This window comes from Artemia franciscana, chromosome 16 (genome assembly GCF_032884065.1).
Source record: "Artemia franciscana chromosome 16, ASM3288406v1, whole genome shotgun sequence".
Lineage (NCBI taxonomy): Eukaryota > Metazoa > Arthropoda > Branchiopoda > Anostraca > Artemiidae > Artemia > Artemia franciscana.
Window position 1 is genome coordinate 10,901,657 of NC_088878.1, and position 267,310 is coordinate 11,168,966.

The 267,310-nt window shown below is 34.7% G+C and overlaps 1 protein-coding gene across 1 annotated transcript; it reads right to left on the minus strand.

Annotated features, from left to right (window-relative positions):
* Positions 1 to 58,920: 58,920 nt before the first annotated feature.
* LOC136037067 (discoidin domain-containing receptor tyrosine kinase B-like) lies at positions 58,921 to 243,352 on the minus strand. The gene is made up of 17 exons (XM_065719504.1): positions 243,214 to 243,352; positions 235,088 to 235,194; positions 229,928 to 230,033; positions 181,572 to 181,803; positions 176,459 to 176,606; positions 172,321 to 172,500; positions 155,691 to 155,824; positions 151,858 to 152,065; positions 128,598 to 128,708; positions 113,161 to 113,565; positions 91,613 to 91,803; positions 87,958 to 88,080; positions 83,975 to 84,273; positions 72,982 to 73,074; positions 68,732 to 68,876; positions 65,381 to 65,689; positions 58,921 to 59,255 (listed from the first exon to the last, which is right to left on the minus strand). Exons 2-16 carry the CDS (start codon positions 235,161 to 235,163, stop codon positions 65,399 to 65,401), a joined length of 2,742 nt encoding a protein of 913 aa, XP_065575576.1. The 5' UTR covers positions 235,164 to 235,194; positions 243,214 to 243,352; the 3' UTR covers positions 58,921 to 59,255; positions 65,381 to 65,398.
* Positions 243,353 to 267,310: the final 23,958 nt, after the last annotated feature.

The following is a 267,310-nucleotide window of genomic DNA, read 5'->3' on the forward strand; positions in this document are numbered from 1 at the left end:
GGCACATGTAGGCTCAATTAAACTCACTGAATCAATACATCAAAAATGCTCTTAAACTAAATCTAAAATATATTTTGTTTTTGAGCAGAGACCATTCATCTAATTAGGAAACCCATTGTTATCTGGACGGCCCCCGAAATTATCATTGTCCGCTTGTTTTTTTTTTTTTTTCGTTTTTTTTTACATTTGTCTCCAATTGAAAAGATGTCTTTTCTTGCCTTTTGCGGTAAAAACAGTGCTTCCCCCCTAGAAAACAATCTGTGCATAAAAATATTAAAAAAGGAATTCTTCTTTCAAAATGCCTCCCAAAAAACACCCCTTCTAGAAAAAATCCCGCATAAGTGCCTAAAAATGCCAAAAAAGGCAATTGCTAATGAGAATCCCCCTAAACCCAAAAAGTATTTTTTAAATCCAGGGAGAACAAGGTTTTCCCCCAGTTGAACTCGATAATTAATTAATTCATCAGAATACGCTCTTAAATAAAATTTTAAGAATAATTTTGTAAAGGAAACATCGGCAATATACTCAAGAAAGTCATTGGTAGCTAGACCACCCCCGAAAGTCTTATTGTCGTCTTTGTATTATTATTAAATAAAAAAACAAGTTTTTTTAAATGAAATTAAGGAGCGACATTAAAACTTAAAACGAACAGAAATTACTCCGTATATGAAAGGGGCTTTTCCTCCTCGACACCCCGCTCCTTACGCTAAAGTTTTTTATTGTTTTAAAAAGTAGAGTTGCGAGAAAGAATCAAACTTTAGCGCAAGGAGCGGGGTGTCGAGGAGGAAAAGCCCCTTTCATATACGGAGTAATTTCTGTTCGTTTTAAGTTTTAATGTCGCTCCTTACTTTCATTTAAAAAAACTTGTTTTTTTATTTAATTTCTGAAAGTTTTTTAATTAATGCATGTCTGATTTCGGCTCTCCGTACATAAATTATTAAAATGAAATTTGCATATTAATTCTTTTTTTGGCTAAATGGCTTTCTCTTAGTTTTGATCAGACGATTTTGAGAAATAAGGGGTGGGGAAGGAGGTCTTGTTGCCCTCCAATTTTTGGTTACTTAAAAAGGCACCTAGATCTTTTATTCTTAACGAAGGTTTTTATTAGTAAAAAAAATACGTAACTTAAGAATTAACTTACGTAACAAACTTTTATATTCTTATATTTTTGATTATATATATGAGGGGGCTGGTCCCCTCGTTAATACCTCGCTCTTCACACTAAATCTTGTTTTATCCCAATTCTTCAAGAATGACCCCTGAATCAGAAAGGCCGTAGAATAAATAGTTGAAATTATTAAAAAAAAATTTTAGCACAAAGAGTGAAGTGTTTATCTCCTCCTAAATACCTCGCTCTTTATGCTAAAGTATTTTTTAGAACCCCTCATATGCGTAATAATCTCTGTTCCTTTTTAAGTTTTAATGCTTCTCCTTACTTTCGATTGAAAAAACTTTTTCATGTTTATATTTTCATTGTTTTTTTTTATAGTAATGCTAGAAAGTCCTGCGCCCTTTTCATTGAATTTCTCTTCCCCCATGAAATAATCCTCCAAGGAAAGATCCTCCCATATAGCCCCCTCCCCTGAACCCCACATCCAAACCAAAAAAATCCCCCTGATAACGTCGGTACACTTCCCAGTGACCATTACTGTATGTAAACATTGGTCAAAGTTTGTAACTTGCAGCCCCTCCCCCAGGGACTGTGGGGGGTAAGTCATCCCCAAAGACATAGTTATTATGGTTTTCGACTATGCGGAACAAAATGGCTATCTCAAAATTTTGATCCGTTGACTTTGGGAAAAAAATGAGCGTGGGAGGGGGCCTAGGTGCCCTCCAATTTTTTTGGTCACTTAAAAAGGGCACTAGAGCTTTTCATTTCCGTTAGAATGAGCCCTCTTGCAACACTCTAGGACCACTTGGTCGATACGATGACCCCTGGGAAAAAAAAAAAACAAAAAAAACAAATAAACACGCACCCGTGATTTGTCTTCTGGCAAAAAATACGAAATTCCACATTTTTGTAGATTGGACCTTGAAATTTTTTCTATAGGGTTCTCTGATACGCTGAATGCGATGGTGTAATTTTCGTTAAGATCCTATGACTTTTAGGGGGTGTTACCCCCTATTTTCCAAAATAAGGCAAGTTTTCTCAGGCTCGTAACTTTTGATGACAAAGACTAAATTTGATGAAACTTATATATTTGAAATCAGCATAAAAATCCAATTATTTTGATATATCTTTTAGCATCGAAATTCCGTTTTTTTTAGAGTTTCGTTTACTATTGAGCCGGGTCGCTCCTTACTACAGTTCGTTACCACGAACTGTTTGATTTGGTCCCAGTTTTAAGAAATTGGCTGTTTTTGCCTCTTAGGATTAAAACAGTCTCCCTTTCTAGAAAACAAATCCTGTATAAGTGCCTGAAATTCGTATATTCCATGACAACATGAGAGTTGTCAGGTCCCATCTCCTCCCCCCCCCCCCGAAGTTGAAGGTTTCATTATTTTCTATCATAGTTACCAAGTCAATCTACTCCCCATAGAATACATTCTCGCATACGTCCGTGATTCAGGTTTTGGTCAAGTTTTTACCATTTTCATCTAAGTTGCTTAAATTGATGAAATAATGTGACAATCACATTCAGGTTAATAGAACACCGTTTACGTGTTTAAATTCATTAAATGCTGTAATCGGTAGTAAGATCTCAAAGTTATATTCAGATTTATGCACAAGATAAATTTTGCAGTTACTTTTTTTTAATTAGACAATTGCTATGATGAGTAATAGCTTTGACGCCTTGTTTACAATAATATGAAAAAAACTTCGTTTTCTTAAAGAGTTAAAGAGGCTGCGTCCCAAAGTCGAACCTTAAAACGTACAGGAATTAGGAGAGGTAGTATTCCTTAAGACATAATGAGAAATTTATTTGTCATCAGGGAAGTCATTTTGAGATGACCCGAGGGGCATGCTCCCCTCACGACTAAAAAATTTACAAAATGTGCACGGAGAATAATCGGAGAGTAAATTATAGCTCCTTGGGTTAAGCCAACTGGCCTTTCCTAAAACAGTGCACCATACGTAGCCCCTCCTAGCACATGCCTGAAAAGCACAATCGAACCTTATGAAAGAGATTACAGAGATTTCTATCTTGTAGCAACTATTATTATGCCTTAGGTTATTAAGAGTATGTTCCAAGTATTTTTTTTTATTATTATACTCTCAGATGTTTCTTATCTTGCTTATGCGGATGATCTTCTACTTTTGTGTAAAAATAAGCAAGGTTTCTCGTTTATGGTCTCAAAAGTTTCACGTCTATTTTCTAAAATTGGTCTTTCTCTTAATGTTGAGAAATGTGAATTTCTAGTTTTTAATGGTCCGACTTCCTCTAATGCTCCCTTAGCTTGTCGCAGTTCTTCTATACCCTTTGATTCCGCCTTTCGGTGGTTGGGTATTACTGTTACTAATTCAATATCTTTCCTACGGCAGTGCACTGTTCGTGATGTTGAAAAGAAAATTCAAATGGGTCATTCTAAGATAGTTGCTAATCGAAGGAAGTATAATAGACGTGCACTGGGTAGGCTATATGCTACATTCTGTGATCATTCTGTCCTTTATCTTTCTGGTCTTTATCCCCTTCTAAAGAAAAATGATGTTAATCAGATTCGGACTTTTTATTTCAGATATTGTAAATTTTACTTTATCTCCCCCCTTGGTATAGTAATGGTAAGATAATTCGTAAGTTTGATGTCCTGATATAAGTGCAAAGTTGGCCTTCCTGCATGGAAGGTTGTCAGAATCAGCTTTTTACCGTTTATCGCCTCATCATCCTTTGGTCCGTCTGTTCGGTTAACCTCATTGTAGCGTAGTGTTTTTTTTTTTCTACTTGTAGTGTATGTTATTTACAGTGTATTTCATTTTTTCTGTGTCACTCCACAAGTGACATAACTTGTTATGATGTGGGTTATAAATAAATAAATAAACTATTATATATATATATATATATATATATATATATATATATATATATATATATATATATATATATATATATATATATATATATATATATACAGGAACGTACGCAGGAATTTTTTTCGGGGGACCCAAAACCTTCGAAACAGCAGATATAAAGTAGCACTTTTTTTATTTAGTAACTAAATAAATGCAAAAAGCACGTATATCGGAAAATACACATTAACTTTAATCTGTAGAAGTGTAGCGGATGGGGGGGGGGAGGAAAGACTGAAGCCTCAAAAGTACGTTTTAGGTTCAGGTTATGTTCATAGCGATTTAAAACCAGTGATTAATCTTCCCACTGAAAGGGAAATTTTAGGGTTAATAGTGCAATATGGGTGCTGTGGGGGGTAGTTCTTCTATTGCGAAAACGTCGATTTTAATGAAAAGTGATAGTTTCCAAATTGATCCATTAAAAGCTGTAATTTATCCTGAAAAGGGGGATAAACGCCCTAATATCAAGGATAATTCTATTTTGCTCTGGAAAGCTAACTCCCTTTACAAATAAAAATAACAGTACAACCGTTAATTACTTCAAAGAGGGTTAAAAGTTAGACAGAAAATGGGTTGATAAAAAGTTGGACAGAAAATGACTTGACCGGATAATTGCATGCTGTAAAATCCCAAAAAAAGGCTTCAGACATATATCTAGATTCTTAATAAATGTCATACTTTTGCCAGAAATCCCAAGAAACCATGGGAAAATTAAACATTTCATAAAATTTCGGGGGGGGGCCGAAGCCCCCCCCCACTTCATACTTGCCAGTATATATATATATATATATATATATATATATATATATATATATATATATATATATATATATATATATATATATATATATATATATATATATATATATATATATATATATATATATATATATATATATATATATATATATATATATATATATATATTTATATATATATATATATTTATATATATACATATATATATATATATATATATATATATATATATATATATATATGTATATATATATATATATATATATATATATATATATATATATATATATATATATATATATATATATATATATATATATATATATATATATATATATATATATATATATATATATATATATATATATATATATGCATGTATCGACCCAGTGGTCCAAGAATGTCGTGAGAGGGCTCATTTTAACGGAAATTAAAAGTTCTAGCGCCCTTTTTAAATGACCAAAAAAATTGGAGGGTACCTAGGCCTCCTCCCAAGCTCATTTTTCCCCAAAGTCAACGAATCAAAATTTTGAGATAGCCATTTTGTCCAACTTGGTCGAAAAACCTAACAACTGATGTCTTTGTGGACGACTTACTCCCTCACAGTCCCTGGGGGAGGGACTGCGAGTTACAAGTTCTGACCAGTGTTTAGATATATTAATGGTTATTGAGAAGTGTTCAAACATTTTCGGGGGGATTTTTTTGTTTGGGGGAGGGGGTTACGATGGGAGGATCTTTCCATGGAGGAATTTATCATGGGGGAAGAGAATTTCTATGAAGGGGACAGAGGATTTTCTAGTATTATTTAAAGCAAAACAATGAAAAAATAAATATGAAAAAGTTTTTTTCAACTGCAAGTAAGGACCAGCACTAAAACTTAAAACGAACAGAAATTATTACGCATATGAGAGGTTCAACTCCTTCTAAATATCTCACTCTTTACGCTGAAGTGTTTTTAGTAATTTTAACTATTTATTCCAGGGCCTTTGTGATTCAGGGGTCATTGTTAAAGACTTGAGACAAAATTTCAGCTTTAGTGTAAAGAGCGAGGTATTAACGAGGGGGCAAACCCTCTCAAATACGTATTAAAAATGTACGAATATAGAAGTTTGTTACGAAGATTAATTCGTATGTTACGTATATTTTTTACCAATAAAAACGTTCGTAAAAAATTAAAAGCTCTAGTTGCCTTTTGAGCAACCAAAAGATTGGAGGGCAACTAGGCCTCCTCCCCACCCTTTTTTCTCAAAATCGTCCAATCAAAACTAAGAGAAAGCCATTGAGCCAAAAAAAAAAAATAATATGGAAATTTCGTTTTAATTATTCATGTGCTGAGAGCCAAAATGAAACATTCATTAATTCAAAAATGTTCAGAAATTAAACAAAAAAAAAGCTAATTTTTTTTTAACTGAAAGTAAGGACCGACATTAAAACTTAAAACGAACAGAAATTACTCCGTAAATGAAAGGGGTTGCTCCCTCCTCAACGCTCCGTTCTTTACGCTAATGTTTAAAATTGTTTTAAAAAGTAGAGTTGAGAGAAAGAGTCAAACTTTAGCGTAAAGAGCGGGGTGTTGAGGATGGAACCGCACCTTTCATATATGGAGTAATCTCTTAGCATTTTAAGTTTTAATGTCGCTTCATACTTTCAGTTAAAAAAAAACTTGTTTTTTTGTTTAATTTCAAGTAATAGGGCGAGAAATCAGCAATATTGGTTGAATTAAGAAATTCTCTCGTAAACTTTTTCAGGCCAGAAAATGCCAAGGTGACCAAATAAGTTTCTGAGCGATTCTGAGACACAGGAAGAAAAAAAAAATTGTTCCAGATTCTTCATTTCCTTATTAATTTTCAAAACGAAAAGCGAAGACAATAACTGTAGGGGAACACCCCCACAAGTACACATGTACCACGAAATGAATCTTTTTTTCTCAATATAGATAAAAAGAAAAATGGACGAATAATGTGACAAATGCAGTATACTCTTAGCAAACAGTAAGAATTCTAAGATTTTTATTGTTTATCATATTTTATTGTATATCCTTTGGGCCGTCTTCTTTTATGTCTATTGAACTGAAGTAGAAAGGAGTGAATCATATTGATGTACCTTGCTGCAATTCGGTAGTTTGGGTTAAAAAATTCGGTAGTTTGGGTTTGTGGAACAAAAAAATAATATAACATCTTTTTGACTACCGCGGCAAAAAAATGATGAATAATCTTTCCGGTTTAAGCATTTATTTTGTCGCTTTTTTTCTATTTGATAAATTATGTACCGTTAAGACGTTAGGGTCGCATAGCGCAAAGTTGCGATCACTACCCGAAGGCTGCGCGCCTGCGGTAGCATACCCAAAGTATGCCAGCTGAATACACATCGAAGCCATTAAAACAAACTGGTTGTTATTCTACTAACCTACTTGAGAAAAATCTGGCAATAGGTAACGTTTTCGTCACGAGTTAATTGAGAATGACTCTGCTTCATTACCCGAATTAAATAGCCCGGTTGGCACGAAACAAAGATTCATAGTCTGTTTGACAGATGAATTATTGAGTGCTGAAAATAATTCTATAGCCTGAAATGCTCTGGTTATTCGCTAGAGTAATTGCTTGTGGGCTAGTTTTACCAAAGGCTTACCAATAAGTTTCGATTTTTGTACTATGCAAGGTTTTTAAACGAGTATCATGAAAAAATAGCTTCTATGGGCTTCTATTATTACATTGAAGCTCCTATTATTATATTTTAACTTCTATCTTTATGTTTAATTTTTACACGCAAGAACCGTTCCATATATAAAAGAAATTCATAGCCTTTTTTTTATTATCTTGGAGAAAGCAAATTTGTCTTTTTTTTCAATTCTTCGATGGCAATACAAAAAAAAGTATTTTTCTCAGAAAATACCCCCAAAAAAGGTATTCTTTAAAATCAAGGGGAAAGCAAAAATCTAGGGGCACAGACCCTCCTTTTGCTCACTGTGGGTATCACTGGATGAATCACCGGGTGCTGAAGACAATGTAACATCCTGAAAAACTCAAGCTATTTTGTTACCTTTACTGATAGGCTTCAATTTTTATACTATTCAGTGCTTTCCGAATTAATTTCTTAAAAAACATTTAACTTACTAATGTGCAGATAATACCATTATGTCTGTGATTTTCTTTGTATGTTTTTTTTTTTTTTTTTTCAAGAACTGGCATGCACAATATGGTTATAAACATCCTTAATTCCGATACTTTTTGTTATTTATACTTTTTTGTTTAAGTTTTTCATTTCAATTATTCTTTTTTTATCTTTCTTTTTCTTTTCTTTTGATTTTCACTTTGTTTAATCTGCATTATCTTAATTTTAACAACCCGTTAAAAAAAACCTTAAAAACCCGTTTCCTAATTATTTTTTCTTGTTTTTGTCCTTGCTGCTCAGGTTAGCTTTGATTTTTTTGCCATCCCTAGCATTTTCCCCTGTTTTTTTTTGTATACTTTTCTGGTTTTATTTCTATTTTTAGCCGTAACGAATTTTTATACATTTTTCAGTGTCGGGTATACAGTACTACTATTGCTGCTCCTGGGGCCAATAAAACTCCCCATCCCCAACTTCTAAAAGCCTTATTCTTTACTCATACTTATGATGTTCTTACTTCCTCTGAATCTTTTGTTGTAGCCACTCTTAGGTGCCAGACCTGTTCCCCCAGAAAATTCTACTTTGGTAATACTATTCCCCTTCCTCGTGGAAAATTCAAACCAGAAATCACCCCGAAAAAAATTTCCTCCCCAAATCCGGCAAAAAATTTTCCAGGAGCTTTCAACTGCAGAACACCCCCCTCCTTCTTGGAAAATCCCCCCAAATGCAAAGCTAAGAAACCAAGGAGAAAGTATGACAAATAGAAATAACAAAGAAAAAAAGGAATTTGTGAGTATCCTACCCATATTCCAATGATGCAAACTTAAGAGATATAAGTAAGTTGTTTATAATTAAAAGAATTTTTCATAATTTAACAGTTTTTATAGAAATTCTTTAGAGGGTAACCAACAAATACGAACCCAGCCATATATGATTGGTGGCAACGCGTAGACTATCTTTACGGGTAGATGTAAAGGGATTCGAAGCAGTGACCCAGGCCCCCGTAGAGTTTTTTGCCTGAATGGGTTGGAAGCCAAGACTGCTTGGTGAGCTGAAGAAACTATCCGTGACGAAACCAACCACTGCGGACCTTCGATCCTGGTCATGCTCTTTGACAGGAATTTATCGGTAGTTCTGTGTCTTTTGACCATGATTTCCACGTCTCACCTGCGCAAAGCATCAGAGAACCAACAAGAACGCTAAAAATAGGCAGTTTTGGTGCTCGGCTGTTGCTAGATCTTCACCAAAGGTAGTGTTTCAGTCTGCCCATGGTAGAAGGTACCTTAGATGTAATCACTTGAGGTTCAGAAAGAAGGAAATAATAGAAATTATACTTGAGTAAATTATGGTGGCCAGGCAGGTGAACCTTTGAGCAACTTTGATGCTAGTGGCGTTGTCTCGGGTCTCTGAAAACTCAGCTACAGGTGTGGTTGAGTCAATAATGGCAATTTTATCCATATCGTCCGATTCCTATCACCTTAATTATTAATTCAATGCCTTTTCTACTTCCCTAACTCTTATCTTGTTCTCATAAGATCTATCACTATCAGTTTTGTCTCAGGAGTTCTTATATCAAGTCATGTAATGCACCCAGAATAGACGGAACACAAACCAATTGCTTAAACCAGAGTATGGAGTCGTCGTCAGTCTATATCATCAGGTAGTCACAAATGTGTGAGAAAAAAAAAATACTCCCCCGAGTCTTGATTAAAATCCGTTATAGTGCATTTTGTACAAGAAAATATCTAAAAGTAACTGTGAGAACACAGACCCATATTACCTTACTGCCAGCCAGCTAACATTCTAACAGAAATATGCCCTGATTGTATCAGAAGCCTGAGAAGGGGTATGATTCTTGAGAATATCAAGCTGGTCTTGTCTAAATTAATCTACCATTTATCAAACTTTTGTCATCAAGCAATGGAAAGATACCTAAAATTTGGAAAATATCGATCTCTACAGTTGTTCATCGACATGATAAAAACTTTTGACGTTGTCTGGCAAAATGTTCTTCGGAACATCAAGACACACTACGACACTCTGATCAGCATTATTGACACTGTGAAGAACAAGAAGCTTGGTACCGGTTAGTAAAGACCTTACTAAGAAGCACTCATCTTTTAAGGAGGGCTACAAGGATATACACTTACCCCCACTCCGTTCTGCCTACTCTCGACTGCTGCTCTGGTACTGGTCTCAAACAATGCCGGAGTATTCTCAGGTTGATTTCTCTTCAACTTGCTTGCATGGGCCGATTTTATTAATTATCAATGAACAGATTAATTACAGATTAATTATTAATTATCCAAATGAACAGAGAGAGCAACTGCTAGTAAGTGCTAATAAAATTTACGAAGTATTTTCATTGGGATGAAAATCAACGCTAGCAATACAAAAGTCACAGAAGTAGCACGGCATACCGATCAGGCCATTTAAAGTAATAGGTTCAATAGAAATTCAAATCAAGTATTAGAAATATAACAGATGTAAGCGGAAGCTAATTGTATTTTTGAGTTTAAAGAGATCAATGAATCTGTTTTTGGACGAATAATCATATTTAGTTTTTTTTCTATTAAGCTGTTACAGAAAACATATTTTTAGCTTATAATTAATATTTTTGAGCAATAGAAAAAGATCATAGAAATTTGAAGTCTTGTAAGGCTTATGGAATAATTACAATGTATTAATAAAAAAGAAACAACTTTTTTTAGCCATTTTTAGGCGAACACAGGACAGGAACTTTGTATTTTTAAGATGAAATTTCACATGATCATTTCTGTGGCATGATTGCTTAAGTTTCGTTGGGAAACTGAAGCTCCCACAAACTGCAATGATTAGTATAAACGTCTATCTCTGAGAGGGAAAAGGACCTGTCCCAATTTGTGTCGTTTCCTAAGGACCGTTCCTGGCTGCTATCATTTGATGATTTATCACCAAATTTTTGGGATTTAGTAGCCTTATCAAAATTCAACCTATTTCTATCTTGCTATAGAAGACTGATACTTTTGGAGATTCAATACAGATCGTGAAATTCAACATATTTGCTCTTTAACAAGTCAAAAATTCAATAGTGTAAGACGAAACCCAAGTTGCTCATTGTTCAACAAGTTGTAAACTCAACAATGACTAGGGTATTCATCAACAAAAAAAAATGGCATTTCTTCAGCAACTGAAAATAGCTGGAATTTCTACAATTTGGAAGTTTAACATCTAATTAGATTTCTTTCATTCTTCGTTTGATTTTCGCCTTGTTGAGTAACAAACAAGTTGCTTTTTCTGCCGCTATCAAATCTTCATTTTGGTGAAAAACAAACATGTTAGATTTTCATACCCTTATTGAATTTTCGAACTGTTGAAATATAAACAAGATGTTAGTACTATTCCGCTCTTGAACATCCAGTTCGCTAAGAAAGAAACAAATTTGATTTGTATAAGATTGTTTAACTTTCTATTCGCAAATTTTTTTAATTTACTGCTGAATTACAGGTCTTCTTATTTGGTTTCCTCTCCAGATTTTGGATTTCTAAGCCTTCTGTACAATTTTCAGTTCTTGTCATTTCGTCCCTCTTACTATTGTTATTTAATTAATTCCATAGGCCCTTAGTTTCATTTTTAGTTCTCTTAAGTCACTCTCCTTTGATAACCTTAGAATTATACAGAAATACCCGATAAATAGTCCAATATTTTCCTAAGAACACTAAAAAAAAAAAAAAAAAAAAAAAAAAAAAAAAAAAAAAAAAAAAAAAAAAAAAAAAAAAAAAAAAACTTTAGCGACCCAACTATATCTATTTGTGTTGATATGTATCAAACAGTTCGTGGTAACGAACTGTAGTAAGGAGCGACCCGGCTCAATAGTAAACAAAACTCTAAAAAACGGAATTTTGATTCTAAAATATACATCAAAAGAATCTGATTTTTATGTTGATTTTAAATATATAAGTTTCATCAAATTTAGTCTTTGTCATCAAAAGTTACGAGCCTGAAAAATTTGCCTTATTTTAGAAAATAGGGGAAAACACCCCTTAAAAGTCACAGAATCTTAACGAAAGCTCCTATCTAGAAAAATGTGGAATTTCGTATTTTTTGCCAGAAGACAAATCACGGGTGCGTGTTTATTGGGTTTTTTTCCCCAGGGGTCATCATATCGACCAAGTGGTCCTAGAATGTCGCAAGAGGGCTCATTCTAACGGAAATGAAAAGTTCTAGTGCCCTTTTTAAGTGACCGAAAAATTGGAGGGCACCTAGGCCCCCTCCCACGCTCATTTTTTCTCTAAAGTCAACAGATCAAAATTTTGAGATAGCCATTTTGTTCCACATAGTCAAAAACCATAATAACTATGTCTTTGGGAATGACTTACTCCCCCACAGTCCCTGGGGGAGGAGCTGCAAGTTACAATCTTCGACCAATGTTTACATATAATAATGGTTATTGGGAAGTGTACAGACGTTTTCAGGGGATTTTTTTTGTGGTTTTGTGGGTGGGGTTGAGGGGAGGGTCTATGTGGGAGGATCTTTCTTTGGAGAGATATGTCATGGGGGAACAGAAATTCAATGAAAAGGGCGCAGGATTTTCCAAAATTTCTATAAAAAAACAATGAAAAAATAAACATGGAAAAGTTTTTTAAATTGAAAGTAAAGAGTAGCATTGAAACTTAAAACGAACAGAGATTATTACGCATATGAGGGGTTCTAAAAATACTTTAACATAAAGAGCGAGGTATTTAGGAGGAGTACCTCGCTCTTTATGCTATAGTTTTTTTAGTTATTTCAACTATTTATTCTACGGCGTTTCTGATTCAGGGGTCATTCTTAAGGATTTGGGACAAAACTTACGATTTAGTGTAAAGAACGAGGTATTAACGAGAGTACAAACCCCCTCATATACATAATAAAAAATAAAGAAATATAAAAGTTTGTTACGTAAGTTAATTCTTAAGTTACTTATATTTTTTACTAATAAAAAAATTCGTTAAAAATTAAATTTATAGTTGCCTTTTTATGTAACCGAAAAATTGCATGGCAACTAGGCCTCCTTCCCCATCCCTTATTTCTCAAAATCGTCTGATCAAAACTAAGAGAAAGCCATTTAGCCAAAAAAGGAATTAATATGCAAGTTTCATTTTAATAATTTATGTGTGGAGAGCCAAAATCAAACATGCATTAATTCAAAAACGCTCAAAAATTACATAAAAAAAAACTAGTTTTTTTTTACTGAAAGTAAGGAGCGACATTAAAACTTAAAACGAACAGAAATTACTCCGTATATGAAATAGGTTGTCCCCTCCGCAATCCCTCGCTCTGTACGCTAAAGTTTGACTCTTTGCCACAATTCTGCTTTTTAAAACAATTAAAAGCTTTAGCGTAAAGAGCGGGGGATTGCGGAGGGGACAACCCATTTCATATACAGAGTAATTTCTGTTCGTTTTAAGTTTTAATTTCACTCCTTACTTTCAGTTAAAAAAACTAGTTTTTTTTTATGAAATCAAACAGTTCGTGGTAACGAACTGTAGTAAGGAGCGATCCGGCTCAATAGTAACCAAAACTCTAAAAAATTGAATTTTGATATAAATAGCTACATCAAGAGAATCGCATTTTAATGCTGATTTTAAATATATAAGTTTCATCAAGTTTAGTCTTAGCCATCAAAAGTTACGAGCCTGAGAAAATTTGCCTTATTTAGGAAAATAGGGGGAAACACCCCCTAAAAGTCGTAGGATCTTAATGAAAATGACACCATCAGATTCAGCGTATCAGAGAACCCTACTGTAGAAGTTTCAAGCTCCTATCTACAAAAATGTTTGCATTTTTTGCCAGAAGACAAATCGCGGGCGCGTGTTTATTTGTTTGTTTTTTGTTTTGTTTTTTTTTTCCCCAGGGGTCATCGTATCGACCAAGTGGTCCTACAATGTCGCAAGAGGGCTCATTCTAACGGAAATGAAAAGTTCTAGTGCCCTTTTTAAGTGACCAAAAAAATTGGAGGGCATCTAGGCCCCCTCCCACGCTCATTTTTTCCCAAAGTCAACGGATCAAAATTTTGAGATAGCCATTTTGTTTGGCATAGTCGAAAATCTTAGTAACTATGTTTTTGGGGATGACTTACTCCCCCACAGTCCCTGGGGGGGGGGGTTGCAAGTTACAAACTTAAACCAGTGTTTACATATAATAATGGTTATTGGGAAGTGTACAGACGTTTTCAGGGGGATTTTTTTGGTTTTGGGGGTAGGGTTGAGGAAGGGGGCTATGTGGGAGGATCTTTCCTTGGAGAAATATGCCATGGGGGAAAAAATTCAATGAAAAGGGCGCAGGATTTTCTAGAATTACTATAAAAAAAAACAATGAAAAAATAAACATGAAAACGTTTTTTCAAATGAAAGTAAGGAATAGCATTGAAATTTAAAACAAACAGAGATTATTACGCATATGAAGGGTTCTAAAAATACTTTAGCATAAAGAGCGAGGTATTTAGGAGGAGATAAATACCTCACTCTTTATGCTAAAATATTTTTAGTGATTTCAACTATTTATTCTACGGCCTATTTGATTCAGGGGTCATTTTTAAGAATTGGAACAAAACTTACGATTTAGTGTAAAGAGCGAGGTATTAACGAGGGTACAAACCCCCTCGTACACATAATAAAAATATAAGAATATAAAAGTTTGTTGCGTAAGTTAATTCTTAAGTTACGTATATTTTTTACTAATAAAAACGTTCGTTGAATATTAAAAGTTCTAGTAGCCTTTTTAAGTAACCGAAAAATTGGAGGGCAGCTAGGCCTCCTTCCCCACCCCTTATTTCTCAAAATCGTCTGATCAAAACTAAGAGAAAACCATTTAGCCAAAAAAAAATTAATATACTAATTTCATTTCAATAATTTATGTGCGGAGAGCCAAAATCAAACATGCATTAATTCAAAAACGTTCAGAAATTAAATAAAAAAAAACTAGTTTTTTTAACTGAAAGTAAGGAGCGACATTAAAACTTAAAACGAACAGAAATTACTCCGTATATGAAATGGGTTGTCCCCTCCGCAGTCCCACGCTCTTTACGCTAAAGTTTTTAGTTGTTTTAAAAAGTAGAATTGTGGCAAAGAGTCAAACTTTAGCGTAAAGAGCGTGGGACTGCGGAGGGGACAACCCATTCCATATACGGAGTAATTTCTGTTCGTTTTAAGTTTTAATGTCGCTCCTTACTTTCAGTTAAAAAAACTAGTTTTTTTTTATTTAATAAAATAGAAGAATCAACTGCACAAAGTGTATTACTTCCTTGCAATGGGTCGTTCTTAGAAATAAAAATGAGGAATCTATCATCTAAACAATAAAATTAGAGAGAAAAATAGGAAGAGAAAACAGAAAAGAAAAATAACATCTTGAAAAAGAGAAAAATAGAAATAGAGAATCAAACAAGTTGATTGAAGAAAATAGATTAGCATGGATAAAAAAGGAATCAATCCGTGTTTTTTCCCTTTTCGGAAGTCATTAAGGACTTCACTAATCTTTCTTTCTCTCTCCTAGTTTTTTTATATAATTGAATCTAAGCATTTCATTACTGATGTCGTGATAACTTACTTACTTGCTTACTTGTGTCCTAAATATTCTTATGGGTCACGCTGGGGCCATCTCCTTCACACGTTATGGATCAGTTCCCTGTATAATAATCAGTCGTCAGTTTCTTTGAGGATGCTGTGAGATCGCCTCCAATATTGTCTTGCCATCACTTACTAAGTCTTCGAGGTGGGTGGCTACCGTGAACCAACCCTTCAAAGGTCAATTTTGGCAGGTTTGATTTACCATTAAGTTTATGTGACCCCACAACCTGAGTTGCTGTAATCGGACTTTCTGAAGAATTGTCTCTTTACATTTAAATTTTATTTCTTGCTAAATCTTCAGAAAATCCTAGTCTAGTAAGCACTATCATATGGACCGATTTCCTTCCAACCAAAATCAAGGTAACGTCTCGTATATTTACTCCCTCCCCTATTAGCTCCTCATGTATTATTTATGTATTATTAAACTTAAGACCAACTAGGGCCATTTACAAAAAAGAAAAAAAAGAAAGAAGAAAAAAATAGAACAAAAACAGATAAATCAATAACAGTTCATTCAAATAACAATGGTACATTTAAAAATTGTTGTGTATAAATCACGTTTGACCAAGTCAGCCAAAGTTGCAGAAAGAGGCGAAAAAGCGGCTCAGAAAGCATCAAAATGAGGGGATTATCCGAAACAAGTATCCTTGTCTGGATAAAAAGAGCAACATTTTCTACGCAGCTCAGGAAAAGATGGGAGGCCACCACCAACAAACATTCCAGATGCACTAAAAATCAAAGGAAGATTATTAAGGAGTTGAATTAAAGAATTCGTTAAATAATCGACCACTTATCAATAATATTACTGGTTCCTTTTTATTTAATTAAGCTTAAATTTTCCAGCTTCTGGAGGCTGAATTTCAGATTACTTTTTTAATACTTAATGACCTCTATCACTGAAATATATTCGTCAAGATGTGCTTTAGATATTCTACTCGAGTTTGAAACTATTCTTAGTTGACTAACAGGAGATAAGGGTCGAGTGTTTGATTTGACATTTTTAAGTCACGTGTACGAAACCAAAATAATTAGAGCACATCTACTTGGTTCTAATCAAACACATAATTCAAAATCATAATGTTCGCACTTAGTAGCGAAAACCTCGCCGACCTTGCAAAAATCGTCTTTAAAAAATGAGCCCTGCTAATCTTGACACACAATAAAAGTTACAATTTTCCAACTCTCCTTGCAACAATTGTGTCTAGTATAGAGCCCTTGAATCTCTTATAAGCATACCATATTCGTTTGAAAATTGGACGAAAAAGTTTCGCATCATTTGCATTTGAATTTTGTCATATTTGGGTAGAACCAATAGAGCCGAAAGTAGTGGACGTGAAAACAGTGACAACGTATTTTTAAAATAGATAGCGTTGTTTTTTGCTAGCCTTTACCGCCACAGTATTTATCTAAAAATTAAATTCCTTAGTATATTTTAAGATCTTGAAGAATAAACTTATTTTTGTTCTCAGTGTGGTGCAAAGGTAGTTCTCCCATTTATGTTACCTGAAGCCCCTGGAGACCAGTTTACCCTCATTGACTAATTTATACCTGAAAAACAAAATCCAACATCGTTTTCCATTTGACCTTCTAAATCCAAATTCTAGTGAGTGAAAATATACTGGGGGGTTTTTATCAGTCTTCAATCAAACAGCTACGCCTACACCTTAAATCAGATTTTTTTAAGGATAATATTTAGATGATACAATCATATTAAACTACTAATCTCATTGTTTACACTAAATTTTTGTGGATGCAACTCAGCTATGATAAATAAAAGTGCAGCATATGGCAATTCGTTTGAAAAGGATTTATTTATATGTCTTCGGCAAACTCAGCATGAAGAATCAAATATTGTAGTCAGAATTATCCTATCTTGAACTGTTCTGAAGATAAAAAGGACACATACGTCAGTTTGACAGAAAAGTATTATCTCATGGAGCTATAATGGCACTTGTCTTCTTTTTTGTCAAACAAAAGGGAAACATACGCCATACAATAAAGTAATTCTGAATTCACCACGAATATTTAAATATAAGTTATACCACTGAAAAGACCGTAAAAAGTTGATTTAGAAAATGTTTCTTTTATCTCAATTTGTCTCATCCTTAAGACAACCGCAGCTGAAAAACTTTTTTCTGTTTTTTGGCTCTCCTGAAAAGTTTCAGAAATGGTGCATGTCGTACTTTTGAATATTGCAGCCGAAATTGTAAGCGGTCTAAGTTTATTGCCCACTTCCGTTTGGAACCAAAAATATAAATAATTCCTAATATTCAAATAAAATGTGATGTTTATTAGTAAGAAACATTTCTTTTCTCCTAAGATGAAATTCTTGTCAAGTTTTCATATGATGAAATTTTTATTTGAAGCCTAACTTCCTCCTCCTCTTGGAAAACTAAATCTGGCAGTATTGAATTGTTTGTTGCCGCCCTGAAAATTGTAAATACGGTGTGACTGTATTGGGCCAGCGCTGTTAATCTAAAATAAAAACTAGTTTAACATGTAATTTTTTCAACTGAGACTTATCATCTTCGTCAGCAAACATTAAGCAAGAGATCTGAAGTGCAAAGCGAATCCAAAATCTAAAACTTATTTTTTTTAATCTCTGTTAGTTTGCGGAATTTAGTGTTTTATCTGTCCTGAGAGAAATGGATAATAAAGGGGCTCTCTATTTGATCTTGTGTTGTTTTTTTCCGAACAGAAATACGAGCAAAATCCAAGTTTTCAGCCATTGAGTTTTGAATTTAGAAGGTCACAGGGGAGTTGATTTTAGATTTTTTTTTTTTTGAAGTAGAAATTAATCGATTAATTAAGCAAGGAGAAAAATTCCCTTTCGCCTCCCTGTAAATATTGAAGTACATTTTTAGTTCAAGATCTTGAAATATTCTACATGCATTTAACTCTTTAATAAATGCTGTAACGTGAAGAGCCAGAATAAGCAACGCCATCTTTTTTATTATTGCTATGTATTTTTAATAGATACTGCTCTTGGTTGGTTCACGCTCAAATAGACGAAAATGTAAACGATAAAGAATTTTGTGTCAAATTCTTGAAACGACTCTATTATGTTTTCAAAAGACTCAGAGGTTCTATTTTCTGCAAAATCACTCCAAGGACTGTTGAAAAATCACAGATCTGATCACAAGCCGAAGTTAGCAGCAGCTATGCATCTATTTTTCAGAGATGACAATATTTTCACTACTAGGTGTGTAAATCACCTTGTGAGTGGTAATTGTCAAAAATCACAGATTTGATCACAAGTCGAAGTTAGCAGCAGCTATGCATCTATTTTTCAGAGATGACAATGTTTTCACTACTAGGTGTGTAAATCACCTTGTGAGTGGTAATTGTCAAAAATCACAGATTTGATCACAAGCCGAAGTTAGCAGCAGCTATGCATCTATTTTTCAGAGATGACAATATTTTCACTACTAGGTGTGTAAATCACCTTGTGAGTGGTAATTGTCAAAAATCACAGATTTGATCACAAGTCGAAGTTAGCAGCAGCTATGCATCTATTTTTCAGAGATGACAATATTTTCACTACTAGGTGTGTAAATCACCTTGTGAGTGGTAATTGTCAAAAATCACAGATTTGATCACAAGCCGAAGTTAGCAGCAGCTATGCATCTATTTTTCAGAGATGACAATATTTTCACTACTAGGTGTGTAAATCACCTTGTGAGTGGTAATTGTCAAAAATCACAGATTTGATCACAAGCCGAAGTTAGCAGAAGCTATGCATCTATTTTTCAGAGATGACAATATTTTCACTACTAGGTGTGTAAATCACCTTGTGAGTGGTAACTGTCAAAAATCACAGATTTGATCACAAGCCGAAGTTAGCAGCAGCTATGCATCTATTTTTCAGAAATGACAATATTTTCACTACTAGGTGTGTAAATCACCTTGTGAGTGGTAATTGTCAAAAATCACAGATTTGATCACAAGCCGAAGTTAGCAGCAGCTATGCATCTATTTTTCAGAGATGACAATATTTTCACTACTAGGTGTGTAAATCACCTTGTGAGTGGTAATTGTCAAAAATCACAGATTTGATCACAAGCCGAAGTTAGCTGCAGCTATGCATCTATTTTTCACAGATGACAATATTTTCACTACTAGGTGTGAAAATCACCTTGTGAGTGGTAATTGTACATTTAATGAGAACCAATCTCAAGTGGCAAGCAAGCAAAATTATAAGCTTTCAAATGGCTAGCAAAGAAGATGGTAAACTTTAAAAGTTTTAAACTAAAAAGTCTACTATAATTGCTTTTGGTTTGCTTGCAATTAATTCAGATATATCCAATCAAAGATACGGCCATATCTCCCTCAAGTAAGTTAAAAATTTCTTCAAATTAGAGCTTAATGTTTAAACTAAATTCTAACTTGATTAAATTCTAAGTCCATAAAAAAAATTTTTCTTTCTCTGAAGTTAGGTAATTAGAATTGAATTAAGTAAAAGGAAACATTATAGACATTAAATTAAGGTAAAAGGTAAAAAATACGGCATTAGACTTTGCAGTCCCTACCGGCGGTGCTGATCTTGCCCACCATCCTTTGCTTTCGCCCACCCTTCCTGTCTACCTTCCCCAGATTTCTCCAGGTACCCATTTAGAGCTGGGTTGACTCTGGCTAAGCTTACAGAGTCACGCCACTGACCCCCGTCCAATAAAACGATTCCCTGGCATGGTTTCCCTGCTTTCTTTTTATTTAATTCCAGCTCTGTATTTGTAAATATGTTGTGAATTATGTCTTAAGTATATTTCAACTGTAAGCTTCAAGTACTAAACTTGGGGAGAAGGAGGGCATTTATATGGATGTTTTAATCCCCATCACCGACTTTTAAGCTTTTTTTTTGTTGAAACTACAGGCGTTTTGGGGGTTTCTCGTATCAAGTATCAATAAAAATAGTAACGTAAAATAAAAGTTCTCATGAGTAACTCTTTGCTAATTTCAGAAATTATCAGAAATAACTCAGAAATAAGAAATAACTTAAATTTTCAGAAATTTATGTTGAAATATCATTATTATTATTATTATTTATTTTTCAAACCCTATATAAAAGTATGAAACAGAAAGTAATGCATAGAAAAACACAAAAAATGCAAATAGAAAATACAAATAGCAAAAGCAAAATATCGTTTCGTTTTTAAATAAAAAAAAGCTTTTAAATTTAAAATTTGTCGACTGTTTTTATTCTCATTAAAAATCGGATTAGAAGAACTTATCATTTTTCAAACAATCAAATTTTGTCAAACAATCACTCATTGTATATCATTAGAATTATAGTCTGCAAGTATTTATATGAATTAACTTTTATTTATTTATTTCCTTGGTGTCAATCAAAGATAATTTGCGAGAGGAAAAGATATATTTTCGATATCTAAGAGGGGAGGTCAGTTTTAAAGGATTAGCTTAACACCTTAATATTCTCCAATATTAGGAAAATGACTGGAAAATGAATAAACAGAGTAAAATATTGTAGTTATAATTCGTGGTAAAAAAAAAAAATCTATTAAGTTATAGCTTACTTTTTTGTCACTTTTAAGAACTATATTAAAACTTAACCATTTTTTCAACATGTATTTTTATTTACATTCTAAGATTTTTTGTTAAGACTTTGTCTTATCAAATAGTGAAATCATACAGTTCGTGGTAACGAGCCGTAAGTAAGCAACGACTCGACCTAATAGTAACCGAAACTGTAAAAATGGGAATTTTGGTAAGAACTGGTACATCAAAAGAATTGGTGATTCAAAATAAATAAAGTTCTTTAAGTTTAATATTACCAATCGCAAGGCTACGAGCCAGAGAAAAATTATCCAATTTCTGAACAAGGGGAAAGACTCCCCTAAAAGTTCAAGTGATCTTAATAAAAATCATATAATTAGATTCAGAATATCAGAGACCACCCCCCCCCCCCCCCTTATGAAGGTTTTAAACCCTTTTCTACGGAAATGTGGAATTTTTCATTTTTCTCTTCAGAAGAAAGATCACGGATGCGTATATATTTGTTGTTGTTTTTTTTTCAGGGATGACCTTGTCAACACAATGGTCCTAATGGATCAAGAGAGAGCTCATTACAAAGGAAATTAAAAGTTCTAGTGCCCTTTTTAAGTGACCAAAGAGGAAACTATCGTTTGCTGCCATTTTGTGTCACCGACTACGATTTTACTCCGAAGAGGATCAAGTTGCTATCGAACGAAAGTTTTGGTTTATACAGACATTTATATTAATACTCGATTTAACTAAATTGACTCACATGATTCATCAAGTTATGTTTGATGGTGCATAATTGCGCATCAGCTACTATGAAGGAGGGGCGGTGGGTCAATCTGTCGACTCGGAGGGAACAATTGTCTAAAAGGTTATATTTCCATACCTTAATTGTCCAAGTCTCCACAAGCCTCCAGGTAAATATAGAAAGAAGTATGGAGGAAGTAAGAATTAATTCCTTATCTCCCTTCATTTAGATTAAGCCGGAATTAGGCTTAATTAGAATTAAGAATTAAGGCCGGAATGCAGCTTAATTAGATTAATCTGCAAAGTAATACCTTCCTTGGAAAAAAATGTTTCTGACATTTGTTTTAAAGCTTCATTTAACTAAAGTGATCTTCTTCGTGTTTCATAAAATTATACACAGAGAATTGTAAACGTGTGCTGGCTATTATGAAAGAGGGATGGTGAGTCATTCTGTTGACGGGGGGGGGGAGGTATTTGCCTCGCAGAATGCATTTTTACACCTAAATTCTCCAACACACATTGAGCCTTCAGCTAAATACCCAATGAGTTTCGGAGATATGGGAGGGGGAGAGATAAAATATATATCTAATCCTCACTGATTCAATGGATAATTTTTAGTCTACGGCTTCATTGTTGGTGGTAGGGGGTATACTAGTACCCTTCCATTGTATCCGTCTTTTTCTATGTTGCATAACACATTAAGTCAAAATGTCTACCAGCACAGAGGTGGAAAAAGTGAGGTGAGACATCATGAGCCTCATCAAGAAATTTTTTAGGGGAGAGGAGGGTAGTTATTTGTAGTTTTGCTTTCAGCGATTTTAAATGATAATATACTTATTTTCTAATTAATTACAGTGTTTCAATGTATTTTAAAATATGTACAGAATCTATTTAAACATCAGAGAACCCTATTATATAACAACAAAAAATTGAATGTTTATGGGACCGGTAACCCATTTTCTTTCTTTGTTAGGCCTGGCCGTGGTTTGAAATAAGATCAGAAACTAAATAAAAAAAAAAACAAAATTCATTTTTCAATTGAAATGAACGAGCAACAAGAAAATTTAAAACAAAGAAAAATTAGTTTGTGTATAAGGGGGCTACCCTCTCCTCAGCCCCTCGGTCTTTGCGCTACAGTTGGACTTTTTGTCACAATTTTTTAAGAACGACGGCTGAAACACAGGTGGTGTTGAATTGGAATAAAAACTGAAAAGCACTGAAAAACTTTAGCATACCGAGGGAGAGGTTGAGAATGGGGCATCTCTGCCCTCGTATACAAAATAGTTTCTATTCCGAACAAATAAACTTTCATGTGGGGATAAGTCCATTTATTAGACAGTGAAAATAGATACAAAAGTCTGGATGTTTCGATCACATATACAGCAATCGTCATCAGCAGAAGTAATAAAGCATTAAAATTAAAACTAACATATCTATACAGAATAAAATAACAACTTCCGGTTCATTCACTAGATTTGTCTGAGAGAGTTCAATGAGGGACTCATCAAAAGTTTTGGGTTGTAAATTTCCCCCTGTAATATTGCTTAAATGTAAGTTGAATTTCTAATGAAGGTGGCAGGATCTATTTTCGTCTTCTAATTGCAAAACAATATTTTCGAATTTATAATTATGTACTTGATCGCTGTGTATGTGGTTGAAATATCCAAACTTTTTTATCTGTTTTCACTATCTAATAAATGGACTTATTCCTAATTGGACGTTTATTTGTTTGTCATAGAAAAGCAATGTGGACTTAAAAAAAAAACTTAATGTAAGGTATTACCTCGAAAATACGTCATAGTTTCTGTTCATTTTCAATTTTAATGTTGCTCCTTACTTTCAGTCTAAAAAGGTGTATTTATCTATTTTCAGTGGTGTCAATTCGTGAAAATCTGGGGAGAAAACAAACGTTGTTTAGATATCCCGAGAAGAGAGTGAATTTGCCCTTTCTTCAATGAAAATACCCAATATGGCATTTCTCAATGATAATGCCCCCCAAAAAGGTATTTTTAAAAAATAGGGCCGGGATGAAAATTTAGAGAGCATTAGCCTGCCGACCCCATCCCCCAAATTAACACCACTATCTATTTTTTTCTTCTTTAGGTTTTATTTTTCTGACCTAATGCGACAAATACTGACATGTTCATAGGGGACGTTTCTTCAACATAGGATGTTTTTATTTCCGGGAACAATTGTGTTCTTAATGAATTCACAGGTTCTTATCCGGAATTAAAGTGACCTAATACACTTTATCCGTAATTCCCCTAGTGTCGGTAAGTACATTAGCATCAAGTGGCTTTATTTCTAAGTCATGTAATGAAAGAAGGAACTTAATGTAATGGAATTTCCTAGAATAATATAATTGAAAGGACGGATCAATACCGTCAAGCATTTGTTTATATCTTAGAGCTTTTATATTATATCATGCACTAGTTTCTAACATATTTTAAAGCTAAGGGTAGGCTTTTGGAGCTGGAATTGTGAGTTTGGGGTCGGTATACATTCATGATTATATGTGGTGGAACAAGAGCTGTTTAGTCATAAAAAGCACTTGAGAATACGCTTCTAGTTAAAAAAAATGGTTTTAATAGTAGTTGAAGATAAGCATCATCTAGTGGCTATTTTTAAGGTGTTATTTTTAAGACTTTAAGTTACATAAAAAGAATAATAGTTTAAATTAGGGAAATGTTCCCTGTAGAAATAGTTCTCTAGTATTATGATTAGTAATAACAATTATTTTCACTTGCTTTGATTATTCTCCTCTTTGTGGCATTCACTTACTTACAAGATAGACAATAAAATAAACAAATTTCCTACATGGGTAGGAGTTGCATAGCGGGAGCTAATTATGGGATTTCAGTAAACGGGTAGTTGCGCAGTTGCAAGTCATGTGAATGGTGTAATGGGATATTTAAAGCGACTATATAGCAAGTCACACTCACCTCCATGACCGTATCTCAGATTTTTTTGGGGGAGGGGGTTAGTTACAAAAAGAACTTTTAAAAACGTATAAAACCTTTTTTATATATGCATTTTTGTTATGTACTTGCGAGTTGGACAAAAACTGGAGGGGGTCCCCATCCGATGGATACGACCATGCTTGCCTCAAAGGTGTTGACTGATTTAGGTAAAAAGGTATTAAAAGACATGGATCTATGTGCCATCCTTTGCAACCTCAAGGAACCATATGCCCCGCTAAACCTTGTTTCGATTGCCTTCTAAAATACGGTCACTGTATCTTGGCCAATAAACTACCAATTGACTCCAAGCTTGACAGTTTTCTTGTAAAATTCTGTAAATACATTATTGGAATATTTTCTATTTCTAATTACAGTTAAAAGCCGTGGTAAGAACAGCCTTCTGAAACGTTGAAACAGAGAATTTGTTGGTAGCCCTCTTTAAGTCCCCAACGAAAGTATAACAGTTCAGTTATCTAAGTCCCCAACAAACCACTGATGAGATCCAAGAACTAAACGTAAGAATGAACCCAGTCCAATCAAATATTATTATAATTTTCCGAAATATTTCCTCTTTTTCCCGCCCGATTTCCTCTGAAGTTTCTGATATGGTGTACTTCTTTTTAGTGTCACCATTCAAAGAAATCTCAAGCAGAATATACTTATTTCTAAAAATGTTTAGTGAGCTAATACTTCACTATTCTTACTTAATCACTTGATGAAATCCGAGCAGTTATCGATTCATTTGCTGTGGATTGGGTCTCTATGTAGTTAGTGAGCAGCAGTTGGTGTGAAAATGGAATATGTGGTAATTGACAGCGTTGTTCATGAATACGGGTGTTGTATACCAGTATACTTTGTATACCTTGGTAGTACCAGTGACGTCTATTCATGAAAATTGAGGGGGGGGGGGGTTATTTTTTAGTGTTTAGGGGAGGGGGAAATTTGATGTTTTTTCAGTTTCTCGATGAAAATACCAATAAAGGTATTTTTCAACGAAAATCCTCCTAAAAAGATGTTCTTCAAAATGAAGAGGAGGAGAACAAAATTTAGGGGCCATAGAACCCCTTTGAAATTAAATACCACCTGAAGGGGGGGGGGTTGCTAAGAAAAACGTAGAAAATCAAGTTTTTTACTGTAAGGAAAAAAAGAAACATTGTAATTAGAGTCAAGCCTGGCTTCCTTGATCGAATCCTAAGTTTAAAAGGTTTTCACTAATGGCATCAGAGTGTCTAGTATTCAACACTGTTGGCTCTGAGCACCATGAACATGTGGGTTCATCGCCAATGATCTTAAAATTTACATTTTAAATGTTTTCATTTCCCCAGAACAATTTCCTTGCTAGTGATCCAGTTTTATTGTCTAAGACGAGGAAAATGCACTCAAACAGGTAAAATACTGTTTGAGTTTACTTGCTACCAAATGTCTTTAATAGGTACCAACTCCTTTTCCACCTGAATCTAATAAATAGATAACAGAAACAATCATTCATGTCTCAGCTCAGCAACAAACTATATTGCAACCTCTATTTCACGCAAATGAACAATCAATTATACAGTTCTTGCAAAAAAGAACTCTTGGACCACACATTCTAAACACCGTCTTAATTCCCCAGGAAAACAATTTCAACTAATATTCGAGCATTTGGCACCTTGTTCTTCCTCTTGTTTCCTAATTTACTTCTAGCTGTTATGTCACATTATGAACCAGTAAAAAGAATGAAAAACCTGAATGGATCCTTGTCATTAAATTCTAACACAAAAAGAAGAGACTAATATTTAAGTATTTGGTGGCTAGCAGAAAATAGTTTATTATCCAAGTGGATACCTGACCAGCATTCATATCTAAGAATGGTCTTGAACTTGAAAATTTCTTTGCGTGTTCGCCTCTATAGATCTGATGATAATTTAATTGCAATAAAAATAGACAATTGTGTGCTCATCAATCTAAACCTGGGATTAAATAAAAAAACAAGTTTTTTTAAATGAAAGTAAGGAGCTACATTAAAACTTAAAACGAACAGAAATTACTCCGTATATGAAAGGGGCTTTTCCTTCTCAACCCCCCACTCTTTACGCTAAAGTTTGACTCTTTCTCTTTACTCTACATTTTAAAACAGTAAAAAACTTTAGCGTAAAGAGCGGGGGGTTGAGAAGGAAAAGCCCCTTTCATATACGGAGTAATTTCTGTTCGTTTTAAGTTTTAATTAAATAAAAAAAACAAGTTTTTTTAACTGAAAGTAAGGAGCGACATTAAAACTTAAAACGCACAGAAATTACTTCGTATATGAAAGAGGCTGCTTCCTCATCAACGCCCCGCTCTTTACGCTAAAGTTTGACTCTTTCTCTCAATTCTTCTTTTTAAAACAGTAAAAAAATTTAGCGTAAAGAGCGGGGCGTTGATGAGGAAGCAGCCTCTTTCATATACGAAGTAATTTCTGTGCGTTTTAAGTTTTAATGTCGCTCCTTACTTTCAGTTAAAAAACTTGTTTTTTTTATTTAATTTCTGAACGTTTTTGAATCAATGCATGTTTTGATTTTGGCTCTCCGCAGAGGAATAATCAAAACGAAATTTGCATATTTTTTTTTTTTTTTTGGCTCAATGGCTTTCTCATAATTTTGATCGAATGATTTTGAGAAAAAAAGAGCGGGGGACGAAGCCTAGTTGCCCCCCGATTTTTTGGTTAATTAAAAAGGCAACTAGAACTTTTAATTTTTTACGAATCTTTTTATTGGTAAAAGATTTACGTAACTTATAAATTAGCTTACGTAAAGAACTTTTGTATTCTCATGTTTTTATTACATATATGAGGGGATTCGCCCCATCGTCAGTACCTCGCTCTTTACACTAAAGCTTAAATTTTATCCCAATTCATTAAGAATGACCCCCTGAATCACAAAAGCCGTAGAATAAGTAGTTGAAATTACTGAAAATACTTTAGCGTAAAGAGCGAGGTATTAGAAGGAGGTGAGCCCCTCATATGGGTAATAATTTCTGTTTGTTTTAAGTTTTATTGCTGTTCCTTACTTCCAGCTGAACAAGCTTTTTCACTTTTATTTTTTAATTGTTTTTTTTAAATAATGCTAGTAAATCCTGCTCTCCCTTCATGGAAATTTTCTTCTCCCATTACAAATTCTCGAAGGAAAGTTCCCCCAGCATATCCCCCTCTTCTCAACACCTCCCCCAAACCAAAAAAATCCTCCTGAAAACGCCTGTATACTTCCCAATAACCATCACTATATGTAAGCACAGGTCAAAGTTTGTAACTTGTTTCCCCTCCCACGGGGACTGTAGGGGAGTAAGTCGTCCCCATTGACATAGTTATAAGGTTTTTCGACTACGCTGAATAAAATGGCTATCTCAGAATTTTGATCCGTTGACTTTGGGAAAATAATTAGCGTGGGAGGGGGCCTAAGTGCCCTCCAATTTTTTTGGTCACTTAAAAAGGGCACTAGAACTTTTCATTTCCATTAGAATGAGCCCTCTTGCAACATTCTAGGACAACTGGGTCGATACGATCACCCCTGGGAAAAAGAAAAAAGAAAAAAAAAACAAATAAACACGCATCCGTGATCTGCCTTCTGGCAAAAAATGCAAAATTCCGCATTTTTGTAGATAGGAGCTCGAAACTTCTACAGTAGGGTTCTCTGATACGCTGAATCTGATGCTGTGATTTTCGTTAAGATTCTATGACTTTTAGGGGGCGTTTCCCCCTATTTTCTAAAATAACGCAAATTTTCTCAGGCTCGTAACTTCTGATGGGTAAGACTAAACTTGATGAAACTTATATATTTAAAACCAGCATTAAAATGCGATTCTTTTGATGTAGCTATTGGTATCAAAATTCCATTTTTTAGAGTTTTGGTTACTATTGAGCCGGGTCGCTCCTTACTACAGTTCGTTACCACGAACTGTTTGATGTAGCTCCTTACTTTCATTTAAAAAAACTTGTTTTTTTTTATTTAATTTCTGAACGTTTTTGAATCAATGCATGTTTTGATTTTGGCTCTCCGCAGAGGAATAATTAAAACGAAATTTGTATATTTATTTTTTTTGGCTAAATGGCTTTCTCATAATTTTGATCGAATGATTTTGAGAAAAGAAGAGCGGGGGAGGAAGCCTAGTTGCCCTCCAATTTTCGGTTAATTAAAAAGGCAACTAGAACTTTTAATTTTTACGAATCTTTTTATAAGTAAAAGATATACGTAACTTATAAATTAGCTTGCGTAAAGAACTTTTGTATTCTCATGTTTTTATTACATATATGAGGGGGTTCGCCCCCTCGTCAGTACCTCGCTCTTTACACTAAAGCTTAAATTTTGTCCCAATTCATTAAGAATGAACCCTGTATCACAAAAGCCGCAGAATAAATAGTTGAAATTACTAAAAATACTTTAGCGTAAAGAGCAAGGTACTAGGAGGAGGTGAGCCCCTCATATGGGTAATAATTTCTGTTCGTTTTAAGTTTTAATGCTGCTGCTTACTTCCAGCTGAAAAAAAAAAACTTTTTCATATTTACTTTTTCATTGTTTTTTTTTAAGTAATGCTAGTAAATCCTGCGCTCTATTCATGGAAATTTTCTTCCCCCATGACAAATTCCTCGGTGGAAAGTTCCCCCAGCATATCCCCCTCTTCTCAACCCCTGCCTCCAACCAAAAAATCCTCCTGAAAACGCCTGTACACTTCCCAATAACCATTACTATATATAAGCACTGGTCAAAGTTTTGAACTTGTAACCCCTCCCGCGGGGACTGTGGGGGAGTAAGTCGTCCCCAAAGACATAGTTATAAGGTTTTCCGACTATGCTGAATAAAATGGCTATCTCAGAGTTTTGATCCGTTGACTTTGGGAAAATAATTAGCGTTGGAGGGGGCCTAGGTGCCCTCGAATTTTTTTGGTCACTTAAAAAGGGCACTAGAACTTTTCATTTCCGTTAGAATGAGCCCTCTCACAGCATTCTAGGACAACTGGTTCGATACGATCACCCTTGGGAAAAAAAACAAAAAAAAACAAACAAATAAACACGCATCCGTGATCTGCCTTCTGGCAAAAATATGAAATTCCACATTTTTGTAGATAGGAGCTTGAAACTTCTACAGTAGGGTTCTCTGATACGCTGAATCTGATGGTGTGATTTTTGATGATTCTATGACTTTTAGGGGGTGTTTCCCCCTATTTTCTAAAATAACGCAAATTTTCTCAGGCTCGTAACTTTTGATGGGTAAGACTCAACTTAGTGAAACTTATATTTAAAATCAGAATTAAAATGCGATTCTTTTGATGTAGCTATTGATACCAAAATTCCATTTTTCAGAGTTTTGGTTACTATTGAACCGGGTCGCTCCTTACCACAGTTCGTTATCACGAACTGTTTGATGTGACCAAAAGATATTGCTTCTCTCACTCAATTTTTCAGCGCATGCGCCTCTGTGAAGAATCTTATCACACGACATAGCGTGGCTACAAATGATTTTTTATTGGTGATTTCAACTGTGATGTGCTTAACCGGTTCACACATACTGACCTAGTCTTAGATTCTCTTCCAAATAATTATTGAACCGTGGAAAAAGACCTTAATCTCATTCATAATACTACATTCATAATAGTGGGACTTTATCTAATAATGATCATTGTATTTGCCCTATTGCTATATCTTGTTCGACAGTGAGTGTAGATGAAGATGAACGCGATTATGACCACTTAATCCTTGCCAATCAGAGCAGACTAGCCGTAATTTGGTATGCACAAATGCAAAGAAGTGGTATTACAAAAGGGATTGGTCGAGTGCTAATAATGTTTTATATAATACCACTCTAGCTGGGCTTCTCGCTAATATCCAAGTCCTATTCTACCTGCTATGCACTGGTACTTTCTCATCTCTAGCTCTAGCTTTCTTTATCTAATATTGATCGTTGCATTTGCTCTACTGCTATAACTTGTTCGACAGTTCGCGTAGATGAAGATGAACACGATTATGACGACTTGCCCTTAGCCATTACCCTTTCTGTGAATCATACTAGCCGTAATTTGGTTGGCAAAAGTGCAAAGAAGTGGTATTATAAAAAGGATTGATCGAACAATAATAATGTTTTATATATTGCTACTGTAGCTGGGCTCCTCGCTAATATCCAAGTCCCATTCTACCTGCTATGTACTGGTGCTTCCTCATCTCTTGCCCGTTTTGATTTGAATATCTATTATTACTGTATCATTGAATGCTTAAAACTTGCTGAAGAAGTTGCTGTGCCTCTATTCTGAGTACGTTCTAATACCCGTGGTTCCACCTGGAAGAAAATCCTGAATTAAAATTTGTCAAGAGCCGTGCTAAACTGTGGCTGAGGATCTGGATCGCCTGAGGGTGACCAAAGAGAGAACAAGTATTTGATTTAAAACAAAGGTCTAAGCTGCATTTTAATCGGTATTTAAGCAGTGTTTGCTATAACGACTCTGAATTTCTTAAAGATGCAGCTCTTGGAGGCGTGTTATCAATTCAACCAAGATGAATGGGTCTGCTGACAGTGGTGTTTGTATTTCTAGTGATGCTTGGCTGATTCATTATAAAGGGGTTTTTGATGCAATTAATTACAATGTGCAGTGTTTTTTCACAGTTCTTTGCTCTAAGCTTTTGCCCACAAATGTCCAGCAAAAATATGTTATTCCTGTTTCCCTTGCAACTGATCTAAATGTTGTAAAGTAAAGCAACTTAAATCAGAAAGTGCGGATGATATTTGTGTGAGTCACTTGAACTTAGAGTCAGTTGCTTTGATTTTACATTTAAAATTATTTTTCCATATACGTTTATCATCTTCCCTTATTCCAGATTTATTTTTATGCGGAACTGTCACTTCTATTTTGAAATGCAGAAAAGACCCCTTGAATTACAATTCGGATAAAAAAATTACAGTTGCCTGGATTCTAAGTAAGGTATTTGAATATATTCTTCTGCCACATATCAATACAAGCTGTCAGCTTGATGTGAATCAGTTTCGATTCAAATAGCATGTTGGTCGTTAACATACTCATCACGCACTAGCTACTCTATTACAGGATGCTCAGACCAACTGTCATGAACTTCACATTTTTACAATTGACGTAGCTAAGGCATTTGATTTTGTTTGCCATGCCCATCTTTGGCATTCTCTCGCTGTATCAGGAGTTATTTCGTCAAATATTTTGACGTGTTTTTATTATTGCTGCGTTTTTGATATGGTGACTCTTATGTTGGACTGACGATATAGTCCCGTGTTTTTGAAAATATCCCTGTTAGGTCAGGCGTTCGCCGAGGTGTAGTTTTATCCCTATATTTATTCAGAATGTTAATTAATTATGTGTTAACTAATATAAAATCTACATGTTTTGTATGTTCTACTTGGCTTATGCAGATGATAAATTGTTGATTAGCAGAACGAGATCAGGCCTGGTCCACTTAGTTGATCTTGTTTCTCGTTTTTTTCTAATACTGAATTAACCCTGAATGTTGATATATGTGAGCACCTGTCATCTAACGTAAAATCACCAGCAATAGTTTTTTTTACTGCCATGTCGATCTTCTTCGATTCGATGTGCGATTGTTGTTAAGTGGCTTGGTATCCATATTTTCAGTACGCGCTCTGGGCTCTGTGCAAAGACATAACGCAAAAGCTTTAGATAGGCTACGGGAAAATCGTCGCTAATCATGGCCTTTACTCAAGTCAAGCACTCGCCTGTCTTTATAGTACATTTTGTGACCACTCCGTTTTATTTATGTCTGGTATGTATCCACTGCTCCAGAAGATGTAACTAAAATCAATTCGAGTGATGCACTTTCAGTACCCGAAGTACCTTCTTTATTTGCCTCGTTCTTACCGTAATCATGCCATTGTTAGTAAATACGGTGCTACGCATATTATTGAGTCATTCGAAAGATTAAACACAGTTTTAACTGATAATATTGTTTTTTTAGGTTGTTTCCACTCGTTAATTAGATTGTTTTGCCGTTAGTGATTGTGTATTATATTTGTGTATATTGAAGATATACACACTGTTCACTCTGCTAGTGAACAGACTTTCGCACAGTGATTGCAAAAGCAGCGCTCAGCAAGCCACATAATTTAGGAGTGTGAAGCGTATATACATACGAACTCAAAATTATATACCCATAATCATCTGAACTAATCTCAAAATCCTGGAATGACTAGCCTAAAGGTTCTTAGGAACCATGACGAGGGATATTTATCCTTTTTTTTCGACATAAATTATATCTTAGTTTTCTCACATATAGAAGCAATTGAGAAATGAAGCTTTTAACATCAACATTTTTTTGAGCGTGTACTGAATATCTGAGAAATAGTGGTGCCAGTTGGAGGGGTTGGGGGAGGGGTACGTTTCCCTCTCCAAGTTACCTAATGAACATCTTTCAGCATTTTCTCATTGAAAGAAACCCTTTTTTGGTATTTCTATTGAAAAAATCGAAAAAAAACTAAATTGCCCGTTAAAGCTTCCATTGAAAAATTAAAACAAAAAATTGCCTCCTATACTTTGAAAAATACACTCTCCCCCCAAATTGTTTTGCGAATTGGTGCTACTGCTAAGAAGCTTTTCTTGTCAAACTAACTAGTGTCTAATAACACTGAAAAAGACTTTTTTATAGGGAAATTTTTAGTTTTTCTGCCTTCTCATAAAATCTATGGGCTCCATAAAGCCTTTAGAGTGGCCATAAAAATATATTGAATATATATATATATATATATATATATATATATATATATATATATATATATATATATATATATATATATATATATATACATATATATATATATATATATTGCAAAGCTAGTGATGGGCATCTAAAAATCAAATATTATGTTATCCAAATAACCAAAACAAGAGATCGCATCATGTAGCTGCCATCTAAAATATCTCAAACATAGAGAGTTTCTATTGACCAATTAAAACGCCAACACCAACAAAGCAACATAGAAGTGAAAATTCAACTGAATGGCAACAACTAGGAATCCAGCCTTTAGCTGGTTTATTACTAATTACACCTTAGCCGGCCAAAAACAGGCCGTATTCCCTTCAAAAAATGGAGCTTCATTTAAAAACTATATGGCTAATAAAAAAATAATTTCTTTGACCCTACTGCTTGTCCCTTACAGAATTCAAGAGACAGAAAACCGTATGATTTAAATAAAACAGTGGAAAGAAACAACGAATGTTAAAACATAAATCAAGATTTTTATTATTTAATGTTTGTTGAATTTCTTCGTTCCACTATTTTATTTAAATTATACCTGTTATATTCTATATTATACCTGTTATTTTCCAATATGAACTGGAAAGCAAACGAAGGAAAAAACATCGTAATATTATTTTACTTTAATAATATAAAAAAAATGAAAAAAAAAACATTTTAGTAGCATTAGACATTCGCTAGATTTTCAACAACATAAAATTTTTATTGACTAACATTGAATAAGGTATAAAATAAATGTATACTATAATTAGCAGACATGCAGGCAAAAGAAAAGTCTTAGGTGTCAGTAGTGATGGGTCTCCAGCTCCCACGCTAACACCGCTACTCGGGTGCTAAAGCTCCCCTATGCTACAGACAGCACACCTCATTTGGGCACTAACGGTTGCCTACTTTTGGGTCATTGACCTATTTGGATGATCATAGTACAATAGAGATAGATCATTAGCGTAATCTAGCCAAGATCTTATTTTCAAATACCAGTCTCAAAATGATTAACAAAAGAAAGTAAGCCGCTTCATTTGATTCCAATTTAAACTAACAGAATTTAAGACATAGTATTGAACTGTAGATGACAGCAACTATACCATAAATATAGTGTAACCGCTTATATCATCATATTCATGGAAATGAATGCTTATATCAACACATCTTTAGACGGAATTTATGGTTATCCATGCCCCACCTCCAAGGGCCCAAAATACCCCCCCCCCAAAAAGTGACATAATTTTTTTGGAACTTATAATTAGAATTATATTAGAATTTTGGGAAGTCGGAACTTTTGGGACTTTTTTGACTGGTGAACATGGTTTTTTTGTATTTTTTCATGCGGTTGCCTTCTTGGTACTCTATGGATGGTCATCGACACTACTTAGTTAATTATATGTTTTTAATCAGTATCTTTTTTACAGTGAAGGGATAAACACTTGAATCATGTTTAAAAGAAATGAAGATGAAATATTCAAAGAAAGTATGTGCACATGATAAAGATATCGTAAAATTGAATGCTGGCAAAGAAAAATATTTGAACTATGAAACAAGTACTAGTGGTAAAACTGTTGGAACTGTTTGGGTGCATTGTCATGACAGTGTAATATTAGACTTCTTTGGACTATACAAAAAATTCAACTTTTATGACGGCGGATATGCGAGATTAGCGTTTTCAGAGAGGTTAGTGTTCAAACATAATGCAAACTTGAAAGTAATAATTGACGACGATGATCAACTTTTTTCTAATGGTTCTGGTAATACGTTACCTGTAGATAGAACTTATCTTCCTGGTATTAGTATTCAAAAGGAAAAGGGGAATAGCAAGGCGTACTGCTGCACTTTTATAATGCATATTTTGTCTTTGTGCTAAAACTGCAAACTATGCAAAAAACAATGTTGTAATAGGCAGTGAAATTGAAAGCAGAATAAAAAGAGCATTGACAGACAAAATAACAGCGGGGAATAAAAGATGTATGTATTAAAAACGAAGCACTTTTGAATATAACTACTATCATCGATCGTATGCCAACAGGTATAGTCACTGAACCCAATGATACCAATGATGAAACTTGTGATGCGATTGTAGCTGAAACCATGTTAAAATTCGTACATTACCCCAAAATAGAATAAGTGCCATGAAATAAGTTTTATATGGAATGGATTCAAAGCATTTATTTTAATGTTGATATTTTACTTGTAGTTATTTCAATAAAAATATTCTACGCATTACTTAGTTATGTTTCCAATATTTTTTAAAGCACGCTAGCAAACCGAGCGCTTAGGATGTGTATTAAAATTCAGGGATGTAAGAGAAGGAACTTTCATAGATATAGATACTACTAGCGTGCTCATGGGGGATACCTTAGAATCTGAGAGAAGTTAACAAAGCTTTGACCTAGGTTTGAGAGAGATTAATTGCGTTTTTTCCAAAATCCACACAGTCAGGCAATCACCCGCTCAGGCACAAAGGCACAGAGAGTGATAGAGACAAAAACATATAAACACACAGATTTAGAGAAAAAACAGACAAAGACAGACACGGGGACAAGCAAACATCCGTTCAGACACATAGGTACAATAAGAGAGGGATGAAAACAGGCAGTCAGATACATATTCAGAGAGAAAGAAAGAGACAAAATCGCCTACAAACACAGGGATTCATATATACAAGCGAAACATTGACAGATACGGAGACAAGCAAACACCCACCTAGGCACATAGGCACAGAGAAAGAGGTACGAGCAAAACAGCCACTCACACACACGGGGGGAGAGAGAGACAAAAACGTCTAAAAATACACAGAGTCAGACACAAAAACACATAAAGACTGAGACGGGGGCAAGCAAACATCCTCTCAGACACAAAGGCTCAGTGAGAGAGACGACCAAACAGGCAGTCAGACACACAAACAAAGAGAGAGAGAGAGAGAGAAAGAGAGAAAGAGAAAGAGAGAGAGACAGAGAAGGAAGATATAGAGAGAAACACATACAAACACACAGATTCAGACGCACAAACACACTAATATTGACACGGGGACCACTCAGATACACAGGCTTAGTAAGAGGGACAATCAAACAGGCAGTCAGACATAGAGGCAAAGAGCAATATATAATAACACATACAAACAGATAACAACAGAGACAGGGACAAACAAACACCCGCCCAGACACATAGGTAAAGAGAGAGTGACAACCAAACAGCCGGTCACACTCACAAACATACAAAGACAGACACGAAGGCAAGCAAACATCCACTCAGAGATACAAGCACAGTTACAGAATCAAGCAAACAGGAAGTGAAACACACAGGTCTAGAGAATGAGAAAGACAAAAGAAAAAACACATAAAAACACACAGATCCAGACCTAAAGATAGACAATGTCAGACACGGGGAAAGCAAACACCCACTCAAACACATAGGCACATAGAAAGGAAGGCAAACAAACAGTCACTCAGTCACACAGGCACAGAAAGCGAGAGAGACAAAAAACGTAAAAACACACAAATATTTACATACAAACAGACAAAGGAGGACACAGGGACAAGTATAAACAGACACATAAACACAGAGAGAGCAAGACCTGAAAGAGGAAGACACAGAGATCACCCAGACACGTAAATACAGAGAGAGCGAGACCCAAAACAACCGCTCAAAAACAAACAGGCAAAGAGAGAGAGAAAAAAACACCTAGAAACACACAGAGTGAGACGTACAGACAGACACAGGGACAAGCAAGCATCCAGTCAGACACAAAGACGCAGTGAGTCAGAAAACAGGCAGTCAGATACACAGAGAGAGAGAAAGAGAGAAAAAAAACAACAAACACATAGAGACAGAACACAGAGACAGAAACAAAAACACACAACGACAGACACGAGGACAAGCAAAGATCAGCTCAAACACGAAGGCACAGAGAGATACAGGCAAAAAGCCGCTCAGACACACAGACATATAGAGAGAGAAAAAACACCTACAAACACACAGAGTCAAACACACAGAGACACAAAGACAGACACAGGGACAAGCAAGCATCCAGTCAGATACTCAGAAACAGTGAATCAGCAAACAGGCAGTCAGACACACAGACAGAGAGAGAGAGAGAGAGAGAGAGAGAGAGAGAGAGAGAGAGAGAGAGAGAGAGAGAGAGAGAGAGAGAGAGAGAGAGGAGAGAGAGAGAGAGAGAGAGAGAGAGAGAGAGAGAGAGAGGAGAGAAAAAAAAAATCAACAAACACACAGAGTCGGAAACAAAAACACACAAGGACAGACACGGGAACAAGCAAAGATCAGCTCAAACACATAGGCAAAGACAGAGAGACAAGCGAAAAGCCACTCAGACACACAGACACACAGAGAGAGAGAGAGAGAGAGAGAGAGAAAGAGAGAGAGAGAGAGAGAGAGAGAGAGCACCTACAAAGAAACACAGTCAGACACACAAACAAACAAAGACAGACATGGGGAGAAGCAAACATCCGCTGAGATTCACAGGTATAGAGAGTGAGAGAGACGAAAAAACATACAAGCACACAGATTCATACCTAGAAACAGACAATGACAGAGACAGACACAAGCAAACAACCACCCAGACACATAGGCACAGAGAAAGAATAAACAAACTATCAGCCACCCAGTCACACAGGCCCAGAGAGTGAGAGAGACAAAAACACGTACAAACACACAGATACATACATACAAACTAACACAACCAGCACATAAAGACAGAAACAGGGACAAGCAAGCATCTGCTCAGACACACAAATACAGTGAGTCAGTAATCAGGCAGTCATACACAAACACACACACACACACACACACACAGAGAGAGAGAGAGAGGGGAAAGAGAGAAAGAGATAGAGAAAAAAATTACAAATACACAGTCAGAAACACAAAACACAAGGAGAGATACGGAGACAAGCTAATATCTACTCAAACACATACGCACACAGAGACAGAGACAAGCAAACAGAGAAAAACACCTACAAACATACAGAGTCAGACACACAAATATACAAAGACAGATTTGGGGGAGACAAGCAAACATCCGCCCAGACACCTAGGCAAAGAGAGAGACAAAATAAAAGCACTTTTGACTACAATATACTCAGCTAGCGATGATAAATCCTGAGTGTTTCAGTTAATGACAGCTAGGTAACACTGATTACAACATTGTTTTTACATAGTTTGCAGTCTTGACGCATAGATAAAATGTGCATTATGACACTAGTGCAGAAGCAGACTTTTCTTTTTCCCCATTGCCTTCATTTGAATACTAATATCAGAAAGATGGCGATAAATTCTATCAACAGGTAACGTATTACCAGAACCACTAGCAAGAAGTTGACCCTCGTTGTCAATTATTAGTTTCAAGTTCGCATTATCTTTGAGCACTAACTTCTCTGGAAACGCTACTCTCGCATATCCATCGTCATAAACGTTGAATTTTTTGGGTAGTCCAAAGAAGTCTAATCTTTTACTGTCATGAAAACGCACGCATAAATTTCCAATAGTCTTACCACTAGTACTTGTTTCATAGTTCAAATATTTTCTTTGTCAGGATTCAACACAACGATAACTTTATCATGTGCACATACTTTCTTGGAATATTTCATCTTTACTTTTTTTTGAATATGATCCAAGTGTTTTTTATTTCAAAGCATAAAGATAATGATCGTAAAATATAGTAAACTAGGTAGCGTTGGTGACCATCCATAGAGTTCCACGGAGGCAGCCACATAAAAAATATCCATAAAAACCATGTCACCAGTCAAAACAGTCAAGGTACAAAAAAATCTGAATTCATAAAAATTCGGTATCACATTTTTTTAGGGGGAGGAAAAATGTTGGGGGGCATTGGGGGCTCTTGGAGTTGGCGCATGGATGACCATAAGTTCCTCTAAAAGAATTGTTGATATAAGCACTCATTGCCATGAATATGATTATAGAAGCGGTTACACTCTGACTTAGTTATATATATATGCTGTCATGTAAAGTTCATTACTATATCATAGATTCTGATAGTCAAATTTGAAATCGAATGAAGCGGCTTATTTTCTTTTGTTAATCATTTTCTGAGAGGTATTTGAAAATGAGATATCGGCTGGATTACGCTATTGATATATCTCTATTGTAGTGTGGTCATTTAAGTAGGTCAATGACCCAAATATAGGCAAACTTTAGTATCCAAATAAGGTGTGCTGTCTGTAGTGTAGGGAAGCTTTGGTGCCCAAATCAGGGTGTTAGCATGGGAGCTGGAGACCCATCACTACTGATGTTATTATTTGTTGATTTACATTTTTCAGTTTCGCAAGACCATCCAATGACGGTGCCACATGTTAAATGAACAGTTCAAACTTTCTTTGGAATGTTTAAGGACTGGTCTCAACACGACAAATCGATTTGAAAGTAAATCGTAAATACTTCACTTAAATCTTTCAAGCTACCAAAGGTCCTAAAGTAATGTCTTTTCCAATATAAGTTCAATTTCCTCGTCATGTCTCTTAAGTTTAGTATTACCAGTGAAGCAACTTTTCTAATAAATTGAAGGAGCAGATTTTCTAACAAATATTCCAGGAAGTTTTAAGTAGTTTATTGAGTTTTAGGTAAAATTTAGGAACAATTAATAATCAAGCTCCCCCTTTTTGTTGAATACCTAAAAGTTTCCCAAATGTAATATTGAATGCTCTGCTATGAGACCATTCAATCTGTACTCAAGCATTTAGAACACATCTTCAGTTTCTCCATTCGGAGCGTTGATCATCCTGTTCTCTGCCAACAAAGTTTTCCAGCGAATTTGGCTATAGAAGATCGAGAACTATGATTTTCATCTCATTACTTGACGCTCCTTTTTCATTTAAGACAGTATTCTCTTATTTTCTTTCTTTTTTTTACTATAGCTTGGACGAAATTCATTAAATAATTATTTTGTACGAATAGCTAATTCCTCCTTCTTTAGTTGTGCTTTGAAAATTAAATGTTTAATTACTTAAATGAGAAAAAGTGAAGTACTGATTTTGTTAAATGGCAACTAAATAAGTTTGGTCATTTACAGGTAAGCTTAAACTTAGGTAGCCAAATATTTGACATTAATTCCATAAATTAAATAAGAATTATATTTGTCAACTAGCATTGTATTTGGAAGTTTATATATATTTTTTTAGGATATCATATTCTAGGTAAGCGGGTATACAGAAAAGGGAAGAAGTCTGGAGTATGCTTTACGTGTATTCAATATCTTCTTCGTATACTTCTCACATGGTTTCTTGTTTCACGTAACTCAACCCACCCCCTAAGCTGTTGTTGCTGATTTTAGTTGATGTTATGCCATATAAAACTCAAACCAAAAGAAGTTTAACTGAGTTTTCGAAGGTTAACTGGCTAAAAATACAGACCCGGATCAATAACAATTTTTGGAAAGATACTAAATAAAAATTTTACTGACCTAATTCCAGTAAAAATCGGCCTGTATGGCGGTTAGGGTAGACATACCTCGCAACAGTCGAACTGTTTCAGATAGTTTTTTTTCAGACATTAAATAAAAAAAACGAGTTTTTTTAACTGAAAGTAAGGAGCGACATTAAAACTTAAAACGCACAGAAATTACTTCGTATATGAAGGGCTGCTTCCTCATCAGCGCCCCTTTCCTTACGCTAAAGTTTGACTCTTTCTCTCAATTCTTCTTTTTAAAACAGTAAAAAACTTTAGCGTAAAGAACGGCGCGTTGATGAGGAAGCAGCCTCTTTCATATACGAAGTAATTTCTGTGCGTTTTAAGTTTTAATGTCGCTCCTTACTTTCAGTTAAAAAAACTCGTTTTTTTTATTTAATTTCTGAACGTTTTTGAATCAATGCATGTTTTGATTTTCGCTCTCCGCAGAGGAATAATCAAAACGAAATTTGCGTATTTTATTTTTTTGGGCTAAATGGCTTTCTCATAATTTTGATCGAATGATTTTGAGAAAAAAGAGCGGGGGCGAAGCCTAGTTGCCCTCCGATTTTTTGGTTAATTAAAAAGGCAACTAGAACTTTTAATTTTTTACGAATCTTTTTATTGGTAAAAGATTTACGTAACTTATAAATTAGCTTACGTAAAGAACTTTTGTATTCTCATGTTTTTATTACATATATGAGGGGATTCGCCCCATCGTCAGTACCTCGCTCTTTACACTAAAGCTTAAATTTTATCCCAATTCATTAAGAATGACCCCTGAATCACAAAAGCCGTAGAATAAATAGTTGAAATTACTAAAAATACTTTAGCGTAAAGAGCTAGGTATTATAAGGAGGTGAGCCCCTCATATGGGTAATAATTTCTGTTTGTTTTAAGTTTTATTGCTGTTCCTTACTTCCAGCTGAAAAAGCTTTTTCACATTTATTTTTTAATTTTTTTTTTAAATAATGCTAGTAAATCCTGCTCTCCCTTCATGGAAGTTTTCTTCTCCCATGACAAATTCTCGATGGAAAGTTCCCCCAGCATATCCCCCTCTTCTCAACCCCTCCCCCAACCAAAAAAATCCTCCTGAAAACGCCTGTATACTTCCCAATAACCATTACTATATGTAAGCACAGGTCAAAGTTTGTAACTTGTTGCCCCTCCCACGGGGACTGTGGGGGAGTAAGTCGTCCCCAAAGACATAGTTATAAGGTTTTTCGACTACGCTGAATAAAATGGCTATCTCAGAATTTTGATCCGTTGACTTTGGGAAAATAATTAGCGTGGGAGGGGGCCTAGGTGCCCTCCAATTTTTTTGGTCACTTAAAAAGGGCACTAGAGCCCTTCATTTCCGTTAGAATGAGCCCTCTTGCAACATTCTAGGACAACTGGGTCGATACGATCACCCCTGGGAAAAAAAAACAAAAAAACAAAAAAACAAATAAACACGCATCCGTGATCTGCCTTCTGGCAAAAATTGCAAGATTCCACATTTTTGTAGATAGGAGCTCGAAACTTCTAAAATAGGGTTCTCTGATACGCTGAATCTGATGGTGTGATTTTCGTTAAGATTCTATGACTTTTAGGGGTTGTTTCCCCCTATTTTTTAAAATAACGCAAATTTTCTCAGGCTCGTAACTTTTGATGGGTAAGACTAAACTTGATGAAACTTATATATTTAAAACCAGAATTAAAATGCGATTCTTTTGATATAGCTATTGGTATCAAAATTTCATTTTTTAGAGTTTTGGTTACTATTGAGCCGGGTCGCTCCTTACTACAGTTCGTTACCACGAACTGTTTGATAGCAAGCACTTTCAAGAGTAAAGATACGACAGAGTCCAAATATAGTATTAGGTTTAGTGTTGAGCTAGACTGAAGGAATTGAAAACTATATCCGAGCTTCCTTCCAGTAAAATCTTTGTGGAAATGAACCAAAGCAATATCTAAGCTAGCAAAGTGCTCATAGACTCAAAGCAGAGCTTTCTGTCAGAAATAGATTCCTAGAGAGTTCAACCAAGTTGTTTTATGCGAGCGAATGAAGCATAAATTGACCGGCCTTAATTTGTCATCTTACCCAACTTAATATTCAAACCCGAATAGAATTATAGCCTGGGATTCTCGTATTAGGCAAAATAATTAATAAGATGATTTGTCTATATTATGTTAAAACAATTTATATTATTGTTAAAACAAATTTGCAATTTCATATGTTAAAAAAGAGCCGATAATTATAATCAAGTTAAATTGGTGAACAAAGTGACATCTCAGCGGTACTTTTCACCAGAGGATTTCACAACAATCATGAATTAATTCTTGAAATGCATCCATGGGTAGCAGGCTAAATTCTTATTTGTTCTGTATTAATGTAAGTTTTCTTGCAAATGTTGAGTTTTTCAAGAGCGCATTTCTACAGCAGACTTCTAGCCCGGTCTTGGGGGGGGGGGCTATGTAGGCTATAGTATGAATTAGATTCTGTTCATCTAAATTTTTATTGGAACCAGTTTAGTGGGGACAATTTTTATATCTTTACTGAGGTCAGGACTGGAATTTTATAAAGTACCAAATTTAAGCAATGTACATAAGGGCTTTTTTTTAGGGATAAATCTAGTTTGTTTGATTTTCACTCCTTAATTTTGGACTGGTTCATATTCTGTGAATCTTATTATTTGTCTTTATGCTTCTATTTTGTTATCTCATCTGTCACTAGCGCTGTTTATCTGCTGTTTAACACTACTGTGAGTGCTTGCAATTTTCAAAATTCTCTAAATTCTCACTCGGAAATAGAGCTTAATTTTGATTAAAGTTTAGATCCACCAGCAGTTTAAAAATATCGTAGCTAATTCGAGCATCGATAGAGGGACAGATGGTTATCTGCAACACCTTTGGAAAAAAACAAATGAAATCTAATTAACAAAATAATAAACAGTAAAGAACATATCCAGTCACTCTTAAATGGTAACATTTCATGGAAACCGTTTCCTTGGTAGACTTATATCTTTTTATTATGAGCTAGTGGGGTCACTGAGCCTTCGCTGAACTCTACCCTTTCTTATGGACAGCTTTGTTGTCGGCATTTGTCATTCTAAATTGAACTGACAAATTAAAATTCAATTCTTCTAAGTTCGGGCTCAGTTAATCGTTGACTATTATTACTCGCAAGTTGAGATTAGGTGACGAAAGAGCTTAAAAAGTAATTCAATAAAATAATTCTTGGCTTCTTTTTTCCCTTTTGATTATACGTTTTGATTTGTAAGCACTAGAAATATTTTCAAATTTGTACTTTTGCGATGTCAATAGGCCTATAAGTTTAACGTCAGTTTTGCAATGTATTAGCTCCAATATAACACATCAAAAAATGCGCGAAAATTGGCGTAAAACATGGAAAACGTATAAAAATACAACTAATATCAAAGAAAGTCGTCAAGGAAGCAAATTATAGTAGAACCCAATGTTTTTGTCAGAAATTTGCAGAGCTTCTGAAGGCTGAAATTTGTTAGGGGGCTTTTGTTGTGCAAATTAACTCAAATGAAAACACAATACCTAAAAAGGTTTAATCGTCCAAAATTTAGATTCGAATTAAAATTCAGTAGCTCAAGAAAAATATTTATCAATTTAGCAACGAATAAGAGCTACTTTTTTTGAAATATTAATGAAATTAATAGTAATGAAATTAATAATTAATGAAATTAATGAAATTAATACATATATATATATTCAGGAAATTTGTTATGGTATAGGTCCAGTATAGACTAGAGGCGTCAAGGATTTTGTGTTTCCCACGTCCCTATTATTTTATTATACCACAGTCAGCAAGTACATTCTCCCCCTTTCATTAAATAGAGTAAACTCTTTCATCACAAAATAATCTTAAGGGAGTTTATTTGAGGCCTACACAAATGTACACTTAATTACAAATGGGTATTAATTCTGATTAAAAGCCGTTCCTAATAATTTTCTCCAAGATTCTCATTTTCATAGCTTAGTAGCCCCCCCTTTGAAAATTCCCAGATATCTCATATGAGTTTTTATTTCTTGTTCAACTTCCTTCAACTTCCAACTCCCATTTCTACTTACCTCCGTCGTAACCTTATTATTTCGGTACAGTTTCACAAGAAACGTTTGGCTACAATCCAAAAGATCGATTTTACTTGACCTCATGAATAAGGAAATCCAATGAGCTTATTAAAGAAATAAATATTATCGAAAGCTCTTTCTGTCCTCTTTTATTTTGTCACAAAAGAACGTCTATTTGAAAACATATTTAATGACTAAGAAATAATAGATAATATGCGGAAGGAAATGCTTTGGCTTTACTTCCGAACTCGCTTCACTTCACTTACTGCTTTGTCGGCATAGTGGCTCAATTCACAGCTATATACTTATCGTTTTTCGTTCACGATTATTTAGTTTAAATAAACATACTGATAAGTGATTAGACAAAAATTGTTCAGTGAGAAAAATTAGGGCTAAAGATTATTAAGTGAAATCTGCGTGGAAAACCCCGAAAGTCTAATAGTTCAAGAGATAAGCAATTAACAATAATTAATGTCAGTTCTTACACGCTTTATGAGAAATAAATTATTCTTTTAGCTTTCTTGTTCAAAGGATTTTTTTTTCGAAAATATTGCATGAAAGGAAAATAACGACATTTTATGCCGCTATTAAATTGTGATTAAGAGAGTTTCTACTTTCGGGAAAATCGATACAGATACTTTGAACAAAAAGCTCATGGCTAACGTTTAGGAACAAAACAAGTAGGTAATTTAACATTATGTCGAAAGTAAGTATGAAACGTAGTTTACCTCTGAAGTCTCACCTCTCGGGGAGCTTGCTAATTGACACTGAGAAATTTGGCTTCCAGGGTTTCTGTAATAATTTGTCACTAGATTTATAAGCAGCATAAATAACTTATTCTTTCTCTGCTGTTCTCGAGGGGTTGCCACTTTCTACCACCTGGTTTAATCTCGGAGCGCCATGTATGCCGCAAAGTTCTGCCACACTTGGAACGCTTTCGCCAGGCTTGGCAAGCACTATTGGGTGCACATAATTTCAAAAAGTTAGCGATATCTCCATTATTTTGCTACACAAAAATTCCTCCTCCCGAGTCAATACCAAAGATACATTTATAAGAATATAAAAAAAATAGTGCAAAATTCAAGTGCTCAGAACTTACTAGAATTATGCAAAATGGTGGTTGATTTTTACAATTGGAACGGAAAAATTGACGGATTGACATGGAGAAAAAAAAATCAAGTCTTTTCTACTGAAAGTAAGGAGCAACATTAAAAATTTAAGCGAACACAAATTATTTTGTATATGACGGGGCTTCCCCCTCCTCAATACCCTGCTCATTACGCTAAAGTTCGACCTTTTGTCTCAGTTCTTTAAGATCCAGTCCTGACCCACAGGGACCATTTGATTAGAATCGGAACCTTTTTTAATAGTTCTTAAAAAATATTGGCTTGAAATGAGCGGAATTGAGGAGAGGGAGGCCCCTCTATACACGGAATAATGTCTCTTCGTTTCAAGTTTTGATGTTGCTCCTTACTTTCAGTAGAAAACACTTGTCCTTTTTATTTAATAGAGGAAAGAGCGATAGTCCCGCTTCTTCATGTAATTAAATAACAAAAACAAGTTTTTTTTTACTGAAAGTAAGGAGCAACATTAAAACTTAAAACGAACAGGAATTACCCAGTATATGAAAGGGGTTGTTCCCTCTTCAACGCCCTGCTCTTTACGCTAAAGTTTTTACGGTTTTAAAAATTAGAGTTGAGAGAAAGAGTCAAACTTTAGCGCTAAGAGCAGGGCGTTGAAGAGGGAACAGCCCCTTTTTGCCGTAACAAAAAACAGCAATTTGCAGTCTCCGGTATTCGTCGTCATTACCTCTAGGATTCGAATTGGCCAGAGGGGATAGCCCGCAAATTTGGCTAGGAATAAATCACCGATTTTAATGTTCGCAGGATTCATGCCTAGTAAATGAAATATTATAAAGTGAAAGAAACTTATCTTTCCGTGAGGGCCGAACTTCACTAATGTATCCAAGTGACCAATCAGTCCAAACTGTACGAGGTCGGCCCAACTGCTGATCCTTCTCTACACTAAACAGCGTAATTAACGCGCAGGCAAATTATATCCAATTTTCTCTACACACCACACTTGGCTATCGTATCTAATTTTCTCAATTCAAAACGCCAAAAATCTGATTGTGTGATAAATTCAAGTATCAGATTGAACAATTTCTGCAGTCACTGAATTAAATCATGGCTAAGGAATCAAGTTCAAACAATTCAAAAGTTCAAACAGGTGTAATCCCTTTGAGAGCTAGTTCAATACTGCAGCATATCAGTATACTGCAGGCATCTTCTTTGAATTAAATTATTTTTTTCGGTAATCTCGGTTATAACGTTTTTTTTTCTGATATTATGAGAAATAGAAACATTCAGATCGAAATAAAGATTTTTAATTTTATGAATGGCTTAAGAATATTAAATGGAAACTTTCAGAGCATGATGAGGGGGATGTACAACTGACGAAAAGGCAATATGCACATACTTCCTTATATGAAATTACTCCGTATATGAAAGGGGCTTTTCCTCTTCAACGCCCCGCTCTTTACGCTAAACGTTTTTACTGTTTTAAGAGGTAGAGTTAAGAGAAAGAGTCAAAATTTAGCGTAAAGAGTGGGGCGTTGAAGAGGAAAAGCCCTTTTTTGAGGAAAAGGGCTTTTCCCCTTGTAGAGAAGGATTAGCAGTAGAGAAAGATATATCATAGATAAAAAAGACCGAGAGATTCCTCTAAATTCAACTATATAATTTTTAAAACAGTAAAAACTGTAGCGTAAAGAGCAGGGCGTTGAAGAGGGAACAGCCCCTTTCATATACGGGGTAATTTCTGTTCGTTTTAAGTTTTAATGTTGCTCCTTACTTTTAGTTAAAAAAACTTGTTTTTTATTTAATTTCTGAACGTTTTTTAGTTAATCCATGTTTTGATTTCGGCTCTCCGCAGATGAATAATTAAAGCGAAATATGCATATTTTTTATTTGGCTAAATGGCTTTCCCGTAGTTTCGATCGAATGATTTTGAGAAAAAAGGAGGGGGAGGAGGCCCAGTTGCCCTCCAATTTTTTGGGTACTTAAAAAGGCAACTAGAGCTTTTAGTTTTTTAAGAATGTTTTCATTAGTAAAAGATATATGTAACTTACGAATTAGCTTACGTAACGAAATTCTATATTCGTACGTTTTTATTATGTATAGGAGAGGGTTCACCCACTCGTCAATACCTCGCTCCTTACACTAAAGCTTAAATTTTGTCCCCTGAATCACAAAGGCCGTAGAATAAATAGTTGAAATTACTAAAAATGCTTTAGCGTAAAGACGGAAGTATTAGGAGGAGGTGAACCCCTTACATGCGTAATATTTTCTATTCGTTTTAATTTTTAATGTTACTCCTTGCTTTCAGTTGAAAAAAACTTTTGCATATTTATTTTTTCATTGTTTTTTTTTTTAAATAATGCTAGAAAATGCTGCGCCCCCTTTATGGAAATCTTGTTCTCCCATGAAAAATTCCTCCATGGAAAGTATCCCCCACATAACCCCCTCTTCTCAACCCCCCTACCAATCAAAAAATCCCCCTGAAAACGTCTGTACACTCCCCAAAAACCATTAATATATGCAAACACCGGTCAAAATTTGTAACTTGCGGCCCCTCCCACGGGGACTGTGGGGGAGTAAGTCGTCCCCAAAGACATAGTAATAAGGTTTTTGACTATGCTGAATAAAATGGATATCTCAGAATTTTGATCCGACGACTTTGGAAAAAAATGAGCGTGGGAGGGGCCTAGGTGCCCTCCAATTTTTTGGTCACTTAAAAAGGGCACCAGAACTTTTCATTTCCGTTCGAACGAGCCCTCTCGCAAAATTCTAGGACCACTGGGTCGATACGATCACCCCTGGGAAAAAAAACAAACAAATAAACACGCATCCGTGATTTGTCTTCTGACAAAAAAATACAAAATTCCACATTTTTGTAGATAGGAGCTTGGAACTTGTACTGTAGGGTTCTCTGATACGCTGAATCTGATGGTGTGATTTTCGTTAAGATTCTATGACTTTTAGGGGGTGTTTCCCCCTATTTTCTAAAACAGGGCAAATTGTCTCAGGCTCGTAACTTCTGATGGGTAGGACTAAACTTGATGAAGCCTATATATTTGAAATCAACATTAAAATGCAATTCTTTTGATGTAAATACTGGTATTAAAATTCAATTTTTTAGAGTTTTGGTTACTATTGAGCCGGGTCGCTCCTTACTACAGTTCGTTACCACGAACTGTTTGATATCTGCTTGTCTCAAACATAACATTTATCTTTATTTCAATTAAATAAAAAAAACTAGTTTTTTAACTGAAAGTAAGGAGCGACATTAAAACTTAAAACGAACAGAAATTACTCAGTATATGAAATGGGTTGTCCCCTCCGCAGTCCCACGCTCTTTACGCTAAAGTTTGACTCTTTGCCACAATTCTACTTTTTAAAACAACTAAAACTTTAGCGTAAAGAGCGTGGGACTGCGGAGGGGACAACCCATTTCATATACTGAGTAATTTCTGTTCGTTTTAAGTTTTAATGTCGCTCCTTACTTTCAGTTAAAAAACTAGTTTTTTTTATTTAATTTCTGAACGTTTTTGAATTAATGCATGTTTGATTTTGGCTCTCCGCACATAAATTATTGAAATGAAATTAGTATATTAATTTTTTTTTGGCTAAATGGGTTTCTCTTAGTTTTGATCAGACGATTTTGAGAAATAAGGGGTGGGGAAGGAGGCCTAGCTGCCCTCCAATTTTTCGGTTACTTAAAAAGGCTACTATAACTTTTAATATTCAATGAACGTTTTTATTAGTAAAAAATATACGTAACTTAAGAATTAACTTACGTAACAAACTTTTATATTCTTATATTTTTATTATGTGTACGAGGGGGTTTGTACCCTCGTTAATACCTCGCTCTTTACACTAAATCGTAAGTTTTGTTCCAATTCTTTAAGAATGACCCCTGAATCAAATAGGCCGTTGAATAAATAGTTGAAATCACTAAAAATATTTTAGCATAAAGAGCGAGGTATTTATCTCCTCCTAAATACCTCGCTCTTTATGCAAAAGTATTTTTAGAGCCCTTCATATGCGTAATAATCTCTGTTTGTTTTAAATTTCAATGCTATTCCTTACTTTCATTTGAAAAAACGTTTTCATGTTTATTTTTTCATTGTTTTTTTTTATAGTAATGCTAGAAAATCCTGCGCCCTTTTCATTGAATTTTTTTCAACCATGGCATATTTCTCCAAGGAAAGATCCTCCCACATAGCCCCCTCCCTCAACCCTACCCCCAAAACTAAAAAAATCCCCCTGAAAACGTCTGTACACTTCCCAATAACCATTATTATATGTAAACACTGGTTGAAGTTTGTAACTTGCAACCCCTCCCCCAGGGACTGTGGGGGAGTAAGTCATCCCCAAAAACATAGTTATTAAGATTTTCGACTATGCCAAACAAAATGGCTATCTCAAAATTTTGATCCGTTGACTTTGGGAAAAAAATGAGCGTGGGAGGGGGCCTCGATGCCCTCCAATTTTTTTGGTCACTTAAAAAGGGCACTAGAACTTTTCATTTCCGTTAGAATGAGCCCTCTTGCGACATTCTAGGACCACTTGGTCGATACGATGACCCCTGGGAAAAAAAAAAAAAAAACAAAAAAACAAAAAAACAAACAAATAAACACGCACCCGTGATTTGTCTTCTGGCAAAAAATGCAAAATTCCACATTTTTGTAGATAGGAGCTTGAAACTTCTACAGTAGGGTTCTCTGATACGCTGAATCTGATGGTGTCATTTTCGTTAAGATCCTACGACTTTTAGGGGGTGTTTCCCCCTATTTTCCTAAATAAGGCAAATTTTCTCAGGCTCGTAACTTTTGATGGCTAAGACTAAACTTGATGAAACTTATATATTTAAAATCAGCATTAAAATGCGATTCTTTTGATGTAGCTATTTATATCAAAATTCAATTTTTTAGAGTTTTGGTTACTATTGAGCCGGATCGCTCCTTACTACAGTTCGTTACCACGAACTGTTTGATATGAAACAATAGCTATTCCCAAAACTTACGTCGAAAACTTCGTTTAAATGAATTAAATCATTTGAGACTTCAATGAATCATTTATAGAATTAAATAAAAAAAAACAAGTTTTTTTAAATGAAAGTAAGGAGCGACATTAAAACTTAAAACGAACAGAAATTACTCCGTATATGAAAGGGGCTTTTCCTCCTCGACACCCCGCTCCTTACGCTAAAGTTTTTTATTGTTTTAAAAAGTAGAGCTACGAGAAAGAATCAAACTTTAGCGCAAGGAGCGGGGTTTCGAGGAGGAAAAGCCCCTTTCATATACGGAGTAATTTCTGTTCGTTCTAAGTTTTAATGTCGCTCCTTACTTTCATTTAAAAAAACTTGTTTTTTTTTATTTAATTTCTGAAAGTTTTTGAATTAATTCATGTCTGATTTTGGCTCTCCGTACATAAATTATTAAAATGAAATTTGCATATTAATTATTTTTTTGGCTAAATGGCTTTCTCTTAGTTTTGATCAGACGATTTTGAGAAATAAGGGGTGGGGAAGGAGGTGTTAGTTGCCCTCCAATTTTTCGGTTACTTAAAAAGGCAACTAGATCTTTTATTTTTAACGAACGTTTTTATTAGTAAAAAAAAAAATACGTAACTTAAGAATTAACTTACGTAACAAACTTTTATATTCTTATATTTTTGATTATATATATGAGGGGGTTGGTCCCCTCGTTAATACCTCGCTCTTCACACTAAATCTTGTTTTATCCCAATTCTTTAAGAATGACCCCTGAATCAGAAAGACCGTAGAATAAATAGTTGAAATTATTTAAAAAAATTTTTGCATAAAGAGTGAAGTGTTTATCTCCTCCTAAATACCTCGCTCTTTATGCTAAAGTATTTTTAGAACCCCTCATATGCGTAATAATCTATGTTCCTTTTTAAGTTTTAATGCTTCTCCTTACTTTCAATTGAAAAAACTTTTTCATGTTTATATTTTCATTTTTTTTTTATAGTAATGCTAGAAAGTCCTGCGCCCTTTTCATTGAATTTCTCTTCCCCCACGAAATATTCCTCCAAGGAAAGATCCTCCCATATACCCCCCTCCCCTGAACCCCACACCCAAACCAAAAAAATCCCCCTGATAACGTCGGTACACTTCCCAGTAACCATTACTGTATGTAAACATTGGTCAAAGTTTGTAACTTGCAGCCCCTCCCCCAGGGACTGTGGGGGGTAAGTCATCCCCAAAGACATAGTTATTATGGTTTTCGACTATGCGGAACAAAATGGCTATCTCAAAATTTTGATACGTTGAATTTGGGAAAAAAATGAGCGTGGGAGGGGGCCTAGGTGCCCTCCAATTTTTTTGGTCACTTAAAAAGGGCACTAGAACTTTTCATTTTCGTTAGAATGAGCCCTCTTGCAACACTCTAGGACCACTTGGTCGATACGATGACCCCTGGGGAAAAAAAAAACAAACAAATAAACACGCACCCGTGATTTGTCTTCTGGCAAAAAATACGAAATTCCACATTTTTGTAGATTGGACCTTGAAATTTTTGCTATAGGGTTCTCTGATACGCTGAATGCGATGGTGTAATTTTCGTTAAGATCCTATGACTTTTAGGGGGTGTTACCCCCTATTTTCCAAAATAAGGCAAATTTTCTCAGGCTCGTAACTTTTGATTACAAAGACTAAATTTGATGAAACTTATATATTTGAAATCAGCATAAAATTCCGATTCTTTTGATATATCTTTTAGCATCGAAATTCCGTTTTTTAGAGTTTCGTTTACTATTGAGCCGGGTCGCTCCTTACTACAGTTCGTTACCACGAACTGTTTGATTGCGTAATTGAATCGCGACTATTAATGGGGGGGGGACATTTGAAGCCTTACATATCCGATTTATAGGTCTAAGGTTTCCAATTTCTTATGAGATGCACTTTAGACTAATGCTGGGAGGTATTTGTGCCGTAGCTTCAATTTTCGCGAAGACATATATTTCAATTAAGTGTTGGGAATAAGCGGTGACGGGGTGGCGAATTCTTCATTGTTGAAAAAATTTGAATGCAAAAAGGAAGATTAAATTCACATATTTTCTTGCTCAGAGGAAGAGGGGGATAGGATAATTTGAATATCTCCCTCCCAAATCAAGATTTGCAGAAGGAATCCTGTTCCTTGAGGAATTGAAAAAAAATATACCCGGGAATTTCTGTTATAAAAATAGAGAAGAATCATTCGAACAATACGTTTAAATTCGAATATCCTTTCTAATTGACAGAAAAGATCGTGCCTCATAGCCCACTGTTTTCTCTTTTTTTTTGCCTTGCTGCATCAAAGAGTGATAATAATAGCCCATGCTTTAGTTACCAAAAAAATTAAAAACGGAAGTAAACTAAATATAAAAAAAATCAAATAGAAAGACTGTTTTTCTCTTTTTTCGCCTTGCTGCATCAAAGAGTGATAATAATAGCCCATCGTGGGCCGAATATATTTGAACTGACATCCTTTAGGGTTACCTTATGGAAGAACCTCATAAAATCCATCAGTTTCCAAAGTGAAATTCCTATGCGGTGACAAAATTTATTCCTCAGCACATTACTGGGTAGTCAATGCTTTAGTTACTAGAAAAATTAAAAACAGAAGTAAACTAAATATAAAAATTTTATATTTTATAAAAATATAAAAAATATAAATATCAAGTATGCAAATGGCTGTCCCTTCTGAACCCCCGCTCTTTAGGCTAAAATAAAGCTTCGAGTTTAATAAGACCTTACTGAAATGTAAAAAGATGTAGCCATTTTGTAATCAGAAATACTTTATTTACTTATTTTCTTGATAAATTTGTATTGAAAAATTATTGAGCACACTTATCCCTTCCCCCTCGCACAAAAAGCAACAAATAAAACGTTATAAAACCTTAAAAAGTATATATTAAAACAATTAGATCAGCAGTTTCCCGGAGTAATTGTAAGAAGAAACAAAAAAGTACACGATTAGAACTGCTAATTTTTTCAACCAAGCACAACTTGAACTTTCATGTAACGAGCATATGAAGTAGGGGTGCAAGTTCAAGGAAGAGTCTTCCCCTTCATAGTGAGGGCAATATTTGTCCGTTTTAGGTTTTACCGTCACTAACTATTTTTATGGGAGAATGGTCAATTTTCTAAATCACACTTGCAAGAGAAGCAGTGGGAGGGGCGTAAAATGGGCAATGGTGTGGAAATGTGATGTTGCATACGTTGAAAAGGGAGGTTATAGGAGGGGTAGCCTACGTTTCGTCTACAAAGCAAAGAATAAGAATTATTTATAAATAATGGTGAGATTTTCTGATTCCCATGAAATAAATTAAATTGAAAGAAATTGAAAGAAATGATAGAATCGTTTCGCTACTCTACAGTGTACATATTTGAAGATGAGCTAAAACATTTTTTTTAATGATACGGCAACAATCAGGCTTGTTTCAATGGGGTTGAAGTCCGATAATTTTGTGGTCACCCTCTTAACTTTTCCCGCAACTGACCAGTTTTGTGTACATTTTCCTTTCGATACAATCTTAACCCCAAAACCATAAATACCCCTTCCCTGAAACAAATTCCTGCGTACACGGCTTGTAAGTACATAACCATATTTTTCTTTGTTGGCCAAAACAGATCGCTTGGGATTTATATGTCATTTTTCACAGCGATCTTGTGCGACGAAAGTCAGAAATTATATGAATGATCCCAAAATATCATTCGATAGATAACAGAATTAGTTAACAATCCAGGGGTTTTGGTCTAGACTCTTACATGAAATATATAAATTGTAAGTCAAAATAGTTGCTATTGAACAAATAGCTTTATGCAGTGAATTTTTCCTTGAAATAAAATTTTTAAGCGCACCAAGGTCCTCCTCAAAGAACGGTCGACGTCCTCCAAATAAAATTTTAGCTGCTCCCTTAGGTCAAAATTGTAAGCAACTTCATGATAATAATATGGCATATATTTTTTATACTACCATTAGAATAATAACTACATTCCCGAATTCAACTAAAGCCTACATTACTGTAGAAAGATTAAATACAAGGTTTTAAAACAAACTATATTTAGTAGATTACAGAATATGTTCAGACTACTCATCAAATTTGCCACATTCAAAATCATTAAGACGACCTGAGATGAGATGATAAATGACTTTTCAATCACTCAAATATAATTGCCTGTTTATCATTTATCTTTCTATCTAGATGAAAAACGGAGTTTCACAAATCTAAAAGGCAAGATTGAGGTTCTGGCTCTTATATTTAAACGGTTAAGAAGCCTAGGTAGTTAAGCCTTAAAAAATTGAGATTTTACAATTTATGCAATTGAAACTAAACTTAGTATCCTACTAAATAAATTCTCTAAAAAGGAGAATTAATATCTCAAACAAATAAGAAGCTTTCGATAATTTTTTTTTGAAGAGCACTTTGAAGAGCTCCAAAAAAAGTGTTCTAACTTATGCGCTAAAAACAATAAATAAATATCGTAATAACTAAAAAAAAATTATAATAACTAATATAAATAAAAATAATAGTTCAAAAGGAAAAACTAAAAAAAACTATTACTGATTTTTCTTACAGACAAATTTTCAAGACCTCAAATCAAAAGTTTGACTAACTAGATTTTACACGTAAGGTTAAATAAGCAAAGTCGTTAAAACTCTGTCTACAAAATTTACCTGAATCTACCAAATAAAATAAGGATGTAAAATAAATGAAATAAAATAATAAAAATAAAGTAGCATTTCTTAATTAAAACAAGTTTTACGTAAATCGTTCATAAGAAGAATGATCATTTGAAAAAATAGGTCATACTCTGCTAGAGAAGGGGTGATCGAATGACTATTGAATTTTATGTGCAGCTCATTTTGGAATTTTGCTTTGAAGAAAAAGAAGAAGTAATAGAAAGAAATAATAGAACTGAGAACTGAGCGACTAGTTTGGTGTCTTCACCATTATTAGCACTCTTTTAGTGCAGACTACACCAGAAGTTTCACTCTGGTGGCGTTTGTCCATGTAACCGTAGAAAAAGTGGTAAACATATGAACACTTTGAGTTCTAAGTGGCAATGATACTCTACACATATATTCCTCCCAGTGAATACATTAGAAGTGGTTTTTTATGTATCTCCAGGGAGAGAATATCTCGTTGACTCTTCTCAAATTGTTGGCAAACTACCCAAATCATATGAATTTACTAATAAGTCTTATATATATATATATATATATATATATATATATATATATATATATATATATATATATATATATTATATATATTATTATATATGTGTGCATACACACACACACATATATATATATATATATATATATATATATATATATATATATATATATATATATATATATATATATATATATATATATATATATATATATATATATATATATATATATATATATATATATATATATATATATATATATATATATATATATATATATATATATATATATATATATATATATATATATTATATATTATATATATATATGTGTGCATATATATTATATGCATACATACACATAGCCTATAAAATGAAAATATTTCGTGTTTTTGAATACTAAAAATAAATTCAATGTGAAATTTTACTACACCAAAAAATCAATATTTTTCAAATAGCTACTCTATACTGACATGTAATATATCATAAAACTATCATTATTCCAGAGTAGTCAATAAAGTCAAAGTATTGATAAGACAATCATTCACTTTCAACCATAAGGGTCTAATTATCTCAGCCAAAAGACGGTTATAAGAAAGAACAAATTCAATTTGTAATTACTTTGAAGATCAATCAAATCACAAACTGTTTTGTCCGCCAACCAATAATAATATACTGTGATTAAGTCAAGCAGTTGAGAAAATCTCTTTCACATTGCTTTTTTTGGTGTTTTGGAAAAGACTTGATAGTTAACAGACTTCGTCTTATTAAGGTTCCAGCAGATGGGATGCAGTCGATGTTTTTATTCACTTTTTTGTTTCTTTTTCATCTAAATAGATGTTTCAGTTTCGTCAATATTTTTGTGTTTGCCACACATTGTCAAGCTGTTATAATATTTTTATTGTCCCTGTTAGGCTGAAACAAAACAAATAACTCTTTATCTATTCATCTGCTCATTCTAAAGCTCTTTAGGCAGAGTAAAGACGTAATATGTTTTTCCACATTTTTATTTTATACTAGCTGTTGGTGGGTTGGTGAGCAACACCTAGTTGGTGGGGGCGCTTCGCGACCCCCCCCCCCCCCCCCCCCCAAGCCCCACGCGCGCGTGTCGTTATGCGCCATATTAGTTACGCGCCATTGTAGTTGTGTCCCTGTGTCCCACCAGTGAATATATATATATATATATATATATATATATATATATATATATATATATATATATATGTGTGTGTGTGTGTTTTTAACTACGTAAAACTTGCGAATATACAACATTCTTCGCTGTCCCATTGTCTGTGCATATAAATAGATTGTCAGGTTTACCGACTCTTGAATATGCAGCATATAATTGTCCATGGGAAAAACAATCCGTATTCAGATCTATACCTCATTATTCTAATGATTGCCTTTGAGCTTTGTTGATAGTGATTGCTAATCGAACATTCCCTGTGTCCCGGTCGTCATTTATATATCCCCCCTGTGCCCCCCGGCGTCCCCGTTGTAGTTGTGTCCCTGTGTCCCGGTCGTCATTTATATTCCCTGTGTCCCGGTCGTTATTTGTGTCCCGGTGTCCCAGTCTGTAATTTCTCTTTGAGTGTCCCGGTCGTCATTTATATTCCCTGTGTCCCGGTGTCCCGGTCATTATTTGTGTCCCGGTGTCCCGGTCTGTAATTTCGTCAGTTATATTCCCTGTGTCCCGGTCGTTATTTGTGTTCCGGTGTCCCAGTCTGTAATTTCTCTTTAAGTGTCCCGGTCGTCATTTATATTCCCTCTGTCCCGGTTGTCATTTGTGTCCCAGTGTCTCGGTCTGTAATTTCGTCAGTCGACAAACATGACGTCAGTCGACACACAAACATGACGTCAGTACACAGACAAACAACTTGTTTTATATATATAGATTATATTTTTCATATAACAGGACTGTTAAGCAAAGATTCGACGAGATATATTAATAAGAAAAAAAACGTAGCCTAGATTTATCGGTTGTAAACAGTAAGGCATGAATTCTGGAAGGGAGGGCTCATTTGCAGTGTTCTCTATCTTTCCATATTGGAAAGATGGGGGTGGGGGATACCAACCCCCATCCAGAAAAAAGTCCCTCAAACAAAACACTGTGGAAGTACTTACCTTAACTCATTATATACAGGCCACCGTTTTCTTTCTTGTTATGCTTAGAAGGTATTAATATTTTTCCTTTATATTTAATTCCTTAATTTTGGCTTCCAAGTCTTTTCCTTTGGATTTCTATCTTGTTAGAAGTTTGTTTTGGATCCTTTTTGATTTAAAATTAAAAGTCTTCTAATAAATATGCAGTGATGCCTCATTAGCTTTATGCTTGTAACTGCTAGAATGTAAGGAATTATTGGATTTTATTCTTGTTTCCCAGAAAGAACTAATTATTAGGAAAATTGCCCAATTATGTGAAATTGCTGCTGTCTTTAGCAGAGCTAAATTAGTTTTTTACTCTGGAAACGATTACTGATATACTCATTCCAGCCAATTGTGTCCATTTGTTAGATTAGAAATATCAGTATTTATATATTAATTAGTCAATATTTAATATTCCATATATCGGAAACGTTTCTAGCTGTAATTTATTGCCAAAACTAGCAACTACAAAAAGCGTGATGTGTAAGTATGCTCAGTTGAGTTTTTCATAATGTAAGAAACTGATAGAGATTGAGAAAGTTAATGGAACAAATAAAATTAAACAAAAGACGGCATTTATATTTTGGAAATTTTCTTAATATATGCTACATTACACACGTATGCTAGAGTGCTTAGAAAATGCAAAATTTAATTGTTTAATTTCAAATTTATTTCTATAAAACTGACAAACACAAATTATATTACTCGCATTTATTAACGGAAACCCCACCAACAAGGAATATCACAGTTTTTCATAAGGTCAGCAAAAGCCTTATGCAGATAAGGGATGTCCTCGATTAAGGGATGTACAGGTTTCAGGGCGTCTTCAAAAGATTTCCCGTTGACTTGGATCGATTTCTGAGCTGCTTCTGACAGTAGCCAGCATTATTACTTACTTTTTGCCAATTTCAACAATTGCAATAGTAAAAGATAACAGGGTTGTGACGCATGATCGATTCGAGAACAATTTATTTTACCTGCAAGAAAAAAAAAATGAGTGATTATTGCTGAAATTATGATTTGAGTTCAATTTGCAGAGAAGGCACAATGCAAATGGGAGGGCGGTGAATGAGTTACCCTGGACTCCTCTCTCCTGAGATGCTTATATTTTACAATTTCCATAATATCTTACAGTTTCCTAATATTTTATCCGATTATCATATGATATTTTGAGTCCCCCCCCCCCTAAACCAAAATCTGTATGTGTGCTCGTCGTAAAGCCATATAACAAAAGTGAAATTAACTTAGCTTTGTATAGTGTGGTACATGCACTGCTAAAAAAGATAACTTTTAGGCAAACACAGAGTTTGTTGGTGGACATCATTTATGCTCAATGACCATTTGGTATAACAAGTTTGCCTCTTTAGCACCCAGTAAATAATTGTTTTTAAAATGTAGTTTTCATATAACATAGCCCTTGTAGCACACCAAAGGGCTTTATCCATCAATCAGTCAAGTTTATTAAAAAAAAGAAAAAAAAAAAAAAAAAAAAAACAGACAACAGAATTACCACACGCAAAGCTCTGCGATCAAGAAATATAGCTGGAAATTTTTGTACAGTAAATACAGATGATAAATTCTAATAAATTAAAAAAAAGTATTTTTTTTACAGAGGTTGCTGATTCCAATACAGAAGGAAAGGATTTCTCTTTTAGTTTTAGTACCTGGAGAAATTTGGGGAAGGTAAACAGGAAGGGTGTGCGAAAGCACAGGGTGGCAGGCCCCCAACCCCCCATTGCACTTCCTGGCTGAAGGGCCAAGAAACGGAGATCAGCACCGCCGGTACGGACTGTAAAGTCTAATGCCGTATCCTTTACCTTTTTACCTTTTTTTTACTTTTCAGGGACAAGGAAGTACACGGAGTTGCCCTCCTTTAATATCTTCTTTTTATTTTTATCTGCATACAGCTATAACTTTATTTTCGAGAGCCCGTCCTTGGCTAAACAATATCCTACATTTACATTCTAAAATTTAAACTCAATTAAGTAAAGTTTAGGATTCAATAAATCATTTATTAGTTTTAATAAACAATTTACTATTTGAATTTTCTCTATGTAAATCAATACAATTTCAAAATTCATATTTAAAATTTAAATTAGTCTTACCTTACCCTAAACTTTGCTAGGAACAAAAGATCTATTTTCTTTGCCTTTGGAAACTAGGCCAAAAATGAACATACCTATTTACATAACCATGTCATTTCCCTGGAAAATCTCCGAAGCTCAATTTAGGTAAGACGGTGTTTCGGAATTAGTCATATAATTAAATTATAACGGGTAAGGAACAAGACGAAGCAATAAAACAAGGGGGGATGACAGATCAGTCAAATACAGAAGAATAGAGGGAAATAGCATAAACAACAACTGGAGCCAGGATGACACTTTGTAAATATTGACTTTGAGTAAGACGAATAAGCTTGTTTAGTATGTTCTGATCTGTGTATTTTACGTCCTAGTGCGGAAATGAGGACAAAAATATCTTTTATTTCTGTTACACAATCAATTAATTTCATTTTAAGCATTAATATGGTCAAAATTTGATTGCCACTTAATGTAGTAACATTTACTTTCAATTCAATACTCAACTGAAGAAGAATGTTGCATCTATGATATCTTGCAAATGAGAAAACTACCCCTTTTTTTATTATTTTGCTTTTTAAAACTAGTCAATGAGACTTGTTTCACTTTGTTTGTTGGCCAACTTTTAATTGGTTTAGTTATCTCATCCGTATAATGTTTGTTATGTAAGTATCCATTATTTAGAAATATCATTAGAAACGCAATACAAAGAGACATGGGTACATTATGCTTTTCCTGGATGTGATTACACTGACTAACGATTAAGTCATGTTTTAAGCTTTAGTCAATCAAGATATTACTTTTCAGGGAGGGAAGATGACAGGCTTACATTTTTGTTGCTACCAACTTCAAAATACATAGTGAAATTTGGTATACTTATGAAAAGGCTACATTCATTCTTATATATAATCAACGCATAGTTTCCTTATACTTCCCATGTACGGGGGAGGAGGAATCTTTATAATGTCTTTTTTTACTAATTCTGTGTCTCCTCATCAGCATTATTCCTAGAGGTAAAACAGCTTACCCTTAATTGGATCTCAATTTTTGTTATTTTTATTTCGAGTGTGCTTTGAATATACTAATTTAATTTTGTAATAAACTAAACCGAACTGAATCGATTTTCTTTAGTAAATTTAATTTTAATAGTTTTTAAAAGTAATATGTATTGTTTCTAGCTTAGAAACTTTGAAATGCAATATTATCATCACCTGTATATATATATATATATATATATATATATATATATATATATATATATATATATATATATATATATATATATATATATATATATATATATATATATATATATATATATATATATATATATATATATATATATATATAAATTAAGACAAAAAGGCTCTCAGCACCTGCTGTGGATAATTTTAACATCTTTGCTGTACGACTAATAATAGAAAATTCCACGTTTCGTATTGTACAGGATAAATTTTAACACCTCTTGTGAAACTCTAAAAATAAGTTTTAGTATCTCTGCTGTATAAGTAATGATGTTAGTTTTTATATCTCTATTGCATAACTAATGACAGAAAACATCTGAATTTTTTTACAGCTTAAAATGATAAATCTTCATTACAAATATTTAAGGTAGATAAACAAAAGCCCCTCACTATTTTTTAGCAAATTCACAAACCGATTCAAAAGCTTAAGTTCTTGCGATGACTAAGAAGTTCCAGCAATTTCTGAAAGGCTTTGGAAGGATTTTGATTTCCTACCTTAGCAACAGGGAAACAAATTCACTCGATTTGCTTCAATTGATTGTTATTCCCTTTTTATGAAAATTTGTCATAAGTTTCCATCACAAGCTCGTCATAGCTAGAAAAATTATAATGGAAAGTAGGGGGTTTAATTTTCTCTGCTAAGTCTTGGGGCATATGTCTACACAACTACTTTTTTTCCGGACATGGCCCCATTCTATACCGAGCCCTCCCAATAAAGATGTTCTTATAAACCGTCAAGATGAATTTTTCAGTGGCTGTGCAACAAAAACATAATTTTGCGCGACAACATTTTCAATCCGTTTCAAAACCCCAATTTATCCAATTACACAATGAGACTAACCTTGCTTTATTTTTACACAAAGAAAAATGCCAAGAAACGATAAGTGCTAAATAGCGTTGCGGTTTTTTCGTTTAAACTAGCGCAAGTTTTCAATCGTATAAGTTATCCCTACCATTTGGACATAGTAACCGTACATAACTACAAGATCTTACTTAACCAGAAAAGCTTGGAGTTGTCCTAACCAACCTGAACATCCTGATACCCTGGATGTCGTATAGTAGCAACAAGTTCCGCAAAAGCGAACTTGTTTTGTAATATCTTTGAACTTGGGAAAATATATTAAAATATATTTGTTGTAAAGACTTGATGATGAACATTTCTTTTGCTCTACGGTAACAAAAAAGGAGAATACTTCAATGAAAAAAAGAAGACTTTCATCTTTATTCCACAGGAAATCTACAGGACATTTAAAATTGCAGATGCCAGGAATGTGTTGCCGTGAGAAAAAATCCAAATATACATGAATAAAATACAAAATTTTGTAAAATATAATTTTGTAAAATACAAAATTATACAAAAAATACGTGAGAAAAAATATTATTCGGACGACTTAACCCTTCAGACTAAACTTAGGAGCGTAATATTCTAATCAATCAAACACCCCAGTCAAGAGTTATAAAACAAAACAAATTAGTTCCGTTCTAGCAAATACAACCCAATATGGATATTTATGTGCCCATGTTTTTGTAGAGCTGTCCAATTTTTTCAGTTCAAACGTGTGAATTATTTGTGTTGAAAAACACAAATCAAGAATATTCTTTCGTTTTTTGACTAAACTTATCTGTGTTTTTTCATTATTCATTAATTTTTGGTACAGTACCAGACGATATCTAAGTCATCAGTTCCTTGTTAAACCATAGAAAAACAAAGCTCAGAATAAACCAAACAAACATCCCTCATTTTTTTCTTCTGTGCCAATATTTACGACAACTTGCTCTGACATTTTCCCTTTATTTGTTTGGATTGTCTCCTCTATTCAGAATTAGAATTAACAGAAAGAGAAGTCACATCTCAAATAAATAATCTTCTGTAAAACAGAGCGGATTTAGACAACAGCCAAATCAATTCATTCCACGCGAAATGACGCATAATAATGAAACTTGAGTAATGTCGAATCTTTTGCTAGAATTTATGAGAGCCATGTAGACTGAACGTAAGCTAAATGAGACTTAGTTCATTGGTAGATCAAGAGGGGGGGGGGGAGGACCCCGTCCGCAAGATTTTTCTGGCGCCCTTATTCCTTGTTTTTCACTCTTAAAAAAAAGTTTCTCAATTCGGTCAATTACTTGTGCTCTTGTCACATTGGCCCCCTTTAAGATTTTGCTTATTGCCACCCTTTTCACATTGCCCCCCCCCTAAGATTTTACTCTAGATTCGCCCTGACACAGTTTGCGTTCTTATTGCTTTTGTTAAAAATGTCTAGTTCTAGTACCCGGCCTCTCTAGGCGCCCATACCCATTTTCCAACTTAATCCGGGTTGTCAAGCTTATACAAACTTCTGTAATATTATGTAATATTCGCAAAAATGCGAAATTCCACATTTTTGTAGATAGGAACTTGAAACTTCTACAATAAGGTTCTCTGAATCTGATGGTGTGATTTTCGTTAAGATTGTGTAACTTTTAGGGGTTGTTTCCCCCTATTTTCTAAAATGAGGCAAATTTTCTCAGGCTCGTAACTTTTGATGGGTATAAATGATTTTTTGTTCGTTTTAAGTTTTAATGCCGCTCCTTGCTTTCAGTTAAAAAACTTTTTTTTTATTTCATTATAACAAGAATAATAAACAATATTTGTCAAACAATTTATAAGAGTTTTTATTTTCAGATTGGGTTGCCTTAATTAATGCAAAGTAATTTCTCCTCTGCAAGAAGTAAGACCTATTAAACATTAAGAGGAACGAACTTCTGACAATTGAAACCAACTTAGGGCAAGTTGAAGATTTTGATGAATATGAATTTTTGAATAAATGAATCTGAATCTGACTTAAATTTTTTAGTGAAAGCATTACAGTTTCAACAAGCTACAAAATATGTTTCAGCTTTTAGTTTTGACTTATTAATGCGTAGTACCAATCAAAGTCAAACTAAGATACTATAAATGCTATATAATTAAACACGAGACGTTGCCAAATTTTAGAAATTATGAACACCAGGTGGGGTACACCAAGCACGCCTGAACTTTGCAAAGCGTTACGGGGGCAATGCATCGTGGAATGGTGTGACACAAGTGGCGCTTCGTGACATACATCAGGTGGAGGAAAGTGGATGAGCCTTTGACTGAATAGCAATAGCAAAATGATAATTCAACTTTACATTTGTTTATAGTGTCAAACAGGCCTGAATTTACCAATAAGCCAACTAGGCCTCAGCCCAGGGGCGCATAATGCCAGGGGGCAGAATATTTCATCACTAAAGCGCCAGGTTCACTACGCCACCAGTTAACTATCCACAGAAGTGATTTAAAAACAACACAGGAATTCCTTGGCCACTTATAAACTGTCAGATGTCTCCCAAGAAAGGAAGCTGAGAGTCCATATCACCTTTCTCTTTCATCACTTGTGACTCATCAATTGCAAACTGTTCAGTGTTTCCACTATATCTGAATTTTCGAAAAATTTCCCCAAAATCTCGCAAAAACAGAGTGGCGAAAACGCTTGGGCCTAGGAGCGTCAAACCTTTAAATTCGGCACTGGTGTCAAATATTCGAAATATAAATCACCAAATAATTGATACGATTTTCAAAATATGCTTATCGTAGACGAAAGTTAACTAATTGAAATGACAAGAACTTACCATTTAATTAAGCTTTTGCTTACGAAACTAAATAATAATACTATTAATTTAGTCTAATCAATAATTAACTAAAAATTAGTATTGTTAATTGTCAGCAATTACCATAATTAGTAACTATAATAGATAATTGATAACCAAAGTACTTACATTAATCATTCGTTCTATTCAAAGAGAAAAGTTTAAATGTTTCCTTTGTAAAAATAGATGTATTTCTCTGAATGTGGGTCTTTCCGAGGGATCTTGCTTCCAGCATTCACTCATAAGCTCATAAATATCCTTAGGACAATGACTTGGTTTTGCAAGTTGCATAAATGCATCACCACGGGATACTAGGTGCAAATGGTGCAGCACCTCCGAGTCACTCATATGTTTGAGTGGTTGATTCCTTGCTAGTGTCAAAACTTCCCACACAGTAACAGCAAACGACCAAACATCACTTTTTGTTGTATATTTACCCTTAAATAAAAATAGTATTTAGTGAAGATGTCAGCTTCTGATCTTTGGAACAAAGGGAAACAGAGAGATTGCTGTTATGTAGGTATATACATATAAGATATATATGTAAAGTTAGGAAGAATAGTTTGATTTTGCCGCAACATCGAAACTGGAGACGGGATGTTTCCGGATGTCATCAATGAGAAATTAAAGTGGTAGCTTATAAAACTTGACCACATTGCCTTGTGTCACGAGCCCCCTTTAACTATAACTATTGCAAGTAGTTGTGTCGTCATTCATATATAAAAAAAACCCCAAAACTGAGGCCCTAAATGAATTTTCCTAAAGTTCTGACCTATTTAGATCGTTATTCCACACCGGAAAACGGTAATATACAATTTTTTAGAAAGCACTATAGTTGGATTTTTGAGAAAAAAATTACAGATTATATATCTGTAATTTAAACACATTAATTAAATCTATAATTTTAGTAACTTGCCTAAATCTGTAATGTAATAAGTAAATATGCATAAATACAATTATTATTCATCTGATAAGATAAGATATAAAAATTAAAAAGAGTCAACATTGGGGTTGCTTCTTTATCTGTAATTATGTATCACACACAGGAAAAAGTTTTTGCCATTTTATTGTCGAATCTAGTAAAGAACAAATCAAAGAGACTCAGGCAGTGGAATAACTTAGACAGGAAATCATACCCTAAATAAGCAGTTTTTCAAAAGATATGTGTGTTATATTTTTTTTATATAGGAATACGCAGTTTTTTGTCAAATTTTGCGTTATATTTGAAACCTCTCTTCTTATCGCTGGAATAAAGAGAAAGAGAGAGATTGCTGTCATGTAGTTTCATATTAAAAACAGTGTTTCAACTACATTGGTTTATCTTTGTTACGCATTTGCACGCCCATCACGTTATTGCTCAAGCGAATTTCAGTCATTACAACACTGCGTTTTTTTTCACGGTTGTTCCTATTTCAAATTTAGGGCTATTAAAACAAACACAAGACCCGATGGTTCCTATTAATAATTTGAAAGCCCGTAAAATAATCAAATTATAATTTCGTATTCACAATAGTTTTTTACAAGTAAACTTTTGTTTCTTTGTGCAGCAAGCCAGTGAAATCTATTATCAGTATCATCTACAGATATTAGTCATTGTTTTCGTTTCAAAACACTAGTTAACCCAACTTTTACATATCGTTATTATCACGGGTGCAGCGGGAGCTGAAACCTAGTAAAGACCGAACCACGAGCCAGAGTGCCAAAAATTTAAAAACACTTTTTCAACAAAAATCTTTACTGATAAAAATTGCCATTGGAAGCTGATTCAGGAATGGTAACTATGAGTTCGATTTATCTTAATGGTAAAAGTTTGTTACCAAAAACATTTTTATAGGAATTCCAAAAAAAAAGTCTGAAACCCCCTTAAAATGTCATTGTTGAAAATATAACACAGGAAAGTCGCAGTTTGCCATCTTGAACAACAAGGAAAATCACTTTTTATACCTCACGTTTATTTTTGTCAACGCTAGTAGGGGGGGGGGGGCAGGAATATCATAGAGAGTTTTCCAAGGCTCCTTTGAAAAGTAGATGTAATATTTACTTACTGTTTTATGTAACAAAACATAATATTTCAAATATAACGCAAAATTTGACATAGAAATGCATATTCCTATATAAGATGATATAACACACGTATCTTTTGAAAAACTGCTTATTTAGGTTATGATTTCATGTCTGAGTGATTCCACTGCTTGAGTCCCTTTGATTTGTTCTTTACTAGATTCCAACAATGAAAATGGCAAAAATTTTTCCTGTGTGTGACATATAATTACAAATAAAGAAGCAACCCCAATGTTAACTCTTTTAATTTTTATATCTTATCTTATTAGATGAATAGTAATTGTATTTATGCATATTTACTTATTATATTACAGATTTACTTAAATAACTAAAATTATAGATTTAATTAATGTATTTAAATTGCAGATATATAATCTGTAATTTTTTTCTCGAAAATCCAACTATAATTCTCTCCGAAAATTTGTAGATTACCATTTTCCGGTGTGGAAAAACAATAAAAATAGGCCAGGACTTTGAGAGAATTCATTTAGGGCCTCCTTCTTGGAATAGTTATAGTTAAGGGGGCTCGTGACACAAGGCAATGGGGTCAAGTCTTATAAGCTAACACTTTAATATCTCATTGAGGACATCCGGAAACATCCCGTCTTCAGTGCCGATGTTGCGGCAAAATCAAACTATTCTTCCTAACTTTACTTATTTTTATATATCTTGACCAAGAAACTTCCAGGCGAGATAGTTTATCAGATAGTATGACAAATTTACTACTTTAAGTGTGGCACACCTAAAGTAAAATATTTTTAAAGGATTTTTAACAATAAAAATTAGTATTCAGTCACATTATGAAATTCTCTCTCTCTAAATAATAATAATGAAGATGGTTTCATTCTTGATAACGGTTTTACTCAATTTCCCCTTAGCTAAATTTCGCAAGATTTTAAAAACTAAATCTGAAAACTTGAATTTATTCATTTAAAAAACAAAGTTGTAGGCTAATGACGTCTAATAAAAAAATGCAACCCTTCTTATGATATTAAATCCTACAAGAATTTTATTCTAATTCATGCAGAACAATTCACATAACCATGGATAAACTTAATATTCATTATGAGAAAAAGACCCGAATTTTATGCGCGTGATGGGCAAAAGAGAATGCCTAACCTAGAAACTAATTGAATTAATACTGTAACTATCTAGCAAAATTTTTCTAAGCTGGATTTTAGGTCTCTGGAATTCAAGGCTAGAGGTTCTTTACTACATTTCTAGATGTTCACAACAAGGTCACTGACCATCATTCCTAAAGGGAGATCCTGATTTTCTTCATGCTGCTCCACTAGCATTTGGATAGAATAAGTTCAAAAACTGGCAATTCAAAATCTATTTCTATCTTTAGACTTTATATATTTCAGGGTGATTAGAAGCACTAAATAATCAATGCATTTCTTGAATTATGAAATTTACCTGAACTAAAGGTTCCCAGGCCATCCATCTGATAGGTAAACCATACATTTGCCCGTCAACTTTATAGTAGTCTCCTTCATATACATCAGAGTCAGCCCCAAAATCACAAATCTTGACTTTATAGTTGGCACCAATGATGCAGTTCCTGAAAAAGAAGAGTGATATTTGTTACGATATAAGTTCAGTCAATGTGATAAAGTAATGCACTTTTGGGAGTGGTTAATATCTGCACAATACCCTCAGGCGAGGCATAATCTAGACCAGCATTTTTTTTTTGTAATTTCGTCCTCCCTTACCTGCTGCAAAGAATAAGAAATGAAGTCAGTTACCTCAATCCCCTTTGTAATGAAATCCTCCTAGCCGAGGGGTTAGCCCGCTAGTCTTGAAACTCTTGTCCGTGAGGATAGGGGCTCGAGTCCTGGTGTCAATGGTTATTTGGCTTGTAACGGCAGTCTATAACGTGATTCTGTAAGCTGAGACAGAGTCGACCCAACTAAAAATGTGTACCTGGAGAGATCTGGGGAAGGCAAACAGGAAAGGTGTGCAAAAGTACAGGATGGCTGGCCCCCAGCCACCTATTCCATTTCCTGGCTGAAAGGCCATGTAACCAAGATCAGATATTTGTATATCGAATAAAATGGCTATATAATAGAAGAAAAAAGGGCCTTCGTCAAGGTTTCGAAAGGGTTTCATACTCCAATTTTCCTCTTCTCAAGCAAAGCGCACATTTTTACAGATCAAATTTATCCCTTCAATAATCAAAATTTCCTGTTTTTCAAATCACTAACTCATCATTTAATGGAACATCTTTATGCTTTTATAAAGGATATATTTTCACATCTCATAATATTTTCAGAAGTCCTCTAGAACCTACCAAGTTGTCACGCAATAGAATGTTTCCCACAAAACTTTTGAAAATTTGTGTAAACAATTCTGTTTCAATGGGTTATTAAATAGTTCAAATCACGAGGTACAGATACAAGACTGATAAATGTCAAACAGTTCTTGGTAACGAACTGTAGTAGGGAGCGACCCGGCTCAATAGAAGCCGAAACTTTAAAAAAAACGGATTTTTCATATCAATGGTTACATCAAAAGAATCGAATTTTAATGCTGTTTTTAAATATATAAGTTTCATCAAGTTTAGATTTACCTAACAAAAATCACACCCTTAGATTCAGCGTATCAGAGAACCCTACAGTAGAAGTTTCAAGCTCGTATCCACAAAATGTGGAATTTTGTATTTCTTGCCGCAAGACAGATCACGGATCTTTGTTTTATTGCTATTGATCTTTGTTTATTAAACCATATTAATAAACATGGTTTATTTGGGTTTTTCCCAGGGGTGATCTTATCGACCCAGTGGTCCTAGAATGTCGCGAGAGGGCTTATCCTAACGGAAATTAAAAGTTCTAGTGCCCTTTTTAAGTGACCAAAAAATTAGAGGGCACCTAGGCCCCCTCCCATTCTCATTTTTTTCCAAATTCACTGGATCAAAATTCTGAGATAGCCATTTTATTCAAAATAGTGGAAAACCTAATAACTATAGCCTTTGAGACGACTTACTCCCAAACAGTCCCCGTGGGAGGGGCTGCAATTTACAAACTTTGACCAGTGTTTACATATAGTAATGGTTATTGGGAAGTGTACAGACGCTTTAAGGGATTTTTTTTTAAGGGATGAGGGGTTGAGGGGAGGGGATTATGCGGGGGGGGGGGGTATTCCATGTAGGAATTTTTAATAGGGGAAGAAAATTTCCATGAAAGGGGCGCAGGATTTTTTAGCAGTTTTTGAAAAAAAATGAAAAAGTAAATGTAAAAAAGTTTTTTTTTGAACCGAAAGTAAGGAGCAACATTAAAACTTAAAACGAACATAAATTATTACGCTTATGAGGGGTTCACCTCCTCCTAATGCCTTGCTCTCTACGCTAAAGTAATTTTATAAATTTCAATTATTCATTCTACGGCCTTTAGGATTCAGGGGGTCATTCTTGAGGAATTGGGACAAAATTTGAGCTTTAATGTACATAGCGAGGTATTGAAGAGGGGGTGAACCCCCTCATATAAGTAATAAAAACATACGATTATAGAAGTTCGTTACGTAGCCTAAGTTAATTCGTAAATTACGTATATTTTTACTAATTAAAACGTTCGTAAAAAATTAAAAGTTCTAGTTGCCTTTTTAAATAACCAGTGGAAGGTAACTAGGCCTACTACCACGCTCCTTTTTTTTGTCAAAATCGTTCGATCGAAAATATGAGAAAGCCACTTAGCCAAAAAAATAAATTAATATGCAAATTTCGTTTTAATTATTCATGTGTGGAGAGCCAAAATCAAAACATGCATTAATTCAAAAACGTTCAGAAATTAAATAAAAAAAACAAGTTTTTTTTAACTGAAAGTAAAGAGCGACATTAAAACTTAAAACGAACAGAAATTACTCTGTATATGAAAAGGGCTGTTCCATCCTCAACGCCCCACTCTTTACGCTAAAGTTTTTTACTGTTTTAAAAAGTAGAGTTGATAGAAAGAGTCAAACTGTAGCATATGGAGTGGGGCGTTGAGGAGGGAACAACCCCTTTCATATGCGGAGTAATTTCTGTTCGTTTTAATTTTTAAAATTAAAATTTAATTTTTACTTTCAATTAAAAAACTTTTTTATTTAATCTTAATTTTTAATTTTTTAAAGATTATTAATTTTTTTTTTGTTTAATCATACATGAAAACAGATATGGACATGAATACACGGCACGGATACATGACATAAACGTAAAATTAGAGGGACAAAGCACGGACACAGAGACGAAGCGTAGTAGAGTAGAGAGACTTTCATTGTCTTAACCTCCCGAAACGAGCTGAACTCTTCCCAAAAACGAATCCTGGCTGGATCATTGCTCAATAGCATCAATTTAAAATTTAAAGAGAGGGGAGAGGGCAATTATTTTTGCAAATCTAGGAATGGCAAATTTGACAATTTTTTTCGGTTTTTCTAATGAAAATAGAAAAATGAAATTACTCCCCAAAAAGTACCTTCAGAACCTAAAGAGGGGAACAAAAAATATGGGGACCCTCCGTGCTCTACTCATATTGCTATCAGTGATGCCGACAATCTCACTGTAAGTCTCTTGAAGTTCACAGAACTTTTAGCCTTTTGAAGCCGAAAAAAGATGCTTTATAAAACACAAACCTAGTTTACATACAATTTCCTTGTGCAAACATAGATAAGATATTTCTGACCTTACATGTAGCTACACTTTCCATCGGCAAACAATAAATGAAAATGCTTTTATAGAGTTAAGCACTTGTTTGAACTTTTCAGCGAAGCGTCCTTTGAAGTGTATTTGCAGCCTTTTTATAAACAAAAGGATGATGGAAATAATTTATGCAAAGCCAGGATTCTAAGTGACGATTTCACAACCAGCGATAGCTGGATGTTAGACAAACACCGGACTAACTAGAAAAGGTCTTATACAATGTTTTTTTTAAGTTAATCAATTTGATATTTAAATTATTCGCGCGAAGATATAAAATATTTTATTTGTTCATTAGCTGATTTTTGGGACAGCCTATTAATTGCAGGTTGTTATTATCGCATTTCGTAATTTATATTACGAAATATGTATTTTCGTAGTTTTTATAGATATTTATTTGCCTTCCTCCCATGTTATACGTAATGCGACTACTTTATTTTTTTGTAAGGCCGTGTCCTAGTGGCATCAAATTACAAAAATGTAGAGGGGGGCAAAATGGCTTTTTTCCAAAATCTAAGTGGAGGGATTTTTTGCTGTTTTAACAATTTTTTTCTATGAAATTTCCCCAAAAAACATTTAAAAATAAAAATAAAAAACTTATTATTTAATCTAGGGGGACGGAAAAATCTAGAAAGAAAAACGATTGCCCCGCCCCCCCCCCCCAAGTTGGTGCTCTTTCTTTATGTATTTGCTTTCATAGTAAAAGCTTTGCCTTTGTCTACAATAAATATAATTTTTTATATAGAAAGAGGAGAAATTGCCCTCCCCCCAGTTGATGCCCTTTTTATGCATTTGCTTTCATATTAAAAGTTTTGCTTTTATCGTTGTTACTACTGATTAATTTGCATTTAGTTTCTTATATCTCCTTTTTCCATTGCTCTATTCTCCTTGTTATATGCCTGGTTAAAACCAATAGTTTTTAGACCATAAGATTTTTGTAAACGCTGTTAAAACACTATTATTCAATGGAAAAAGCAAAATCCCACTTTTTTTCTCTTACCTTGTGGCCAGGTCACGGTGAACAAAGTTTAACGACTCTAAAAATTGCATCCCTGAAGAAATTTGACAGCAGACGTAGACTAATTCTTTAACGCTAGAATGGAAATCGAAAAACTAATTAGCCAACTTTAAAACCTATCAATCACTTGATGCCAGCCGAGAGACAAGAAAAAAGGGGAACTAAAAACAAAAATATCCAGACGCCATAGTAATTCACAAAGGCTAGAGAAATTTGTTATGCCAAATTTATTCTACGTGGGATTTGAACCCATGACCTTCTCAACGGTGTCCATAGTTTGTACTTTAGTTATATAAACGATACCATGAAGCCCAATGATAGCAGAAAATTCACAAGAGATCCTGTATTGATTATGTTCTTTGCACTGTGGTATTTTACGTAAAAATGCAGTGCTAAGTTCAGGATATAAATCTCCATTAGTAATAAAAAAAAAGAAGAAGAACCTATGTATTGAGACTCCTTCCTATCATAATAGACCAATATTAGGAAATTGTAAGGAAAAATCTTTGCTGCTAAGGTACACAGAGGTCGGAGTCATAGAGGGCACATAAGAGGATGTCTTCTACTGTCAGTAAATCAAGGAAAGATCTAAAGCCGAACTGGCCAGTCATGACAAGAACAAAGAAAGAGAAATTTCACGATGAAGAATTCATACAGGACTACGGCCAGTAGAAGGAAGGACATACGTAAAGCGACGTGGATATTTCGCGTGTATGAAACAAGGCGGCTTCAACGCTAAGAAAACAATGATAAAAACTAAATAATCTAAAATAAAACAAAATACAAAACGGAGAAATAAAAACAGCAAATATCTCAGTCATAGTAGCGATAAATGAAAATACAGATATTTTTTTTTTGGTTTTAGATTTTATTTGAAGTTATTTTAGTTTCTATCTTTGTTTTCTTGGCATCGAAGACACCCTGTTTCATACAGGCGAAATATCCGTGTCGCTTTAGTTCTGCCCTTCCTTGTTCTGGCTGTAGTCCCGTTTGTTTCGTTCATCGTAAGATTCCTCTCTCTCTTTGTTTGTGTCAGTAAATCACATGTTAAATGTTAATTCATAGAGTGGAAGGTTGAGGAGAGGAAGCAGACCCCCTCATATAAATGATACTTTTTCGTATGAAGTCTTATCGCTGCTCATTACTTTCATTTGAAAGAAACTTCTTTTTTTATTTAATCACGCGTTAAACCTAGTGCATGAAACCTGATCCAATGACAAATATTTTGCATGATACTCTTAATTTGGAAATTATTGTGTTACAGAGACTATTTCGCATTAATTGGGATTTTAATTATTTCTTTTTTATTCTGTTATCACATTAGTGAGTGGTATTTAATAAATATTATGCAATATTAAAAATTAATAATAGTTATGTGGGCGGTATTCCTTCCAAATTTCAAATAGAAGAACAAAGCATTTTCACTGAAAATGAATGGTACAAGCAGAAATTACAATATAGTAGAGCGGGCCAGGTCCCCTCAAGCGTGCAAAGATATACTATAGCGAAGTCATAATGATATTTAGTTATGTTATAGCCCATACATATGAAAAAAAAATAGTTGACAACGAAAAAAGGAAAGGGACAAGAAAAACAATCTAGAAAACACTAATAAATCAAACGGAGCAATATGCCGTTTCTGACCGCTTATTGGGCAAAGGCCTGAGATATAAGGGATGAAAAAATTTGAGAACTTAGAATAAAAACCATTGAAAGTAATATGCTCTCATTTAGCAATATTTAGCGAAAGACCTCTGCCATTGGGTGAACTAGATACTATACTAGCGAGATGCATTATAAGAGAGAATATTGATATTCCTTGGCTGCTGTTCTTTTTTCTATTTTTTGTTTAATTTCTTCTATTTTTTGTTTAATTAATATTTAGAGTGCAATTAGTGACTTGATAACATGCCTATAGTTTTTGTTATTATATTTTTTTTGTCTGTGGAAAAACTAAAACTACTGTTTAAGACGCATTATGATATTTTTTCTAGGAACTACTTCTGTTATGAGTTAAATAAAATTGATAGTTCCTCATCGAATCAACCTTCTTAGCAAAGAATCTTTGGAGAAGGTGCATATAAGAGTGAAGCGCTGACTCCTCCCCTCAATTCTTATCATGTCTATATTTTTTTTTGCAGAAATGCTTGCAACCTTGATAAACTTCAAACTTTCTTCTCTGCTGTGAGGAATTTTATCAGCATCCCAATTCCCTTGGAAACGGATTTTATGTGCGTGCCCATGGCTGTATAGGGAAACAATTGATTTTATGAAGATTAGAGCAGAAATAATCAGCTAAAATTCCACATCTGACAATTAGCAAGACTTGCAAAAGCATGTTTATCCCCTTCCATTGACAAGTATCTAACATAACATCTCTTCTAAGAGACCAGTAAGAGATTCAATCTCTTTTTGTTTATTTAAAGGGAAGAGTCTGTCAATACTCCCAACAGGGAGCTTATATTCTGCTGAAGGCCCTGGGGTCCAAGGAAAGTTTAAAAAGCTACTTATGACAATTTTATTTTAAATATCTCATCGATGTTGGCTGAAAATAGAGAGCATCAGGGAGCTGATGACGGGTTTTATTTTCGTTTCGTGTTCTTTTACGAACAAGTAAAAGTCAATCTGAATAGAATTAAATAAAAAAAAACTAATTTTTTTAGCTGAAAGTAAGGAGCGACATTAAAACTTAAAACGAACAGAAATTAATCCGTATATGAAATGAGTTGTCCCCTCCGCAATCCCTCGCTCTTTACGCTAAAGCTTTTAATTGTTTTAAAAAGTAGAATTGTGGCAAAGAGTCAAACTTTAGCGTAAAGAGCAAGGGATTACGGAGGGGACAACTCATTTCATATACGGATTAATTTCTGTTCGTTTTAAGTTTTAATGTCGCTCCTTACTTTCAGCTAAAAAAATTAGTTTTTTTTTATTTAATTTCTGAACGTTTTTGAATTAATGCATGTTTGGTTTTGGCTCTCCGCACATAAATTATCAAAATGCAATTTGCATATTAATTCTTTTTTTGGCTAAATGGTTTTCTCTTAGTTAAGATCAGACGATATTGAGAAATAAGGGGTGGAGAAGGAGGCCTAGTTGCCCTCACATTTTTCGGTTACTTAAAAAGGCAACTAGAACTTTTAATTTTTAACGAACGTTTTTATTAGTAAAAAATATACGTAACTTAAGAATTAACTTACGTAACAAACTTTCACAACCTTATATTTTTATTATGTATACGAGGGGGTTTGTACCGTCGTTAATACCTCGCTCTTTACACTAAATCCTAAGTTTTGTCCCAATTCTTTAAGAATGACCCCTGAATCAGAAATGCCGTAGAATAAATAGTTGAAATTACTAAAAATACTTTAGCATAAAGAGCAAGGTATTTATCTCCTCCTAAATACCTCGCTCTTTATGCTAAAGTATTTTTAGAACCCCTCATATGCGTAATAATCTCTGTTCGTTTTAAGTTTCAATGTTACTTCTTCCTTTCATTTGAAAAAACGTTTTCATGTTTATTTTTCATTATTTTCTTATAGTAATGCTAGAGAATCCTGCGCCCTTGTCATTGAATTTTTCTTCCCCCATGACAGATTCCTCCAAGGAAAGATCCTCCAACATAGCCCCCTCTCCTCAGCCCCACCCCCAAACAAAATAAAATCCCCCTGAAAACGTCTGTACACTTCCCAATAACCATTACTATATGTAAACACTGGTCAAAGTTTGTAACTTGCAGCCCCTCCCCTAGGGATTGTGGGGGAGTAAGTCATCCCCAAAGACATAGTTATTACGGTTTTCGACTATGCTGAACAAAATGACTATCTCAAAATTTTGATCCGTTGACTTTGGGAAAAAAATTAGCGTGGGAGGGGGCCTAGATGGCCTCCAATTTTTTTGGTCACTTAAAAAGGGCACTAGAACTTTTCATTTCCGTTAGAATGAGCCCTTTTGCGACATTCTAGGACCACTTGGTCGATACGATGACCCCTGGGGAAAAGAAAAAAAAAAAAAAAACAAAAAAAAAACAAACAAACAAATAAACACGCACCCGTGATTTGTCTTCTGGCAAAAAATACAAAATTCCACATTTTTGTAGTTAGGAGCTTGAAACTTCTACAATAGGGTTCTCTGATACGCTGAATCTGATGGTGTCATTTTCGTTAAGATCCTACGACTTTTAGGGGGTGTTTCCCCCTATTTTCCCAAATAAGGCAAATTTTCTCAGGCTCGTAACTTTTGATGGGTAAGACTAAACTTGATGAAACTTATATATTTAAAATCAGCATTAAAATGCGATTCTTTTGATGTAGCTATTGATATCAAAATTCAATTTTTTAGAGTTTTGGTTACTATTGAGCCGGGTCGCTCCTTACTACAGTTCGTTACCACGAACTGTTTGAAACATGCTGGTACTAATACGCGGCGATAATGGTTCAGAAAAATAGAATAAACATTTACAAAAAGGCACCATGACAATTGCCTTATCCTGCCCTTTATATTCTAAGAAAATAAAGAGAAGATAATTAAAATATAAAGCTCTGAATTTAATATATTTATATTTCATTTATAAATATGCGGTTACCAAGGCCGTATCCAGTGGGAGTCAAGTACAAGGTTTGAACCCCCCCCCCTAAGTTTCTTAGTTTCCTACCCACTAAGTTTCTGTCTGACAGATAAAAAAAATGTACATAAACACATTTTAATACGCCTTTTAAAGTTTTTTAACCCTCCCAAAAAATTACTCCCCAACGAAAATCCTTGATACACCTTTGACGTTTAATCGAATAATTTCATTCGCAAAACGGTTAACTCGAAAACCATTTTCAGTAAGCTGGTAAAAAAAAATTAATGGATATATATATATATATATATATATATATATATATATATATATATATATATATATATATATATATATATATATATATATATTGCTCATTCGGATTTTAATATACGAATCAACTGGTAGAATAAGTAATTTTTACCTTTTACATTTAGTTTGATTGTCTTTTTGTTTTAGCAAATATAAACACACAATAAAAATAACCACCGAAACTAGTAAAATCCTAGATATCAAATGGGGGTTTGATTTTAGTTTGAGAAGCCTCCATTTCTTTTTGTTAACGTCATAAAACGATCCATGCAAGTTTTTTTTAAGCTTCATTGAAATGGGCGTTGAGGCATCAAAATTACTAAGGGAAAAGGACAAAACCCTGATTTCTTCTGTGTCTGTTTATGTATTTACGTATCGGAGCATGCTTACCAGAAATATTGCTTAGAATTCAACCGGCGAAAGCTTTTGGCATTTTTGGGTTTTAATCTTTATCTTTAGCGAATATTATAAATTTTAAGACTTAAGAGTTGTTCCATTACTTAGACATTCAAATTTTAAAAAAAGCGTAATATTTACTGAACTTGGTATTCAAGCCCTTACTTTAGTCTTGAACGAGGGAAACGAACAGCTTCCAGATATTTTATTTTGATTTTTTTTTTCTTTGTATGATTCAGCATAAAACTCCACATATCACAAGCTTTTAAACACTTATTAAATAAAAAAAAACAGATTTTTTTAGCTGAAAGTAAGGAGCGACATTAAAACTTAAAACGAACAGAAATTACTCCGTACATGAAATGGGTTGCCCCCTCCGCAATCCCTCGCTCTTTACGCTAAAGCTTTTAATTGTTTTAAAAAGTAGAATTGTGGCAAAGAGTCAAACTTTAGCGTAAAGAGCGAGGGATTGCGGAGGGGACAATCCATTTCATATACGGAGTAATTTCTGTTCGTTTTAAGTTTTAATGTCGCTCCTTACTTTCAGCTAAAAAAATTAGTTTTTTTTTTATTTAATTTCTGAACGTTTTTGAATTAATGCATGTTTGGTTTTGGCTCTCCGCACATAAATTATTAAAATGAAATTTGTATATTAATTCTTTTTTGGCTAAATGGCTTTCTCTTAGTTTTGATCAGACTATTTTGAGAAATAAGGGGTGGAGAAGGAGGCCTAGTTGCCCTCCAATTTTTCGGTTACTTAAAAAGGCAACTAGAACTTTTAATTTTTAACGAACGTTTTTATTAGTGAAAAATATATGTAACTTAAGAATTAACTTACGTAACAAACTTTCATAACCTTATATTTTTATTATGTATACGAGGGGGTTTGTACCCTCGTTAATACCTCGCTCTTTACACTAAATCGTAAGTTTTGTCCCAATTCTTTAAGAATGACCCCTGAATCAGAAAGGACGTAGAATAAATAGTTGAAATTACTAAAACTACTTTAGCATAAAGAGCGAGGTATCTATCTCCTCCTAAATACCTCGCTCTTTATGCTAAAGTATTATTAGAACTCCTCAAATTCGTAATAATATCTGTTCGTTTTAAGTTTCAATGATACTCCTTCCTTTCATTTGAAAAAAGTTTTCATGTTTATTTTTCATTGTTTTCTTATAGTAATGCTAGAAAATCCTGCGCCCTTTTCATTGAATTTTTCTTCCCCCATGACAGATTCCTCCAAGGAAAGATCCTCCAACATGGCCCCCTCTCCTCAGCCCCACCCCCAAACAAAATAAAATCCCCCTGAAAACGTCTGTACACTTCCCAATAACCATTACTATATGTAAACACTGGTCAAAGTTTGTAACTTGCAGCCCCCCCCCCCAGGGATTGTGGGGGAGTAAGTCATCCCCGAAGACATAGTTATTATGGTTTTCGACTATGCTGAACAAAATGGCTATCTCAAAATTTTGATCCGTTGACTTTGGGAAAAAATGAGCGCGGGAGGGGGCCTAGATGCCCTCCAATTTTTTTGGTCGCTTAAAAAGGGCACTAGAACTTTTCATTTCCGTTAGAATGAGCCCTCTTGCGACATTCTAGGACCACTTGGTCGATACGATGTCCCCTGGGAAAAAAAAAAAAAAAACAAACAAATAAACACGCATCCATGATCTGCCTTCTGGCAAAAAATACAAAGTTCCACATTTTTGTAGCTAGGAGCTTGAAACTTCTACAGTAGTGTTCTCTGATACGCTGAATCTAATGGTGTCATTTTCGTTAAGATCCTACGACTTTTAGGGGGTGTTTTCCCCTATTTTCTTAAATAAGGCAAGTTTTCTCAGGCTCGTAACTTTTGATGGGTAAGACTAAACTTGATGAAACTTATATATTTAAAATCAGCATTAAAATGCGATTCTTTTGATGTAGCTATTGATATCAAAATTCAATTTTTTAGAGTTTTGGTTACTATTGAGCCGGGCCGCTCCTTACTACAGTTCGTTACCACGAACTGTTTGATAAATTTTCTAGAGAATTTTTTGAAAAAAAATAATCCTACGAAATAAGCTGTTTTAAATGGATTTCATTTTTTTCGGAAATTATAAAATCAAATGAAAAAAGCTATAGTAGCTGCAATACAAAATTGATTCAGTTGAATATAATTTCCCTCGAAATGACTTTCAAAAACAAATAACAAAGAACAAACAATAAAATTTTTTCAATATAAGAATCCTAAAAGCTGGTAATTTTACCAAATTTACCCAATAGGCCGGTAATTTTAAATTGAAATTATCTTAATGTATCTTTCAGTATATTGTTAGTGTTATTTACTATTATTTTGTGTATTTTAGTATTATTTTATACTGAACTTTTTATTAGGTAAGGCCACGATTATTTTTAAAGAACAATTTGCTGTTATATTCTAGATAGAAAAACAACCACAGACAAACCTTAAACGTATTTTGATTCCTATAGGGATGAAAGAAGAGAGAAAGGGGTATCAAATCCCGCCCATGCTGAAATCTTTTCAAACTTACTATTTCGGCATTTTTCTGGAATTTCCGCACGACTTTTGCGGTTTGCAATTACAACTAACACGATTGCTCGGTTCAGACGTTTAACGAATCCACCAAATCCTCTTAAATTAGAGCCTAGAATTTAGTTTCATGCACATAGAACCCACTCGCCCGAAAAAAGACAGACAGTCATAAAAAAGGTTTTTTTTTTAATCACCAAGCCTAAAATGATACAAATTAGAGGGTTCTTGCGTAACCTAAAATAACAAATAATTATCTTGCGTATCAAACCATTTGGGTCGTTCTTTGGAGTTTCTGAAAGCGAAAAATTTCAATTATTTTCAAGAGTTTAATATAGCTTCGTAACAGATTGTACTTTTGAATCACGTTTAATTTAGTAAATGGAGGATCAGCTTTCTATCAGAAGTAAAATCTTTCTGTTTTATTTTTGTTGTGCTTTATTTTTTACTTTTTAAATTTTTTCCTTTGGTATGATTTTATGTTTATGTATCTAATTCTGATTTATTTCATTACCTTTCAGCTATTTAAAATAGTTTTGTAATAGATTATATCTTTGGACCCTGTTTAATTTAGTAAATGGATGATCAACCATTCGATCAGAAGTAAAATCATTCTAATTTATTTTTTTAATTGTTCTTTCGGGAATATAAAGAACCTTTACAAATATACTTTAGATTTCTAGACAGATTTTATCACAATCAAGAATTAAGGAAGTAAAGATTCATCCTGTAATATTTCAAAGATTACTTTTTTAAATAATGTAAAGCTTTCACATATATTGGAAAGCTACTGTTTTATTAAAAGATTAAAAAGATAGACTTTTCAAAATATTGAAGTTATACTCGTATTCCTAGAGAAAAACCTCTTTTCATATTAAACCAAGTAGAAACTATTTTTTTTGTTCACTCGTGAACGGAAGGAGAATAGAAGTCACTTCAAGTTCACTCCCAATAAAAAAATAGTTCAATACAGAAAAAGGGCTAAAAGGGGAGAGAGAAAGTGAGGGGAGCAAGAGAGGGATGGATAAAGAAAGAGGAACAGACGAAGAAGACGAGCTGAGAATAAAAAAAACATAATTACAGCTTCTTTTTTTTACTGAGATCCAAGATATAATTACACAAACCAAAATAAAGAATTCAATGTTTAGCTGGAGCCCCTAATTAAATTAATCTAGAATTGTTGAGTAAATTACAACGGCTTTTGTTTGCTTCCAAAAAAATATCGAAAAGCGCAAATAGTAATCAAAAGAGCAAAAATGAGTGAAAAAAAGTTTAAATGAATAGGAAAACTTTTCTAGATTTTGTTTTGAGACAAAATTCTGCTAATACTTTAAATTTTCTTTGCTTCAAACCAACATTGCTTAGAGCTTGTTTACTGGTGATATTGCCTTTTCATTTGCAACGACAAAGTTAAATATGTACGATATGTACGATAAGCAGTAGAATATGACGAAAATGCCACAAAAAAATCCGCGGATTTGACAAAGAAGATCCGATATGTATAACGCAAGCAAAACTTAGTAACCAATTAAGACTCTTATAAATAAGCGGCTCTTCAAAGTACATCTTGTTTACTTATTCAAATCAAAAAGCAAAAGTAATAGGAACATAAGAGACGTTTCGAATACAATTCATACTTCAAAAAACATCTATTAGCAGTTTAGAATAGTTTGGGTTTTACGTAGGCATTATTAGCATAGGCCAAAATCACGTAATTCTAAGGTTTATGAGATAGTCTGAAGTCTAACTGATTTTAGCTTTGAACAAACAAGTATAACAAAAATATTCTAGCTAGTGCAAAAAAAAGACCTACATTTTCTATTGACTTCCTTAATAAGAGAAAACAAAATAAATCTTTACTTTGGAAACCAATCTATTGAAAATTTAACTGTGAAAATTTAAATAAAAAAATCCGTTATTCGTGAAAAATTTATTTACGATAAGACTTGTTTACGGGTCAAGTAAATTATACAAACATTGCGACTTGGAGAAGTAGCATAGTAACCTGATACAGAGTTAGTTATCCAAGGTGATAATTCATTCCTGGAACATCTTTTGAAGAAAAAAAAAAAATCAAATGTAATAAGCTATGTTAAACGGATTTCAAATATTTTGGATTCAAAATCAAATGAAGAAAGCTATTTGGCATTAGTTGTAATACAAAATTGAAAAAGCAGAGTATAATTCCCGCAGATAAAAGTTTCAAAATTTAATTTCCCCAGAAAAAAACATTTATGTCGAAAACAAGGCAAAACGCCTGTAGCTTTTAATGTATATTAAACAAAAAACAAGTTTTTAACTGCAAGTAAGAAGCGACAATAAAACTTAAAACGAACAGAGATTACTCCATATATGAAAGGGGCTGTCCCCTCTGCAACACCTCTCTCTTTACGCTGAAGTTTGACTCTGTCACAACTCTACTTTCTAAAACAATAAGAAAAACTAATTTTCTCAGGCTCATAACGTTTGATGGGCAAGACTAAACTTTATGAAACTTATATATTTCAAATCAGCATTAAAATATGATTCTTTTGATGTAACTATTGGTGTCAAAATTCCGTGTTTTAGAGTTTTGGTTACTATTGAGCCATGTCGCTAAAAGATTTATCAATCTTTTGATAAGTTTGATAACTTACGTACGAGTTAGATAACTTATGCAAACAGTGCAACGTGCAGAAATAGCAGGCTAACCTGACATTTTCCTCTTTAAATTATTTATCCCAGATGACAATTTTTTTCCGGAACAACTTTTGAAAAAAAAATAAGAAATCAAGAGAAATAGGCTGTGTTTAAGGGATTTAATTTTGTTTGCAAACTAAAAAATTTAACCAAGAAAGCTCTTCAATATTATCTGCAATACAAAAGTGATTAGGTAGAACATAACTTCCTCAGAAATAAATCTCAAATTAAAAGTATATGTCAAAAACAAACCAAAACGCTTATTATTTTGTGGATTTTTTTTAAACTTAAAAATTGAACCAAGAAAGCTGTTCGATATTACCTGCAATACAAAACTCATTAGGAAGAACAGAATTTTCCCAGAAAAAAGTTTCATAATATAATTTCCCCAGAAAAAAAGTGTATCTCAAAAGCAAACCAAAACGCTTATCACTTATGTACGAGTCAAATAACTAAAAATCAGGTGTGACTTGCAGTAATAACATGCTAACCTGATATACTCCTCTTTAGAGTTATTTAGTCCAGTTGATAATTCTTTCGACTTTAGGTACTGAGTAAGATCACCATGTTCCAGATATTCCAGTAAAACGCAAAACGGATCATCATTAGCACATACACCAAGAACACGGCAAATATTTTGATCATCTAAGGCTGCAAGCATCTGCACTTCTTGGAGAAAGGCAGCCTTGTCCTTTCCTGATGTCGGGGGAAGAAATTTCGCTGCAACAACAGTCTTACGAGCCCCATACATAGAACCATAATCAGGAACAACAGTTTCTGCCACGTATATCTGAATAAGACAAACATGAAAGGTTGACACAGATGGCACTGTGCATATTTAGATAACATGAATTATAAGGATATTGAAAAAGAGAACTTATTTTATTACTATCTTATTTATTTGAATTTTTTAACGTTTTCATATTTTCCTAATATGAATTTCTACTGACTTCTAATCTTTGTTCTTTAGCTCTTAAACATCATAGTTCTTCAAATTAGAGTTTTAGATTTTTCTCTTTTTCAAAATATTCCTTCATTCCCAACTATTCTTTTTAGTTTTTCATGTTTTCAGTCATTATTTTTTCACTCTTACTGGTTCCTCTATATCGCGTATGTCTGATGATTTCCTACTATTATTTAAATTTTTCTCCTTATAATTCATTCCGTTTGTTTCTTTATCAGTTTTATAAGTTTTAAGTTTTTCAGTTTGGCAAGTTCATAAAATTTCGTTGGCAAGGGAGCAACATTTCTGAGACGGGGGTATATAAGAAATTATTCTTCTGCTTCCTGCAGAATATAAATTTGCCACTACAATTTATTCTCTAGTCCTTAAATAACTTTGTTGTTTAAGAACTCGAGAAACAAAAAAAAAATATACACAGATGTGACTCACAAAACTTTAAACAAACACAATTTTCCTTTAAAAGTAGATTTTAATCAAATACCAGTGAAACAAATTGGTGGTCAAGTGGTTTAAATCAGACTGCTTCATATGTTTTTCAACTTATTGTTAGAAACAATCTTTTTTAATAATTTTAAAAAAAAACTGACATTTTCTTGACTCTTACTGCTTTTCTTCAACCCTAAGAATAATAATACTACATACTGAACTAGTGAACCAATCAATAATCCTTTCTAAAATGTCTATATAAAATAATAAAGTTTATAAACAGTTCAGGTCTCTAACCTTACATGAGTTTTTTTTCTTAGATACATATATATGCTTTTATATATTTATGCTTATTTCCACTCGTAAAGTGCAGAATAGCAACTAGCAACCAAACGGAGGAAAGCAGAGAAGATAAAAAGACTTCTAATAACAAAAGCGAAAAAAGGAAAGTGGGCGAACCCTTGGAGCATATTGCAAATGAAAGCTAAATTTTGTAATTTGCATGCGTCTCGTCATTCCCGGGGGTCTAACTTTCCTATGGTGTTATATGATCTTTCCACTTGGAGTTCTAAAAATGTTGACATCACAAGTCTGCAATTTATTGCACTTAACTTTACGCCGTACTAAAAAATAGCTTTACACTACAAAAGCAGAAAAAAACGGTAAATAAAGATTCTAAAAAAAAGTGCTATCAATGAACTAGCAACCCCCGTCTTGTATACAGAGTGTTATTACTATTTTAATTCAAGGAGTGCAAGAAAAGTGAACAAAAGAGTGTGAGAGAAAGAAAGCGTATTATTTAAGAGTTATTCAGAGTGGCTAGAATATAAGGTTAGCTTTAACCATAGGGCAACTAGACCAGGCTTTCTTAGTCTTCCAGGCAAAAAGATAGTTACAAACACCCCAAGGTATGTGAGGTATTCTTGTTGATGCAAGATGTGTTCCCCGAGAGAGACAGCTACTGGATCATGGCCACAGCAATTAAAAACGAGGATATCGATTTTATTTTTTAACTAAACACAAAATATTGAACCTTTTTAATTTGGCATGCATCCAGCTTATATTCAAAATGTTTTCGGTATAACTTTTTAAGAATATATCAATACCTTTTGACACAAAGGTCTTGTTGACGTTCGGTTGAAGTTCAACAACAAATTAATTGAACAAAGGTAAAATATCAAAGCACCTTTCCAATACCGTATTAACGTTCATAAGGTCATATTAACATACGGTTGAAGTTCAACAACGAATTAATTGAAAAAAAGGTAGAATATCTAAGCACCTTTCCAATGCCATATTAACGTTCATATCAACGTTCGGTTGCAGTTTAACAATGAATTAATTGAACAAAGGTAGAATATCAAAGCACCTTTCCAATGCCTTTTTAATTGTAATCGCTGGATTGAGAACTGTGGTAAAATGGACATTGACTCAGGCTCTTATGAGTGACACACACAGACCCTACATGTTACATATAGCCCTGATAATTGAGGAGTTAATACAATAATTACGGTAAATGCCACAACCATGATAAACAATATATGGGCCAATATAACAATATATGGGCAATATATGGAGCGCATGGGCCATATAAACAATATATGGAATAAAACGCGTTAAGAACACGTAACCTGGTCATAAAAGAATACTCCGTCATGAAACCGTTTGCGATAATGAACTGCAAGATGAGGTGGCATCGCGGTATTAGTAAGTAAACTCTAAAAAAAAGAGTTTCGATAATAATATACTCATCAGAAGAATTGAATTTTTACGATAATTCTAAATATATTAGTTTCATTAATTTTAAAGTTGCTCATCAAAAGCAACGAGCCTAGACACACACGGAAAACAAAAATAAAAATTAATTTAAATTTCAATAGGTTTTGGGTGTTACTATTTTTACTATTTTTTTTTCTTATACGTTTCCGTTCAGTATTTATTTTGCATATTTTTAATAAAAGTCTATTAATTAAACATAAAAAAAACTATTTCACATAAATAATGTTGATAATGACAAAGAGTCATTGAAGCAAGGATAGCATTTCATAAAATCCTATATTTCAATAAACCAAAAATAAAATTGAAAATATTATGAAGTAAGCTGATTTTAAAAAGTTATTCATTTATTGTTCAACTTATTGAGGCGAGCGCTTCGTCAACAATTAAGTTCAATATTATAATAAAATAACGAAAATGGGCCAAGATTGAAGGGGAACGGGCGTTGGGCCGTTCCAAAAGTATGAGAGATTGTATGAGTAATGCTTATATGACTTTTTTATTGCAAAGTGGCTATTAAAAGGTTGCTCATTTCAGAAAATAATGGAAAACCGGCCATTCACTTTTAAAAAAAAATTTCTTCAAGTATATGTATTAGGCTGACAATTAATCCATCACCTAAACTATCATTATTCTACAGAAGTGTACAATGTGAAGTTGTATTTAAAACAATCACTCACTTTCAGCCTCAGAGGCATAATTAACTTTGTAAAAAAGGCAAGAAGCGAATAAGAAATTAATTCTAAATTCTTGAAGAGCAATCGATCACTCAAGAGGCCTTTTTGAGTGGTTCAGATGCAAAATTGATAGAGCAAATACAAGAAACACTGTAGAAAATTGAAAAATGATAAATCGGTGGTACTGATTATTATGTAATAAATATCTGGTAGAAGAAACTCTTGCCATTTTTTTCATTTATGTGTTTGGGAATGGAGAATGGTGTGTGGGAATGGAGAATGTGAAATGGGAATGGAGAATGTGTTCGGGAATGGAGAATGGAAAGTTGTAGTAAATTCTCGATCGGTTGTAAAAAAATGCCATTAATTGTCATTGTCAAAGAATTCCAATTGAGCGTTTGGGTACGTAATGAGTCAAATTAGATTACAGAGTTGTATAATTAACGAAGAACATTTTATTGCTCAATTCACTGAATTAGCTTTTAATTAAAAAAAAAATTACAATCGTGCAAATTTTATTGGCGGTAAATTTACGAACAGATTGGAATAGTAGCAGTAGCTGATTCAGGTCTGGCTGGATAAATTTATGGGGGCCAATATACTGTTATATAAAGTAAATTATTAAACTTACCGTTCCAAAAGTTCCGCTTGCGATTCGCTTTTTGAGTTGCAAGCTTGACATGGAGATATCAGGAACAATCATTTTCTCAAATTGCTTCCGGAATGATTGAGTATTATTCATTCTTTCTGAGCTCTAGTTGAGGAAAAAAAGGAATAAATTAGCCAACTGTGTTTAATCATTTTAAAAATTGAGTTTTTTTGTTCTGTTATTGAGTGAAGTATTGTTATTAAATTCAATACAATTGAGTTAATTAAATTGAATATTGCTGTAATATTGAATATTAGTGAATCAAACAGTTCGTGGTAACGAACTGTAGTAAGGAGCGACCCGGCTCAATAGTAACCAAAACTCTAAAAAATGGAATTTTGATACCAATAGTTACATCAGAAGAATCGAATTTTAATGCTGATTTTAAATATATAAGTTTCATCAAGTTTAGTCTAACCCATCAAGAGTTACGAGCCTGAGAAAATTTGCCTTATTTTAGAAAATAGGGGGAAACACCCCCCTAAAAGTCATAGAATCTTAACGAAAATCACACCATCAGATTCAGCGTATCAGAGAACCGTTTGTAGAAGTTTCAAGCTCCTATCTACACAAATGTGGAACTTTGTATTTTTTTGCCAGAAGGCAGATCACGGATGCGTGTTTATTTGTTGTTTTTTTTTCCCAGGGGTGATTGCATCGATCCAGTTGTCCTAGAATGTTGCGAGTGGGCTCATTCTAACGGTAATGAAAAGTTCTAGTGCCCTTTTTAAGTGACCAAAAAAATTGGAGGGCACCTAGGCCCCCTCCCACGCTAATTATTTTCCCAAAGTCAACGGAATTCTGAAATAGCCATTTTACTCAGCGTAGTCGAAAAATCTTATAACTGTGTCTTTGGGGACCACTTACTACCCCACAGTCCCCGTGGGAGGGGCTACAAGTTACAAACTTTGACCAGTGCTTACATATGGTGATGGTTATTGGGAAGTGTACATACGTTTTCAGAGGGATACTTTGGTTGGGGGGAGGGGTTGAAAAGAGGCGGTATGTTGGGGGATATATTTGGGGAGCTTTCCTTGGAAGAATTTGTCATCGGGGAAGAAAATTTTCCATGAAGGGAGCGCAGGACTTTCTAGCATTATTTAAAAAAAAAAAAACAATGAAAAAATAAATATGAAAAAGTTTTTTTTCAACTGGAAGTAAGGAGCAGCATTAAAACTTAAAACGAACAGAAATTATTACCCATATGAGGGGCTCACCTCCTCCTAATATTTCGCTCTTTACGCTAAAGTATTTTTAGTAATTTCAACTATTTATTCTACGGCTTTTTTGATTCAGGGGTCATTCTTAATGAATTGGGACAAAATTTAAGATTTAGTTTAAAGAGCGAGGTACTGACGAGGGGGTGAACCCCCTCATTTATGTAATAAAAAATGAGAATACAAAAGTTCGTTACGTAAGCTAATTTTTAAGTTTCGTATATCTTTTACTAATAAAAAAATTCGCAAAAAATTAAAAGTTCTAGTTTCTTTCTTAAGTCAAAAAATCGGAGGGCAACTAGGCTTTCTCCCCCACTCCTTTTTTCTTAAAATTATTCGATCAAAACTATGAGAAAGCCATTTAGCAAAAAAAAAAAAAAATGCAAACTTGGTTTTAATTATTCCTCTGAGGAGAGCCAAAATCAAAACATGCATTGATTCAAAAACGTTCAGAAATTAAATAAAAAAAACAAGCTTTTTAACTGAAAGTAAGGAGCGACATTAAAACTTAAAACGAACAGAAATTACTTCGTATATGAAAGGGGCTGCTTCCTCATCAAGGTTTCGCTCTTTACGCTAAAGTTTTTTACTGTTTTAAAAAGTAGAGTTGAGAGAAAGAGTCAAACTTTAGCGTACAGACCGGGACGTTGATGAAGTACAGACCGGGACGTTGATGAAGTACAGACCGGGACGTTTTAATGTAAAGGAAATATAAACAAATTACTCCATTCCGTTTTAAGGAAATATAAACAAATTAATCCATTCCTTCCAAAGAATACATGATAAAAACTTTGAAAATTTCGTCAAACTACTCTTGTGTTTCTTTACCATTTCTCATTTACCAATTATCTTAAACTTCTACATTGAAAATGTTATTTTTAAAGGAAATGTAAACAAATTACTCCATTCCTTCCAAAGGATGCATGATAAAAACGTTGAAAATTTCGTCAAACTACTCGTGTGTTTCTTGAATTATTGAAGGATTGACATAAGATGGTGTCTACAGGGGCCTAGATTCCCTGATATTTTGAAAATATATTTAAATCGCAAAATTTCCATATAAAAATACTTTTTGGTATTTCCATGGAAAACAATTGAAAAATTGATTTTAAAAAGTATGTTTTTCCCTACCCAAAATTTTTTTGATTTGACATTTGTGCTCGTTTTAATATTCCTTTTTATTATCATTTGAATTTTTCTTACTTTGTTCTGTCACACTTTCCATCATGTTTTGTCAAACTAGGCTGTCATCTTTCAGATATTTAGTGGAAACCTTTTTTCCAACAACTAATTTTAAGCTGAGAATCATTTCCAGGATATCTCTAATTGGTGGAATTGTATCAAATTATCGCATCTGGTTCTTTGTTCTTAGATTAGGGTAATGATTAGGAAAATTGCCTCATCATACTGAAAATGGAGCTGACTTTGGCAGAGGTCAATGGGTCTTTTTATCTTGAAAAAAAAAACTAATGCTACATTGATTCTAAATAACTAAACCTAAGTTAAATTTTGAACTAAGTGCTTTAGTAGAACGCACAAAAATAGAAAAGATTACTTTCTTATCCTTACGTGTTTAAAGCTTGCTTTAATTCTATTGGTTTATCTTTGTTGCTTTTGATTACTCCATCACACTACAAAAAATTATGTTCACGGTTTATTTTGTTGTTAATTTTTATTATTATTCATGCAAAAATAAAAATAAAACAACTCATTTAAAAACACTAATGGCAAGATTTCAACATCTCAAGATACTTATTGTACCTCTTTGTTGTAATAATCTTTACAAAGAAAAGATGATAATCAATAGACACATTAATGGAGAAAACTTGTAGTGGCAAATATTTTAAATTGTCAAAATATTCAAATTCAATGCCAGACTTTTATATGAAAACAAATTAAATACAAAAGCAAGTGTTTAGTAACTGGTGCTTTAAACTACCAGTTCGCTTAGAAAATCTTAGTATACACTTCGTTACAAACTTGAATAAATAAAGAAATATTTCTCAATTTCTCAAAGGTAACCAATTGACTTTTGTCGTTTTTTGTTTGTTGGTGGTTCATTTTCATCACCTTTCATACTGATTGTTGATTTTTATTCAGGCCTAGTGAGGCGATTATTTACCTGAATAAGCTTTCCTACGGGTTTTGTTGTATTTATTATTTATGAATAAAATCCATTTCTTTCTTTAAAAAAATGTTACAGCGGGATCGGTAATCATATATTCAGGAATGTAGCTCCAGCATGTTTATTGGGGGGGGTCAAGAGGGGTTCACATCCAGAGAGTTGAGGGGCAAAGGCTATATAATAATTTTTTCAACTATTAATGTTTTCAATTTTTTCAACTACTCCCTTACTCCTCCCCCAAACGGCGCCACTATACACATTATAAACTAAACTAAACCCAAATTCTTAGCACTACCTTTTTTGACGAACTATTAGTAGAGCCACTTTTGGAAGACAAAGCACGTGACATCGAACATTCGTGCAAAGGGCCAAGGGTGGATTTGTCAACGAAAGTCGAGAACTCTTGAGAGGGTGCACAATGATCCGAAGAGTTGTGAGGTAGTAACGGTACCCCTTGAACATCGGGCATAGCATACTCGTACGTATCTGTAAATAAATTGATAAATACTTTTATAATTTAAATGGATGGATAAAGACCTTGATCGTAATGTAAACATATCCAAGAGAAGAAACCTGATTGAATTTCTTTTAATTAAAACTTTTGCGTCATCTAGTATATTCGTTTCGAGGGAGAGGGGTAATTATATGATTGTCACTGACCCACCTGCATGCTGTGTGTGATATATTCATGTTTCTGAGATATTTGCTAGAAACAGCTTGCTATGTCTTAAAATCACAGTTCACTCCTCCTGATCAACATTGTCCTGCTGGTTCCCCCTTTGAGAAAAGCGTAAAAACAGTGTTTGACAAATTTCTTAGACGTGTATAACTTGTAGGCGTAACACTGACATTAATGTAAAATTCGAAAATGAATTTCCTGTTTTTAACGGAAAAGTCAAGTATGATGATATTATTGCCCCAGATGATTGGTGCGCAGTCCAAGCGACAAAGCATCACAATGATAGGAACAGTTCGCTACTTCATTCTATTACTCAAAGATTTGATCCCAAGTAGGAAAAGGGAATTTTTAGAATAATTTTTTTTTATAACCACATTTAAAAACATAATAGCAATTTGTATTAAGTTAAGTAAATCTTGAAATGAAAAAAAAATCATGTTTAAAGAGTGAAGCATGGCCTATCGTAATTAAATTTTAACAAGAGCTCATATGGCACTTGTGACGAGGCGAGAAGAGCTAAGAGCCAAGAGATCATTTGGTATGAGCTCTAACAAAATTCTATGAATCAATAGATTGATTTTAAAAGGAAAATAAGAGGCTTAATGCCGGTCAGGATTTAAGATAAGAGCTCTGAGTCAAGATGTCCTTCTAAATATCAAAATTCATTAAGATCCGATCACCCACTCGTAAGTTATAAATACCTAATTTTTTCTAATTTTTCCTCTCTCTTTAGCCCTCCAGATGGTCGAATCTGGGAAAACGACTTTATCAAGTCAAATTGTGCAGCTCCCTGACACGCCTACCAATTTTCATCGTCCTAGCACGTCCAGAAGCACCAAACTCGCCAAATCACCGAACCCCTCCCCCCAACTCCCCCAATGAGAGTGAATCCAGTACGATTCTGTCAATCACGTATCAAGGACATTTGTTTATTCTATTCACCAAGCTTCATCCCGATTCCTCCACTCCAAAGTGTTTTTCCAAGATTTCCCCCTCCAACTCCCCCCAATGTCAAAAGATCTTGTCGGGATTTAAAATAAGAGCTCTGAGACATGAATTTCTTCTAAAAATCAAATTTCATTAAGATCCGATCATCTATTCGTAAGATAAAAATACCCCAATTTTCACGTTTTCCAAAAATTCCGGTTTTCCCCTCCAAATCCCCCCAATGTCACAGGATCTGGTCGGAATTTAAAATTAGAACTTTAAAGCACAAGATCCTTCTTAATATCAAATTTCATTAAGATCTGGTCACCCTTTCGTAAGTTACAAATACCTCAATTTTCAAAATTACCCCCCCCCCCAATTCCACCAAAGAGAGCAGATCCGGTCCGGTTATGTCAGTCACGTATCTTAGACAGGTTTCTATTCTTCCCATCCAGTCTCATCCTGATCCCACCGCTTTAAGTATTTTCTAAGATTTCCGGTCCCCCCAACTGCCCCCCCCCCCAATTACGCTTGATCCGGTTGAGATTTAAAATAAGAGATCTGAGTTATGAGGTTCTTCTAAATATGAAGTTTCATGAAGATCCGATCACTCCTTCGTAAGTTAAAAATACGTCATTTTTTGTTATTTTTCAGAATTACCCCCCCCCCCCCCAATAGAGCGGATCCGTTCCAATTATGTAAGTCACGTATGTAAGACTTCTGATTATTTTCCCCACCAAGTTTCATCCCGATCCCTCCAATCTAAGCGTTTTCCATGATTTTAGGTTCCCCCACCCCAAACTTCCCCCAATGTCACCAGATCCGGTCAGGATTTAAAATAATTGCTTTGAGTCACGATATCCTTCTAATTATCAAAATTCATTGAGATCCAATCACCCGTTGGTAAGTTAAAAATACCTCATTTTTTCTAATTTTTCAGAATTAACCCCTCCCCCAACTACCCCAAAGAGAGCGGATCCGTTCCGTTTATGTCAATCATGTATCCAGGACTTGTGCTTATTTTTCCCACCAAGTTTCATCCTGATCACTCCACTCTAAGTGTTTTTCAAGTTTTAGGTTTCCCCCTCCCAACTCCCCCCCCCAATGTCACCAGATCCGGTCGGGTTTAAAATAAGAGCTCTGAGCCACGATATCCTTCTAAATATAAAATTTCATTGAGATCCGATCACTCGTTCGTAAGTTAAAAATACCTCATTTTTTCTAATTTTTCAGAAATACCCCCCCCCCCCGCCAAATACCCCAAAGAGAGTGGATCCGTTCCGTTTATGTTAATCATGTATCTAGGACTTGTGTTTATTTTTCCCACCAAGTTTCATCCCGATCCCTCCACTCTAAATGTTTTCCAAGTTTTAGGTTTCCCCCTCCCAAATCCCCCCCCCCAATGCCACCGGATCCGGTCAAGCTTTAAAATAGGAGCTCTGAGACACGATATCCTTCTAAACATCAAATTTCATTGAGATCCGATCATCCGTTCGGAAGTTAAAAATACCTCATTTTTCCTAATTTTTCAGAATTACCCCCCCCCCAACTACCCCAAAGAGAGCGGATCCGTTCCGATTATGTCAATCATGTATCTGGGACTTGTGCTTATTTTTCCCATCAAGTTTCATCCCGATCCCTCCACTCTAAGTGTTTTCCAAGATTTTAGGTTTCCCCCCTCCAACTCCCCCCAATGTCATCAGATCCGGTCGGGATTTAAAATAAGAGCTCTGAGACACAATATCATTCCAAACATCAAATTTCATTAAGATCCCATCACCCGCTCATAAGTTAAAAATACTTCATTTTTTCTATTTTTTCGAATTAACCGGCCCCCCGCCCAGATGGTCAAATTGGGAAAACGACTATTTCTAATTTAAGCTGGTCATGTCCCTGATACGCCTGCCAAATTTCATCGTCCTAGCTTACCTGGAAGTGCCTAAAGTAGCAAAACCGGGACCGACAGACCGACAGACAGACCGACAGAATTGGCGATTGCTATATGTCACTTGGTTAATACCAAGTGCCATAAAAACGGATTTTAAAACAAAAACTGTCAACTGAGAAAAAATTGCCAGTTGCATTCAAAATAATAACTATTATTTCTATTAATTCGAATAGTAAAAGTTTTTGCAGAATAAAAGTCATAGAAATTCTAAAAAAGAGATTTAAACCCCTCGAAAAGGGCATCGGATAGAAATTAAAAGTATACCATTGGAATCGCCATGGTATACCCTGTGCAGGGGAATTGCAGCACCTCATCTTGAACAACAAGGATAATTACTTTTTTGCATGGAAAGCACTGATATGTCTCCTTCTTCTATTTTTTCCCTAAGGGAAATTACATCAAATCAGTCGTTGTAAAAACTAGTGCTTTATTGAAAACCAAGCTTGCTTGAGTGTCTTAAAAAAGTGTAATTGTAAGCTAAGAGCTATCGATATCATGGTCATTGAGACATTTTAAATTTATATTATTCTTTCGGGTCAATTTGTGCTTTCAGTAAAGCGATAGTTTAAGAATTCTAAAGAGAATGGAAAATAGCACAATTTATTTTGTTTGAGCTAGTTTTACAGATAATCGTAATCGTGAAAGCAGTTTTTTTCGTTCGTTTTAAGTTTCAACGTCACTCTTTACTTCCTTACTTAAAACTTTCGTTTTGTTAGATCAATCAATTCTAAAAACCCACGAGTCTCTAGTATGATGATTAGTGAATCAAATTCATTTTGTTTTCACAAATGCAACTAAAAATTGTTTAGGTCCTCATTAAAAATTTAGGTACTACATTAGCAATTAATGTAGTAGCTATCGAGCGCGCATTTAGGATTTTTCAGGGGGGAGGGTAAATTTTTTTTTAATGCATCAAAAATTTGTTTATATGTATTTTTATTACGTTTTTACTCCAGGGGGTGTCATACCAGTAACTTCCCCCAAGATATGGCATTTGCAACTTGATCAGCTAGTTACTACATCACACTATTTCAGAAGTCCTAAGTTAGCTCTTATATAAATCATTGTTACTATCAAACAGTTCGTGATAACGAACTGTAAGTAAGGAGTGATGAGGCTTAATAGTAACCAATTCTCTAAGAAACAGAATCTTCATGATAATAAATACATGAAAAGAAATGAATTTTGATGCTTATTCAAAATATGCAAAATTAATCAAATTTAATGTTTTCCGTCGAAAGTTACTAGCCTGAGAAAACTTACCCAGTTCTGGAAAGGGGGGAAACACTCCAAAAAAAATCAAGTAATGTTAATGAAAATAACATCATCAGATTCAGCATACGAGAGAACCATACTGTAGGGGTCTCAAGCTCCTATGTACACAAATTTGGAATTTTACATTTATTGCCGGAAGAAAAGATCACGGATGAATGTTTATTTGTTTGTTTTCCCCAGGGGTGATCGTATAAAACCAGTGATCGTAGAAGATCGGGAGAGAGCTCATTTGATAGTAAATCAAAAGTTCTAGTGCCTTTTTAACTGACCAAAAATATTAGAGGGCATCTAACCCCCTCTAACGCTCATTTTTCCCCCAAAGTCGCCCGATCAAAATTTTGAGATAGCCATTTTTTCAGCGTAGTCTAAAAATCTAATAAATATATATTTGAGGATGACTTGACCCCAACAGTCCCCGGTGAAAGGGCTGTAAGCTATGAAATTTGTCCATTGTTTACATATGGTTTTGGCTATTGGGAAGTATACAGATGTTTTTCATGTTCTTTTTTCTGGTGGAGGGAAGGGGCAGGGGCTACGTGGGAGGATCTTTCTATGGAGGAATTTTTCGTGGGGGAGGGGAATTTTACATGGAAAGGAAGCCATATTTCCCAGAATTATTTAAAAAAGATGATCCGAAACTAAATTTTAAAAAACAAGTTTTTTTCAGGCAACAACTTTAGCGTGAAACAAGACTTAGCACTAAAGTTTCTCTTGAACTTTTAAAAGAGCTTATAATTCTAATTAAACAGCTTTTGCGATTCAGTAATCATTCTTAAGTAACTGGAGCAAAAAAAAACTTTAGCGTAAAGAGCGAGGTATTAAGAGGGTGACCCCCCTCATATACCTTATAATTTCTGTACCTTTTAAGTTTTAATGCTGCTCCTTACTTTCAGTTTAAAAAACCTTTTTTTTCTAATATCGTTGGAAAAACGGTTGTCGCTATGGCATCGTTGGCAAAATATCGTCGGCAGACACTGTTCTTTATTATTAAGTACTATTAAGTATTAAGTACGTATTATTAAGTACGTTAAAATGAAGTAGCTACTGTAATTCTGGTAATCAATACTAGGTTTGTTCGGACTGACTTGCTTTTATCCCTTCAATTTCCGTAATACATACTCTACTGGGGAAATTAAAAGAAACAAATCAAGTCAAAGGGAAGATTATGTTGACACAGAGCAATGATTAAAAAAAAAGAATAATATTTAAGGTACTGTTTTAATTTGATGCATTCAGGAAAGTATCATTCTTCTACCAGTCTTTATTCAACTGACAGAGTTTAAAAGCTATATATTCTTTTCTTCAGCCCAAAGATACTTAAAACCATATGTATATTTGCTAGGTTTTACTGCAAATTGATATATTGAAGTAATTTAAATCGTTGGATTCCAAGTTAAACGAAGGGGCTGGCTTGTGATATATTTCCTTTTCCTCCTCTCGTGCGATTGTTTTAATTATTATTATGGGTATTACATTCATGTATGTATTGATATATGTATATGATAAGTGCATGTTTATGAATGAACAAAAATTCGAATTTGCATATATATATATATATATATATATATATATATATATATATATATATATATATATATATATATATATATATATATATATATATATATATATATATATATATATATATATATATATATATATACATACACACACACATATATATATATATATATATATATATATATATATATATATATATATATATATATATATATATATATATATATATATATATACAATATATAGTCTTATCCCAAACACCATGGCTTTTTCTGATATTTTTTTCTCAGCGCTTGTTTTTGCTGTTGGATTTGTTAGTTTTTTAGCTTTTTTTCTTTTTGCTTTTTTTCTATTACTCGACAATTTACACGTAGTATACAGTGGATTACAAATAAATTATTATAATTATTATTACTATTATTATTTTTTGAGGGTTTTCCTATTTTCCAAGCATTAAATTTTTGCTTGTTTATTCTTTGGTCCCTCTCTTTCCCCGATTTTTACCTCTTTTTAATGACGGGAAAAATACATTACAATTAGGTCGTCTCTTATTCCCGCACAGCTTGTTTTAAGCTGTGGACAATTTTTTTTTCAGGCTAAAATAATAAAGTTTTGACAGATTATTTAAATAAAACTGTTTGTCCAAAAAAGGTTTTCAAAGAAGGGTTTAAGAGCCATCTCAAAACCTAGAACCTAGAATTAATTTAATTGTTTAAGCTTGAAAACCAGCAATTATTATGAATGAACGAATGAAACAGAAATTAAAATGAATAATCACAAAAGCATAAAGATAACAGATGCTTCTTTGGATGAATAGATGACTCCTAAAACGAACAAAAATTAATATGAATAATCAAATAAAATTTAAGACAAACAAAAATTACCACAAATAAAAGTAGGACTGTAATCTCCTCCTTGGACCCTCTAAATGGCAGAGCGTCATTTGCACTTTATTGAAAATGATTTTTATCTACCTAAATGGAATTTTTTATTTGACCACATTTAGGAAGTCGTGAATTGGTACAATCCAATATTTTTCCGAATGTTATTTCCTCTGTTTTTCTGTTTCGTCATATATAAATGCTTATTAAGCTGAGAGCTGAACGGAGGCAAAGCAAATATGGGCCTATTTTGAGTGGCACGAATCAAATGGACAAATTGTCTTCGAAGTTTTTTCCCTTCACTGTGTTCAAAAAGCCCCTGTTTATATGTTGTGTAAGCTTAAACCAATCGGAGAAAACAAAATTTATTTCCCAATTTCAGGTACACATATCCATGCAGCCAAACTCTAAAACACCGCTTGACCTAAAGACAATCAAATATAAGTTTCCAGCCAATGAATAAATTAACAAATAAATCAATAGTAAAAAAATATAAAATTTTGTCCTATTTTATCATGCCGTTTTCGGAGGAGGGGGACCATATCCCTAGGCCTAATTCTTTCTTATACGGAATCTATTTGGCCCAGAGAATTACGGCTTTAAATTTAAATCAGTTCAGAAAAAAAAAGAATTTATTACCACCTGTTCAGGAGAGACAATTTTGTTTCCATTTTTCCTTGTGCATTGAATTTTTCTTGGTTCAAGTACTGAAACCAGGGCCGTATCCAGAATTTTTTTCGGGAGGGGAGAGGGGTCTTACAAAATATTTGTTTGGAAAGGTTTTGTACTTTTTTAAACACGTCAAAAATTTGTTCATATTCATTTTTGTTACGTTTTTACTAGTTGGACAAAGATTTCGGGGGGGGGGGACTCACAACCTCTAACCCCGTGGATAGGCATTGTTGAAGCACATAAGTTTTTAGCTCATCAGAAAAAAAACTTTTTAGTCCTTTTCGAGCCCTGTTCTTAGAGGACCTTACGCCCAAACAAATTTTCAATATCAGGTCCCTCTTGGCCCTAGAAATTACACAAACCAATTTTAGACTGATCAGTGAAGATTTTTATCATTGGGCCCCTTCAAGCCTATCCCCTTCGAAGAAAAATTATATGTCCCCTTAGCCCAGGCAATGATCCTGAAGTCTCGAGTTTCTCAGACAAAAGATTTATTTTTGCCCTTTTTGGACCCCGTTTTCAAGTGAATCGATATTTTTTTTTCTTTTTTTTTCAAACTGGGAACCCCTTGACCCAAAGACTTTCAGATGCAGGTTTCAAGCCCATTAGAAAAAAATAAAAATAAAAGAATGATAAAAGAAACGGTGCTAATTTTAGGTGCCCCCTTAGGTGCCCCTAATTTTAGGTATCCCTGGTCTAATTTTTTGCATGAGTTTTTTTTTTGCTCAGAAGCTTACAGTTGTAAGTTTTAAGCCATTCTGAAGACACTGAGTTTTCACCCTTTTCTGAGTTTTAGAAATTTTTGTTTCTTCTGAGGGGAATCAACAGTGACGCCTTCGTGACCCAAGGAATTAACAAAATAATTTTTGAGCAGGTGAAAAAAAAGCCTTTCACCTTTTTTGGGCCCCTACAAATTGTGAGAATCGTGCTTGTATAGTACTTTTTTTTACGTGAGATACCTCATGGGCTCTTATGGTTGCAAGTTTCAAACTGAGTACGGAAAATAAGCTATTGGACCTGTTCCTTGGCCCCCTAACAGCCTCCACTCTCTCAAAAATGTTTGTTGCCATTAGTCCAGACAGTGAATCATAGAAGTTTCAGGCTTATAGTCAAAGCTAACCCATTTTGGGGGGGGGGCCCGTGACCCAACTAAAAATGATTTTGATCTTGTGTCTGTCCCCAGCTCCTGGAGAATCGGTGATTTTTCATTTTTTTTTTTTAATAGGGTCCTCCTGGCCAAGGGAATTAAGGATATAAGTTACAAACCAATCATATACAACCCTTCTTCGCGCCCCATTTTGGTGGGGCCCTACCCCAAAACTAAAGTTGTTTTTGTATCTTAGGTTTCTTTTTGTTCATTAGATTTCAGTTTGGATTTTCAACCCATTTTAGAAAAAAGGTGGGCCCTTTTTTCGATGGAGTCAATATTTTCTGGGTCCCATTAGCACAAGGACAAGGATACAAGTTACAAGCCAATTGGTCAAACAGTTTGTTGACCGTTTTCAAGCCCAATTAGTGGGGGATCCTACAATTTGTTTTTCGAGACAAATTTTGTGGGGCTCTTCTTAGTCCGGCAGCTTTCGGCTGCAATTTTAAAACTACACAAGGACAACCAATATATTGGTCCATTTGTGAAACGTGTTAAAAACCTGTTTCTCAATAAAGCATGTGCTATTTTCGACCTAAGGATCAATCCCTTGAAGTTTTTAGCCAATCAGATACCCAGGATTAAACATGCCACCCCTTTTCTACTATAAAATCCATCCCAAAACTACTGGCAATTTCCATGTTTTACAGCCCTTGCCATAGGGACCTGAGGGTCGGGGTTGTTTCATCCCTGAAGCCCTGTTTATTGAACGTTTTAATAATTTTATGCAAAGTGGCAATCTGAAAATTTTGATTCAAAATCATGAAGTTTAAGGGGGGAATAGAAGGTAAAAAAGGGCACGGGATGGGGACTGGTTGCCCACCAACCACTTTTAAGTCTTGAAATGGTAACAGAACTTTTAATTTCCAATCAAATGAGCTCCATTTGAAGTTTGTGATCGGGAGAAAAAACATGCAAGAGATTGGCTTTTTAGCATAGGTAACACTAGAGTGTTTCCTTTGAAAAGGATTATATTTTTCTGGATAAAAAAAAACAACTCTTTTTACGTTTTCAGCCAATTTCGGCGGGGTTTGAAGGGGAGGATGGCTGAAGTGTCCAAGACCCCCTAGTAAGCAATCTCGAGCAATCTTCAAGACCCCGGTCAAGATTAGACATATAAGAGTAGCAAATTACAGGTAGAATTTCCCAATATTTGGGCTTCATAAAGTAACAAGTATACATCTCATTTTCAGCACGAATGTTTTGTCAAAATCAGATTATTTTAGTGGACAACATTTCTGTTTCTTAAAACATTAAATAAAAAAAAACAAGTTTTTTTTAACTGAAAGTAAGGAGCGACATTACAACTTAAAACGAACAGAAATTACTTCGTATATGAAAGGGGCTGCTTCCTCATCAACGCCCCGCTCTTTACACTAAAGTTTGACACTTTATCTCAACTCTTCTTTTTAAAACAGTAAAAAAATTTAGCGTAAAGAGCGGGGCGTTGATGAGGAAGCAGCCCCTTTCATATACGAAGTAATTTCTGTTCGTTTTAAGTTTTCTTGTCGCTCCTTACTTTCAATTAAAAAAAATGTATTTTTTAATTTAATTTTTGAACGTTTTTGAATCAATGCATGTTTTGATTTTGGCTCTCCGCAGAGGAATAATTAAAACAAAATTTGCATATTTATTTTTTTGGGCTAAATGGCTTTCTCATAGTTTTGATCGAATGATTTTGAGAAAAAAAGGAGCGGGGGAGGAAGCCTAGTTGCCCTCCAATTTTTTGGTACGACTGTTTTTATTAGCAAAAGATATACGTAACTTATAAATTAGCTTACGTAACGAACATTTGCATTCTCATGTTTTTATTGCATATATGAGGGGTTCACCCCCCCCCGTCAGTACCTCTGAATCACAAAAGCCGTAGAATACGTAGTTGAAATTACCAAAAGTACTTTAGCGTAAAGAGCGAGGTGTTAGGAGGAGCTGAGCCCGTCATATGCGCAATAATTTCTGTTTGTTTTAAGTTTTAATGCTGCTCCTTACTTCCAGTTGAAAAAGCTTCTTCATATTTATTTTTTCATTGTTTTTTTTTTTAAATAAGGCTAGAAAATTCTGCGCTCCCTTCATGGAAATCTTCTTCCCCCATAACGAATTCCTCGATGGAAAGTTTCCCCAACATGTCCCCCTCTTCTCAACCCCTCCTCCCAACCGAAAAATCCCCCTGAAAACGTCTGTACACTTCCCAATAACCATTACTATATGTAAGCACTGGTCAAAGTTTGTAACTTGTAGCCCCTCCCACGGAGACTGTGGGGGAGTAAGTCGTCCCCAAAGACATTGTTATAAGGTTTTGACTACGCTGAATAAAATGGCTATCTATAATGGCTGAATAAATGGCTATATTAGAATTTTTATCCGTTGACTTTGGAAAAATAATTAGCGTGAGAGGGGGCCTAGGTGCCCTCCAATTTTTTGGTCACTTAACAAGGCCACTAGAACTTTTCATTTCCGTTAGAATGAGCCCTCTTGCAACATTCTAGGACAAGAGGATCGATACGATCACCCCTGGGAAAAAAAAACAAAACAAACAAATAAACACGCATCCGTGATCTGCCTTCTGGCAAAAAATACAAAATTCCAAATTTTTGTAGATAACAGCTTGAAACTTCTAGAACAGGGTTCTCTGACACGCTGAATTTGATGTTGTGATTTTCGTTAAGATTCTAGGACTTCTAGGGGGTGTTTTCCCCTAATTTTCTAAAATAAGGCAAATTTTCTCAGGCTCGTAACTTTCGATGTGTAAGACTAAACTTGATGAAACTTATATATTTAAAATCAGCATTAAAATGCAATTCTTTTCAAGTAGCTATTGGTATAAAAATTCCATTTTTTAGAGTTTTGGTTACTATTAAGCCGGGTCGCTCCTTACTACAGTTCGTTACCACGAACTGTTTGATTACGTATTTTGACACAAATGAAAAGTGGTCAGATACCTTTCGTAAGGATATGGAGCAGTCCAAAAGACAAAAAGAAATTTTGAATCCAGCACATTAAAAAGTCTGTTTGAAAAATTGAGCTTTCAAGTTTTTTTCGGTTGTTACCTACATCAATTTCCAAACACTTCAAGAATTATTGTTGAATTGAAGGACCCCAATACCCCTCTCTCCTAGTTTTTATTTCTTTTTTGTATATTTAATACATCAATTTCTTCAATATTTTTTTTTTTATATTAAGAATAGTAAAATAGCAAATAGCAAGATTTTTCAAGATTTATTGTTGAATAAAAGGACCCCAATACTCCGCTCACCTAATTTTCTATTTATTTTTTTCTTGTTTATTTAATGAGCAATTTCTTCAATATATATCCTTTTTATGTTAGAAAAACATGACAAGATTTTTGTTTCTTTTTTGTGAAAGAAATAGCAAATGTAAAAGGAATATCGAAAAATGTTTTTCAAATGCTGCCAATCCATGTCAACAAAATGTATCTTTTTGGCCATCATTTTTCTCCGTGTGGACAGAAATATAGACTCAACGGACGTATTTCTAATAAAAACATGGAGTATTTTGACACAAAACAAAGAACCATCGGATACTTTCCACAAGGGTTTCAAACAACAGGCACAAATGCCTGCAATAATAAGGCTATCCAAAGATCTGCGCTATTTGAAACTAGCGTGAAGGTCAATGGAGTATATCCAATTAGCCACCGAGGGGAACCCTCTCAATGTGCTGTTCAAAGGAGTAGGGGGTCGATGGGCTCCAGGTGTTGGAGGCAATGGGTTGTCAAAGCTCTGACTGACATAAGCACGCGGATTTCTAAATAGCGTAACAATGGGAGGGTGCCATAGAAGGTCTTGGAGCTTATTCTAGTGATGACAAAGTTCGCCTTTTTTTTCAACTTTGCTGCACTGATTAAGGTTGCACAGAATACGGATTGAGGTTGTAAGAAATAAGGAGTAGATTCAGACGAATTAAGCTACAAGGATAGTTCATTATTTTCTAACAGATTCTGAAACTATTAATTACGTAACGACATATGGCTAGTTTTTTCGGTTAAATAGATGAATAAAATTGATTTATTCGTATTTATTCTGATTTATATTTATGTATTAAGGGATTGGTACAAGGATATACCCAGGATTTTGAAGAAGGTTTATGTCAGGACTTTTTTGGTGAATGGGGATGGTTAATTATAAAAATAGAAAATTTTTAAGCAGCTATTTTATGATACAAATATCTTTTATCATATTTGTTTATTCTTTGAGGAAACAGGTTTATCCCCATGAAAACCCCTGTATGCACAAGGTTTTGTGGCGTTGTTTTGCACTGTTTGTGGTTTTGTGGGAGTTCCCCTTCCTCAGTTAGTTGATCGAAGCGTCATTGACTCCACGAGTATTTGATAAAGAAAGAAAAATCATATTGAAGTAACTCTAATGCAAAAACGTGGCTGTTGTAAATGTACGATGACATGAACAATATACGTACGAGATATATGTACGATATATTTACGATATATGTACGAGAACAATATTGCTGTCGTTAAAGTAAGAAATGACGTAAAATTAAAGTAAGAAAAAATCGTTTTTTTGTTTGATTACAAAATTAAAATGCCGTTATGCAATAAAAAGAAAGAATACAGTTTATTCTGCTGCTTGGAAAATCCACAATTTCTAGCACCAAAAGAGAAGAGATGGAACAGTCATAAAATATTACTATTCGAGAATGACTTGCTGTGTCATGACCGCCCAAAACACTCTTTTCAGTATTAAAATATCTCAATTTTTCGGGCTGCCAAATTTTTTTGGCTATTTTTTTTTTTTTTTGTTACTTTTTATGCTGTGTTAAGGCATCTGCTACAGGGAATAACCGAATCGACAACATTGTCTCGTAACCATTCTAAAGAGCATTCAGTAGGCATGGAGGAGAAAAACAATTCCAAGTGGGCGTTTCTAAAATGTAATTCAAAACGTTAATACTAGCTTTCAGGCTATATAGTGATATACTGAAACGATAAGAAATAACGATAGTCAAACTACTAATTTACTACAAAACTACAAAGGCAAGTAGGCATGTATGCTAAAATCCGTAAAAGATGTTCACATAATTATAGACTTAAACTGCTGTTGGAAACAATCTAAAGCGTTAAAGGTATTTTGTAATATTGTGAAGCAAAAGAAGCCAAACATGGCTAGAGGCCCGAGAAACACCGGCGTTTTTACCGTGCGTTTATTTTACCGAACGTTATTTTGCCGTTGATACTCTAACGTGGATACACTGGGCGGTAAAAATTCTACCGTCGCAACATCAGTGAATCATATTAAATCTGATAGGCCACACTAGATCATAAATAGATCACATTAATATAATATTTGTATCTAATAGATCACAAATAGAGCATAAGCCTTTTGGTCTTTCATTGAAAATAATTGAAAAAACGGACGAATTTGCCCCGGTTCCTACATATTGGAAAATGCATTATATGCCCCTTATACTTGTTTGAGTTTATTACACTCACTGGCATAGGGGGGAGGAAGAGCGGTAAAACTATAAGGTATTCTGAAAACCAATAGGCAGAAATTTTCCGAATGTAAATGAAGTCAAATTTTGTTAAAAATAGAATTTAGTTTTGGGAGCCTAAACGGGACAAAGACTCATCTTTTTTTATTATAAATAGGCTTGGATCTGTTTAGGGTCAAAAGTAGGGGCTAGTTTAGACCCAACCTCCTGAAATCTAAAGCTTTCTTGAATTTCTGGGCACTTCCTGATCAGTTTATCTATTTTTTTTATAATTTGTCTCTCTTATAAGCCTTTCTTTTAAGGGGCCAATTTTAGATTGAAAAGCGCAATGTCTCTAAATCTCAAGAACGTATTCCGCCTTGTAGCCTGAAATCACTTGAACAATGAAATAATTTCAAAATGGAGACACGGATGGTGGTGACATTCCACAATAGTTAGGGGGGATATTTTTCACAATATTTGGGGGGGGGCAATTTTTAAATATGTTTTGATTTTTTCAAAAAAATGAGAAAAACGAATTTTCAATGAAAATACTAAAAATGAGGGTATTTCTTAAAAATTTAGAGGAAAGTGCTAAAATTCTAAGGGGGTATTTGTAGGTAAAATCTGTATATGCAATTTAGATTGATCAAACTCTAATTATAAAACGTGTATTAAGTTAAATATGCAAATAGTTTATGGATCGTTGGCTTAACTATGACTGAAATCAGGATTATTATAATAATTTTGATGTTTGAAAAATATACTGATCGAGAAACTCTAGAATAGAGCAAGGTTCCCTAGGTTCAATTGTCGTTAATCCAATTTTAAAAAGGATATTTTTATTGAACTTTATGAGTCGGAAAATAAGCAGTCGAACTGTTACCAACTTAGGTTACAGGCTATAACTACTTGCTCCAATAGCCCTTCAAAGCTAATGGGCTAATACTTGACACCCCTTTTCAGAAAACGTTAAGGTGGGCTCAGAAGAAAGCCATAAGAAAGCATAAGAGAACATCTACCAAAGGAAAAAATACGAAGAAGAAAAAAAAAACAACGCAGATGGTGTTCAAGTTTTTTGCTTTCCCGAAAGTCCCTCAGTGAATTCAACAAATATTGGTATTTTCTGTCTACTTTGGTTGTTTTTGCATACATAAGGTTCTCTGGATTTTTTCCCTCCCCCAGATGAGACTACGTGTGCCCCTGTTACTAAAAGCCTTTTAAATTTGAAATTTGAATTTTTATTTATAAAGTTATTTTATTCTTAATTTATATCTTAAATCTTTCACGACAGCATCAATTTTCGGAGTGATTCGTAGGTTGGTTAAGGGATCCATAACCCATTGTAACATTGTATATTACGTAAATTTTACGTAAACTTATGGCTTAAAAATTTTAAATTGTTTGTGGAATAGTCAGGATTCCAATTTTAAGGAATTCAAATCATTCTTCGACACGATTTTGGAAGACTTGACTGCTCAGAAGTCAAGGATTAGGAAATTTAATCGTAGGAGTAGTACTTAAAAAAGAGATGAAAGTTCGAATGTTTGAACGTGGCTAATATATTTTGAGACTATTACTAAAAATTTTATATTTTGACAAATAAAAAGAAACACAAAACAATCATGAGTAGAATGGGTGCAATGACTTTGTTCATCTTAAATGGGAAAGCTCAATTAGAAACCATAGATAAGGTAATTATTTGTATGAAAGGTTAGTTGACTCATCGTCTCCCATCCCTCGATTTTAAACATTAGGAAAGTCAATCATTAGCCACAACTTCCATGTTGTTTTTTAATTTAAATAGCGACTTATGCTTAAATGCATGAATAAGTGTATGAATACATATAAGCTCAGCTTTTAGGTTGAATATGTAAATTTATGTTAAACTGAGCTGTGTGGTGGTTATGACAATTTTACGAGATTAGCCACCATGGATCCATCGAAGTATCAACAAGGATTTAATTTAACCAAAAAATTAATACAACAAAACGGTTTACGTTTCGATATTCAACATTGATTTTTGGTCCGATATATAGACATATAAATTTTGATATTTAATATCACCCAACTTTAAACTTTTGAATTGAATTCTCAGAACAAGAAGCTTTTATCTAACCGTAATGTGATTTGTGTCAAATTGCTTTTATAATGTTTATTTTCTCTGAAAACTGGATATAGAATTGCGGGTTTATTATATTATAGTATTGCAAGAAGGTGAAAAAGTACAGCAATCAAAGAAGATTAATGCTAAATCTAATTGATAATTTATGGTTTTCGGTGATTATTGGTAAATAAAGATTTCAAAATGAAAGGTAGAACTTGCTGGTGACATGGGGTTTTGCGAACTGCCGATATAACATCAGCTTCCCCCCATCATAGAATTGCCCCCCCCCAGACAAGATGCTGCCTAAGCCCATGTTCTTGGTAATACCTTATACAGGAATAAACCCATACTCCAGCCGCCCTCCCCCTCCCCCAGTGGGCTTCATTTTGGTGAAGCGAAATGACTGTCCTGTGTACGTCTTGAATGAAAAGAATTTTGTTTAGGAGGCTAAAGGCAAATTCACGATGAGATTTTGCTAGTGCCGACATTTAGCCCTTTTTTCCATCACATTTACAGGTTTAACTACAATTCCATGAAAAATTTTAATTGATACAGATTAGCACTAACAAAATTTCGGCATTAATAGAATCTCATCGTGAACGGCCTTAAGGCTTCGAAGAAACTCTTCTCGCATTATTTTGAATTAAAAAAAAGAAATGATTCACTTTTTCACATATATCTTGCGGAACTTTTGCACATTAAAGAGGTGGAATAACACTTCCAAGGTGGAATAACATCTTAGTGGATAACTGTTATCCACCAAGAGGTGGATAACAATATCGTTTGTGCAGATTTAGAAAAGGCGTGCGCTTTGTTATTTCAATAGTATGTTCTGTTTAAAGCGTATTTTTACAGCCATCTTATAATAAAAGATCAATTAGCCAAGTCTTGGCCCAAAATCCCTCCTCCTTAGGCCACTTATGTGTTTTTTTTTACATAGCAAATTATTTAGAGTAGTCTACAACCCCTTTTGGAAAGCATCCTTTCAAATTAGCTGAGATCTTGGGAGGACAGGATGTCAATCAAACTTCGTTTTAAATACAAGACGGCATATCAGATAACTAAGGAGTTAATTGAGAGGAGATAGGGGCTGTCGGAAGTTATTGAAGAGACCTCTTGCTATGCTTAAGAGCCCATTTTGCGCTGACCAGATGGTAAATAATAGGCTTATTCGTTGGTAGTCACAATTCTAATTCCTAATTCTCCTAATAATAAAAAGCTAAGCAAAAGCGAAGAAAGGCTGGAATTCGCAGAATATGTTAACATTGAAGCTTACTCTACAAAAGTAATGCAGCTATATTTAGGAATAATTTTTGGGCCGGCCATAGCCAAGCTGAATTAATACAAACTTTATCAAGCCAGAGGTAAGAATTCAAAGAAGCAAATGCGAATTTAAATTAGCGTCTGGAAATTCTTCCCAAAAACAGGCGCTTAACTTATATTCTCCCTACCAAGCGTTACTCATTATGATAAGGATTTTTAATGGATCTCTTTGAATCAGGAATGTAAACTAGCTATCGATCTCTGTGCCGTGCCCTGGAATATCGGGTCTGTTATTAAATTTCTTACAATTTGCTTCATTACTGCAATACCCGGTGAATAAGAATTAGAAAAAAGGCATTCACAATCACAATGTCTTTATCAAACAGTTCGTGGTAACGACCTGTAGTAAGGAGCGACCCGGCTCAATAGTAAACAAAACTCTAAAAAAAGAATTTTGATACCAACAGTTACATAAAAAGAATCAAATTTTGATGCTAAATTCAAATATATAAGTTTCATCAAGATTAGTTTTACCCATCAAAAGTTACGAGCCTGAGAAAATTTGCCTCATTTAAGAAAATTGGGGGAAACACCCCCTAAAGGTCATACAATCTTAACGAAAGTCACACCATAAGATTATGCTTATTAGAGAACCTTATTGTAGAAGTTTCAAGCTCCTATCTATAAAAATGTGAAATTTCGCATTTTTTGCCAGAATACAGATCACGGATGCGTGTTTGTTTGTTTTTTTGTTTTTTTTTCCCAGGGGTGATCGTATCGACCCAGTGGTCCTAGAATCTTGCGAGAGGGCTCATTCTAACGGAAATGAAAAGTTCTAGTGCCCTTTTTAAGTGACAAAAAAATTGGAGGGCGCCTAGGCCCCCTCCCACGCCATTAATTTTCCCAAAGTCACCGGATCAAAATTCTGAGATTGCCATTTTATTCAGCGTAGTCGAAAAACCTTATAACAACATCTTTGAGGGCGACTCACTCCCCCACAGTCCCCGTGGGAGAGGCTACAAGTTACAAACTTTGACCAGTGCTCACATATAGCAGTGGTTATTTGGAAGTGTACAGACGTTTTCAGGGGGATTTTTAGGTTGGGGGGGGGTTGAGAAGATGGAGATATGTTGGGGGAACTTTCCTTGGAGGAATTTGTCATGGGGGAAGAAAATTTTCATGAAGGGAGCGCAGGATTTTCTAGCATTATTTAAAAAAAAACAATGAAAAAATAAATATGAAAAAGTTTTTTCAACTGAAAGTAAGGAGAAGCATTAAAACTTAAAACGAACAGAAATTATTACGCATATGATGGGCTCACCTCCTCCTAATACCCCGCTTTTTACGCTAAAGTATTTTTAGTAGTTTCAACTATTTTTCTACGGCTTTTGTGATTCAGGGGTCATTCTTAAGGAATTGAGACAAAATTTAAGCTTTAGTGTAAAGAGCGAGGTACTGACGAGGGGGTGAACCCCCTCATATACTTAATAAGAACATGAGAATACAAAAGTTTGTTACGTAAGCTAATTTGTAAGTTACGTATATCTTTTACTAATGAAAACATTCGTAAAAAATTAAAAGTTCTAGTTGCCTTTTTAAGTAACCAAGAAATTGGAGGGCAACTAGGCCTCCTCCCCCGCTCTTTTTTCTCAAAATCATTCGATCAAAACTCTGAGAAAGCCATTTAGCCAAAAAAAAAATATGCTAATTTCGTTTTAATTATTCATCTGCGGAGAGCCAAAATCAAAACATGCATTGATTAAAAAACGTTCAGAAATTAAATAAAAAACAATTTTTTTTTTAACTGAAAGTAAGGAGCGACATTAAAACTTAAAACGAACAGAAATTACTTCGTATATGAAAGGGCCTGTTTCCTCATCAACACCCCGCTCTTTACGCTAAAGTTTTTCACTGTTTTAAAAAGTAGAGTTTAAAGAGTCAAATTTTAGCGTAAAGAGCGGGGCGTTGATGAAGAAGCAGCCCCTTTCATATACGAAGCAATTTCTGTTCGTTTTAAGTTTTAATGTCGCTCCTTACTTTCAGTTAAAAAACTTGTTTTATTTATTTAATATCTTAAAGAGCTTACCACTTACGTCGTTATATCGTAAAGCAGGCCGTATTATAAGGTGCTATAGCTATAATCAAACAGTTCGTGGTAACGAACTGTAGTAAGGAGCGACCCGGCTCAATAGTAACCAAAACTCTAAAAAATAGAATTTTGATACCAATAGCTACATCAAAAGTACCGCATTTTAATTCTGATGTTAGATATATAAGCTTCATCAGGTTTAGTCTTGCCCATCAAAAGTTACGAGCCTGACAAAATTTGCCTTATTTTAGAAAATAGGGGAAACACCCCCTTAAAGTCATAGAATCTTAACGAAAATCCCACCATCAGATTCAGCGTATCAGAGAACCCTATTGTTGAGATTTCAAGCTCCTATCTACAAGGTGTGGAATTTAGTTTTTTTTTTGCCAGAAGGCAGATCACGGATGTGTGTTTATTTGTTTGTTTGTTTGTTTTTTTCCCCAGGGGTGATCGTATCGACCAAGTGGTCCTAGAATGTTGCAAAAGGGCTCATTCTAACAGAAATGCAAAGTTCTAGTGCCCTTTTTCAGTGACCAAAATTGGAGGGCACCTTGGCCCCCTCCCACGCCAATTATTTTCCCAAAGTCAACGGATCAAAATTCTGAGACAGTCATTTTATTCAGTGTAGTCGAAAAACCTTATAACTATGTCTTTGGGGACGACTTACTCCTCCACAGTCCACGTGGGAGGGGCTACAAATTACAAATTTTGACCAGTGCTTGCATATAGTAATGGTTATTGGAAGTTTACAGACGTTTTCAGGGGGATTTTTTGGTTGGGTGGGGGAGGGGTTGAACAGAAAGGGATATGTTGGGGGAACTTCCATCGAGGAATACATTATGGGGGAAGAAAATTTCCATGAAGGGAGCGCGGGATTTTCTAGCATTATTAAAAAAAAAAAACAATGAAAAAATAAATATGAAAAAGTTTTTTCAACTGGAAGTAAGGAGCAGCATTAAAACTTAAAACGAACAGAAATTATTACGCATATGAGGGGCTCACCTCCTCCTAATACCTCGCTCTTTACGCTGAAGTATTTTTAGTAATTTCAACTATTTATTCTACGGCTTTTATGATTCAGGGGTCATTCTTAGTGAATTGGGACAAAATTTAAGCTTTAGTGTAAAGAGCGAGGTACTGACAAGGGGGTGAACCCCCTCATATATGTAATAAAAACATGAAAATACAAAAGTTCGTTATGTAAGCTAATTTATAAGTTATGTATATCTTATACTAATAAAAACATTCGTAAAAAATTTAAAGTTCTAGTTGCCTTTTTAAGTAACAAAAAAATCGGAGGGCGATTAGGCTTCCTCCCCCGCTTCTTTTTTCTCAAAATCGTTCGATCAAAACAATGAGAAAGCCATTTAGCCAAAAAATTAAATATGCAAATTTCGTTTTAATTAATCCTCTGAGGAGAATCAAAATCAAAACATGCATTGATTCAAAAACGTTCAGAAATTAAATAAAAAAAACAAGTTTTTTTTTAACTGAAAGTAAGGAGCGATATTAAAATTTAAAACGAACAGAAATTACTTCGTATATGGAAGGGGCTGCTTCCTCATCAACGCCCCGCTCTTTACGCTAAAGTTTTTTTTACTGTTTTAAAAAGAAGAGTTCAGAGAAAGAGTCATACTTTAGCGTAAAGAGCGGGGCGTTGATGAGGAAGCAGCCCCTTTCATATACGAAGTAATTTCTGTTCGTTTTAAGTTTTAATGTCGCTCCTTATTTTCATTTAAAAAAACTTGTTTTTTTATTTAACATCTTAAAGAGCTTACCACTTACGTCGTTATATCGTAAAGCAGGCCTTATTATAAGGTGTTATAGCTATAATAAGGAGAAGACATTGGATCACACACAATGTATAAATGAAATCTTAAAGAACATACCACTTGTGTCCTTGTATCTTAAATCAGGTCTTATTGTCCCTTGGCTTAGTAAGGTGCTATAGCTATAATAAGGAGAAGGCCTTGAATCCCTGTGTGGTTCTTGATATACTAAATTTGGTCTTTTCATAATCAGGGAATCACCACCTGACGTCACCAGAAGCTGAGTTGCAGCAGAGTCTAGGGACATTCCACCATTTTGTTTGTGATATTCGTTCTCAAAGAGTGAGCCATGGACGGGCCATCCAGCTTTCGAAGGCAATGCACTACCATTAAGTGACTTTCCAGTTCTATTACGGAAAGTGATGAAAAAGATAGCAGCAGCCATAATTAAACTTAGCGCCATTAATATTCCAACTATTACAGCCAGATAGGTTTGCGAATCATTGTCTTGATTGTCTTTAAAATCTAAAACGACAAGAAAAAAATAGATACTGATGTTAAGAAAAGAAAGGATTTTTCATCAAAAAATGCAGTAAAATACATTTGGTGTCTTTTCTTGTACTTTGACTTGACTTTATTTAACCAAATAAACAAAAATATAAACCATTACAAATTTAAATCACTAAGCAAGGGAAAAAATTTAATTTTGGTTTAACACATACCAATTAGCTCATTCCTAAGAAAATCCTAAACAAATAAATTAATTTAAAATAACCTTCTACCAAACAACCCTAGGGAAACAACCACCATCCAAATACAACTCCAGCCACCTCTCTCCGCTTCCAACCACTACTTCCCCAGCCCTACAAGCCAGTCACATCCCCCCCGCCAAAATTAAAAAAGCTAAAAATTAACCAATGAAAGTTCTTTAAGTTTAAAAATTTTATGAAAGTTGATGAAAGTTTAAGTTAAAAATTAACCATAACTTATTCCCCAAGAATTATTATTTTAATCTCTTTTTAAACTGTGAGAGGTGCTCAGCCAACCTAACACTCAAAGGAAGCGAATCAAACAGTTTGTGGTAACGAACTGTAGTAGGGAGTGACTCGGCTCAATAGTAACCGAAACCCTAAAAAACAGAATTTTGATACAAATAGATACTTCAAAAGAATTGGATTTTTATGCCGATTTTAAATATATAAGTTTAATCGAGTTTAGTCTTAGCCATCAAAAGTTACGAACCTGAGAAAATCTGCCTTATTTTCGAAAAAAAGGGAAAACACCCCCTAAAGGGCATAGAGCCTTAATGAAAATCATATCATCAGATTCAACGCATCAGAGAACACTACTGTAGAGGTTTCAAACTCCTATCTGCACAAAGTGGAATTTTGTATTTTTTTTCCAGGAGAAAGATCACGGATGCTTGTTTATTTATTTTTTTGTTTTTTTTTTCACAGGGATGATCGTATCGACCCAATGGTCCTAGAGTTTCGTGAGAGGGCTGATTCAAACGGTAATTAAAAGTTCTAGTGCCCTTTTTAAGTGACAAAAAAATTGGAGGGCAACTAGATTCCCCTACGCTAATTTTTTCTCAAAGTCACCAGATCAAAATTTCGAGATAGCCATTTTGTTCAGCATAGTCGAAATACTTAATAACTACGTCTTTGAGGGCGACTTAATCCCCCAAAGTTCCTGGGAGCAGGGCTTCAAGTTTTTTTCACACAGACTTTTTCAGGGGGATTTTCTTCTGGTGGTGTAGATAGATTGGGTCACTTGGGAGAATCTTTTCATGATTTAATTTTTCATAAGGGAACATAATTTCTATTAAGGTGGCACTGGATATCCCAGGATTATTTAAAAAACAATTAGAAAATAAATTTAAAAAAAAAGCATGTTTTTACAACTGAAAGTAAGGAGTAACAATATAACTTAAAACGAACAGAAGTTATTACGCTTATGAGAAGGTTCGTCCCCTCTTCAATACCTCGCTGTTTACACTAAAGTATTTTTAATAATTTCAAAAGAGCTATTTATTCTAATTAAACAGCCTTTATGATTTAGGGGTCATTCTTAAAGAATTAGAAAAAAAATTCGAACTTTAGCAAAAGATCAAGGTATTGACGAGGGGGTGAACCCCCTCATATTACGTATATGAGGAAATTAGGCCCCTCGTCATTACCTCGCTCTTTATGCAAAAGTTCGAATTTTTATTGCCGATATAATCAATAATTTGTTTGAGTTATTTTCCGGCACATCTTAGCACTTGATTTTACCTTAAGCAACTTCATAACTATGATTTTAATGTGATAATAAACCAAAGATATTGTATGTGTTCGACTTGTGGTTGTTATCAAACAGTTCGTGGTAACGAACTGTAGTAAGGACCAACCCGCCTCAATAGTAACCGAAACTCTAAAAACGGAATTTTGATACCAATGGTTACATCAAAAGAATCGCATTTTGATGCTGATTGTAATTATATTAGTTTCATCAAGTTTAGTCTTACGCATTAAAAGTTACGAGCCTGAGAAAATGTGCCTTATTTTATAAAATAGGGGGAAAACCCCTAAAAGTCATAGAATCTTAACCAAAATCACACCACCAGATTCAGCGTATAAGACAATCCTACTGTAGAAGTTCCAGTCTACAAAAATGTAGAAATTTGTATTCTTTGCCAGAAGACAGATTACGGATGCATGTTTATTTTTTTCAGGGGTGATTGTATCGACCAAGTGGCCCTAGAATGTCACGAGAGGGCTCATTCTAATGAAAAACTAAAAGTTCTAGTGTCCTTTATAAGTGACAAAAAAATTGGAGGGCACCTAGGCCCCCTCTCACGCTCATTTTTTCCTAAATCACCGGATCAAAATTCTAAGATAGCCATTTTGTTCACCGTAGTCCAAAAATTTAATAATTATGTCTTTCGAGACGACTTAATCCCCCACAGTCCCCGGGGGGAGGAGCTGCGAGTTACAAACTTTGACCATTGTTTGCATATAGTAAGGGTTATTGGGAAGTATACAGACGTTTTCAGGGGGACTTTTTCAGGTTGAGGGGGGGGGGTCGGAGGAGGGGGTTACGTGGGAGGATATTTCCATGGAGGAATTTATCAAGAGGGAAGAGAATTTCCTCGAAGGGGCGTCAGGATTTTCTAGCATTATTTTAAAAAAAAATAATGAGAAAATAAATAAAAAAACTCAGCTGGAAGTAAGGAGCTGTATTAAAACCTAAAAGGAACAGAAATTATTACGTAAATAAAGGGGTTCATCTACTCCACAATACCTCGCTCAATACTCGACGGTATTTTATCAGTGGATTAGTCATTTAGAAATGTACCAATAGTTTCAATGCACACGTTTCTATCTTTGTCTGGATTGTGGTTACACCATTTACCACGCCCTACGAGAATTATAATATACAAGTACAACATTTTCAAATGTTTAGAAAAGAAATGACACTTTCCTGAAAAAGAATTTTAATAATTTTGCCACAAACTCTCTCTGGAAAAACATTTATAGGCTGGGCATCCCTGACGATTTGTAAAGGCACTCTCTTCTAGGAGGATGTTGCCATGAGGAAATATCTGAAAAGCATTATTCAGGGGTAAACAAGGTCCAAGTTTCGAAATTCAAAGTTTTCTTGTCCATTTATTTAACTGATTTATCTCCTGGACAGGACAGATCAAAGGTCGTCTATATTCATACTTGAGACTTATTAAATGAAAAGGGAGATAGGATTTTGAAAGAGCTTTCAGTCATCGAATGGAAATAGAGAGCTCAGGATACTTTCAAGTATTTCAGTTGAACGGGAGAATTCTTGTTAAACGAGAGATGTCTTAAGTGCCCATTGATCATTTTTGGTTTAATGCTAGATCTTAATGCTATAATGTGCTTTTACATTGCTACTTCTGGTCATTTTGCGTCTCTATGTAGTAGGAAACAAAAGGTAGCGAAAGTTACTCTTCAACATACATTTTCTCAACGGGTAAAAGAGACTTATTTATGTGTCCTATGACATTCTGTACTATGCAGTATATGCATATACTTGTATGTGAATTAGCCAATCATAATACAGAAGACAATATTGTGCTGCGAGAACAACACTTTGGTTCTCCTTATGCAGCTGTCTTGGATTCTGAGAAACTTGTAAGGGTGAAACTGTGAAACTTTTTTTTTTTTCAAAAAGTGCGGAAATGACATTGGATTGATGAATATGGCTATATTATTTAATGGCTATTATGATGATATATTTAAATTGGGCATACGTTTTTTGCCTTTGGCCAAAACAGATGGTTTTTTTCTAAAGTGGAGCTTTATAGTCTCTGTCAACGAGACTGTGGGAAGTTGTTCCACTTTTGTTTCATTGAAGCATGCTTCTTCTTTGGAAAGCAAATGGAAAGCTCTGTTTCAGCAGGAAGGCATCAGTTTCAAATTGAAGCTGCACTAAAATCTACAAGTGTTGAAATTGAGTAGTGATTTACTGGCTTCTTCACCAAAATATCATATTAGAAAACATTCAAAAACCCCCAAACAAGTCTTTTCCAAATGGCCTGAAAGTTTTACCGTCTGCTTTTACAACCTATTCCTTTTTATGAGTTTGGCAGAATCGCTCATTTTATTTTCTGTGTTGGGGACTAAGAGAGAGAGAGAGAAATGGTATCACATGTGTCTTTCTAAGCTAGATAATTTTCTCATTGCTGAAGAAACTGGAGCTTTTTCGCTCCTTTCTTAGTAGTGATGTAAGAAAGTTGCCTGGGACAAGAAAATTAACTTCAAGGTTGCGGCAGCTAAAAACATGAAAAAATTGAGGGAGTAAGTTCTAAAACGACCTAATTTATTTTCCATTATAAAACTAACTACGTTCTGATACTATCAAGCAATTCGTGGTAACTCGATGGTAAGGAGCGACCCGGCTCAATAGTAACCGTAACTCTAAAAAACGGAATTTTAATACCAATAAGTACATCAAAAGAATTGCATTTTTATGCTGATTTTAAATATATAAGTTTCATTAAGTTTAGTCTTACCGATCAAAAGGTATGAGCCTGAGAACATCTTATTTTAGAAAATAGGAGGAAACACCCCTTAAAAGTCATTGAACCTTAGCAAAAATCACTTTATCAAATTCAACGCATTAGAGAACCTTAATGTAGAAGTTTCGAGCTCCTATTTACAAAAATGTGGAATTTTGTATTTTTTGCCAAGAAGACAGATCACGGATGCGTGTTGATTTGTTTTTTTGTTCTTGTTTTTTTCCCTAGGGGTGATTGTATCGACCCAGAGGTCCTAAAATGTCACGAGAGGGCTAATTCTAACGGAAATCAAAAGTTCTAGTCAAAAAATTGAAGGGCACCTAGGCCCCCTCCTACGCTCATTTTTTTCCCAAGTCACCAGATAAATATTCTTAGATAGCCACTCTGTTCAGCGTAGTCTAAAATTTAATAATTATTTCTTTCTGGACGACTTAATCCCCCACAGTCCCAGGGAGAGGGGCTGTAAGTTACAAATTTTGACGATTGTTTACATATAGTATTTTAAATTTTTAAGAAGTCGAGTTAAGAGAAAGAGTCAAACTTTAGCGTAAAGGGCGAGGCGTTGAGAAAGAAGAGCCCCTTTCGAATACGGAGTAATTTCTGTTCGTTTTAAGTTTTAATGTCGCTCCTTACTTTCATTTAAAAAAACTTGTCATTTTTTTTGTTTAATTTCCATGAAGGGACTGCAGGATTTTCTAGCATTATTAAAAAAAAAACAATGAGAAAATTAATAAAAAAAAAATCAGCTGGAAGTAAGGAGCAGCATTAAAACCTAAAAAGAACAGGAATTATTAATACCTCGCTCTTTCCGCTAAAGTATTTTTAGTAATTTCAAATATTTATTCTACGGCCTTTGTGATTCACGGGTCATTCTTATAGAGTTGGGGCAAAATTCAAGCTTTAGTGTAAAGAGTGAGGTATTGACAAGGGGACGAACCCTCTCATATACGTAATAAAAATATACAGATATAAAAGTTCGTTACGTAAGTTAATTCGTAAGTTACGTATATTTATTACTAATAAAACATTCGTAAAAAAATAAAAAATTCTAGTTGCCTTTTTAAGTAACCAAAAATTGGAGGGCTACTAGGCATCCTCTCCCGCCTTTTTTTCATCAAAATCGTCCGATCAAAACTATGAGAAAGCCATTTAGCCGAAAAAAAAATATGCAAATTTCATTTTAATTATTCATGTGCGGTGAGCCAAAATCAGAACATGCATCAATTCAAAAACGTTCAGAAATTAAATAAAAAAAGTTTTTTTTTTAACTGCAAGTAAGGAGCGACATTAATACTTAAAACGAACAGAAATTTTTCCGTTTATGAAAGAGGTTGTCCCCTCCTCAACGCCTCGCTCTTTACGCTAAAGTTGTTTATCGTTTTAAAGAGTAGAGTTGTGAGAAAGAGTCAAACTTTATCTGTAATAATTTCTGTTTATTTTAAGTTTTAATGGTGCTTCTTACTTGCAGTTAAAAAAACTTGTTTTTTTTGTTTAATCTCATATTAAAGACCATACGGCTCCAATGTTTTTTTATTATTTTTTTTTCAGAGGCGCTTCATATGGAATGGGTGTCGTATGAACTTCAAAGGGGCTCATTTGATGGGAAATCGAGAGCTCTAGTGCCCTTTTTAAGAGCCAAAAGTGATCGAAGGGTAACTAGCGCCGCCACACGCCTTTCCCTCCCAATACATCCAATAAGGAATTTTAGATTGCCATTTTGTTAAAATTAGTTCAAAACTTATTTAACGAAAACGCAGGGTCGACACCCCACCCAGGGCCAGGGACAGGTGGCTGTAAGATATCCCCTTGGGGCAAATATGGTTCGTATTGAAGGGATGCTCGCATAAACTTCAGAGAGGACTCATTCGTTTATAAAGTGAAAGCTCTAGTTCACTTTTTTAAGAGTCAAACGAGATCTGAGAGCACCTAGCCCCCCTCTTCACGCCCTTTTTTCTCCAAATTCAACCGATAAAAATTTTGACATAGCCATTTTGTTAAAAATAGTTCAAAGTTTAGATAAGAAAAACACCTGAGTCGACGCAGCCCCCACAGGGCCTAGGAGCAGGCGTTGTAAGTTATGCTCTGGGGACATATATAGTTCTTATGGAAGAGATGCTCGTATAAACATCGGAGAGGGCTCATTTGATTGGAAATTGAAAGTTCTAGTTCAGTTTTTAATTTTACCGGGTGTATTTGGGGAAAAAGGAGAGGGGAAGGGCTAGTTTCACTCCGATCTCTGGGGCTGGTTTCCCTCCGATCTCCGAGGGGCTAGTTGCCCCTCCATGGGGATTGGGGTAACTAGCCCCCCTCCCCACGCCCTTTTTCCTCCAAATAAATCTGATAAAATTTTGAGATAGCCATTTTGTTAAAAATAGTTCGAAGTTCAGATAAGAAAAACTCATAAGTCGAGGAAACCCCCCAGGGCCCAGGGGCAGGCGTCGTAAGTTATGTTCTGGGAACATATATGGTTCTTATGGAAGGGATACTCGTATAAACTTCGGAGGGGGTTCATTTGATTGGAAATTGAAAATTCTAGTTCACTTTTTATTTCACTTTTTACTTTTTAGTTCTAGTTCATGCTCGAGTGCTAATTTGACTGGAAATTGAAAGTTCTAGTTCAGTTTTTAAGAGTGAAAAGAGATCGGAGGTCAACTAGCCCCCTCCCCCTCTCCCCTTTTCCCAAATACACTCGGTAAAAATTTTGAGATAGACACTTTGTTCAAAGGTCAGATAAAAAGAACTCCGGTATTGACAAAAGCCCCCAGGGCCCGAGGACAAGCGTTGTAATTTCTACCCTAGGGGCATATAGGGTTCTTATGGAAAAAATGCTCGTATAGACTTTGGAGGGCTCAATTATTTGGAAATAGCACATCCCCCCAAGTCCTTTTCCCCGAGCCTATCCGATACAAATTATGAGATAGCCATTTTTTTTATAGTTCAAAGGTCAGGTAAGAAAAACTCCAATGTCGACGCAACCCCCAGGGCCCGCGGGCAGGCATTGTGAGTTATGCTCTAGGGGCATATAATAATAATAATAATAATAATAATAATAATAATTTATTCCACAAAAAGCCCAGGGGCCATAGGAAATATACAGAACAAAAACAAACAACAAATTAACTAAAAACCAAACTAAGAACCATATAATAATAATAATAAAACTCATCTAATAACGGATTTGAAGCAAAGCAGTGGTTCGGTTTTGATGCGTGAGCTAATTGGCTATATGTAGTTAGATTGCCTCTGTATCGCCTTTGTCAATGTAGTGATAATCAGCGATGCAAGGGTAAAATGTGACGTAAATTATCCAAATAAGATACAAAATTTTGAATATAGTTCTGACAATAACTGAATTATGATCACTCGGTAATATTGACAAGAAACAAGTGACAAACCAAGAGGAATTCAATTGGCAATCAGGAATTGGACACAGGCTAAAGGGAAAAAACAGGGATGTATAAATGAAGTTCAAACATAGTTGGTGATTTTCAAGTCATAAAATATTTCCATGGCTAGTTGGGAACTTTTAATAGATTAACCTACTTAAGCTCTCCTATCTAAGTATTTGTTGTTATCTTTTCTGGTCTACACCTACACACAAGAAAAAAAGATGAGCCGGTTCGAGGATTCAAACTTTGTACTTGTATGCTGAACATCTGATTCACAGATACGATCCTCAGATAAATCAGCATTTCAAAAATTTTGTCTACAATATATTCTGGATTCTAATGTTCCGCTAAAACACCGAGGCTATATGGACTGTGATGTAAAATTTCTTTTATATTTGTACCGTGTATTTTATCTAAATATTAAAACTGTAGAGTAGTAATTAAATTTTAAGCACTGTTATTAATGTATGTGAATTGTTTTTCATAAGATAATTTTATAAGATAAATAACTTTAAAATATATTTCAGTCATATGAAAAACAAATATACGAAAAATCAAAGCTGAAACGAAGCTACTACCTATGCAAAGCTGTGTTTCTTCTTGGTATGTTTCCTCCAATGTGAAAGGGGCTGTCCCCTCCTTAACGCCTTTCTCTTTACTCTAAAGTTTTCTTTATTGTTTTAAAAAGTAGAGTTATGACATATTCAAAATTTACCATAAAGAGCGAGGCGCCAAGGAGGGGACATCCCCTTTTATGTAGGAAATATTTTCTTTTTGTTTTAAGTTTTAATGTCGCTCCTTACTTTCAGTGAAAATAAAAACTTGTTTTGTATATATATAAACTAAGAGCTAACTTGACTTGGCGTAAAAAAGAGCTAAGCAAAACCACCACTATTCCTCCCGAGCTACCAAATTTTAGGCAGAAACATACACATGTAGTACCAACCAAAATATTGGAAAGGGCATCAAGCTGAGCGATTGAACCCACAAAATAGGCGCATGATCCCTCCTTACCTTATCCTCCCTCTCTCCAACAAAAAAAGGCAACTAGGCAGAATTTTATAGTAACATAATTAAGATATTCCTTTCAAGAATAAACAAATAGGAAATTTTCTCAATAATGGTAACGATGAATTAGCCGGTATCTTGGAGAGTGACGTTGACAGTTTCTTGTTAGCATGTAGGTTTTTCACACTTTCTAGAGTATCCGTAACTCACCTATTAATATTTCTTTCTTGACCCACCCCCCAAGAAATTCCTAAGCAGATGCATGAATTTAGACACAATTCATTATTCTTAGGCTTCCATTAGTCAAGCAGTGCTTCTGTACAGTACTAAAAAGTTTCTTGTCTTGATTTAAGTGATAAGTTTTCATGGGAGCTTCACTTATTTCTCATGCCCTTTGGGCTGATTCCACGTAAAATGTTTTCTTAAAACACAACTTTTTTCGAAAAATAAGGCAAGCGCATAAGTAGGATTTCTGGAGGAAAATACGATACTCCGAACCGTAAGCGTACAGCCACTCATGTTAATAACAATTAAAAATCATGAAAAAAAAACAACAACACAAGGTGGAGTACAATATATCCATACAAAAAATTGAATATTTACTCTGATTTCAAATACTGAAAATTCATTCAGATTGGAGTTAATCATAAAAACTTATAAGCGCATGAAAATTTGCATAATTTAGTCGTTAAGTCGATTAAATTTATTTAGATAAAAAAACATCAAATCCAACTTGTTTGATAGACCTAGAATGGGGGTTTCAAGCCCTTGTTTTTAAAAATACAAAATTTTCTATTTTATCACAAGAAGACTTGCCATTTATACGTGTTTTGACTTTTGTTTTTCCCCAAGGGTACCCTCATTGGACCGCTGTTGTGAAATGTTCAAGGGCGAAAGTTTAAACTCTTACTGCCAAAAGGGGGTCAAATCTCAGCATAGCGCTGGTTTCCACAATTCTATACCACAACACCAAAAGCTCATTCACAATGAGATTTTGCAAAAACTGATCAAACAGTTCGTGGTAACGAACTGTAGTAAGGAGCGACCCGGCTCAATAGTAACCAAAACTCTAAAAAATGGAATTTTGATACCAATAGCTACATCAAAAGAATCGCATTTTAATGCTGGTTTTAAATATATAAGTTTCATCAAGTTTAGTCTTACCCATCAAAAGTTACGAGCCTGAGAAAATTTGCGTTATTTTAGAAAATAGGGGGAAACGCCCCCTAAAAGTCATAGAATCTTAACGAAAATCACACCATCAGATTCAGCGTATCAGAGAACTCTACTGTAGAAGTTTCGAGCTCCTATCTACAAAAATGTGGAATTTTGCATTTTTTGCCAGAAGGCAGATCACGGATGCGTGTTTATTTGTTTTTTTGTTTTTTTGTTGTTTTTTTTCCCCAGGGGTGATCGTATCGACCCAGTTGTCCTAGAGTGTTGCAAGAGGGCTCATTCTAACGGAAATGAAAAGTTCTAGTGCCCTTTTTAAGTGACCAAAAAAATTGGAGGGCACCTAGGCCCCCTCCCACGCTAATTATTTTCCCAAAGTCAACGGATCAAAATTCTGAGATAGCCATTTTATTCAGCGTAGTCGAAAAACCTTATAACTATGTCTTTGGGGACGACTTACTCCCCCACAGTCCCCGTGGGAGGTGCAACAAGTTACAAACTTTGACCTGTGCTTACATATAGTAATGGTTATTGGGAAGTATACAGGCGTTTTCAGGAGGATTTTTTTGGTTTGGGGGAGAGGTTGAGAAGAGGGGGATATGCTGGGGGAACTTTCCTTCGAGAATTTGTAATGGGAGAAGAAAATTTCCATGAAGGGAGAGCAGGATTTACTAGCATTATTTAAAAAAAAACAATTAAAAAATAAAAGTGAAAAAGCTTTTTCAGCTGGAAGTAAGGAACAGCAATAAAACTTAAAACAAACAGAAATTATTACCCATATGAGGGGCTCACCTCCTTCTAATACCTCGCTCTTTACGCTAAAGTATTTTCGGTAATTTCCACTACTTATTCTACGGCTTTTGTGATTCAGGGGGTCATTCTTAATGAATTGGGATAAAATTTAAGCTTTAGTGTAAAGAGCGAGGTACTGACGATGGGGCGAATCCCCTCATATATGTAATAAAAACATGAGAATACAAAAGTTCTTTACGTAAGCTAATTTATAAGTTACGTAAATCTTTTACCAATAAAAAGATTCGTAAAAAATTAAAAGTTCTAGTTGCCTTTTTAATTAACCAAAAAATCGGGGGGCAACTAGGCTTCGTCCCCCGCTTTTTTTTCTCAAAATCATTCGATCAAAATTATGAGAAAGCCATTGAGCCAAAAAAAAAAAATATGCAAATTTTGTTTCGATTATTCCTCTGCGGAGAGCCAAAATCAAAACATGCATTGATTCAAAAACGTTCAGAAATTAAATAAAAAAAAACAAGTTTTTTCAACTGAAAGTAAGGAGTGACATCAAAACTTAAAACGCACAGAAATTACTTTGTATATGAAGCTGCTTCCTCATCAACGCCCCGCTCTTTACGCTAAAGTTTTTTACTGTTTTAGAAAGAAGAATTGAGAGAAAGAGTCAAACTTTAGCGTAAAGAGCGGGGCGTTGATGAGGAAGCAGCCTCTTTCATATACAAAGTAATTTCTCTGCGTTTTAAGTTTTGATGTCACTCCTTACTTTCAGTTGAAAAAACTTGTTTTTTTTTATTTAATATTCAGGTAGAGCTAATTTTGAGCCAATGAGAGTTTTCCACAGAATTTTAAAGCCAATCAAGAAACTCAACAAGAATTCTGATTGGCTCAAATTAGCGCTAGTCAAGTCTCGGTATTAGTAAAAATCACTTTGTGAATTGACCTTAAGCTTTTATTGCAACGCTTAGAGAATAAAAGGTTTTATTCTGTTCTTTAATTTAAACAGCAGGATTTTCTGTACAAATTCTTGAAAGGTAAACTTTAAATAAAATGTTTTATTAAATAAAAAAAAAGTTTTTTAACTGCAAGTAAGGAGCGACATTAAAACTTGAAACGAACAGAAATTATTCTGTATACGAAAGGGGTTGTCCCCTCCTCAATCTTAAAATCAACATAAAAATACGATTCTTTTGATGTAACTATTGGTATCAAAATTCCATTTTTTTTAGAGTTTCAGTTACTATTTAGCCGGGTCGCTCCTTACTACAGTTCGTTACCATGAACTGTTTGACAATTATCAACTGGGCAGGCATATCTGGACACTTTAAGCTTTAACCTGGCTTTTGATTTTTATATCCAACACTAATAAAATTTAAGTTATTTCTGAAAAAAAAGATGTCGAGTTTCCTTGTTACATCATAGGATATTTAATCTAAACAGGACTTAATCCTACATTTTTTAACGGCAAATAAAGTGACGCAAATTGGGGGAAAGGTATGAGACATATTCACCCTGAGATATCCCATAAGAATTTGAAAACACTCTTTTGGGGGGTATTTCCATTGAAAGATGCGTTTTTCTATTTTTCGAAAAAAGACAATTATCTCCGCTATGCTATGACAAATAAATTTTGCACCCCCTCCTCCCCCTCTCCGAATTTTCGTTAATTGAAATAAAAAGGAAAATATTTTTTTTCCTTTAGCAACATTCTTTGGCAAAGTGACAAACAATCTTTTAAGACAGTCAATATTTTTAATTGAAGTTACACATTACTAAGTAACTCTCTATAAAACTGAAGCAATTAAGAAAATATATGGAAATAAAATGGTAATAGCGGTTGAACAAAAAATGCATTAGACGGGATAGTTCATAATGTTCATCCAATAGCAATTTATGAGTCATTTGGTGAAGAGTAAATTACTTCTAATCATAAGGGAGAATATAAGTTCTGACATTATTTTAAGCAAGCTATTCAACCACTAAGAAGGGATGCGAGGAAGCCAAATTATACTTGCGTCTATAACTTAGGTCGTATATAGTAATGGGGCCAAGAACCATTGCCAAATGACTAAAAGGATATAACATGAATTATTTATGTTGAGAAGGGAGATTCAAAAGCTAGAAAATGAATGGTGCAAGTCGGGCACCTACACAATAACCTATTTTGAGAAGGGTCAAAATTTAAAAAGACCCCAAATCAAACAAATTCTGATTAAAGGCGAAGTTTGTGAGTAAAAATAGAAAAACTCATTAATCAAATGCTGTTAGTTTTAAGAAATTAATTTAATGAAATTAAATTAATTAAATCCGATTAATTTAAGGATAAGGGGAAAGTGAGTGTCCTAAAATGGGGTGCCATCTTGATCAAAATACACAGTAAAATTCATCAGGTCCCGAGAACCTCAAAGCAAAGATTTAGATTTAAAATATAAAACTTCGGATATTAGTCACTGAGTGTACAGTTACTGCTAATTTGTTCACAAAAAAGAAAGACTTGGATCTCTTAAATCCTATGTATTCTTGTTTAATAGTTGTTTTAAAAAAAAGATTCTTTTTCACTGATTTTATACAAATAAAATACAATCACAAACAAAATATGATAAAAATAATGATAATAGCAATAATAACTACCATTTAAATGATTACTGCAATAAACAATTATTATAGTAAAATATACTATTAACAAACATTGATAATAATAACACCATCAAATATTACTATTATAATGGAATAAAGCAATTTAAAAAACAAAAGATAATGTAAGAACAATGAAAAAACAGTTATAAAACTTTAATGACGAAAACATTGTGTATAGTATCAGTAAAACAAAACCTAATGCTATTTGGAAAGAAGATCTCTTGGAGGCTAAAGTTTTAGAGACACTATTTTCATTAGGTTGATAGTGAGGTCAAGAATTTTCATTACGTCATGTCCCTTAAGCTATCTCTAGATTTTAGTTTTAGACGGTTAGTTCAAAAGCAATCTACTCTAGGATTTTAATCATTTAGAGGCTTTCTATATCACTCAGATGTCGGTAACAGTTATCAGTGGGGGCATTCCTGACTTTGATGCTTTGAACCGTACTTGCTTTACAAAAACTACAAAAGTTCCTTAAAGTTTACATCTACCAGGAACGGTTGTGGAATAACTACTACTATTGCTACTTCTGCTAAAAACTCACCGCAGCACCAAGCCGCCTGAGGCCAACACAGCAGCGCACGCTCCTCCTCCAACCGAATCTATTCAAAACCTCCCTCTTTACATCCTCCCGGGAAGTTTTTATTTCTCTTAAATCTTCCTTTACAACATCCTATCACCTCAACCGCAGACGACATGCTTTCCGCTTAGCCCTAGACGGTTGGCTTGTACCCCTTTCTCTCAATATAGACATAGAAAGTGGGATTGAACCACACTTTTCGCATAGCCTACTGTTTAAGTGGGGTACCCAAAACAATCCGTAGACAATTTCTCTGGAAAACGTCTAGCAAATCTTCCTCCGTTTTTTGGAGCTCTACCTATTCCTCCAAACTTTTTTAAACTGCGAAAAATCACCCCGAGCCATGGCTTTTGTACTTGGCTGTTCTCATTTTGGTACTTATGTATTTTAAAAAACACAGTCTAGAAGTTTGCTGAATGTAAGATCTGAGAAAACCGGTTTCATAGCCACAAATACAAATGACGGGTGACAGAATACATTGGACTTGTATAACTTGGGCTACATTTGTGCACATTAAGGAAGGTAAGATTACTTCACCCCAACCCACACCCTAATGTGCAAATATATAGCCCAAATTGCATTATTGTATAATCTAAAGTACATTATCATCATCATGTTTTTGTGTATTTCCTTACGATTAACCTAACTTTACTTCTTTAGTGTGTTTAGTATAGCAAAATTTTCAATTATATCCACCTCTCTTTCTCTCTAATGGCATTTTCAAGGTGTTTAAGTCTGAGTAATATCGATGATGGTAATGATGAGATTACCTTCACTAAAGATATCTGTTAGCTATCTTTTGTAAGAGTTTCTACAAGAATAAATTAAATTTTTTTTTTGTGGTTCCAACCTTTGCAACACTGTGAGCTGGAACATAAAAAAGTTCATTTAGCAGCATTTAGTTACTTTTTGCAGAACCTGGAATGCTTCCACAGTCTCACTTAGTAAGTTTCACCACATGAAACAAAGTTTGGGGAAAATGCAAGCTTACCATTTTGAAACTGATCATCATTTTCTGAGCTAAATTTGCCGTCAGATTCCTTATGTTCAATTGCTGGATTACCATATTTGGCGTCTGCACTATAATTTCTAGCGGAAGGCTCTGCAAAAAAAGAGTTTTACTGTTGATAATATTCATACCCCGGAAGACGTTTACTTGACCAAAGTAATTCTGAAGCTACTTCATTAAGAACATGAAATCACACGCCGTGGGGCCCAGCCCTAAAAGCTTGTGCCTTCTTTTAGAAGAACCTATATTTTCTAGAAAAGGTTTTTACACTTCTTTCGGGAAAATCCCAAAGCAATGTAGACCGTTTCTAAAATACGAGGTCCCATGACCTAATATATACGGGATCTAACTAAATGTATGGGGTATCTAAGATCTTCTATTAGGCGTCCATTTAACTACCCATATTAGAGACATACACTACGGAATTTATGGGAATCCATCTTCAATATTTTTACACAACCTAACCGAATCACAATGATTGATCAGGCTTTGTAAAAGTATTCGACCTAATAGTATGGTGATCGCTGAACTAATGTTAATGATATGGCTAGTGTAGGAGCCATTGCAGAATAAAAGCATCAAATGTCATAACAGAAGATCTTACAATAACGGAACTAGCAGCAAAAGTAGTAAACAATTCTTTTTTTGACATTTCTGGGGAAAAATATCGCAAGTAGACTGATTTGTCATGGAAATATTTCCCCCCCCCAAATAAACATTAGCAGCCTTTCCAGCCATAAAGGCTGATTTGTCCCATTTTGGAGCTATACTTTGCAGCTTAGAGAGAGGGTGTCACCAGTTTAGAGGCAGCTTAGAGTGTCAACCTTCTTTTATTTAAAAATTAACTATTTTACTGACAAAAAGAGAAGCCAGACGACAAAATTTGTTTCTCAAAATAAAGTTTTGGACATTTTACGCCTCGAGAAACGTGGTTTTATTACAAAAAATTATTGCCCTGGGTAACGGATGCACGGCCCTCGACTGGAGAAGTTATTAAACTAAAAAATGTTTTACAAATGAAGTTAAAAAACGACGTTAACAATCAGCTTTAAAGCTGAACTCTCCTTAACCCCCCCCCCGGTTAACTAAAGTTTGATTATGCTTAACTGAAAACAGATCTTAGTGCAACCTATATAGCGATTAAACAAAAAAAAACAAGTTTTTTTTTAACTGAAAGTAAGGAGCGACATTAAAACTTAAAACGAACAGAAATTACTTCGTATATGAAAGGGGCTTCTTTCTCACCAACGCCCCGCTCTTTACGGTAAAGTTTGACTCTTTCTCTCAACTCTTCTTTTTAAAACAGAAAAAAACTTTAGCGTAAAGAGCGGGGCGTTGGTGAGAAAGAAGCCCCCTTCATATACGAAGTAATTTCTGTTCATTTTAAGTTTTAATGTCGCTCCTTACTTTCAGTTAAAAAAACTTGTTTCTTTTTGTTTAATTTCTGAATGTTTTTGAATCAATGCATGTTTTGGTTTTGGCTCTCCACAGAGGAATAATTAAAACAAAATTTGCATATTTATTTTTTTTTTGGCTAAATAACTTTCTCATAATTTTGATCTAATGATTCTGAGAAAAAATAGCGGGGGAGGAAGCCTAGTTGCCCTCCGATTTTTTGGTTAATTAAAGAACAACTAGAACTTTTAATTTTATACGAATCTTTTTATTAGTAAAAGATATACGTAACTTATAAATTAGCTTACGCAAAGAAGTTTTGTATTCTCATGTTTTTATTACATATATGAGGGGTTCGCCCCCTCGTCAGTACCGCGCTCTTCACACTAAAGCTTAAATTTTGTCGAATTCATTAAGAATGACCCCTGAATCACAAAAGCCGAGCCAGAGCAGGGTATTAGGAGGAGGTGAGCCCCTAATATGGGTAATAATTTCTGTTCGTTTTAAGTTTTTATTCTGCTCCTTACTTCCAGCTAAAAAATTTTTAATATTTATTTTTTCATTGTTTTTTTTTTATAATGCTAGTAAATCCTGCGCCCCCTTCGTGGAAATTTTCTTCCACCATGACAAATTCCTCGATGGAAAGCTCCCCAAGCCTATCCCCCTCTTCTCAATCCCTCCCCCCAACCAAAAACTCCTCCTGAAAACGCCTGCACACTTCCCAATAACCATTACTATATGTAAGCACTGGTCAAAGTTTGTAACTTGTAGCCGCTCCCACTGGGACTGTGGGGAAGTAAGTCGTCCCCAAAGACATAGTTATAAGGTTTTTCGACTACGATAAATAAAATGACTATCTCAGAATTTTGATCCGTTGACTTTGGGAAAATAATTAGGGTGGGAGGGGGCTTAGGTGCCCTCCAATTTTTTTGTAACTTAAAAAGGGCACTAGAACTTTTCATTTCCGTTAGAATGAGTCCTCTCGCAACATTCTAGGACAGCTGGATCGATACGATCACCCCTGGAAAAAAAAAAACAAAAAACAAACACGCATCCGTGATCTGCCTTCTGGCAAAAAATACAAAATTCCACATTTTTGTAGATAGGAGCTTGAAACTTCTACGGTAGGGTTCTCTTATGCGCTGAATCTGATGGTACGATTTTCGTTCAGATTCTATGACTTTTAGGGGGTGTTTCCCCCTATTTTCTAAAATAACGCAAATTTTCTCAGGCTCGTAACTTTTGAATAGTAAAACTAAACTTGATGAATCTTATATATTTAAAACCAGCATTAAAATGTGATTCTTTTGATGTAGCTATTGGTATCAAAATTCCACTTTTTAGAGTTTTGGTTACTATTGAGCCGGGTCGCTCCTTACTACAGTTCGTTACCACGAACTGTTTGATTGAATGATTACAGGTTTTTTTCGATTGCCTTTGAAAAAAAAATTGAATTTAAAAATCTTACGGTTCAAAGCAAATGCGCATAAATATAATATATTCCATTTTTGATACATGGTAAAAAAATTACCTTCTATCCGATTCCAATTGCTCTTGTGATTGAGCATTCGTTCTCTAAGAACTGAAGGCAAAGATTCAAATTTTAGGCCAAATAGATGGGGGTTGAAGAAGGTGGAGCCCTCTCATATACATAACAATTTCTTCTCGTTTTAAATTCTACTGTCGCTCTTTACTTTCACTTGAGAAAAACTTTTTTTAATTTTATTTATGTTCGGTTTAACAAAATAAACAGGGTTATGTCCTTTCTTAGAATTCGCAAAAAGGAACTGTCCAACAACTGATTACCAGAGTATTTTTGAAGAATTTTTACTTTGTCAGAGTTTCATTTTTGACATCCTAGGTCTATAAATCACCCTCCCCCCAAAAATGAACATAAGAGTCCAACAGAACATCTGAGCTGAATTAAACCATACATGGTAAGTAACTGTAAATAAAGAATAACAGAAACTTAAACAAAAATTAATAAATGAAAAAGAATATACCTTTCATGCTGATTCTAATATATAAAATTTATCAAGTTTAAACTTGCCTAAGAAAATTAGTATTATTTACCAAAAAGGGGGAATACTCTCAAAGAGAGTTCTCATCTTGATTAAAAGTCCACAGTAAGGTTCAGCACGTCTGTGAGTCCTGAGCAGAGATTTCAAGTCTCTATCGGAGGCAACACTATAGCGTTACCTATAGTAAAGACAATAAGGCTCTAATGTTTAATTATTTATTTATTTATTATTTTTTCCCAGAGGCACTTCATATAGAAAGGCTGGTCATATAAACTTCGAATGGAGCTCATTCGGCTGGAAATCAGAAGTTCTAGACCCTTTTTAAGAGTCAAAAGTGTTCGGAGGGCAACAAGTCTCCTCCCCAACCCCCTTTTCTTCCAAATACATCCAATAAAACTTTTGAGATAGCTATTTTTCTAAAATATCAGATAACAAAACTCCTGGGTCGGCACACAACCACCCCATGCCCGGGGCCAAACGTTTTAAGTTATGCCACGGTGGCATATTAGATTTTTATGTAAGTAATGGTCGTATAAACTTTAGAGGTGGCTCATTTGATTGGACATAGAAAATTCTGGTTACCTTTTTATGAGTCAAAGTGATTGTAAAAACTTCGGGGTCAACGTAGTCCCCCCCAGAGCCCAGGGAAGGGTTGTAACCTAGGCATCAGGGGCATGTAAGGTTTTTATGGAAGAGTTGGTCGTATAAACTTGAAGAGGAATCAAATGATTAGAAATTTAAAATTCTCATTCCCTTTTAAGAGTCAAATGTGATCCGATGGCAACTTGCCCCTACCCCCCTCTCCCAACCCTCTTTTCCCCAAATGCGTCCGATGGAATTTCGTATATAGTTATTCTGTTCAAAAGAGACAAAAATGATTTAACACAAACTCCTGGGACAACACAGCCCCCCAGAATCCGGAGCCAAGTGTTGTAAATTGTGCCAGCGGGGAGGGGGCATTCAAGGTTTCTATTGAAGGGATCGGTCATACACGCTTCGGAGTGGGCTTGTTCGATTTTCAATCGGAATTTTTAGTTTCCTTTTTACAGGTTAAAAGTGATTGGAGAGCAGCTAGCCTCCCGAGCTCCCCCGAGGCTCTTTTACCCAATTGCATTTTGTTCAAAATAATTTAAAGGTCATATGACAAAAATTTTGGGGTCGACGTAACCCCCCAGAACCCTGGGGCAAGTGTTGTAAATTACACTCCGGGGGGCATATAAGGATTTTATGGAAGGAATGGTCGCAAAAAATTTGGAGGATTATTTTATTGAAAAATGAAAGTTCTAGTTCCCTTTTTAGGAGTCAAAAGGAACCGCCCTCTTTCCCCAAAATCCATCCAATCAAAGTCTTTAGATAGCCATTTTAAAACAAGTCAAAAGATCAGATGACAAAACCTCCAGGGTCAACACCACTACCCAGAGCCTTGGGACAAGTGTTGCATGTTATGCCCTGGGGACATATAAGGTTTTTATGCGATGGCTTTTAAAATTGTTCAAAGATAAGATAAGCCTGACACCTAACCCCACTCAAAACAATTATTGACGACATTTTATTCAAAAACTTAAGGGAGCTGACCCTTTGCCCTCTCTACATGGCCCAACACCCCCAAAAAAACAAGAAAAGATATTAAAGATATTTTATTCCAAAATTCCAATAATTATGGAAGCTCATCCCTGGCCCTATATGGCCTGACCCTCCCAACCCCCCCCAATAAATTTATTAATGATATTTTATTCAAAATCTTACGGGAGCTGACTCTTGGTACTCCATGGCCCAATACCCCTCCTCCCGAAAAAACTATCAATGATAAATCATGGAAGCTATCCCTTGGCCCTCCATTCATGTCCCCCAATCGAAAAAAAACTTATTAACGATATGTTATTCCAAAAGTCATCAGAATTAAGTTTAATTTTATTAGCTTCTACCAAAACTGTTCGAGACACTTGTATTCTTCACTACAGACAAGAGTCCGGCTACTGCCCGTTTCCTTAACGGTTAAAGCGTAAGGCCTACTGCGTGTTTGGCGCTTCACTAAAACAAATTATAATACAAAATCTTTTTCCGTACTTATTGCAACATTGAAAATAAAATGGAAAATGCAGTGAAACCAGGTCAGGATCTACCAATAGACCACTACGCCCAGGATTATCGCCGAAGTTTTGGGATTTCCCTGAAAATCTTGCGAAAATGGATCGGCAAAATCACTTGGGCCTAGAAGCCTCAGAGCTTTAAATTCAACCCTAAGTGAAACAAAATCATGAGCTGGTGAGCTTTCAGCAATTAATGTCATTACATAGCAAATATTCAGTTTAATTTTATTAGTTCTTGCCAAAGCTGTTAATTTATTTTAAATAAAAATCATCTAGAAATAGGGAATTTTTAAAAACTTGAAACTTTGGCTATCAAAAACGAACAGAAACTAATTTAGAAAAACTTTCCGATTAAAGAAAAGTAAAGGCCATATTATACTTAAGATAAGGAGAAATACAAGCTCAAACTCAAAACGACCAGAAATTACTATTAGAGAATGAATGAAACCCAAAACGAACAGAAATTGAATAAAAAATATTAGGAAACAAACATACAATAGGTACTAATATAAATGAATAAATAAATATTAAAACAAGCGAAATTTAAATTGAATATGCAAATCAAGCTTAAAACGAACAAGAATATTTTGCCTTTGACGTATTAATGAAACCCAAAATGAACAGAAATTAGATAAACAATTTTAGGAAACAAACATACAATAGGAAACAAAACATACAATAAGACGAGCCAAACTTAAATTGAATATGCAAATCGAGCTTAAAACGAACAAAAATCACTAAAAAGCAAAAATTTGGGTTCTGCATCTTCTCACTGTAAAAGTCAAAAACCCGCTGCGTCATTAGCGCTTATCATTTTTTTCGAAGTAGGCATGCTAAGTTTGATACTCTCTGTTTGCCAAATTATATGGATTTTACAAATTTTCAGGAGAATAATTTTTTTTCAGGAGAATCCCATTCAGGGAAATTGATGAATTGATAGATCTCAATCAATTCTCATTTGACCTGCTTTGTGGTTTTTTCTGTAAAATATGATCAGCAACTATAAATTGAAGGAGTGTAGATGGGATGAGTGTAGATAAATTGAAGGAGTGTAGACTAGGGAATTCAAACACACTCTTTTTTGTGTCTGGTTTTCTCAAAAAGAAGTACTAAATATTGCAAAAACTTTTATTTAATGATAATTATTGTCTGTTTAAATTGATGCAACTCTGAAGATTTTTTTTCGCTTGACATATTTTTATGAATGTACGTAAGTTGCTTCTCCTGAAAAAATAATTTTGGGTCCTGACATTCTCAAACAGTTTGTGGTAACGAGCTGTAGTAAGGAGCGACCCGGCTAAATAGTAACCAGAACTATAACAAAATGGAATTTTTATAACAATAGTTACATCAAAATAACTGAATTTTAATGATGATTTTAAATACAAAAGTTTCATTAAGTTTAGACTTGCCCATCAAAAGTTACGAGCCTGAAGTTACGAGCCTGAACATTAGAAAATAGAGGGAAACATCCCTTAAAAGTCATAGAATCTTAACGAAAATCAGACCATCAGATTCATCGTGTCAGAGAACCCTACAATAGAAGTTTTTAAGCTCCTATCTACAAAAATGTGGAATTTTGCATTTTTTGCCACAAGATAGATCACGGATGCGTGTTTATCTGTTTGTTTGTTTTTATGGCACTTGGTATTAACCAAGTGACATATAGCAGTCGCCAATTCTGTCGGTCTGTCGGTCTGTCTGTCGGTCCCGGTTTTGCTACTTTAGGCACTTCCAGGTAAGCTAGGACGATGAAATTTGGCAAGCGTATCAGGGACCGGACCAGATTAAATTAGAAATAGTCGTTTTCCCGATTTGACCATCTGGGGGGGGAGTGGGGGCCCGGTTAATTCGCAAAAAATAGAAAAACTGAAGTATTTTTAACTTATCAGCGGGTGATTGGATCTTAATGAAATTTGATGTTTGGAATGATATTGTGTATCAGAGCTCTTATTTTAAATCCCGACCGGATCTGATGACATTGGGGGGAGTTGGAGGGGGGAAACCTAAAATCTTGGAAAACACTTAGAGTAGATGGATCGGGATGAAACTTGATGGGAAAAATAAGCGCAAGTCCCAGATACATGATTGACATAATCGGAACTGATTTGCTCTCTTTGGGGTAGTTGGGGGGGGGGAGTAATTCTTAAAAATTAGAAAAATGAGGTATTTTCAACTTACGAACGGGTGATCGGATCTCAACAAAATTTGATGTTTAGAAGGATATCGTGTCTTAGAGCTCTTATTTTAAATCCCGACCGGATCTGGTGATGGGGGCGGGGAGTTGGGAGGGGGAAACCTAAAACTTGGAAAACACTTAGAGTGGAGGGATCGGGATGAAACATGGTGGGAAAAATAAACACAAGTCCTAGATAGATGATTGACATAAACGGAACGGATCCGCTCTCTTTTGGGTAGTTGGGGGGGGGGGGTATTTCTGAAAAAATAAAAAAAAATGAGGTATTTTTAACTTACGAACGGGTGATCGGATCTCAATGAAATTTGATATTTAGAAGGATATCGTGGTTCAGAGCTCTTATTTTAAACCCGACCGGATCTGGTGACATTGGGGGGGGGGGAGTTGGGAGGGAGAAACCTAAAAATTGGAAAACACTTAGAGTGGAGGGAGCGGGATGAAACTTGGTGGAAAAAAACACGAGTCCTAGATACATGATTGACATAACCAGAACGGATCCGCTCTCTTTGGGGTAGTTGGGGGGGGGGGTTAATTCTGAAAAATTAGAAAAAATGAGGTATTTTTAACTTACGAACGGGTGATTGGATCTCCATGAAATTTGATTTTTAGAAGAATATCGTGTCTCAAAGCTCTTATTTTAAATCCTGACCGGATCTGGTGACATTGGGGGAAGTTTGGGGTGGGGAGACCTAAAATGATGGGAAACGCTTAGATTGGAGGGATTGGGATGAAACTTGGTTGGAAAAATAAGCAGAAGTCTTGCATACGTGATTTACACAATTGGAACGGATCCGCTCAATTGCGGGGGGGGCGGGGGTAATTCTGAAAAATAAGAAAAATGACGTATTTTTAACTTACGAAGGAGTGATCCGATCTTCATGAAACTTCATATTTAGAAGGACCTCGTAACTCCGATATCTTATTTTAAATCTCAACCGGATCAAGCGTAATTGGGGGGGCAGTTGGGGGGACCGGAAATCTTAGAAAATACTTAAAGCGGTGAGATCAGGATGAAACTGGATGGGAAGAATAGAAACCTGTCTAAGATACGTGACTGACATAACTGGACCGGATCTGCTCTCTTTAGTGGAATTGGGGGGGGGGGGTAATTTTGAAAATTGAGGTATTTGTAACTTACGAAAGGGTGACCAGATCTTAATGAAATTTGATATTTAGAAGGATCTTGTGCTTTAAAGTTCTAATTTCAAATTCCGACCAGATCCTGTGACATTCGGGGGAGTTGGAGGGGGAACCGGAATTCTTGGAAAACATGAAGAATGGAGTATTTATATCTTACGAATAGATGATCGGATCGTAATGAAATTTGATTTTTAGAAGGAATTCATGTCTCAGAGCTCTTATTTCAAACCCCGACCAGATCTTTTGACATTGTGGGGATTTGGAGGGGGAAATCTTGGAAAAACACTTGGAGTGTAGGAATCGGGATGAAGCTTGGTGGATAGAATAAACAAATGTCCTTGATACGTGATTGACAGAATCGTACTGGATTCGCTCTCTTTGGGGGAGTTGGGGGGAGGGGTTCAGTGATTTGGCGAGATCGGTGCTTCTGGGCGTGTCAGGGAGCTGCACAATTTGACTTGATAAAGTCGTTTTCCCAGATTCGACCATCTGGGGGGCAAAAGGGAGAGGAAAAATTAGAAAAAATTAGGCATTTATAACTTACGAGTGGGTGATCAGATCTTAATGAATTTTGATATTTAGAAGGACTTTGTGACTCAGAGCTCTTATTTTAAATCTTGACCGGCATTAAGCCTCTTATTTTCCTTTTTAAATCAATCTATTGATTCATAGAATTTTGTTAGAGCTCATACCATATGATCTCTTGGCTCTTAGCTCTTCTCGCCTCGTCACAAGTGCCATAGGAGCTCTTAGCTCTTGTTTTCAGGGGTAATCGTACCGACCCAGTGGTCACAGAATGTCGTGAAAGGGCTCATTCTAACGGAAATCGATAGTTCTAGTGCCTTTTTATAAGTGACCAAAAAATTGTGTGACACCTAGGCCCCCTCCCACGCTCATTTTTTTCCCAAAGTCACCGGAAATAAATTCTGAGATAGTCATTTTATTCAGCATAGTAGAAAAACCTGTTAACTATGTCTTTGGGAACGACTTACTCCCCCACAGTCCCCGTGGGTGGGGTTGCAAGTTACAGACCTTGACCAGTGTTTATATAAAGTAATGGTTATTGGGAAGTGTACAGACACTTTCAGGGGGATTTTTTTGGCTGGGGGAGGGGGTTATGCTGGGAGAGGGGTTATGTGGGGGTAACTTTCCATGGAGGAATTTGTCATGGGGAAAGAAAATTTACATGAAGGGGGCGAAGGATTTTTTAGTATAATTCAAAGAACAATGAAAAAATAAATATGATAAAGTTTTTTCAACTGACAGTAAGGAACAGCATTAAAACTTAAAACGAACAGAAATTATTATGCATATGAGGGGTTCACCTCCTCCTAATACCTCGTTCTTTACACTGCAGTGCTTTTATTAATTTCAACAATTGTACGGCCTTTGTCATTCAGGGGTCATTCTTAAGGAATTGGGACAAAATTTAAGCTTTAGTGTAAAGAGCGAGGTATTGACGAGGGGGGAACCTCCTCATATACGTGATAAGAACATACGAATATAGAAGTTCGTTACGTAAGTTAATTCGTAAGTTACGTTTATTTTTACTTATAAAAGCGTCCGTAAGAAATTAAAAGTTTTAGTTGCCTTTTAAAAAACAAAAAATTGGATGGTAACTAGGCCTACTCCCTCGCTCCTTTTTTCTCAAAATCATCTGATCAAAACTATGAGAAAGCCATTTAGCCATTAAAATAAATTAATAGTCAATTATTCAAGTGTTTAATTATTCATGTGCGGAGAGCCAAAATCAAAACATGCATTAATTCAAAAACATTCATAAATTAAATAAAAAAAAACAAGTTTTTTTAACTGAAAGTAAGGAGCGATATTAAAACTTAAAACGAACAGAAATTACTCCGTATATGAAAGGGGCTGTTCCCTTCTCAACGCCCCGCTCTTTACGCTAAAGTTTTTTACTGTTTTAAAAAGTAGAGTTGAGAGAAAGAGTCAAACTTTAGCGTAAAGAGTAAGGCGTTGAGGAGCTCTTTACGTTAAAGTTTGACTCTTTCTCTCAATTCTACTTTATAAAACAGTAAATAACTTTAGAATAATTAGCGGGATGTTGAGGAGGGAACAGCCCCTTTCATATATGGAGTATTTTCTGTTCGTCTTAATATCGCTCCTTACTTTCAGTTAAAAAAAACTTGTTTTTTTTATATTTAATCTCCCTATTGTTTTACTGTTTAAAAAGTAGAGTTGAGAGAAAGTGTGAAACTTTAGCGTAAAGAGCGGGGCGTTGAGGAGGGACCATCCCCTTTCATATACAAAGTAGTTTCTGTTCGTTTTAAGTTTTGATGTCGCTCCTTACAATCAGTTAAAAAAAAAACTTGTTTTTTTTTATTTAATGTTCATAAAGGACAATGTTACCTATTAAAGGCTACGAGCCTGAGAAAATCTGCCTCGAAGGCCATTAAAAGAAAAAAAAACCTCTAAAAGACTGAATAAACATCACACCATCAGATTTAGAAGATCAGAAACCCCAACTGTAGAGATTCCAAGCTCCTATCTACAAAAATGTGGATTTTTTTTTTTTTTTTTTTTGCCAGAAGAAAGATCACGGATGCGTGTTTATTTGTTTGTTGGTTTTGTTTTTCCCCAGGAGTGGTGGTATCGAACCGAAGGTCTTAGAAAATCGCAAGAGGGCTCATTTGAACGATAATTAAATGTTTCAGGGCTCATTTTAGTGACCAAACAATTGCAGAGAAACTAGTCCCCCTCACATGCTCTTTTCCCCCAAAGTCGCCTGAGGAAAATTTTGAGATAGCCATTTTGTTCAGTATCAAACAATTTATGGTAACGAACTGTAGTAAGGAGTGACCCGGCTCAATAGTAACCGAAACTCTAAAAAAGGGAATTTATGTGGGGTTTATGTGGGAGTATCTTTCCATTGAGATATTTATCATGGGGGAAAAATTTCGATGAAGGGAGCGCTGGATTTTCCAGCATTATTTAAAATAGCAATGAGAAATTAAATTTAAGAAAAAACATGTTTTTCAACTGAAAGTAAGGAGCAACATTAAAACTTGAAACGAACAGAAACTATTACGTATATGAGGGGGTTCTTCCCCTCCACAATACCTCGCTCTTTACGCTAAAGTATTTTTGGTAATGTCAAAAGAGCTATCTATTCTAATTAAACGACCTTTATGATTCAGGGGTCGTTCCTACAGAAATGGAACAAAACTCGAACTTTAGTTTAAAGAGCGAGGCATTGACGAGGGGATGAATCCCCACATATACGTAATAAGAATATTTGAATATAGGAGTTCGTTACACAGGTTCTAGTGGCCTTTTCAAGTAACCAAAAAATTTGGAGGGCACCTAGGCCCCCTCCCCTGCCCCGTTTTTCTCAAAATCGTCCGATCAAAACTTTGAGAAAGCCATTTATGATATATGCAAATTTCATTTTTGATTATTCATTTACAGTGAGCCAAAATCGAACCTGCATTAATTAAAAAACATTCAGAAATTTAATAAGAAAAAAACTAGAGCGACATAAAACTTAGAACGAACAGAAATTATTCTGTATATGAAAGGGGCTGTCCCCTATTCGACACCCCGCTTTTTGCGCTAAAGTTTGACTCTTTCTCAAAATTCTACTTTTGAAAATAATAGAAAACTTTAGCGTAAAGAGCGGAATGTCGAGGAGGGGACAGCCCTTTTCATATACAGAATAATTTATGTTCGTCTTAAGTTTTAATGTAGTTCCTTACTTTCAGTTAAAAAGACTTGTTTTTTTTATCTAATAGTTGAAAGATACAATAACTATGTCTTTGGAAATGACATGACTCCCAAAATCATCGGAGAAAGGGCTTTTTTATATATAGTATTTGTTATTGGGAAGTATAAAGACATTTTTCACGGAATTTTCTGGGGAATTTCTGCGTGACGGGAAGGTCCCCCATGGGAAATTTCTCCGTAGGGATATATCACTAGGAGAAAGTCTGCGGGAGAAACTTTCCACTGAGAGGGGGGTGGGTGGAGATGTTCAGTAAACTATTTCCACACAGGGGGATTCCCCAATGACCTTAAAAAGAATCAGAAATTAGATAAAAACAAGTCTTTCTTCAAATGAAAGTATACTAAGGAGTATTTTTTTTGGCGGAATCGTAAGCAAGGAATATTCTGGGGGGAATTCGCAGCGAGGATGGAATTGTCCAGGGGTAGTTTCCTGGTTAAAAAACCTTCTTTGGAGGAATTTTCATGGGTGTGTGGGGTTCCAGGAGTGAGGGGGTAGATTTATTGGGGTTATATGAAAAACAACCAGAAATTACATTTTAAAAACATTTTTTTTCTACTGAAATTAAGGAGCAGCATTGAAACCTAAAACGAAAAGAAATCATCCCGTACATAGGGCAGGCTGCCCCTCCTCAATACCACGCTCTTTAAGCTAAAGTTCGACCCTTTATCTCAATTCTTTAAGAACGATTCTTGAAACACAAGAACCGTGCAATTAGAATCAGAACCTGTTTTAGAACTTCTTAAAAAAGTTTAGCGTGAAGAGAGGGTATTGAGGATGGGTTAGTTCCTCTTATATACGGAATAATTTTAGTTCATTTAAGTTTTAATGTTGCTCCTTACTTTCAGTAGAAAAAACGTGTTTCTTATTGAATCCTCCAAAAGAATGACACATAATCTAAGCTATACTTCATATTAGACATCACACTTTCTCGGTATAGTCAGGGGGCCACTCCCAAAAATGTGACCAATAGATGATCAGCGAGCAGCAGAAGCTTTGACAACGGAATATGGAGTAATAAACAGTGTGGATTACGAATACAAGCGTTGTATATTCAAACGGGGAGGATGCTAATCCTCCAAATTTGAAAGAATCATGTTTTTTTTCCTCTTAGAAAAATACGTTTTGTAAAAACTTTCAACGATGATCTCAGAGCATATGGTAATTGATACCACTGATTGAGAGTACTCCACAATGCTGATGACCTTGAAGTTCTCTTTTTTTTTGCTTAAAAAAATCGCTCAAATATTCTAGCAGTTGCCGAATAATGTAAAGCTACACTATGGCAGCTTCTAACAGCAAGTGCTAGCTATTTTGCACTATGTACATATTAACAAACAAACTTCAAAAGACACCTTTTAAAAGCTCATTATTAAACTTTTATCATTATTTTTATCACTACTTTCATTATAAAGCTCATTATAAAACTTTCAACAATGATCTCAGAGCCTATGGTAATTGATACCACTGATTAAGAGTACTCCACAATGCTGATGACCTTGAAGTTTGCATTATTTTTTTCTAAAAAAAAATTGCTCAAATATTCTAGCAGCTGCTTCTAACATCAACTGAAAGCTATTTTGCACTATGTACATATTAACAAACAAACTTCAAAAGACACCTTTTAAAAGCTCATTATTAAACTTTTATCATTATTTTTATCACTACTTTCATTATAAAGCTCATTATAAAACTTTCAACAATGATCTCAGAGCCTATGGTAATTGATACCACTGATTAAGAGTACTCCACAATGCTGATGACCTTGAAGTTTGCATTATTTTTTTCTAAAAAAAATTGCTCAAATATTCTAGCAGCTGCTTCTAACATCAACTGAAAGCTATTTTGCACTATGTACATATTAACAAACAAACTTCAAAAGACACCTTTTAAAAGCTCATTATTAAACTTTTATCATTATTTTTATCACTACTTTCATTATAAAGCTCATTATAAAACTTTCAACAATGATCTCAGAGCCTATGGTAATTGATACCACTGATTAAGAGTACTCCGCAATGCTGATGACCTTGAAGTTTGCATTATTTTTTTCTAAAAAAAAATTGCTCAAATATTCTAGCAGCTGCTTCTAACATCAACTGAAAGCTATTTTGCACTATGTACATATTAACAAACAAACTTCAAAAGACACCTTTTAAAAGCTCATTATTAAACTTTTATCATTATTTTTATCACTACTTTCATTATAAAGCTCATTATAAAACTTTCAACAATGATCTCAGAGCCTATGGTAATTGATACCACTGATTAAGAGTACTCCACAATGCTGATGACCTTGAAGTTTGCATTATTTTTTTCTAAAAAAAAATTGGTCAAATATTCTAGCAGCTGCTTCTAACATCAACTGAAAGCTATTTTGCACTATGTACATATTAACAAACAAACTTCAAAAGACACCTTTTAAAAGCTCATTATTAAACTTTTATCATTATTTTTATCACTACTTTCATTATAAAGCTCATTATAAAACTTTCAACAATGATCTCAGAGCCTATGGTAATTGATACCACTGATTAAGAGTACTCCGCAATGCTGATGACCTTGAAGTTTGCATTATTTTTTTCTAAAAAAAAATTGCTCAAATATTCTAGCAGCTGCTTCTAACATCAACTGAAAGCTATTTTGCACTATGTACATATTAACAAACAAACTTCAAAAGACACCTTTTAAAAGCTCATTATTAAACTTTTATCATTATTTTTATCACTACTTTCATTATAAAGCTCATTATAAAACTTTCAACAATGATCTCAGAGCCTATGGTAATTGATACCACTGATTAAGAGTACTCCGCAATGCTGATGACCTTGAAGTTTGCATTTTTTTTTTCTAAAAAAAATTACTCAAATATTCTAGCAGCTGCTTCTAACATCAACTGAGAGCTATTTTGCACTATGTATATATTAACAAACAAACTTCAAAAGATACCTTTTAAAAGCTTAGCATTTCAAATTTTTACCTGAGTCTACATTATAGATAGAAGAAATTTTGAAAACTACAGAACTAGAAAAATCAATTATACAGCATAAAAGAAGCAAACATTAAAACATTTCCCACCACAGCCACAAAGTAAATTCCATGGTCTACTTCCTCTAAATAAGCACAACCATTACTCAGTGGCCAAACGATCTGGGGACACCTTAATGGTGGATTCAACTGACATAACCTTGCCATCCTGGAAGGTCCAGCCGAACATCTGGGTGATCTAAAAACTGTGGCTTTGGTCGTATAGCACAGAAATGAAGGGTAGTGTCAGAAGACGGCAAATATTTGAGCTCCCGCTTCCGACTTATATTTCCGATAAATATATTCAAAAGTCGTAAAGATAGGTAAGGAGGTTTCGGTTTTTACTACAGGCGGCGACAATGACTTTCTTTCAAATCTATAGAAAGCTTTCTTGCACAGAAGGATTAAACCTTCCACAATCTCTATCTCTTCCATAATCAAAGCAATCCGTTCCTGCAATCCCTATTTCTCGATAGCCTTAACCAAAATTCTTTGTCTCTAAGGAAACATAAAACCAACTATATCACAGCCCTAAAGTGTAAGAAGAAGGCAAAAAAAAAACAAAAAAAAACAAAAAAAAAAAACAGATTGCTTGGAAAATTCATGCAAAGTTGATACACAGACACTGAATATTTCAGCGTCTCAGAATATTCTCGGAATCGGATATAAACTTCCAGTTTTTCACAATTTGAGTGGTATCCAAGGAATAGCTTTTAATGATAAAGCAAAGGGAAAACTATGTGTGTGTCATTCCCGTCGACATTTAAAATACCGATACCCCAATTCCAGTAATCCGTGCGCAGCACAGCTGTAGTATTCACCTCTTTTCCAACCTAGTCAACTGATAAAGAATACACCTTTTAAAGGCAAATTTTCAAGATGGATTATATTCATTTTGCAAAACGCTATAAATTATTATATATTTTTAGTCGACTTTTACGGACTATGATTGAACAGCGAGAGATAAAGCAATTTTGAGAAAAGCCTTATGCTACTTGCTGATCAGGCAAAAGCTTAAATATCAACATTTCTCTCATGTGGCTCTCTGACTGATACGAGTGACTGACTTGAATCATCTTCGAAACTTAATTTGTAAGGTCCTGCAATTCGAGACAAGAAGCAAGACAAAACTCTCCCTTTTAATTAGAATTCTGGTGCCCACTTAAGATACTTCAATTTTAATATTTTCAGAAACACGCATATATCTGGTGTCATGGCTTTTAGAGAAACCCAGAGCATTTAAAATTTTTAGCATCTTAAAAATCAAATTAAGGTGAAAAGATTTAAAATTAACTTGACATCACAAAAGCCTTAAACCCGGCTGTATTTACTAGAACTTGTGCAAAATGTTCCTTTCAAAGGGACAATAATAGGTCACACTAAATGTCTATCAAAGATGTTTATTCAAGATCCAAATACCAAACACCAGTTGTTAGTACCTAAAGCAATTTGTTTCTATTGTTATGAAAATTTAGTTGAAATATAAATCTTTATTTGGAGACATGTCGACAACATTAGTCCTAAACAGCCGAATGTTCGACCGTGCAAATATAACAATGAGGATTTTGAATCCACAGACAAGAAAAACATTCCTAATCTCGATTTAACAATATGCATTAACAGACAAAGAGACAAATATGTAATAAACATAGAGGATAGAGTGGCCAGTTAGACAAGCTCTTAAGCCCACGAGTGTTTCCAGAGCCTGATTACTGTTATAAGATTTTGCACAGTTTTTTAAATTTTTAAAACTCAGAGAAAATACGAACAAGAAAGGGGACTTTTTTAGGGTTCCTCAGGAGAAAAAAAATCATCACAAATATTACAAGAATAGATTTTTTTTTAGGCGACACGGCCTTGAACTCAGGATTAATTTAAATAATTTCGAAGATCACACTACCTTTCAGTGATGATAAATAAATGGGGATATAATCCTTTTAATAGACAGTGATAAATTTCACACAAATACTAGATATTTCAGTCACGTATGCAGTGACCGTCATCAGTAGTAATCCTAAACTAAAACAATTAAAAACAAGAGCTAAGAGCTCATATGGCACTTGTGACGAGGCGAGAAGAGCTAAGAGCCAAGAGATCATATGGTATGAGCCTCTAACAAAATTCTATGAATCAATAGATTGATTTAAAAAGGAAAATAAGAGGCTTAATGCCGGTCAAGATTTAAAATAAGAGCTCTGAGTCACAAAGTCCTTCTAAATATCAAAATTCATTAAGATCCGATCACCCACTCGTAAGTTGTAAATAACTAATTTTCTTCTAATTTTTCCTCTCCCTTTTGCCCCCCAGATGGTCGAATCTGGGAAAACGACTTTATCAAGTCAAATTGTGCAGCTCCCTGACACGCCCACCAATTTTCATCGCCCTAGCACGTCCAGAAGCACCGAACTCGCCAAATCACTGAACCCCTCCCCCCAACTCCCCCAAAGAGAGCGAATCCAGTACGATTCTGTCAATCACGTATCAAGAACATTTGTTTATTCTATCCACCAAGCTTCATCCCGATTCCTACACTCCAAGTGTTTTTCCAAGATTTCCCCCCTCCAAATCCCCACAATGTCAAAAGATCTGGTCGGGATTTGAAATAAGAGCTCTGAGACATGAATTCCTTCTAAAAATCAAATTTCATTACGATCCGATCATCTATTCGTAAGATATAAATACTCCAATTTTCATGTTTTCCAAGAATTCCGGTTACCCCCTCCAACTCCCCCGAATGTCACAGGATCTGGTCGGAATTTGAAATTAGAACTTTAAAGCACAAGATCCTTCTGAATATCAAATTTCATTAAGATCTGGTCACCCTTGCGTAAGTTACAAATACCTCAATTTTCAAAATTACCCCCCCCCCAATTCCACCAAAAGCGAGCAGATCCGGTCCAGTTATGTCAGTCACGTATCTTAGACAGGTTTCTATTCTTCCCATCCAATTTCATCATCTCACCGCTTTAAGTATTTTCTAAGATTTCCGGTCCCCCCAACTGCCCCCCCCCCAATTACGCTTGATCCGGTTGAGATTTAAAATAAGATATCGGAGTTATGAGGTCCTTCTAAATATGAAGTTTCATGAAGATCCGATCACTCCTTCGTAAGTTAAAAATACGTCATTTTTCTTATTCTTCAGAATTACCCCCCCCCCCCCCGCAATTGAGCGGATCCGTTCCAATTATGTAAATCACGTATGCAAGACTTCTGCTTATTTTTCCAACCAAGTTTCATCCCAATCCCTCCAATCTAAGCGTTTCCCATCATTTTAGGTCTCCCCACCCCAAACTTCCCCCAATGTCACCAGATCCGGTCAGGATTTAAAATAAGAGCTTTGAGATACGATAGCCTTCTAAAAATCAAACTTCATGGTGATCCAATCACCCGTTCGTAAGTTAAAAATACCTCATTTTTTCTAATTTTTCAGAATTAACCCCCCCCAACTACCCCAAAGAGAGGGGATCCGTTCTGGTTATGTCAATCATGTATCTAGGACTCGTGTTTTTTTTTCCACCAAGTTTCATCCCGATCACTCCACTCTAAGTGTTTTCCGATTTTTAGGTTTCTCACTCCCAACTCCCCCCCCCAATGTCACCAGATCCGGTCGGGTTTAAAATAAGAGCTCTGAGCCACGATATCCTTCTAAATATCAAATTTCATTGAGATCCGATCACCCGTTCGTAAGTTAAAAATACCTCATTTTTTAATTTTTTCAGAAATACCCCCCCCCCCCAACTACCCAAAAGAGAGCGGATCCGTTCCGTTTATGTCAATCATCTATCTAGGACTTGTGCTTATTTTTCCCACCATGTTTCATCCCGATCCCTCCACTCTAAGTGTTTTCCAAGTTTTAGGTTTCCCCCTTCTAACTCCCCGCCCCCATCACCAGATCCGGTCGGGATTTAAAATAAGAGCTCTAAGACATGATATCCTTCTAAACATCAAATTTCATTGAGATCCGATCACCCGTTCGTAAGTTGAAAATACCTCATTTTTCTAATTTTTAAGAATTACTCCCCCCTCCAACTACCCCAAAGAGAGCAAATCAGTTCCGATTATGTCAATCATGTATCTGGGACTTGCGCTTATTTTTCCAATCAAGTTTCATCCCGATCCCTCTACTCTAAGTGTTTTCCAAGATTTTAGGTTTCCCCCCTCCAACTCGCCCCAATCTCATCAGACCCAGTCGGGATTTAAAATAAGAGCTCTGAGACACAATATCATTCCAAACATCAAATTTCATTAAGATCCAATCACCCGCTCATAAGTTAAAAATACTTCATTTTTTCTTTTTATTCCGAATTAACCGGCCCCTACTCCCCCCCCCCCCAGATGGTCAAATCGGGAAAACGACTATTTCTAATTTAATTTGATCCGGTCCCTGATACGCTTGCCAAATTTCATCGTCCTAGCTTACCTGGAAGTGCCTAAAGTAGCAAAACCGGGACCGACAGACCGACAGACAGACCGACAGACCGACAGAATTGGCGACTGCTATATGTCATTTGGTTGATACCAAGTGCCATAACAATCATTTATATACAAAACCAAATAAACTACATAGGCCACTGTTTAATAATCTTATTCTTTCCAAATGAAAAACGGAAGTGAGTCTCTTTGACCTTCTTGGATCCGGTTCGTTAGTATTGGATGAAATAACACTTGGACAGAGGTTAGTCGCATAGGGTAAACCGAACTTATCTGATTTTAATAAATTATCGTAAATAGAGTTCAAACCAAATTCACCCATGTCTGTTTAAAGCAATATTCTTGAAAAACTTTTCTTAATTTCAAGAGTTTTGCAAAAATGTTTGCTTTAAACCCTGGTCCCTAGAGATCAAGAGACATTATCGAACAAAAAAAAATGGTCTGGAAAATTAAAAATATGCTCCGAAAGGAATGAAGTGAAATCTTCAGGCTTGTAACTTTTGTGTAAAGCTGATGAAATAGAGTATATATGCTGTAGTAATCTCATTTCCAAATTTTGGTTAGTACGTCGCACATATGAGCTTCTGCAAGTACCTGGGACCTGATAGACCCCACTTTGTTGCCCCAATGAAGTCATTTCCTTCCCAGAATTTAGAAAACTACCCAAAGTATTACTACTCTTTAAAGCTAGCTTTAGGCCATTGTTCTGTAAAATTCTTTTAAGTTTTTCACTTAGCAAGGGTACATGTGGTAAGGAGCAAAAAACATCCTTCTCCTTACTTGCTTCCAAGACTTCTTTAGAAATCCGTAGAAACTTTTTTCTTTTTTTGAAAAAGTCCGAGTAAATAACCACTCTAGATACATGTTACTTTTTAGTATTTTTCGTAGAAAAGACAGCCCCTCCTCAAAAAATTTCGGAGGGCAAATACTAAAAATCTGGTCAGTTAAATAAATGATCAAACCTTCAAATGATCAATCTTTCAAGTCAAAAAGAAGTCATGCAAATTTTGTTCATTTCTGCTTGATGAATAGATATCTAGTGGCATTATTCTAAATAGGACTAGAACATGCAATTGTGTTTCAGCAATATTTTTTAATGAAAATTACTCGCACCAACATAGAACACATAAAATTAATAGTAACCATAAACTAATAAATTACTGACAAAAATATTCTATTTTCCTTCCAGCGATGCGCTGATTGGATACTAAATTTTTGTGTCATTTGTTAAACCCGAGCCATTTCCATTGTTTGAGTTTATGCTATCATTTATTACTTTTTCTTTATACGTTTTTTTTTCAATTTCCCTTGCGGGTAGTTTTGTTGCATGATTCAAGCTGTTCAGTAACGTAATTAAATAATATCCTTCTTCCTGAAGCTAGTTTTGGCCATTCATAAACAACAGAAATTGGTTTCTTATTGACTTGATTGATTTTCAAGCATAGAATCCTGATCATTTTTTTTTCGTTACCAAAATAAGACCAATTGATTCTTGGAGAGATAAAAAAGGTATATGCAATGATAAAATAGGATTGTTTTTACAATATGGCTTTTTTAGGATGTGTTCCTAAGCTTTGACAAAAAAGAAAAGAAAATAAATAGAAAAAGAACAAAACAGTTTTTTTTTATCAATGGTACAAGAAATATGTATATGAATAAGACGCTTCCCTTGCATGATACTAATATGTCCAACATCGATTCCTTATATAAATGTCGTTTATTGCACCGTATCCATGAATAAGGGCGTGTCCTCATATGAATACTAGTATATGCAGCACCGTATCCTCAAATAAATTTCGTTTATTGCACCGTACCCATGAATAAGAGCATACCCTTGCATAATGCTAATATGTTCAGCACCGAGGAAAAGCAGCCAAAAACCAACATTTTTAAATTGGAAACCCAAAGATTGGCTAGACTTTCGATGAAAATAATATAGCCCCACATATGAAAGAGTATTTAATGAATGGACAAGCTATAAATGAAAGAGATGATACAAGCCTAAATAAGTTTTGGAGGCTATGGCATTCCAAATTTTCATTAAAAGTAGCTTAAATTAGACTAAAAAAGGGAGCAAGAGTAACTCTTGAGAAGTCCAGTAACACATGATACTCAAATGTTTCCTATGGTTCTGTGTGTGTATTTGAAAATTAATAAAACTTATAGGGTAAGAAATAACTTGACAATGTTTCACCTTAATTCAAAATATTAAAAAAAAACTTCCTTCTATGTTGTTCAATGAGTATTCGGATATCACAAATGTAAAATATTCTGCTGAATTCGTTACTTTATATTTCTTTCTTTTGTTTAGCTTTTTATGGCAAAAACAGTCGTAGAACCCTTCGATCTGTGGCAAGTTTTTAAATGGTTCCACACATATCAGTGAGAAGGGCCATAAAATGCGATTCATAGTAAAATACAGGAACTTATGGAAACATCTTAAATCTTTGTTTGTGAAGCAAACTTAAAGCCCCTCCCCTTTTTCCCCTTGAAGAAGTTCTAAGTTTATAGCCTTCTATTTCAAACGACACTTTTTTTTAAATATCAACTTACCCAGTTTCAGATACTACAACACTTGCTTAAACCATCATTTATACAATTAGTCATAGCTAGAGTTCTGTTTCAGTGAAGGGTATTCAGCTCACTTAAAAAGGTTAGGCATCGTCCAACCCAAAATTATACAGTTCCCTATTCTAAAGGGGGATCTACTTTCACTAGATACACCTTTCAGTTCGACCTTCACCTAAACTGCACTCATGATACTTCCTGATCTCTGTATGTGCTTATTTATTCAAAAGGTGCATCATAATGCAGTTGTATGGGGAGGAGTTTCAAAGGCTTTGGGAAGTTGAAGACCTTCCACGGACCATGGATTTTGAGAATAATATTGGATTTCCTTAGTTTTTCATGGTACGCAGATTAATTCTAGAAATATGTCACGAAAGATCTGTAGTAAGTGTGATCCACTTGGTGCCACTTAATAGTAACATAAACGGGAAATAGGGTACCGAAACAGACAGTATAGTTCCTCTTCGATATAAGAATACTTGGTAATATATGTCATAATTATAAATATTTATTACAGTTTATTGTAATATATCATCATCCATGTGTATAATAGAATGGCTTCCAATGCTTTAATAATTTAAAGGCCTACCGTGTAATATGATTCTTTGCTCAATAAAATAAATGGTATTACCTGATTTAAATGTGACCTCACTTATGAGTATCCATTTTGCTGCAAAGAATAGTCTGAGTTTAACAAACTTTCCAAAACGATGGTGTAGTTTTAAGCTTATGTTCTTAGGTGTCTCAAAGATTCTATCTTCCTCTGGTTTCAGTATAATCGCTTCTCCTAAATATAGCTGTCCATCTATGCTGAATGAAATTTGCAATTCACTGAAGACCTGGAATATTATTGTCTTCTTATTTTGTTTTGTAGTAGTTTTCTTTTCAGATGAGCTACTGCTATGGCAAAACAAAGGTGTTGGTAGGTTTTCCAGCATCCGGATTAGTGTCAGTTTCAAAGTGCCCCCCTCTCCCACAACAGATCCTATACCCGAAGGCAAGTAACTGTTTTATCCCCTAGTTAAGATATCCCCTACTTAAGGAACAGGGAAAATCAGGCAAACATCTCTCGTAAACGCCACAAGCATATACATCACTAAAAAAAGGCTGAAAGGTCTACAAAACATGAAGATTTTAAAACAAAAAGGCCTTATAAAAGCATTTTACTCTTCCTACAAAAAAAGCGTTATAACCAGGGCCATATCCAATATTTTTGTTCGGTGGAGGGAGCTATTCTTTTCGTGGGGAACGGGCTACACAAAAAACTTAAATAACGCATGAAAAAGTTGTGTACATACATTTGTGTTACGCTTTTACGAGTCAAACAAACATTCCAAGGGGGGTCAAATCCATTAGCCCCCCTCCCTTGTGGATATGGCGTTGGTGGTAGCCCTTGTGTAGTATTATTGGGGAATTATCTCAATGAAGGAATAGGACATGAATATGTTGGCTTGCCAATTATCCCTATTTTCCTCCCAAATATGAACAATTCTGTTTATAGCACTGGATTCCAGCCACTTTTGGCTAAGTCTCACCTATGCATTGTCAAAATCCTAATATCAATATGCATTGTCAAAACCCGAATTCACCCTCTCTGATAAATGTTATAATGCACAAGGGAAACTTTCATTAACTCTGGGAAGCGAAAAAAATAAATGACTGAAATGAACATTCACCAAAAAAACGGTGCATAGAATCAAATTGACCATTGTTTAACATGCACAAAATGTTGGGAACTTCAGCCTTAGAACATGAAGTTCTTACCAACTACCTCTCTAGTTTAGTACCATTGTCTATTTGAAAGACAAGCAGACAAATATTAGTCTATGGCATTAAAAAACGAAGATAAAATCACCCGCACTTATTTGTTGGAGGAGGGGTAAACAAAGTCTCAAAAGAGAGCTGAGTTACGCTAATAAGGTGGAAAATTGTTGGAAAATTCATTAGAACTTTGAATTTTTTTAGGGTCGTCCTCTAAAAAAGGTGTTAAAAAGGGTGTTATTATATTGCATAAATTAATGTAAAACAAAACCAGTGTTAGTCAAACAGTTCGTGGCAACGAACTGTAAGTAAAAAGCGACTCGACCCAGTAGAAACCACAACTCCAAAGAACTGAATTTTTACTTGTATACGAATTTCAAATATATACGATCCATAAAATACAATGTTAGCCATCAAAAGTTACAAGCCTGAGAAAGTTTGCCTTATTTTCAAAAAGGGGAAGCTTCTCCCAAAAGTCATGAAATTTTATTGAAAATTGCCCCATCAGATTCAGCGTATCAGAAAATAGTTTTATAGAGGTTTCAAGTTTCCATCTGGAAAAATGTGGAATTTATATTTTTTGTTAGAAGAAAAATCATGGATGCGTGTTTATTTGTTTGTTTTTCTTTTGTTCCTCCCGGCGGTAATCGTATCAAACCAATGATTCTAAAAGATTGGGAAAAGGCTCGTTTAAAAAGGAAATGAAAACTTCTAGTGCTTATTTAAGTGAACAAAAAGATTGGAGGGCAACTAGACTCTATTTATATATATTATATATATTCCCCTAAGGTGGCCGACCAAAAGTTTAAGATAGCCATTTGGTCCAGCATTGTTGAAAAGGTCCAATAACTATGTCTTTGGGTATGACATGATTCCTCACAGCCCCCAAGGAAAGGGCTACAACTATGAAATTTGCACATTGTTAAAATTTAGTATTTGTTATTGGAAAGAATACATACACTTTTCGGGAATGAAAATTTTCTGGGGGGGGGGGGTATTTTCTACTGGGCGAGTTTTCCATTGGGAGAAAAGTTGCGGGGGGAGAGCTTTCAAGGAGAAATTTTACACGAGAGGACATTTCCGGAATTCTTATACGAAATTCGTCCTATTTGTCTATTTTCCTCTCTCGAGACTTAATTTTACACATGGAGATTTTCGTGGGATTAAAAAATTATGGGGGGAATTTGCAGCGAGTATAAAATTTTCCGGCGGTCATTTACCGGGGAGTGGGGAGAATTTTAAGCGTTAGAACCTTTCATAGAGGTAATTTTCGTTGGCGGGGGGATTTCCAAGGAGGGGGGGGGGGGTGGATTTCCGACGTTATTTGAAAGACGATCAAAAATTAAGTTAAAAAAAATTCAACTGAAAGTAAGGAGCAACATCAAAACTTAAAAGAACAGTAATTATTTCGTATATGGGGATGGGGCTGCATCCAATACCCCGCTCTTTACGCCAAAGTTAGACCTTTTATTCCAAATCCTAAAGAACGACTCCTGAAACACATGGACCACTTAATTAGAATAAGAAACGTTTTAAAAAGTGCTTAAGAACTTCAGCTTGAAGAGAGTGATATTCAGTGTGGAGAGAAGAAGGCACACCCCTTCATATACGGAATCTTTTCTGTTCGTTTTAAGTTTTAATGTTCCTCTTTAGTTTCAGTTGAATTTTTTATTTTTTTTATTTAATTATTGACAAGGGATGGTAGCACCAACTTAAGGAGCCACGGGCTTAGAAGAAATCCCATTTAAATTAAAGTCAAAACTAGCATCGCAAGTTTTAGCCTCTAATTAGCCTCATTAAAATGAAACCACTAGGGAAAATATATACAAGTGTAAAACGTCACTATGCAGACCACAAACAATTTTAAAGGTGATAGGTCCTCAAGAAATTGCTTATATTAGCTTATGGCGTGTAATTATCTTCAGATTTCAGGAGTGATATATTTTAGTAGGTTATTATTTTAAAGACTTGAAATACAATGCAACATAGCTTTCTGAACAATTACGTCTTGCTGTTAGCCCAAATCAGACTTATTAATGGATAAATTTTATACCTCGCTTAAATTACTATTTTTTACATTTGACCCCAATCCATTGACATATCCGAGGGAGGGAGGGCTGATGGGGGTCATTGTCCCTCCCATGCACCGTTTCAGATGGGTAATTCCATTTCATTATCCAAGTCTGTGCTCCATCACCTTAGATTTTGGCGGAACTCGGTGGCGGTACTTTCATAGATAGAAGCTACCAGACAATTTTTCTCTTCCCAGCTTTATTTACTTTCGGTATCATTCAAAATTTTCATGGTTTAGATTTTTCCATTCCAGGGAAGAAAAACACGGAAGCTGTGTCTAGAGAAAATGATTGAAAGTTTATTTTTTATGAATTATCTTAATGAAGACATGATTATGACTATTTGAATTAGAAATACAACTGAGTTGCTAAATATTGCCATAATACTTAAATCAGTTATGGTAGCAAACAAATATAATTTATTTTCTTGCATTCTAGTTTTTTGTAAAGAGATTATTAAAACAGACCACTATGTTCTTTTTTCCCCTCAAGTTGGTAACTAGAGTCAATTCAAGCTTCTGTTTTTGTGAGGGATGGGGTGTATTTACGAAAAAATAGGACACCAACCACAAAATGGACTAAATACATGAAATAAGGGCTATAGATAATACTTGTTCAGCAAAATGTTTACCTGTACGTCTTTCGTAAATTGATTATTTGTGTAGACAACCATGGAAGAAAAATCCCGAATAGCATCGAACTCAAAAACAATTTCAATTGGTTTGCCATTTCGTGTGTCGTTCCTCCATCCAACCCAATTTTGAACTGAAAAGAAAGAAAGATAGTATAAACATTAAGAAAGGATTCTTAAAACTAAATTTTAAATAATTTATAAAATTTCCAAAAGAAGCATTTAAAAGGCTGATTTATTCTTCTGATCTAAAATGATTTTAGTCTCTGATTTAAATATTATTCGTTACTTTTTATGAGAATTATAGACAACTAAATCGTTTGTTCTAGAGAGGTCTTTTTAAATCCTTCTTTGAATTCTAAAGTTATTTTTAATAGTGAAAAGCCAAATCATTTGAAGATCCATGCGGCGTTAATCATTCAATGAACAGTGCAAGTACTGAGTTGTTTTCTTTCACCTTTCATTTTGTTTTATGTTAACAATATTTGGAAATGTGGGCTGTACTTTCTTCAGCTATTTTCGAGGGGTTATACACTCTCCACCTACAGAAGTCTACGTTGGAGGACCAATTTTTCAACCACGCGTGATGCATTTAGAGCCAGACTACAGCTGCTTGTACCATGGCTGACACACTTCTACCATCTATTGTACGAGACATGTACCACAGGGTGTACACGGTTATTGAAATTTCTTTTTAGAACTGTTTTGTTTTTCTACAATTTATTCTATTTTTCAAAAAAAAAAACATTTGGGACCTTCGGCACGTGACAAGCAATTTTGGTATCGATGTGTCTCTTTCCGAGTATATCAGGAAACTAGGAGAGAAGGAAATACATTTTGAAAAAAAAAGACAAAAAGCCAGAAATATCTTGCAAAGTAAATGCGATAATGGAAAACCACGATGATTTTAGTTTGGTGAATTAAAGATTAAAAGGGAAAAAAATGTTACAAAAGGCATTCTGAATTACTGCAGCCAAATTCCGCCTTCAGACAAGTTCCTCAAATAAACAATTATTTACAGAGCTTTTCAAGAATCATTTGACTATAAACTCTGGTACAGATAAATTTAATATTACTGGGCGTTATCCTCTAAAGTCAATAGCATCCATGCTAAGTATATTGCAATCCTCAAGATATTATCTACTGCATTTGACTTCCTATTATACCACTTACACTTAATTAATGTCCTTTTCGTTGTTATTTACAGGACAGGAGACCAAATAAAGGCGAATTCTCCTTTGCAATAGGCAAACTTAATTATATTAAGATCGTATATTATAGAAATATTATATATATATATATATATATATATATATATATATATATATATATATATATATATATATATATATATATATATATATATATATATATATATATATATATATATATATATATATATATATATATATATTTATATATATATATATATATATATATATATATATATATATATATATATATATATATATATATATATATATATATATATATTATATTATAAATATTAAAGTATTATAGAAAAAAATTATTTGAAAAGGATAGTAGAAGTTACCTATTCACTTTAGGGACATCATTTTCAATTTTTCCCCAAGATAGAAGGGTTCAAAAATTTCCTCTAAGGCAGGAGGGGGATTGCAAAGAAAACCCTATTTTGGTGTTCCTCTCGAAAAACCTAGTATCTGCAATTTTCAAGTTTTTTCCTCATTTTTGGTAAGTAGAAACAGATTAAGATACATAATTTTGTCAGAGGTCTTTCTGGACTTCATTTTCTTCCCATCTTTTATTTTTTGCTGGACGTAGCATACATGCGAGGTTTTGCACTTCTAGTGTTTATGCTGGAGTTTGGTACTGGAGGGTGAAATCTGTTTTTATCCCTGTAGATATTGTATTTTCAGAAATAACAGCAAATCGAGAAATTCTTACTTTGCCACTGGATCCACCTTATCAATATTAGGGGAGGCCTATCTATATCTCAAAACGGCATTTTTGTGTAGATACTAGGCTTTTGTAGGGGACGGCAGACATATACCCCCCCCCCTCCACTAAAGTTGATTCATCCATTTTTTAAAAGCACTTTAACAATTTGTTGGGCCTTAGGAGTTCCACATTTCCCCAGCAAACATATGTGCTTGACAGTCATGATATGTTAAAACGTTCAAAGGGGAAACAAGATTTCGCTACCTGGATGGCTGTTTCCACCGCATCTCTTAAAAAAATAATAATGAACATAATGTTTGATAGAACCGTTGCACTTGCTGACCGTGTTCAAGAGTTTGGGAGAATTCCCACCAAAATTCTACAAACTCTTTTTTTGAAGATTGGATGAGCATACTTGAAAAGTGTCCAACCCTCCCCTTAGCCATAGCCTTTGACCAGTAAATTGAGTTGTAAGAATAAAGTTTTCATCGGAACGATTGAAAAGGTGTAATTGTTTAATCTAGAAAAATGAAAAGATGAAATTATCCAGCAAAACACACTATCTTAACGTGCAGTATGGGTTAAATTTCTGCCAGAGGGCTGGAACTCCAACATAACTCTAACTGATATAAAAAAAAATGTATTAAAAAAAACAACAAGTGCAAAATATGAAAATAAAATAAAAATGAAACATTAGAAAAACTAGCGTCAGATTATAATTAGAATAAATAATAGCATTAGAAATACGAAGATATTGGTATTGTTCTTTTAATTTAAAATGTTTCGAAAGTTTCTACTCAATTTTCTTCTTTATCTGTAAAGGCTCATCTTATACACCTCAATAGATCGGTTTTGTACTCAGGAAAAAAGTGTCGTAAACAAGAATATTAAAATTCAGAGAGATAATCACAGAAATGTTTCCACTAATCATTGAAATGCTAACCATAGACGATGGATTTCAATAAATTCAAAATTTGAGTAATATTTTCATTAATGTAACTATTACTAACAACTCGAAGCGTTTAGGCTAACTAAGGCCTACAAGTTTTGTATATTGTTCCGATCCCAATCCACGTTTTGGTACCTAACACTACTTTTTCATCGCCATTTACTCCTAATTTAACTACCTAAGTCTTCTTAACATTAATCCTCCTGCTCTAACAACCCCCATTCTCAAAACATCCAACATTAGTTTATTTTCAACTGCACCTTAAATTTTACTATAAGTATATAAGAATACATGTCAAAATATATATCATTTGCTGGTTAATTTTTTCTAAAATACCAAATAAAAATAAAAGCCCTAAGCTTTGCTTGGGAGTATAAACAGTCCTTTTAATGATTTATCAAACAGTTCGTGGTAACGAACTGTAGTAAGGAGCGACCCGGCTCAATAGTAACCAAAACTCTAAAAAACGGAATTTTGATAACAATAGTTACATCAAAAGAATCGCTTTTTAATGCTTATTTTAAATATATAAGTTTCATCAAGTTTAGTCTTACCCATCAAAAGTTACGAGCCTGAAAAATTTGCCCTCTTTTAGAAAATAGGAGGAAACACCCCCTAAAAGTCATAGAATCTTAACAAAACCACACCATCAGATTCAGCTTATCAGAGAACCTTTCTTTACAAGTTCCAAGCTCCTATCTACAAAAGTGTGGAATTTTGTATTTTTTGCCAGAAGACAAATCACGGATGCGTGTTTATTTGTTTGTTTGTTTTTTGTTTTTTTTTTCTTTTTCCCAGGGGTGATTGTATCGACCCAGTAGTCGTAGAGTTTTGCGAGAGGGCTCATTCGAACGGAAATGAAGAGTTCTAGTGCCTTTTTTAAATGACCAAAAAAATTGGAGGGCACCAAGGCCCCCTACCAAGCTCATTTTTTCCCAAAGTCGTCGGATCAAAAAAATTTTCAGCATAGTCAAAAACCTTATAACTAAGTCTTTGGGGACGACTTACTCCCCCACAGTCCCCGTGGGAGGGGCTGCAAATTACAAACTTTGACCAGTGTTTGCATATAGTAATAGTTATTGGGAAGCGTACAGACGTTTCCAGGGGGATTTTTTGGTTGGGAGGAGGGGTTGAGAAGAGGGGGTTATGTGGGGGAAACTTTCCATGGAGGAATTTTCGTCATGGGGGAAGAAGATTTACATGAAGGGGGCGCAGCATTTTGTAGCCTTATTTAAAAAAAAACAATGAAAAAATAAATATGAAAAACTTTTTTCAACTGAAAGTAAGGAGTAGCATTAAAACTTAAAATAAACAGAAAATAATATGCATATAAGGGGTTCACCTCCCCCTAATACCTCACTCTTTACGCGAAAGTATCTTTAGTAATTTCAACTATTTATTCTACGGCCTTTGTGATTCAGGGACAAAAATTTAAGCTTTAATGTAAAGAGCGAAGTATTGACGAGTGGGCGAACCCTGTCGTTTACGTGACAAAAACATACGAATATAGAAGTTTGTTACGTAAGCTAATTTGTAACTTACGTATATCTTTTACTAATGAAAACGATCGTAAAAAACTAAAATTTCCAGTTGCCTTTTTAAGTAACCAAAAAACCGGAGGGCAACTGGGCCTCCTCCCCCTATCTTTTCTCAAAATCATTCGATCAAAACTATGGAAAGCCAATTAGCCAAATAAATAAATATGCAAATTTTGCTTTAATTATTCATCTGCGGAGAGCCGAAATCAAAACATAGATAAACTAAAAACGTTCAGAAATTATACAAAAACACAAGTTTTTTTTTAACTGAAAGTAAGGAGCGACATTAAAACTTAAAACGAACAGAAATTACCCCGTATATGAAAGAGTCTCCCTCTTCAACGCCCTGCTCTTTGCAATAAAGTTTTACTCTTTCTCTCAACTCTACTATTTAAAACAGTAAAAACTTATCGTAAAGAGCAGGGCATTGAAGAGGGAGAAGTCTCTTTCATATACGGGGTAATTTCTGTTCGTTTTAAGTTTTAATGTCGCTCCATAATTTCATTTAAAAAAACTTGTTTTTTTATTTAATAGTTTAAAAAGCTTTAAGTTTGCTTGCTAATCGGCCAGTTTGAAATTAAAAGTAACACAAATATTTGTGAACTTTTTACTATTTTTTCTAATTCATCCCTTTTAATCGGGTTAGATTCTTTGTGGTCTCCAAGTCAGAAATGTTATTTCACAAAAATATAGAAAAAGGTATTTTTTGCGTTCTTTCTTAGGAGCACTAATCTCTGGAATCAGTTAAATCTAATTTTGTTTCCAACCAAAGATCAGTGATTTCAACTTCTAAAACATCTTTGAAAGTACATTTTAAAAATTATGGCCAAAAAAAGAGATCACTGTCCCTTACGTCATTGTTAAAAAGTGTGCTTTAACTCCATAGTTTATTTTCGTGATGTATTTTCAAAATCCTTTACATTTCTCTTTAAACAGTTGTCGAATAGAGAAGCAAGTCGCCATCTTTTTCTTACCCATTGTTGTAATTGCTCGTCGTCCAATCCTTACTAACCCTTTCTTTAGCAATGTTAAGGCGGTAGAAAGAACGAAACGCTTTACAGTCACACCATCTTTTAAAAGTAAACTCTCTGTTCTTCTATGCCATTGGCTTTTTTTAGCATTTAGATAAACACCAAAAGCTATTTAATATTGTCAGGCAATATCAGAAATCGAAAGTAGGTGAATTTAAGTGTAACTAAATTCCTATTGTAAATGGGCTTTAAGTAAATACCTTTAAAGGCCATTTTCCCCAATTCAGGATTATGTAGACTTAGCACTTTCACAGAAGAGAGAACAGCTGAACTGATAATCAGTTCAGTCTCTCTTTCTCTCTAGGCATGCAAGATGAATAACATGGAAATTCACTTAGCATCTACTTCAAAAGGTTCTACTAAAGCAAAAGAAAATGAAAAAAATGGTGACAGCAGCTCGGTCAACCGAGGATGACCGATCGTGTCAATTCTAACTACTCCCTATTCACATTGCAGCTAAGGGGCAGTATGCAATATGTCATTTTGTGTATGTCAAAGGCAAAGAGGTATGAGGTAGGACTGCAAGCTGGAGGACAGAAGCAGTTGAATAATTAACGGTGAGGGAAGAGAGGTGAGTAGACAAAGGTGCGCCGATGTATCGGAGATGATTTATCCTATTTGTTTTCAGATTAATATGTCATACCATAGAAGAAGAAAAACTACATTTTGAGATACTAGCGAACATAAGATATGTCATCGAATTCTTATTTCCAGAAAAAGAAAATGAGTAGTTTTCTTTTTGTTTCAGTTTTACTCTTTTTTCTTTTTTTTTTAGCTATTGGTTAAATACTATGCCACCTCTTTTACAGACCATAGAGTCGTTTTTGGAGAAAAACGTCATGTGTTTATATGGGTTTGTTTGACTTGTAACTCAAATCTTATTTTATCTTCTGATATTTCCAGCAACTATTTTCCAATTATTTAATTTTAAAATAATTTAAAATTTGGCATGAAGTAGAAAAAGAAAACCAAACTTCTTGAATTTTAAACAATTTATTTCCCTCGAGTAGACCAAATTTAAAATGTTATATGAATGTAATGTGTTTTAAAGTTCTTTGTTTATTTATTGCAATACTCACTGGGATTTAAATCTCTTATAAGGCTACTTTAAATGATTTGTAAATGTAGCTACGGTTTTCCCCGAATTTGGCTTGGTCATTCAATTTTGGCTTCTAATTCGTTTTTCTAAGATATTTTTTTTGTAATAATGTAAGATATCAAAATAATAACATTAAAAATGTCCGTTTCCATAGGCTTAAAATCGAAACTCTTCTAACATGACTAATTTATTTTAATGTAATGTCCACTACGATACATTTTTGCTTATTCTTATAATTCTTTTTAATTATTTCAAAAGCAGGAAAAATAAGCAAACGCATTATATAATATAATTAAGTATGCAAAAACATATGCGAAATAAGAACCATACTAGTTTCAATTTTTAAAAAAGGAAAAATTATAGTATCTTGCTGGTTTGTATAAATAAATTGAAATAAGCTTGGACGACAAAATCCGATATTCTTTCGCAATCTTTCAAGAGACAACATACACATTTATGAACAACTGATGATCTATTTATTTACAGAAACACAACCGAAAATGAGATAGGCTTCTTTTTAGGGGGGGGGGACTTCGCTTCCCAAACCCAGCCCATAAATTTGAGCCTCAATAATTTTCCCATAACATGCTATAGGCCTATTCACATAAATAAATTTTAATTTCTAATATTTTTTTTTCAGACTCATCACAAAATCATCCCTCACACAATATTAAATTTCCGAGTAGATGGTTAGGCTTCGGCATGCAGACAAATTTAAATTTCTAAGGTAATTTCCAAATACAATCATTAATTAAAAACTCGCAGCTTCCGATAGAATACCTGCTTAATAAATATGCACCATATAAAATATGAAAGCGAAGAATGTTTTTTTGGTCTAGTATCTGTTTAACTAATAAATCATCCTTTTACTATTAAAACAAATTATATGCATGTTTAAATAATATTATACATGTTTTCTAAAATCCAGTCTTTCTGATTTCAATAAGGAATTTCTATCAAATTATATGTCTTTTCTAAATAGATTCTTTGCTGGGGTTTTTGCAGACTGGATTATGACCTAATAAAGTAAATAATAACGAGTTGGAACGAAAGGACAAGGTGTAAAAATGCACACTCATTCATGACTTTTTGTTTATTTATGAATACAAGTAATATGGTTGAATATTTAAGGGTATAAACTCGATAATGGTCATGGGCAAATAATCAAAAGATTCATTTGAATACAAAAATGGAATTTTACATACTTTTGTTAGATAAAACAAATCATAAAGGCATTTCAGATTCCTTGTCTTGAGGGTTGCACTTTTTTTTAGCACGGATTGTGACACTACTAATGCAGCACCACCAACGTTGCTTTACTGCTAATGTTTGCAAATATTATAAACGAAACGTGGGCAGTCCGAGGGGCTACCAGCTTTCTGTCACTTACTGTATATCTTAGAGCACTGCTTTTCTACAACGCATGACACACTTCCGCCATACCACGCGTCTTTCTGCAATTCGAATACATCTCCGTACGTATGGTGAGCACAATGTAATGCAGAAGACTTTTAAAAGCGCATAGTGCCATATGCGCATAGACTTTTGAAAGCGCATAGGGTAATCAGTCAACATACCAGACATGAAATTCATGAATAAAATGCTTCTTTTTAAGAAAAGAATCGTAAGTAGCCTCCTTTTCATTATCTGTAAAGATTGTGGTAGCCTTCTAGATGGCCTAGACTAGGCACTTCGGACTGCCTACCAGGCTCAAACTCTTTACGCAGTTATCAGTCATGTTGATGTAACTTGCAGAGGCTAAGCTTAAATTGCACAAAGATGCCTTTTTGTTCAAGCTATCTCGGGCCTAAAAATTTTCCTGGACTTCCGCTGATCTGAAATCCTAGCTAAGCTTTTCGGCTGGGACAATTCAAAAGTTATTCTGTAAATTTAATATTCATACTTAGCAATTAAGCATGTTGAATGAATTACTACAGTCAGAATTCTATTATTATCTCTTTTCGTTTAGTCTTAGTGTCATTTTTAAAGTTTTTTTTTTTTTTTAAATGAGTTATGTTTCCTTTTCTTATTTACAAGATTAGTGGAGAAGTTACATTATTGGTTGCACAATTATTTTTTCGAGATTCGAAACACGCACAGAAAAAGTCTCCTTTGTTTAAATAGCAGATCATTTTTGATAGTAATAAACAAACATCGATTTTTTCCTTCTTTCTTTCATTATAAAATTTATGTCTTATAACACGGGAAATTGTGAATTAGTTCAGCGGATGAGTTTTTCAAGTAAATTTTAGTAGGCTACTCTTGATTACAATACCTTGCCCAGAAAATTCTAGGTAGTTTGATGTTTAAAAAACTCTTCACAGGGAGATCCTTGGGGAGAGAAGTCTTGCATCCCTCTTTAGTGAAATGTCCTCCCCCAAGAAAATTTAAATTAAGTATGTGGTTGGTTACTAAAAGCAACAAGGCAAGATTTACGCAAGATAAGATGATAGGAGCTCCGTTATATCTCAGTAAACTATCATGCCCAAAACAAAAAGATACAGATTAGAAAAATTAAATACAAAGTGAAATATCTTAACAAAGTAGCGGTTTCAGGTTGCCGTTTTTTATATTGCCATTTTGCCATAGTGATTTCATAGCTACCGAAAAGAATGTAAAACGGTCTAGGATTAGTCAGCTGAAAATAATCCACCAAAAAGAGACAAGCTATAATTTTTATTGGTTTTAAGCAAACCATTGTGGAACGCCAATGTGAAACCACCATAATGGATTATTATCCGTTAGTTACGCTCGGAGTAGCACGTTTACTTTATAGGCGGTAGAGGAGACAAACTATGACTGGGACAGAGCACTTTATTTTAGTGCCGTCAGTTTAGGAATATTTAGGGGGAGGGGGAAAGTTGTTTTTTTTTTCAATTTTGTCAATAAAAATACCGTCCTATCCCAAAAAATACAATTTTTGATGAGCTTCCCTCAAAAAAGGCGCATCTCAAAGTCTTGGGGGAGGGAAAGGCCAAAAATATAGGAGGCATAGGCCTCTTTCCCATCAAAATTACGCCATTGATTTAGTACCTATAGCCCAAAGACGACAAAACACAAATGTTACTAAATTCTTCAACAAAAAGAAAAATATTTCAATTGATGAGTTTAAAAACTACATTTCTGCTGTCTGTAAAATTATTAAAATATTCCCCCTTTCCTTTTTTACAGATCAATGTATAGAATATCAAACCTTGAAATAGAATACCTTTTCCCTTATCCTCAGAATTCTCAAGATCATGCAAATCTAAAACTTAATTCATCTATCGGGAGTAGAATCTATACAATTTCTTAGTTCATGCCCCGCATTTCCAAAAGAAAAACAGCTCCAGTATTTAGAAGGTTCCTAAGAAGCCATTACTTTACATTATCCAAGATCCCCTTGTCCGATGCTGAACGATTTAAGACAACTCTTCCACAGAAAAAAAAATTAAAGGAACTCTTAAATAACGAGTTTTGTTTGTATTAGTTTCCCTGCGATTTGTTAAATGCGGATAAATTTTAGAGAAGAATTTGCTTTTAGAATGGGACTTTCTGCGAGGTGTAAATGATCTATATAAAATAAATGGACGGGAATATTATTCTCCGTAAAAAATAATTATACGAGCAAGGGAAGATTGATGTCAAATAATATTGACTGAACTCTTAGAGAATTGCGTATTAGCTTTTCTGTGAGATTATTTAACGGATAAAATAAATTGGTGAATTGATCTGAGAAGAGCCTTCATTTTCAGAATGAGACTTTCCGTGAGGTGGAAATGATTGATTTCACAAGCTGGATAGAATTATTAATGGTCCATAAAAAATTATAAGAGTAATGGAAAGGAGGTGTAAAATATTGCAGACACTCAAGGAAGCGTAAGAGTGGGGTTTAATATTAGCCACTTGAGCAATGCGAGAGAAAATATTTATTTGCAAGATGTTATGAATCCATGAAAGCATTCGGTATGCAATAACTATCATACAAGAGTTAAAGACCTGAGAAATAACTTTTTGAAATATTTAAAAATCACCGTTTTCAAGTTGAGAGTGAACTACCTTTACTGTCATTTGGTACTGGAAGAATTGACGTTGGATTTTGTTATAAGCAAATACAATGGAAATTAAATTTTATTTTTTTTATAGAGTTTTAGCTTTTAAGCACTAAACTTATGAGTATTCAAAAATAATTCGTATCAATTCATTTCAGTATTTTTGAATTTTTTTTCACCCTTATAGTTTTATATATAACTCATCAGGACCCTTTTATTGTTTGATCAAACTTTTAGCAAGAATTAAAAAACAAAAACAGAAAAAAATCAAGTTTTTTCAACTGAAAGTAAGGAGCAACATCAAAACTTAGAACGAACAGAAATTATTACGTATATCAGGCGGGTTGCCTCCTCCTCAATACCTCGCTCTTCACTCTAATGTGTTTAGTATTTAAAAAAGTTAAACTTAAGCGTAAAGAGCGAGGTATTGAGGAGGGGGCAGCTCCCTCATATATGTAGTAATATCTGTTCGTTTTAAGTATTAATGTAGCCCTTGACTTTTAGTTGAAAAAATATTCTTTTTAAATTTAATTTACGATAGTTCTTTAAATAAAGTTGGGAATTCCTGTTCCCCCTCAACGGAAAATTCCCTCCCCCTACAGGAAATCCCTACATAAAGTTTCTACCAGGTAAAATGGTTACCATTTTCAGGTTACCAGAACATCATAGAGAGATCCTTAATGCCTCATTCAGAAACTATTTTTCATATTTACGTGCTTTTCATAAATTCTGCCACCTGAACGTACCATATGGCACTAAAAAGGCACTTTTGTGCCATTTCTCAAGGGCTGGCACTAGCAGGCTACCAGTACATCATAGACAGAATTTTTATGGCTCATATAAAAAATATTGCTCATGTCTACGTTGGTCCTATGAATTCCACCATCTGTAAGTTCCAAGTAACACTAAAAAGGGCACTATTGGAGCCATGTCTCAAGTGGAAAAGCTGGGGCTATTGCAGAACTTTTAAAAGTTATGTTTAGACTCATTTGAAAACTATTGCTCATATCAACATACTTTATACCAATTCTACCCTTCTCAAGTGTGATGTAGCACAAAAAAACAAAACTTTTGGTGACACTTCTAAAGTGGAAAGGATCAGTACAAAACAGGTATTATTGTAATAGTGATGTTCCAGAACCCTTAACTGGAGGTTTACAATAACCCCTTCCGTACACTCCCCCTCTCAGCCCCCTTAGTAAGTTTCATAAATCGTCTGCTCACCAGTCAGCTACTGCAAAGTTAGCAGGCTGCCACACCATAGTAGATAGATGTTTAATGGCTGAATTAAAAACCATTGCTTAGATTTACTTAGTTTTTACAAATTCTACCATCTATTAGATTTCACAGATATCAATGTTAGCTAGTTTCTTGGGAGAATATGCAATGAATTTTTTGTCATGATTGAAGCATTAGCTGCATTCTAGTATAGAGCGAACCCCAGCCCATAGTAACTAAAAGTTGAAGGATATTTAAACGGTCTTTTTTATTCTTTTTCTAGGCCTACCGGGTTATTAAACATCATATAGAGACGTTTAAAGTGGTTTATATAAATTCTGTCATCTACAAGCGCCAGATGGCACGAAAAAAGGTACTTTTCATGCCATTTCTCAAGGGGTGGGGCTAGTAGGCTATTAGGACATCGTAGATAGATTTTTGAGAGATCATAAAGAAATATTGCTCATATCTACGTTCTCTCTATAAATTCCACCATCTGCAAGTTTCAAATGACATTAAAAAGGGCACTTTTGATACCGTGTCTCAAATGGAAAAGCTGAAGCTAGTGGGCTACCAGAACTTTTTAGGGTGATGTTTAATGGGTCTTGTGAAAATTTTTGCTCATATCTATGCACTTTTTATCAATTCTACCATTTGTAAGTGAGATATATCACTGAAAACAACACTTATGGTGCCACTTCTTAAGTTGAAAATCTTGGAAGTATAAAACGGTAGCATTGTAATATGGTCAAAACCTTTAACTGGACCTTTGCTAGGACACCTCCTGCATTTTCCTCCTCCAGGCCTGATTAATAAGCTAAAGCAATTAAAGTCCTACAAATACCAATCTATTAAATTAGATTATTAGAGGTGTGGTTCTGTTAGTACAGCACTGAACTTCAAATATAGGATCATGCGTTCGATTCCTGCTTAATATTTTTTTTTAATTCAATCATGGTTTGTCCCTTCTTATGATTACTTTTCAGATAATTCACCGTTTTTGCAAATGTGATGCACTCATATTTCAAAGCATTTCCCGGGACGGCTTATTTTACAGCTATTACTCATATCTACATGCTTTTTATCAATTGTACCATCCATAAGTGCCATATTGCACTAAAAACGGTACATTTGGTGCCACTTCTTAAGTGGAAGAGTTTGAAAGCATAAAACGGTACCATTGCAAATATTATGGTCCAAAGCCCTTAACTAGAGGCTTATAAGAATCCCTCACGCATACTCGCCCTCCAAACCCTCTTAGTAAGTTCTTAAATCGCCTACTCATCTTGAAAGTATGAAATATTATTGCGAAAACAAATTAACTAAAACTAAAAACTTTTCAACTAAAAATCTACCCAAAATTAAAGTTGAATAATCAACAGTTTTGAATTTAACCTTAAAACTTCACTCTGTGATGAAGCTTGTGTGCTAGTTCTAACGGTGGTAATTAAGAGGAAGGGACGTCCTTCTATCGGCGGTAATTAAGAGGAAGGGAAGTCTATTATGTCTTATTTGATCTTCATTTCAAGTAATACTTAAGCATATTTCTTACAATTTACATAATACTCACTGTTGGTATTATAGCTGGTGAGATCAAAATGCAATCTGATAAATCAATCCAATATTTCTGTATGCGGTTCAATGACTTTGCGGTTATTAAAAAACTATTTAATTTTACGCTTATGTTTTGAAGATAACTTTAATTGTATCCTGAAAGTTACTGATGTCACAATTGGCGTAAGACTATGAAAAGCTTTAAAGATTAGTTTATTTTTCTCAGGCTACATACTCACTTTTGACTCTCGAATAAATATTCCTGTTTTTTAAACTTGACGTTTGTGTTTTCAGTAAGGCGCTAGTTTTCTATAATCCTAGAAACAGAGGGAAACATAATCCGTTGGTTCGTTTGTGTTATTTTCATTAATGCGGATTAGATAGGCTGTGAAGAAGCAATTTTTGTTTGTTTAAATTTCAACTTTGCTCTTTACTTCCCTTGGAAAACTTTTTTTTTTCAAATTAATCGCTAGTAGGATCTAGTAGCATATAATTTGGGGAGTCTGCAGCCTCTACTAGCTTGTTTACATGTTGATTTTTTTTAATAGCATATTTCACGGCATTGATTGAATAGACCCCTTAGTAGGAAAGTTCCAGATTAATTTGAAGTATCAAAGGTGGGTGCCCGTTATGCCAGTTACGTTAGGCGCCAGTTACATTGGATATATAATATCCAACGGGAAATTAAGTTAGCTTGTAGGAATGTCTAGTGAAAATCTCAAATGGTTGAAAACAAGTTTGAAAACACTATTTATCTCATGAAGGTATTGACGACCAAAATAGAGGAAACTAGGAAAAATCTGTAGACTATTTTCAAGCCCCAATTCGAATTTGATGCCAGAAACCCACTAGCCAGAAACTCCTCGTACAAGAAGTCTGGGAAATGTAACGATCGCCTTTTTACCTCTAGAGGATCCTTAGCCCCTCGTGAATATTGATTTGCTTTCCGTTAGTCAAATATATAAAAGAAAGGTAATATCCACAAGCTAGCTAGCAAATATCACTAGTGGCACCAATTATAAGGGGTGTTATACTTAGATTTTTGCCCCCCCCCCTAAGATTTCAAATTTACCTTTTGTTTTGGGATTTTAATTTAAAAATTATCCTTCGCCCTACATCTTGAAAAATACATTTTGTTCCCCCCCAAACATTTTTGTGAATTGGTGTCAAGTTGCTTGTCTCTTTTTTCGCTTGTCGTCTTAACGATGAATGACCCATGGTTTTTCATATTTTGCAGTAAGATAACAAAACCAGTAATTTTATCAGATTGATTTATGAAAAAAAATTTCAAAAAAACATGTTTCAAAGAAAAGAAAAAAGCTATATCCATACCTAAGACGAGCAGAAATTAATTCATATAATAATTCAAACCTCAAGCGAAAAGAAAGTACTATGAATGAATAAATGTAATCATGAAACGAACTGAACTTAAAACGGAGACAACAAAATTTGTTTATCTAGTTCCAGGTGTTGCACATGGATGCAACCAAACTTCAAAATCCTTCCTTAGAATCGAGGTCTACTTGGCCCTTTTTACGTTCCCTGTAAGTTCTCAGCATATCAGAGACAAAACAAATATTAGGTCTATTTCCAGGCATCGGTTACTGATGCAGTGCAAATCATCTCCAATTTTTGTATTTTGAAATTATGTTTTCAGTTTTAAATGAATTATGTCCCAAGTATTTGCTCTATTGGTTTTTCTTGGAGTAGCGAAGACTTAGGACTGGGAGCCGCTTTAAATCCTTGGTAAATTCAACTTGCATGGTTTTTGTTCCGACGGAGAATTTCATAGCTTTCGTATAAAAAAAGGTAACCTAAAGTATTTTCCAAGAAAAATTTGCATTTGACCATGCACGAGATTCATGCCTATTATGTTGGACGGTGGACAATAGGGGGGACAGAGAAAAATATTGTCCCTATTTTTGATATCTTGAATTGATAAATTCCCTTTTTCGATTTTTGTTTTATTTCCATTTTTTCGATTAAGATTCTCTCATCCCCGTCTACGTATAACTTTAAAACGGATCGAAAAAAAAAATATATCTGATACTTTCCAAACCTACTTTTAGAAAAGAAAGTACGTAGGCTTTCTTTAGGGCCTTTTTCAAGGAAACCAATATTTTGCTCAAAGAATTGAGGATCTTAATTGGGAGCCAATGAAAAAATGACTCATTTTGTAAGACCTAGTCCTCAAATTATTTTTTTTACAATAGGTTTCCCCTGGTCCGGAGAACTGCAGCAGTCATTTTTCAAAAGGGCAACATGTTTTTTTACCTACTTTCAGACCCCCTAACACCCTCCTCTTTTTAACAACATGTTTGGTCCCCTTTGCCTGGGCAAAAAGCGGAGAAAATTTTTCAGACCATTGCAGGATTTCATATCTGGTGGCCTCCTGATCCAGCTAAAAATCGTCGGCAATTTCACAGACCTCCTTTTGGGGTAGACAATTTCCGTATTAGGTTTTTTTATTCGTGGATTGCAGTTACCATAGCCTGGTGACTCAAAGATATGAGTTTCAACCCGATTAAAGAAGTACCCTTTTTTTTACCGTACATTTTTCTTTGCAGCTGTAAGTCTCAAACTAATCACGAATAAGAAGCTTCTTGGCCCATTTTTGGTCTCTTTAATATCCTCCTCCGACAATATCTATTATTCTCTAGCCCAGAGAGCAACTACTGAAAGTTTTACGCAAATTTGACAAACAAGATTGAACATGTGCCGCTTTACCAACTTTGATACATAAATATAGCCAATTCACAAAATGCATGGTCCCTGTTCTAGGAATTATGGAGGAACATCACTCCCAGAGGCACTTTATTAGATTTTTTGACTACTTTGAATAAAATGGCTATGTCATAATTTGGACTCGATATCAGGTGATGGCACGGGGTCAAGGTAGTAAAAAGAAGCAGACAGAAAGGCTTGATGATCTAAAGTCATTTTCGCCCCAAAAAAGAACACCAAAACTTCCTATTTCTAATAAAACAAGCCTCCTATTAAATTTCTATGACCATACCTTTCAATAAAAGTGCCTCTGGTAATATAAGTCACCGGTCAAGATCAAGCGCGTGACAAAATGAATTGCGGTGCGTAATAACTTTAAATGTAAACATAGCTTTTGATCAGTAAATTTAAAATTAATGTAGCTATATTTAAAATGGGAAAAGCATAGTTTTCAACATAGTCGTGGTAGTCATTTGGCTAGGTTAAACCCAGTAATTATTCAATCTTAATTTCTTTGCGTAAATATTGTAATTTTTATTTTGAATAGTCTCATTAAAGTAGCTTACCTTTATCACGCTCGTAAAATGTAGACTTGAAGTTCTCGGGGCCAAGTCTACCATCCGTTAGTTGCCCCAGACCTTGTTTAAGGAAGGATCCATCCCAGAATCCATCATATGACGAGTCATAGAAATTCCAATTCGATCCCCTTTGGTCTCCTTGTGGCATAGAATAGCTTAGTATACCGTCTAAAAAGGAAGCAATTATTAGATTTTTAAAAACTTTTATGATTGGTTCCCGTCAAATATGAAAATAGCAGCAAAAATGTGATTTTTACAATGAGGTGCGAAAACTGAACAATCTTTGCGATCTTTCATTTTAATTAAATAGAAAAACTGGTTTTTTAAACTGAAAGTAAGGAGCGATATTAAAACTTAAAACAAACAGAAATTACTCCGTATATGAAATGGGTTGTCCCCTCCGCAATCCCTCGCTCTTTACGCTAAAGTTTTTAATTGTTTTAAAAAGTAGAATTGTGGCAAAGAATCAAACTTTAGCGTAAAGAGCAAGGGATTGCGGAGGGGACAACCCATTTCATATACGGAGTAATTTCTGTTCGTTTTAAATTTTAATATCGCTCCTTACTTTCAGTTTAAAAAACTAGTTTTTTTATTTAATTTCTGAACGTTTTTAAATTAATGCATTTTTGATTTTGGCTCTCCGCACATTAATTATTAAAATGAAATTTGCATATTAATTTGTTTTGGCTAAACGGCTTTCTCTTAGTTTTGATCAGACAATTTTGAGAAATAAGGGGTGGGGAAGGAGGCCTAGTTGCCCTCCAATTTTTCGGTTACTTAAAAAGGCAACTAGAACTTTTAATTTTTAACGAACGTTTTTATTAGTAAAAAATATACGTAACTTAAGAATTAACTTACGTAACAAACTTTTATACTCTTATATTTTTTATTATGTATATGAGGGGGTTTGTCCCCTCGTTAATACCTCGCCTTTTACACTAAATCTTAAGTTTTGTCCCAATTCTTTAAGAATGACCCCTGAATCAGAAAGGCCGTGGAATAAATAGTTGAAATTACTAAAAATACTTTAGCATAAAGAGCAAGGTATTTATCTCCTCCTAAATACCTCGCTCTTTATGCTAAAGTATTTTTAGAACCCCTCATATGCGTAATAATCTCTGTTCGTTTTAAGTTTTAATGCTACTCCTTACTTTCAGTTGAAAAACTTTTCGTGTTTATTTTTTCATTGTTTTTTTTATAGTAATGCTAGAAAGTCCCGCGCCCTTTTCATTGAATTTCTCGTCCCCCATGACAAAATCCTCCAAGAGAAGATCCTCCCACATAGCCCCCTCCCCTCAACCCCACCCCAAACCAAAACAATCCCCCTGAAAACGTCTGTACACTTCCCAATAACCATTACTGTATGTAAACACTGGACAAAGTTTGTAACTTGCAGCCCCTCCCCCAGGGACTGTGGGGGAGTGAGTCATTCCAAAGACATAGTTAATATGGTTTTCGACTATGCGGAACAAAATGGCTATCTCAAAATTTGAATCTGTTGACTTCGGGAAAAACATGAGCGTGGGAGGAGGCCTAGGTGCCCTCCAATTTTTTGGTCAGTTAATAAGGGCACTAGAACTTTTCATTTCCGTTAGAATGAGCCCTCTTGCGAGATTCTAGGACCACTTGGTCGATACGATGACCCCTGGAAAAAAAAAAAAACACGCACCCGTGATCTGTCTTATGGCAAAAAATACGAAATTCCACATTTTTGTAGATAGGAGCTTGAAATTTTGCAAAAGGGTTCTCTGATACGCTGAATGCGATGGTGTGATTTTCGTTAAGATTCTTTGACTTTTAGGGGGTGTTTCCCCCTATTTTCCAAAATAAGGCAAATTTTCTCAGGCTCGTAACTTTTGATGACAAAGATTAAATTTGATGAAACTTATATATTTAAAATCAGCATGAAAATTCGATTCTTTTGATGTATCTTTTAGCATCAAAATTCCGTTTTTTAGAGTTTCGTTTCCTATTGAGCCGGGTCGCTCCTTACTACAGTTCGTTACCACGAACTGTTTGATACCGGAGTAAGTTGATTTTTTCAACTTAAATCGCAGTCATCTTTTGAAATGAGGATTTCTTAAAGGTTACAACTCTGAAACATAAAAAAACAAAAAATTATTAATTTGCATAATTTGTATGACAATTTTTGTGAAAAGTGATGATTAGCCGGGATTTTCAAGAAACTTTTGATCAGACATGTGAAAAAATGTCAAAAATGAAATAATTCAATCAACACAGAGTTTTATCTTCGAAAATAACAACAACATAACAGTAATATTGATTAAATAAATGTTTCAAATTAGAATAAAATACGAAATTTAAACACCCTTTTATCAAAAATCCAATCTATAATTTACTGAGAGAATGATAAATATTTATAGTACATTCAAATTCCAGCGTAAAGAGCAGATATATAAATATAATAATAGAAAAAACACTCAATCTTCTTCTGTTTTGCAAAATATTTTCTCCATCTTCAACCCTGGCAAAGCAACTCAAAAATCTTCCGTCAGTTTAAAATTGCTATCCCAAACATTGCAGTAGCTAGAGTAATAACTAAAAACAATAAAAAAGTGAATATGACCACCCAGGATTGGTTTTCTGGACTATTTCAGTAGTCTCCGCCTCTTCTTTTATGTTGTTGTTGTTTGTTGGTTTTCGTTTTTTTCTTTATCTCTTTTGATCCGTCTTGTTGAAAACTTTATATTTTTGTATGTCTGTGTAATCACTTTATACCGTGCAGTTTGAAAGAAGTTAAGAAGTTTTTGTTGTTTTTTTGAAGTGTTTCTCTTCGCACTCAGAATGTATTTCTTCTTTTTTTTCTTTCGATTACTGTTCCGTCTTTTCTTTTTTTGTATGACGGGTTTTCCAATAGATAAATAATAAAATTAATAAATATATATATATATATATATATATATATATATATATATATATATATATATATATATATATATATATATATATATATATATATATCATGAAAAGAGAAATCACCAATGCAACAGCACAAACACATTAAAAAAAAAAATATATATATATGTTTTTAACTATGTAAAAATTGCGAATATACAACATTCTTCGATGTCCCATTGTCTGTGCATATAAATAGATTGTCAGGTTTACCGACTCTTGAACATGCGACATAAAATTGTCCATGGGAAAAACAATCCATATTCAGATCTATTACCTCATTATTCTAATGATTGCCCTTGAGTTTGATGGTGATTGCTAATCGAACACTCCCTGTGTCTCCGTCGTCATTTATATATCCCCCTGTGCCCCCGACATCCCCATTGTAGTTGTGTCCCTGTGTCCCAGTCGTCATTTATATTCCCTGTGCCCCGGTGTCCCGGTCGTCATTTCTGTTCCGGTGTCCCGGTCTGTAATTTATCTTTGAGTGTCCCGGTCGTCATTTATATTCCCTGTGTCCCGGTTTTTAGTTTTCTTTTTCTCCTTTATTTTTCATTTTTTTTCCTTTTTTTAGTTTTTTTTTCTTTTTCAGTTATTAGTTTTTTTAGTTTTTTTTAGTTTTTTTATTAGTTTTTAGTTTTTTTCTTTTTAGTTTTTTTCTTTTTTAGTTTTTAGTTTTTTACCTTTTTTTAGTTTTTTTTAGTTTTTTAGCTTTTTTAGTTTTTTTAAGTATTTTCTTTTTAGTTTTTTTTGTAGTTTTTACCTTTTTTAGTTTTTTTTCTTCTTTTGTATTAATGCTAAAGCCAAGGTTCGAACCTGGAACCTCTCGGACCTATAATCTGGAACATAACGCTTTACCAACTCAGCTACTTCGGCTTGAATACATTCGTTTTTGAATTGGTATATGATGAAATAATTCAGACGTCATATGCGGACAGACAGACAAACACACAAACAAACAACTTATTTATATATATATATATATATGTACGTTGAGAGAGAGAGAGAGTGACAGTGAGATTTTTAGTATGCAATACTAATAAAAGATGTTTTTAGCAAGCAGAAAACACTGAGAATCCATAAACAGTAGGAACACCAAATCCAGTGAAGGAAAATTGTATGCTCATATTCAACAAATGTCAAAATAACAAAAAAGTAGATTAGTAACTGTTATTTTCTATTTATTGTAATTAATTGTCAACTAGCTTACCATTCCAATGACATCCATAAAGTTCCACCCTCATACAAACCATCCTCACATGATGACTGTGCGGAAAAAATCTGATTTTGCTTGCAAAAATTGGAGGGTCAAGATCCTGCTTAACCGGTGCATAAGTGTTTATATTACCACGCAAAATCTAGAAAAAAAAAGGCTATATATATATATATATATATATATATATATATATATATATATATATATATATATATATATATATATATATATATATATATATATATATATCATATGTAATAATATATTGACATCTGGTTTGGGTTTTCGGTTTTAGATCAAAGACAGCGTAAAAAGTCGGCAAATATTACTAATTGACTTCATTAGTAGAAAGTTGAAACCAGCCGTAAGAAGTTATGTTTTTCCTTAAACATTAATCAAGTCTCTTCCTACAACATCATTACTATCAAAAAGTCACTATTATTACAGCTAACATTGTACGATATGCCCGAAAGGCGTAATCAAGGGTAGTGGAAAGCTCACAGAAAAGGGACTAATTAAAACGCATCCTTAACGTTTGTTTAGTTTATGAAGTCTCTAAGATTGGTGTACTAATAGGCGTATTTTTGGTAAATGAAAAGCCATATTTAGCGAACTAAAAAAAAAAAAAAAACACACCCACGGTTATAATTAAACAATAGAAAAAAAAGTTCCAAATTTCAACCATATGGATATGTAATAGGCCGTGAGGACTGACATCATGAGCTCAAGCAGCAGGTTGAGGTCACATTAAAAAAATTAAATAAAAAAAACAAGTTTTTTAACTGAAAATAAGGAGCGACATTAAAACTTAAAACGAACAGAAATTACTTCGTATACGAAAGGGCTGGTTCCTCATCAAAGCCCCGCTCTTTACGCTAAAGTTTGACTATTTCTCTCAACTCTACTTTTTAAAACAGTAAAAAACTTTATCGTAAAGAGCGGGGCGTTGATGAGGAAGCAGCCCCTTTCATATACGAAGTAATTTCTGTTCGTTTTAAGTTTTAATGTCGCTCCTTACTTTCAGTTAAAACAATTTGTTTTTTATTTATTTAATTTCTGAACGTTTCTGAATCAATGCATGTTTTGATTTTGCCTCTCCGCAGTTGAATAATTAAAACGAAATTTGCCTGTTTATTGTTTTTGGTTAAATGGCTTTCTCATAGTTTTGATCGAATGATTTTGAGAAAAAAGTAACGGGGGAGGAAGCCTAGTTGTCCTCCAATTTTTTTGTTACTTAAAAAGGCAACTAGAACTTTTAATTTTTTACGACTGTTTTTATTAGTAAAAGATATACGTAACTTATAAATTAGTTTACGTAACGAACTTTTGTATTCTCATGTTTTTATTACATATATGAGGGGGTTCACCCCCTCGTCAGTACCTCGCTATTTACCGTAAAGCTTAAATTTTGTCCCAATTCATTAAGAATGACCCCTGAACCACAAAAGTCGTAGAATAAAAAGTTGAAATTACCACAGAACATGAGCCTAAAACGAATGAAAATTATCCGAGGGACCCCAACCATCAAACTTGTAACAGAAAGATGGCAGGTTACATCTTGTTCAAAACCGGAATCATGCAAATCTTTTTTTCAATCTGTATGATTAGACGGAAGAAAGGTTTTTCCTTGAAATTGGTCAGGACTTTCCTTGAAAGTCATCACAGGAGTACCTGGGGAGTGGGGGCAAAAAATAATGGGGGGAAAGAGTTTCTTAAGTACAGATACTAAAGAAGTGTTTTTGATATGTAAAGGGGAGGGTGTGTTTTTTTTCTGATTTGTTGAATAAAAATAACAAAAAGACATTTTCAAAATCTATGAGCCCAGGCTAGACGCCAAAGCTGCAAACTCACTATGCGGAAAAACAAGGTGAGAACAAAGTGCGGAATTTGCAGTATTGCTGTAGACCAACTTTGTTCTAGTACACATATTCATTCGGTACACACAAGTACACACATATTCGGTGCACACAGGAACTAAGTCCAAGCTCAAAACCGACTTGGTGCAAAAGCAAGCTAAGTTTTGACGAGGAGCAGAATAGAGCAAAATCTATGCAGCAGAGCTACGCCCTGAAAGGGCAAAAAATCCAACAAATGGTCCATATTTTTCACAAAATCGTTCTTAGTCTAAAATCGGGATAAAACTGCCTAGGTCCGGCTCTGGAATGTTAGTTTTTGGCTGGGCAAAAACAGAGGATTTTCAGTCTATGTGATGGAAGAACCAAAGTTCATCGGCAGCCCCTTGGATTTCTATTCACCGCTTACTCTTCAGGAGACACTAAGTCATGTAATACCTTGTTTAAACTGGAATCATGTAAGGTCTTATCCTTGAACAATCACAAGATACCGTGGACACTCCATCACCCCTCCCGCCAATCATTTTTTGCAGAAAGTTAGGTATGTTGCACCTTGTTTGCGCCAAAATCTTACAAAAGTTTAATTTGACAAAGTTAAGTGTAATGTGACAGTGTGGCCCATAGTAAACCCCTCCCCCCAACTATCACCGACTCTTAAACATAAAAACTATGTAATTTTTATACATCGGCTAGAATCTTCTGGAGGAAGTACCTTGGGTCACTATGACACAGAAAAAACGGTTTTTAAACATATACGCCCCTTCTCTGACATCAGCACAAGCCTGTTCATATTCAATTGATTTTTATGAAGCTAGTACCGTGGGCTAAGTCGACAGGGGATACCAGATTTTCAAAGGTAGACTTCACATCCAAATATATCCTACCTTCCATAAATAGCGCCTAGTTCCACTTGAATTTTAGTGAGCAAATACATAGCCTACGGTAAACTAGACTTCTCCCAAAAACTTTGAGACTGCTGGCTGTATCCAATGTAGGTGCCAGGAGGCTTCAAAGCTTCAAAATATAGAGTTTCACGAGCTTTTAACCATTGAAACACCAAAAACGCCAGGATTGTAAAATTCATTGGTCAAACATCCATTCCCCAATACCTACAAAACTATTCTTTGATTGGCATTTCTACCTTTATTTTATTTTTATCTTAACAAAGAAACTTTGAAAATTTTATCTTGAAAAGGTTGTTTTAAAAGTAGTCGAAAAAAAACATTTATTTAATTTAATTTAAAGACAATAAAGAAAGAATTCTCACACGAATGACCAATGCCTATACATACGCTCACGATACACGCCACAAGATAAGTATAAAATGCCTTCTGCCCTTAGAAGACCAGTAATAATGCAAGAACTTCAGTCCATGTGATTGAACATATCCCTCTCTATACATCCCAATTTTGCAAGTCTTGACTTATTTTGAATAAAATCTAAAGAATTAAAAATCTAGGCTTAAAATTAGACTTAAATCTTATTTGATTAATCAAGCTAAATAACAAGAGCCAAGAGCTCATTTGGCAATTGTGACGAGGTTGGAAGAGCCAAGAGCTCATATAGCACATGTGACGAGGTCGGAACCTAAAATAAGACTCGGTACAAGAGTTGTCAATGTTGCTGTTCTTTGTTTATAGGCAATTATTACAAAGATAAACGATAAAAGATTAAAATATAGGCTTAACTTCACTCTATAATTAACTAAAAAAAAAACACAGACTTTAATTTCACCTGGGTCAGGGACTAAACGACATTCTTCTATTTTCAGAAGTTTTTTCGACACTTCAGACAAAATGAACCATTGACTAGTTAAATACTTAAGCAAGAAGAGGTTATTTTCTACAGGGGTATGAATTTATCCGTTCTACCGGAACATAAAAAAAAAGACAAAGAAAAAATACTTTGGCGTCTTACTCTTTGCGGTTAAACAAAACGCTGCAAACTGATTTCAGGGTAGCCTATCCATAAAACATGCTAGTTACAACCCATTACGGAATTTTACAGTATAAAATATTGTCATTTGACCTCTGTAGCTCACGCACACAGTGATGACGCTGATGAAAAACAGCGCGGAATTCTTAAGTTAAGTGTTTATTACTAATGTTTAACGTTGTTTTCATTGTAAGCTGTTTGATGTAAACTCTCTATTAATAAGCAATTCGTAGACAAGCAAAACCATGTCATACTATCAAAAAAGGAAAAAAAAAATCTGTCAACTAAGGTTTATGTCATGTAAGATTATCCCTGCATAGTAATGACAAAGTATAACATGTTTTCAATGTAAATTAGAGACCAAATTTGGGTATGGACGCCAAAGTAGATGATTCATGGAGGTAGACTCATCACGGTACAATATAACGGCACAGATACGGATTTAACAATAGCAGTTATGGATAATATTGCTAATTTTCACTTGGGGGGTAAGAAGTCTCATCAGTATATAGTACTTTTAGTTGGTTAGAGGCATTAAAGAAACGAATTTTGATTAAATGATTTCGAGAGGAGTTTTATAAGATCAAACATGTGATTTTTTGTATTTCTGTGTTTGCGACAAAGATTTTTTACACGAAACGTCAACTCCTAATAAAACCTAACTTTATTTACATATCCTCAGGAGTCTTAGCCGCTTTAACACATTAAAATTTATAGAAAAGAAAACATATTTTTATCGGGCATATTCAGATGCATTCACAGGACCCTAAATACTATGATGCTTAAGATCGTCCCAGACGTCTGTTCCAAAAGTCTCATTTAATTTGCATGTTTTTGTGTATTTGACGAACATGAGGAGCTTATAAAATTCAGCCTTTCCTTTGCCTCTAAACAAACTTCTGCGTGGATGTCTAACACGAATGAGCATTCTAAGAGAAGTACATTGTTATATAGGGAGTTACGAGGCACGCGTAATTTTCAGAACCTTCTTGGACGCCTCCACAAAACATTCGTATCAATCTGACATAAGCTACACACCGTAAATTGAGAGGTGTATCCAGAATCGAGTGGGTGGGTGGGTTTGAAGCTCTCTACCCAAAACTATCTATCCAACCCATAAATTAGCATTAACAATACAGGTGAAATTAAAATCCCTGGAAATACCCAAACAAAACCGTTTTTGGAACTACCTCCCCCCAACAAAATCCCTCATCATGGCCCTGCATAATTCACACTGCGAATTTGCTTTCATTCTCGCTAGATACTATTTGTCTTCTCCTGGGAAATTTAAAGCATTGATCTAAGTGTAAAAAAAGTACCTCTTCTCCTTTGTAGTTTTTATAGCGGGTCCATTTTCCAAGTGACTCTCGCCAGTACTCAACCATAAAATGCTCTGCGTATTCTTGGCCCTGGCCATTCCCAAAACGCCCTTGTGTCTCTAAGCTAGTTATTACATGTGTGATCTTCAGATTTACCTCCAGCCAATCACTTGGTTCGTGCATAGTAGGCTGGTTGGGACACCACGCTCCTCCTAGTCGTTCTTGTCGCACCCTGTAAAATTAAGTGTTTTGAATTTTTACTGCTAAGACTCCTGCTAATAACACCTCATTGTAGCACCAAGCCACCTGAGGTCAAAGAAGCTACGCACGCTTTTTTTTACAAACCACTTTGTTCAGGACTTCGCTCTTTACTTCCTCTCACGAAGTTCTGATTTCCCAATGCTGCGGGTAAATGAAGCTGTCCACTTGAGGGATTTTTATTGTATAACATCATCTCTTCATCTACTTTAACTTCTCTGCTATCGTACAAGAAACTAGAATTCTGATACTGACCTGCTTTTTTTCAGAGTAATAGTTCTTGTAACATGTGAGGTTAATCTTGTACCTCAAGTGTCAAGGTTTAATTAATATTACTTATCAGATACGTGACTGGTAAAGACCGAAACCGCAAATCAATGAATATATAGATTTTTCAGTAGGTACCACAGTAGAAAAAATAAAGACTCAATCGATAAAAAACACATCTTTCTAATTTTACAGTTTGTGTTTTTGTTTTTTTCCTTTCCATCATATGTTTTGCTCAATCTTTTTAGTTTTATTTTTTCGCTAATAAGGGCCTCCGGACGTGAAGCCAAAATATTTGAACTTTTATTATTATTAGTTTTAAAAAGCTTTTTCCACAAAATCAGTTTTTCATAGAAAAGCAAAGAACTCCATTAAACCGAAAATGAGCATTTGAAATGAAATAATCTAACAAGCGTGAAACTAAACTAACACAAAATCAACATTAATAACTAAATGAAACCAAAAACGAACAGAAATTACATTAAATAACAGAGTCAAACTCAAAACAAGCAGAAATTAACATGAGTAGGAGTGACAACCCCCATACTTTCTCAAGACTAGAACAAAATTAGTACTTCACTAAAAAAATATGTTTTATAGACTGACAATGCACATGGATTCGTTTTTTTTTCGTTTTTTTTTTTTCAGCAGCGTACAAATTATGTTCTGGCTTGAGAAGGTATGGCGTTTCTCAATCCACCAGTGGCGTAGTTTGGGGGGAGGCAATGGGGCAGTAGCCCCCTAATAATTTGAAAAAACCAACTATAATTCATTAAGTAACTTTAAAACTGTTACTCGTTTTAAGCTTGAAATTCGCTCTTTACATCGATCAGATAGTTTTTTTTTAGTTTATCACACCTCGTTTTTAATATAAAAAATACTAAAATTAGTGGCGCATTACGCTTCCTCATTAATATTTATACAAATATACCGCCTTTGAAGTCTTATCATCAAGGAAATAGGTCATCTACTTCTTATAGAAGCTCAGCGTAACATCAACCAGGGAGGCTTTTGCTCTTGTTGGCAGGATTAGTGCTTGAAACCCATAAAACGAGAAACAAGTTCAACTGTTTTCAATATATGTTATTTGATACTTGGTCTAGGCTATCTCATAGGGCAGTGCCGAAGGAATTCAGAAAGACAGAGGTGTAAGAACCTAAAATCCTGATTAATGAATGGTATTACGCTCTTGTTGCTATTGAAACTGGTTCCAGTGGTGCCAACCACGGGTGGGGGTATGCTTCCTATACCCCCCATCCCTTGATTTCAAAAATAAATTTTTATTTGGTATTTTCATAGAAAAAAAAAGAAGAATATAGGATTGAGGCGATTGAATATGTTAAAAACAATCCTTTGACCTACTTAATAATATGTCGAATAATTTTAGTTAACACATTTTGACCGCAGCTGCACTAAATCTTACCCACCCACCCCTCCTTCCCCCTAGTATGCAAACGTGACTTTGCCATGTGTCTCTCTGGTTTAAAACCGAAAAATTAAATAAAAAAACATTAAATGTTTAAGATATTAAAGATAAACATTAAATAAAAAAAACAAGTTTTTTTAACAAAAGTATACGTTGTGAGTGTCATATCGCACTTTATGATTGCCTTCACAGTTCAGAATTAACTAATAAATGTGATTTTATAGGCCCTTAATTGCCCCGAAAACGTGAAGCTCCAGTGAAATTAGGTGGGGGTACAATAGTTCCATATGAGACAGCAAAGGAGTTTTTCAAAAATACAGTGTTGTATCCTGTTATTGATGTTCTAACTGCAGAGATTGAAAGTAGGATAGAAGAGAACATTTTGGACGATTTGAACAAATTAAGCGTAATACTAGGTACAAACAACATGAACAAAGACAATGTAAGCTTTGTGTGTGAATACTATAAGCCCGACTTTGAAAGCTGCATGTCTGAGCTACAGCGTTTTTACGGAGTTGAGGATATAAAAAACAAAAATATTCAGGAAAGAACATCTGTTTGGCTGAAAAACACTTGAAATGTGTGTTTTCTATGATATTAGATCAATTTAAACTGTAATTAATTTTTTCTATGAATTCTGCGTAATCTGAAAGATCTTTTTCTTGCCTTCGATGGTTAAAGAGGTACTGCCGCAACACCACGGGACAAGAAAGATTGTCATCACTTGCACTATTGGCATTTGTAAGAGAATTACAAACTGACCTTGATAAAGTAATTAAATTAAAAAAAAAATTAACTGAAAGTAAGAAGCGACATTAAAACTTAAAACGCACAGAAATCACACCGTGCATGAAAGGGGCTGTTTCCTCCTCAACGCCCCGCTCTTTACGCTAAAGTTTGGCTGTTTCTCTCAGTTTTACTTTATAAAACAGTAAATAACTTTAGCGTAATTAGCGGGACGTTGAGGAGGGAACAGCCCTTTTCATACACGGAGTAATTTCTGTTCGTTTTAAGTTTTAATGTCACTCCTTACTTTCAGTTAAAAAAAATTGTTTTTTTTTTTATTTAATTTCTGAACGTTTTTGAATTAATGCGTGTTTGATTTTGGCTCTCCGTAAATGAATAATTAAAACGAAATTTGCGTATTATTATTTTTTTTTTTTTTGATAAATGACTTTCTCTTTCTCTTTGATCAGACGATTTTGAGAAAAAGGGTGGGGAGGAGGTCTAGTTGTCATCCAAATCTCGATTACTTATAAAGGCAACTAGAATTTTTAACGAACGTTTTTATTAGTAAAAAATATAAACTTACAAATACAAATTTGTAACTTACAAATTAACTTACGTAACGAACTTCTATATTCGTACATCTTTATTATGTATATGCGGGGTTTGCCCCCTTGTTAATGCCTCACTCTTTACACTAAAGTTTTAATTTTGTCCCAATTCCTTAAGATTGACCCCTGAATCACAAAGGCTGTAGAATAAATAGTTGAAATTACTAAAATACTTTAGCGCAAAGAGCGAGGTATTTAGGAAGACATGAACTCCTCATATGCGTTATAATCTCTGTTCGTTTTAAGTTTTAATGCTGGTCCTTACTTTCAGTGGAAAAAAAACTTTTTCATATTTATTTTTTCAATTTTTTTTTAATAATACTTGAAAATCCTGCGCCCCTTTCATGGAATTTCTCTTCTCCCATGACAAATTTCTCCAAGGGAAGACCCTCCCACGTAGCCCCCTCCCCTCAATCCTCCAACCAAAAAATCCTCCTGAAAATGTCTGTACACTTCCCAATAACCATTTCTATATGTAAATAATGGTCCAAGTTTTTGACTTGCAGCCCCTCCCTCGGGGACTGTGGGGGAGTAAGTCAGCCCCAAAGACACAGTTGTTATGTTTTTCGACTATGCTGAGCAAAATGGCTATCTCAAAATATTGATCCGTTGAATTTGAGAAAAAGTGAGCGTGGGAGGGGGCCTAGGTGCCCTCCAATTTTTATGGCCATTTAAAAAGGGCACTAGAACTTTTAATTTCCACAAGAATGAGCCCTCTTGCGAAATTCTAGGACCACTTGGTCGATACGATCACCCCTGGGAAAAAAACAAACAAAAACAAACAAATAAACACGCATCCGTGATCGGTCTTCTGGCAAAAAAAAAACAATAAGATTTTCAAACAGTTCGTGGTAACGAACTGTAGTAAGTAGCAACCCTGCTCAATAGTAACCAAAACTCTTAAAATCGAATTTTGATACCAATAGTTACATCAAAGAATTGCATTTTAATGCTGATTTTAAATATATAAGTTTCATCAAGATCAGTTACACCCATCGAAAGTTACGAGCCTGAAAAAATTTGCCTCATTTTAGAAAATAGGGGGAGACACCCCTAAAAGTCATGAAATTTTAACGAAAATCACACCATCAGATTCAGTGTATCAGAGAATCTTATTATAGAAGTTTCAAGCTCCTGTCTACAAAAGTGTGGAATTTCGCATTTTTTGCCAGAAGACAGATCAAGGATACGTGTTTTTTTTCCAGGGGTGATCATATCGTCTGAGTGCTCCTATAATGTCGTGAGAGGGCTCATTCTAACGGAAATGAAAAGTTATAGTGCCCTTTTTAAATGACAAAAAATTGGAGGTCACCTAGGCCTCCTCCCACGCTCATTTTTTCCAAAAGTCACCGGATCAAAATTCTGAGATAGCCCTTTTATTTATCATAGTCGAAAAACTTTAAAACTATGTCTTGGGGGCCGACTTACTCCCCACAGTCCCCGTGGGAAAGGCTGCAAGTTGCAAACTTTGACCTGTGTTTACATATAGTAATGGTTACTGGGAAGTGTACAGGCGTTTTCAGGGGGATTTTTGTGGTTTAGGGGGAGAGTTGGGGGGGGGGGGGGTTACATGGGAGGATATTTCCATGGAGAAAATTTTCATGGGGGAAGAAAATTTCAATGAAGAGGGCGCGGGATTTTCTAGTATTATTTGAAAAAAACATTGAAAAAATAAACTTGAAAAGTTTTTTCTACTGAAGGTAAGGAGCAGCATTAAAATTTAAAACGAACACAAATTATTACGCATAAGAGGGGTTTACCTCCTCGTTATACCTCACTCTTTACGCTTAAATATTTTTAGTAAATTCAACTATTTATTCTACGGCCTTTTTGATTCAGAGTTCATTCTTAAGGAATTGGGACATTTAAGCTTTAGTGTAAAGAGCGAGGTATCGACGAGGTTTGAATCCCCTCATATACGCAATAAAAACATACGAATATAGAAGTTCGTTACGTAACTTAATTCGCAAGTTACACATAATTTTTACCAATGAAAACGTTTGTAAAAAATTAAAAGTTCTATTTGCCTTTTTAAGTAATCAAAAAATTAGAGGAAAACTAGGCCTCCTCCTTCACTCCTTTTTTTTCAAAGTCTTCCGATGATTACAATTAATTAATATGGAAATTTTGTTTTAATTATTTATGTGCAGAGAGCCAAGATCAAAATATGCATTAATTCAAAAACAGCCAGAAATGAAATAGAAAAAACAAATTTTTTAATTGAAAGTAATGAGCAACATTAAAACTTGAAACGGACATAAATTATTCCGTATATGAAAGGGGCTGCTTCCTCATCAAAGCCCCGCTATTTACGCTAAAGTTTCACTTTTTCTCTTAACTCTATTTTTAAACAGTAAGAAACTTTAGCGTAAAGACCGGGGCGTTGAGGAGGAAGCAGCTCCTTTCATATACAGATAATTTCTGTTCGTTTTAAGTTTTAATGTTGCTCCTTACTTTCATTTAAAAAACTTGTTTTTTCTATTTAATTAAATAAAAAGAACTAGTTTTTTTTTTAACTGAAACTAAGGAGCGACATTAAAACTTAAAACGAGCAGAAATCACTCCGTATATGAAATGGGTTGTCCCCTCCGCAATCCCTCGCTCTTTACGCTAAAGCTTTTAATTGTTTTAAAAAGTAGAATTGTGGCAAAGAGTCAAACTTTAGTTTAAAGAGCGAGGGATTGCAGAGGGGACAACCCATTTCATTTTGGAGTAATTTCTGTTCGTTTTAAGTTTTAATGTCGCTCCTTACTTTCAGTTAAAAAAACTAGTTTTTTTTATTTAATTTCTGAAAGTTTTTGAATTAATGCATGTTTGATTTTGGCTCTCCGCACATAAATTATTAAAATGAAATTTGTATATTAATTCTTTTTTTTTAGCTAAATGGCTTTCTCTTAGTTCTGATAAGACGATTTTGAGAAATAAGGGGTGGGGAAGGAGGCCTAGTTGCCCTCCTATTATTCGGTTACTTAGAAAGGCAACTAGAACTTTTAATTTTTAACGAACGTTTTTATTAGTAAAAAATATACGTAACTTAAGAATTAACTTACATAACAAACTTTTATATTCTTATATTTTTATTACGTATAGGAGGGGGTTTGTACCTTCGTTAATACCTCGCTCTTTACACTAAATCGTAATTTTTGTCCCAATTCTTTAAGAATGACCCCTGAATCAGAAAGGCCGTAGAATAAATAGTTGAAATTACTAAAAATACTTAAGCATAAATAGCGATGTATTTATCCCCTCCTATATACCTCGCTCTTTATGCTAAACAATTTTTAGAACCCCTCATATGCGTAATAATCTCTGTTCGTTTTAAGTTTCAATGCTACTCCTTACTTTCAATTGAAAAAACTTTTCATGTTTATTTTTTCATTGTTTTTTTATAGTAATGCTAGAAAATCCTACGCCCTTTTCATTGAATTTTTCCTTCCCCATGAGATATTCCTCCAAGGAAAGATCCTCACACATAGCCCTCTCCCCCCAACCCCACCCCCAAACCAAAAAGATCCCCCTGAAACGTCTGTACGCTCCCCAATAACCATTACTATATGTAAACACTGGTCAAAGTTTGTAACTTGCAGCCCCTCCCCCAGTGATTGTGGGGGAGTAAGTCATTCCCAAAGACATAGTTATTATGGTTTTCGACTACGTGGAACAAAATGGCTATCTCAAAATTTTGATCCGTTGACTTTGGGCAAAAATGAGCGTGGGAGGGGGCCTATGTGCCCTCCAATTTTTTGGGTCACTTAAAAAGGGCACTAGAACTTTTTATTTCTGTTAGAATGAGCCCTCTTGCAACATTCTAGGTCCACTTGGTCGATACGATGACCCTTGGAAAAAACATAAAAAAACAAAAACAAACAAACAAATAAACACGCACCCGTGATTTGTCTTCTGGCAAAAAATACGAAATTCCACATTTTTGTAGATAGGAGCTTGAAATTTTTGCTATAGGGTTCTCTGATACGCCAAATGCGATGGTGTGATTTTCGTTAATTCTATGACTTTTAGGGGGTGTTTCCCCCTATTTTCCAAAATAAGGCAAATTTTCTCAGGCTCGTAACTTTTTGTGACAAAGACTAAATTTGATGAAATTTATATATTTAGAATCAGCATAAAAATTCGATTCTTTTGATGTATTTTTTAGCATTAAAATTCCGTTTTTTAGAGTTTCGTTTACTATTGAGCCGGGTCGCTCCGGTCGTTCGTTACCACGAACTGTTTGATTGTAGATAGGAGCTTGAAACTTCTTCAGTAGGGTTCTCTGATACTCTGAATGCGATGGTGTGATTCTCGTTTCTATGACTCTCTATGACTATGACCTTTAGAGGTTGTTTTCCAAAACAAGGAAAATTTTCTCAGGCTCGTAGCTTTTTTAAAATCAGCTTAAAAAATCTGGTTCTTTTGATGTATCTATTAGTATCAGAATTCCGTTTTTTAGAGTTTCGTTTACTATTGAGCCGGGTCGCTCCCTACTACAGTTCGTTACCACGAACTGTTTGATAAAGGAATTTAATATAGAAAACATAGACGACAACAATTTTCGTAACGTCTGTGTAGTAGAGAGCCAAAATATTCCTTTTTTTTTATTCCATCATCAAGTGTGTGTTGTAGGTTTATTTAATATGTTCAGTTGTTAAATTTTTAAATATCATACGAATCATGTTACAATATAATATTAGATTTAGAATTATTAAATTAAAAAAATAATTTTTTTAACTGAAAGTAAGGAGTGGCCTTGAAACTTAAAACGAACAGAAATTACTCCTTATATGAAAGGGCTGTTCCCTTCTCAACGCCCCACTCTTTACGCTAAAGTTTGACTCTTTCTCTCAACTCTATTTTCAAAACATTAAAAAACTAATGTAAATGGTAATGTAAAACTAGGTAAATGGTAACTTTTCTTCAGTAGCGCTCGAACGATTCTTTCCCCCCTCCCAATAAAAATGCTGGCACTACGCCCCAGCAATCCACGGTCATTTTTTCAGTAAAGTGCAAAATATATTCTGTAAATTAGATCAAAATTAAGCAGGTGAAAAAAAATAATTATCTTAGACACTTGTAATTTTCTTACTCCACTGAACATGTAATGAGAAGAAATTCTCATACAAATTGACCTTGTAAAATTTTTCTTTTTTTTCAAAAAAAGCAACACAAATAAATTTCTGGAAAAATTCTGCGATCCATTTATTCATTTCTTTTCTGACTTTCCTTTGAAACTAATATAAGAATATTGAAGAGCCAGCAAGGTTTCAATAATAACAGCTCTTTGTTAGCTTAGCGGTGCCGTCATCCGAAAGAAGGGGGCAGATTAAAGCTATTCTATGACAACTTTGATATTTTCAACATATGAAAGCATTTGTGCCTGGTTCTAATCAACTGTAAAATGTGTTTAGCTTCAAATTTGATCAAGTTTAATTAGGTGTGGCATTCTAAGAGTATCAAATTTTGCGACGCCTTTCACATGTGAGGAAAACTAATAAAAGATACTTTACAAAAAGTTGGAAAAACAAAAACTTACCGAAAAAATAAGCTTCAAACATGATCAAAATTAACTAGGTGTGGGGTTTTTACAGCATCTAAGATGGTTCGCGACGGTACTTTGATGTGAAGAAGAATGACCTAAGGTACTTCGTAAAAACATTAACAAAACGAAATTCACCAAAAAAAAACAGTAATATGTAATTTTACTATTAAAAATAAAAGAAGAAATACCTAGCGAATGGAAAGATTAAAATGTGAAAACTATCCACGTTTTTTCATGAGATCAAATAATGAAATGCAACGTAACACAGATGTTTATTGAAAAAGAATAAGAAATTAGAAGAAACTGAATATATATATTTGCCCCCCTCTATGAATGAATTAAAGCTCAGTTTACCAATATTTGTATACAATATAACACTTATTGACTAAAAATCTTTTCAAACTTCTACCAATAGCAAGATATACCCGGCTTTCCTCTAACCACTTTCCTTAATTACAGCTTTGAATTATCATTGTTTAGTTCCTACAAAACCACTTCAGATTTTAATGTGCTACCTAATTTTGCACAGTCTGGGAGGTATTGAAGGAGTAACAAATGGAATAAGACAGGAAGAGAGAGAAAGGGGGGGGAGATTTTGAGTATATCTGAATATGCGTCTCGGTCCATTTGTCTTGTAAAGATTATTATGATAACAGAAATATACTGTAACAATTTTTTTTTTACTTTTTCCTACTCTTTTAATTTCTCTTATCCTGTTAACATGCACTGTTTACTCCTTCTTCCCCGCCCTGGAAGGGACACACCTGGAATGCGACTCCTTCTTATCTAAGAGTTGAGATATCAGTTCCACAAGAGTACAACACATGTAGATTGAATGCATGGTTAGGTAATCCTATCTCTCATCTTAATGAGCAGTGACATGACGGTTTAAAAATTTGGAATCCACTAGGAAGTTCCGCTTTCGAATTTTATAACACCATCCGTTCCAGGTGAATAAAAACTAACAGGATGCAGGGTTAAAGGGTAGAATAACCTGAAATCGACAACTAAGGAGCTGCTGACTTCCAAAAAACGAAATAAAAGTGTTTTTTTTCTGGGGGGAGGGAGTCGAGGGAAATAAACCAGGCTGGTTTTAGGGGAGGGAACAGGATACACCTTATTCTATTTTATTCTTGACTTTCGCTTTCATAAAACAAGAAGAAGAAACAAGACAAAATATAATTACAAGAACAAAACTTTATTAAGTATGTAAATGGTAAAATTTGGTGTTGGTTTTGTCACTTACCCTTTGTTGTTTTAAAATTTACAAGTAAATATAGAACATTCAATTACTGTGGATTCACCAATAAATAGAAAAATTAGAGCCTGTATTCAGTCAAATGATAAGATTTGCTAGAAAAACATAACGTTTACATAAAAAAAAAATTATTTTATTATACTTCTAACAAGCCTTAAGGATGTCTATGTAGATCTTGGCTATGTATATGGCAAATGCAACTTATCCCTTCCCCATTTATTGATGCTTGAAGATTCACTGAAAATTGTATAGTTACTTGACAAAACAAGAAAAAGACTGTTCTTAGCAGCAAAAGAAAGATTTCCTTGAGTACGGTGGAAGTTTATAATTGTTCACCTCTTCAGGCTTCTCCACTTCTCCTACAATTTCTTGTTTAATTCCTGGTCTGACAAGTTGAGAGGCAAAATAATCAGAAAATATCAACGCGGTAGCTCCCGAAAATGTTTGGGACAATACTCTGCAACGCAACTGTGACCACGGCTGGAGGCTCATACGGAGGTAGTTTTAGACTGATTAGAAACCAGTCTCATTTAGATTGCCTCTTGGGTGGGTCCTCACTGTACTTCAAGGCTATGGTCATAAAGTAGCTGCGTGCGCAAACGGTTATCAATTCTATTCTAAAAACAGTTGCCCCGTGGGCGCTGGGCCTAAGACGCATTGTTGGAAAGACGAGCGATACCAAAATCATTCATTTTTTCTATTCTGGTAAATATGTACCTCAGGTTAGGATCTGTCAGGAAAAACTAAGATCTAATCATTATTTATTAGCAAAATAGTTAAATTGTCTGCTGGTCAGTTATGTTTGATATGTGTTGACAAGACTAAATTTACCCCTCAAGACCTAAATTTACCTCTGTAAATTTACACCTCTCTTTACCCCTCGAACCGTTTCGGAACAGATATCAGAAGTAACGAGTAGATAAAACTAAATTAAAACAAACAAGCTAATCGTTCATGATCTAGTAAAATTAATCATTTTGGATTGTCCGTAGAAAAACACTGTTTATTTTCAAAACATGGTGTGACTCAAAATATTGTCCAGGCTTGTACCGGCTTATAATTTCGTACAAAAGAACCTATCAGGTTTCACCTACTTTTTACTGACAAAATTGACAAAACAACAAGATATTAAAAAGAAAAAGTTATTTGGCCTCCATTTTTGATTTTTGCTTAAGGAATAATGGACTGGCTTGTAAAAATAAATCAAGAAAGTAAACCAATGAAATTAAAGCACATTTTCCAACATGAAGGCAAAGAATAGTAGTTTCCATGTTGTTCTTTGGCTGATCTTTCTTCAAATAATACTTGAGTAGCGTCAAGGAGATGCGTAAGCTTACAACTGAGTTAAACAACGAGGGTATCCCAACAGTAATGTAGCCCTAGTTGGAGGAGTTAGGTACTATCCCTGAAAATTGAAAAATAATTGAAATTGAAAATTGAAATAAAGTTCTATAGCACTAAGATCTTACTTCTAAAATCTTACATCTTTCTGTATAGATTACCGTTTTTTAGTTCTTCACTGTTCTAAGATATTACAGCTCGCTTATGTTAATAAAAAATGCAAAGAACGCCATTTTTCTGACGCAGAAAACAATGATGAGAGAGTCTTGATAATATACTCATCATTGTTCTAAGATATTACAGCTCGCTTATGTTAGTAAAAAACACCATTTTTCTGACGCATAGAACAATGACGAGAGAGTCTTGACGATATACTCATCGTTGTTCTAAGATGTTGCAGCTCGCTTATGTTAGTTGAAAACTCCATTTTTCTGACGCATAGAACAATGACGAGAGAGTCTTGATGATATACTCATCGTTGTTCTAAGATGTTGCAGCTCGCTTATGTTAGTAAAAAACGCCATTTTTCTGACGCATAGAACAATGACGAGAGAGTCTTGATGATATACTCATCGTTGTTCTAAGATGTTGCAGCTCGCTTATGTTAGTAAAAAACGCCATTTTTCTGACGCATAGAACAATGACGAGAGAGTCTTGATGATATACTCATCGTTGTTCTAAGATGTTGCAGCTCGCTTATGTTAGTAAAAAACACCATTTTTCTGACGCATAGAACAATGACGAGAGAGTCTTGATGATATACTCATCGTTGTTCTAAGATGTTGCAGCTCGCTTATGTTAGTTGAAAACACCATTTTTCTGACGCATAGAACAATGACGAGAGAGTCTTGATGATATACTCATCGTTGTTCTAAGATGTTGCAGCTCGCTTATGTTAGTAAAAAACGCCATTTTTCTGACGCATAGAACAATGACGAGAGAGTCTTGATGATATACTCATCGTTGTTCTAAGATGTTGCAGCTCGCTTATGTTAGTAAAAAACACCATTTTTCTGACGCATAGAACAATGACGAGAGAGTCTTGATGATATACTCATCGTTGTTCTAAGATGTTGCAGCTCGCTTATGTTAGTTGAAAACACCATTTTTCTGACGCATAGAACAATGACGAGAGAGTCTTGATGATATACTCATCGTTGTTCTAAGATGTTGCAGCTCGCTTATGTTAGTTGAAAACACCATTTTTCTGACGCATAGAACAATGACGAGAGAGTCTTGATGATATACTCATCGTTGTTCTAAGATGTTACAGCTCGCTTATGTTAGTAAAAAACGCCATTTTTCTGACGCATAGAACAATGACGAGAGAGTCTTGATGATATACTCATCGTTGTTCTAAGATGTTACAGCTCGCTTATGTTAGTAAAAAACACCATTTTTCTGACGCATAGAACAATGACGAGAGAGTCTTGATGATATACTCATCGTTGTTCTAAGATGTTGCAGCTCGCTTATGTTAGTTGAAAACTCCATTTTTCTGACGCATAGAACAATGACGAGAGAGTCTTGATGATATACTCATCGTTGTTCTAAGATGTTGCAGCTCGCTTATGTTAGTAAAAAACGCCATTTTTCTGACGCATAGAACAATGACGAGAGAGTCTTGATGATATACTCATCGTTGTTCTAAGATGTTGCAGCTCGCTTATGTTAGTAAAAAACACCATTTTTCTGACGCATAGAACAATGACGAGAGAGTCTTGATGATATACTCATCGTTGTTCTAAGATGTTGCAGCTCGCTTATGTTAGTTGAAAACTCCATTTTTCTGACGCATAGAACAATGACGAGAGAGTCTTGATGATATACTCATCGTTGTTCTAAGATGTTGCAGCTCGCTTATGTTAGTAAAAAACACCATTTTTCTGACGCATAGAACAATGACGAGAGAGTCTTGATGATATACTCATCGTTGTTCTAAGATGTTGCAGCTCGCTTATGTTAGTAAAAAACGCCATTTTTCTGACGCATAGAACAATGACGAGAGAGTCTTGATGATATACTCATCGTTGTTCTAAGATGTTGCAGCTCGCTTATGTTAGTAAAAAACACCATTTTTCTGACGCAAAGAACAATGACGAGAGAGTCTTGATGATATACTCATCGTTGTTCTAAGATGTTGCAGCTCGCTTATATTAGTAAAAAACACCATTTTTCTGACGCATAGAACAATGACGAGAGAGTCTTGATGATATACTCATCGTTGTTCTAAGATGTTGCAGCTCGCTTATGTTAGTTGAAAACACCATTTTTCTGACGCATAGAACAATGACGAGAGAGTCTTGATGATATACTCATCGTTGTTCTAAGATGTTGCAGCTCGCTTATGTTAGTAAAAAACACCATTTTTCTGACGCATAGAACAATGACGAGAGAGTCTTGATGATATACTCATCGTTGTTCTAAGATGTTACAGCTCACTTATGTTAGTAAAAAACACCATTTTTCTGACGCATAGAACAATGACGAGAGAGTCTTGATGATATACTCATCGTTGTTTTAAGATGTTGCAGCTCGCTTATGTTAGTTGAAAACTCCATTTTTCTGACGCATAGAACAATGACGAGAGAGTCTTGATGATATACTCATCGTTGTTCTAAGATGTTGCAGCTCGCTTATGTTAGTAAAAAACACCATTTTTCTGACGCAAAGAACAATGACGAGAGAGTCTTGATGATATACTCATCGTTGTTCTAAGATGTTGCAGCTCGCTTATGTTAGTAAAAAACACCATTTTTCTGACGCATAGAACAATGACGAGAGAGTCTTGATGATATACTCATCGTTGTTCTAAGATGTTGCAGCTCGCTTATTTTAGTAAAAAACACCATTTTTCTGACGCATAGAACAATGATGAGAGAGTCTTGATGATATACTCATCGTTGTTCTAAGATGTTGCAGCTCGCTTATGTTAGTAAAAAACACCATTTTTCTGACGCATAGAACAATGACGAGAGAGTCTTGATGATATACTCATCGTTGTTCTAAGATGTTACAGCTCACTTATGTTAGTAAAAAACACCATTTTTCTGACGCATAGAACAATGACGAGAGAGTCTTGATGATATACTCATCGTTGTTCTAAGATGTTGCAGCTCGCTTATGTTAGTAAAAAACACCATTTTTCTGACGCAAAGAACAATGACGAGAGAGTCTTGATGATATACTCATCGTTGTTCTAAGATGTTGCAGCTCGCTTATGTTAGTAAAAAACACCATTTTTCTGACGCATAGAACAATGACGAGAGAGTCTTGATGATATACTCATCGTTGTTCTAAGATGTTGCAGCTCGCTTATGTTAGTAAAAAACACCATTTTTCTGACGCATAGAACAATGACGAGAGAGTCTTGATGATATACTCATCGTTGTTCTAAGATGTTGCAGCTCGCTTATGTTAGTTGAAAACACCATTTTTCTGACGCATAGAACAATGACGAGAGAGTCTTGATGATATACTCATCGTTGTTCTAAGATGTTACAGCTCGCTTATGTTAGTAAAAAACGCCATTTTTCTGACGCATAGAACAATGACGAGAGAGTCTTGATGATATACTCATCGTTGTTCTAAGATGTTGCAGCTCGCTTATGTTAGTAAAAAACACCATTTTTCTGACGCATAGAACAATGACGAGAGAGTCTTGATGATATACTCATCGTTGTTCTAAGATGTTACAGCTCGCTTATGTTAGTAAAAAACACCATTTTTCTGACGCATAGAACAATGACGAGAGAGTCTCGATGATATACTCATCGTTGTTCTAAGATGTTACAGCTCGCTTATGTTAGTAAAAAACACCATTTTTCTGACGCATAGAACAATGACGAGAGAGTCTTGATGATATACTCATCGTTGTTCTAAGATGTTGCAGCTCGCTTATGTTAGTAAAAAACACCATTTTTCTGACGCAAAGAACAATGACGAGAGAGTCTTGATGATATACTCATCGTTGTTCTAAGATGTTGCAGCTCGCTTATGTTAGTAAAAATAACCATTTTTCTGACGCAAAGAACAATGACGAGAGAGTCTTGATGATATACTCATCGTTGTTCTAAGATGTTGCAGCTCGCTTATGTTAGTAAAAAACACCATTTTTCTGACGCATAGAACAATGACGAGAGAGTCTTGATGATATACTCATCGTTGTTCTAAGATGTTGCAGCTCGCTTATGTTAGTAAAAAACACCATTTTTCTGACGCAAAGAACAATGACGAGAGAGTCTTGATGATATACTCATCGTTGTTCTAAGATGTTGCAGCTCGCTTATGTTAGTAAAAAACTCCATTTTTCTGACGCATAGAACAATGACGAGAGAGTCTTGATGATATACTCATCGTTGTTCTAAGATGTTGCAGCTCGCTTATGTTAGTTGAAAACTCCATTTTTCTGACGCATAGAACAATGACGAGAGAGTCTTGATGATATACTCATCGTTGTTCTAAGATGTTACAGCTCGCTTATGTTAGTAAAAAACGCCATTTTTCTGACGCATAGAACAATGACGAGAGAGTCTTGATGATATACTCATCGTTGTTCTATGATGTTACAGCTCGCTTATGTTAGTAAAAAACGCCATTTTTCTGACGCATAGAACAATGACGAGAGAGTCTTGATGATATACTCATCGTTGTTCTAAGATGTTACAGCTCGCTTATGTTAGTAAAAAACACCATTTTTCTGACACATAGAACAATGACGAGAGAGTCTTGATGATATACTCATCGTTGTTCTAAGATGTTACAGCTCGCTTATGTTAGTAAAAAACACCATTTTTCTGACGCATAGAACAATGACGAGAGAGTCTTGATGATATACTCATCGTTGTTCTAAGATGTTGCAGCTCGCTTATGTTAGTTGAAAACACCATTTTTCTGACGCATAGAACAATGACGAGAGAGTCTTAATAATATACTCATCATTGTTCTAAGATATTACAGCTCGCTTATGTTAGTAAAAAACACCATTTTTCTGACGCATAGAACAATGACGAGAGAGTCTTGATGAATATACTCATCGTTGTTCTAAGATGTTACCGATCGCTTATGTTAGTAAAAAACGCCATTTTTCTGACGCATAGAACAATGACGAGAGAGTCTTGATGATATACTCATCGTTGTTCTAAGATGTTACCGATCGCTTATGTTAGTAAAAAACGCCATTTTTCTGACGCATAGAACAATGACGAGAGAGTCTTGATGATATACTCATCGTTGTTCTAAGATGTTACAGCTCGCTTATGTTAGTAAAAAACGCCATTTTTCTGACGCATAGAACAATGACGAGAGAGTCTTGATGATATACTCATCGTTGTTCTAAGATATTACAGCTCGCTTATGTTAGTAAAAAACGCCATTTTTCTGACGCATAGAACAATGACGAGAGAGTCTTGATGATATACTCGTCGTTGTTCTAAGATATTACAGCTCGCTTATGTTAGTAAAACATACTAAGAACGCCATTTTTCTGACGCATAAAACAATGATGAGAGGGTCTTGATAATATACTCATCATTGTTCTAAGATATTACAGCTCGCTTATATTAGTAAAAATACGCCATTTTTCTGACGCATAGAACATTGACGAGAGAGTCTTGATGATAATATCATCAAGACTCTCTAAGTTCTAAGATATTACAGCTACATTATTCCTCATAAAAAATAGCTATTAGACTGTGAAGAGAAAAGCATGCTTTTATTGTTTAGATATTCTAATTTTAAAGAAGATTAATCAAAAATCCTTAAGTAAACAATCTGTTTACACTAGACTTTTCGCCCTTTTTCGAGTCCCAACTTAATTAGAAGGTTATGAATATAAAGTCGTTTGTAATTCCTTACCGAGTCCCCTACAGAGTTTTGGGCGTGTTATTATTCATGTGAAATGGTTAGGTTCAACTTCCATTTTAAAGTTCTTGTTATGTAGTCAGCATGCCGCTTAAGCCTTTTTTGTTACTGAAATGTTTATCCAATCTTGTCAAATTGATTTTTGAAAAAAAAATTAACTTTAAGTCTACTCAAATTAAAAATTACATGTTTTTCTCTTGGTACCAGGAAAATCGAAATTTTTTCAACTAAAAGTGAAAGCATTGGTCTAAGTCGTTAAATGATTATAAAATGTACCATGGCTTTCCCACGGTTCTACTTTCAGTCTAAGAGTTCAACTTTTCTAAGTAGCAGGAAAAACATATTATTTTTCTCGTTTTATTGCATTTGGAAATAAAAGTGTTAAAATCATTTTTTTTATATCATCCTTTATTGACCCTCAGTAATTTTTTCAGGATAGAAAGTCATATTCATCCTTCGTTCTATTTATACACTCTTTATCCTAACGATTTCGGTTGCAAAACCTCGTGCCGAGACCCCGCCTTCGTCTCGTTCAACAAATAGCCATAGCGTTAGCTTTATTGTTATGAAAGTCATCCTGGAAACGACTATGTGATCTCCTGGTGATTTTATTTTTGAATTAAATAATAACCATTTTTTTTTAACTGAAAGTAAGGAGGGACATTGAAACTTAAAACGAACAGAAATTACTCCGTATATGAAAGGGGATGTTCCCTCCTCAAGGCCCCACTCTTTGCGCTAAAGTTTAACTCTTTCTCTCAAATCTATTTTTTTAAAAAGTATATTTTTTTAAAAAAAGGACAGAATATTTTGAGACCAAAAAAAAGAAAAAAAAAGTTTGACAATAAGGACACTAAGTGGAATAGTATCCGATAAAATCTTAGCATTATTAGGTTGCGTGGCTTATGTCGATATTTGACTTGTATTTTCGCTATTTGACTTGGAATTTTGTATTTTTTGCTAGAAGGCAGATCACGGATGCGTGTTTATTTGTTTTTTTGTTTGTCTGTTTTTTTTCCAGGATAATCGTATCGACCCAGAGGTCCTAGAATGTTGTAAAAGGGCTCATTCTAACGGAAATGAGAAGTTCTAGTGCCCTTTTTAAGTGACCGAAAAATTGGAGGGCACCTAGGCCCCCTCCCCACGGTAATTATTTTCCCAAGTCACTGGATCAAATTCTAAGATAGCCATTTTATTCATCGTGGTTGAAAAACCTTATAACTATGTCTTTGGGGACGACTTACTCCCCCGCAGTCCCCGTGGCAGGGGCTACAAGTTACAAACTTTGACCAGTGCTTAAACATAGTAAGGGTTATTGGGAAGTGTACAGACATTTTCAAGGGGACCTTTGGGTTGGGGGAGGAGTTGAGAAGAGGGGGATATGTTGGGGGAACTTTCCATCGATGAATTTATCATGGGAGAAGAAAATTTCCATGAAGGGAGCGCAGGATTTTCTAGCATTATTTAAAAAAAAATAAAAAAATAACATAAGAAAGTTTTTTTAACTGGAAGTAAGGAATAGTGTTAAAACTTAAAAAGAACAGAAATTATTACGCATATGAGGAGCTCACATCCTCCTAATACCTCGCTCCTTACGCTAAAGTATTTTTAATAATTTCAACTATTTATTCTACGTCTTTTGTGATTCAGGGGTCATTCTTAAGGAATTGGGACAAAGTTTAAACTTTAGTGTAAAGAGCGAGGTACTGACGAGGGGGTGAACCCCCTCATACACATAATAAAAACATGAGAATACAAAAGTTCGTTACGTAAGCTAATTTGTAAGTTACGTCTATCTTTTACTAAAAAAAAAAAAAAAAAAAAAAAAAAAATCTAGTTGCCTTTTTAAGTAACCAAAAAATCGGAGGGCAACTAGGTCTCCTCCCCCACTCCTTTTTTCTGAAAATCATTCGATCAAAATTATGAGAAAGCCACTTAGCCAAAAAAGAAAATGAAAATTTCGTTTTAATCATTCATCTGCGGAGAACCAAAATCAAAACATGCATTGATTCAAAAACGTTCAGAAATTAAATAAAAAAAACAAGTTTGTTTTAACTGAAAGTAAGGTGCGACATTAAAACTTAAAACGAACAGAAATTACTTCGTATATGAAAGGGGCTGCTTCCCCATCAACGCCCCACTCTTTACGCTAAAGTTTTTACTGTTTTAAAAAGTAGAGTTGAGAGAAAGAGTCAAACTTTAGCCTAAAGAGCGGGGCGTTGATGAGGAAGCAGCCCCTTTCATATACAAAGTAATTTCTGTTAGTTTTAAGTTTTAATGTCACTCCTTACTTTCAGTTTAAAAAAACTTGTTTTTTTATTTGATTATAAAAAGGTCTTTGAGACTAGCTGCCAAAAAAGCAAGATTAGTTTTGAAAACATGTATCTATTTATTTTGCTCCGTTTTGTTTGAATGAATTTTATATTCATTGTATATTCATTGTTATCAAACAGTTCGTGGAACGAACTGTAGTAAGGAGCGACCCGGCTCAATAGTAACCAAAACTCTGAAAAATGGAATTTTGGTACCAATAGCTACATCAAAAGAATCGCGTTTTAATGCTGATTTTAAATATATAATTTTCATCAAGTTTAGTCTTACCCATTAAAAGTTACGAGCCTGAGAAAATTTGCGTTATTAAAAAAATAGGGGGAAACACCCCCTAAAAGTCATAGAATCTTAACAAAAATCACACCATCAAATTCAGCGTACAAGAGAACCTTACTGTAGAAGCTTCAAGCTCCTATCTACAAAAATGCGGAATTTTATATTTTTTGCGAGAAGGCAGATCGCGGATGCGTGTTTATTTGTTTGTTTTTTTTGTTGTTTTTTTTCCCAGGGGTGATCGTATCGACCCAGTTGTCCTAGAATGTTCTGAGAGGGCTCATTCTAACGGAAATGAAAAGTTCTAGTACCCTTTTTAAGTGACCAAAAAATTGGAGGGCACCTAGGCCCCCTCCCACGCTAATTATTTTCCCAAAGTCAACGGATCGAAATGCTGAGATAGCCATTTCATTCAGCGTAGTCGAAAAACCTTATAACTATGTCTTTGGGGACGACTTACTCCCCCACAGTGCCCGTGGGAGGGGTTACAAGTTCAAAACTTTGACCAGTGCCTACATATAGTAATGGTTACTGGGAAGTGTACAGGCGTTTTCAGGAGGATTTTTTTGGTTGGAGGCAGGGTTTGAGAAGAGGGGGATATGCTGGGGGAACTTTCCATCGAGGAACTTGTCATAGGGGAAGAAAATTCCCATGAAGGGAGCGCAGGATTTACTAGCATTACTTAAAAAAAAACAATGAAAAAATAAATATGAAAAAGTTTTTTTTCAGCTGGAAGTAAGCAGCAGCATTAAAACTTAAAAGGAACAGAAATTATTACCAATATGAGGGGCTCACCTCCTCCTAATACCTCGCTCTTTACGCTAAAGTATTTTTAGTAATTTCAACTATTTATTCTGCGGCTTTTGTGATTCAGGGGTCATTCTTAATGAATAGGGACAAAATTTAAGCTTTAGTGTAAAGAGCAAGGTACTGACGAGGGGGCGAACCCCGTCATATATGTAATAAACACATGAGAATACAAAAGTTCTTTACGTAAGCTAATTTATAAGTTACGTATATCTTTTACTTATAAAAAGATTCGTAAAACATTAAAAGTTCTTAACATTAAAACATTAAAAGAACAATTTACGTGTTGTATTCACAAGCAATTTAAGTATAATGAATCTTGTCAATTCTGGTAAGGATAAAACCCCAATTACTCGTCTACGAGGGGTGTATCAAATACCATGTAGTTGTGGAAATTATTACATTGGTCGAAACCACCAAAATTTAGGAACAAGATTGCAGCAACACAAAGAAAGTATTGAAAAAGCATTAAAATCTGAAAATAACTCCATATCTTTCGATTCAGCTTTAAGTAATCATATTTTTGAAAATCCAGACCATTATGTTCTATTTGACGAAACAATTCTAATTAGCAATGACCTAGGAATCAAACAAACTGTCCGTGAGGCAATCGAAATCAAACGAAACTTAAATAATAACACATCCCTAAATAGAGACTTGGGTGAATACTCACTCAACCCTATGTACACAAAATTAATTATAGAAAATAATCTAACTCAAAATAAAACAAAAATAGGAACGAACAAAAACAAGCCCAATATCAAAAGAACTATCAGATTAGCTGCAGAGAAGGCAAGTATCGCAATAAGAAATCATTCCAATTTTTAATAAATACAGTTAGTGAAATGAATGAACCTTTTTATCTTGCAAAATGTTAGCTTTTATCAGACAGTCTTGGCTGAATTTTTCGTTAAGAAGTAATGATGCCAAGGCTATTTTAAAATAAAACAAATGGATTTTTAACTGAGAACTTTTATTGTAAGTGTTTTATTGTTTTTTATATTTTTTCTTTGCTGAAGACGGCCCTTAGATATAGGACCGAAATATTCAAATAGGTTTTGTTGGTTCACTGTCTTGGGAAAAAAGTCCTCATTATTCTCTCTTTTGTTGTTGTATAACCGAAAATCCGAGGGCAACTAGGCTTCCTCCCCCGCTTTTTTTCTCAAAATCATTCGATCAAAATTATGAGAAAGCCATTTAGCCAAAAAAAATAAATATACAAATTTTGTTTTAATTATTCCTCTGCGGAGAGCCAAAATCAAAACCTGCATTGATTCAAAAACGTTCAGAAATTAAATAAAAAAAACAAATTTTTTAAATGAAAGTAAGGAGCGACATTAAAACTTAAAACGAACAGAAATTATTCCGTATATGAAAGGGGCTTTTCCTTCTCAACGCCCCGCTCTTTACGCTAAAGTTTTTTGCTGTTTTAAAATGTAGAGTTAAGAGAAAGAGTCAAACGTTAGCGTAAAGAGCGGGGAGTTCAGAAGGAAAAGCACCTTTCATATACGGAATAATTTCTGTTCGTTTTAAGTTTTAATGTCGCTCCTTACTTTCATTTAAAAAACTTGTTTTTTATTTATTTAATGAATATAAAATGAGTATATTATCAAGACCCTCTCATCATTGTTTTATGCGTCAGAAAAATGGCATTCTTTGTATGTTTTACTAAAATAAGTGAGCTGCAATATCTTAGAACAACGACGAGTATATCATCAAGACTCTCTCGTCATTGTTCTATGCGTCAGAAAAATGGCGTATTTTTACTAATATAAGCGAGCTGTAATATCTTAGAACAACAATGAGTATATCATCAAGACTCTCTCGTCATTGTTTTCTGCGTCAGAAAAATGGCGTTTTTTACTAACATAAGCGAGCTGTAATATCTTAGAACAACGATGAGTATATCGTCAAGACTCTCTCGTCATTGTTCTATGCGTCAGAAAAATGGCGTTTTTTACTAACATAAGCGAGCTGTAATATCTTAGAACAACAATGAGTATATCATCAAGACTCTCTCGTCATTGTTTTCTGCGTCAGAAAAATGGCGTTTTTTACTAACATAAGCGAGCTGTAATATCTTAGAACAACAATGAGTATATCATCAAGACTCTCTCGTCATTGTTTTCTGCGTCAGAAAAATGGCGTTTTTTACTAACATAAGCGAGCTGTAATATCTTAGAACAACAATGAGTATATCATCAAGACTCTCTCGTCATTGTTTTCTGCGTCAGAAAAATGGCGTTTTTTACTAACATAAGCGAGCTGTAATATCTTAGAACAACAATGAGTATATCATCAAGACTCTCTCGTCATTGTTTTCTGCGTCAGAAAAATGGCGTTTTTTACTAACATAAGCGAGCTGTAATATCTTAGAACAACGATGAGTATATCGTCAAGACTCTCTCGTCATTGTTCTATGCGTCAGAAAAATGGCGTTTTTTACTAACATAAGCGAGCTGTAATATCTTAGAACAACAATGAGTATATCATCAAGACTCTCTCGTCATTGTTTTCTGCGTCAGAAAAATGGCGTTTTTTACTAACATAAGCGAGCTGTAATATCTTAGAACAACAATGAGTATATCATCAAGACTCTCTCGTCATTGTTTTCTGCGTCAGAAAAATGGCGTTTTTTACTAACATAAGCGAGCTGTAATATCTTAGAACAACAATGAGTATATCATCAAGACTCTCTCGTCATTGTTTTCTGCGTCAGAAAAATGGCGTTTTTTACTAACATAAGCGAGCTGTAATATCTTAGAACAGTGAAGAACTAAAAAACGGTAATCTATAAAGAAAGATGTAAGATCTTAGAAGTAAGATCTTAGTGCTATAGAACGGAGCTAATCTAACCAACTATATAACAACTTATCAAAACGATACAGCCACTTAATAATAAGTACTGTCAGCTGAGTGACCTTGAAATTTTTTTCTGTTTTGTTCATTCTTTCTAAGGACACTCGTCGTCAACACCCCGCCGAGGGTCTTGAGTACATGTGCAGCTTCGTCATATAAAAAGAATCCGAGTCGTAACTTATTGCTTTTATTTTTGAGAAGGCACAGATAGAAAAACATAATTTGGTTAAATTATATTTTCTAAATAACATACGGTTGAATCATTGGTGTACTCCATCTATGCTATGTTTGTGTTCACTGTCCATTTAAATTTCGATCATCTTTTCGATGGGTTTAGGCTCTTTTTTCACTTGAAAAATCATATTCCTTTTGCAATTACAAATTACTCTTCGGTTTAATGAGAACAAATATAAATATTCTTAAGTTAGTATTAGATGGAAAATGTTTGTCACTAAAACGTTTGTTGCAAAAGTTGGTATTTTGAACTTTATCTCCTACGGGTCATGGTTCGATATTTACTAAGTTGTAGACGAGGTCCGCTTTTTTTTCTAGGTTGATCAGTGTAAATTCTGACTAAGTTGGTACGGTAAAGGGTAAAGGATACGGCATTAGACTTTACAGTCCGTACCGGCGGTGCTGATCTCCGTTTCTTGGCACTTCAGCCAGTAAGTTCAATGGGGGGTTGGGGGCCAGCCATCCTGTGCTTTCGCACACCCTTCCTGTTTACCTTCCCCAGATTTCTCCGGGTACCCATTTAGAGCTGGGTCGACTCTGGCTAAGCTTACAGAGTCATGCCACTGACCCCCGTCCCAAACTGAAGAATTGGGTACATTGGGATTCGAACCCGCGTCCTCTCAGACGAAGGATCCCGTATCCAGCGACCAACCCTGACTAAGTTGACAAGGTGACCATTGTGCATTAGGCATATCAGCCAACTCTTCAATCCCAGGTGATATTTTCTGACATTCTTCTGGTCCCTATGGTGCCACTGAAGTACTGAAATTTAAGGTTTTGTATATCCTTAAGCAAGTATAGATGCTATTTTAAGGCCAGAACTTTCTTTTAGTGACAAATTCTACTGAGCCCCCACGTTCAGCAACAGATTCAAATCAAACATCTACAGAAACGTTTTCCAGCTTTAAAACTAATTTTTCGTGAATTACAGACGATATTACGAGCCACCTCTCCCATTACTCTTTTTTGTAGATCCCTGTGTTTGTGAGTGGATAATTAAACAATAAAGAAGTCAGAAGTAACTGGATACTCCCATCAAACAGCTTTGTTCGGCTAAGTCTGTTTTATCTCTCTACCTGGGAAAGTAGAAAGAAGGTAGGCCTGTATTTGACATCCACTTGTCTTTGTAATCTTTGATCTTAATCACAAAGAAGCCAAGGAAAAAAATGTTCCAAGATACTTTGTATTTTTTGTTTCAAGGTTGTATAAGTGTCTCGAGAAATATGTCACTACATTGATAAAAAAAAAATAAAAAAGACCGATTTCTCTCAGTTACGCTCTTTCTATGTGTTTATTTTTGTGTGACGAAGATTAGGCATTTAGCAGCCTTGGAAAATGGCTCGAAAACTTCCTTTTCAAAATTACATGCTTTAAAAAAGAACTAGAAGTGCCAAAATTGGCCCAAAACACACTTGGTGTTTCTTACCGGGTGTTTTTTAGAGGTGAACAGGATAGTATTGCGACTTAAACATTGGGTGGTAAAAAAAACGCACGGTTAAACAAACACTGACGACAACAATGAAGCCGTTCACAGTCACTGCAATAAACGAACTGCAAAATAAACAAGCGTTTATTTTAACGCCTATGCGGAGATGATGGCCTATTTTACCGTTTTTACCGATTGTTTTTTGTCAGAAATTCAAGGAAGTTTGTCTATGTCTACTGACAACTATTGTTGTGTTTGAATTGAGAAAGTGTGTTTTCAGAGTGTACATCCTGAAAAAAACAACTAAATTTGAATACACAAATTAATTGTTTTTCCTGGGAAGGGAGAGGGCAATGGTAAAAAAAAGCTTGATAATTTGGTTTGGAAGCGGCCAGAAATTAAAGAGAGTTTTGAAGTGTTAGGAAACTGGACGTAAATTAGCCCCTGCATTGACCCTAAACAAATGAATGCCTATTTATTATAAGTAAAAAAAGAGGACTAATCTTATTTATGTGTCCTTAACTAAATACTATATTAAAAAAAATTTGAATTCATTTACATTAAGAAACTTTCAGAATAGCGTATATTTTAACTGCCCTCTACCCCCCTCCCCCAATACCTCTACGTGTAGTAAGTTTACAAGAATATAGGGGGGCACATAATGTATTTCCAATATTTACGGTTTTCCAATTACTTCCAATGAAAATACAAAAAGGTTTTATTTAATGAAGAAATACGTAATAATTAGTCCAAAACTTGCACCTGCTTAACATGCAACTTCCTCGAAAATTCAATTTATCTCAAGAATTACATCAATTGAAGAAGCAAAGCGGGTTTTCGCTGCACGGGAGGTAGCGAAGTGATTCCAGCTTACTTCAGGCGCCTCCTGCTTAGTTAAATAAATGCCTTATCTCCGTTGAAATTACAAAAAGAATTGATTGTAAAGAAGGTTAAGAACTATTAAATTTCGCCTATTTATTGTATCCCTGCCATAATAAAAAGATTTTTCCCATTATTCAATTATTCAATCATTGATTAATATTAATTATTAAAATTCATTGTTAGGTCCGATATCTGATCGATTAATATTGCGTTGGTAGGATGTTTACCATCATGTGTGCAAACGCCCGAACACCGACGGCAAAAAAACGCATGGTAAAAAAAACGCTCAGTAAAAAAACGCTTGATAAAACAAACGCTTGGTAAAATAAAAACACCAAGTGTTTTTCGGGCCATATTAAGCCTAACGAGAACATAAGTTTACTGGGATCAATAGGCTCAGATCAAACCCACGATCTTCTCCATTTTAAGAAGGTATCCAAGATAATTGCTTCTCCAATAGCAGGCAAAAAGACCATAGCATCTGACAAATTGATCTGAGTCCCTCGATATAGTCACAGAACATACCTTTTAAATTTTGCCGTCAATTATGTTTGCTGAAAGTACAAAATTGGGTTCCACTATAAATCAACTTTGTTATTAAATAAAAAAAAAACAAGTTTTTTTTAACGGAAAGTAAGGAGCGACATTAAAACTTAAAACGAACAGAAATTACTTCGTATATGAAAGGGGCTGCTTCCTCATCAATGCCCCACTCTTTACGCTACAGTTTGACTCTTTCTCTTAACTCTACTTTTTAAAACAGTAAAAAACTTTAGCGTAAAGAGCGGGGCGTTGATGAGGAAGCAGCCCCTTTCACATAAGAAGTAATTTCTGTTCGTTTTAAGTTTTAATGTCGCTCCTTACTTTCCGTTAAAAAAAAACTTGCTTTTTATTTAATTTCTGAACGTTTTTGAACCAATGTATGTTTTGATTTTGGCTCTCCAAAGATGAATAATTAAAACGAAATTTGCATATATATATTTTTTTTTTTGGCAAAATGGCTTTCTCATGGTTTGGATCGAATGATTTTGAGAAGAAAAGGAGCGGAGGAGGAGGCCTAGCTGCCCTCCGATTTTTTGGTTACTTAAAAAGGCGAATAGAACTTTTAATTTTTTACAATGTTTTTATTAGTAAAAGATATACGTAACTTACAAATTAGCTTACGTAACGAACTTCTGTGTTCTCATGTTATTATTAGGTATATGAAGGGGTTCACCCCCTCGTCAGTACCTCGCTCTTTACACTAAAGCTTAAATTGAGTCCCAATTTCTTAAGAATGACCCCTGAATCACAAAAGCCGTAGAATAAATAGTTGAAATTACTAAAAATACTTTAGCATAAAGAGCGAGGTATTAGGAGGAGGTGAGCCCATCATATGCGTAATAATTTCTGTTCGTTTTAAGTTTTTATGCTGCTCCTTACTTTCAGTTGAAAAAACTTTTTCATATTTATTATTTCATGTTTTTTTTTTAATAATGCTAGAGAATCCTGCGCTCCCTTCATGAAAATTTTCTTCCCCCATGACAAGTTCCTCCAAGAAAAGTTCCCCCAACATATCCCCCTCTTCTCACCCCCAACCTATAAGTCCCCCTGAAAACGTCTGTACACTTCCAGATAACCATTACAATATGTAAGCACTGGTCAAAGTTTGTAACTTGTGGCGCCTCCCACTTCTGGCAAAAAATACAAAATTCCACATTTTTGTAGATAGGAGCTTGAAACTTCTACAACTGGGTTCTCTGATACGCTGAATCTGATGGTTTGATTTTTGTTGAAATTCTATGACTTTTAGGGGTTGTTTTACCCTATTTTCTGAAATAAGGCAAATTTTCTCAGGCTCGTAACTTTTGATGGGCAAGATTAAACTTGATGAAACTTATATATTTAAAATTATAATTAAAATTCGATTCTTTCGATATAGCTATTGGTATCAAAATTCCATTTTTTAGAGTTTTGGTTACTATTGAGCCGGGTCGCTCCTTGCTACAGTTCGTTACCACGAACTGTTTAATTAAGGGAAGAAATACAAGTATGTCTTAAAAATTCTCTGAGCCGACAGCTTGTAAATAAGCTCCGCTCGTCCAAATTAGTTAGAATCTTTAACTGCTAATGTCTATTCCTTTCTAAGGAAGTCTTTTATGCAATTCTAAAACTCAGAATGGTTGGAAGTTTTTGTCTAGTTAAAAAAAAAACTTCATGAATTAGAAAAAAGGACCTGTTTTATTTTAAGTGCATGCATATTTGATTTGGAACAGTTACATTCTCTTATTATGGCTGCTTGGTATAAAAAAAAGCAGTTCTACTAGACAAATATTCAACTACGAGCTTACCTCCCAGTAAGCTTAACATTTCCTTAGCTGGGAAGCATATACAAATATCCAAACAGTAAGGTGTGGGCTGAACATAATTCCTAGTGCGTTGCTTCAGAAAAAATGCGGTAGAAATGAATTCAAGTATGAGAATCCTAATAAAAGAAAATAATATGGCTGACTAGCCATTCTGACCAAATGATATAGCCTAAGGGTGTTGCCCTAGAAAAAGTAGAAAGATTTATGTCCTGTAGTTTCGTGTTGAAAAGTGTGCTTTGATTCCATTGGTTTTTCTTTGTGGCGTATTTTTGAAGGCCAATCACATGATTCCATAGGCTTGAGTTAAAAAGAAAATCCCAATAAAGTCACCTTTTTGCCCATTTGTATGAAATATTTAGTCAGTAAAAACAACAAAACACTTTTTTAGTTGCAATATTTCTTACAAATAAACTCTCTATTTCTCTGTGGTATTGCTTTTATCTTGATTACAGCTAACTGTAAGAAAAAACTAGTAAAAAGAGCTTCAGGGAATCTTTCCTTAGCTCCTGGTTCAGGGGCTATCTTCAAATTTCAGACGGAAACCCCATGAAATATTAATAATTTGGAATTTCCAAGAAAATTAAGTCAGTTTCGTCAGTTTGTTTTAGAAAGAGATCAATGCTTCCATGAAAAGTTCCAAGCATTTAATCGAGCGAATATTCAATTGCAGTAAATTAGCATTGGTAATAAAGAAAAAAAGGCGGGGTAAATCAAAGGCTATACAAGCACGAGTTAGATTATAAATTACCCCAGACAAGGTCTTAAGCTTAGATTCAGCACCTTAAGCATCTTATATAAGTCTTAAGCATTTTACATAAACCTAGATTTAAATCCTAAGCGGAAAGGAGGGACGCATATACATAAGATGATACCTCTACACAACGAAACATATTTGAGTTCTAATCAGCGAAAATAATTTTCTTCCTTTTCTTTTCATAGTTAAATAAATTTTATAAGAATTTAACAATGAAATCGAAAATTCGTTTTTTATGCATTAGGGCACGAGTAGAGTGGCTTAAACATTTTCATTTCTTTTCTTTTTCGAAACCAATTTACTTTTGCTTATGAAATGGGTGTTTTAATTTGATTCTTTGCAGCAATTATTTTGGTTCTCCCTGAACCTAAGCGCCCATCCCTTGGTATACAAGTATTATTTAGATCTAGAAGTGCTGCGTGGCCTCCCCTTTTAGACAGTATTCTTTTCGATAACAAGGGTTTTTTTTTCAAAGGCAGATCTGAAATATTTCCTTTTTTTGGAGGGGGGAGCCATTGTGACAAGGGCACCAATAATTGACCAAATTGACAAGTTTATTAAAAAAAGCTTTAAAAAGGGAAAAAAAACAAATGAGGGTGGCCATAAAATCTCATAAGAAAAGCCATACAAATCTCGGGAGGGGGAGAAGTCCCTCCCATTGGCCCCTCTGTATCCACCCTTGTTTTTTTTTTGGATTCAGGTACATGGCTTGCGCTTCACGTGCATAATCATTATAGAGAGCTCTCTCACTAATGCTAAAATTTGTTTTGCAGCGAGAAACCTGGTTTACCCTTTACAAAAATTGTAATTTTTGAGAGTATACTTTCTAATATTAGAAAGGTACATCGCTTAACCTTCACTTGTATAGTCGATTGCACACAGCCTTGATGGGAATAAACAAAACGTAATTAATACGATTTTTGACTGTCAGAACTTGCTGCTCATCGACTTGAAATGTTTTTGTACCTGACTCTCCGCTTTCATGTTCAAATATAAATTGAGCCAAACAGCTCAATATTTTGCCTGCCTATTGGTAGAACACTCAAACCATTTAAAGCATTAAAATTGAAGAACCTAGAGATAACTTCCTTATTAAGAACATTAAAGTCAGTCGGCAATTGACTATCGGAAGGCACAACCTTAGTCGAGCGCTTTAAAAATTCAACATATGAGTTTCAATTTTAGCTATGGACTATCCAAGGGTAAGTAGACGTACCAAGTCTCCCACCAAGTCAGTCAAAATTCAGGCAATCACGTTTAACAAATTGCCAACGAGACGTTAAGTTATTGATGTTGCAGACTAGTTTTATCTAAGCAATGAATGCAATACCGAGTAAGCTTAATCACTCCATTGTCAGTAACCACAGGGTGCTATTGTGGGACAGAAGCCATGTCCTGAAGTAACTTCTCAGGGGGCGAATAAGTTATGGACAATGTATCAATCATGATACAATTCATAAAACAATAATTTATTATTTAAGCAAAGTCAAAGGAAAGGTAAATAAAGAATAAGACACATAGAAACAGGGGCGTAGCTTCAGCATTTTTATTGGAGGGGGGACAAGAGAGGGTCCATATCTCAATGGGCGTGGGTTATCCTTCAGAAGTAGGTATTAAGCATTCCTCTAAGACTTGCTGCCAACTAAGACCTCTACTTTATTTAGATTATTATTTCAAATTTTTACTCCTAAATTTCTGCGCCCGTGACGAGTACCCCCTCAACCGCCCTCCTGTAAAACCACTTGTTAGGAAAGGGGTTTCGGAAAACTTGTTAAAAACACAAGCCCAAATTTGTTTAAAGATGTCTGAAAACTCTGATGATTCGGAATTTTATCCCGTTAGTGCAGGGAAAATCAAATCTCTTTGTTGAGAGGGGGCTATAAATTTTTTTTAGCAAAAGCTTTGGCTACACCATTAATTGGATCAAGTTTGTTAATTAATTTGGTCAAAGTTGAGCTGCTTTTACCGTTAAGATTACTTTCACTTTTTGTTAATTGTGTTACTATAGGAAGACATTGATGGGAATCAAATCCCTTTTAAATACCTTCTTCTTCTTATTCCACTTTCTGTTGCTTTTAAAAGTTGGTTCTGAGCCAAGGAAAGAAAGTAATGAGCTCTTCGCTTTATTGGTTTTATTAGCCTGTTCTAACTAAATAAAACTGAGACAAATTAAATTTTTAATAAAACAGGTCGTGGTAAAGAACTTGTTGAGCATGATATGATTAAGAATATTCGGAAAATCTAAACAATTCCTGGTTGCATTCGCGGTACAAACCTCACATAAATTAAAACTTGCTAGGGATGCCAATGGGATGGGAAAAATTGACACCTAGTGATTGAAAATTACCTTCTTTTTGTGTCTACAATTCCCCTCGCCAAGTGAATCTCAGTCGCGTAGTGCTGCATGATAAAAGTTATAACAATAGATAGGTGTAAGGGCTGCTACCGCTTATAAGTAGTGATAAAATTTCTAAATTGTGAGAAAAATATACACATATTGTTCGAATTCACTTTATCTTACTTGCAGCCAACGTTTATTAAAGCATGTTGATTCAGAGATAAATGTTAACCAAGTACCATGGGCGTTACATAAAATTTTACAAGTCAGATCAAAATTTTGGAGGGGGGTTGAGGGAAAAGGGGTCCGAACCCTTTGAAACTCACCCCCCCCCCCAGTGGATACAGTCGTGATAAATAGTCAGGTCATTCTCTACCTTTAGTAATTTAATATTAATCGATCTGGTATTGCTGGACATACACAAGGCGATGTTTGGTAGTGACTTAAAGGTACCCTTTGATAGAAAATCAATCACTTTGCAATGAAAGCCCATATCCGGTGATGATTCTTTGTTAAATTTACCAAAAGCAATTTATCATTTACTAGAATTTATTGATTTTGAGGTTTTCGCAAGACTTATTATGGGTGTCTTTAATTCAGCAGGGTGACCGTCAAGAAGGAGTGCCTTTCTCACTATTTTGACAAGGGTTTGTTAGCACTTATAGCAAAAGGGCATCAAAGAAGTAAATGAAAGATTTAATATTACGGTTGATGAGTTTAATATTTTATGTTTCAAAGCATCCAAAAACCTTTGGTTCAGAACCCCCCTCAAGATTATTATGGTGCAAAACAATTTTCCATATATTTACAGTACGTTCCATATCACCATATATTCATCTCATAAATCTTCTTTTTAGTGTTTTTACTGAATCTATAACCCCTCCCCAAAGATTTCAAACCCCCTTCGACATAAGCTCCTGTTTACGAGTCTGACCCCATATTTCCAAAAATCTATATTTTTTATGGTTAATCAACGAAGCTCTAATTTTTCCATTGGCAAAAATTTCTCCGCAGTTGTCGAAGCGCTTTTAGTTATAGGATTTCCCTCCTCAACAAATATAAGCTGGATACGTCAGTTTTCACTTATTGTTCTTATCTTGAATAGAAATTCGAGTAGATCGGTCTCTTAATTGTTTAATGATACACATAGTTATTACTTTAGTAAAATCATGTACAGGCGTTGAAGCAGCCCTACTTAAATTTTTCTCTTTTTTTTAATCAGTGTGCTGTAGGTTGATAATGGTAATAAATACAAATTTGGATCTTCTTTCGGATATAATGATGATTTCCTGAGAAAAAGAGCTCCCTTAGAACTGTCAAAACTAGCTCACTAAATAATAAAAAAAAAGAAGAAATGGAACCTGTCTTATCTTTCGAAGTATATTCCTCTGGGACTATGTTATGTTAGACTTGCGCATGCCCTGGAATTATTTCTCCAAAAGCTTGTAATAAAAATTATGTATCTCCTCTGGACTCCCAGGAAATAAATCTATAAAAGATGATCTCAAACCCCCAATTCCAGTTTTGAGATTTTTTGCTAAGCTTTTGATTTTGATCGAATTTTCATTGAGTGTACCGGAAGTAGGACCCAGGATTAAAGTGAAACAAGTCCGGCTTCATTCTTAGTTATAGCTGAACTTTGGGAGGAGTTTTTTTCGAATGTTTTCATCTGAAAATCTACCAAAAAAGGTCTGCAAGACCCTTGGTCCTACCTCTTTGGGAAACAAAGAGGGGCATAATGTGTAGTCATTAGGATATTTGCCAAAAGGGATATAGCCGAATCTTAAAATCTAGTCAGAAGCATCCGTTAATACCCTAGTTATGCCTATTCAGAATTTCAGATCGCCACGACTTCTTGAGGAAAGAGAGAAACGGTGTCCATAAAGTCTTTTCATCAGCTCATCTACCAGAAAAGGGCGTCAGGTTAACTTCGAGGGCATGTGTCTCGAAAGTGACTTCTACAAACTTTATACAATATAATTCTTAAAACCATTAATCATCCTATAGACAAGAACAAAAAACATACCAGTCAATGTCCAGAAATAGAAAATATTAATTTCAAAGTCAGTGTCGAAATTCTTTGTTCATTTTGATTAATTTGAAATCCTTTGAAGAGTGCACACATTTAGGGGATAAGTTTACATAAGAAAATGGTTCAAAGGCATTCCCAGTTGTCAAAGTTGCGTACTAAGGTAAAGTTCCCGTTCCGCGAATAAGCAACTTCTATGTTTTTTTTGGTGGTAGTGGCGGGGGGGGGGAATCATTATTGAAAATTAAATATTTTTGTCTTAACCCTGAAACAGAAATACGACCTATATCTCAAGGCATTTTTTTTTTTATCGTAGTGTAAATACATTCTGAGACCATACTGGCTATGCATGACGTATGAAAACAAAGAAAGGAAATAATAAATGAAACGAGAAAAATCAAATAGGCGAAAAACAAGGATTTTATCAGCCAGTAGCAAAACATGAAAAACAAGCAAATATTTCGACAAGGACCTCCGCCAAGTCGTCCTCAGTGCTGAAAAAAATAAGAAAGAGGAAAAAGAAAAAAAAGAAACAAAAAGAAACAACTACAAAATCTAACCTTCTTAAGTGAACTGTACGAGAGGAAAAAAGACACTGAATCAAACAACAAAAACCAACTTAAAATCGATAAAAGAGAAGTTACTAATTAGACTGAATCAGCATCCTTTGCCTTTTAACAGATTCTCTCCCATGTCTCTATTTATAGTCAAATTTCAATTTATATGTTTTTTTTTTAAATCAATCGCTTCTTTAAAAGATTGCGGTAGGCCATTTACGGTAGATATTAAAGTTGCCTCTTCTAAAAAGGACTAAATGCTCAGGATTTTCGTATATATGCTGTGCCAGAGCTGAATCAAAGTTGTCATTTTTATTTTCCAATCTCGGAGACTTATCTATTGAAATTTTGTGTTCACGTAATCGTTCCCCTAGTCGTTGATGTGTCCTGCCAATGTAAAATTTTCCACATGAACACGGGGCTCTGTAGACACCACTATCTAGTATAGGGTCCGTTTTATCCTTTCCTGAATTGAAAAGATGTTATTTTTTTTTTTCCAAGTTTGTTGCTGAGTTTCGAGACGTATGGTAATGTAGTGAAAGTTTTTTCTCAATTGCCAGTGTAACTGAATCAAGGGGGACGGGCTCCCTATTTTCCTGTTTTACCTTTTTTTAATCGTCTATCTATTATATTTTCAATGAGATTGATTGGGTAGCTATTGGAGAATAGAATATCTTTAACATAATCTAACTCGGATTTTACATGATTACATGAACATATTTATAGAACCCTGTCGACTAAAGAAATCACTACCCCTCTTTTGACACAAGGAGGGTGATTTGACGAGAAATGTAGATACCGATCATAATGGGGTGGCTTTCTACATATTGAAAATTCAAGGGTAGAAATATTTTTTATAATTAAAGCATCCAAGAAAGGGAGCTTTCCTGAATCTTCCAGTTCTATTGTAATTGAAGATTCGAATCAAAAGAATTCAAATATGCCAAAAAATCTTTTAGAGAGTCATGACCATGTTCCCAAACAGCAAGAATATCATCAACGAAACGGAACCAGAGAGAGTATTTAAGGAGAAACTATTCAAAGCAGACTGTTCTATGAAATCTATGTAAAAATTTTCCAAAAAAGGAGACAAAACAGTGCCCATGGGTAGGCCCTTGACCTGAAGGGAAAATTCTTCTCGAAACATAAAATATAAAGAGGACTTGTTGCAAAGACGTACAAACGTCATTATTGCGTCAATTTCCAAGGTTTTATAATCTGAAAAGCAGAATTTTCCTCTAGTTTTCTTTGCAAGGCCTGTTCACATTTATGGACATCGCATGAAGTGTACATGGAAGCTGCATCAAAACTAGATAAGATAGTTTTTTCTGTTATACTATGATTTTTCAGCTTCTCAACAAGATCTATGGAATTTTTTATATAAGATTTCAGTGTTGTTAGAAAAGACTTGAAAAATGTAGCTAAGAATCTTCCTACATCTGTAGCTGAAGAACTATAACATGCTGCAATAGGACGTAACGGAGTATCCTTCTCATGGATTTGTTGGTAGACCATAAAATTTTGGGACTGAACAATATTTTGGGTAAAATTTTGTGTACATTTGAGGGGTGATTAGTGTATTGTCTTTAAAAATTTCTCATTCTTTTCTCAACTGTTTGGTGTATTTATCTGTGGGATCAGTTTTTATATCTTTATAAGTATTTTTATCCAATAAAAGGGTATTTATTTTGTTTTGATAATCTGCAGAATCCATAATCTCAACTGTGTTTCCTTTGTCCGCTCTTGTAATTACTGTATTTTTATCTTTTTTCAAATTTTGGAGGATTTTAATTTCTTCCTTTGATTAAGTTGTAAGCAACCATGACGGCTTTTAATCAAGAATTAAATAAAAAAAACTAGTTTTTTTAACTGAAAGTAAGGAGCGACATTAAAACTTAAAACGAACAGAAATTACTCCGTATATGAAATGGGTTGTCCCCTCCGCAGTCCCTCGCTCTTTACGCTAAAGTTTGACTCTTTGCCACAATTCTACTTTTTAAAACAACTAAAAACTTTAGCGTAAAGAGCGTGGGACTGCGGAGGGGACAACCCATTTCATATACGGAGTAATTTCTGTTCGTTTTAAGTTTTAATTTCGCTCCTTACTTTCAGTTAAAAAAATTAGTTTTTTTTATTTAATTTCTGAACGTTTTTGAATTAATGCATGTTTGATTTTGGCTCTCCGCACATAAATTATTGAAATGAAATTAGTATATTAATTTTTTTTGGCTAAATGGCTTTCTCTTAGTTTTGATCAGACGATTTTGAGAAATAAGGGGTGGGGAAGGAGGCCTAGCTGCCCTCCAATTTTTCGGTTACTTAAAAAGGCTACTAGAACTTTTAATATTCAACGAACGTTTTTATTAGTAAAAAATATACGTAACTTAAGAATTAACTTACGTAACAAACTTTTATATTCTTATATTTTTATTATGTGTACGAGGGGGTTTGTACCCTCGTTAATACCTCGCTCTTTACACTAAATCGTAACTTTTGTTCCAATTCTGTAAGAATGACCCCTGAATCAAATAGGCCGTAGAATTAATAGTTGAAATCACTAAAAATATTTTAGCATAAAGAGCGAGGTATTTATCTCCTCCTAAATACCTCGCTCTTTATGCTAAAGTATTTTTAGAACCCTTCATATGCGTAATAATCTCTGTTTGTTTTAAATTTCAATGCTATTCCTTACTTTCATTTGAAAAAACGTTTTCATGTTTATTTTTTCATTGTTTTTTTTTTATAGTAATGCTAGAAAATCCTGTGCCCTTTTCATTGAATTTTTTTCCCCCATGGCATATTTCTCCAAGGAAAGATCCTCCCACATAGCCCCCTCCCTCAACCCTACCCCCAAAACCAAAAAAATCCCCCTGAAAACGTCTGTACACTTCCCAATAACCATTATTATATGTAAACACTGGTTGAAGTTTGTAACTTGCAACCCCTCCCCCAGGGACTGTGGGGGAGTAAGTCATCCCCAAAAACATAGTTATTAAGATTTTCGACTATGCCAAACAAAATGGCTATCTCAAGCCATTTTATACGCTAAAGTTTTTTATTATTTTAAAAAGTAGAGTTGCGAGAAAGAATCAAACTTTAGCGCAAGGAGCGGGGTGTCGAGGAGGAAAAGCCCCTTTCATATACGGAGTAATTTCTGTTCGTTTTAAGTTTTAATGTCGCTCCTTACTTTCATTTAAAAAAACTTGTTTTTTTTATTTAATTTCTGAAAGTTTTTTAATTAATACATGACTGATTTTGGCTCTCCGTACATAAATTATTAAAATTATTAAATTTGCATATTAATTGTTTTTTTGGCTAAATGGCTTTCTCTTAGTTTTGATCAGACGATTTTGATAAATAAGGGGTGGGGAAGGAGGTCTTGTTGCCCTCCAATTTTTCGGTTACTTAAAAAGGCAACTAGATCTTTTATTTTTAACGAACGTTTTTATTAGTAAAAAAAAGTACGTAACTTAAGAATTAACTTACGTAACAAACTTTTATATTCTTATATTTTTGATTATATATATGAGGGGGTTGGTCCCCTCGTTAATACCTCGCTCTTCACACTAAATCTTGTTTTATCCCAATTCTTTAAGAATGACCCCTGAATCGGAAAGGCCGTAGAATAAATAGTTGAAATTATTTAAAAAAATTTTAGCATAAAGAGTGAAGTGTTTATCTCCTCCTAAATACCTCGCTCTTTATGCTAAAGTATTTTTAGAACCCCTCATATGCGTAATAATCTCTGTTCCTTTTTAAGTTTTAGTGCTTCTCCTTACTTTCAATTGAAAAAACTTTTTCATGTTTATATTTTCATTGTTTTTTTTTATAGTAATGCTAGAAAGTCCTGCGCCCTTTTCATTGAATTTCTCTTCCCCCATGAAATATTCCTCCAAGGACAGATCCTCCCATATAGCCCCCTCCCCTGAACCCCACACCCAAACCAAAAAAATCCCCCTGATAACGTCGGTACACTTCCCAGTAACCATTACTGTATGTAAACATTGGTCAAAGTTTGTAACTTCCAGCCCCTCCCCCAGGGACTGTGGGGGGTAAGTCATCCCCAAAGACATAGTTATTATGGTTTTCGACTATGCGGAACAAAATGGCTATCTAGAAATTTTGATCCGTTGACTTTGGGAAAAACATGAGCGTGGGAGGGGGCCTAGGTGCCCTCCAATTTTTTTGGTCACTTAAAAAGGGCACTAGAACTTTTCATTTCCGTTAGAATGAGCCCTCTTGCAACACTCTAGGACCACTTGGTCGATACGACGACCCCTGGGAAAAAAAAACAAAAAAAAAAAAAACAAATAAACACGCACCCGTGATTTGTCTTCTGGCAAAAAATATGAAATTCCACATTTTTGTAGATTGGACCTTGAAATTTTTTCTATAGGGTTCTCTGATACGCTGAATGTGATGGTGTAATTTTCGTTAAGATCCTATGACTTTTAGGGGGTGTTACCCCCTATTTTCCAAAATAAGGCAAATTTTCTCAGGCTCGTAACTTATGATGACAATAACTAAACTTGATGAAACTTATATATTTGAAATCAGCATAAAAATCCGATTCTTTTGATATATCTTTTAGCATCGAAATTCCGTTTTTTAGAGTTTCGTTTACTATTGAGCCGGGTCGCTCCTTACTACAGTTCGTTACCACGAACTGTTTGATAATTAGCTCCTTGGGGGTGAAAACCTTGGAGGATAGATTTTCCAAAGGATTGCCAGGACAAAGTCTAGTGTTTGTTGAAAATGTTGAAATTCGAGTTTTGAAAATTTTTCTGATAAGCATTTCACTAAATTAAAAACGTGTCGGAGAGACCTCTGTGAGATATTTAAAATTTGGAGAAAATCTGGAACAAATAAAGTCTGATGTAATAAAGATTTTAAATTAAATATTTTATTACTAAAGACATATCTTTTGAGTCTATGGTCTTTTAAAATATGTGTTAGAGTTTTGAAACCCATTCTCTGGCTAAGGCAAAGGATACTTATTCAATCTAATCGGTAACTTCTCTTTCATTGATTTCAAGTTGGTTTTTGTTGTTAGATTAAATAAAAAAAGTTTTTTAAATGAAAGTAAGGAGCAACATTAAAACTTAAAACGAACAGAAATTACTCCGCATATGAAAGGAGCTTTTCCTCCTCAACGCCTCGCTCTTTACGCTAAAGTTTGACTCTTTCTCTTAACTATATTTTCAAAACAGTAAGAAAATTTAGCGTAAAGAGCAGGGCGTTGAGGAGGAAAAGCCCCTTTCATATACGGAGTAATTTCTTTTCGTTTTAAGTTTTAATGTTGCTCCTTGCTTTCATTTAAAAAAACTTATTTTTTTAATTTAATTTCTGGACGTTTTTGAATTAATACATGTTTTGTTCTTATCTCTCCGCACATAAATAATTAAAACGAAAATTGCATATTAATTAATTGTAATAAAACGGAAGATTTGAGAAAAAGGAGCGAGGGAGGAGGCCTAGTTGCCCTCCAATTTTTGGATTGCTTAAAAAAGCAACTAGAACTTTTAATTTTTTACAAACGTTTTCATTGGTAAAAAAATACGTAACTTACGAATTAACTTACGTAACAAACTTTCTATGTTTTTATTGCGTTTATGAGGGGTTTCGACCGTCGTCGATACCTCGCTCTTTACACTAAAACTGAAATTTTGTCCCAATTCCTTAAGAATGACCTCTGAATCACAAAGGCCATAGAATAAATAGTTGAAATTACTAAAAATACTTTAGCATAAAGAGTGAGGTATAACGAGGAGTTAAACCCCTCATATGCGTAATAATTTTTGTTCGTTTTCAGTTTTAATGCTGCTCCTTACTTTCAGTAGAAAAAACTTTTCATATTTTATTTCCCTTGTTTTTTCAAATAATGCTAGAAAATCCTGCGCCCTCTTCATTGAAATTCTCTTCCCCCATGAAAAATTTCTCCATGGAAATATCATCCCACGTAACCCCCCTCAACTCTCCCCCTCCCCCTAAACCAAAAAATCCCCCTGAAAACGTCTGTACACTTAGCAGTAATCATTACTATATGTAAACACAAGTCAAAGTTTGTAACTTGCAGCCCCTCCCACGGAGACTGCAGGGGAGTAAGTCGTCCCTAAAGACATATTTATTGGGTTTTTCGACTATGGTGAATGAAATGGCTATCTCAGAATTTTGATCCGGTGACTTTTGGGAAAAAATGAGCGCAGGAGGATTCCTAGGTGCCCTCCAATTTTATTGGTCACTTAAAAAGGCACTAGAACTTTTAGTTTCCGTTAGAATGAGCCCTTTCGCGACATTCTAGGACCACTCAGTCGATACGATCACCCCTGGAAAAAAAAAAAACAAACAAAAAAAAACAAATAAAGACGCATCCGTGATGTGTCTCCTGGCATAAAATGCGAAATTCCACATTTTTATAGATAGGAGCTTGAAGCCTCTACATTAAAGTTCTCTGATACGCTGAATCTGATGGTGTGATTTTCGTCAAGATTGTATGACTTTTAGGAGGTGTTTCCCCCTATTTTCTAAAATGAGGCAAATTTTCTCGGGGGCTGCTTCCTCAAAATATGAAACGGGCTGCTTCCTCATCAACGCGCCGCTCTTTACGCTAAAGTTTTTTACTGTTTTAAAAAGCAGGGTTAAGAGAAAGAGTCAAACTTTAGCGTAAAGAGCGGGGCGTTGATGAGGAAGCAGCCCCTTTCATATACGAAGTAATTTCTGTTCATTTTAAGTTTTAATGTCGCTCCTAACTTTCCGTTAAAAAAAAACTTGTTTTTTTTAATTTAATTCTCTCCAGAAAGAACGAATAATCCAATGGTATAAAAACAAGAGCTAAGAGCTCATATGGCACTTGTGACGAGGTCGGAAGAGCCGAGAGCTCATATGGTACGAGGTCGGAAGAGCCAAGAGCTCATTTGGACGAGGTCGGAAGAGCCAAGAGCCAAGAGCTCATTTGGCACTTGTGAGAAGGTCAGAACCTAAAGTTAAACTTTATAGCACAAGATCCTTCTAAATATCAAATTTCATTAAGATCTGGTCACCCTTTCGTAAGTTACAAATACCTCAATTTTCAAAATTACCTCCCCCCTCCCAATTCCACCAAAGAGAGCAGATCCGGTCCAGTTATGTCAGTCACGTATCTTAGACAGGTTTCTATTCTTCCCATCCAGTTTCATCCTGATCTCACCGCTTTAAGTATTTTCTAAGATTTCCGGTCCCCCCAACTGTCCCCCCCCCCAATTACGTTTGATCCGGTTGAGATTTAAAATAAGATATCAGAGTTACGAGGTCCTTCTAAATATGAAGTTTCATGAAGATCCGATCACTCCTTCGTAAGTTAAAAATACGTTATTTTTCTTATTTTTCAGAATTACCCCCCCCCCGCAATTGAGCGGATCCGTTCCAATTATGTAAATTACGTATGCAAGACTTTTGCTTATTTTTCCAACCAAGTTTCATCCCAATCCTTCCAATCTAAGGGTTTCCCATCATTTTAGGTCTCCCCACCCCAAACTTCCCCCAATGTCACCAGATCCGGTCAGGATTTAAAATAAGAGCTTTGAGCCACGATATCCTTCTAAAAATCAAATTTCATGGAGATCCAATCACCCATTCGTAAGTTAAAAATACCTCATTTTTTCTAATTTTTCAGAATTAACCCCCCCCCCCCAACTACCCAAAAGAGAGCGGATCCGTTCCGTTTATGTCAATCATCTATCTAGGACTTGTGTTTATTTTTCCCACCATGTTTCATCCCGATCTCTCCACTCTAAGTGTTTTCCAAGTTTTAGGTTTCCCCCTCCCAACTCCCCGCCCCCATCACCAGATCCGGTCGGGATTTAAAATAAGAGCTCTAAGACACGATATCCTTCTAAACATCAAATTTCATTGAGATCCGATCACCCGTTCGTAAGTTGAAAATACCTAATTTTTCTAATTTTTAAGACTTACTCCCCCCCTCCCAACTACCCCAAAGAGAGCAAATAAGTTCGGATTATGTCAATCATGTATCTGGGACTTGCGCTTATTTTTCCCATCAAGTTTCATCCCGATCCCTCTACTCTAAGTGTTTACCAAGATTTTAGGTTTCCCCCCTCCAACTCCCCCCAATGTCATCAGACCCAGTCGGGATTTAAAATAAGAGCTCTGAGACACAATATCATTCCAAACATCAAATTTCATTAAGATCCAATCACCCGCTCATAAGTTAAAAATACTTCATTTTTTCTATTTTTCCGAATTAACCGGCCCCTTCTCCCCCCCCCCCAGATGGTCAAATCGGGAAAACGACTATTTCTAATTTAATCTGGTCCGGTCCCTGATACGCTTGCCAAATTTCATCGTCCTAGCTTACCTGGAAGTGCCTAAAGTAGCAAAACCTGGACTTTAGGTTTTCCCCCTCCAACTCCCCCCAATGTCATCAGATCCGGTCGGGATTGAAAATAAGAGCTCTAAGACACAATATCATTCCAAACATCAAATTTCATTAAGATCCAAGTACCCACTGATAAGTTAAAAATACTTCATTTTTTCTATTTTTTGCGAATTAACCGGGCCCCCACTCCCCCCCAGATGGTCAAATCGGGAAAACGACTATTTCTAATTTAATCTGGTCCGGTCCCTGATACGCTTGCCAAATTTCATCGTCCTAGCTTACCTGGAAGTGCCTAAAGTAGCAAAACCGGGACCGACAGACCGACAGACAGACCGACAGACCGACAGACCGACAGAATTGGCGACTGCTATATGTCACTTGGTTAATACCAAGTGCCATAAAAATACGTTGCGGATATAAACCAACGAAATTATAGGACGGAACTGTAGGACAGTAATATCCCCTTTTCTCTTTGTGCTATCTGCATAAGGATGCTCACGCAATAGGAAGTTTGACATATTTAAAAAACTGATTTTAATATGAAATAACATTTGTAATTATATAGTAGTCTGAAATCCATAGCATAGCTGGGCAACAATAATCATGATTAGAAGTTTTTTTGTTGGTAAGATGGAGACTCAAGCCTGTGCCCCATCTAGGTTTTTACGCCCCCCCCTCATATTTTGATAATAATTTGTAGAAGGCATTTTCATTGAAAATGCCTTCTAAAAAAAAAATATTAAAAAAAAATTAATATTTTTTATATAAAAAAATATTTATTTTAATAATATTAATTAAATATTAAATATTAAAATATTAAAATATTAATATATTAAAAATATTAAATATTAAAATTTTAATAAAAATATTAAAATATTAAAATATTAAATATTAATATTAATTAAATATTAAAATATTTATATTTTTATATAAAAAAATTTTAATATTAAATATTAAAAAAAAGAAACAGTGACTCAAATTACTGTATGCTCAATTTCTAAAATTGAACAAGACTAAATTTCAGATAAAGAACTCGTATTTTTTTTTTTTTTAATGAAATAAGCAATGGCTTAGTCTATTATAGTTTTGAAAATCTTACAGTGCTATTTTTATCAGTCCGTTATATACTCTTATCCATCTCCTATATTTATTGTTTTTGCTACTGTATCAGCACGAATGATTGTTTTTTATATAATCATGTATGGCGTTGTTTTGTTGTTTTTTTTCTTTTTTTCTCCTCTCCCCTTTTTTGTGTTTTTTTCTCGTCCTTCTTTTTGATTTTAGTGATATTATACAGATACAGAAAAGAGAATAATGAGGACTTTTTTTTCCCAAGACTGTGAAGCAACAAAACCTATTTGAATATTTTTTCAGCAAAGAAAATAATAAACAATAACACACTTACAATAAAAGTTCTCGGTTAAAAATCCATTTTAAAAAAAAATAGCATTGGCCTTCTTACTTCTTAACGAAAAGTTCAGCCAAGACTGTGTGATAAAAGCTAACATTTTACAAGCTAAAAAGGTTCATTCATTTCACTAACTGTATTTATTAAAAATTGGAATAAGCAAATATCGCAATAAGAAATTATTAAGAAATTATTAAGACGGCCCTTGAAATAGGGCCGAAATATTCAAATAGGTTTTGTTGGTTCACTGTCTTGGGAAAAAAAGCCCTCATTATTCTCTCTTCTATATTTGTATTATGGAAAGACAGTGTGGTCTTCGTCATTATTTAGTGACATTATTTAGTGTATTGTTTAGTTTCTCACTCTCACAGGCCAAAGAGCCTTTGCTGGGGTCTAAAGCTTTGCAATTTTTCCATTTTTCCTTAAATAAATTGATTGATTGATTAAAGTCTCCTATTGAAAAAAGTTCACGGCAACTTGTAGCAACTGGTAAAATTTCTCTCCCGCCAATAATAATTATATTGCCAACATATTGTTAATGTATTGCTCCCTAAAGCTAGAAAAATGTGTGGTCCACCAATACCACTTAAAATAAATTTATTGGGTTCCCCTACCTCTTCATAATAAACTAAAGAACCAAATAAGCTTAAGACAAATCGTATTAATTGGCATAGGTATTAATTAACAGAAATTGTTAATGATAATACATTGGCCTTCCAAAATCAGAGCTAAAATGGTAGGTAATAGCTAGGTTAGATGACCTAAGTTCTTTTGATGGCAAATATTACAGTTTAATCGCTTTTCCACATAATTTTCCCATTTGCATGTTTTCCCTAATTTGTCGCCAAAGTCACTGCCTTATCCCCTAAATAAATTTATGTGCACGTCCCTGACTGGAAGCAAGTAAAGGATCGACTAATCAAAATAATCCCTTTGTGCTTACATTTATTTGAAAACTCTAATTATAGCAACCCGACTGAAATTCGTATACACCTTAACAGGCTTCGTATGTATGACGAATTGAAGAAATCTTAAGTAAAGCCTATCAGATTTCTTTCATTTCCTACCAAAAGCTATCTTTAAGAAATCTTACAACTGCTTATCCAATATTTGGAGACGGTTCTTAAGCTCATCCGCAGCTATGGATTTGCAGGCATCAATTGAAGCGAACACTTTGAAGAAGCCAACATTCTACCTTATTCCTTCAGGAATAAAAACAAACACTTTTCCCTTAAAAATAAAATGAATTGTTGCAATTTCAGCTTCTTCAAAGATAAGCTAATTTATTTTTGTATTTCTTATGCGCTGTTTTTCATTTCTGACGATTACTTTCTGGACAATGATTTTATTTTTGGTCGTATTTTGGCAGATAATTTAAATTCAAATAAGCTGATTATGACATTGCAAATCACCAGTCGAAATATTGCTCAATTGAATAATTGATGCCAGGAAATCCATAGCTGCTGGTGAACTTTAATACCATCTTCTAATTATGTCCAGCAATAGGTTTTGCTTGAAAAATGATCTTGCTTATTCCATTTCATTAAAACTTTTTATTTGAATATCAAGGAGCGACCTGGCTCAATAGTAACCAAAACTCTAAAAAATGGAATTTTGATATTTTAATGAAAAACACCCTCTAAAAGTCACATAATCTTAACGAAAAACACATAATCAGATTCAGCGTATTAGAGAACCCTATTGTAGGAGTTTCAACCTCCTATCTACAAAAATGTGGAACTCTGTATTTTTTGCCAGAAGGCAGATCACGGATGCGTGTTTATTTGTTTGTTTTTTTTCCCAAGGGTGATCGTATCGACCCAGTGGTCCTAGAATGTTGCGAGAGGGCTCATTATAACGGAAATGAAAAGTTATAGTGCTCTTTTTAAGTGACCAAAAAAATTGGAGGGCACCTAGGCCCCCTCCCACGCTAATTATTTTCCCAAAGTCAACGGCTCAAAATTTTGAGATAGCCATTATATTCAGCGTAGTCGAAAAACTTTATAACTATGTCTTTGGGGACGAATTACTCCCCCACAGTCCCCGTGGGAGGGGCTACAAGTTACAAACTTTGACCAGTGCTTAATATAGTAATGATAATTGGGAAGTTTACAGACGTTTTCAGGGGGATGTTTTGGTTGGGGGAGGGGTTGAGAAGAGGGGGATATGATGGGGGAGCTTTCCATCGAGGAATTTGTCATGGGGGAAGAAAATTTCTATTATAAATTATTACGTATATGAGGGGCTCACCTTCTCCTAATACCTCGCTCTTTACGATAAAGTATTTTTAGTAATTTCAACTATTTATTCTACGGCTTTTTTGATTCAAGGGTCATTCTTAATGAATTGGGACAAAATTTAAGCTTTAGTGTAAAGAGCGAGGTACTGACGAGGGGGTGAACCCCCTCATATATGTAATAAAACATGAGAATACTAAAGTTCGTTACATAAGCTAATTTATAAGTTACGTATATCTTTTACTAATAAAAACATTCGTACAAAATTAAAAGTTCTAGTTGCCTTTTTAAGTAACCAAAAAATGGGAGGGCAACTAGGCTTCCTCCCCCGCTCTTTTTTTCTCAAAATCATTCGATCAAAACTATGAGAAAGCCATTTAGCCAAAAAAATAAACATGCAAATTTCGTTTTAATTATTTTCTGCGGAGAGCCAAAATCAAAACATGCATTGATTCAAAAACGTTCAGAAATTAAATAATAAAACACAAGCTTTTTTTAACTGAAAGTAAGGAGCGACATTAAAACTTAAAACGAACAGAAATTACTTCATATATGAAAGGGATGCTTCCTCATCATCGCCCCGCTCTTTACGCTAAAGTTTTTTACTGTTTTAAAAAGAAGAGTTGAGAGAAGTAGTCAAACTTTAGCGTAAAGAGCGTGACGTTGAAGAGGAAGCAGCCCCTTTCATATACGAAGCAATTTCTGTTCGTTTTAAGTTTAAATGTCGCTCCTTACTTTCAGTTAAAAATCTCGATCTTGTTTTTAATCTCGATCAAAAAAGGAAATTCAAATCCCACATATCCCTAAATAAAAACAGGGGACTATCGGTTAGCCATGTAAGATTAGGATCGAGTAAGAAATTTCCGTCTTTAATACAATGTTTGACGTTATTGCAATACTATATCTTTTTTATATTTAAATGGATATAAATATGACGTCATTCCCTTTAAAAACATTAGGTACTTGTGTATTATTCAGAGCACACTTAATAATTGAAGTTAGGTTCTTTCGTGAAACAAACTACGATGCAGGTACATTCTAATTAAATATTCTATATATAGAAGTGGTTAGATAAGGGTATGTTATATTGAGTGTGTTCTGAACAATACACAAGTACCAAACATTATTTGACACTTAAGGCTCTTAAGTATAGTCAGCAGAAGCACTTCCTGTCCCTGACTCTCCGAGATAATACCATGCCCCATTGGCGGGCATACACCCCACACGGGAATGATGGGCCATGAATTTTGAATGTATACAAAATCATTGTTTCATTAATTCATGGAATACAACAATTAAATCGAAGATATGGCCGTAATTAGACAATTAGCTGACCTGTGTGCAATGTTTCATCTAATTATTATTTCCTCTCAATAATACTCACAAGCAAAAAAAAAAAACAAAAACAAACAAGCGGAAAAAGTCAGTAGAGGAAATAACAAAAATGAAAAAAAAGAAAATGAAAAAAAAGATGTAGACACACAAAAGTAGCTTATTACAGCATAAATCATTCACTTTTTGCAGTAACTGAAACATTGCTTATTCTATTTTGGAAAAATAGAAACCTAACAAGTTTCTAAATTATTTAACAGAACCTAAATTAGTCCCAATTTCCTTCCTAAAATTATTGATAATTTTGACAATTCCTTTACATCTAAAGATCCTACAAATGACAAGGTCAAAATCATACTTCTTGTAGCATAACTAATTAAATGTAAAACTTTGAAAAATGCAAAACGCGACCTTGATCTGGGGCTGAGTTTAAGCATTGATCCCTACTGCGGAGGTTAAGGGACATGTGGTTTACTTCAAAAAAAAATTTGAAGGAGCCAGACCACGGGCTGAAGTACAAAGCAGCACTGGTTAAGCTTTATATTTTTTAGACTGTTTTATATTTTACGGCCACCCATCTTATATCACATATTTTCTTGGAGTTGGGATAAAAACAAATATTAAACATCCAAAATTGACTTAATAATGGCTCTAAATATATAAGTAAAATATTCAGGCTATTTGCGAGTCTGTTTTATGTTTTAAAGAGCCATAGAAATACAGAGGGAGGATGAGATGCACAGGTGTAGAAATAAACAACAGAAGGAAGGATTAAAAGTAGGACGTCATGTATAGTTACACCAGACAAAAAGGTGAGAGCCCTTCTTGAAGAAAACAACATTTTTATTGTATGCGTTTTTATATATGTATTGAGAACAAATCTACCTTGCATTTTGAGGTCCAACACTCCCATTTTCAAATGAAGAACTTGCCTGGATATCTTCGTCTTTAATTGCACCAGACTCCATACCAAGAGCAGCTAAACAACGAGCTAAAAGATAAATTTGACAACCTATTAGTAAATAATTACTGTTAGTATATAATAGTGTACAAGCTTTGGGATTACCGGAGATAGCAGAAAGATACATACAAGGTAGCGAACGTGGTCTACAGATCTCATTTGCGCAATGCCCAAGTATCACCAATTTCAACCGGTGCGCTTGCGGTCAATGCACATACAGATGTATGTCTGGTACAAGAAACTGTACCAGAAGTTCCAAATTCGGACCAGAAGGACCATAAAATTTTCATTTTACTTGACAAATTTTTCTCTCAGTTACTCTTTGAGTAAAGACATAGCATACTACTTTCCCTATCAATACCTTTATTTAAGTGAAAAAGAAGCCTCTCATTAGGTGAGAGTGTTGTCATGCGATCATTTTCATCTACTCAAAAGCCATTCACGATCCCTCTGGATTGAATTTGGTACTTCTGGTAGCCATCAGTCTCCATTACACGACATCCATGCGTATGCGCATTGAAAGTGCGCAAGCGCACTGGTTTAAGATAGCAATACTTTATGCTCCATTCTTAAAAAGACTGATCGTGATACTTGTGGAGCACGATCGCCAGCCTGAACCATATAAAAGGAAACGGTTGCGCCTTTGAACGTATCCATTGTTGGCAATGTTTTGCTGCAACAAAAAGGATAATTGGTTCAAGTATAGCCATGGGTGTATGTGGCAATTATATCTGTGGGTACGGGGGAACTGGCCAGATAGGGAAGTGGACATACTGCCTTTTGTTCGAACCTAGCTTCGCGCTCTGTTTTGAGGATTTTTAAAGGGAAATAATGTGAACTATAGGAGGAGAGGAACTAGTCCTCTAGCTATGCTCACGACTATGACCTTTTACATTGAATCAAACAGGAAAATTTTTGTTAAGGTATATGTTATAAAGTAGCCCTTTCTTTTATATTTACCCTTTTTATCAGTGTTGAGACTTTTTTCTTCCATTTCTTTAAGTGTTCTTCTTTTCTTTGTAGACTAGATTTCGTGTTAAAAAGCGTTTTGAAAAAGTGAATTCAACAGGGGAGTAACTTGCTATGGGGCAGGGAGGGACAACTGTCCTCTACAACCCAGTTTGCCCGCCCCCAGCTAAATTTAATGTGTTCAAAAATCTTGTCAAAACTAAGGTAAGTCTACCTAACTCAAGCATCCACAGAAACAGGTCAGTATTCTTTAGTATACCATTACCTTTATGGTACTATATGGCCCACAGGCTTTTTCAATAAATCCTATCTATCTTATCTATGGCCCATTCTTCAGTTTTCAGTCATTTTCACTTGACCTAGGAGAACCGGTTCCCTTCCAATTCCCTTCCACTCCCCCCTTTGTATAGGTTTTCACAAGCATCTGAGTAACCAGGTATCTCTTGTCTTGATACAACATTGTACTTCAGTAAAAAATCAAAGCTGGTCCTACGATATCAAAAGCTGTGGTCACGCTAGGCACACCCAGGAAGAGGCTGGCCCCGTTTCACCGAGACACTGAATAATTAGTCGTCGATTTTAACATCACTCGGCTATTTTGCCAGAAAAAAACATATGCAGATATACACGTAGGCAGGGAGAGGTAGACTTTTGGCCCACACCCTCCCTCCACAATGCCAAGATTCTTACCATTTTTCTTATAACTCCTTATTTTATCTCATAAAATTAGTGTACGTTATTCACGTTTTTCGAAATTGTATAGCTCTCAAAAATAGTTTGTCACGTTGATAACTCTAAGTTCAGACAAATCTGAACAAGGTAAAAACGTGGCAGAAATAATCATTTCAGAATAATACTTTGGCTCCGAAATCACATGGTACATATTCGATTAATCTCACGATATACAGTTGTGAGCTACTACTCCGACATGCAATGGGCTGGAAAATGATTTTTGATGAAATATATTATTCTGTAAAGGGACTTTTCGTCACTTTAAATTCTGAAAACCATCATTCTGTGCCAGCACTTGGATAGGGGAGACACGTCACTGTCAGCATAAAATTATGCCGATATTGGAAAGAATATCTGCTTTTCAGCTTTCTTTTTTGTGTATTGGTTGTAGCCTTTACAAATTTAATGACAAACAAAAGCGAAGCTAAACTTGCCCAACTTATTGAAACGGAAATAAGTCTCTACTTTGTGTACGCCAGGGCCAAATTTGTCAAACTTATTAAAGAGAAGCACAGTGAACTTTATCCTCCTTGACTTAGCGACGTCTGGTGCCCTTTTTAAACGCTGGTAAACGATTCTATTTAACACTATTTGTTTAGATCAAAGATCAAATATTCCACAAGTTTTGTAATCAGTATTTCACTGACTCTCCGTCATATAACTGACCATCAATTTTCTACTCGTATATATATCGATGACAATAAATCAGCCAAACAGAATCAAGGAACATTCTTTAATTTTACCTTTTTATATTAAGTTTTGACACGCTACTACGTTGACTCCGATCACTCTATTGCAGCTATTTACATGCACATTATAGCACATGCTTTAAATCGTTTGAAGAGGAAGGCGTTGTCTCATGATGAAACGTTAGAAAACGTTAGGCTTGAATAGTCAAAGTTCTAGAAAGGTCCTCCTAATAAGACTGTCTTTGGACGCGTTTTAAGTATGAAGGGTGAAAATTGATTATAAGATTTGCCAGAGTAAAAAAAAGCCACCATTATCTTGAACTCCGCGAACAAGTGCAATTTTTTTATTATTTCAGATCAATTTTAGTTTTTTGCGACCAAAATGGAAAGGGGAGGCAGTCAAAATATGTTTTATAGCCGTAGCCTACAAAGACCTTTACGACATTATGAACTTCAGCATGAGCATATCCCATGACCATCTAGAAGTGCTATTGAGTTTTAATGCTATGACTAACCCATTAATTCACTTGTATATTTTTTTTTCAGCGACAGGAAAAAATGACTTTTTAATGCATTTGGAGACAAAAAGTTTTAAACCTCTTTATGTTTCTTTTACTGATGAAATTTTTTCGACGAAATAGCTCTCATTTTTATGACGAACCGACTTTTCGAAGGGAAGAATTTATTTAGATCTGTTTTGTAAATGGTGATTCGATGAATGGTTAGCTACCACCTATGGACCTTACTATCTATAAAGACAAGCACATTCTTGCGCGAATACAAGTATGCTTAAATTTTGTGCTAAAACCAGCCAATTTAAAAAAAAAGCCTTTCTGTTGGATACTCCTTTGAAGTTGACTTAAGCTTGATGTTTTCTGAGAAGAATGACAAGTTGCCTGATGAAAACCTTGGGGGTCAATTGTTCAATAGAGTATTTTACTGGTCAGTTCTTTTGGATTTATAGTTCATAATTATAATTAAGTGTGTACTTTACAGATCTAGTATTTATTTAAAGTATAGATTTGTTTAGAAATCGTCCAGAACTGAATAAAAACGATCATCTTGGCAATGTGATGTTTAATTAACAGCAGGGGAAGTAAATTAAATTTTTATTCCATGGTAGACATGAAATGAAGTAATTTACCTTATAAAAAACTTCTCGCAAGACACAGCGGTGGTACGGAGGGTGAGGATAATACAAGAAGCAATTTTAATACTCAGGCTGTTGCAATGCAAATTAACCATGCACCGCACAATATCAACATTAAATTTCTTTTTTTACCAATTGTGGAATTCGAAGCTTGAAATTTTCTTTCTTGGAGGATATTTCCGTCTTCCGAAAGTCTGTGTTGTTCTTAATTTGTAGATCAGTAAAGTTTATTCATAACTCTGCTGCAGACTGACCCCATAGACGCTGTTTAAACAGAAAGCCAATATCTCTATTCGCTCGGTAGCTGCCTCGACGCATGAGTCTTAGATAAGAGAATATTTAATCTAGGATTTCTTTTAGCTATCCTCTGAAGATACCCTCTTCTGTATTATCATATTCTTTGCTCTCTGCTTCGGAAGGTGACTGACTTGTCTTACTGTTTTCATATTTCTGAGGTACTATACTCTATTTCCAGCGCCTATGTGACATAGATAAGTTTTATGAATGCGAATGCTTTACAAAGTCTTGCGTCAGGAATGCTTTTTCAGGTGTTAAAAAGCCTTGAAGTGATGTACAATCCTAGATCATGTGTGAAATTTTCTATTAGATTTTAGCCAGTCAACATATCCCATAGTCTTTTCCCAAATTACTAACTCTGGGCATTAAATATATTTTGGAAGTGAAGCAATGTGACCTACTGTTTTTTAGCTTTTACTGCTTATGGTTGTCAATTAATTAATTTATTTGCTCTAGCCTTCACATTCCATCTAGTTTTTGAACCACGTTTCAAGCTTCTTTTCGTTTTTTCATAAGAACGTCTGATCTGCTCGTCGTGCCAGAAAAGGACGAGCAGAGTCTTTAGTTCTATAATCATTGCAGTTCCACTTCTGCACCTTAGGCTCAACAAAAGGAATAAAAGTCCTATGAGAACGATTTCTACGATCTGAATTCCCCGAATGTTCGCACTCCTTAGCTGAATGGTCGTGATGCATCCAAAAACAAGCTGTTGATACTCATAAAAAAAAAAAAAAAAAAAAAAAAAACTCAGACACAGATAACCATACAATTCGTTTTTCTAGAACTCCATGGAAAAAGTAATGCAACACTAGAAATATCCCTTTTTATGTGATTTTCTCTTGGCAGCCAATTACATTCTTATTAGCTTAGCCGTGAAAAATATGTTGAATGAACACTTTTCACAGAGCTTCGATACAGTTTTAGAAAGTCACTTTCATGCACACACACACACAAAAAAAAGCAGTGACAAGGGAATTATAAATCTAGCAAAAAAATTGTTCTCATGACATCTATGGGATGGAAATCTTACAGGGGAGAAAGTCATTTTTTTTTGGGAAAGAAAACTTCGTAATACAAAAAAAAATGAAAGAAAAATTACGAAATGATATGCAGTTTTGTCACAGGGTAGGTACAGGGCAAGTTTAAACCCTTTCACTATTTCTTCCAAGCCTACATATTTCTGAACCTGCATATGAGTAGTACAATAGAGTATTAAAGAAGATAGAACCAAAAAAAGGTTAACTCACCTGCATCAAATGCGTCTACTGATTGCTTGAGAAAAAGAAGACTTAATAGACTGATAAAGATTTCTTTCCCTGCCATTCTATGACAAATATCGGCACATGACCTGCAACTAAACAAGACACCTTCAATAGTATGCGACATTTTAGTTTCTTCTTATTTACTTACAAATATAAAAGAGAAAAAGCAAAAATACAGACATTTTGTGACCGAGAATAAGGCAAGGAAATTCCATTTTCAATTGGGAAATTGTGCTTTTCGCAAATGCGGTGTATTTCTTCTCGAATGCATAAATATTTTTGCGAGCCTTTTATATCAAATTTTGACTGTCTTATCTACAGGATCAGATAAAAGCCTTACATGTACCCAAAACTTTAATATAAATCACTCAAAAGGTATTATACGCTAGGATGGAACTTTTGGCAAAGCCGACTATTAGAAGCAGTATTCTGTTGTGCGCCTCTTTTGAGGGAATTGAGTTCCTCAGAATATACATGCCTACTCACTACAACAATATTGTCTCTCTGACAAAGTTCTCAAGAGCAGCAGAAGCCCTAAGCCAACATTTGGAGTCTCTTGAGCTTCGTATGTGTAATTGGCTAATTGCCGGGGACCTTAACTGTAACCCATACGAGAATCATATTCATTCTGATATTTTTATGAATTGCCTCCCCACCACTTTTAAGATTTGGCCAAAGTCCCTCGATTCTCCGTACACCCACACTAGTGGTCATACCTCTAATATTAACCACGTACTTTCATGCTTATCCATTCCTAGTCTTCCAGTTACAGTCTGGACTTTCGTTCAGATTCAGTCATCACAGAGCACTAAAAATGCTTGTTCCAAAAAGTTGGTCTACACGCAAAATTGGGAGAAATGTAATACTCCCCTTTATATTGCCACAGTTGCTTCCATCCCAAGCAGCATCAAAGTTCTGTTTCATCTTTTTTGCTCTGGCCCTTCCAATGCCTGAGCCACCGTTGATTTTAATACTTATTTCCACCAAGTCATCCATGCTCTGAGAGTTGTCGAATCAAAAGTGGTTCCTACAATACAAGCCAAAATCGGGACAGAGAAACCGATGCGGTCGGTCTCCCCTGAACTCCATTGGGTTCGTATGTTATGTTACCAAGAGACCGGAACGCAAAGCACATTATGTGCAGGTTTAATATTTAATTGTGATTCTATGCGTTTGAACAAGAAAATATATAATAGCAGCATATTATAACTTACGTCCCCTTCACATTTGTTTTTCCAACTCACAGTTCATTTCGAGTCAAATGAAACATCTTTAACTTTCACAGAGTTTGGTGTTACACTTGTTTTTGATCTTTTAGCTTCTTTCGCAATAGAATTACTAATGGGAGGTGTAATAGCAGTAGACATATCTTTTGTAGTATCGCACTTAACTTCTACAAAATTTCCTCAAAATAAGATCGCCCATTCATCGAGATTTAGAGATCCTTAAAGCTGATTTGTGGAATTTAGTATTTTTTGCCAGATGAAAGATCACGGATTTCTTTTCTTCCCAAGGGTAATCACATCGACCTCGTGGTCCTATGGTCCTATAATATTCCTAGAGGGCTCATTCCTACGGAAAACTAAAAGTTATAGTGCCCTTTTTAAGTGACAAAAAATTAAGAACAACTAGGCCCCCTCCTACGTTCATTTCTTCCTAAAGTAACCCGATCAAAATTTTGAGATAGCCATTTCGTTCAATATAGTAAAAAAATCTAATAACCAAGTCCTTGATGATGACTTAATCCCCCGCAGCCTCCGAGAGAAGGGCAGGAAGTTGTGAGCTTTGTTCATTGTTTACATATAGTAGGCTATTGGTTCTTAAGAAGCATACAGACGTTTTCACGGGGCATTTTTTGTGATGGGGTGGTTGGGAAGAGAAGATTACGCGAGAGGATCTTTCCATGGATAAATTTTCCATTTGGGAAGAAGATTTTCCAAGAAAGGGGTGCCAGATTCCCCAGCATTATTTAAAAACGATCAGAAATTAAATAAAAAGAAGTTTTTTTAACTAAAATTAAGCAGCAACCTTAAAACTTAAAACGCACAGATATTATTCCGTATATGAAAGGAGCTGCCCCCTCCTCATCTCCCCGCTCTTTACGCTAAAGTTTGACTCTTTCTCACAAGTCTACTTTTTTTTTTAAATATAAAAAAAATAGCGTAAAGAGCGGAGCGTTGAGGAGCGGACAGCCCCTTTCCTATACGGAATACTTTCTGTTCGTTTTATGTTGTTCCTTACTTTTAGTTAAACAAAAACCTTGTTTTCATTATTTAATTAATGTTAAGAAGACTAAGTAGCTAAGGCTGCTAATAAGTGAAGATGAAAAAGTGACGATGGGTAACAAAAAGATCTATCAAGTGGACCGCTTCACTTGCCTCAGTAGTATTATTAGTAAAGACGTTGAGTGCAGAGAAGATGTTGAAATATGAACAGCCAAGGCCCATGTTTTTTAATACAGTTGAAGAAAAGTTTGGAAGAACAGGAAGATAAGTCTGTGACCAGGATTAGAATATTAGAAGCTACAATGATGACAGTGGTCAAATATGATTCTGGAGCATGGGCGCTCCGAAAAACGGAGGAAGATTTTCTAGAAATTTTCCCGAGATATTGTCCACAGACTGTTTTGGGTTCCCGACTGACTGACCGTATTTATAACGGAAGGCTATATGAAATGTTTGGTTCAATCTCTCTTTCTAGCACTGTAATTAAAGAAAGGTTGAGATGGCTATGGCACATTCTGTGGATGAAGGATGCTAGATTGCCAATGATTGTCCTTTTCGGCCAACCTTCTGGGACTAAACAAAAAGCAGCTCGGGTAGGATGGGAGGATGTCGTAAGGAAAGATCTAAGGAAATGTGAACTTCCTGGGAGGATGTAAAGAGGGCCGCTTTGAATATGCTGGGATAGAGAAGGGACCTGTGGAGCTGTATCGGCCTCAGGTGGATTAGTGCTGTGGTGAATTTTAAGTAGTAGTAGCAGTAAACTTCGTAAAATTCTACTTTAGCCGTCTTGGAAAGGGGTTTGGTTATGAAAATGAAACCTTCAGGGGCGGGTCTACGGACTAAAGTATGACCCGGGAAGGTATTCTAAAGTGACTATCTCCACTACCCTCCCCCCCAAAAAAAAATATTTTAGCTTTGAACCCTTTTTTCCAAACTTTTTCTTTGTATTAGAAAGCTGTAGCAGCAAAACAAAGTTCAAGCAGATCTGATACAACAGCAACAAGGACTAAATGTCATAATTAAGACAATCTCTGGAAAAACAAAAATTTTATTTTTTTATTTTGTTTCTTGAAAAACAAATTTGAATTTTGAATTTTGTTTCTTGAAAAACAAAAAATTTAGCTTCGAAACATTCTTTTCCATACTTCTTCTTTGTGTTAAAAAGCTGTAGCAGCAAAAACAAAGTTCATACAGAGCTGATACAACAGCAACAAGGACTAAATGTCATAATCAAGACAATTTCTTGAAAAACAAAATTTTGCTTTTTGATTTTGTTTCTTGAAAAACAAATTTGAATTTGGAATTTTGTTTCTTGAAAAACAAAATTTAGCTTTGAACTTTTTTTTTCAAACTTTCTCTTTTGTATTAGAAAGCTATAGCAGCCAAAACAAAGTTCATATAGAGCTAATACAACAGCAACAAGGACAAAATATCATAATTAAGACAATTTCTTCCAAAAAAAAATTTGTTTTTTTATTTTGTTTCTTGAAAAACAAATTTGAATTTTGATGTTTCTTTCTTGAGAAACAAAAAAATTAGCTTTCAACCGTTTTACCCGAACTTTTTCTTTGTATTAGAAAGCTGAACCAGCAAAGACAAAGTTCATACAGAGCTGGTACAACAGCAAAAAGGACTAAATGTCATAGTTAAGACAATTTCTTGAAAAACAAAAATTTGGTGTTTTTATTTTGTGCCTTGAAAAACAAATTTGAATTTTGAGTTTTGTTTCTTGAAAAACAAAAAGTTTCGCTTTAAACCGTTTTTTCCAAACTTTCTCTTTTGTATTAGAAAGCTGTAGCAGCAAAAAAAAGTTCATGCCGAGCTGATACAACAGCAGCAAGGACTAAATGTCATAATTAAGACAATTTCTTGAAAAACAAAAATTTCATTTTTTGATTTTGTTTCTTGAAAAACAAATTTGAATTTTGAGTTTTGTTTCTTGAAAAACAAAAAATTCCGCTTTAAACCGTTTTTTCCAAACTTTCTCTTTTGTATTAGAAAGCTGTAGCAGTGAAAACAAAGTTCATGCCGAGCTGATACAACAGCAGCAAGGACTAAATGTCATAATTAAGACAATTTCTTGAAAAACAAAAATTTAGTTTTTTGATTTTGTTCCTTGAAAAACAAATTTGAATTTTGAGTTTTGTTTCTTGAAAAACAAAAAATTCCGCTTTAAACCGTTTTTTCCAAACTTTCTCTTTTGTATTAGAAAGCTGTAGCAGCGAAAACAAAGTTCATGCCGAGCTGATACAACAGCAGCAAGGACTAAATGTCATAATTAAGACAATTTCTTGAAAAACAAAAATTTCATTTTTTTGATTTTGTTTCTAGAAAAACGAATTTGAATTTTGAAGTTTGTTTCTTGAAAAATAAAGAATTAGCCTTGAATCGTTTTACCCCAAACTTTTTGTTTGTATTAGAAAGCTGTAGTAGCAAAACCAAAGTTCATACAGAGCTGATACAACAGCAACACGGACTAATGTCATAATTAAGACAATCACTTGAAAAACAAAAATTTAAGAAGTTGAAGAATCTTCCTGGAATGCGAATAATTGCTCCGAACTGTCATTTTGCGACTTAGAGGACAAGTCAGACAGGGGATATTCCAAATGTAAAGACACATGTTAGCAACCATACAAGAATTTACATGTTTATTTTTTTCATATTCATGTTTCGCATTATATTTATTGCACGTTGTTTATAACTTCACTTCATTAATACAATGAAATTAAATAAAGACAGATTTTGTAGTTAGTAAAAAAGCTTCGGATTTAGGCCAGAAGCAGTATTTTCACGAGAAATTGCCAAAGACAAGGAGAATATCACTCTTCAATCTCCGAATAGTGCACTGTTGTCTTTGTTTTACAGATATACACACCTCTTCAATAGATATACACACCTCTCAATAGATATACATATAGATATACTCAATAGATATAGATATACTCAATAGATATAGATATACAGATAGATATACAGATAGATATAGATTTAGATATATAGATAATAGATATACTCAATAGATATAGATATACTCAATAGATATAAACAGATATACACACCTCTTCAATAGATATACACACCTCTCAATAGATATACATATAGATATACTCAATAGATATAGATATACTCAATAGATATAGATATACAGATAGATATACAGATAGATATAGATTTAGATATATAGATAATAGATATACTCAATAGATATAGATATACTCAATAGATATAAACAGATATACACACCTCTTCAATAGATATACACACCTCTCAATAGATATACATATAGATATACTCAATAGATATAGATATACAGATAGATATACAGATAGATATAGATATAGATATATAGATCAATAGATAATAGATATAGATATACTCAATAGATATAGATATACTCAATAGATATACTCAATAGATATACACAGATGTACACACCTCTTCAATATTAAATAGGCTACTTAATTATTTTAGAAAATTAGAGACAAACATTTTATGAACAACTTTTTGTCGCTATAAAGGCTTGTACATTAAAATTCCATTAGAGTCACTAGAGGGAAAATGCAAAGCAGAAACTTCACTGACTAGAACCGTCACCACAGTTTCAAACCCATTTTGACCAAAATGGGTTTGGAAATGCTACCAAAACCCATTTCGGCTGCTGATTTGTCTAACATGGCTTTTGATAGATTTATTATAGTCTGTTATCGCAATGCTTAGCACTAAGATGCCTCTACAATTCCCAGACTTATTGTCAATTATTTTTTGAATAACAACTCTTCTACCGCCCTGAAATTAGCTGCATTATCGTCAATAGGACATAAAATTACTTTTAATTATAAATTACAATTTGTAATTAAAAGATTAGTTATACTTAATTAATTATAGGCTACTAATTAATTATACTACAGATTAATTATACTCTTTTATGGCAATGCTTAACACTGAGCTGCCTCTACAATTCCCAGACTTATTGCCACATATTTTTTGAATAACTACTCTTCTACCGCCCTGAAATTAGTTGCATTATCGTCAATAGGACATCAAATTACTTTTAATTATAAATTACAATTTATAATTAAAAGATTAATTATGCTTAATTAATTAATAAATTAATTATATTAGAGATTAATTATACTCTTTTATCGCAATGCTTAACACTGAGCTGCCTCTACAATTCCCAGACTTATTGCCAAATATTTTTTGAATAACTACTCTTCTACCGCCCTGAAATTAGCTGTATTATCGTCAATAGGACATAAAATTACTTTTAATTATAAATTATAATTTTTAATTAAAAGATTAGTTATACTTAATTAATTATGCTAATTAATTATACTACAGATTAATTATACTCTTTTATCGCAATGCTTAACACTGAGCTGCCTCTACAATTCCCAGAATTACTGCCAATTATTTTTGAACAACCACTCTTCTACCGCCCTGAAATTATCGTCAATAGGACATTAAATTACTTTTAATTATAATGTATAACTAAAAGATTTATTATACTTAATTAATGTAAAATTCTAGTTGATTGTCATTTGGCTATCTCGGAAAGGGGTTAGGTTAGGAAAATGAAACTTTCAGGGATGAGTCTAAAGGCTAAAGTATGTCCCGGAAAGGTATTTTGAAGTACTCACCTCCTCTCCTTCTCCCTCTAGAGGGCCCTAACCTTTGATGATCTTTAAAAATACGTGTGTTATAAAAGTGAAACCTTGCAAAATAGATCTTCTGCTTGAATGAAGTACACAAAATTGTTTTCAGCCTCAAAACTTTGCTCAATCACAATTTTCAAGGTTTTAAAGATATGCAAATACATTTCCTAAATTTGAAAAAAAACATTGATATGTTCAGCGAATATATTTAAGGCAAATTTCAGGGTCCCCTAGAGGGAGAAGGAGTGGAGGTGGGTACTTCAAAATACCTTCCCGGGACATACTTTAGACCCATCCGTGAAATTTTCATTTTCCTAACCTAGCCCCTTTCCGAGATAGCCAAAAGTCAATCAACTAGAATTTTATTTTCATTAATTAATAATATTAATTAATTAATTATACTACAGATTAATTATAATCTGTTATCGCAATGCTTAACACTGAGCTGCCTCTACAATTCCCAGACTTATGGCTAATTATTTTTTTAATAACGACTCTTCTACGGCCCTAAAATTAGCTGCATTATCGTCAATAGGACATTAAATTACTTTTAATTATAAAATAAAAATTATAAAATATTAATTATGAAATATTTAATTATAAAATTTAATTATAAAATAAAATAAAAAATATTATAAAAGTAAAAGTTGAAGCTGATCCCTGATTTTTTGTATTTTGTATTTAAATTAGTAGAAATTCAAATAATTCGATTAATTATAATGTATCCTCAAAGGTCATCAAACATTTTTTTTGTTATATTCGTTGAACAAGCTTAGCTGTGTTATCTTCAATAGGATATTAAAAAACAATCGTTGAAATTACTTTTGAATAATACGTCTACAAGTAGGAATTTAAATAATTCAGTTGATTATAACATATCTCCAGGTCTTAAAAAAAAATTTTGGACATATTCGCAACAACTTTATTTTGAATTTCATTGAACAAATTAGAAAATCAACCCCCAGATACTGAGAAATAACTTTTCTGTAGCTCGATTAGAAATTCCATACCCCTCGCCCAATATTTTTGTGAATTGGCACCCCTGCATAAGAAAACGAAGATCTTGGTCAAAGGCTAGGTGAAAATCTACCAAATAAATTTTTAGACAATATTTTGCTTTCTGCCACTCGTTTTCCGAATTTGTAAAAGCATCTTGTATTTTTTTGAAATTTGGTCTAAACAGACAAGCAAAAACGTGGACTATAAAAGGGAAAACTTATTTAGTTACATTTTCTGTAAAGTATCCGACAGTTCTCAAAATTTATCCAATCTCGCACGCCAACGACTTTGCATTCACAGCTCTCTTTCAGACATCGGGACACTCCGTTGTTACACAGAGCAAATTTTAGCAGTGACTGAAGTTTCTGAAGTTTTGGAGCACATTAGACCCATGGTGGATCCAGCAGTTTCAGCGGCGCTATTTCTCGCGCACCTACGGAGATCTGATCAGCAAAGGTAACGCTACGTACTTGATTGAAAGGTTTCTGAAATGTTGGGTTGCACCATTTCACTCATTATTAAATTAAATAAAAAACAAGTTTTTTGAAATGAAAGTAAGGAGCAACATTAAAACTTAAAACGAACAGAAATTACTCCGTATATGAAAGGGGTTTTTCCTCCTCGACGCCCCGCTCTTTACGCTAAAGACTGATGAAACTTATATATTTAAAATCAGCATAAAAATCCGATTCTTTTGATATATCTTTTAGCATCGAAATTCCGTTTTTTAGAGTTTCGTTTACTATTGAGCCGGGTCGCTCCTTACAACAGTTCGTTACCACGAACTGTTTGATAGGTGCTTGAAATATATATCGTTTTACATAGACATTGAAAATAAAATTTATCTTCAAGTGTAATTTCAAAAAGTTGAACACGGACACAGCAAGAAATAAAAATATGGAAAAGCCCAAGTTAAACCATGAAGATATGAACAGGTTTTAGCATTATTTTATGTTTGTATTCATTCCTGTACACATGAATTTGTTTATATTTAAGGTAAGGAGGTATTGATGGAACCCAAGTTTGTCGTAACTCTCTCCGAAAATTACGTAAATTATTCGAAAAACCTAGCGGTAATCGTAACAATTTCGGCATTCAGAGGAGGGGCTTTGGAAATGGTTAATAGAACAAGATAATTTTATTTCAAAATTTGAATAAAAATCACCCAGAAGTTTCTCAAGAAAATATCAGACTTGGGGGAGTGGGAGTGGGGTTTTGAGCTCCCCCTCTCCTCTGTGTGCATCCCTGTGGGCACATGCCTTTATACACTATTTTTTGTTAAAACCCCTAAAAGAATTACTGCATTTTACATACATATATCTACACACTTTTTATAATATAAAAAATAACACTTGATACTACAGCGTTATAGGAAAAGGTAGATTTTCCTAAAAACTTGATTCTTGTAGTTATGTATTCTTATATTATTATACTATCGAAAGATAAGCGTGCATAAATATGACATTCACTTATTACATCATATATGGTTATAACCTATACGATTATAATGATGGCACTAGATGTAGCAATTGTCTTTAAAATGAGCTATTATACAGCTCTCTATGATTTTCAAGTGCCCAGCTAGCCGAGGAGAACAAAAAAAAGAAAGAAAAAAGGATACCGTATATGCAGAATATCGTGGCTGCAGCCACTTTTTTTGATTTTAAAGCCAATATAATTTCCTTATTGTTCAAGCCATGAAACGGTAAAATTTCTATACAAGGGTTTTATTTTAGTTTTTACTATGGTGTGTGATCGTCTCTTATAGGTTGCTAGCTACCTTTGCAACCCTGATTAATTAAGGTTACCATTACGTAAAAGCAAAGAAAATAATTACTACTACTACTACTACTACTGCTAACTGTAGCATCAAGCCGCCTGAGGTCAATAAATCTGCACACGCTCATCCTCCTCCCCAGCCTGTTCAAAGTAAATATCTTTGCCCTTTACAAGGAAGTACTATTTTCCCTTAAATCTTTCCTTACGGCATCCTTCTAACCCATTCGGGGGAGAAAGGAAATAATGGTCAATAATATTTCAGGAGCATGTTTATTTTCCAAAGGTAAAAAGCAACTTTTTATAACTGCATGTAAAGTGCGACATTAAAACTTAAAATGAGCAGAAATTATTCCGTATATGAAAGGGGTTGTCCCTTCTCAACGCCTTGCTATTTACGCTAAAGTTTGACTGTTTGTCACAACTCTACTTTTTAAAACAATAAAAAACTTTAGTGTAAAGAGCCTTACATACAGTTAAAAAACGCTTGTTTTTTATTTAATTTCTGAACGTTTTTGAATTAAGGCATGTTTTGATTTTGGCTCACCGCACTTGAATAAATAAAACAAAATTTGCACATTAATTTTTTTTTTTTGCTAAATGTCTTTCTCAACGTTTTGATCGTACAATTTTGCAAAAAAGGGGGTGGAGGAGGAGTCCTAGTTGCCCTCCAAGTTTTGGCTACTTAAAAATGTAACTATTTTTTTTTTAAACATTTTTGTTAGCAATAAACATACGTATCTGACGAACTAACTTACGTAACGAACTTACGTAAGTTATATTTGTGTATTTTTATTACGAATATTAGAGGGTTTGCCCCCTCGTCAATACCTCGCTCTTTACTTTAAAGCTTGAACTTCGTCCCAAATCTTTAAGAATGAACCCTGAATCACAAAGGCCGTAGAATAAATAGTTGATATTACTAAAAATACTTTATCATAAAGAGCAAGGTATTGTGGAAAAGACAAACCACCTTATATACGTAATATTTTGTGTTCGTTTTAAGTTTTATTGCTGATCATTACTTCCAGTTGAAATTTTTTTTATTTATTTTCTCATTTAAAAAAAAATAATGCAAGAAAATCCTGCGCCCCCTTCATGGAAATTCTCTTCCCTCTGATTAATTCCTCCATGGAAAGATCCTCCCACATAACAGCTCCCCCCCACCCCCTACCCCAACGCAAATAAATCCCGTGAAAACGTCTTTGCACTTCATAATGACCAGTACTACATTTAAACAATGGCCAGTTTGTTACTTGCAGCCCTTCCCCGGGGACTTTGGGGGATTAAGTCGTCCCCAAAGACATAGTTATTAGGTTGTCGACTAAGGCAAATTACTATATCAAAATTTTGATCCAGTGACTTTGGGGGAAAATGTGCACGGGAGGGGGCTTAGGTGCCCTCCAATTTTATTGGTCACTTAAAAAGGACACTAGAACTTTTAATTTCCGTTAGAACGAACCCTCTGGCAAAATTCTAGGACCACTGGGTCGATACGATCACCCCTGGGGAAAAAATAAATAGAAAAACAACAAAACAAACCAACAAATAAACACGTATCCGTGATCTGTCTTCTAGCAAAAAATACAAAATTCCACATTTTGTAGATAAGAGTTTGAAACTTCTACAGTAGGGTTCTCTAATACGCTGAATCTGACGGTGTGATTTTTGTTAAGAATTTATTACTTTTAGGGGGTGTTCCATCCTATTTTCTAAAAATAAGACAAATTTTCTCAGGCTCGTACCTTTTGATGGGTTAGATTAAACTTGATGAAACCTATATATTTACAATCAGCATTAAAATATAATTCTTTTGATGTAACTGTTGGTATTAAAATTCTGTTTTTCAGAGTTTCGGTTACTATCGAGCCGGGTCGCTCCTTACTACAGTTCGTTACCACTAACTGATTGATACAAGTTTGAAAAGCATTTTAGATTCAAAAAAGTATTTCATTTCGAACAGAAGAAAAAGCTTGATTCAAGGTATACCTTACTTTAATTTTCGAACAATCATTTATCATGAATTTGTCTTACTATAGACGTCCCTGGCATTTTGCTTACTGGCTCCTGAACTATTAAGAGTAGTCGTGTAGTCCCAAATCTAGACAATTTCCAAGCAAAAAAAAATATGGGTTAGATATTCAGTGTATATGACTAAATCTCATTGTAAAATTATGGGCATAATCCTTAATTCAGGGAGGTATGGTGGGAGGAAGGGAGTTTAGTATCTGAACCCTTCCAAAAATAAAGATTTTCTCATGTTTTAGACATATATACTTTAAATTAACGTATTAAATTTGTTTCCTTATTATCGCCTCCCCCAAGAAATGCATACGTACGCGCTTCTCTTAATTTGTTGCGAGAAATTTGACTTATGTGCGATAGCCTAAAAGTTACTTCTGTCAAATCATTTGGCTTCATTTCGTTTTCCCGATTTGACCATCTGGGGGGGGGGAGTGGGGGCCGGATAATTCGGAAAAACTAGAAAAATGAGGTATTTTTAACTTACGAAGGAGTGACCGAATTATAATGAAATTTGAAGTTTGGAAGGATATCGTGTTTCAGAGCTCTTATTTTAAATACTGACTGGATCCGGTGACATTGGGAGGAATTGAGGGGGGGAACCTAAAATCTTGGAAAACGCTTAGAGTGGAGGGATCGGGATGAAACTTGGTGGTAAAAATAAGCACAAGTCCTGGATACTTGATTGGCATAACCGGGACGGATCCGCTCTCTTTGTGGGAGTTGGGGGGGGGGGTTAATTCTGAATAAATTAGAAAAATGAGGTATTTTTGGCTTACGAAGGAGTGATCGGATCTTAATGAAATTTGAAATTTGGAAGGATATCGTGTCCAAGAGCTCTTATCTTAAATTCTGACTGGATCCGGTAACATTTGGGGGAATTGAGGGGGAACCTAAAATCTTGGAAAACGCTTAGAGTGGAGGGATCGGGATGAAACACGGTGGGAAAAACAAGCACAAGTCCTAGATACGTGATTGACATAACTGGGACGGATCTGCTCTCTTTGGGGGAGTGGGGGGGAGGGTTAATTATGAAAAATTAGAAAAATGAGGTTTTTTTAACTTATGAAGGAGTGATCGGATCTTAATGAAATCTGATGTTTGGAAGGATATCATGTCTCAGAGCTCTTATATTAAATTTCAACCTTATTCTGGTGAAGGGGATGTTGGGGAGGGCGGAACCTAAACTCTTGAAAAATGCTTAGAGTGGAGGGATCGGGACGAATATTGGTCGGAAACATAAGCACTAGTCCTAGATACGGGATTGACATAACTGGAACGGATCTGCTCTCTTTGGGGGAGTTGGGGGAGGGGGTTACTTCTAAAAAAAATAGAAAAATGGGGTACTTTCAACTTGCGAAAGAGTGATCGTATCTTAATGAAATTTCACATTTAGAAGGACCTCGAAACCTAGATCTCTTTTTTTTATGCCGACCGGGTCCAGTGTCATTTGGGGGGGGGGCGAAAATCTTGGGAAACGCTTAGAGTGGAGATATCAGGATGAAACTTGGCAGATAGAATAAGCACAAGTCCAAGATAGGTGACTGACATAACTGGGCCGGATCAGCTCTCTTTGGTGGAGTTGGGGGGGAATAATTCGGAAAAACTAGAAAAAATGAGGTATTTTAACTTACGAACGGGTGATCAGTTGTTAATGAAATTTGATATCTAGAAGGATCTTGTGCTTTAAAACCCTCATTTCAAATCCCGACCAGATACGGTGACACTGAAGGGAGTTGGAGGGGGAAGCCGGAATTCTTAGAAAACGTGAAATCGAGGTATCTTACGAATGGGTGATGAGATCTCAATGCAACTTGGTATATAGAAGAATCTAATGTCTAAGATGCTCTATTTTCAATTCGAATCGGATCCGGGGATTTATAGGGTTGAAGGGGGGAAACAGAAATCTTGGAAACCGGGAATCTTGGAAAACACTTAGAGTGGAGATATCGGGGTGAAACTTGATGGGAAGAATAAGCACTAGTTATAGAAACGAAATTGACATAATTGGTACGGATCCGTTCTCTTTGGGGGAGCTGGGGGTTGTTAATTTGGAAAATTTAAAAAAACTGGGTTATTTTTAACTTAAGAACAGGTAACCGGGTCTTAATGAAATTTGATATTTAGAAGGAATTCATGTCTCAGAGCTCTTATTTCAAATTCCGACCAGATCCATTGACATTGGGGGAGCTGGAGGGGGAACCCGAAATCTTGGAAAATGCTTATAAATGTCGTAGATACGTGACTGACGTAACCGAACTGGATCCGCTCTCTTTTGGGGAGTTAGATGGCGGAGTTCAGTGCTTTGGCGAGTTTGGTGCTTCTGGACATGCTAGGACGATGAAAATTGGTAGGCATGTCAGGGAGCTGTACAAATTGACTTGATAAAGTCGTTTTCCCCGATTCGAACATCTGGGGGGCTGAAGGGAGAGGAAAAATTAGAAAAATTGAGGTATTTTTAACTTGCGAGTGGGGTGATCGGATTTTAATGAAGTTTGATATTTAGAAGAACCTCATGACTCAGAGCTCTTATTTTAAATCCCGACCGGCATTAAGCCTCAAATTTTCCTTTTAAAGCAATTTATTGATTCTTAGAATTTTGTTAGAGCTCATACCCTATGAGCTCTTGGCTTTTGGCTCTTCCGACCTCGTCACAAGTGTCATATGAGCTTTTAGTTCTTGTTATATGCCCTTTTGGAACCCAACATTTGCTAATCTCTTTGATTTAGCCTGTTGACTGCAAACCTCGTTGGATTTTTAAAGAGAACATATTTATTTTGGACGATCGAAATATCGAAATACAGATATTTCTGAAAAGGTGAGCACTTTAAGAAAAGTTATTAGAGACCTCTTAGAATAGCGTATCAAAAATGAGATCTCTGAAACTGTCCAAAGTCTAACAGACCCTTGAAATTGAATTAATAAAAAAAAAGACAACTTAACCGTGAAGTTTATTTAAAAAGGTAATGTGCAATTCCTTTTTGAAAAACCATAGTTTGGTCAAAAGCATTAATGTCTTTCAAAATAATTTATGGACTTTAAGAGTCCAAAAATTCAAACAGTAGACACTATTTAATTTTCCTTTCCCATCATAGCTTAAATTCACAAAAGAAAAAAGGTAACGTCAAAGATAGTAGCATCAATTGCAGGCAGGGGGGGGGGGGGGGGTATGTGAAAAAAAAAGAAATACAAACTTTTCCTCTAGATTTACAAAATATGCTCTCCCCCCCCCCCCCGCTACAGTCTTGTAAATTGACACCACTGGCCAAAGAAACAGGGTAAGTCATTATTTCGGAGACCGTCTCTAATGACACTTATTTCACTATATCTTAACTGCTCTAAATATTACCTGAAACACAATCGTGTGATTCGCCATGTGCTAAAAAGAGTATGTAATATTTCGTAAGCAAACAAGCTAAGTAAATACAGTAGGGTGAGTTCCGTAGTAATTTGTTTTCCAGTCATACATAATAGAGATGGCTTAACTAAAAAGGACAGCTGACAATTTCAAACGCCCTACAGACCATTATTATTTTCATAATGACAAAAAGTATAGCAAAGTGCCAACGTCTTTGTTTTAAAGCCTATTTTGTTTATTCCAATAGTAACTAACCATTTTCTGTTAGCTCAAGAAAATAGAATTGTTGACTAGCAAAAATTCATACTAAGAGTTAGCGGAAATATTTAATTGGACGAGAAATTAGATATGGTACCGTCAATGAAAGCAAGGGTTTAAAACAGCATTTGAAATTCAAAACAAACCGAGTCTGTTAATTTTGAATTAAATTCAAGTAGTTGTGGGCATCAAGCCAAGGCTAATTGTAGAAATAGCCAAGAAGATAGTCCGAGTGAGAGAGAGGCAAAATCTGGCATAAGCTCTTATTAGGATTGTTTAAAAATGATATCTGTTCATTTGTTAATACGTCTACAGTTATTCCTTAAAGAAAACATCTGCAAGTTTCTTATATTTTATTTTTAATTTCTGCTCAAAGTCAATCAAGAGTTTCCTCCAACAATGTTCCGAATTATTAGAGTACTTCACTTCAATTCATTAGTAACAAATGTTTTTTAGCTCCTAGAAACACAATTACCATATGGAATCGTAATTATTTTGACTCTTTAGGATAATAGATATAGATCTTTTAATTTCTAAGAATATTGTCTTCATTTTTTCCCTTTCTTTGGTTGAGCTACTAAAGATAATTTTGACAAAATGATAGTATCTGGTCCCTCAATTTAAATTTTTTACAAACTATCTAGATCTATTGGGCGGTTGGTATCTCACAAAGAAAATTTTAGATAAAACTATAGAGTCGAGACGTCAGATCCACTTCTAACCCCTTACTCAGAACGATTTCTGACAAATCGCAACATTGTTTCTTTTAGTTTCTTACAACGTGCTCTCTCTCTCTCTTATTTTTTAAAAATCTTCATTAAACTAAAAAAAAATGTATTTTCCACTTACACTGGAATTTTATGGACTCTTTTTTTGGCATGAATATAACGGAAGGTTAGTGTCTAAAGAAAAATTTAATAAAAAAAAAAACCTGGAACCCCTAAAAATACTTCACAATGAGACTACTGTTGTCGCTAAGGATTGTTTCTTAAAAAAAATGTCTTATATTAGGTTTCCATCATATGACACCATTTTTGGAATTTTTCTTACTTTGTAATTCAATACGTTCGTAAATTAAAGCATAATTTACAAAGTTTATTGTTGAACATTAAAAACAGCCAATGTGTCCTAAACCTAAAAAATGAGCTCAGGTACTGACAACTACATAGGTATGTAATTACTATTACCGGCTAAATTTTGGATTCCTGGTGAGCGCAGATCTTCGGAAGGGTCTTCTCCCTTTCATGAAAAGTTCTTTTAATTAGTAATAAATGACAGAAAGAATAATTGTCATGTCAACCTGAGCTGGTTCTTCCATTCTTCAGCTGCGAGGAAAATAATGACCTCTCCAAATAACTATTACATGAGAGCAATAACGCTAGATTTTTGCAGTGGACTCTAAAAAGATCAATAATATTGCCAGGAGGACCTGCCGTATGGTTTTTGACTCCCTGGACCAACTATAGTCTTCCATTGTTTTTCAACACATTTACAAAGATAAATTTTCACAGAGAAAAACGCATATATTGAAAATAGGACGATTGGCCTTCTTCCGTTCGTATGGAGGGAGTCTAAAGCTTTACAAATTACGTTTTGAGGGTCAACAATTCAATTTTTTTACAGAAGGTCTATCGGATCAATTGGGGGGGGGGGGGGGTAAAAATAGAAGATGGACCGGATTAGGTGGCACCTTTGCTCAGTTGTAGCGAAATGATGTCCTTAGAAATATTGAAGAGGGTGAAAATTAGATTATCAAAAGTTTTTTCTTACATAAAAGGTAAATCACAACCTTATAACTTAAAACATGTAGAACCCGTCTGCATACCAGGTTTAATACCTAGCCCGTATCAAAATTACCGCTAACAACAGTGGACTGTCTCCTATATGCCCTTAGTTTTGATGTTGAAATTGAATATATGCTTTCCTGGAGACAATTTATAGCGTTTTGTCTCTCAGTTTCTTCTTCCCTCCTCCTCTATCTCACTCTCTTTCGCTCTCCCGCTCTAGCAATATTTTTAAGAAAATATAAAAAATTTCCAAGAAAGTGTGCCACAAATGATAGCTTCGACTATTCCACTAATTTGCCTGACACAAGTAAGGATCCAAGTATCCTTCAGCTCATCGTCCCTAGGGCAAATGCCCCAGGCGTCAGTATCTGGAGTTATACTGATTACCGATAATACTTAGAATTTATTTTGTCTAAATAGTTCACACTTTGAAATATTGCTGTCGATATTGCGTATAGTTGTTGCAAAGCCTGGCGAAGTACCTTTCTGTTCATAAAAAACTGGTCAGTATATCTGGCTAAATAGACAGTAGAATAATTAGAATTAGAACGTTCCAAGTTTCTTAGATGCGTGCCACCATCAATAAGAAGCGTAAATGGGGGTGCTGGCACGACTACGCCCTATAAAATATCAAATAGCGCCAAATATGCCAAATATAAATATATAAATACCAAATATACCAAAATAAAATACCTGACGAAGATAAATACAACCTGAAGCGAGGAAATTTAAAGCTCCATTCTGCTTCTTGCGCTTCCTTCTCTTATGTTTTTGTAAAGAGGCTTTTCTGAAAGAAATCCATTAATTGCCAGAAACAGTCTAGTGAATTTAAAAGAATTGAAGCTTTCGTTTCAAAACTCATGATTCATGAAGTCACAAACGTAATTCTGAATTTACTATGGTACAGCCTATCCATAAGAAAGTAAGATAAAAGAGATATGTATTTTTATCTAATTAAAAGGAGTGACAAGATTTTATTTTGCTTACTCGGCTTCTTACTTGTCACTACCATTTTACAGACAGAGATTTTCTGCAATACCCGTTCATTGTCATAAGGATGATTATGTATATTTAATACATGTAATAATTTTAAGCCAAAATATCTGAAATTGTGAATGTGCTTGTCAGTATCTTGACATGTTGATGTTGCAACAAAGAGTTTAGAATAAAAAAAAAAAAAAAATTAAGAAAAGGATGAGAAGGCTCTAGTTATATTAATTGCATTTTCAGTGAGCCATAAGACAAATTGAAAGAGAATAATACCCCTCACTTTTGTTAAGTTTAATTTTCCCCTAAACAGTTCTTCTTTTTCTTTTAAACACTTAAAGCGATTTGTAAAAAGTTAAAGATGCACAGATAGATGAGATGCTTGAAAGCATAAAATGATTTTCAATATCGAATGACACAATTATAAAAATATGAGAAGGAGAAGGATTTATTAACAGAACATACTAACAAAAATTATTGCTATTTCCCTTAAAAAGCAAAGCTAGTCCATGGGGGAGGTAGAGAAAACAAAATTCTTAAAGCAAAAGAACACTTGGCCACCAACATCAATAATACCATCTTTTCCTCCGGGAGCATCATATCAACAAAACTCTCACAAAAAATAAATCAATCAATCAAAACTCACATTCAGCAAAAAGCACTTCCTAACTGGTTTTTCTAAATATATTGGGGTCCCCAATAACTGAGACCCCAATCGAGAGCTTTGCTAGCTAAAGTTACATGTTGCTCAAAAGATAGAGTTAATAAAACCCTTGAATCATGAGAATGAACAGCAGACCTAATGGACAATAAATCACAAAAACTGTCCAAAATAAACCACAATACGTAGAATTCACGAAGGCCTGAAGCCGGAAAATGTTTTTCAAATTTGGTTAAAATTTCTCAAACGGACTTAAGTGGAGATATGCCGGCTAAAATCCTTCCTGCATGATTTTGTAGAACTCCTATTGGTTTTAGGATAGAAGGAAAAGTAGAGGGCAATTACTCGAACAATAAAGTTTATATGGGTGTATTAAAAAATAGAGATGTCGTAGGACACATTTAAGAAACAATATTGGAGTTTCTTTATTATACCTAGACTTCTTGTAAGAACTTTGCTAGTTTAAGTTACATGTTGCTTAAAAGATAGAGTTTCATCTATTACAATCCCAAGGCATTTCAAAGAAGCAGTCCGTCTGCTGGACATATTTAATTCCTTGATCCATGGGTAAAAATCAAGTTATCGTGAGAAAATGATAAAGTTAGGCTTAGCGATATTAATCCTTAGTTTATATACCCTCATCCATGGTACAGTTCTACTAACTGATTCCTTCATGGAAATCTACTGCTGTCTTAGCTTTGCTAATGGCTGTCGTGTCATTGGAAAAAAGTGCAACAGTTTCATTAGTTGGGTTTTCCATTGGTTCATTTATTCTGTAGCAAGAATTATTCAGACAATTTGGTAGATCATTAATAAATATCAACAATAATATAAGACCAAGAAGTGATCCTCGCAGAACACCTATTTCAGTCCTTGCGGTCAAATAGATCCCCAGGAAATTTCTATGGATCTCAGACCTCGTTAAAATTTGAATATGGCTACGGCGTCCCCGGTATGCGACAAGCGAGCCATAACTGTAGATAAACCCTGTACCACTATTAGGCAAACTAAAAAAACAGAACATTCTACGGTGTAGGTGTAGGATTTCTTAGCCAAAAAGCCAGAAATGCTCTTCCAGAATAGGAACCAATTTCCCCTCACCTAGGGCATAGGCGGCCCAGCTAATGTATCTCTACTATCCCCCTATGCTCCTACGAGTGATACACTAGACAAAACGAAAAACGATTTTCACACGGAACTACAGACCTTGACTTTAGCTATAGCCACCCGAGACTACCTAATTGTAGCTGAAGACTTCAATGCAAGAGTGGGGCCTAAGGACCAAACCCCTAGCAAAGTGTTTGGTAGTTTTGGATTAGGTCAACGTTGCGAAAATGGTGAAAAGCTAGTCAATTATGCCCTATTGAGTCAACTGACTGTTTCCAATACTCTTTCCCAGCATAAGCCAAGCCACCTATTAATTTGTTAATCCAACGATGGCGTTAACAAAGCCCAAATTGACTACTTACTCATCCGACAGCGGTGAAGAAGCTCTGTTCAAGATTCATGTTCTTATAAGGGAGCGGAATCTGGATTGAATTATGGTCAGATCATAAACTGATTATAACAAAAATTCTCATTGGTCTTGCAGCACGCAGAAAGAATTAAACGAAACCTTACATTGCTAGCAGTAAATTCAAGGATGAAACTGTCAAACATGCCCTCTGCTTAGAATTGATTAACCGCTTTGATGCACTAGATTATGATTCATTAAGCCTTGAGGATGAATGGGGATCATTCAAGAAAATTATGTTGACAACAGGTGGGAAGTTTCCAGCGAGCACAAAAGCGAAACGACTACACTGGATCTCTGCCAAAACTCTTTCCTTTTGAAAGAGAGCAAAGGAGGAATCTGATCGGCCCTGTAGAAGCAATCAAAGACCTTGGTAAGCAAAAAAAAAAACGGTCGTCACGACTTGATCGTCAGCAGAATTGAGAAGAAGCCACCACCTCACAGGAAAAAGCAGCTCCAGCTCATGACAACCGAAAGCTTCATCATATTCTGAAAGAAACTATAGGAAAAAAGATAGCTGTGTCAGAAGCTATTAAAGACAACCGAGGAAAAATCATTTCCTTCCAGAATGATTGGTTGATTAGATGGAAACAAAATTTCCAGTCATTGCTAAATCCCTCTCATTCATCCCTCTCTGATGATTTTCCCCCATCTGTCGAGAAAAAACCATATGATGTTGAATTGGGCGCTCCTACAAGAGTCGAATTCTCAAAACTATAAAAACAATAAAGGATCATAGATCTCCTGGTAAAGATAGCCTTTCTTCTGAACTATACAAGAAATACCCCGAAGTAACAGCTGACCAGATCTATGGCATCCTTCAAGACACATTGAAAACTAATGAAAGCTTCAATTATACTACCCTTTTATAACAACTGAATGTTCATTGTTCACTATTTTTTTCATTGTTTTTAAATAATATTAGAAATCCTGCGTCCCCTTCACGGAAGTTCTCTTCCCCCATGACAAATTTCTCCATGGAAAGATTCTCCCAAGTAATCATCTCCCCTCAACCCCCCCCAAAAAAAAAAAACCTGAAAATGTCTGTGCACTTTCCTATAACCATCACTATATGCAAACACTGGTCAAAGTTTGAAACTTGCAGCCCCTCCAGTGGGGACTGTGGGGGAGTGAGTCGTCCCCAAAGATATAGTTATTGGGTTTTCGGATTCTGCTTAATAAAATTGCTATCTCAGAGTTTTGATCCGGTGACTTTGGGAAAAAATAAGCGCGGGAGGGGGCCTAGGTGCCCTCCAATTTTTTTGGTCACTTAAGAAGGGCACTATAACTTTTAATTTCTGTTGGAATGAGCCCTCTCGTGGCATTCTAGGACCATTGGGTTGATACGATCACCCCTGGAATAAAAAAAAAACAAATAAACATGCATCCGTGATCTGTCTTCTGGAAAAAAATACAAAATTCCACATTTTTGTAGATAGGAGCATCTTGAAACTTTTACATTACGGTTTTCCGATGCGCTGAATCTGACGGTGATATTTTGTTAAGATTCTATGACTTTTAGGGGGTTTTTCGCTCTGTTTTTCAAATAAGGCAAATTTTCTTAGGCTCGTTACTTTTGATAGGTAGGGCTAAACTTAATGAGACTTATATATTTAAAATCAGCCTAAAATTGCAATTCTTTTGGGTGTAACTATTGGTATCAAAATTCCGTTTTTTAGAGTTTGGTTACTATTGAGCTGGGTCGCTCCTTACTACAATTCGTTACCACGAACTGTTTGACTGCGTACATTTAAGGATACGACAACGTGTCGTAACCACTGCAACCGCGAGTACTTGTAGCTGACACTACTTGTGACTGTGAACGCAATCTTTTGTAACTAATACTGCTACTATTGTGATCAAGATTGTGGCTGCTACTACTGCTAGTACTACTACTACTACTATTACTACTACAGTTTTACCACGACTGTTACGACTACTGCTACTCTTATTGGTACTACCACTACTACTACTACTACTACTACTACTACTACTATTACCCCTACTGCTATTACTACTACAAGTACTACTACTACCATTACTGCCACTGCTACCAATACTACTGCTGATACTACCAATACTACTTTTCTTGCTCTTACAACCACTACTACTACTACTAAGACTACTACTAATACTGCTACTATTAATTCTTCTACTGCTACTACTGCTGCTACTTTTTTGAACTACTTTTTTGAATTTTCTTTTCTAACTATTCTTCAACTTCTGTTTTCTTTCACTTACATAGACGGTGAGGGGAACTTAAATGAATATTAAAACCTTCTTTTTTATTCTAGGTTATTGAAGATTCATCATTACCTGAAAGAACAATGAATGACAATGAATTCTATTTTGAAGAATTTCTTGGGGAAGAAGACATGTATTCTTCTGGTCCTCTGGATTCTGATGTACCTAAAGATCTTTTAAATATGATAGAAACCATCCAGAACCATCAGGAATTTACTAGTTCTCCCATTGAAAACTTAACAAAAATTAAACTTATCTTCTCTCTGCCTCTCTTGCGTGTGTTTATGTGTGTTTGTGAGTGTGTGTGTGTTTTATTATTATTTTTATTAATTATTATGTATGTGTTTTAAATGGTTTAGGGGGATACAAACTCTTTGAAGGTATGGAGATACGTCTATTGACACCACCAACGCAATTTCGGGATAATCATCATATTTCCCTCCAATCACTCACCCTCCAACAACAACGAGCTTGACGACTTCACTAGTAAGTTATTAAAGGTTGGCTTGGAAAGGTGAGTATTAACAGTGAAACTCACCCAATAATATTTAAACGAGGGGTTTGGATATTCTTTTGGCTCAGCCAAGTGTCTTTGAGCACCAAAGTGCATCAGGGAATGATTTGGGTTGTGTTGACCATCTCACCCTTGATACACTCGAAGGTGTGTTGATTCAGCTGGGTGATTTCACTCCGGCTCCATCCTTCTAATTCAAAGTGATGGTGAAGTAGGACAAAGTGGTAGTGGTGTGGGGCAGGAAAATCCTGTAACATCCCCTGCATTGCCAGACACACTGCATTAACAATTTAAAGCGGGTAGCATTATCATGGATACAAATTACATAGTACACTCCTATGTGGCAAGACTCGAGCCATTATTGAACAGCAGATTCAGGAATGGGTTGGGAAAGATGGCTTTAAAGCATCCATCGCGCAAATGTTTTAAACAAAAAGTTGGTTGAGGTGGATTCACATTATATGCAAACTGAAATGCAAACACTTTACCCGAACTTGTCAATTCTGGAGTTTTATTTTTGGAATGGGTAGATAATACTGTAGCCAAATTGAATCACTATAATGAGAGGGGGAGTGAGTAAATTGTCTTATTTATTGAGAAATTAGATGTTAATGGAAGTAAATCTAAAAAAGATTTCATTTTAAGAGGCTGGAGGGAGAAGAATAAATAATTTAAATATACCTCAGATTTAAAGGGATGTAAGGGAGTACAACGAATTCGCATCGACTGAGGGCTTCAGTGCGTCAAAGACCCATTCCTTGTGGCAGAATACAAACCTCTTTTCAATGATGTCAATAAGGTATATTCGGATAGGTTGGCAGTTGATGGACCAGGAGAAGGACAAGAGTTTCCTTAAGTATATTTTAATTTTTTAAGTGGACAATATCCAGTAACGCTTAAAGAAATAGGTATATTTGAACGGGCTAAGTAGCGTTTAAAGATTGGTGTTACTGTTTTACAATCTGAAACAGAATTTGAGGAGGTATAACACAAAGATAAAAAGGATATAATATATTCAGTGAGGGTTCCCTCCATTGAATTGGGGAAGCACTGGGTATGGCTTCTGTACAAGGGAGGAAGTTGTATAAGGCGCATGGTTGGATAGCTTGTTTCATATAATATCTTACCCAAATTATCTGAGAAGCCGGTAGTCTTATATTTCCTTAGGAAAACAAGATATAGTGGTAATACGTGGGTGAATAATATGCGTTTTTTAGACTCATGAAGTTTTTCGGCAAATCTCTAAGTCAATTAATTCAAGTGCAGAAAAGTTACGATTTAATAGTTTCCACCTCCTTAAATCCAGAAGTCACTCTCTACGCCGAGCAGCGCCCGGCAGGAGACATAAATCAAAGTAAGTCACCTCCTTAAAAATGCTTCTCAGGTGGTGAAATATATGATTTGTTAACATGCATCACCATATACTCGTATGGGTACTACAACTCTATTTCAAGGCCTCTTGAGGAATTGCCGCAAATCGAAATGTTTTATGATTCAGTTAACAATCGTCAATGCACCACTGCCGACTATAAATTTTCTGAAAAAAAAATTTGGGCTAAGGGAAATGTAAACGTGGGAAGGATTATTGTAAAATGTACCTGGTAAGTGATGTATTGACGCTATTGGATATTGTATGTAAAACACAGATAAAGTCTATCAGAAATTTGGGTTAGATTTGAGCTATTATTTTCGCAGCCCCTCATCCGGTAATGGATTTATTTCTTAAAATCAGCAAAGACAAAATAGGTCGGATCACCGGTATGGATTAGAACTTATTTTTAAGCGAGGTGCATAGTAAGAGGGTATGTTTTTCACGGGGATCGTATTCTACAAACTGACCAGACTGAACAGCGCACCGGTGAAAAGTCAGACGTTGTTTTTCTGTATATGAACTCGTTTTATCCGTCAGCAATGTCTCACTACTGTTTGCTGTGTAGGAATTACAAATAGCTTAGCAATCCTTTTGAATCAAATTTCCACAAAATCCAATTCGATCAAAAGCCTTACAGGAAGATGTTATTGATACTTTTGTCAATAAGCATTTTGAAGCAAAAGTTTGAAAAAGAAAATTTTAACTTATTTTGAAAACAGGCTTCGATAAGATCTATCAGGTTATGCCGATGACATTTTTCTCTTGGCTCACAGTGTTTGGGTACTCCAAGACGCTCTTGATATTGTTCGCTCCCGACTGAAAAAAATCGGTCTTTCAGCTGCTACTTCCAAAGCTTCTTGTCTTTGGTCTTTGGACTGGAGATCGCCTCCAATGATACAATCCAAGTCGGTCCCGCCACAATCTCATCTTCCTGTTCATTTAGGTATTTAGGTCTTCCATTTGGAGCTTCAATTAGATCCACTAGGCAGCTTATAATTGCTTTTCTGAAAGAGAAACTTAGAAAATTTTATAGTCTTCTTGCCAGGGTAAAAGGCCAGTTTGATCAAAAAACCCCTGGTCGGCTGTATCATGCGTTTGTTGTACCGCATGGGTTGTTTTTGACACCTGTTTATACATTTTGTAAAAATCGAATCTGATCGCTCTTCTTTAGGTTCTATAAGTGTTTTCTTAGTATTCCCATTTGGACTCGTAATAGTTACCTTTCGCGACGGTACGGTGTTTTTGAGATTTGTCAAAAATGGACGAACTGTCACGTAGATTTGCTGACCGCTGCAACAGAATTATCGATTTTCCACTGACTTGCCTTCTATCCAGTGCCTGTGAAAATTTTAATCTTTAATCCATATTATAGAGCATGAAGAAGACAATGGATAGAGGGTTAATTCAGGTATATTGATGTAATACGTAGAAGGGAGCGGGAGTGAGTTTGAAGAGCCGTTTTGGTACCAACCGGCCTAAAGGCCTTAAACTGCTGGGGACAGGCAGCTCAAGTAATTTCATAATTTCGTAATTCATAAGAAGAACCCTTTGGTAGCTGATTGGAGGATATTTTCTTTTTAATAAAAAAGGGTTTTAAAATGTCTAAAGTTTTCAAACGTTGTGCATGTTCTTTTTTTTTCTTTTTTTCTGTTCCCTTTTTATTATTCTTTTTATATTTTTTTGTACTCCTCTTTAGTGAATTTTTGTTGTATGCAGAGGGTAACAGTAAATTATTAACATTTCTTAGTTTAATAAGTCTCATCATGCTAAGTAATTTACTTCGTTCAGAAATCAAACTAATGCCTCTGTAATTATCACACTTTTTCATCTTTTTTAAACCGGGGTTCAGTTAAAGTTTTCCTAAAATCGCCACGTACAACCGCTTTTCCAAGGATTATGCTCAAAATTTTTAGTATATTACCTCTAGCTTCACAGCCACCATATTTAAAAACTCATTTACCACACTTTCAGCTTCTGAGGCATTATTACTTTTTAATTTACGTTATTGTAAGCATTATTTCTAATATTCTAACGTTATCCTAACGTTATTCGGTTTGCCATAGGCAATATTTTTTCCATACTGTTAATATGCAAATTTAGTTGCCATAATACTCACAAAGGTTTTCCACGTCGTTAAGGGTTAGAGCCAAGGCTTGCAGCCTAATTGAATAGTCACTCTCATCTCATGGCTGTTGCTATCGTTAAAAAAAAGGATCTTGGAAAAATTGTTTAGTTGCCCGGTAGAGGCTGACTTTTTTTGGTTCAACTCAATTAATTGCTTGACATTGGTGGATGGTTAAATCACCGTGACAAGAGAAAATTGCTCATGTGTGAACCTATGCTATATGTCTATTTGTCGCTGAAGGCTAGTCTCCTTACTAATTATCACTTTTTTAATTTTTAAATCAATATTTTACAGTCGCGGTAAAGCCACCAACGGCTGGCTTCACTCTTAGCAGCCAACCGTTGATAGTTGATACAACAAATCGAAGTCTGCTAATCAATTTCTTCAAATTCAACACCAAACAACATTCACTGAAAGTTAAAGCTATTCAAAGGCAATACTTCAGGGTTGCAGAAGTGAAGAAACATAAGCTTTTTACGTATTATTGATTTATTTATTCTCTCCCCCCACCAGCCACTTCGTACGGAAGGGACGGTCGTAACCACATGGGAAATGGCTAAATTAATTGGAAAATGGTTCTTATGTATTATACCGTCTACACTCAGGTTTATGAAGTGTAAAAACTTTAGAACAAATCGGTTTTATCTATCTGTATTAAGAAACAATTAGCTTATACTCAGTGGAAAACAAGTGGCGTGTGACAGGATACACTAGAATTTTTCAAATTGTGCTATATATTTCCACATTAGGGATGAGGGGTAGGGGGTAGGGGCTTGGTTATGTTAGGCTAGGTTACCTCCACCCCCTAAGGTGCAAATATATAGCCCAAATTTGTTTCTAAAGTATCATATTTTCATCTTGTTTTGGTATTCTTCATTAGGATTAACCTAACATCACTTCTTAAGTCTTAGTGGTATAATATATAAGTACCGGAAATTGTATTAAGGCCCCTCCCCTACCCAAACTCTCCAAGGAATCCAGTCAAAATTATAGGACAGCCATTCTGTTTGAAATAGTCGAAAGTTTTAATAAACATGCCAACGGGAATGGAATGATCCCAAGACCCTTGGGTCAGGAACTCTGGGGAAAAATTACCAATTTTTTTCAACTTGTGGAAAAGTAGGGAATATTTTAGCTCGGGAAAGAATCCTATTTTTTTCGGGTTGACTCAAAAGTCTCAGGATTCATTGCCTCAGGGCTAAGTCTCAGGGCTAAGGAGATCATATATATTTGGAAGTCGAAGAGTGTAGTGGGTTTCTTAAAGAGGTCAAACCTGTTGTCCTTGATTATTTGGAACCTAGAGCTAAAAGTCCTTGAGACTAGAAAAACCTAAGTAAACATAACTTAATTGGAGGTCATTAATAGGGTCTAAAAAGAGCATTAATTTTTTTTTTATGATTGGCTCAAAACGTATATCCATGAACTTTAGTCAAAAGGATCCCAATGCAAAATAAAAAAGAAAACACTTTTCCCCCAAAGAAGGGGTAAAAAGATACAAAAAAAAACACGTTTGCTCCGAGCAGCATATGATTTTCTTGGCTAATGAATCATAGCTAAGAAATTATTTGTTTGGAGGACAAGCCTCTTAAAATTACGGCCAAATGTTTTTTTTTTTGAATGGCCTTGCACCGATATTTGAAAGTTATCGCATAAAGGAAATCTGCTAACCATTTTACATAATAGTTGCATTTCAAGAAGCACAAGCAATAATTAATTTATTTCTCTAGAAAACCTAATATTAAAACAAGGCACAAAAAGCCAGAAACCTAGTCTCACATCTTGTTATCTTAGATACATTGTTGGTTTTCTTTTTTCCCTCTCTGTCTCTGGCACTCCCTTTCTGTCTCTCTCTCTTTGTAATTCAGTACAGAATTCATTTCGGTCGCTTTGGGCTTCGGTTAAAAACTTTCTTTATTCCATTCCTTTACTATAGTATCGGTCCCAAGAATGTTTTATATTTTCTGCTTCTCCTCCTAGGTCATGTTAATGGTTAAATTCCGTGAGTCAAAACCGATTTTCAAAAGAGAACAAAACTTGTATTCATAAAAGAAATTAAAATACCGTTATCTTGACCAATATAGAAAACGAAATTTAAATGTAAAAGTGAAGACTTATTTATTCAAGGTAATAAGTAGGTTTTAGTATCTAAGTGTTTTTTTTTTTTTTTTTTTTTTTTTTTTTTTTTTTTTTGCATGGTGCAATATATAGAACAATACTCAATAGGGTGTGTTTTCTAAAAGACTCAACTGTTTGTTACTTAATAAGGAATGTTTTCTTCAAGATTTCAACAGGACCAGGAAAAAAAAATCTTCAGGGCTCGCTAAATCAAGGCGGAAAAGTAGATGTCACGTAGTAATTGTTTTTCCATTGTTCAAAAACCTAAGAATATAGGGGAAAAGTCTCAGGACTCGACAGTAGGGGGGCTTTCAAGACGCCAGGCCCTAGCAACTGATTCCGACAAAAATCTTAGCGAGCGGTTCCAATGGGGCCCTAGCAATCAATACCAACACGGGCTCTAGCAACCAATCCAAACGGGGCACATTTGTTAAACGGGGAATCCCTGGCTATAACTAAGGACGGCGCACACGTGGGATTTTAGGGAACACTTTAAGAAATTTCTTTCTTCGGGATTTCATTTTTTTCTAGGCGTTTTTTCTTCAAGGTGTTTTCTCTTCGAGATTTTCTTTTCTTCCAGATTTTTCTTCGTCGAGACATTTACATCGAGATTTTTTTCCTCAGGGTACCTTTATATTCAAAATTTTTGTCTGTTTTAGGAATCGAAAGAGATTCCCCCCACCCAATAGAACTGTGTGCTAGACAGTTGGACCCAGAAAGCCTTCTAATATTATGATTTGGGAAGTATTTTCAATGGAAAAGTTTCAAACCATCTATACGTAACTATCCAGCAGGGTCATTGATTTTCACTCTGGTGTACACACCTACTTTGTACATTATACTAATGTTCTAACGTGACCTAGATAAGTTAAGTTATGTATTTAATCAGTGAGATGTTACATAGAATTGGCTTTAGATATTTCATTGCTTAAATGATAACGTATTGAAGATTCATCCTGGAAGAAAAAATATAAGAGACAGAGAATGTTTTGATATATAATGACTTATTAATAAAAACATTAAAAATCACAAAATCACAAAAAAGCAGTTAAAACTCAACACATGGAAAAAAAATATGAAAAAGGTGACATAGAATAAAATACATGCATAAAAGCTCAAATTAAAGAGAGGTGGGAACCCTAGAAACCAATTCCAGGAGGAGGGGGAGTTTTTACTAGAGGTAAATTTAAGCCATATTAAGGTACATTCCTGAGAGGTGCTACGTTTGAAAATGCTAGAATGCTACGTTTCTGAAATAAAAATGAAAATGCTATGTTTCCTTGAGCCAAGACCATGCATTCCTAATTGCCAGGCATCTCAAACATTATAAAACCATGAAATTACGGAAAAGCAGTTAAAATTCAACAAACGGAAAAACCGAACATGAAAAAGCTGATGCAGGATAAAATATAAGCAAAAAAGCGTGAATTAAAAAAGCAGGAACCATAGCAACCAATTCTTGGGATAGAGGGTTGTTAATAGAGGTCAATTTAAGTAATATTAAGAGATATTTCTTAGAAGTTTTAATGAAAATTCCTCGTCTCTTTGAGCCAATACTATGCATTCCTGGTTGATAAGCACACATTTGAATACTATTGTTATCCGTATTTCGCATAATCCCGTTAGAGATATTTTTAAGAGATATTTTTAAAAGCTTTCAAAAATGCCCCGTTTCTTTCATTGGATGTTAGACTGCAGCCCCCCTCCGCCAAATAAAACTTGGTTACCACCTCACACCTTAACTTTAATCTATAGAACGTGATAGTCCAAGTCAATTCACGCCACCGTGGCAAACTACGGATGGCACACGACACCCTCTTGCACCCTTATGATTACAGGATAATTTTTCAGATATTTTCATGATAAAAATCATGCTTGAAATCCATTGTTTCTTGTTTTCTCAAGCTACCCGTAACGATACACCATGTAAATTCACGCCACCGTGGAATCCTCTGGCTGGTCCTTGGCATCCCTGTGATACTCAGTGTCAGGGCCACGGCACCCTTTGGCGTGCATTCTCACATATTAGAATTTTTTCAGGCATTTTCAGGCAGAAATATCCGTTTATACTAGAATCGATTGTTCAAACTTAAAGGAAATTTCTTTTATTGAAGTTATTTAGCCACCATAGCTTATTGAGTGTTAGATTTCAGTCCCCAGTCATCCAAAAAATTCTTTTAGCACCTCCCACCTTAACTTTAAGCTGTTTTGTGGAAGTTATTCATTTGTGATAGCTGAGTGGGTATTAGATATTAGGTATTAGATCCAGGGAGATATTCCAAATCCCCCTGAAAAATTCCTTCAAAACCTCCCATCTTAACTTTAAACTGTTTTTTGGAAGTTATTTCTTTACGATAGCTTATCGGTTGCTAAATTTTAGTTCCCCATCCTGACGGAAAAATTCCTGTACCACCTCTCACCTTAACTTTAAGCTATTTTATGAAAGTTATTTATTTAAGAAAGCTTACTGGGTGTTGAATTTCAACCCCCCCCCCCTCTAGAAAAATTCTTTTAAAACCTCCCACCTAGCTTAAAAGAATTTTTTTGGTGGAGGGGACTGAAATCTAACACCCAGTCGAAGAAACGGGGTATTTTTATTAAAAGCTCTGAAAATATCAATTGATGTGGCTTAAATTTATACCTAACGAGATTATATGAAATAGGAAGAGAAATATTATTCTGTTCTTATAAGAGAGATAAAAGTGTGCTTTTCGACCAAGAATGCATAGTCTTGGCTCAACGAAAGGAGGTATTTTCATTCAAACCTCTCAGAAATATCTCTTAATATGGCTTAAATTTACTTATAATAACGACCCTCCCCTCCCGCTGGAATTGGTTGCTAAGTTTCTTACCTTTCTTTAATAAGGTTTTCACGTTTTGTTTTACTATTTGTTGAGTTTTAACTTTTTTCTGTGATTTTTGTGATTTTACAATATGTATTATTAATAATTCTTGTATGCACAAAAAATAAAAGTTTGTCTCTTAGATTTTTTGTTCTAGGATGAATCTTCAATTTTTAATCATTTACGCATTAAACATATAAAGCCAATGCTATGTAACATCTCACTGATTCAATACCTGAATGAATCTTTCTAGGTGACGTTAGAACATTAATAGAATGTAGCATGCAGGTGTGTCCAACACAGCGAAAATAAATAGCTTCACTAGATAGTTACGTGACTCGGACACAATGGTTAGGAAACACGCAATCTATAGATTTCTTGGAACTTTTCCCTACGAAAGTATTCTCCGAACCATATCGTTAGGAAGGCTTTTTCAGTCCAGCTGTCTAGCGCAGAGTTCCATTGGGGGAAAAATTTTCGAATCCTATAGCGGACAAAAATCTTAAGAATATAAAAGTTCCCTGAGGAGCAAATCTTGAAAAAATGTCTCGACTAAGAAAACAAATCTTGGAGAAAGTGAAATCACCAAAAAAAACGCCTTGGAAGAAAAACAAAACCCTGAAGAAAAAAAATCTTAAAGTATTACGGAGCATGTCCCGTGTGCGTTGTGGTCAGTTAAATTAGGAGATTCTCCACTTGACTGGAGGGTCCCTGTTGGAATTGATTGCTAAGGGCCCGGTGTAATTGAATG

Coding starts and splice junctions, on each gene's coding strand:
- LOC136037067 (XM_065719504.1), bottom strand. CDS start 235,163: ATGGCAGGGAAAGAAATCTTTATCAGTCTATTAAGTCTTCTTTTTCTC. Junction 68,877..72,981: donor CACCGTGACCTGGCCACAAG/GTAAGAGAAAAA, acceptor CTTCTTTTTCAG/GAACTGCATCATTGGTGCCA. Junction 65,690..68,731: donor CCTGGGAACCTTTAGTTCAG/GTAAATTTCATA, acceptor TTTTTATTTAAG/GGTAAATATACAACAAAAAG.